The following is a 288,358-nucleotide window of genomic DNA, read 5'->3' on the forward strand; positions in this document are numbered from 1 at the left end:
TCAGCCCAAGCTCTGCTTTTATCTTCCTGATAAACAGCCTTCATTTTCCCCTGTAGAAACGGTCTCCAAGTCAAATGTAATCTTCAAAGGGATGCACTGAGGCGTCCTCCTGGCCCCGTTGGCTCGGTCGTGTATCCAGGATGTCCTTTGTTTGAATCTTGAACACAACCTTTGTCATCTCTTTTTCATTTTTCTACTGCAGATTAATCTAATAATACCCCCCCAACCCAAAAAATACCCCCCCCCCCCCCCCCCCAAAAAAAAAAAAAAAACAAACACTGGGTGAAACTTTGATTTGACAAATGTTCGGGAAAATATTTCAAACCACGCTCTTTATAAACAACTGTACTTTACAGCACTCAGAGTAAAACCACAAAATTGCATTTAATGGTAGAAGATGAATCAAGAAACAGAAAAGTCCCAGTTTTTGGTTTAATCTCATTTTTGCATGCGTGTTTAATTCAAAGCAACCATTCATTTTTTTTTAGGGGGGATATCTTCTGCACATGCATTTATACATTTACTCTAATGATCCCTATGGGGACGTTGTGATATTGTTGGCCTATATACAGTGGCCCTGATAATGCGTTAAAGCATAATTAGTTTGAGAAATTATCGCAGCAGTGAGATAAATAGGCCTGAGATATTTTCCATTGCTTGTGTGTGTGTGTGTGTGTGTGTGTGTGTGTGTGTGTGTGTGTGTGTGTGTGTGTGTGTGTGTGTGTGTGTGTGTGTGTGTGTGTGTGTGTGTGTGTGTGTGTGTTGCCCTCTTTGAACTGTGCAATGTTTCCACTCCAGCTGTCTGTGTTATGTGTGTGTGTGTGTGTGTGTGTTAAGTTGACATACAGTAATGTCAAAGTCATGTATACACCAGGAAAAGGAACAACACGACATCTGCTGAAGATGGCTGCAGACACGGAGAGCATCTTAATCATTGGTGACCTGAGAGGCTTTAATAAAAACAGAAATGGAGAGACAACTTAAACATAAAAACTGTGAGGGGTCTAGAAAGCTGCTACCCAAAACAAAATTTAATCAAAAATGTCCTCAAGATTTTGAGGACTTGATTGTTTCCTGCCGTTTTCCGTCATTATTATTATTAAGCTAACCAGCTGAGGGATCCTGCAATATATTTGACTTATTTTCTAACTCTTGGCAAGAACTGCAAAGCCAGTGGTTAGACCAGAATTTCACAGCATCAGCTTTGGGCTTTGTGGACTGAGGTGACAACGTGTTTTTCCATTTATCAGCGCACTCAAATCCAGGAGGAAGTACCTTAGAGATATTTGCCAGAAGTGGATTAGGAACATTACCAGACGGGGTTTTGTTTCCAATAACAATCAATTCTACTAGTATACTCACAATAACTTAACATAGTAAAACTGGTGAATTTACACTGTTCAACAAGCTAATAATAGTATTATGATCATCTTTAATGGCTATAATAACCTGAGTTTATAATAATATATCTGTACCACCTTCCTAATATTGTGCAGGTCTCCCTTGTGGTGACTCATCAGAGAATGGACATGGGCCTTCTGAGGGTGTCCTGTGGTGTGATGAGGACACACATTCAGATGCAACAAGATTGTTTTGTGTATGTAACCTGGACGTTGGGGGTTTTCTGACCATCAGAATGCCAGGGGTGGTGGAATTGGAGGCTGAAAAAAGACATCTATAGAATTTATAATATTTGTCTATTATACAGTCTTTATCATACTTTGCACAGTAAGGCGCACATTGGCCTTGTAGTTTAAAGAATGCAAACATCAGTACTTGTCCTCAGTTAACCTGGTTCACATCATTACTTGTGGAAACCTTGATTGAGGGTTAGTTTGCTAGCAGCCTCGTAAAACTACATCAGAAGTGAAGACGCACCTGAGCCCCCTTGTAATATTGTGTAGGTCTCCAAAACAACTGTTTTGGAGGCACAAGGGGCTTGAGGGGAGGGGCCTCAGTGGATCATCCCACAGATACTTGATCAGTTTGGGATCTAGTGAATTTGGAGGCCAGGTCAACACCTTGTGCTGTTCTTCATGTTTTTTTTTAGTTGTTCCTAAAGTGTTTTTGTGTGTCTGTCTGTGTCAGGCTGCATCCTGCTGGGGATGGCTGCTGCCATCAAGGAGTGTCATTGCTATGGGGTGGGGGGTGGGTGCTACATGTCTAAGTAACATCCACACCAATGAATGCCAGGTCCAGAAGTTTCCCAGCAAAACATTGAACTGTCACAAGATGGTCAATGTTATTTACTGTTTTTAGGATGAGTACATTTTATATACCGGTAAACCTAAAAATCACTGCGCTAACACATTTCTGCATATCATACTCCATACTCCATATTCTCTCCTGACAGCTTACGGCACAAAAGAGAAATTCAACCTGAATAGAGCTCACTGTCCTGCTGGAAAACTACTGGCTGCAGCAGCTTGTTGGTAGAAACTTTCCCCTACGAAGGCAATATGTGGACTGAGAGTTTCTCTTTTACCAGTGGAATGATGGAATGTCAAGGCATTTTGAGTGTTTTCCATTAGTCTGAGAAATACTCAAGAGACATAATGTACCAGTTGAACTGAACACCTCCCCTTGGAGTGTGCACGACGGTGAGTGTATTGCAGTGTAAGTGTGTTGGAGAGCTGGAGGAAGGAGAGGGAGGCAGGAAGAAAGGGAGAGAAGTCGGGTTGAGGGGGGAAGGCAAGAGGGCGAGAGTGGTAAAAAAAGAGAGAGAGAGGAAGAGATGAAGAGAGGAGAGGACGGTGAGAGAAATGAAGTGGTGGAGAGAGAGAGAGAGAGAGGTGGGGAAGGTGGTTGAGCCAGCGCAGCAGAGAGAGAAAACATCTCTCAGAAAGCATCTTGGTGTTAGTCTGTTGGTTCAGAAGCAGCAGCACATGGGGCTCCACAGGGGACCGTGGAGAGAAGCTTCTTGGCTCATGATGCCTTCCAGAAAACCTGACGTTTGATTCCTAACTCGGCCTAACAGTTGTGTTTGGTCAGCAGGCCAACAGCAGGCTCCGGAGATGGAGGCGGCTTGCTCACACCAAAAGCTTTATGTAACGTGCCGCTTTCCTCGTCCAAGTTCCCAGAAAAAGGTGCAAATTACAATGTGTTTATCTGGTGCGGTGCGCCGACATTTGGCAGCGGATCCAGAAAGCTGGGTGTGATTCAGGCCCGTCTGAGCAGTAAACACTGCAGAGATGGTTTGGCTCTTCAACCATTCAGTCACTACAGTGATTTGCAAAGTGGGACAGCGGTCGTTAGATAACAGTGTCTCATAAAATAATTACATCTTGTGGTGGTGAGTTACATGTTGTTATCTAATGGGCTGCTCATCCACAAGACAAATGGAATGATCTGATTCACACGGTCCAGTGAACTATGAGTGTGTTGTCGTTGGCCTGTTTGTCGGTTGTTGAGCGTTGTCTCTATCTTAATAAAACACCACCATACTCTGAAGGAATCACTGGCTGTTGTAGGAATCACTGTTTTCTGTGCAGGCCGTGACGGCGTCTCTTCCCATGTCTGTTTTTATCCAACAGGGTATTCCAAAGTTCATTTCAAGTTAACTTGAGCCTTCAGCAGAAACATAGAGCAAAATCAAGTGGATATCTATCAGTTAGAATTTGTTTTTAGAACAAAAATCCCTCATTATGTTCATAGCCCTCAACAAGCATCTGCATGAAATTTAAAATCTACAACCTAAAACTGAGACCTAAACATCCTTTTAAGATCTGGGTGATCTGATCATGTAAAAGACAGGTGTGAACACTCCCAGGATGCACTGAGATCAGATTTCAGAGATCCGATTTCTGACCACATTTGGAGATGCTCCTGCGTCAGCGGAGTTACATACTCCTCGAGAAGAAAGAAGTTAGTTCTCACTCCTCAAGCTGTGAGAACTAAATGATCATCGACACATCAACCGGGTAAAACTTCTTTCTCGTGTGGTGTCCTGCAACTATTCTGTGATTGGTCAGAAATTAGAAGGGGGTGTGGTTAATGTGCTAATATTCACAGTGTGACTGCTAATCTCTCCTCGGTAGGGCACCTGAGTTTCTCATGAAGTATGAATGACCTGGCCAGGGTGAACTTTGTTCTTGTTCTTGTAGCCCTAGAAGCGAGAACAAATTTCTCGCTTCTCGTGGAGTATGTAAGTTTAATTCATTAAGAGAAAAACATGCGGCTGCTTTTATAAATGATCACAAGAACTTTAACTTTTGTGCTGAAGTCATGGCGCACGGACATAAAACGGCGCTGTTCTCAGTTCTGGAGCAGAGGTAGAGATCCATTAGAGACGGCAGCTGTTAAAATATTCTACTGCTCCCCAAATGATGTCAGGGATTATTTGCATGCAGAGAAACTGAGATCAGATCTGAAGACACTGAACACACGTACCTAAATCTGGTCACTTGCAATCGGATACCCCAGATCAGATCTTAATGCAAAGTGTGAACAGGCCCAAAGTGCTGAAACCTCATTCATGAGCTCAGGACTGACCATGAATGAGTAAAAATTGTGGATTTTGTGGCTAAAGTTGGCTCCAATAGCAAGTCAGTCCCCATAGACCTCTAAGTTAATATGCCCAACACCCTTTTACATTGTATTAATACTGTAAGTTACGCATAATTAAGGTTGTGGCTGTTTAATGAGTTAACCGAGTCAGGCTCTGCCAAGATGGCGACGGTGGGAGACACAACACTGAGCTTCAAAACCATTCTTGGTGACCAGTAACTGTTTCAGCATTCATATGGAACGTGAGAATTGTCTTTAAAAAAGTAAAAACACATTTTGTTTGTGGGCGACTCTTGGAAACCCGTGGTGGACAGATGGGGCAGGTGGTGCAATGAAAATATAAATGAAACTTGTCTTTGGATTTCAAGGAACTTGGAAAGAGTAAATAAGTTAGTGGGTTGGGTTTTCATCAATAAATCCATGAGCGTATAACAATGTGTTCATACGGACTCACCGTGCAGCCTCAGATAATGATTTTAAAGCTGTAGTCACTCGCTGAATTTAATTGGACACCAGACCTAGTTTTGCCTGTACACTGGCCTCATGGAAGTTAGACAGTTGGACAGAAGTAAAAACCAGATGTACTTTTGTATTTATATACGTAGCCACCCACTCTGCAGGATATCAGCTCTAAGAACTGCTGGCAAACGTCAAAGAAAGAGGGAAATGTTCTCACTTTCTTGGTCTGTTAGAGTGCCAGAGCAAGCAATGTGGAGAGGGTGTCATTGGAGACTGTGGTTAGACCTTTGAAATCTATCATTTTATCAGACCTTGCTCCACAATTTACACCATCTTTCTAGTGAAACATTTCCAACTGATATCATCTATTGTTCACTTTTTAGTAGGTTCTGAAAGTGTAACGCGTATGTCTTGTTCCATCTAAAACCCTGATGACCTTATGCAATACATTACAAAAGGTTCAATATAAATCAAACTCACACGCTTCACATATGCTGTACTTTCAGGATTTTAGCTTTGATTACTATGATTATTGGCTTGTTGGTTTTCTTTCGGCTCCGGTGCACGTCTTGCTGTTCACAGCTGAAAAGCAGCAGGTTGAGGTTTTGCAGGCAGCTACCAGGTATGAATGCAGCGGAACTATCAATTTGAAGCAAGACATTTCTAAAAAGAGAATGCACGCTCAGCAAAACCCTCCCAGGATTACCAAACCAGAATGAAATGTCTCGGTATATCTGAATATAGAGTACGCTTCGGTCTCTGGTCTTAAGAATACAAAGTGACTCAAGCCCCCAGCAGTTCTGTGAATGCATTCTAGTTCTTGTGTGACCTGCACTAAACATGGCATCACAACAGTTCCTAAACAGTTCCTCTGATGTGACTGGAGATCCAGAGGGGGTTTGGTTTTGCACTTTTTAGAGATTATTATTTGTCAGTCAACCAGTTGGAGCTGGTTGCAGCCTGGTTGCTCTTCTTCATTACGACGTATGTGCAAAAGAGAAACTGGAGATCTATCCACCTCAAACTGCTTTGCATGTGCAGATTTGTGAGGTTAGATTACCAATCATGCTGAGGAGAGAGTTTAGTTTGTTTAATAAAAGAACAATCTGTTGTGATCTGGCGCCATGTAGAAAATAAAATGAACTTGACCGACAAGGGGGGAGGGGCAGTGGCGTTGAGGTGGGGGCAGGGCAGATCTGACCTACACTCTACTAGTTCCCTGAACTCCTTGAACACACTTTGGTCAATCATGTGTTTAGTGACGAGGTGCCCAGTACGTTGACGTACGTCGACCGGGAGATGACGTGCCACTGAAAAAACTGTTTTAGATGTTAGACTGAGACAGACTATATTCATACACAAGGGAAATTGCTTGGTCACGGTAGCTTAGTTGCAGATAAAAAAAAGACTCTTGAGAACCACAAGTAAAGATAATAAAATAAGATAAAAGTAAGAATCTAGCAAAATAAGATAGTATAAGTAAGTGTACACAATTTATATATGAACAAATGTACAAGAAAAAGACAGAAGTAAATATATATTATATCCATAGGAAGGATTAAGAAGATGCAATCATAAATAACATGGAGTTTCTGTTACAGAAAGGGGAGTTGTTGTACAGCTGGATTGAGAATGTATCTGTTAGACCTGAACAAACAAACTTTCATCTTCTTTTTATTGCAACATGCCTTCAGTTCAGCATCACACATCCACATCCATGCACATCAGCACTATTTTTCCTAAAGGTACCGTGCAACAGTTTTCTTCTTAGAAAAATAAAAACGAAGATGAATAGAGCTTTTAACACTGTAGCAACAACTAATATGACTAAAGGGTCAGTTCAAGGTAGTGCGGGACATAGACGCCGTGACCTACGTACGTAGCCTACGTCGGTGCGAGCTATTTATACTTGTGCACTCGTCAGTCTGGCTCGCTCTGTAAAAATGCCACCCAAACACTAGTCAACGTTTTTTTGCCAGTCGGGTCAATTTTTGTTTCTACTTCCTGCTTCACTTTCAACAATGGTGACTTTTCATGCAGATGTTTGTATCTTCAAACCTCCTCAGTTAACCTTTCCTCCATATCTTCCATCTTTATTGATCCAAAACAACCAATTCGAAAATTGCGGAGATGGAGAAGCAGCTACTAAAGCAGAAACACGCTGCTACCAAGCGGACCAATCGCAGCCCTTGCGGTCTGCGTCGCCGGTCTGCGTCGCCGGTCTGCGTCGTAATTACATTTCTGGGGAGGTGCATGTAAGGCTACAGTGCTAGGGTCTGCACCGTTGCTGTAGCTATGCTGTCAAATTGACGAATTGTAGGTAGATCACTTTGACTTGGTCATTGTAAAAGTAGCTCACAAGCCAAAAAATTGTTGGCACCCCTGGTTTAGTACAAGCCTGTGGTTTATTCTGCTTTATGATTTCTGGAGGCTATCATTGTTCATGCTACCTATTGTTTTCTTTCTGTCTCAAAAATTCCAATATTACTGGATAAACCTGACGTGGCGAGCCAACCAGACCCTAGCTGCTTGGATTGATGCTTGAAGCAATAATAGAAATATTAAAAGATTTAATGAGCTGGATGAAAGATTGGTCATTTTGTTCTTTTATTGCATGGTTGCAGAACATTCATGAAACCTGTTGATCATGCACCACCGCGACCTTCTCTTTGGAGCCAGCTGAACCGGGTTCTTGGTTATAGTGCTGGTGTTGTGATCGATGGTGGGCTACATTGCCGCTGCAGCCTCTTTCCCCCACTGATCTGATCTGAGCAGGCCCATGGGTCGAGACTTAATGGCCGTGCCGAGGAAGTAGTCCTGTACAGACTCCTGCTCCAGAGGTGTTCAGTCATGAAGGTCATTACATTAATGGAAAAGGTTTGTTAAGCTCCACTTGGCCAGTGTGCACTACATGGCTGCTATATAGCCTTGGAGACGACGGAGGAGGGGCTGACTGGGGACAGATGGGAGCAGGAGGCCAGGTGAACTTTAAGCTTCCTCCTTCTTCTTGCTCTGTCTTCTTTTTTTTTTTTTTTTGTCTTTCATCCCATTTCTTTTATTTCTTCTTTGTCTCTCTCTTTGGTTTCTTTCCGGCTGATTTGCTGCTTGCAGTGTTGTGTACTGCAGAGCATACTCAGCTTTATTCTCCATCATCGACCCTGTGTGTGTGCACTGTAATGTGTTCTTGGATGCTGATGATCATTTCCTGAAACACTATTCACGGCCTGAATTTACTGCAAAAAAAAAAACACATCAGTATCATAAAATAAGTCCCAATGTGCACTGCCTCAGAGCTAAACTCATCCTCCCTGCTTAGCTTGTATTTAATGGAGAAGCAACAGTAATGCAAGACTATTTAAAAATACTTGTACGCCTGCAAAGCAATAACCCAAACAGTATTTAGTAGAAGTTAATTTGACAGTCAGGAGATTTCAATCTCCACGCAGCGTGCTCTGGCGTCTGTACTCAGCAGCTCGCTGAATCCTAATGAGTACATTTCTACAAGTAACAGCAAAAACAATGGCTGCCTTGCTACTCATTTGTACCTGCAACAGCAGCTCTGCTTCGCTCCTCCGATCACTTACACAGGCACATGAATATTCCTTATTGCGGATTAGTGTCTCTAATCAGCATTCCATCTGAGACGTTGCGCTGATTCATCCACACACCCACCTTCAGGGAGGAAAAGAGGATTCTGATACCTCAAATCGATGTGAGAAGGAATCGGCTCTGCCTGTAATGAGGACACACATTCGGATGCAACAAGAGTCGCCATTGTTTTGTGTATGTAACGTGGGCGCTGTTTTTTTTTTTTGACGATCAGAATGCCAGGGGTGGTGGAAGTGGGGGCTGAAAAAGACATCTATAGAAGAGCGATAAATAGCAAGATGTTAAGAAAAGCTGCAAATTTTTTATTATTAGCTTTGTCTACAATACAGCCTTTATCATACTGTGATGAAAATACAGAAAGTGGAGCGGAAACACATCGCACATTGGCCTTGTAGTTTCAAGAATGCAATGATTAGTATTTGTCCTCAGTTAACCTGGTTCACATCATTACTTGCGGAAACCTTGATTGAGGCTTGGTTTGCTAGCAGCCTTGTAAAACTACGTTGGTTCATCATCAACACCTTAAACCAGAAGCTTGTAAAAATGAGGATGTTGGAGGAAATAGAAGTGAAGACGCACCTGAGCCTTGTGGTGACTCATCAGAGAATGGACATGGGCCTTCTGAGGGTGTCCTGTGGTGTCTGGGAACAGAATGTTGTTAGTGGGGGGGCCTTTGAGGGGAGGGGCCTCTGTGGATCATCCCACAGATACTTGATCAGTTTGGGATCTAGTGAATTTGGAGGCCAGGTCAACACCTTGTGCTGTTCTTCATGTTTTTTTTTTAGTCTGTGTCAGGCTGCATCCTGCTGGGGATGGCTGCTGCCATCAAGGAGTGTCATTGCTTATACATACGTGCTAGGAATTCCCAGGGATAGCTGATTTCTCTTACTTTAAGTGACATACATGGAGTTAGGGTCCCACTCTCACTGTTGTTGCTTCTACTTAATGATGACCCCCCTCTAGATCTGTCCCTGCAACAGAGACGTATTCTATGGGCTGATCTCACAGCAGCCAAAAGAAATGTTGGCTCTGAGATGGCAACCACCACATTCCCTGATCTGGCAGCAGTAGACGAACACCTTTCTTGAAATAGTTTTGACAGATTGTTCTGTTGCATCTGTGGCATGGAGCCAGCCTTAAAACTCTCCAGGCGTGGGGGGTTGGCTCATGGACTGGTGAAGGACAAAGTGCAAAATGATAGACTGTAAAAAGTGTGACACATGTAGATGTGGAGGTGTGGGTGTTAAGAATTGATCACAAAAAAAAATGTCATTGCTATGGGGTGGGGGTGCCTGGTCTGGTCTAGGTGGGTGCTACATGTCTAAGTAACATCTACACCAATGAATGCCAGGTCCAGAAGTTTCCCAGCAGAACACTGAACTGTCACAAGATGGTTAATGTTATTTACCTCTCCTCTCAGTGGTCATTATCTTGTGGCAGATCGGTGTATTTCAGCTATCTACTAAAAGCTGAAAGATCACACACCGACTCCCTCACTTCTTAAACTTCTTTATTCAGACGGCATAATGTCAGAATCAAAGCAGACTTTCATCTTATCTGTTTATTGTGACCCAAACAAGAACAGCGGGTGGAAAATCGTTGGGTTTGTTCTCGTTCAGACACCTGGGCTGTTTGAGAACCACAGAATCGATTTCACTGTCGCGAGCTGATCTTTGGCTGGACCCGGCCTCTGATTGGTTCAGCATAAAATTTGCTTTTCTTTGTTGCACTTCAAGTATCTGCTGAAATTCAGGCTCACAATCTAATATCACATATATATATCATATTCAGCTTCCTTATTTTCTTATGTTCAAATACACTAAATTTGACATATTTCTGAACACTAAATATAACTACGAAGTCTCTTAATGCATGTAATGAAACTGTGCATGTTCTGCAAGGTCTGGACCAAAGAGACAGCTCCGCTCAGCTCCGCAAAAGAAAACAACATCAAGGATTTTCTGTAGATTGGAAGAACTAACATTGTTATTGGAGCGATATATGTGTGTGTGTTTGTCTCAGTAGGGATCACGCATGAGTGGTCCTCGCTGGTTCACTGCTCCTAATGCCCTCAGAACCTCTGCTCTGTGCAAGGAGACGCTCCTCCCCCCCCCCCCCCCCCCCCCCCCCCCCTCCCGGTAGATGATGAGAAATGACATGATCGGGTAGAAAAAGCACGACGACAGACGGACGACAACAGCATGTAGACACACTGACGGATCTGTCTCTCACACATGTATGCACTTAAAACCAAACATATACGCTGACAAATGTGGTGTACACACATGATACATGCAGACAAGACAAGCAAATGCATATTATGTTCACATGCGTGCTCATAGATGCATTGGAACACATATAAGATCCGAGCAGGCGGTCAAGTTTAACACCAATAAAGACGCAAAGAATGCAAATAATGTAATGGGTCATATTAACCTGCACAGAGAATTTTAATTAAGCTGAATCAAGAAGACAATGCGAGTCCAATTTCACAAAACGGCAGGCAACAGCTGTGAAAGGCGATAAATGTGTCGTCCTCTCATTGAGGCAGTGTGTTTATACGTGTTTATAATACCCCTGATAAATTAGAAAAACATGTCTTTCGATAAGATGTCTTTTTGTATTTAGCGAAAGTTTAAATGAGTGGTTGGCATGGCCGGGTGAACTGCAAAAACTAATTCCAGCATGAATCAAACGGCCAAATAAAGCAGTAGCTTTCCAACACGCTTGATGGAGACAGCTTCCACCGTGCAGAGAGAAATTAAACTGGGGCTGCTAAATTTTGAAGATGGTATTTTTCTTTTTTCTTTTTTTTTACATCTTCAAGCTGCTCACTTAAATTCTTTGGACCATGGTAAGATAATTTATCAGTGTTCTCATTTACTGAGAAAATTGAAATTCAAAGTCTTGAAATCCAAACGTGTTCCTTATCACTGTTAAAACTGTTATCCATAGACTGTATGTAAATATGGATGATGCATCCCCCACTTTCTGGCACTGGTCACATTGGCGCTATTTTCCCGGGGAAACAGGCGGCGGCATCTTACGACTTTGGAGCCAGAGTCTGATCAGTACGGTCCGTAATTTTTAACTCTCGCAGTCCCACAGGATGCTTTACGGAGCGGTTGGCATGGCAACTGGTGGTCATCCTGTTTCTATAGCGTCAAATAACTAACTAAAAAGAATCGTATCCGTAAAAATGACGCTTGAACATTTATCAATATTATATTAGCTACCTAAAATGACAGAAACCGTCCTTGAAAAAAAATATTTGACGTATATTTTAGTGTTTTAGTTTGGCCCAAGTCCCGCCCACTAACATGGAGGGGTTGGAACCTATAACCTATACTGCAGCCAGACACCAGGGGAAGCTCTATGAGCGGTTCCGCCGTCCATCTTTATACATTCTATGGTGTTCTTTCATTCTGCAGTCAGACAATAGTCATGAAGCTATAATAAATGTATAGTCAGTGGTTTGAAGAGTGGCAGAAATATATAAACGTCTGTGTGTAAAATAAATCTGGTTTTGATTTCCAGGCTGGGAAAACAACTCCCCCATGCTGTTTACACAGAGCTTGATTGATACATTGCATGTAAATATATGCAGTGTTCATTATCCACCGGGTTAATGATGGAACAAAACAAACAATTAGAGCAACAGGATTATTTAAAAAGTCTGTCTTGAAATATAGCTCGGAGGAGGCAAGTTCCAGAGTCGGCATACGGCTCCGTACCGCGGCTCCGACACGCCGGGATTATTATCGCATGCAAATATATGCAGGGGTTCATTACGAGGGCGGTTAATGACGACTGGCGCGCGAGTTAACGTCTCACTTTCTCCATCAGGGTAACGTCCGTGTTGAAGGTGAAAGGTAACGTCTCCGTGGGGAGGAAGGTGAGGGAGAAGGTTATTAGATTAGTGCGAGAGAAGTGTTTCACCAACGGTCCCCGCAGGGCAAAGTGATTGAGCTCTGAAGACAGATTGTGTGCAATTACAGTCCATTTGTTCCAGCCTGGCCTACCCTCCCGTTAGAGAGGACCTGGTAATGGAAGTGGCTCGCTGGCTTTCGTCTGGCCCCTATTGTCTTTGACTCTGCTCTTTTTTCCCTCCCTCTCTTTTCTCTTTTCATCTGTGTCTCTATGTCCCAACTCGCGTCTCTCTTTTCTCACATGGTCAGAATCACTTTACCCTCCAAGTTCAATAAATACACCAGAACTCCTTTTTTTATTTTTTTTTATTTCTTCCTTTACCCCTTCCTCTATCTATTTATCTCTTTATCCCTCCCTTCTCTGGTCTTCCCACCATAACCTCTCTTTCCTCTTCTTTTTCTTTCTTTTACTTTCTTTTTGTCTGGCCAAGGCAATTATATGCTTTCCAACTTCCAACTAAGGGCCTTTCCACTGCCATCCCACCAGGCCTCCTCCAAAGGACCCAGTGGAGTCAGTCTCTTGCAGGATATATTGAGTGGAACTTAATTAGATGATGCTTGTGACACCAGCGGATGCAGTGGGGCCCCACGTACAGTGCAAAGGGACACAGAAAAACATGTTAATTACACATCTCTTTACAAATAAATATTATGTCAGCTATTTCATGTGCCAAAAGACCATGCGGCCTCTGCCTTTTCCCCAGTTTCTCACACCCTTTCCTCCTCTTCTTCTTTATCTCTCTGTCTGGCCAAAGCAATTAAATGCCTTGCAGCTCTCCTTTCAGTGCTAACCCTTCCCCCTCCTCCTCCTCCTTGTCTTTCTTTGCCCCCTCCAAAGCTGTTCCACTCTCTGCCTCGCTCAGTACCTCCCGGTCCTGTGGAAGGACCCCGAGGAGTTGGTCTCTCGGGTGCATCTTTGCAAGATCAGAGTTGAGCACAATTAGACGGCGGTGCGGTTGTAAACAAATGTCCTGTGTGACCTCGCATGCAGTGGAAAGAGGAGTGCAAGACCATTGTTCATGTTCAGTGTTTTATTTATGTCGACAGGGGTCGTTCTGTATATATTCACACATTTTTCTTTCTTTCTTTCGTCCAGAAGCGCTATCGATCTCTTTCATTTCTATTTGGCTCCCAGCAAGCAAGGAGTTTATGTATGGCCGGATTTGAAAGATAATGAAAACATGGCACAAATGTGAAACACATTGCTATCCTTGCATCCAACTTCTGCTGCATGTCTTGGTTCAGTTTTGTGGTTTTTGAGAGGCGAAATAATTTCTGCAGAATCCAGGCCAGACGGAATATGTAATTCCTTCTGGTTAGTCTGGGTCTGCTTTTTTTGGGGGGGGGGGGTGGGTGGTCTAGGTCTACTCCCAGTTGGGTATGTGTTAAGATGCCAAACCTGCCAATCCGGTCTTGAAGTTGAAGTGTCGTAAAGGTCCAAACTCCCAAGATGGCACCGCCCGTATCCCCGGGAAAATAGCGTCAGTTTTACCAATGCACGGAAGTGGAGACGTATTGTCCATATTTATATACAGTCTATGGATTTCATTAAATTATCGAGGTTACGCAATGTGTTGACTGTCCTGGTCTAAAAGTGTACAAGGTATACCAGATATAACTGGGCACAAAGAGTGCAAAGAAGCCTGGCATCACAGAGAAGAGAAAGACTTTGAGAGGGCTTGAATACTGCCTGCTGCCTCCCTTCTGCACACCTGACCAGTTGTGGAAGGTTGGCATACTTGACGGGTTGTCAGTTTTGGAAGGTTTATGACAATTAAGCCAATAAACGAGACCGTTTAAAATATTTTCAAATGAGTTAATGTCGACTAATCACGGATGACGTCACTAATAAAAACACAGTAGACAGTAATTAAATCTATATTCTTGACCTGAATACATAGGCTGAGAACAGACAGCTCATGTTCTACATCATTGGTGCCCACACTTTTTTGGCTTGTGGGCTACTTTTACAATGACCAAGTCAAAGTGATCTACCTACATATAATATATGTATATACCCTACTCTAAGTCATATTTACTGTTGATGCAGTGTTAAAAGCTCTATTAATTGTCGTTTATCTTATTCTAAGAAGAAAAACTGTTGCAGAAAAATAGAGCTGTCCCTTTAAGAGAGATGATAGTCTAGAGCTGTTGCTGTTGATGATGAAGTTTGTCTTGCTGTTCGTTCTGGAGGTGCAACCGATAAATGTTAGACTAACATCTACCTGTAATTACCCCTGCAATCTACCGGTTGATCACGATCAATGTACTGAGCACCCCTTTGCTACATACTGTGAGCTGCAGATATGTATAGTCTGTATAAAAACATGCAGCACCTCAGCACCATCAGTAGCATTTAATAGTACCCCACAGCGTGTTGTTAGATGGGATAGTGTAGCAGCTAAAGGTCTAATAACTTTATCAAATAGTTGATGTGCAGCCTCCTTCTCTCTGTTACCACAGGACGTTTGGTGAAGTTGTTAACTGACTGCTGTCCAGAGGATTCGGACCGTTCCCCCTACCTGACAACTACATCCTAAGACACCTGTAACCATTTACACCGTAAGTGATGCCATGTAATTCTCATGACTTACTGTACATTCAGTAGTGGGAGTTAAAGCCGACTTTTGTCAAGATGCAGGCGTAACAGATGTTCTGTGATACTTTGATCTAATTTAAGATATGCATCTAACAGGTCGGTTGTATATTTCATACATACTATCAGAAGAAGGTGCTCTGTGGGTTTCCGCTGCTTTCTTACACCGTTTCTAATAGCAACCATCATCCTTCCACGTATTTATCGGCCCTCCTGCTGTGCATCTTAGTTCACGATCCCAGATATCAAATGGAATAATTGGGTGAACTGACTGACATCAACAAATGTAGCTGGGGCGACACATACTGATCAGAAGGGCACCTCAAGACCTGTGATAAAAAATAAATAATAATAATCCCCTGATATAAATATAATCATATGTAGTTAGTGTTCAGTGCTCTCTTTCTTTCTCTTTCTGATTGACTGCAGCTGTTACCTTCTATTCTAACTCTTTGCTATAGTTCACTTTTCTCATGTGCAACACCACAGAGGACATTTACATGAAACTTTCTACAAGCTTAGCAGACATTAACGAACACGCCACTGCTTGATTTTCTGGCGGACAGGCTCCGTCAGAGCGCTGCCATCGGAAAGTAATTAGCTCGAGGCTTTGTGCACTTGTTTTTGACAGGTTTGTCATAACGGAAGCATCAAGTTCATGTGATTGTCTGAAGATGTTGATAGAACGGAGAGGACAGAGGGGAGAAATGATGAAATGTTGCAGATAAATGGCCACTCCCACTCCACAAACACTGACAACCTCATCCATCAGGCCAGGCGCGGTCCTCACAGTGGCCTGGTGGTTTCAGTATTAACAACCTTCCCACGGTAGTAAACTCAAAGTATGTGGGGACTTAAAATGTGCCAATCAGAAGTTATGCATCGCGACTCACTGGACCACGTTAGACCGTGTCTTCCACCACCATCTCTGCATTGTTTAAATGAACACTCTATCTCCTGATCCCTGATCCTGATCCCCACTCTCTAGAATGTACCGGCTTTCTAAATTAATTTGTTGAACTAATAATCTGTGACGTTTCCTTCTCCACGAGAAACTGAATTAACACTGGACTGATTCAGCCCCGTGTGTGCTGTGCATCAAGGGTTTCACATTTGCATTTGTAGACACGCTAGCATGGCATGGCTCCAGGAAAGGGAGACTCTGTCACCACGGGTCTGTCGCCCAGAGTAAAATATCTCAGTAACTGTCATATGGATCAGGTTGAGCTTAAAATGTGAATGATTATGTTATGACATGGTGCCTAGAAGCTATTTTGCATTTTCAATCGTCCATCAGACCAAGCACGTTTTTTGTTTTTTTTAACACACATTCAAGATGTGCAGGGGAGGTGTCTGCCCCTTCTGAAATCCACGATCATCTCCTTGGGTTTTTTCACGCTGATGCCGAGGTTGTTTTCTCTGCACCAACCTTCCAGGTGTTCTACCTCCTTCCTGTAGTCGGACTTGTCATTGTTGGCGATGTGTCCAACCACAGCTGTATCGTCTGCAAACTTCACAATCAGACAGCTCGGATGTATCGCTGAGCAGTCGTATGTGAGCAAGGCGAACAGGTGGGGGCTCAGCACACAGCTCAGTTTATGTACCAGGGTCTGTGGTATAATGGTGATGTGTTTTATTGGAGCTGTGCACACGAGACTTCAAATCTATTTTCCTGCATTTCACATGTGTGACTTCAATCTCTGTGCATTGGTCTACGAGTGCTTGCAAAATACAGAGACCCACAAGTCACGACATCCTGAGTAGATTCAAAAAGATGTAATGTAGTGCTACCGGTCATGTATCGCCTTCATTGACTTTTACTCTAGCCCTCGTATTGTCTTCCTGCTGACATCATATGTGCAATGCATACAACTGTAATGCAGACAGACCTCTGGAGCCTATCCCAGCTGTCACTGGGCAAGAGGCGGGGTACACCCTGGACAAGTCACTGGTCTATTGCCGGGCTGGAATGGGTAACATGCTGTAGATAAAAGTATAAAGGCTGAATAATATTTCGTTTTCACATGCTTCCACTACGATGGACAGAATGAATTAATTTAGCAGTCTGTAACGGTTCAGTAGCACAAAATGCAGCAGCTAGCATTAGCTCGATAGATGAGCTGGTCAAATGTCGCCATTTCCCACGAGGGCCCAGCTTGCCATTTTCCATTACCCTGCTGTACACAGAGAGCACACGGTGTCCTACGTGGACGTGCACGAAATGGAAATACGTCGTTCGTGGTCGTGTCTGCACACGGAGCGGCTTCCATTTCACATTTCTCGTCAAATCTAACCTTGGTGCACCCAAGGTAAAAGAGAGGCGTGCTCCTAATTCTGCTCATGATGGACGTGTGTGTTTACTGCAGTTACGCTGACACCTCAAATGATTCTGGTAAAAAGAAATTTATTTTAAATTGCTACATGTAGCACCTTCAATTATGCAGTCACGGATGTTTTCTCTGCTCGTTCTCTGTCATGCACATAAACACATTTATATAAGATGTGTATATCTTAAAGCTTTTGATTCTAATCTCACCAGCTCTCTTTCTCTCATATACTCTATCAGCATCTTTTACCTTTTAATGCATTTTTTATTTATACCACTCGTTCATGTTTTGCTCCTCTGTGTGTGTCGTCCACCATGGGACACCATGTGCCTGGGTCCAGGTGCAACTCGGCAGGAGAACTCTCCGGAAACTTTGGTGATTACAGGACAATTAGAGTAACCACTAACAGCCGAGCTCCATCCCAAACGAGTCAGTCAGCAGCCCGTCCCACGCGGGGCATCGCCGGCCATTTATCTCCATCTAGACAGACAGACAACCCCTCCGGGCTGCATCCTGCATGGAAATAACTTCACCGTTAACACGCTCATCTTAAAAAGCAGTCTAATCTCGCATTTAGACGCATTTTTGCTTAAACGTTGAGGAAGTTGCAAACGTTTGCTAATTGAGGCAAGTGTTTCACTTCTGTCCAGGATGAAGACGTTTCACTGGAATGTCCCTGAAATCAGCCAGATCAACCTTTTAAAATTAACTTTGCAGTTAAATTCAGGTTTCTAAAGTTAATAATGTTAAAAAAAATGAATTTGTCAACCTTTTCCTCTTGTTCTGAGCTTTACAGACAAAAGAAAAGATCAAATCAGCAAGTGGGAAATACAGTCCTCAAATAACTTTTATACATTTCATCTTGACCTTAAGCCTTTATAGGGCGATAAGCCATATTTGGTAACTTCCACACATTTTAAATTGCATCCCGGTGCCTCTTAGTGAGTTTTAGAGGCATGTGGTTTTCACCCAGCCAATCAGCAAAGATCTAGACAGCGTTCTCAGATCTAATCAGGGTCAAATGTGGTCTCCAAGGTCCACCTCTGCATGGACGCTGAGCTAATAACTGCTTCATCAGGTATGCACCCTGTGCAACACACAACACAGAGTCATGTCATATGCAGGGGTTCTCAGATGATGCTGCAGCTGTGGGGTGAATCAGGGATGGACAAGAGCTTCACTGTGGTTGGGGGTTGTCTGACAAACTCTTTGTGGTCCCTAGACCCGAAAAGAACAATTTTGCTTTCATCATTCCATAAAATGTCGCACCATTTCTCTTTTTAGGCCAGTCGATGCGTTCTGAAACCTCTTCAGCACATGTCGTTTTTGCAACAATGGGACTTTGTTCAGCCTTCTTGCTGATAGCTTGACTTCTCAGAGGTGTCTTCTAATTGTTGCAGTACTGACAGGTAACTTTGGATTGTCTTTGATGATCACTGTCTGAGTCTTTGACATTTTGGTTGTTCTTCGATCCATTCAAATGGTAGTTTTCTTGCATGTCTTTCTGGTTTCGGTTGCCATTTTAAAGCATATGAGATCATTTTAGTCTATCATTTTCTACACTTCTTTATATGGTTTCCCCTCTTTAACCAACTTTTTGTTCTTCTGAGCAATCTCTGAATGACCTACTCTGCTTTTCAGAGAGAAATGCACTATAACCAGCAATGGCGGGCCATGCATTTTCCATCTAGGCCTTCAATGACCTCCAACCTTATTCAAAACACCTCTTAGTACGGTCATTAAAACCTGACGTTTCTCATCGTATCCCATATAGCAAGATGGATGCCATTACTAAAGCAAGAAAAGCATTTGCTGCCTTAAACGCGAGCCACGTGTTTGACACCTGTTTTTTTACTAATCGAACTCGACACTGTTATTTTGAACACGTCCCTTTCAATTAATGATTAAATTGCACAGAATCAGCAGCACGCATGTCATGAGTGTTGGGTCTGTTGGTTTTCTATTACCCTATTAGGAAATCATTTGCCTTGTAGAAACATCATTGATCTGGTCAGAGATGTTGGACTGCTGTCATTTTTCAGCACCTTGCTGATGTTATTTAGCTTCCATGTGAGTTGAAAGAAGAAGGATGTTTGAGGGGAAAAGATGACGTCAGCTCCAGCTGCATGAAACAGATTTGTCCAGAATGTTTTGTTGTTGCATTTGGGGAATACTGAATTGACTGAGAATTAATTGCTGAAATTATCCATTTATTCCTGCAAGGCTGCACGCCGCCTTTAGACGAGCAGTTTTACACTCACAGAAATATTTAACCCTAACTTTTAAGATTTATGTAAAATAATTACATGACAAAGTTCCATTTAATTTTTTTAATATTTTGAACATAAACCTATCTAATAAACTTTACATGATGCATACGCATCAGTGTAATAAAGCCTATTCATTTGAAATGCATATTCACCAGGTTTATGTATTCAGTATTAATATAATTTATTGAATTTAAATGCATATTAATCAGATTATGTATTCAGAATACATTAAGTATATTTGTTTGAATTACATAGTAATTAGGTTACCTATTCAAGATGAATACTGTGTATGTGTTTGAAATACATATTAATTAAGCTTAAATTCAATCAAAATACATTAGATTTATGTATTTTTATGATTAATATCCAATTAATTTTTCTATTGTCCATTCAACAATATTTCAATGATGCAAACAATCAGACCAGCTTGTTGATTCAACAAATTTATTAACATTAAAAGCTCTTCTCTTCACCCAGACACAGTACTCAGCAGGTAGTGTAGCTCTTCAACCAAGTCATCTACTACTGTAGATGGAACATGAAAAATGTTGATGATGATCATCATCACCCTCAGCTCAAACGGGGTAGACTGCCATGGTCGTCCCTGCGACGTCTGCCTCGGCCTCACTGCATTCAATGTCCTGAAAGATGGAGGGAACAGAGAACAATGAGCTGTGTCACCCTAACCTTGACCTTTGACCAAATTCTAAGCAGCTCATCAAGCACGTGTTAATTTAAAGAAATCCCTTTAAGGCACTGTACATATAGCGTTCGTGAGAATGAGATGGACACAAGTTCAAGGTCACAATGACCTCATGATCTTTGACTTGCTAAAAGCCTGGAAAACAAAACAAAAAGTCAAAAAGTTACATTATGTATAAATGGAGTTGTACATTCAATGATCATCAACAAGACAGAGAGAGGGAGGGAGAAGACCTAGGGGAAGAGAGAAAAAGGACGGAGAGATAGAGGGAAGAGGGAGAGAGAGAGGGAGATGGCCAGACACAGAAGGAGGGAGGGAGGGAGACAGAAAGGAGAGAGTAGGGGGAGACAGACAAAGTGATAGGATAGAGAGAGAGGAAGAGAAAGACCAGTTGATCAGTCTTGTGTTGGTTAGAGTTCCAGTCAACATGTCCACTTACCTGCAATAACTTCAAGGAAGACGAGAAGGCTTCCTTCTCTCTGATGTTCTCAAGGCGTTTGAGTTCATAAGCAGACAGTCCACAACATGCATCCTAGTGAAACACCAAGGCCTTTCTTACTAAATAACATTTCCAAAACAGGTGTCAATTACATAACTGCTGCTTTATGAGAACGATTAAGTTTCTGTGTCCTCACCTTCTAGTTTGGGGCAAAATTGTCGTCACTGGCATACTGGAGATGCTTAGGTTCCAGGACCCGACCCTTAAGCTCAGACTCCTCCAGACCATGTGGATTTACTTTCTACAAGTGACAGCATTACCACCTTCGCCTCGAGGGAATGTCTTACTCAAAAAAAAATGTTTTAAAATGCAATGGACTCAAACTAATGCTGGTCAGTGTGACCTAATGTCCATCCAATTCTCATGAACGCCACATATCTTATCTGGCACACCTGGAGGGAAACTAATTACATCTGGCACAAAGGACAGAAGGACATACTTACCACGTATTCTTTGACCAGTGTGTCCAGGTCTTCCCTGAGGTAGATGCTCTGACAGCTCAGCACACCATCACGCCTCCCATTGATGTCTTCACTCTGAAACAAACATTACAGGATTCCATGCTGGTCAGTGTCAGAGACACACTAACATGCATGTACTGAGGCTAGCCAAGCCACTGACATTTTCCTCCTTGACCATCCTGAACTCACCGCCCAATCCGTCCTCAGAGGGTTAGAAACTGAAACATATGTGCCAGCTCTGCACACAGTGCACACAGCGTAACGTAATAATAACGTAATAATTTCCTGTTATCGGCCGATAATTATCGTGCACCCCTACCCGAAAAGTTTTGAATGAAATGCATTTCAATTCGCCATCATTGATTATTTTCATACTCCGCATAGAGCACCAAGTTTAGTGAGTTGCTAGCTAACGTTAGCTAGCGAGCGCCGGTACACACGACGTAGTAGGCCTAAAGATAAACTACGTAGATTTAATCATCAATGAACTGATATTAATGTAATATGAGAAAAAACTGCACGAATAATACACAAATGTATGCAAGTAGACAAAGGATGACTCGGATTACTCACCATTAAGCCTGAGGCAGCACAGTCCGTGTAATGAAGTTCACGTCCAGCGGAAAATAACGATGTCACTTCCTGTTTCCCGATTTCACTTCCCCTAAGTTGTCTGTAAACCAATCACATACATTTTAAATAAAAGAATCCTGTTTGTTTCAAAGCTTTGATTATTTAAACCATGTTAATATGTATTAAGTAATTACATTTAATATATTTTAGAATTGGCAGAATTATACATATTTTAATTAATTTAAATACATACATTTTAAAAATATGAGTATTTGAATAAAATCAAATAGATTTATATGCTTAAAAATAAACTCTACCATGATTCATTTCTGTGAGTGTAAGTTCAACAGTTGGATGGTTCCTCTGCAGTCTTGTGCACGGTGTCCTTTCACGTCCATTTAAGTGATGGAAGTCGTCTAAAACCAAACGTGATTACACCCATGTAGCACCATTAAGGGAAAACATTTTGATTGTCTTCTTGTCATGTGGTGCCAGCAGCACGCCCTGCTCAAAGGAACATTTAAGTTCAAGCCTTGAACGTTGGACTCTGCTAAGCTCTGTTTCATCGTTGATGCAATTCTAATGCAACTCTTGTGCCTCATTATGCTGAAAAACAGAAGAAATTATATAAACAGGAACTATCAAAAATGTAATATTTACCAGTGAGCCAAGCATAAGGCTGTAATTTTCTCACAAGCGGCTGTTATTTCATGCTGCAGTGTTCTGGCGCTCCGCAACTACCAATCAAGTCAGCTGCCTAAACTGCAACCCCACCTTCACGTCACGACACACACACACACACACACACAGTGAATCTCACCATGTGGAGGGCTAGAAAAGAAAGTGGAGGAAAAGATTGATCTGACCTGTGATTAACATGTGGTTCTGTGTTTTTTTTGTTAGTACCAGTGTGTTGTCTTGCCTCAACAAAAGGGCAAGGTGCCTTAAAAGTTAAAGTCCACCTCAACACATGTTTAGTATTAGTGTTACATTGAGATTCTCAGCGGGTTCATTTGATACTGACCAGCTGTCCTGCTGCTGGCCAATCACTCCTAAAAAACAAAAAGAACCACCATAATTTAGGTTAATGATGGCCGCTCTGCATCTGTGTGTGTACTGTACATGTCTAAATATACCGCATAGCCATGAGGAAAGGCGACTTCAAACACAAGGACGCCACACATCCATCTGTTCTCCTCCTCCTCCTCCTCTGCAGTCTGTCATGTCCGTCCCCTCTGCTCCATACGCTGCTGTGAACTCTGGGAACCAAGTGTCCCACAGCTGTGTATATACTGGTCCTGTGGCAATGTTGCCTGCACGCTGCCCGCTGATCATCACGCTGTTGCTTCCTCACAGTATGTGATGTCTCTTCTTTGCATCAGACACTTTACGTGATATTGAACATACATAGGTTGTGCTTTGTTACTCTTAGCAGTCTATGCAGAAACTAATACTAATACAGGTACCGATATACACCGATCAGCCACAACATTATGATGACCAGAAGTGAATAACATTTAAACCATTTTGTGACAGTTCAGTGTTCTGCTGGGAAACTTCTGGACCTGGCATTCATTGGTGTGGATGTTACTTAGACATGTAGCACCCACCTAGACCAGACCAGGCTCAGACCCCCTGCAGTGCTTCACTGGCCGGGGGTCGTGCAGATTAGTCAAGTAGTCGCTTTGATGCAGAATCAAGTCAAAGACATAAAAATAAAAATCTGGCGAATACAACCTGTTAGGAATAAACCATACGACAACAGTGAGTCTTAAGAAGAGACACTGAGTAGCTGGGTTTTATGTTTTATGTATTACTTATTTTCATTTTGTTTGGTCACCATTAGGTTGAAGGGCAACTAAACTGGACAGGTTTAGAAGCACAAATGACCACGATGCCCCCCACCCCCAGGAGATCCTATATATGTACTCACCATAGACTGTATATAAATATGTACAACACGTCTCCACTTCCTTGCATTCGGCCAAACTGACGCTATTTTCCCGGGGGTATGGGCGGCGCCATCTTGCAAGTTTAAGACCAGAGTCTGATGCCATGTGGAGCTGCAATATCGATGCCCCGCCCACACTTCCTCCAGACTCACTCGCATTTTCGTTTAATTAATACTACGCTATTCTCTGCCTCCACCAGTTACAAGGAAATGTTGGATTATACACTGGACTTACTTTTGTAAACTTGTACTGAAATTTGTTTTTACTATTTTCACAGTCACACGTGACCGCTTTACGGATGGGTTGGCATGGAAATTGGTGGTCGCCATTATGTCACATCCTGTAGCGTCAAATAATTCCGATTCATTCAGATTCAGATTCAGATTGAATAACTAACTAAAACGAAACTTATTCAAAAAAACTGACACTTGAACATGCGTCAGTATTTTAGTGTTTTAGTTCGGTCCATCCACTAACATGGAGGGGGTGGAGCTTATGACCTATACTGCAGCCAGCCACCAGGGGGAGCTCTACTTGCTTTGGCTTCACTTCTGACGAGCAGTTCCACCATCCATCTCTATGGTACTTATTCACAAGAACTTTCCTCTTGTGGACATTGATCGTTTCAGTCAATCTGCAGGTGTACTCAAAAATAAAAGCTCACTTCTACAGGACAATCAAACATTGCTTTGCAGACTTAGATGTGTAAAATTAAGACTGTGTGCACACACTACAAAAATCAATCATTTGTCTAAAAAATAAAATAAAATAAAAAGTTGCAGCTGCTGTGTGGGGATGATTGCTTCAACTCCTGTCACAGTTTTCAGACAATAACCTCGACGTTTCACAACTTCTCAAACTCCCTCACCTTGAGCTCCGTGTACCGATCTTGATCTCTGCTTTTGCTCACGTCTTCTTTTGGTTGTCAGACTTGAAAGCATTATCGCACGCAGCAATTATCACTTTATTTCCCCACAAGTTGCAGCGTGCCTGTGGCTGTAACTACTTTTACGAGGCTCCACTTGTTATTGTCAGAATAATTGGCAGCGACTTTGGATTGATTGCGCTGTTTCTTGTGACATCCCAAGCGAGATGTTGTTTGCATTCATTTAAATCATGACTGCGATGATGTTTCATTATTGACTGATTATTTAAATGGCCCACAACAGACTTTACAAATATAACGTTTCTTTTTTAAAAATAATAATAAAAAAAAACAGACAGGAAAATAATGTCTGCAATTTCATCTCATTCACAGCCGCCTCAATAAAGCTGTTTGTCTGCCCGTTCTGAAGTATAGATTGTGTGCCGGTGTGCACTTCCTCTCTACACATTCATCACTGGCAGTTTATATGAGGAAACTGTTGTATGCACGGTTTCTGCGGGCCCTCCTGTGTTAAGTCTGTCTTCGGAGAATCACAGAGTAGCTCCGTAAAGCCTGAAAACTTCATCGTCGTACACTTCTAAACTAGAGCCGATTGTTCAAACATTACCAAAGTCGTTCCTCCGCCGCTTTGATCCGGACTGGAATACTTTTCAGCAGTGGCTGCGAGCTCAGGATCAGTAGAGCCGGCTGGGTGACAAAACCCTGCCAACTTGTGCATTCTGGCGTTCTCACCGGAAGACACGGATGAAGTTTTAACTCCTTTAGAGGCTTCCTTCGATGGCATGTGCTTTACATAATTAATAAAGGTGTAAAATGAACCAGTTTTATGTTTTTTCACCAATCACTGGCAACATTGCAGAGAATACTGTAACAGGAAGATGCTCTGTAAGCTGCAATTGATTTTTATAATGAGAATATTATCTTTATATGAATTTTCTGCATTGAAAAAGAGAAAGTAATCTCCTGCACACTGTTCTCGCTCTGCATCGCAACTGTCTATTACTCATGCTGTCATTAGCACCCCTCTGGGGCTTTCAAATCAATTCTCACAACAGTGGTCTTTAATAAATAAATAAAGATGTGGGACACTTAACTCAATAATTAACTGTGGCATATTTACAGTCTATCACATTACAGTGTGTTCCATATATATGCATAGAGAAAGAAAAAGAGAAGAGACATAGCGAGGTGCAGCATCCACACCTCAGTTGGTTCTTATTATTATTATTATTTTTCACAGATGGTAAACATCATAACCCTCACAGCTTCTATAAGTCATTCATGCAAGATATGAACTACTTGTATCTTCCTTGAATAGGTCTGTTTTTTAGATGATTTTTATATAAATTGGACTCATCTGGGATGCATGCAGCAGTTGGACATAAATTGAAGAAACTGTCGACTCGTTTCCAGTCTGTCCTTCTGCTCATGTTTGTTACCCGGCTGAGATAAGCAGCTATAGTGTTATAACCAATAAAATAGATGGATGGATATACTTTATTATTTCTGCGAGGGAAATTGTTGTGTTAGAGCAGCAGAAAAAAATCTATCAATTCAGAGAAGTTAAAGTTAAAAAACGGGTCTTAAATGTTTGCAATATACAACAAAATATATATTTAAACAAAAAAAAATGCAAGATAAGATGTGTACCAGTATATATGAACAGTCAGAAGTATATACAGACAGTATGTTGTGTAAGTAGTGCAAAATGTTAATATGATTTTGACTTTATTTAGGCAGACTTTATTCATCCTCAAGGGAAATTACTTGGTCACAATAGCTCAGTTGTAAAAATTAAAGTAAAATAATAATAATAAAAAAATGTAAATAAAAAAATAATAATAAAAATTAAAATAAAATAAAAGTAAAAATCTAGTAAAATAACATAAAATACAAATAAAAATATAACAAAATAAAATATAAGAATCTAGTAAGATGAAATAAAATAAAAGTAAAAATCTAGCAAAATAAAATGAATTAAAATAAAATAATTACAAATAAAAATCTAGTAAAATTAAAAAAAATAAAAGTAAAAATCTAACAAAAATAAAACAGCATAAGCAAATGTACAACATTTGCATATAAACAAATGTAAAAGAAATGGAGACAGAAGTAAATATATATTATATACACAGGAATGACAATAAGGTGCATTAATGTGCATTAACATGAATAACATGGAGTTATCCGTTCCAGAAAGGCGAGCTGTTGTACCACTGGATAGAGTTTGGTATGAATGACATCCTGTAGCGTTCACTGTGGGAGTGGAGCTGGATCAGTCTGTTGGAGAATGAGCTCCACTGCCTCTCTGTAGTCTGGTGTAGTGGATGTGATGAGTAATAGCGATGGTCTCTGCTGTGAAGGTGAAACATTTGTGATAAACTAGGATGTGATTAGCATGCAACGCTCTCTGAGCTCCCTCCGAATGCTTCTAAATTCAGTGAAGCTTTGTGGCGTGACGGATCTAATGTAGACACTGATGAAGCTCTGCAGACTGTGGATGCTACATGTCCGGTGTGGACGAGGACTAAGAAGAAATTAGGAAGAAGTGACTCCACGTGTGTTTCAACCGATACAGAGGGGAATAAAAGCTAAACTCTGATTGAAAATCAACTCATGACTATGTCCATCAAAACAGTTTGACTGGCGGGACAGATCTTAGCTTGGGGAGTAATCAACCTTTCCACCTTTAAAAAACAATTGTTGCCGGGGCAAGATCGGGCTGGCTTCCAGACAAGTAGCAGCAAATTGTGCAATTGTGTCCTCTTTGTGTCCTTGCAGTCATTACCTCCTTGACCCCAAGTGAAAGCTGCTGTCAACATGTCGCGTCCTGCTCCCTTCCACTGAATGTACCTGCTTTACCTGCTTCTCTCTTAAGGAAAATTTCTGCAGACAATATTTTCTCAGCTCCTTTTTTCTTTTAATCATGTGAATGATTTTACAACTGAATCTTGTTATTTTCCAAAGGCCCTCAGGACAGCGGCGTCGGTTAAACGCTCGCCATGTGAAATTAAAATGTACCAAAGCTCTCGCCGTCCTCTTTTGAACACCTCATTTTCTCTCAGGTGTCCATCACATTTGCATTTCGCACACAAAAACACGACATCGCGGCGCAGGATTGTTCTTTTCATTTGATCGGAGTCAACTGGCCGTGCAGGAAAACAAATGGGGTGTTTTTGAAATTGACACAGACAAACATTACAGCGCAATCGAAGCCATGATCTGAAGTGTTCTATTTAATGTCAGCCATTCATATGCTGATTTTAAATTGCCACGGCACCATGCTGCGCCAAGTGTCTATAATCACAGTGACAATATACAATATTCTGGCCCGTAGGCGAGAGCTCCCTCTCCAATTATGTTTCTCTTGGCCTGAGATTGAATCTATTACTGTGTAATTGCCTCTATATCTCCAACTATCACCCGGAGCAGTTCTACAAATTATTCACACATATGGTGAGTAAATGTTTGGTGGAAATCAATGCTATTTTTAGGATGTTGTTGATGTTGAAGGAGCGGTGTCCTGATGCCACCCCAAATTGCTGAACAAAGTTATTAAAGGGACTGTCTTATCCCAAACTGTTAGTGATGGTGACTGTGGCGGTTTCTCCATCTGCGGGTTTATCGCAGCCGGGATGAGAAAACTCATGAAAAGTACATGCGAGCGTGAAGCCGGGGGTTGTGACAAATTATTTTTAAGCTTTCCCCTAATCTGTCGGTCCCAGGTGGGTGCGGCTCACTCCATCAAGACAAGTCGGATAGCATCAGTCAGGCTGTCAGACGCTGAGGAGTAGACTTTACTTTCCTTCTAGTCCGGCTGGGTAAAGCCTCCGGATCTCAGAGAGTTGAGCTTCACACTTTACCGCTCAGCCAAACAGAGACAGGTATAGAATCTGTGATCTCTTCTTTTGAGCTGACCACTTTATTTAGATTAATATAAAATGTCACTCTGCAGGCTGGGTTTGATGAAGGTGGTTTTGACTCCAAGTTCAAACTGTCCAACAGTTCCTTTTTTGCAAAACGAGATGCTTCAAACCGTATTTAGCCTTTTGGCACCTGATATTTAATTGTACTGCAACACAGCTATAATACTCAATCCCTATAAACTTCCATGTCAAAATGTGATAAAACTTTAAAGAAGAAACAAACATTTAATTATGTTAGATTAATTTAGATTGATTTAGTCAAAATTTAGGATTTTGGCATAGCCATTGACTGCCAAGATGGCAACATCCAGAGACACCACACTGAGCTTCAAAACTGCTCTCCATGAAACCCATAGGGGACGTCACAGAGTAAATACATTTTCCCATTTAATATACACCGATCAGGCATTACATTATGACCAATACTGTGCAGGTCTCCCTTGTGGTGACTCATCAGAGAATGGACATGGGCCTTCTGAGGGTGTCCTGTGGTGTCTGGCAACACAATGTTGTTAGTGGGGGGATCTTTTAGGGGAGGGGCCTCTGTGGATCATCCCACAGATACTTGATCAGTTTGGGATCTAGTGAATTTGGAGGCCAGGTCAACACCTTGTGCTGTTCTTCATGTTTTTTTTTTTAGTTGTTCCTAAAGTGTTTTTGTGGCTGCATCCTGCTGGGGATGGCTGCTGCCATCAAGGAGTGTCATTGCTATGGGGTGGGGGTGCCTGGTCTGGTCTAGGTGGGTGCTACATGTCTAAGTAACATCCACACCAATGAATGCCAGGTCCAGAAGTTTCCCAGCAGAACATTGAATTGTCACAAGATGGTTTAAATGTTATTTACTTCTCCTGTCAGTGGTCATAATGTTGTGGCTGATTAGTGTATAGTACCACTGCTAGGCTCAAGTTTTCCTCTTTACAGTAGTATAATGGTCAGATTTCCAAATGTATTGTGCGTCGTAAGGATCCCCAGAAAATGAACCTTAATGTTTTTTGGTAACCTATTGACCTCCACTCCACGCCTCCATGATCACATCATCTCCGCTTCAACACGAAACATCTGGCACGTTAAAGACGTTATGTCCTAACACAAGAACGTTAGAGATATCCATCTTTAGCTGTGTACATGAAAACCACCATATGGTGATCTTTGATTGTAAATTAAATATTTAACAGCCGTGATCGTACACTCACATCTGGCAACACCCGAGTCAACAGTTTTCTGTTTTCAACGTGACGTTTGCAGGTTTCAGACACGTCCGATCAAAATCAGTGTTCACTTCACACCTCATGTTTGTTGGAAAGCAGTCACTGAGTTTCTTGTGCAGTTGTTTTCAGTTGCTTTCTGCTGTATGGAGAGGATGTGAGTCATTTTAGGACACTGAGGTATTCCTTACACATCACTCTGACATTTCACACACTTGCCAGTTCACCTTTTCCAACACTGCATGCGCAGGAAGAAAGTGACTTATGTGCAGTTTCTGATAGATGACTAGATATTCCCAGATGCCCAAACAGACGAGTGCTGAAATATTAAAGATGCATGATGTGCACTATGTAAACAGAGAACAGAGCAGCCCTTTGTGAAAAGTGGAAAACATCATTATGTGGATTTACAGCCCGGAAATAACCCCTAATCAGCCTGCTACTCTCAGCTACAGCAGTTCCACTAAATGATGGCGGGTCCTTCAGGAGCCTTGAGCGAGCCAGTTCAGAGTCTGCTCTCTCTCCTTCACGGGGCTCCGGGTCATTGTTTGTTTTTGAATATCTAAGGGGAGGCGAGAGAAGCACAAAGGCATGGGATCTGGTAATGATGGTGCTGTGATCGTCTGCTAACAGCCTCAAAACGAAAGACTGAAGAATAAAATGGTTTTTTTTGCACGGATTCTGACAGGTGCTTTCATGTTGTTTTCTAAAATGTAGGCAAAAAGGATTAAATGAGAAGATTGTGGATTGCTCATACAGAGCCATATGTATTTCGTACAGATTAGCTGACTAGCATCATGTTGACTAGTCTCCGACCATGTGACAATAACAACATGGACGCCTCGTAGAAGACAGGAGAGGAGCCCAGTGGGTCGTTGCAGCAAACTAGCAGCGGTTCATCAAATGTGTATAAATGCATGCTCATCTGAAAAGGCTAATGCTAACGCTAGCAGGGGAACGGTCCAACTTCACCAAACGTCCTGTGGTAGCAGAGAGGAGGAGGCTGCACATCAACTATTAGATAAAGTTATTAGACCTTTAGCTGCTACACTATCCCATCTAACAACACGCTGTGGAGTACTATTAAATGCTACTGATGGTGCTGAGGTGCTGCATGTTTTTATACAGGCTATACATATCTGCAGCTCACAGTATGTAGCACATACGTCTGTTCTCAGCATATGTATTCAGGTCAAAATATAGATTTCATTACTCTCTGAAATCTAAAAAAGTAGTTCAGATTCTAATATTTTTAGAATAGATTAACTACATGTTGCAGTATTGAATCATCAAAGTTGCATTTGCTGCTTAAAATATCTGTACTGGCTAGTTCTATTATACTGGTATTGAACGTATTTAAGGATGTTCTTGTCACAGTTTTGAATGTTTTGACTCCAGCCGGACCACTTAATGTTTTAGTTCAGATTCTGGTTACTTATATGTGCAAACTTTGTTCAGTAATGTGACCTGCAGTTACCCATAATCCCCTTCTCTACATGGCTTTACAAGTCAACGTCGAATATATCTCTGCAGAAGCTTAATTCCAGCTATAAATAAATGTCAAAAGAGCAACTCGAATACATTTCACTCAGGAAAAGAACTACTTTCTTGTGCACCAGTGACAAAGGCAGAAAGTAATTGACCGCCTCTTTTTTTTTTTTTTTTTTTTAGCTTGGAGTTGACTAGAAAATGGAATTCTAGGGACTTTGTATGTTGTTTTAAACCTGTCAAAGGACACCACAATATTTGCTAGTGAAAGGGTGGAAGAATTCCTCGCTTTCAGTTAAAAACTGTATTTATGTAAGAGACACACCGCCTCTCTTTCTCTTTGTGTTCCCAACCCGCCAGAGTTAACCTTCTGCGTGGAGGAGTTGCTGACTGCTGCTGGGTGTTCCACTGATGTTTCTGACACCTGATTGATTTATTCATCTGCACCGGTTCTGCCTTGCCCAGCGACTATGAACGCTGCGGCCCTTGATGTGGCGTCTTGACAGAGGTTGGAGCCTCGCACTGACAAACGCAGAGCTGCTTTTTGATTTGATTTGATAAACCCTGCTGCAGCTTTGACGGGGGAAAAAAACTTCAGAACGTCAGCCCTGGGAATTTCCATGTTTACTCTTAAAATGAAGCGTTGTTTCGTTATTCATGGGTGAAGAATGCGCGATGACTCGTTATATAAATGTATAAAAAAGTAGAGAGCAGAGCGCAGCATGACGGTGCCGCTGATGTTCTTATCAGGCTCCTTGATAAGGCTGGCAGATCATGTCTCACTGAATCTGAGGCATCACCTTTATCAGCACACAAATAAGCAGAAAGAGTCGAAGCAGGAAGCAGGAGATGGGATTTTTTTTTTGCGAGTAAAGGCTGGTTCAAAAAAATTTGGAGACTCAAAATGAGGTATTTTAGCACATCTGAAAAGTAAAGGCTGACTGAGACAGAAGTCACCAGAGAGGAGGAAGAGGTAACAAGCAGCTATATTGAAAGAGTTGGAGCAAATAAACCGTTTGCTTTCACACGACTATCCCTGCTGCATTTTGACAAACGTTTTCAGTTTTATTACCGTACACTGCTTTGCCCCAGTGGAACACTCTGAGTCAGATTCTTTTATTCTAATACGTCCAATAACAGCATTTTCCTTAAACGTTGTATGCTTGCGTGATTGCACCTTCACATGTAACTGGAAGCCAGATTTCACTTGAAACATTTTCACCCATCGGTTTAGATCCGCGCGTGTGAAATCCAGTTCTTCAGGATTGGAGGCCAAACTCGAACGGGAAACTGGTTTGGATTTATTTTCATAGCGTCGTCAAAGCAATTCCTGAGATCTAAGAATGCGTCAGAATCACTAAAAGATATCGACGTTCATTTACAGATCTACTGAACTTGAACTTGTTAAGCTGCCCTTGGTTTTGCTGGCTTGCTTTTGTTGTAGTTGTCTGGCTCTTTGTGGGTTTTTGCCTAGCTTGATTTTTTTTTTTTAGCGATGTCACAGTAGAAAATATTAGAGAGAATCAGCGTTTAAATGCATCAGTGAGCCACTAACAATCAGAATATTAGAATAATAACCTAATGCCCCCATGAAGCACCTCTGTTCTGATTCAAAGGAATTTACAGCCAGATTATGTAAACAGCTATGTTCAAACGTGTCAAAGTTGTAAGTATACAACGGGCCACAACATTATGACCACTGATAGGAGAAGTGAAGAAGAAGTGAATATCATCAACCATCTTGTGACAATTCAATGTTCTGCTGGGAAACTTCTGGACCTGGCATTCATTGGTGTGGATGTTACTTAGACATGTAGCACCCACCTAGACCAGACCAGGCACCCCCACCCCATAGCAATGACACTCCTTGATGGCAGCAGCCATCCCCAGCAGGAACTGGTTGTGTCCTGGGTGTGGTAGAATCAGATCCAAAAAGGGACAGTGATGGATGAGAAGAGAATGAGTTCTTGCAGCTTAGAACTGGATTAGCATCTCCTGAGGCAGGATCAAGGTTCTGAGATGATGCAGGGGGAAGATGCTGTGAAGGAAAGGTCAGGTTTTTATGAGGCTAGAGGGGAGGAACGGCCCTTGGGTTCAGGAAAGTTTACAGTAGGAGTTTACACTAAGAAGACCATGAAGGAAACTTTACAGGACTTTAAGCAGGAATTCGCATAAACAACGTTGACTAGATAATGTGAACCAGGGTCATCCTGGAGAATGTTTTCCAGCTTGATGCAGCCTGACACAGTGACACACACAAAAATGCTTTAGGAACAACTAAAAAAAACAAAAAACATGAAGAACAGCACAAGGTGTTGACCTGGCCTCCAAATTCACTAGATCCCAAACTGATCAAGTATCTGTGGGATGATCCACAGAGGCCCCTCCCCCCCAACAGAACCAAAGCTTGGAATTACTAATAAATCATGGCTTTCTTTCAAATGCATGACAATTGAATGTATCATGAAGTATTCTCTGTGTATCTATGAAATACCCCTTGAAGTCTTATTCTGGATGTTGAGTTAAGCTGTGCTTTAACCACCTTGTTCTCCTGGTTGCTGCTATGATGAAGTAGGAGCGCGCCTTTAGTAATAATCTTTTTTCTAGAACAGTAGCTTTACTCAAAGGTCCTTGTTTACTGTTATAAATGCATGAATTTGCCTCGGCAGCACTGAGAAGCTGAAGCGACCCACAGCTGTTTGTGCCTAATGAGGTGTCTAATGTATCGGAGAAACAGTCAGGCTTTTGTAGTTTTCCAGCACAATGTTTTCATGACGCTTTGTCTCTGGTGCAAGCGACGTATTGGAATATGATGCAAGTGTGAAGCTCCTGACACTGCTAGGTTCTGCGCCGTAGCGGAGCGGTGAGCAGAGGTTAAAAATGACTTGTACAAAGCATTTCTGATCCAGTGTAAGGTAGGGGTTGCATGAGTTCAGATTTTTGAAAGTTGACCTGAATACATCTGCTGAGGACAGACAGCTCATGTGCTACATACTATGTGCCGCAGATATGTATAGCCTGTATAAAAACAGGCAGACGTTAAGTCAAAATATTCAAAATCCTTAAATATATAAACATTTTAAGCAGTAAATGCAACTTTGATGATTCAATACTGCAACATGTAGTTAATTTATTACACATTTTTACTAATTCATCGATTAATAGTGGTTTTGCTGCTTCAGAATTTCCAAAGTCGACTGTGATAAAAGTCGTGTCGACACTAACTAGGCTCTGATGACGTCTCTAATAAAAACCCAGTAGAAAGTAATGAAATCTATATTCTGTACCTGAATACATCTGCTGAGAACAGACAGCTCATGTGCTACATACTGTGAGCTACAGACATGTATAGCCTGTATAAAAACATGCAGCACCTCAGTAGCATTTAATAGTACTCCACAGCGTGTTGTTAGATGGGATAGTGTAGCAGCTAAAGGTCTAATAACTTTATCAAATAGTTGATGTGCAGCCTCCTTCTCTCTGTTACCACAGGATGTTTGATGAAGTTGTTAACTGACTGCTGTCCAGAGGATTTGGACCGTTCCTCTGCTAGCGTTAGCCTTTTCAGATGCATTGGCAGCAGTACTTTAGTTGTATTTCTGGACTGACATGTCATGGTAGTATGGGCTTCATCTTGAGTGAAGTATTTCCACACACTTGATGAACCTCTGCTAGTTTGCTGCAACGACCCACCTGTCCTCCTCACCTGTCTTCTAAGGAGGCGTCCATGTTGTTCAGTGACCAGTCAGCGTGATGCTTAAAGCGTCACGGTACAGCAGTGAAGTCGACACACCGACTAGTCTGTACAACTCCTACTGAAAGGTCAGTTTCACTAAAAACCCGGGTCCAGAATTTAAAAACATGTCATTATTTCTGTGACAGGATAAGAATCAGGTTTAACCTGAGTGACATATCAAACTGTTCTGTAGTTTGTATAAATCCAGAAATAAAATGTGGTATCTGTATCACCAAAAAGTAAAAGAAAAGTATTTAATACGAACTTCCTCTTCTACAATATGTCTCTTATTCCCTTTATTCTCCTGGTACAGTAGCAGCTAATTCCCCCTGGAGTATATTTTCAAAGACTCTCGCTAACTCTTTGCTCTGCAGTTTATACAAGGAAGCACAAAAAAAAAAAAAAATGAAAAAGAAGGAAATATATGGATGAGCAGTTCCCAGTAAAAGCTCTTATTAGAGCGCCTCGGCAGCACTCATCTGTGTCCCTCTGCAGGGCCCTTCAGAGCTTTCCAGTCCTCTGCAATACAGCACAACTTTACTGTCCGTCACTGTGAAAACGTGTCTTTACATTCAGCTGCGTATTGCCCACAGCAAAGTCACGCGCTGTCCTTTTAGTTTCTACAGTAAAACCATGAATCATCTCGTCACGTATCATCTTTGAAGGCTCTCACGTGAGAGAGGAGATGAGATGAGTGTACAGTTTGCGTCGGGACAACACCAAGCTGGCACTTTTTTGTGTTGATTGTGTTCTTCTGAAATTGCTCGGTGGCTAACGGCAGCGTGTGCTCCTGTAATGCTGCTCAGCTCCCAGCTGTGAGTGTGTGTCCCTCCCTGAGGCCATAACACAGTAAATTAGAATGTGTTCTTAGTCAACTTACCGTGCTAAGTAACAGTTAAATGTACTGTAAGTCAGCGTTTTTCTGACTCGGCAGCAGGGATTTTTGCTGAGAGGTCGCCGCTCCGGTTTGCTGTCGGAGACGGGCTGTTTCCGAGATTAGCTTTGATGTAAACCACTATTAGGCTGACTTCAAGAGGGCCCTGAAGGTAGAAAAGCTTTGTTTTCCTGCAACTAAAACCGTTTTGTTTATTTGTCTATCTGTCTCAGTGAATTTAAAGCTGGTTCTTTCTATGAAGCCAAAATAGAAAATGTGGAAACTGAATGTCCCATGAAAACGGATTTAGGGATGTTGATTGTCGGATTCTTGGAGAGCGGCTAACTCTGTGCTCGACAAGGCGTCACATTGGACAACAATATATTACAGATGTCCCGAGAACTGTCAGTGTGAATCACACTGGGCCGGGACAGATATGTAATGCTCCCACTGTCATTTTGCCCACGAGAAAAAAAAGAAAAAAAAACTGGGCTCATTACAGCGTAACAGCCATCACATCCAGTGAATAGTTAATATCCTATTCATTGTGAAGTTGTACAAATCCCTTTCTGTTCCACAGGCATGGCGAATGTGGCTTTAACAGGAGTAATGAAGGCAAAGCCCCCCCCCCCCACATTACAGTGTGTGAATTATGAGCAGTTAAACCCCTCGTAATGATTCTGGAGCCGGTGGGACAGTCAGTATTATTATTTCATTTATCAGATAGCATCGCTGCACATGTGTCTTGATGTGACATCTTCATAGACAGAAGTTCATCAGGAGTTCTGTCTGTTAATCCAAACGGAGCAGACGCCCGAGGACGGCTCACAGGAACAAATAAAAGGTGTTCTGCGCTTTATGGAAGTTCTGTCAGAGTTCATGAAGAGCCCGAGTCTCTGGGGATTAGAACAGAAAGAAGTCTCTAAGGGGTTTAGTCATGTCAGCAGCACCACTAAAGATGTCTTTACATGACATGTCTGGTGACGTTCCATATTTTATTATTGTTAGGAACGATGTAAAAGATGATAACGGTCAATAAGTAACTGAGTTATAGAATATTATGGAGAAAAATAATATGTTGTAATTATGACGAGAGTAATGAGCTGGTGGGAGGGGCTTACAAGATAGTCATATGCTGGTTACACACTCAAGGTGTTGAAATAGATGCTAATATTGGCAGTGTGACCATTAATCTCTCCTGGGTAGAAATCGGCATACTGTGTGTGGGTCCATGCTGAATGAACGGACAAGATCGTCAAAACAAAAATAATAAGAAAAGTGCCTCTCGTCATCCGTCTCCCGTATCTCCCACAATGCTTGGCACGTGCAACGTATGCTGCAGTGGGAGGGGCCTATGAGGACTTCCCTGGAGTTCGGCACTTGAGTTTCTTAGAAATGACCTGACCAGAACGAACTTCTTGTTCTTGTTCCTGCAGCCCTAGGTGCAAGAACAAATTTCTCAGACCTGTTCCTTCTTAACTTTGAACATGTCCCTTTGTGGTTTGCCAATCAAAACGTGTGTGGGGGGGGGGGGGGCTTAATGTGTAACAGTAGTCATACATGTTAAAAACCAGACTCGTATTCTGATAAGAATTGAGTCTGTTTGAGTAACATTTGCTGCATGTTTTAAGAATTCATGATTCTTTTTGAGACTGAAACTATATTTCTTTGATCAATTTTATAGAAGGATTTATATCTGTTATCTCAGTAGGAACCAATAATCTTAAAGTTAGATACCTCTGCGGGACATAGATGCTGTTACCTACGTACGTAGTCCTACGCCGGTGCGAGCCATTTCTACTCGACAGTCTGGTTCGCTCTGTAACAACGCCACCCAACGCCAACGTGTGATTATATTCCTGGGGAGGTACACGTCAGGCGACGCCGTTAGCATCCATGTAGGATCTGGGCGTAGTTACGGTGTCAAATTGATGCAGAAGCCTGAACCGCCTATTGGTGTGACTATGCAAAAGTATTGAGCATTTAACCGTCTTTAAGTCTCTTCATTCAGGTTATTTTTTATCTAACAATAATGTAGATCACTTGCAATTTTTGTCCAAAGTGTGCCGTGCTTCTAGGTTCCAATCACCCCAGCCACCCTTCTAGGATGAGCATAATGAATGTAGCCTGCTCCGAAATGTACTCAAGGACAGTCACACCCAGTCGGAATAGACCAGCTGGCATGAGAACTGATGACAAACATAATAACTGCAGATAGTACAGTACCAGCTGAATTATGCTCCACCAATTAATTGAGCGTCTGCAGCGTCGTACACGCTTCGTTTCATCTCACATGAAACAACATCCCGCTGTGATGTCTGCGGTGGGGTGTAGCATGTGAATCGGACGTACCTGGATATTAGCCAATCAGACTGGAGTCCTGCAGCAGTACTGGACAGATCCTATGGACTTGGATCCTATGTTGGGTCTCACATTTTTCACATTCTGAGTTACATTATTGATTTTGATGTATATATATCTATATCATTCGATTCAGCTCAACTCTATTTAAGTTTTCCCGAAAGCCACTTTGCTTTGTAAAGTCTACGGAGTGGCTGCTTGTATTTTCTACTTGTGCGGGACTCAAGTGCTCATTGACTCAGTTTGGATTTCAGAGCCCCAGATGAATGCGGAGATTTGAAAGTGTACAATTGCAATCTGAAGATCCCCAGTAGGCCCTGCAAAGCCTTTTGACCTTGTGGAGCAGAAGATTGAAGCAGAAGTCTCTGTGAATGTAATTACTTTGCTCTGAGCAGTTGCTCCAGCTCTTGCATGCAAGGATTTACCCGTGCAAAGCGTTCCCTTCTTCTCGACTCACCTCGACTTGCGCCGCCGTCTTCCTTTGCAACCTTTTGATCCCGCTGGTCAAACTTTAAAACCATTAATAAACAAGCACTTGAAAAAAAAATAAAATGAGAGTGCAAATGGAATCTATCGTTATTTGCTTTGGAGCCAGTGATGAAGCTCCGCCGTGGTATCTGGGGGATCAAAGTGAAACGGGGGCCGCAGTCTTCCCTGGTTGCTCTTGACCTCTTTCTATCTCAATTAAGCCTTGGTAATTTACTGGCCTGTGGATTTGCATAATATACAAAGTGCCCTCAGGACTTTTTCCCCGTCATTGCAAAGCGTGTTATTATAGTTTATTAGGTTCAGAATCGGGGTCTTTGTGGGCGCACTCTGATAACGAAGTCTACACAAAACAAATTGGTGGGACACACTGCAGCGCTGATATCTGCCATAGAGTCTAAACAGGACAGGTCTTCACTGCAAAGTCCAGATTGATACAGCTTCCATTTGCAGTTTGTTGAGTTATTGCACCTTTGTCGTCTTAATTAGTATTATTATCACAAGATAGTGATCCAAGATGGCACATATCTCTTTTGTCTTTTTCATCTTTTTTTTTTGTTCTATTTTATTTTATTTCTTGTAATTTGCTTCGGTGAAGTCAAGCAGGCCCCGTGCTGCAAGAGTTTCATTACTGGTAATGGTGCTGCATTGTTGTATTGAGTATTTGACAATCTTGAATCTTGAACTCTACTGAGAGTGCTGCTTTTATCGCTAATACTAGCCGGCTGATTTTTCCATGCATGAAAGTGCACCCTCCCCGTTTTCTTCTGACTGACTGTCCCGGGTTAAAAACGCCAAAACACATCTTCATCTGGCTGGTTGCGTCTGGGGGTGCGGCGTCGCGATTCCCCCAACATCGCCGTTATTTACACGAGCTAACAAGGTTAGGACGGGATTTAGTCTCCTGAATGTCATGGTGGGTTTTAAAGAAGCAGAATTTAATAAGCTCCCTTGTCAGGTCGGGGTGCAGCGCGGCATTAATATGCATGAATATGTATAAACATCTCTTCCTCACATTTAAAGGATTAACATCTGAGTCTTGTTACCTGGTTTAGAAAAGCCCGAGGAGGAGTATTTCTGACTGTGCCAGGGGGAGAATTATTTATCATCATTATTATTATAATAATAATAATAATTATTATTATTATTATCATATGTCAAGGGGAATGCCGTACTGAGCTGATGTCGATACTTAGGGCGAAACCGTTCAACTGCTTCACCTCTAATGGCCTAATATAATTACTTGATATCAATTTACATATTATGATAATTTGCTCGTTCACAGGTTGGAATTAATAGACTCTGACTGTCTGTGTGGTTCAGAGTGGAGGTTCTTGACTTGACCCACTTCCAGGAGTCTGTGTCAATGCTGGTCCGTTCAGCTGAGTCAGGTTCGCCTCCCCCTCCCGCCTCCTCCTCACCGCCCCCACAAACAACACCCCACGGCCTGTTTCCTCGCCTCACTATCCCCTCTATGCGCCCTCATCATCTCCGGGCCGATATATTCCCGTTTACTGTGGTTGACAGTGGGCTAGGAACAGGGCTACAAATAGTACTGGGTCATTTAATGAGGGCAGTAAACTGAAGGTGAGGACAGCGGGGTCGTTGCTAGAAGGTTGCTAGTTTAAATACCTGGCAAGTGGAGGTAAAGACAGCACAAAGAAGAATTCATTCATTCTCAAACATGTTCAACAGAAGTATGTGACGTTTCCAGAGTTGTTTGTTTGCATATACTGTACATATAAATGAGAGTATTAGAGCCAAGTTCATTTCATTTGTGCACCGTCAACCAGCAAAGATTAGTTTGATGGAGCTGAAATGGAAAAAAGATCATAGTGACAAAAGTTAACTGAGTAGACAATAAGGCTCTGTATAAAACAGCATCTCTGCATTTAGAGGAAGGACTAAGCAGGCTGACATAAGACAGCGGCTAAAGTCTTAAAAAGAAAGCAGTGTTCATTTCGTTAACAAAGCTCTGTGTTTATTGCACTTTAATTTGAAGTTTCAGAAGACAAATGCTGGGTTTTGTATTTTTACTCGAGCTATGCTTCCTCTTCTATCTCCCTGTAATGTATGATCCAACCTTATAAACAATCAAGGACGACACAGCAACATGATATCCAACTCTGGAAAGAGATATTAAGGATTGCAGCCTGTTGTCTAGATTCAAATTTTTTGCAGCGTACCCCGATCAGGCATATCATTATGTGTAATATTGTGTAGGTCTCCCTTGTGGTGTAGTCGAGTAAAACTATGAAAGATAAAAATGACTAATAAGCATTTTCTTCCAAAGACGAAACCCATAAACCCAGGTGGCTGGTTTCTGGCGTGGCTTCTCTTTAGAGCACTGAAAGACGAGTGCAGAGACAGATGTTGCCTCGCTGGTCTTGGACAGGTTGGCATTTATGAGAAGTGCTCCTCAGACTGTCTAGACCTGGTAAAGCACACGTACCTAGTAACTGCTCTCATTTGCAGGTTTAAACTCCTCCATTACGGCTTATTACTCCTGATTTGCCACAGCTACACCCGGCAAAGGCTGCAAGTGTTTTCTCACTTTAAATCCGGCTACTGATTAAGTTGCGTTGTTGAAATGCCCTTGAGCAAGCTCATCTCCCAGCTGCTCCATGTGAGCTGCACAGTGACTAATGGAGCAGAAACCTCTCCAGTTTTCACTGTTCACTCTACTGTCATGTTTGGGTGATTTTATGCCTCAGATGTAAATTAAAACCGGTTCGTCTCTGCAACACATTACACCGTGTTTACCGCAGGTCAAAGGTCACCAGTGGACTATTTTAATGTCTCTGGCCTCTGTTCTGTTTTCTGCCTTGGGGTTAATATTATAGTTACATCAATGTGGGTGAAGGGTTAATGTGATACAGCACTGTTTTACTTGTCATAGCCCAGGATGGATGTTTGGGAATGTTACCCATCTGACTGAAGATGAAGTTTGACTGAACTGTCCTCTAGCGTTAAAACTGAAGTGAAGTATGTTGTATTATATCTATCTTTCTCTCTAATTTCTAAAAAGACGCTCTTGAGGACCACAAGTAAAAAGAAAAATAGGTGAAGATATAATAATAATAATAATAATAATAAAACATACAAAATAAATTAAATTAAATTAAATTAAATTAAAAAATCTGGTAAAATAAAATAAAATAGTAGAAGCAAAAAATGTACAAAAGTTACATGCAGTTGGTTGACTTAGACTTTATTGAGCCACAAGGGAAATTACTTGGTCACAGTAGCTCAGTTGCACAAAAAAAAAAAACACTCTTGAGGACCACAAGCAATAAAGAAAAATAGGGGAAGATGGTTAAAAATAAATAAATTAAAAATAATAAAAAAAATAATAATTAAATTATCAGTAAAAATCTAGTAAAATAAAATAGTATAAGCAAAAAAATTACAAAATTTGCATATGAACAAATTTGCAAAAATACAAACAGGAGTAAATATATATTATATATGTAAGAAGGACGGCAGAAAAAGAATTTCATTGCACGGGGCAACATGTTTCTATACTGTGCACGTGACAATAAACTCTTGGAAAGCATCCAAAGCAAGAACCAGAAAGAAGACCTTTAGAAAACAGGGAGGGGGGACAGATTTTCATGCGTACGCCGCTCTGCTGCTGCATCCTCGCTCCCAGAAGTGTCGGTACGAGTTTAAACGGAAGCCGCTGCCTTATGTCAGGCTGCTGAAGTTTTCCAAAGTTGCTGTTTTGCTGATGGTCAAGCCTCTTTGATCAGGAGACGTGATGCGAGGTCCTCCTCCGGCCTTCTAGTGACTAAGCAGATATGACTCAATGAGGCGCAGTAACCTGAGTCAGCTGAAAGCAGAAACCCCCGCTGTCATAACAAGAGGAGCGTAATGGAAAATTAAGCATTTTTAGCTGACCACACCGGAGCAGATGATGAGACGACAGCGATGATGGATACGATCACGTATCCCGAGTGAAATGCACCAAACTCCCCCGGAGACTTATTCTCCACTTTAGGCGTATATTGAAGAAATATTAAGTTATGTGTAAGCAAAAATACATTAGATCAGCTTTAGCTGGAGAACACGCGCTCTATTCGGACCGTTACCTGATAAGGCTTCAAACATTCGATACCCAGCACCCTGAACAGACATTTATGAGCGATACAGAAAGATCCAGCGTGTGCCTGGAGGCGATCGGAGGGAATCAGGGATGAACTGAGTGGAAGAATGTCAGGAGAGAGAGGAAAAAGAGAGTGGTGGCTAAAGCACCCGGAGGTCAACAACAAAAGCTTCGACAAGCAAAAAATAGAGACAGCTGTGCCTCAGGATATCAGCTAATGAGCAGGGAATGTCCTCTTTTTATTATTTTTATTTTGTATTCAAGAATCCAAAGCCACATGTTATGAGGACAAGGCCATATACGAGTGAGTGAAGGTCTGTGGAAAAGGGAGGAAAAAAACAACATGTAATGGAAAGTTAAATAATATTTTAAATGAGGGGTTTCTTGCCAAGAGTCTGGATGTGTTTTGGGGAATGTTTCGTTTCCTAGAATCCATCAATCAGACACGGAACCAAAGCGATTGTATCATCATCAAAAGCTGCTTCTCAGAAGACATTTGAGTAATGCTGTAATTACGTCCTTCACTTTCATGCCAGTGAGGATTGCGTAAGCTGCAGGTTAGTGGTGTTCATCTCCTCCAGTTGGAATTAAAAGTTTGTTCCTTCATTTTTCTTCAAAGCATCAACAACTTCACAAGGAAAACAACATTTTAGCAATCTGGTTTAGATTCTTGTTTGCACAAATAGACTGCTGCAGAAAAGATAAGGCCATCGTTGTCAATGTACTCAGCTGTCCGGCCAGTCTGTAACTTCACACCTAAGCCCCTAAGTAATTCCCTGAAACATTGTGGAGCTGTGGTTTTTAGTAAATGTTACGTCAGTGGGGTAAAATAATGTATTTATTGGGAATTATTAACTGCAGATTAATACGCAATTGTTGTGATAGTGCACGAGCTATTAAGAGCATCAGGGTGGTGTCCAGTATACGGGACTGAGACAAAGAGTTTTAGGCATAACATTATGACCACCTTCCTAATATTGTGTAGGTCTTTCTTGTGGTGACTCATCAGAGAATGGACATGGGCCTTCTGAGGGTGTCCTGTGGTGATCAGTTTGGGATCTAGTGAATTTGGAGGCCAGGTCAACACCTTGTGCTGTTCTTCATGTTTTTTTTTTTAGTTGTTCCTAAAGTGTTTTTGTGTGTGTGTCCGTGTCAGGCTGCATCCTGCTGGGGATGGCTGCTGCCATCAAGGAGTGTCATTGCTATGGGGTGGGGGTGCCTGGTCTGGTCTAGGTGGGTGCTACATGTCTAAGTATCATCCACACCAATGAATGCCAGGTCCAGAAGTTTCCCAGCAGAACATTGAATTGTCACAAGATAGTCAGTGTTATTCACTTTTCCTGGCAGTGGTTTTAATGTTATGGCTGATCGGTGTATACAGAATGCTGTCGTCCTTAATGTTAAACTGGTTTTCTTGCATTTCATTAAAAAGACTGTACAAAAAGACATGAAAATCCTAACGTGAATCCAAAATATCACTTCTCTCTTTTATTGCTTTCATCCTTTGTGACCAAGCGTCAACTTCTGGGGCTGAAAGATGAGGAGGTGTCAGAAGTTATTTGCAGTTATTTTAATGGCCCCAAAAAGCGAGTCAGTCCCCATAGACCTCCATGTTAAAGCGGTCTGTCCTGGCATCACGTGTCCGACTCGACTCCTCCTCCTACGAACAATTTTAAATTAGCTACGAGTTGGGAGGAGTCATGCACTGGCAAGACTGAGCTTCAAAGCTGCTCTACAGAAATCCTCTGAGTAACTTCTCGAAGGCTTCTTGCAGACACAAGTGACCAGGTGCAGGAAACGTTGTATAAATGTCCCGCCTCCTGTCCAGCTGAACTGGTCAAGATTTTGGATTAAACGATGTTTAAAGACTGTGTGCTCCATGGGCTGATATCTGGGCTTTTACCCTCAGTCAGTACTACGCATGCACATAATGTCATTACCGCATGATGGCAGCAGGCATTTCATTGACAATCTATGGTCTATATTAGATATATTTCTTCTCTGTAAGATCATAATTACACTTTTGCAGTTGGGACTTTTGAAAATTAGATTTCATTTGGGATTTCCGTACGTAGAGGTCACTTGTATAATTACACAGACGGTGTCGCCAGTGGCAGAGGAGACTTGGCTTAGTCTGTTTGAAACTGTTCCGATTTACAGCTTGTTCTCACCAGTGTTGTAGAATTTGGCAATGAAACCGTCACCGCCAAGTCAACCAAGCAATTGTTTGGGGCTGCCAGATGGTTACCTTTTGGCATATTTGGCAACGACAACTGTAAACCCATTTAAACCATTGAAGGTCCTAAAGTGAATTGACAACACAATACAATACCCTCCCAGCGGGGCCCCGTCTATCTACCCTTAGTCAGATTTTGCTAGTTTGGACCAGGGGATAGCACTCATACATCTTGAATTGACCTAGAATTACTATTGGAGATAATTCAGGGATGTGTCTGACTTTTGAAAAGACATAATGAAAAGTTTTCTGATCAAATACTGTTTGGAGACACAGCGGCACCGTTTATTTGTGACTGCTCCCCTTTTAAAGATGTAAACTCTATGAATTGAAGTGCAACGCATTTGATTTGCACCCGAGCAAATGACTGTTGTCAAATGTCTGAGTGATATGCCCGGGATTGGAATTAATAGTATGAGCACTATGAATGGATTGTCTTGTGCGGGCCTTTGCACTCTGTCGTGAAACTAGGTAGCTGCGCGCACACAATGCCACCAGTTCTCATAAATTTCCAGCCGAGGGTGAAAGCGAACGTTGACGAGGACTGAGCCTTTATCTGAGAATGATAAATCCCCTTCCACTGCCACACAGAGGATCACTGAGGAACCTTGAGCTGATTTATAGAGCTCAGAAAAACAGGGAGAGTGAGGAAGCTGTCCTCTGGCTGGATATCGCTGCCATTCTTCATTTGGGTGACGTTTCACTCAACCCTCGAACAGAGTCCCAGGGAGTAGTGCTCTTACTGTTTTTGAGGCCATTTTGTGATGGTGTTCAGAGACGGAACAGGAAGGGGAATAAAGGTGTGAGAGAGATGACAGAGGGTCAAACATCGTGGCGTCGCGAGTACATTTAAAAAATACAAGTCTTCGGTAAATCTGGTAGATGAGAGAATTTGGGACAGCAGGTCCTGCAGGTTCTTCATGAGATGTACCATTATTGCATTGCTGACAAAAGGTCCCGTCAGACCGGCTTTTAAAACTGAAAGATTTCTCAGTAATTGCAGCGGAGTCTCTGCAGCCAGTAAGTGCAACTGGGTAAATTTACATCCAACGCAACTTAACCACAGGACATTTTCTGAGCTTTTTATAGTCAAAATAAGTAAAAAGAAAAGGGATTAATGCATTGGAAATGTAGCAACTGAGCTCACAAGCTTGTCAACTCACAGCCATATCCACCTTTTGAAGAGGCGTAATGATCATATTGCACAAGGAAGAACCAGTGTTGAGGCAGAAGATAGAGGCATTTCCTCTCCCGCTGTAGCCATAGGAAATTATGATGCAATGAAGCCAAAAGAAACGAGGGAAAATTCTCACTTTCAGCTCTTCTCCTTCGCTGTCGCTTCCTTCACCCCGATGCACAACCGACAGGCAGAGCAAAACAAATTCTCACCTGCTCTCTTGAGGCTGTCAGAGTAAAGCAGGTGAATCAGGTTGAAGGACGCGGGGAACGCTGCAAGACTCCAACTACAACACAAACCCCCATCCCACCCAGAAGGCATTGAACAATACAGATCTAACAATGTAAGAGCGCTCGAGGTCATGTGTTTAGTTTTTTAAAGGCAGGGAAGTTTTAACAAAAATCTTTTGTGGAACTTTCTGAAACCTGGCAGCTGGCCAGCGCAGCCGGTCTGCTACCGGCTCAGACACCTGACTAAATAATTCATTTTTAAGTTGTCTTTGGGTTCGCTGGAAGACGTTCATTAAAACCATTTTTTACCATCTCCCTTTGATCGGAGGGAGTACAATCCTTCCAGACAGCTGCACGGTCTCATCACAGCTGTAAATTTGTTTTTCAAGCTCGACAAAGATGTTTGATTTAAATAGCAGTGGATCTGTTATTATTATGGTTGATTCCAGGTAGTCATGGAACACCAGAGGCAGGGTAATCCTCTGTCCATCATACGGCTTGTTGCTTCACCTTTTAAATGTAGTTCCTCCTATGTCAGAGTTGCTAGGCAACCCGTGCAACTTTAGCAGCATTCATTACATTCATTTCTAAAACGTCAGCAAATTAAACGAGTACAGAAGTATAAAATTTTTGCTTTCCGCCCCCTTTCAGTTATGAGTTCAAAGCCTTCACCAGAAATATTATAATTCTCCTGAAAAGCGACATTTAGTCTGTGTCAGGTTGAAGATGATTAGGGAGTGTAGACAATGAAATGACCCCACCGGACAGCAGTACAGCAGACGTTATTACACTGAATGTAAAGTTATTTTGTGTGAAGAAGAAGCTCTATATTGTGTTACCTAATTAACACAGCTAGGGTTTAATTTCCCTAAATAATAAACTATATCTCACAGGATGCATCTATGCTTTTTGGTTTCTGATGCTTCCATAGTCTTATATTGCTTCTACAAACAAAAGTATTCTTGATAATTGTGTTTTATTTCATCATAAGCTTCTAAAAAAACAAAAAACACAGAAGCCCCAAAGAGTGGAGACCTAACTTGACGCATCAGTTCACGCATTCTTCTTGTTTTGCCAAACCCTGCTGCCTTTATTAGGCATAATGCAAATTAAACTGACTGTTTGAATGGATACTTGAAGCTACAAGCAGCCAATGTACCTCGGTCTGATGGCCTGATGTGAGGAAAAGAGCTAAATAGGTCTGGTTTTGTTTTAGCTTCACATAACGAGATGTAATTTCATTTTGTCTTCTCAAGCCTTGGAAACAGATTTTAGTGTGGATGGAGTGCCCCTTTGATGAGATGATTACAACATGGGAAAGTCTCTCATCAGTTACAGCTAGACACTGATCAGAACAGTTGTGACTCATCAGAGAATGGACACGGACCTTCTGAGGGTGTCCTGTGGTGTCTGGCATCTCTAATACACCCAACCACTGCAGAGTCATCAGAGAACTTCTGCAGGTGGCAGGACCCAGAGCTGGACTGGAGATCCGAGGTGTAAAGAGTGAAGTGAAGGGTAGATGAGTCGATTCATTTTTCAAAATAAAGCTCCCTGCAGACTCCGATAGTGAATACAAATAAAGTTTTTATTCTTTCAGTGCGGCCCGGTGCCGGTCCGGGTTGTGTCATCCACACTGAGCTTTTAGCTATTGAAGGTTGCACTTATTTATTTGGCCTTATGTGATTTTCACTCCTCTGTGCAGTAGGTGAGATGGTCAGATTTTTTCCCTGCCGTCACAAAACCTCCACATAGCTGCAATTTTTTACAAAGTAAATTAAATGGCGAGTGAGTTCCTTGGCTCAGGGACCTGTTATGAGACCTATTGGGTAGTTTAGTTCCTGAAGAGGCTGCCAGTGTGTTCTGTGTAAAAGCATTCTTTATGTAGATGTCGTTTTTTTTCCCCCATCAACAGCAATTTGCTCATTTTCAGCCACACATCTTGAGCTCGGTGAGAGATGGAGGAGAGGCAGACAACACGAGGCAGCTCGTGAAGAGTTTCAATTTGTGCCGTTTCAATTGTATCTGCCTGCATGGCTGGGTCAGGCCGAAGCATCCAGGTACGCCTCAGGATGACCTTCACTTCTAAACATATCTGACACCTTAATGGTCGGGGCAGACAGGGAGGTTTGTTTAGTCGCTGTAAGGGAGACAATTGTTTTCAAATAATCCCTGCACCTGTCAGCTGCATAGCTCCAGTCAGCTGTTTGCTCCGTCAACCCTCCTCCTCTTGGAAGGATGCTGCGAGCGCTCAGCCCCAGCTGAGGCGTGATTGGCCAGATGCAGCTCTGTTTAGCTGCAGGCGCACCAGTATTCGCCCTGACATCTGTCAGGATTTCCCATTCTCGCTTTGCACATTTTCAGTTTATCATAATAACATTTGCATATTTATTACTCAAAGTGTAGTCATACTTGAAGCCGGCTTCTTTTTTCACAGAGACATAAACAAGCAGGTCATTTCTCATTTCTTGTCGATTGGACGTTCATTCGCTGCCTGAAATGAGTCATGAGCAGAGTTTATCTAGCCTGACAGCCGACTCCACTTCCCTCGTCTGCAAATTATTTGTGGCGGTTGTTGGTCTGGAGTCTCTCCGTTGGGAGCATGGGCTGTATAAAATATGGACAACACGTCTCTGCTTCCTTCTATTGGTCAAACTGATGCTAGAATTCCAGGGATATGGTTGGTACCGTCTTGCTAGTTTGGGCAGACTTGCATTTTCATTTGATTAATACTGGACTCTGCTCCTCCTCCATCACCTGGCAGCTTCGCAGTTGTCACGGCAACTGTTAATCATCATGATGATATCCTGTTTCCATAGCGTCAAATAATTTACTAACTTACTAACAGGCCATCCTTGAAAGAGATGTATTTGACGTATCCGATAAAGCGCCTGCAACAAACCGTCCATCCATCTCTTGCTCCATTTTACCCCCCCCGCTCCATTTTACCCCCCCCCCCACAAAGATATTTGAACTCCCTTGCTTGGGACAGGAAATCAACCCCCCAACCCAGAGGGAACAATCCACCGTTTTCTGGTAGAGCACTTCACACTCGGCTACAAACCGCTCCAGTGCGGGCTGGAGGCCACGGCCTGATGGCGCCAATGGAACCACATCGTCTGCAAAAAGCAGCGACGTGATTCTGAGGTTCCCATCCTGGACGCCCTCCTCACCCCGACCGTGTCTTCGTATCCTGTCCAGGAACGGGGACGAGGGACAGCCTTGGCGGTCTCATGGACCAGTTTAATGAGGTGCTAATAACCATTATACATCCTCGACCAACTTTCTGAGTCACAAATTTTGGGGCATTGCAGCTGGAATTCTGTACCGAAAATAAAAAATTTGGGACTTCCTTGTTAAAACAGAACACACCATAGTGTCAATATCTAATACAGTGTCTTTTCACTTCCTGCATAATTGATATCAATGATGTGGTCCAAGGCTTTACAAGTATTTCCAGCCTCCTAAATTAGAACATAAAAACACCATTAAAACCCTGTCTGTGAAGATTTGCAGTCATCCAGATCATGGTTTATGAAAAAAAAAAAGCAAGGGCATGTGTGAAGAAGTGAAGAGGCTTCTTCTACACATGATTAGTACATCACTGTTTGCAGGAGAGGTTAAGTGTCACTTGGTGAGCAACATGTGTTGGCTTGCTGAAACAAAAGCAGCTGGCGCGTTGCAAGCAGAGTCTACGGTCAATAGATTTTCTTTTTCAAATGCTTTATTGTTGTTATCTTGTGCCCTTGCTGCAGCCTTCTCAGAATGCTGTTATATAAAGATCATCGTTTCTTAAAGACCCATTCAGTCCCCTGCTTTCTTTCAGATTGGCTAGACAAAACCAGATATTTCCCAACAAAGAAGATCCTTGACAAGCGAAACCGCTGAACTTCGCTCCGACGCGAAGCAACATGCTTTTCTTCAGAATCCGTCGGTGGACGTGGAATATTTGTGGAGTGAATATTTGCAGAAACAGACCCAAGTGGTGGTCAGGGGTTCGACTGATCGCTCTTCAATAATCCCACAACAACTGCAGATTAAGTGTCTGACGCCCGGGCTGTTTTCATGACCTTGACGCCGGCTGAATCAAATTTAATTTCAGTTCTTTTCAGTTTCACTTGCTGCCGGTGGCACAAATGCTCATAATGTGACAGTGGGGGTTTGATAAGGTTGTTCACCGATACCATTTACTCTGTTATGACTCGATCGGGGGCAAGGTAATTGCACACATTAGTGGTTATAAAAAAACAAAACATGCAGTGTAATGCATGCTTCACACCAGGAACATAGTGTGTGTATATATTAAGGTCAGACAGGTGCAGTGAGTTAGCAATGAGACAAGAACATGAAGGATTTTTAAGATCCTTGTATAATAAGTTATAGCCGCATGTCTCCAAGAAGGAGGATTTCAATTGTGGCAACTGCAGCCTCCATCCACATTATATATGACATTAACGCTGGTCACAGACAAACAAAACAGACATATTTGCTAAAAGGCCTTTCTTTCAACCACAATGTGTTTGCCTTTACTTTGATCTCTAAGTATACAGAATCATGCAGCTGATGTCTTGCATCCGCTCTGTTCATTGCACCTGAATACATCATTAACCTTTAGCTACAGCGGAACAAGTTGAGAGGCCTGGAAAATAGAAATGTTCCTTGTTTATTCCAAAATGCTGAAGAAAGGCAACTGGACTTGTAGATTCTCTTGAAGACGTCTCATCCGAGTAGCTTCTTCAGTTTCTAAAGGACTGGTGGAGGAGTTGAGGTTTAAATAGGAACAAACGGTTAATGACCCGACCTGTCGCTGAAGGAGACAGTTTGACACTGTCCGGTTTTCTCCAATGAATGGTGCTCTAATGATCCATTGTCAGTCAGAGGCTCCGACCTGAAGGTGTGAACGGGGGGTGAAATTTCTTGGGGACATAAATCAAGACTGTATTGTAGATTAATGGCAGATTATATCTCAATCTACCTCCCCTGTTTAGAGAAGGGTGTCCCAGTTTGACGTAGACGTCTTCCTTTACTTCCCCTTACAAACCATCTGTCTTCTCCAGCTAAAGTGTGGATGTTGTTGCTGAACTGTTTCCTGATGAACTGGCTCTAACCCAAACTCCTCCACCAGTCCCTTAGAACTGAACAAGCTACTTATATGAAACATCTTCAAGAAACTCTACAAGTCCAGTTGCCTTTCCTTAGTGTTTTTGGGTATACCATGACTGAGAACCATCACAAACATGGTGCCCCAGAGATACCCACTCACATTCTAGCATTAAACTTGAACTTGATCTTGAACTAGCCAACCACTCCAACTACTGTACGCTTTCCAAATTGACGGTCAGCTCGTTTCAAGTTTGAAGATGTGCCCAATGCAGAAGTACAAACATCTGTAGTTCATTTAATCCAATTGAGGATGGACTCAAACTGAGCCTGGTCCAAAATTCTGCATAATAACAGGCATGGCTAAATGTGATAGCTGTCTGCATGCCCACTCACCACTCTTTGACAATTTCAGAATTAGCAGAGAGTGACATCTAGGAGTTGAACGACTTCAGGTTGTTTCAAGTCGACTAATATGTGGTGAAATTTGAGTCAACGTCGATGACGCACACATAAACGCACAGTAAAAAGTAATCAAATCTATATTCTTGACCTGAATACATATTGTGGCGTCTCACACAAAGGAAGCTACAGAGGTTTTTCTGCAAGTTTACCAAAGCTTGAACATGAGCTAATGTTTAGCCAATATACATCGCCACAGTCAATAGCGATGTCAATGGCTAAAGGTCTAATAACTTTATCAAATAGTTGATGTGCAGCCTCCTTCTCTCTGTTACCACAGGATGAATTTGTTAACTGACTGCTGTCCAGAGGATTTGGACCGTTCCTCTGCTAGCGTTAGCATTAGCCTTTTCAGATGCATTGCAGTAGTACTTAAATTGTATTTTGGGACTGACATGTCACGGTAGTATGGGCTTCATCTTTAGTGAAGTATTTCCACACACTTGATGAACCACTGCTAGTTTGCTGCAACGACCCACTGGACTCCTCACCTACACAAAACCATCTCATCTCAGAGTCCATGTAGTAGATGGAGCATGAGATCATCTTCATCAACCTATGGAGTTTTCCCAGTTGTCTTGTGAATACTTATGTGTTGTTTTTTGTTTATTTTATACCATGTTGGTATTAAAGTTGAGTCTAGAAGGTCTTTTCTCCATCAAAACAACAACAGATAAAACGACTTTTGGTTAAATGATGTGTTTACGTCATGAATTCAAGCTAAAGTCAGTGAATTTGTAAAGTTCAGTTTTAGCTTTGCCATCTTCTGAGATCATATCTGTTAGGACTGCTTGAAGATGCACACGGGTGATGCAATACAAACAAGAAAACTCTGCAGTGGCCCTTTAACTTCTACACGTTATTATTAGGGAAGGTAGTTTTAGTTTTAGACGTCAACAGACCAAAAGATTAAGGTGCTGAAATTCAGTTGCATCGGCAATTTTGCTGCAGAAGTAATTTGTTTAAACATATCAATAGTATTGCTGGTAAACCTTGTCTTGAGCTCTTACCAGTGTCATTACAGGTCACTAGCTGTCTTCCTGCTGTTGTTGATTCATATTTATTTTTTTGAACTCTTCATCTTAACCTATTATTCAGTTGCTAATGTCTTATATCGCTTTCCTTCCATGACAGAGTCGTAGTTTCCAAGCTGCTCCATCTGCCATGGATTCGTGGAATGTCACCAAATGAACAGACGTCAAGTCGCAGTGAGTACACAGACATTCGCTCAGAGCGCTGTGTTTTAAAATCAGTTCGTCGGCAGTTTAATTTTGTGCGAGCTTCATTTCACTTGTAGTACGTCGCTGCCTTCAGGAATGAGCAGCGATTGGCTTTTACTGTACGTCTGCGCCAAGTGGAACCAAGTGGGGTGGTTCAGCGTTCGTTTAAAGTTAAACCGTGTGACTGATTTAGAATAAAATAAAAATAAATAAATAAATAGTAAGCTTTAACAGCCCTTTTGATGAAGTGGCAGCCATCGTTTGAAAACGCAGCGGGTACAGTAATATTTTCCCAGTATTTCATCGACATAATGTCTTCTATACACATCATGAGTCACATTCAATCTCAAGACGTAAACTCGTAAGCTTGTTATGCACCGCTCCCTGCTGAGCACCTCAATTAATTTTGGCATCTCCTGTGAAATCGCATTCCTAAAATTAAATGTGAGATACGCAGAGAACGCAGCATCGGACCAGCCTCTCGCCTCAAAATGAATCCAGCACAAAGAATTACCTGCAGTGTCATTTTCTCTGCATGATCATACAGATTTTCGTGTTTTTTTCTCAGTTTATCTTTGCCATGTAGTGGAACTTCTTCACCAGAGATGCCAGTGTCAGCAGAGCAAACAAAAACCTGATTACAGGGCAGAATGATCTAGATTGCCTATGTCTTTTTAGCATCCAGAGATATCATAGCGCCAAACAGCCGAGGAAGGTACTTGCCTCGCACACACTTGTTTATAAGATAATATCTTTTACGATAAGTCCCCATTCCCAAGCCCCGCCCCAAACAATATAAATGTATATGAGGGAAAAACTAGGGCAAGCCTGAGTCAGAATTTCAATAGACTACGTTTTTTGTTTAGACTTGCAATTTTAGCAGCGAAGCGCCACCACACCCAGAATATCAATCAAAAAGCCTCTCGTTCTCGCGTCTCCCAGATGCATTTTGACGGAAATGCCACGCTGCTCAGTGGAAGTGGCACCGGAGAAAATATCTACAATAATCACGACCAGAGGCAGATGTCACAGATTGTTATATTTTAGATTTCTTTTCCGCCACATGAATTATTCCTCTGATACGAAGTGCCTGCAACTCTGTCACCTCTCTTTCTCTCTCCCTCCCCCACGCTACTATCAACACCGCGACATTTTCCGGGACCCCCGCGACCCCTCCATACATTAAACGGCAACATTAACTGCCGCTCTGCTCGCTGATTCACTTGCACGGTTTTATTGGACCCGCGCTCGGAGGTGTTTGGGCGGCGGGGGCCAAAAATAGAAAGAGGGTGATGATGGATCGTAAAGCATTTGGTTTATTGGGTATAATGGAGGTGGGTTTATTGGTAGAAAAGTGAACCATAGAAATAGGAGTGTCAGCTGTGTGTTGCTGACACCATAAAGCCCCTGGCTCCCCTCAGGGTCCTGCCTACATGAAGCTTTGTTAGCCGCATGCAGAGGTGGCAAAAGTATTCACCTTCTGTACTTGAGTAAAAGTAAAAGAACTGATTCAACTCCTTTACTCAAGTAAAAGTAAGAAAGTACAGGCTCTGATATGCACTTAGTAAAAAGTAAAAATTATTTTGCCATTAATGAAACAATACACCTGTTGGTAATTTTGCAAAATGAAAAAAGTTCTGACAGAATAATCTAGATTGAACTGACCAGAGGTCCTGCATGAGCATCTGGATCGTTTTAATGATAAATTAAAGGTTATTAGGTTGCTGTTTTTTTAAACTGGGAGAACCAAGACGGCGTCGCCCATATCCCTGCAATTCTAACCTCGCTTTAATTCAACGGGAGGAGTTTACAGTCTGTTGTTTAACTGTAGGCTCAGAGAGCTGCAAGCATGGCTGCAGACATTCAGTCTTCTTACTTTATCACTTACTTTATTAAGTTGAAGGATAGATGAATTATGCATATTGACTAAAATAACCAGTTTATTAATGTATGTGTGCATTTTATCATTGTCACCACTTTAATTACACCTGTTAAGCTTGCTCTAATGATTTAAAGTAAAGGCTATCGAAAGCTGGATGTCTCGCTTGCAAACAACCATTATTTCAGCTGCATTTTAACTATAAATCTGCATGTGAAACTAGATGTTTTATTAAATAACTGCTGTATTATTCATCAGTGGATGTTATATTATAAATGAGGCCTCCACCACATTGTTCTTCAGAGGAAAAAAAAAGGTTGAATGTACGTAAAAGTTTAGCTTTTTAGCTATATACTATTAAAACGATGTGTTCCCATAGCCTTGCTAATGTTGTAAACTGGCTTCCAACAGAAAATACACCTTAGCTGAATGTGTTTTATCAGATTAGATGGAGAATTCTTGAACGCCATTCGCCATGAATCTTTCTTTGAGCAGACAACATGGATGGGGAATGTCTTGCTTTTCTGAACCTTCTGAAGCGTCGCCGTCTGCAGCACACCCTGGTTCACTTCCTTCCTCTGTGCTGCTGCAAGTTCTCCCTCTAACTGTCCACTCACTCAACACCTTTCCTTGGTTAACTGTCCCTCTTCTCTAGTCCGATGCTCTAGTCATGTCCAATCAAGTAACAAGCCTGTTTTTCTAATGTAAGGAGTAGAAAGTACAGATATTTGTATATATTGACAAATGTTGGGAGTAAAAGTACAACATCGTCAGAAAAAGGAATACTCAAGTAAAGCACAGATACCTGAAAAATCTACTTCTGCTCTAAGTATTTGTACTTCGTTACTACCTGCCTCTGGCCGCATGTTGGAAAAGAATAATGCACACTGTGAAATGAAAGGTCCCCCCGTAATCAGTTCAAATAAAGGTGCTCTGATTATGGTACGTCAGAATTCAGCTGCTCATTGCGTCCCATATTGTCCTTTAATTGCAGTTTAGTTTTACATCAAAAGATTCTAGGGCATTTTTTTAAGATACCAAGGGATTATTTTTAGGATGTAAGAGCCACCTACGGTGAAAACTCCTCTTTGAGTTATCTTTGTTTTTGTGCTACCAAGGAGAACTTGACGCACACCTGCCACCTACAGCTACCTTAGGTTGAATGAAGTGAATAGAGAGGCTAGTGGGTGCACGAAGCTGTGAGAATTATAAACTGACAGGCTGCACAGATTCGTCCGCAACCCCTCAGAAGCACATTTTGGCCCTCACAGCTGATTGACTCCTGGCTCAGCCTCATTAGCGAGTTTGGAGAGGAAAGTTTCACGCAGGTGGGGTGGGTGGGGGGAGGGTTTCACAGAGCATGAAGGCCAAAAACACCGCCTCCCATGACAATACCAAGGACGGCGTTCTGCCGACAGCAGAACCACGGAGGAGTCCTTGGCTCGGGCTAAAACGCTCCTCCGCGTAATGGGAGCGGGCTGAAAACAAATAAAGCAGCCCGATAATGAGGCTTTCCCTCAATTTCGGCGACATTTTTCCAATAAGATTCCGCCGTGCTTTTAATGGACGACAAACATCTGTGCCGCTCGGGATCGCAGACTCTAATTTGTTTGGTAATTGTTGGCTGAGGGCAGAGTGAGCTAACCACGGGTTTTGTCAATAGCTATTAAAGTTCTTAGAGATGTAATAAAATGGTTATTCATTACACTATGCATCACTCTCATAATTCAACTGCTGAAGAAGCAAGTCATAGTAGGTGGAGAGTGTTTTCTTTTTTTTTTTTTTACTGCATGTTTGCTGAGCAGTGAAAACTGCGTACTCCAAAGTTTAACATTTGTTAGCCATGTGCTGCATCTCTAGAGATGGAAGTCATTGGGTTTGTCATTTTGTGTTTTTTTTTTCTTTGTATATGTTGGATTGTTTGCTATGGAAATTGAGGCAGGCATTCAAGTTCATCATAGGTGAACTATCACAACTTTAGTGATTGCTTTACTTTTATTTCTAGAACCAAATGTATCACCAAATACCTGCAAAACCATCAGCCTGAGCTGTACCCTGTGTTTAGTGTGTTTAAATGGATGCATGTTAGCGTTATTTCTGAGCATGTCTAACTGATAGACTGTATAAAAAGTAGACGCCATGACAGCTCCTCAAAAGTGAAGCCAGCTCCCCCTGGTGGCTGGCTGCAGTATAGGTACATAAGCCACACCCTCTCCATGTTAGTGGATGGGACTTTTTTCAAAGACTTTTTTCTGTCATTAATATAATGTTCGTGTATATTCAAGTTGGGACTTTTTTCAAAAAAGATGGGACTTTTTTCCAAGACTTTTTTCTGTCGTTAATATAATGTTCGTGTATATTCAAGTTTCCATTTTTATTCCGAGAAGGTTGGTTTTACTTATTTGAAGTTATAGATGACCAACAGTTGCCATGACAACCACTCCATGAAGCATGAACCCCGTAGGACCGAGTAGGGGAGTATTAAACAATAAGTACAGGTGTATAATCCAACATTTTTTGGTATCCCTGGAATTCTGGCGTCAGTTTGACCAACGGGAGGAAGTGAAGACGTATTGTCCATATTTTATACAGTCTATGGGATTCAGAGGGATAATTTTTTTTTGGCTGTGAAGCCAACATTAACTCTGTGGGGCAAGAAAGTCGGCAACTGGTTTGTTAGCATTTACAAAGTCTGAATCTATAATGGTGCTTACTTTAAAAAACAAACAGAACCAACCGCAAATGAGTCTAGAGGAAGTGTCGGCGGGTCATCAATAGCGGACAGTACTGCTCAGACTCTGGCTCCAAACTTGCAAGATGGCGCCGCCCGTATCCCTGCAATTCTAGCTTTGCTTTAACTAGGAGGAGTTTACAGTCTACTCTTTAACTACAGGCTCAGAAAGCTGCTTGCATGGCTGCAGACATTCAGTCTTCTTACTTTATCACAAGTTGCAGGACAGATGAATTATGCATTTTAACTAAAACAACCATTTTATTAATTTACTGTATTTGTTCTAATGATTTAGTAAAAAAAAAGTGAAGGCTATCGAAGGCTGAATGTCTCGCTTGCAAACAACCATTATTCCGGCTGCATGTCCTCGATATATCTGTATGTGAAACTTGATGTTTTATTAAATAACTGCTGTATTATTCATCAGTGGATGCTATATTATAAATGAGGCCTCCACCACATTGTACTTGAATGAACGTAAAATCTTAGTCAGACATGCAGTCAGAGCACTTCATGAAGTCTTGATGTCCACCTTTAAATCAGTTTATCTCGACTTGTGTTTCCCTCAGCTCCTCAGATTGATATTTTCATCCAAAGTTGTTGTCAGGTTAAGAGCTGCCCAAAAAGAAACACGAAATAAGATCATTATTTACCGGAGGAAGAGCAGACACACAGTGTAAGATGCAAAAGCCAGACTCTGTGGGTTTGCCGTCCAAGAAGGATTGATAGATGCAGGTGTACAGCACACGGCGCTAATGCATTCAGAGGAGTAGCCTTCTCTCCAGCAGTACAGAGGTTTATTCAATTAGCTGCAATTAGTGAGGAAAAATAATTATACTCAGCTGACACCCTTCGGGGACACCCTTTCCACTCGGCTTCGTCACAGATGTACAAATTAAAAAAGGATGGACCCATAACCCGACTAAAAACTCAGTCATCTCCTGTGAGTCGGTGGCAAGACACAGGTGGACACGAGTAAATGATACAACGCCTCCTGCTCCTGCTGCAGTCTGGTCCTCAGCCCTCATGTACTGTGATGCTTCAAATAGACCCAGGCGCCTTGTTTTAAGCGTTACCGACCTTTTGGGGAGTTCTGACATTTTCTCAGGAAACGATGAAAGAAAAATAAGGGGAAATTGCAGAGCTTCTTATGAAATGGTACGTGACTGATGACCCTGGCTCAGGAAATGCTTTTAAAAAGTGAATAATTTGTCTTTTCGGGAGTTAAATTATGGGCTTTTATGACTTGTTGATGTGTCTTTAATGGAAGAAAGCGATCAGAAATAGAGTTTATTATTTATTATCTGCACAGGAACTGAAAGGTATTTTACCTAAGAGGATATTTGTAATTCATGCAGATGGAAAAAAATGAGTTTCTTTTCTAAGACTCTGATTTATTAGGATGTTTAACGTATGTAATCATCCATATGAACTTAAATAACAGAGCAAATCAACTTTATTTGCCATGTACCATGTTCCCTCCTTGTTAAAGTGGAGGGAATAAATTCCTCTGTTTTCATGCAACACAATAGTGATCACGTTCATGACCCTTGGACACATCCCTCGAGGCAGGAGGTGAAGTTTCACAGCAGGAGTCGGCCGCTTGCTTCGTCATCACCACCTCGATTTTTTTGAGGGGGGGTTGTTAAAGTGGGTCCTAATTGCAGGACCATAGCCAGCGCAATAAAGGCAGAGAGGTGGAGGTGGAGGCGGGAGGTAAAGTGGTGGATAGATTGGACTCTGCTGGGGCCGGGCTCACGCTGCTCAGAACAGAATAGAGGTTCCTCTGTGGTGGAGAGGTGCTGGTGGGGAAAGCATCATGTCTGCGTGTTTGGACTTTACTGCTGCTGCCTGGTTGCATTATTTGTTTAATGTTTACCCCATCCAACTGATATACACCAATCAGCCACAACATTATGACCACTGACAGGAGAAGTGAATAACATTGACCATCTTGAGACAGTTCAGTGTTCTGCTGGGAAACTTCTAGACCTGGCATTCATTGGTGTGGATGTTACTTAGACATGTAGCACCCACCTAGACCAGACCAGGCACCCCCACCCCATAGCAATGACACTCCTTGATGGCAGCAGCCATCCCCAGCAGGATGCAGCCTGACACAGACACACACACAAAAACACTTTAGGAACAACTAAAAAAAAAAACATGAAGAACAGCACAAGGGGTTGACCTGGCCTCCAAATTCACTAGATCCTAAACTGATCAAGTATCTGTGGGATGATCCACAGAGGCCCCTCCCCTCAAAGCCCCCCCCCCCCCCCCCCACTAACAACATTGTGTTGCCAGACACCACAGGACACCCTCAGAAGGCCCATGTCCATTCTCTGATGAGTCACCACAAGGGAGACCTGCACAATATTAGGAAGGTGGTCATAATGATATTTGCGAAGTACATGAAGTACTGTTCAGAATTGAAGACAGCCAGTTGTGCACTTACTAGGAATGATGGTAGCACCATTTGACCAGCTGGTCTACTAATTTTGGGTGCAGACTCATTACAGACCGCTCTATTAACCCAAGATAGCTCCTTATGTGTACATGTGGAAGAACGCTGCGTTTAGGACACAATTCTAACAATATGACACAAGAATAGACAATCAGGCCAACATAAAATACTGTACAAAAAGATAAGATATAACATGGATTAACAACAGGACAGCAGATAAACGATATGTAACTCAGAAGGTAAGCAGCACTGAAATAAAATGGCAAGAAAACAGACAGACAGGTACAGAGAAAGCTAAATATCATTTAAATACGAGCCGAAGCATTTTTGTTTTTTTTAAATTCAGTTGGATATATTAAATGTTTAGTATCTGTTCCCTCTGCAGACCGTTGCTATGTCCAGAGCAGAGACTGTATGAAAATGAAATTGCAGTGTGAGATGTTATTTTGGAGTCTGAAGTTAAAAAAAAAAATGTAATCATGCTCATTTAAAGCCCACATAACCTTCAGTGTAACTCTGCTCTGACTAGAATTTAACAGGTTGAGATCCCAGTGACCCTGCTTCTCTGTACATGGAGGTGTAGTAACTCAGACCTCTTCAAAGGTCTTTTCAACTGCACAGAGTCAGTTTCTTTTTTTCCTTCCGCTGTCAAAATAAGTTTTTCTCCACTTTATTGTTCAAGGTGCCTTACCCCAGCTGTGGCCTGACTGCGCCATCAGTGTGCTGAAGAGTTTTTGTTTGACAGCCCAGAATATAAACCTGCTATTTTTGAAGCGTGTGCGGTACAGTTAGCGCCGATCTGTTTCTGTTGAAACATAATGTGGATTACTGTGTCTGTGCTTAATGAACTAGATTGAAATGTAAATGTGACTCACTTGAAAGCAGCTGTTTAATGATTACTCTGTTTGTACTTGCGCATTAGCAAGGACGGCGAATTAAATGACCTTGCGTCGAGGCGGCTTGTCGGAAACCAGATGCTGTTGGACTTAATTTCCTTTTCAACAGTTTTGAATCCCTGCATTTTAACACTTTTATCAGATCTGTATTAAAAAAAAAAAACTAATTAGCGCAGCTGTGTGACATTTAACAGTTTTATTGTCGAGACGCAAACAGCAACCGTGTCAACTGTCAATTAAAAGTGCAACAGGGAGAAGCTTTTTCTTTTTTAACAACCAGAAAATCATAGTCTTAAAGGCGGTTCTCTGTGAAAATAAAAGAGCAAAAGCGTGGGTTGTTTGTCTCACTAATGTCATTCATTTTACTTTTAAAGCAGGAACATTTTGGAAAATGTGCTCTTGAACTGAACCTGCCTCTTGCTAATGGAAGCGGTGCTGTTGGAGGTGGAGGGCTGCAGCCCTCCAGGGATCCTTGATAAAAAGCCATTAGTCTACTGTGGGCAATACCTGCTACTTTACAGTATATAATGGACTTAACATGCCGGTCGTGCAGCATTGTGTTCTGTATTTTATCCACCGAACTGGGATTAATCCCTAAAGGCTGATAGATGCTCGATGAATATGTATGACCCCCAGCAGCGAGGGTGAGCGCTGTAGGCAAACCACAGCCTCCCATTCCATCACAGGTGTGTGGATGCGTGCCTTCAAACTCAGCGACATAATCCAATCCTCATAACATACTTTTAACCAAAGCACGTTGCTGCTACACAAGTTTATAGATTTTTTTCCCCAGGGGTAAAATGATCCCAATTTCACCCCGTGAACTATTTTGTTCAGCTGAGGAACCCCAGACCGTCTGAGAGACTATTTTTATCCTGTCAGATCATCTTTCCACCTGCTTTTGATTGTGCTTCAGCGTCTTCACGGTCTCCAGAAGATGTTTTCTAACAATGTTCTTGTAATGTCATCCCCCGGTAAACAGACAGAAATAGGAAATTAATGAATTAATAATAATTAGTCAGGAAATTGTCCAGGTGCGATGATTTAGTTTAGTTTAATTTTGTCATTTTCATTGACTAATTTCACTCAGTAGTTTCAGTTCTACTTGTCTGAATGTCAAAATCTCACCTTCACCAACAGTTGAACTCATGAAAGCTATTTTAAATTTATAAAAGGTCATATAACTATAGTCCCCCCTTTATTTATTTATTTTTTTTGCCTGTGGCCGAAACCACAACGCTGAGCTTCAAAACTGCTGTTGAGGAAAACCCATGGGTACATCAGGAAGGTTAATGAATGACGGATACTAACAGACTGTCCTACACAAACTACATGTATATCCTGACGGGTTGGAGGGCCACAACATAAAGTGGAGACCAGACTTCAGGGTAACAAAAATAAATGGTTATGGTTTTGGTCACTAAAACTAAAACGAAACTTCTCAGTAAAACGGACCCTTGAATATGCACCAGTATTATATTAAATTTCTAAAATGAGTGTGTTCATCCACTAACATGGAGGGGGCGGAGCTTATGACCTATACTGCAGCCAGTCACCAGGGGGAGCTCTACTTGCTTAGGCTACACTTTTGAAGAGTGTTGGTTAGCACTAACGCCGCACAGTGAGAAGGTTCTGGGTTTGAATCCATTCCAATCCATACTCCATCCAGTCCATACATATGGTTGTCTGTCTCTCAGTGTTAGCCCTGTGATAGACTGGAGACCTGTCCAGCGTGTACCCCGCCTCTCGCCCAACGACAGCTGGGATAGACTCTAGGCCTCATGCGACCCTTCCAGAGGACAAGCAGTTACACAAAGTGAATGAATGAATGAGCGTGTAATAGACTGGCTAGCTAGCTAGCTAGTTAGCGACCTGTATACTGGTATCATTTCTTTCTAGTGTACATATTGTATTTCTGTAGTTTACACATCTCTGTATCGGTAATCAATAGATATACTGTGACTCCACAGATAACAAGCTATGCTGTCCTGCAGCGTTGAGCTGTGTGGATGCTCAGGTACGTTGGTAAAGCTTTATGATGATTTATCTCCCTCCCTCATCCCCGTTTGTCCAGGAATAGGAGACTGTCAGCGTGTCCTCATTAGTAAAATACACTCTGTCAACCCCACCTGAACCCCCTCCCACATCGACCCTTGAGACGATGAGGCGGTCAGTTTGCCTGTTTCATTCGCCTCCGGCCATGCGATGCTGCGCCAGTGTCTCCGACCGTCTCCCCGCTCTAAATCAAAGGCAGAGCCGAGCGCCCAGCCGTGGCGGTGACTCCGTTTATGACATTCTATAAGATCTCGGCCGGCCGAGAGGAGATCAATGTGTGGCCCGCTAAGACTTAAAGATCCTTGCAGGGGTCGCAGGAGCAGGCTCGCCTTGTGAATTCCCGACTGCCAGTCATTTCTTTCCATCTCGCTGAATTGTATCATTGAAAACCTCATTAAGCAGCAACACTAGAGAGCTTAGTGTTTATTCTGCTCAACCTCCTCTAGGTTTGTTATCTAGCTGTGACAGTTTCCATTTGCAGGTGTTAGATACTGTTTCCCTCTCCTCTCCTCTCCTCTCTACCTCTCTCCCTTATTTCTCTCGTTCCCTCTTCCTCATTGCAAACATGACAGAGAGTGTCACCCGCCGCTGATTTGCAATTTCGTGCAAACCCAAGCAAAAGGCTGATGCTTGAAAAAAATAAAAATAAAAATAAAAGCGCGTTAGCTCAGTGTTTGAACTGCACTGCAGCAAAATCATTTTTAAGAAGCGCCCTAAATCACCAGACAGACAGACAGACAGTCATGTGGCAGCATCTGCATGAAAGCCATTCTACATTCCTAAAATGACATCAGAGAGACTTTAATGTAAATCTGAGACGCTGACAGGTTACTCTGTGGTTGTGTATATCAGAGCGTGACACCAACACTTTTCATGGGTAAAAACTGAATTCTCCGTGCAGCTCGAGGGGGAGGAAGATACAAACACTGTGTGTGTAGACACTGCAAGAATTACAGTCAACGAGGTACGGAAAAACAATACAGTTTATAGCCAAGAAATTTAATTACGAAAAACTAGAATCAACAAGCTTTAAAGAATATGTTGCTGAAGAGTCAATCAGATTCATGTGCCTTAGGGTTAGGGTATGTAAAGACAATTATTTTTCTTCTATCTTGGCAGAGCCTGACTTCTCCTCGCTAAATATTTTAATTTTGAGCTGAGTTGGGCAGTGACGTCTAAGATAGCAACCCTTGAGGCATCCCTTCACTCAAAGCTGATGTTAGTATAAAGGTGGACGACAGGACAGCTCCTTTAAAAGTGAAGCCAAAGCAAGTAGAGCTCCCCCTGGTGGCTGGCTGCAGTATAGGTCATAAGCTCCACCCCCTCCATGTTAGTGGATGAGACCTGGGACAAACTAAAACACTAAAATACATGTCAAATAATATTTTTTTCAAGGATGGTTTCTGTCGTTTTAGGTAGTTAAAGAAATGTGGGTGGGTCGTCGATTACGTGGCTCCTCTCTCGAACAGTATTGCAGAGACTGGCTCCAATTTCACCAGTGGGAGAAAGTGGAGACAGTTTGTCCATATTTTATACAGTGTATGGCAGGGGTGTCAAACTAATTTCAGTTCAGGAACCTCATACAGTCCAATTTGATCCCGGATCAGTAACGTAATAGCACAATAACCCATAAATAATGCCAACTCCAAATGTTTTCCTTTGTTTTAGTGCAAAGAAAAACAAGTACATTATAAAGAATTTTACATTTAATGAACCACCTAAAAAATTCTTAAGAAAAAAAAGGGACATTTTTACCACATTGCGATCTGCTGTTTAGTTCTGGGTGTTGTGTATTATCCGCTACTCTTACTAAAACAGTGGAAACATTAGGAAAAGCCATTTTTACTTTTATTATTGTAGTCTTGTATGTAATATTCGCAACTTTGCAAATTCATGCTGCGGGCCAGATTAGACCCCCTGGTGGACATTTGTTTGACACGCCTGGTCTATGGGATTAACTCCCTTTTGGAGCCAGCATCTAGTGTTCATTCGTGAAACAGTTTTTGGAATTCAGCGCCGTGTCTTAACTGAAATTTAAATTAGCAGGCTAGATTGCACACAGGTTAGAGCAAAACTGAATCCCCCAGCTTCTCCCAAAAAGAACTGGCAAAGATGAACATGACTTCAGGATAAAGCACAGGTGTCAAACATACGGCTCGCGGGCCAAAAGCGGCCCACTAGAGGGTCTAATCCGGCCCGCAGCATGAATTTGCAAATTGCAAAAATAAAATTCTCCTAATTTACTTCTTTGCACTAAAACAAATGGGGAAAAATCAGTTGTTGTTATTTATAGGTTCTTATGCTGTTATCTCACTGGTCTGGCCAGCTTGAGATCAAATATGAATGTATGTGACCCCCAAACTAAAATGAGTTTGACACCCCTGGGATAAAGTATTGAATATATACAACTGAAACAAAAACATCACACTTAAACCTGACCTGTTAAGGCTCAGTACACCTAAAGACTGCAACACCGCCGTATATACATGAATCTCATAATAAGAAAATACTACCTCCTGGATGGTAAATATATGGTAGATATAGCAAATAAATTATGACAACAGTCCGTGTCAAAGATAAAATTCTGGTTTTAACTAGTTCTAGTATTAGACAACTTGCAACACATATTAAAATCCTGTTTCCTATGTCTGTAAGGCTGCTCTAATGTAAAAAGTCAGCTTATACCCAGTGTTGTACACATTTCTGAATGGAAAGCACTGGTTAAGATGGAAGATGGAAGATAAAGAATTAGTACTGTGTGCAGATGGAAGCAAGAAACTGCAGAATTAGAAGCCTGTAGGAAAACCCGCCATACACACCTGATGTCCAGTACAGTATTTTTTATGTTAACATTTCAAAAAGTCTTGTAATAATGATAAATTAGAGTTTTTTGTTTGAGATGTTTAGGAGAGGCCCTTAACCACAGTGGCATTGAGTGATTTAACATTTAGCAGCTTTAAGTGTTTCTCAAGGATGCTTTGGATGTCCTCTTCTCGGGACTTAACCTGTGATCCTTTTAATTGCGGGACGTCTTTATGAGTGCTAAGCTACCCCCGCCACCTTTAACTCCTTGCGCTGTCTTCGGTTCATGGTTCACAAGTCCATAATACATTTAGGTGTGGGAGGCACGGGCTTCATCACAAATTAAATGGTCCGTGCTCACTGGAAGGAGGAGACGGGTGCGTTTTATCAGGACAGTGGACCTGATAATACTGCAGTCGCTTCTCTGCTCCGAGACTGACACGGACAGAAAAAGCCTTGGTCTTCACGGCTCTGTAAGTTGTCCGGCTCCATTATGTGCAGCAGTTGAGCCACAAAATGCCAAAAGTGCAGAAAGCTGATTTTCCAACAGCGTGGCTACGACTGAATGCAGTTTGATCCAAAGCTCTTTACGGTCCTCAAACAGTGGCGATTATCGAAACCATGGCAGTCCACATTCACTTCAAGCTTTTTTGAAGCAGTTTATTTAGAGTGGAGTGTATTTTCCTTCTTCCATTTGATCTGGATCAGTTGGACAGGTGAGAAGAATGCTGTTTAAACAGTGCAGGTCTGCCCTTTGTCGGTGTAATACAGTCTGACAGCAGGAAACCAGAGTCCACTCAGTTTTCTGGGTATTAGAGGATGCATGTTGATATTATATAGAGAACTGAGAGATGCTCATATTCTATTTCCTTTGCCTGTTCTTAACCACTTGAACTCAAGATACCCAAGATTTATTCTATTTAGTTTCTTTAACTTTAGAATAAAAACCTTTCCACGAGTTGAATGATCAGAATATGAGCCAAGCATTCGCTCTCAAGACACCGTGGCTTCACAGACCCAGCATTAAATCACACTGAGATATTTTTAGGTGAATTGTGCATCATTTTATGCAGAATTCTCCTGAAATTCAGCCAAACATAAACCAGAGGGACCCCTGCCGGATTTAAAGTCAAAGGCAGAGCTCAGTGATGTAAACACAAGTGAAGTGAATTATGGCAAACGGCAGCATCAGGTCCCTGGTGGTTAGCTGTCGTAAGGATGTGATTCAAATGTGTTTGCTCGTCCTTGGAGGGTTGAGGAAAGTGGCTTGGTGGGATAAACGCAGGCACATGTCAGTCAAGGTAAAGATCTGGATCAATACAGTGCTTTTATTAAAATAAATAAATAAATCTGGTGTATTTTAAAGGGATAATTCCACATTTGGGGAACTAAGTTTACCGTGTCGCTATCCTGCCTCTGTGGATCATCCCACAGATACTTGATCAGTTTGGTATCCAGTGAATTTGGAGGCCAGGTCAACACCTTGTGCTGTTCTTCTTTTTTTAGTTGTTCCTAAAGTGTTTTTGTGTGTGTGTCTGTGTCAGGCTGCATCCTGCTGGGGATGGCTGCTGCCATCAAGGAGTGTCATTGCTATGGGGTGGGGGTGTCTGGTCTGGTCTAGGTGGGTGCTACATGTCTAAGTAACATCCACACCAATGAATGCCAGGTCCAGAAGTTTCCCAGCAGAACACTGTACTGTCTCAATGGTATTTACTTCTCCTGTCAGTGGTCATAATGTTGTGGCAAAGCGGTGTATGTCCTTAGTTTAATCATGGCATCCTTTGCTATGCACCTTGATGGCCATATATAGGCAACACTTGATATGCTTTAGTCCGGACTGTGATACTGGTGCAATCATTGTCTTGTTGTCTTTGCAAACATGGCTTTTAATACCATTAGAGATGACACACTCAGATTTGAGTTTCTTTGAGCAGATGGCTTAAATATTAGTCTCATTCAACTCAACCACCCATTTGTTTTTTATGTATAAATGTACCAAGATCAGTGTTAAGCAGTTCACACTAAACAAGAACTAGTCACACAGATTAAAGTTCACATATTCACAATTTGCAGAAAAAAAACTTGATTTTTTTTTTCTGCTGGGATCTGTACTCCTTCAGATGTTTGTGTGGATCAGTCACTTCTGAGGTGCTGGAGGCGGGTGGCTTCTCTTTCAGTTGCACCAGCCGTGACCGCACAACCTTTTGTGCTAACGTCATTATGTCCCTCCAGATTGAGGGAAACTCACGTCTACACTCACAGTTGGAAAAATGAAGCATTCAGTTCATAGTTCAGAAAAATTAATGGAACGCGTTAATGCACAACACTGACCAACACAAACTCCCCGATCACTACAACATACATCACATTACTGGAAAACGAAGTTAGCTCTGAGCTCTGAATCTTTAGCAAAACTTGAGGCCGGTGCAGAATTCTCTATCTCCGAAACACTCTGGCAATATTGGCGCAGGTTTTATTGTCAGACACTGTTTGTGTTTTAGGGTCGCTTCAGGACATTTTTGACAATGCTGCAGGATTTTGCACTATTGAATGTGGTTCACTTGCAAAATGCTAAAAGTTATTCTAGAATTTTTGCCAAGTGACGCCAAAAAATGACAACCCGTCCCATCTTTAATGCTATCGACTGACGCAGTAGCCCGTTTTAATTTCACCACGCCGTTTGTGACACGAGGTTTAACTTTGACATGAACACCTTCAAAGAATGCTTATGATTATCGCCAGAAGTTAATTATAACAACAAATGGGTGGGTTCTGTGTGGCAACACTGACAACGAGGTTCTCCTCTCCTCGTCTCCGTAATGAACGGAATAATCAGCTCAGTGAGGCGGCTGTCGAATCAGCGTCAGCACTAAACCACTTCTCATGCTCACTTCTTCTCCCCCTGCGGGCTCATTAGTGTGCTGCTGAACGCTGCAAACCACCGCTATACAACATATTTATTATTTAGTGTTTGTTTTTTTATATTTTTTGTATTCTTCTATTGTCTGCTTACTTTGTTTGCAGAGCAGTGTCCTGCAAGCAAAATCCATTATCTATAAAACGCAGCGGTCCTCTCAGACACTCAGAAGGTTTTCTTAGATGGAAAATGCCGTTGTAATATTTCTTGATGTGTTGATAAGACGCAGAAATTAGGTGTTTGATCATGTTTTTAAAGACATACACTGATCAGCCACAACATTATGACCACTGACAGTAAATAGCATTGACCATCTTGTGACAATTCAGTGTTCTGCTGGGAAACTTTTGGACCTGGCATTCATTGGTGTGGATGTTACTTCAGGTGCTTTCAGGATACTGTGGGACCTTGCCTTCGGGTCCACTTCCTGCTTCACTTTCAACAATTGCGACTCAAACTGTTGTGAAATTTCACCGAAGATTTCGAAAACCAGTCATACAAATGTTTGTATCTCCAAACCTCCTCAGTTAACCTTTACTCCATGTGTTCCATCTTTATTGATCCAAAACAATCAAAACTGCCGAGATGGAGAAGCAGCTGGAAATATTAAAGAGGAAACACGCTACCACCAAGCGGACCAGTCACAACTCTTACGCTTGAGTTTCAACAATGGTGACTAAAACTTACATTTCTGGGGAGGTGCACGTCACAGGCAGTTTAGCCTTCTGCGTTAAGTTGACGCAGAGGCTACGCCGACAACGCAGACGCTTACACAGAGCCTAGCGCCACAGCTGACGTGCACCTCCCCAGAAATAGAAGTTTCAGTCACCATTGTTGAAAGTGAAGCAGGAAGTAGAAACAGAAATTAACCCGACTGGCAAAAAAAGACACAGCGCTGAGTAGCATTTGGGTGGCACTGCTACAGAGTGAGTATGTACCTCTGTAGTCTAAAAGTGCCTCTGCATCAACTTAACGCAGAAGTATTGACCACCTGTTAGACATGTAGCACCCACCTAGACCAGACCAGGCACCCCCACCCCATAGCAATGACACTCCTTGATGGCAGCAAGTTTTTGATACTGAACCCAATTTAATAAGTTTTCTAATCTTAAACTTAAAGTAATCCATTGTCTTGACTTCTGGTCAATGTTCATTTAACGCATGTCTTTAAGCTTTGAGCTGAAAAAATTAGGCATTTTCTCATATTTTAATTAGATACAACTATTACTATAAAATGACGATATCTTTGAAATGAGACTCTATAAGAGATGATTAAACCGCGGTATTACAATGCCAGCAAACATTTTTGCACCATGAGTGTAATGGATGTGAAGCAGAAGCAGTTTCCCTACTTTTTTAGAATACCAAAGTGGCTGTTTTAGTTTTTTGGTGGATCAAATTTTAATTTCCTCCTCTCTAAATGGCCTAAATAAAATACATTTCTGGCGAGATGTGAGTTGAATCTGTGTGAAGTCTACATAAACTTTAAAACTGGCCCTTAGTCGTCAAGATAAGAAATCTAAGTAGAAAACAAAACATTAGAGCTCTCAACTAAAATGGCAGCTGATATGAATTAAGTTAAATTGATCTTAACTTGGAAATGTGAGTAGAAAGAGTGAGGAACTTGTTTTAACTCATGTTAAAACAACGCAGGTACTGAGCTATAACTGAGCTTTTTGGGTTGGGTTGACCTGGCCTCCAAATTCACTAGATCCCAAACTGATCAAGTATCTGTGGGATGATCCACAGAGGCCCCTCCCCTCAAAGCCCCCCCCCCCCCGTTAACAACATCCTGTTGCCAGATACCACAGGACACCCTCAGAAGGACCATTCATTCTCTGATGAGTCACCACAAGGGAGACCTGCACAATATTAGGAAGGTGGTCATAATGTTTTGCCTGATTGGCATAGACTTATTTGCATTAATCTGCTTCTCTTGTTTCCACTTAATTACCAAGCAACCCAAGACAAACAGAAGCTAAAATAAAAATGTTTTCACCTTCAGTGTGAAGTTCCCGACCTTTAAAAAGGTTTTGTCACTTTCTGTGTTTTTTTGTTTTTTTGGGGTTTTTTTTTGGATCAACATCAGCAGCATGGCTTGAGAACACAACATCCTCATTACCGCTGATGCGAACATCTGTCATCATCATCGAGACAGAACAACCGTGATGTATGCTCTCCCCTTATAGACACGCTGACGAGCGGGAAGTTGCACATCTGTTCGAAGTGCGTCGACTCAGGGAGGAGAGAGGAAATGGCCTCAAGTTGTCTGCAATTTCGGAATAATTAGTTCCCGTGCTCTAAGATAAATACGTGTGAACTCCAATCCAGAAAAGGTCGGACACGCTCTGCCCTCTCAATATGTCAGGGGAATACAGTACAGAAATAGCCCTGCCATCTTTCTTGCTTCTCTTTTTCTTGTTCTGTATATTATCTGTAAATTAAAATCATCGAAGGCAACAGTTGTGAGAGATGCCAGATTTGTTCTGTAGCCATCGTTACCTCTGTCTTGGTTCAGGGCTTTTTACCTTCAGCCCGGTCTACCTGCCAAGATCCAAGGTGAAACTTGTTATAGACCCATCAGCTGACTTGAGTCAGTGTCATATTTTACCTCGTGCTTGAAAAGTGCACCAACCTGCAGCATGTTCTACAGGAGCTGAGGATTTATTCAATGCTAACAACTTTAGAGGCTGTTGTTGTCAGTTAACCGTCTGGAGTCAATGGAGCAACAAGACTTGTCTAGAAACTGCTAACTTCAAACTATATACCAGTTTATAAATTTTGTTGATAGACCAAGTAAAACTAGACTCATTCTAAATCAGTTACGTCATGCTTTTCCTGAATACTGTTGTCATGTTTGGTGCGTGTTAAGTTTGGTGACAAGGAAAAGGCTAGCAAGCGGAGAGTGCTGCCCTCTTTCCTATTGGTGGAAAAATGCATCACATCAACCAATCAGAAAATTATATGGTGATTGTTGCTAAGGAAGAGAGAAAAGTTGTGGGAGTGACGCTACGTACAATCTATTCTCAGTTTTGAGATTTGAGAGATTTGTGACCTTAAGACAGGTATGTCAGACTCATTTTAGTTCAGGGGCCACATACAGCCCAGTTTGATGTCAAGGGGGCCGGACCAGTAACACGAAAGCGTATTTACCTATAAATAACGACAAATGTTTCCCTAAACCCCACATTTATTAAGAAAATTTCTGTTTAGTTCTAGGTCTTTTATTGGAAAAATTGCAGTTAATGTCTTCAGTGTAAATTTTGCACTTCGCAAATTCATCCTGTGGGCCAGATTAGACCCTCTGGCGGGCCGGTTTTGCCCCCGGGCTGTATGTTTGACACATATGCCTGAAGACATTAATTATTGTGATGCGTATGTTGTAAATAGTTGTAAATAACTTTGTTGTTTGCTAAATTTGTACATAAGCTTTTGAAATGTACAGTTTAAATTTACAATTTAAGTTATAAAAATGGTTTGTTGAACATGTTTGTGGTTTTCACAGTGAAAAATCAAACTTTTTCCTCTACAGTTTTAGGTCCAAAGTGTTAATACAGTATGTCAAAATGAAAAAATAAAGTCACATGTGTGAGGTTGTGCTGAAAAGAATGACACCAAACAAGGCAACTGTGTTTAAGATGAAATATAAAGGTAAAAACCAAAAGTAGTCAAAAACGGACAATTATACGATAGACCTCAGAAGGTTAACGTTGCATTTCAAGCTAAACCATGATTGTTTCTTCAAACCTAACAACCTAGCCAAGCAGCGAGAGCAAACAGAGACACAAATAGACGACGCTTCATCCTGGATTCACACGGGAATTTAACAGTAGTCTCTCGACTTCCTGCGTGTGACATTTTCTAGTTAAAAATACACCGATGTATGCAAACAGTTTCCCTCAGTGACTTTACCGCGTGCGGCAACACGTTCAACTGAAGTACTCTTTAAAACCATTTTAAAGCGACTTCATGAACATAGTTCTTTAGTCTCGCCTTAACCAAGCATCGAGGCAAAGCTGTTTCATTTCTCACCTTCAAGATGTGGTATTTACACTGATCTGATACACAGAATCCATAAAGGTCACTTGTTATTTTTGTAGATTATTCTATCAGGCTTCATTATTTGGGATTTAATGATGTCGAGTTTTTTTTTTTTTTACTAGAATAAGAAATCATGTGAAAGGCCAGAAACGAAGGGTGACAGTCGAGGTAGAGGACTGCAGGTCACGGAAAGAAAGGGTCGTGACAAGAGAGTAGATGGTTCAAAACCAGTCGGCACGTTTGTAGCCACGGGAGGAAACTTAATGAGTAATTCAACAACTGGCGACATGCCCTTAACCTCACGCTGCCCCCATGCAGCTGCTTCACCAGTAAGACTCTGCAGCCGTCGTACTGGTGAGCTTCCAGCTGTGAAGGTAATTGTGTGCGTGAGAAGCAGGGAGCTGCTGGAACGCAGCGTGCATCCTCAATCAAGCTTCTCTGGATAAATAATATGGAAAGAGATTAGTGCCAGCAGAGACTGTTTGTATTCCATAAATCTGAATTTGTCACCCTCATATTAAGCTGTTGATTAAAAAAAAAAATAACAACAATAATAATAAAAAAAAAATGGCAGCAAAAGATGAATTTGTTGAATAGATGAATTCTAAAATTAAATCTGAAGTGAAATTAAAGGATTTATTTCGGCACGGATTGCGTTTTAAATTAAAGCCGAACATGTCTACGTGATGCGTGTTGTCAGTTTTGTTGTCTTTTGTTTTGCCTCTTCCCTCTGTGAACAAAATGTGAACTAATTAGTTTTACAGTAGCATGGGAAACCACGTTTGTTTATGACTTCGTAGTGTTTGTAAAGATAGATTATGGAGCTTTTTGTTGGTTTTCTAGAGCAACGTTAGTTCGGCAGCCGCTTGCACTTTAATAAATGAGTCTACGGCTCCTCAGATGGTGTTTGTAGACGTTATCTATTTATTACAGTGATGTACTTAAGCAGAATTTTCTTCATCTTCACTTAAATTCCATTACATTTCAGAGGGAAATGCATTTTCTTTTTTTTTTTACTTAACTACTGCTACCCAACATGTATAGTAACTTCATTTTTTTAAGGTTCTATACAAAGCATAGACTGTATATAAATATGGACAACACGTCTCCACTTCCTTTCATTGGCCAAACTGATGCTATTTTCTCTGTGATACGGGCGCCGCCATCTTGCGAATTTGGAGCCAGAGTCTGATCAGTACGGTCCAAGGGTGGAGCCACGGAGCCACGTGAAGCTGTGGTATGGATGCCCCGCCCACACTCCCTCAAGACTCACTCACGTTATCGTTTAATTAATACTACACTCTGCTCTACCTCCACCAGTTACAGGGAAATGTTAAATTATACACTGGACTTACTTTTATTTTATTTTGACGGGACCGCTTTACGGATTTTACGGTCGCTATTACGTCACATCCTGTTTCTATAGCGTCAGATAACTTGACAAATAACTAAAATGAAACGTATCCAAAGAATTGACACTTGAACATTTATCAACATTATATTAACTACCTGAAATGACAGAAACCATTCTTCAAAAAAACTATTTGACATGTATTTTAGTGTTTTAGTTTGGCCCAAGTCCCGCCCACTAACATGGAGGGGGTGGAGCTTATGACCTATACTGCAGCCAGCCTCCACGGGCTGTACTTGATTTGGCTTCACTTTAGAGGAGCAGTCATGGCGTCCGCTCTTTATACAGTCTATGATACAAACAGTTTCAGATGTTTTAGTGTCAGATTTGCTCAGATAATAACTAACAACTCTACTTCCACCGTTGTTACCTGACTTCCATTTTTAATTTGTGTGAATGAGATGTTTTAGTCATTTTAAAGCCATATATTCTTTTTTTAACATGAGCGCAGTGAAATGATATTTACTTGTACGTTGAGGTAACGTTATTGAATAGCTGTCCAAAGATTAATCTAAGAAAATATCACAAACTTTCACAAAGTCGTTTGCTTGCTTCGTCGCCACAAATGACACGTTCTGGTCGAGTCTGCCCCTGTCCTTCGATAAAACATTGGTCACTGGTTTGATTCCCTCAGAGGTGCCTTGAGCAAGCATCTAAAACATCTCAAAGTGCTCCCCAGGTGCCCGGACGTGGATTTAATTTGAATTTTGACCAACTCAGAGCAGAGAAATACCTCAAACCCCAGGCTGGTCATTATAAATGTCAAGTAGAAAATCAAATGACCATTTCTTCAAGTCGATATGTTGAACTTGAACTACCTGAATTTAGAGAGGACCGCCTTAACTGACATCTCAGAAAACTTTGGCTGCAGTGTCATTTTAGCCACATCAAACGCTAAAAGCAACAGTCCTATTGTGAGGGAACGTCACATTTGGATATTTTGCCACGTTCACCCGTTTAAGAATTCAGCACCGCTGACTCATCTGGTGACACAAACAGAACTCTTTAGCCGGCCTCTTTTCTTGCCTTTTCAGTTTGAGAGATAACGTTGCCAGTTAGTAATTATTGATATCAAGAGCGGGAGGAGAAAGCTCTATTGCCTGAAATGACATCAGGTCCCTCGGCGGCGCGTTTAGAGGTTGACTGCACTTGAAGTGTTTCGGAGGTGTTGATGCTAAAAAAGTAAAAATGTTCTGACATGGCGGCTGCTTTGTGGTTTGATGAAGTCAATTTCGTGTTCCTGTGTTCCAAGTATGCACACCGCAGACACCGCTTTAATTTGTTTTTTGTTATATTGAATTATTACGTGTGTGTTTTTAAACCGATAGACTTTGCTGACGGTTGTCTGTAAAGGAGAAAAATACATGGTAGCAGTACACCGTGTGCACAATTATTAGACAAGCGAGTATTTTGACCGTATTGTTATTTTTATGCATATTTTCCAACTTCCAGCTTTCCAACTTTATGCCTGATCATTGTATTTTCCTAAGACAGCAAAAACCTCACTTTTTCAGGTTTGAGGTTTATTATCACTGTGGATACACTGAGAGGACTGCAGTCGTACAATAATAAAATACACTGCAGGTGATAATGAACAAATGACCTTCACCAGTTCATCCTTTTTCCTGCATGCAGCATTATACTAACTATTAATTAATCTGTCTGTCAGCCTTGGAGGCTGAATGAATGGGACGGAAGCAGACAAAGTTATACATTATGTTCCGTTTATTATAGTTAAAGTAAAGAATGTGAATGTTATACCTGCCTTTGTGTTTTCCTGCAGATAATAAATGACTAGAGGCAGCTTGTAAAGTGTATTGTGACTATAACATTAAAGTTGTAGTCCAGATTCCAGTTTTGTGGTGTGTTGTCACCCACACCTACCCAGCAAGTGTGGTTGAATACTGCAGAGCTAAATCTTCTTGAGCTGAGCTGGTATTTTTTTCTCTGAAATACAAAATGAAGAAAATGAATGTGTTTACCCTGCGGCCAAACGAACTGATTATTTTTTCTTTGTACAAAAAAAAAAGTCAGTCAATTGTTGCAAGTGCAATCTGATTTCATGCAGAACACGGCGCGAGTAATTTTTCACACAGCAGCGGGACACGGTGAATGTGGTTACTGTGTCGAGGTGTAGCCTGTCGCCTGTAGCTCTTCATTTAACAGCCTACTGTGAGTGCTCCTTCTTGTTCCTCCTTTCCTCCTGCCTGTTACTCCCTGCAGTATTTAGTTGAACAAGCCAGGGAAAAATGACTGCACTCTTGTTTTGCCTTTTTTTTTTTTTTGATGCACAGTCGCAGTATGAACTAAATCAGCGATGGTTATGTTTCCGTGATGATTAAAAGCTTCCTTCGGGCAGTTAATATTAAAGGGGAATTACCATTTTTTACAACCTGGACCTTATTTCTGGGATAAAATACGATCGTTTACTCACTCACATAACTTTGGTGTCATTTGGAGTAGTTTGGATGACATAGCTCCAGTGGAGCGCCGTGTATATCCATATAGTGGGAGTAACTGGGGCACCGAAAGGCAGCCTCTAAATAACACATTATCTTCCGCAAAACTCGTTCATTTCACCAATATTTTGTTATGACACGCTAGTGCTATTCCCCGTTGAGTCTGGAGTTACCTGTTATCTATTCTCGGACGTGCAGCAGTTTGTTGTTCTTTGGCCAGCTGTTCCTCTCTCTGCTTCCTTTCAACAAGCTCCTCATCCGTATACTCTGGCTCAAAACGGTAAGGACGTCCATCATAAGCAAAGTCGTCGTCCACAACCTCAGAATCGGAAAAATATTCAGACATGTTGCAAAAAACTAGCAGTAGCAAATTACAGGTAGACAAGCCGACCGTCGTGGGTGCATGCGGCGCTCGGAGATGACATCATCCAGGTCAGAGGTTAGCAGGTAATCTACAGACCCCGTTTGATGATAACAGGTAACTTCAGACTCAACCGAGAATAGCATTAGCATATCATAACAAAATATTGGTGAAATGAACAAGTTTCGTGGCAGATAATGCATTATTTTGAGACTGCGTGTCGGTGCCCCATTCACTCCCACTATATGGATATACACAGCACTCCACTGGATCTAAATATCGTCTGAACGACTCCAAATGAGACCAAAGTCATATGGGTGAGTAAACGATCGCATTTTATGCCAGAAATAAGGTCCAGGTTGTAAAAAGCGGTAATTCCCCTTTAATTCATAAATAACAAAAGCTTAACTGAGAGATGAGATCAGGAAGAGCCAGACAGATTTGTGCACATGTTAAAGAAGGTGAGGCGAATGTGAGCGTAACTACGTGGCTGAGACGAGCTGGAAATATCAGACGTCTGAGCACTGTGCTGCCGTCGGCCTTGTACCATTATCATGAAACTGTAGCTGTATTACCCTGAATGTACTACGGCCCTGGAAGCTGCTCCAGTGTCTGATTCGGCTCTGTTGTTGGTCAATAGCAGGACGACAAAATGGCCCCAAATCCCAAGGTACGCACCTACCAGTAAAGATAAAAGATGTTACTGTGGCATTTTCAACTAGATTTCCCTCTTTACTGACTCCTTCATATATATAAATGATTGTCAATCAAAGAATATTAATAATATCTTCCTGTTATGTTGAGTTTCTGTGTCTGATTGGAGGTAACTAGCTCGTGTCGAAGTGAATCTGACGTTAATGCTTCCAGTATATAACTGCTGCATACCCAGCAGCCTGTCAGAGAATAAATAAATATGTAGTCTCATTTAACTAAACGCAGCTGGATATTGTTTTTCTAGATGGAAATAAAATGCATTACATCTCACTGAATGAGGTGGATGACTCAGTGTGAACGCTGAAGTGTTTTCTTTTTTTTTGTCCACATGAAATAAAATGTTATGCATTTTAAATCACCTATACACCAGTATCTGGACCAACACTGGCACAATGAAAGTACTTTTATTTAACTCTCAAAAGGGGTCTTCACTTCCCCCTTTATTAGCCCCACCCTGATGTGTCTTACCTGAGCCTCATTGTTCCCCTTGTATTTAGCCAGTTTGTCTTTGTTCTTGGTGTCTGGTATGTCCCCGGCCTGTTCCAAGGAGCTTTTTGATCTGATTCATGGACCTTGTCTTAGCCAGTATCTTTAAGTCGAAACTTTCAATCCACCACTGTTAAGTTGACCCCAGAAATGTAGCTACACGCCACGGCGACGCAGACCTCAAGAGATGTGATTGATCCGCTTGCTAGTAGTGTGTTTCCACTTTAGTATTTCTGGCTGCTTCTCCATCTCCGCAGTTTTCTAAATTGATTGTTTTGGATCAATAAAGATGGAACACATGGAGGAAAGGTTAACTGAGGAGATTTGGAGATACAAACATTCGTAGGACTCGTCTTTGGTGAAATTTCGCCGAAAGTTTCAGTTGCTGTGGTTGAAAGCAGGAAGTAGAAACGGAGCGAGCCAGACTGACAAGCGCACAAGTAAAAATGACGTAGGCTATGTACGTAGGTTACGACGTCTATGTCCCGCAGTACCCTAAAAGAGCCTAAAGCTTTAATGTACACCAGTCAGGCATAACATTATGACCACCTTCCTAATATTGTTTAGGCCTTCCTTGTGGTGACTCATCAGAGAATGGACATGGGACTTCTGAGGGTGCCCTATGTTGTTAGTGTGTGTGTGTGTGGGGGGGGGGGGGGGCTTTGAGCCTCTTGATCAGTTTGGGATCTAGTGAATTTGGAGGCCAGGTCAACACCTTGTGCTGTTCTTCATGTTTTTTTTTTAGTTGTTCCTAAAGTGTTTTTGTGTGTGTGTCTGTGTCAGGCTGCATCCTGCTGGGGATGGCTGCTGCCATCAAGGAGTGTCATTGCTATGGGGTGGGGGTGCCTGGTCTGGTCTAGGTGGGTGCTACATGTCTAAGTAACATCCACACCAATGAATGCCAGGTCCAGAAGTTTCCCAGCAGAACATTGAACTGTCACAAGATGGTTTAAATGTTATTAACTTCTCCTGTCAGTGGTCATAATGTTGTGGCTGATCGGTGTGTGAGGTGCGTTAATAATTACTGTCAGTAAATAGATGCGTTGGTTGTGTGGTTTATTGTTGTGCTCCTGATCTCATCAGACCATGTGAGTGCGATAGAGCCGGTTGGATGGAGAGGTGTCATTTAGTGTGTGATAGCTCCTGACTCAGCCTGAGAGAGCAGACAAGGACAATGATGACATTCAGCAACACACAAAAGGCCTTAATGTAGATGTGCTGCGGTTTAAGTTTAAGGACATTTTCTATTACGCTGTCGTTTTCTTCATTGTACCAGATTTAAATTCTCTGTGTGGAAGTCTTTGCTTTGATGTAATAACATACAATATGGAAACATATTATTTTCCTATTGTAAAGGCCATTTAAAAATCACATTTCAAACCCTGATCAGTAAGTACAGCTATGTCAAAAAGTTAATTGCTAAAAAAGACTCTTTCACATATACTGCGTGACCTATAACTTCCTTTAAAGGCGAAATCATTTCAGTTGTGGCATGGAAATGACAAAGCTCTCCCTCTATTCTACGTGTCGATAATGAACGGATTAATTAGGTCTGTGAGGCTACTTCCCAACGAACGTCGGCATTAAACCTATTTCTCATTTGGACTTCCACTTCCCCAGATGGCTCCTCATTGATTTATTCATCTCCACGCATCCTCGCTGTGCGTCTGAAATATGCCGCTGCAAACACATCATCACAGCCGCCGCCAGGTTGCCAAGGGCGTATGGATCTTTTCTGGCTTTCATGCCTCACGCCTCTTGTTGGACACATCCGTCTCATCCCCTGCCCACTGCGATGACCCTGTTTGATTGTAATTACACCGCAGGCCCGCCTTGAAACGCCCAGACACACCTCAGCCCGGTTTGGCAGTCGAACCTCTGCTTTATTTTTGATTTTTTTTGATTTTTTTTTCTCCCCCTGCCAGTTTCTGGTTACAGCTCCAGCCTTCAACGAGAGCTGATGCTGCAGTACACTGGCACCACTGCAGGGGAGGCCTCTCACATTCAGCTTCATCTTCAAAGGGTTCTTCTTGTTGTTGGAAAGGCTAGTGACAAGTTGGCATTTCGATGACATGCCCTGTGCTGCAGGGGCAAGCACAAATATGTTGCCCGACACAAACTCTAATCATTGTTGTAGCCGGTAGCTGGAAGCTTGCACACCATCAGACCTTAAGGACAGACAGGATGGAGTTTCAAAGGGTTGTACGTCTGTAGTGAACAAGCTAACTCCTCCAATACAGGTTAAAGTAGTAGATTCAGAATGTGCACAAGTTAAACTACCAACAAAATATACTTGAAGTTAGAAAAGTCATGAAAAAAGACACTTTCAGCTAAAAAGATGTGCAACTGGTCGTGAGTCACATAGAGACACACGCAGCCTTGATACTCAAAGTTCAACTAATAGAAACTGGACCAGGATTGTAGAAACATTTTTTAAATATTCCTTTTCTAAATTTTTAATGGTGCATGTACTCTTTGTATTCTATAATAATATAGTCTACACCAATCAGCCACAACATTATGACCAACGACAGGAGAAGTAAATAACATTTAAACCATCTTGTGACAGTTCAGTGTTCTGCTGGGAAACTTCTGGACCTGGCATTCATTGGTGTGGATGTTACTTAGACATGTAGCACCCACCTAGACCAGACCAGGCACCCCCACCCCATAGCAATGACACTCCTTGATGGCAGCAGCCATCCCCAGCAGGATGCAGCCTGACACAGACACACACAAAAACACTTTAGGAACAACTACAAAAAAAAAACATGAAGAACAGCACAAGGTCGAGTATCTGTGGGATGATCCACAGAGGCCCCTCCACTCTAAGGCCGCCCCACTAACAATATTCTGTTGCCAGGACACCCTCAGAAGGCCCACGTCCATTCTCTGATGAGTCACAACTGTAGGTCATAATGTTATGCCTGATCTGCGTTTGTCCCAGTCCTCTCCATGATGCTCGCCATGAGATTCCCGTGGATAGATTCTGATCTGTTTATTTGTTTGGCTCTAAGAGGCCTAATTTTCTGATTCTGAAAAGCCCAAATTATTCTCCACAAACACAGAACATGATTGGATTTGGATGCAGGAGGAGGTTGGATTGAACTCTAAAATGCTGTGAGACACCAGGCCGACAGTCGGTCCTGGTATTTTTGTAGTGTATCCAACATTATTGCCACTAGTTGCTCCCTAAATTTTTGGTCCAGACTCAGGCAACGTCACCATCTGCTTTCATTGCCTCTGGAGTTCTCTGATGTCTCTGAGTTTGGTTAGATATTGCAAAAGCATATAATAGCTGTAACGTACGTGTATGCAATGATACGGAGGATCTAAGCCTCTACCTCACCAGATAATGTCAGACAGATTGCAAAAGCATATAAAAAATAGTGGAAGATGTGGGAAAGGTGTCAAGCAACCTTTGGCTGCAGGAGGAAGCACCTGTTCTGCAGAACTGTACCTAAGCATGTCTCTATATAATAGATTTTATGATTCAAGATGCAGTACCATGCTCATTAATAGTCAGAAAGCATGTTCAGTGCATGGAGTCTATTGTTTATGTATTTCCATAGACTTCTATCAAAAAAAAAAGAAAGAAACGCTCGGACATCAAACGAGACACGCTGCGTTTCAGATCTCACATCGCCCGCTCACGAGCAACGATCCCGCCGCCTTTTTAAAGGCAGTAACACGCACGTTCTGCAGCAGCGCCGCTTGATGATGTCGCCCACAGCAGGGACGGAATTTGAAAATGGGATAAAATCAGTGTGACGGGCAGAAGAGTGGCGCCGGTCCAGACCGTCGGTGGCTGTTTCCGATGTAATTCTGCCCGAGGGGAGGAAGTGTAAAGCGTTGTGGAGGGAACTGAACCACGATGAGATATTAAAACGAAGCATATGCTTAAAAATAAATAAATAAAATGGTTTGCTTGTGACCGAGCAGCGTTGTGAGTGAGTGATGATCAGCTCTAAAGGGGGATCAAGGCCAAGAGAACACTCCAAGCCAATAGTCCTAGTTGTATTCAGCAACATGGAATAAAATATAAACCATATTTTAGACGTTTTAAGGCCATTATTAATACGTTACTGATACAGTTTGAAAGATATTTGATATATCTGTGGTCATTTATTAACTAAGAATGAAACAGTCACTATTGGTTCCTGCTTCTCCACCATGAGAACCGTATTTCTTCTCTGTAGTTACTGTGTAAATGAATCATATTTTAGATTTGTACTGTAGACGCCACATGGGGACCATAGTCATCTGCGGCTGCTTGTGTGTTCTCTCTCTACAAGCTGCAGATATACCCAGAGTGAAGGCGACAGTAAGGAAATTGAGCTCAGTAATTATTTATCTACTAGTTATCTCCACCTCTCTCTGTAAGTGTGAATGATAAAATGCAAACAATGCAGCTCATTGTTTATTCGGTAATCAGACCGGACGGAGCTTTCCAGCGTCCTCCCGTATCACAGGGTGAATGGAATCATGTAAAGGTATCTGCAGCAGGGAATGAAATTAAAGCACATCACGGCCCGGTCAGGCTCAATACATCCATCCATCGAGTGATGTGCTGGAGCTATCAGCTGGAGGGGGAGGGTGGGGGAGGATGGGGGTGATCACTTAAAACAATGAATCAAAACTTTACATGTTAGAGCTGCCATCAGCCTCCTGAGTGAAGGGTAAATCCATGTTTCTGGTCCCTTCATTGTTCACCACAGCTCAGGAAAGCAGTTTACACTTTATATGTTTTAACAAAGTCAACCTTTGTTTCAAATTTAGTGAAAGGTGATGGAAACTCAGTAAAATACGGTGGCCCTGAAGGTCAAAACACAACAACATTTGAGATTACGGAAAGGATAGGGACAACCCTTGGCAACATGTACCATCCACATCGTGGAAAGAAGTTGCCAAATTTCTGCATGTCTTGCGGAAAGACATTGGCGTTATTTAAAGAGGCAGAGGGGACGCACGATGAGGACGTAGTTGCCCCGTCTCCTCAGTCCTAACTCCTTCAACCGTGCTTTCAGGGTTCAGAGGGACACGTTAATGTCATGATGGGTTGAGAGCATATCAAGAATGACATATGTACGTCCTCTTTCAAAATATTCCTCTATTAATGCCGTCTCGTCCTCCATTCTTTCCAACGCAGTTTAAAACTCATGCATGGACACAGTGGAGTAGGAAATGATGTTACACTGTCGGATTCTGTCCAATCAGAAAAAAGAAGTGTTGTCCCTACCCTTTCCGTAATCTGAAATGTGGTTGTGTTTTGACCTTCAGGGCCACCGTAGTAAAAGTAATGCAATGCAAGCCTGCACATAGACATATATATATATATATATATAAAATCTCTGCTCTTCTTCTCTACTCTTGCAGGCAGCCACAATTGGTCAAACGCCCCCTACCTTCTGGTGTGAGTGTTACTTCAGCTGACAACACCTTTGTACAATTTTGGGATATTTGCATTTTAGGCTTAGGTTTAGGCTTAATTGATCCGCAAGATAAATTGCTTGGTCACAGCAGGACAGTTGCACAAAAAACAAAACACTCTTGAAAACCTGTAGTAAAAAGAAAAGTAGGTATAAGATGAATTAAAATTTAAATAAAATATAAATAAATAAAAAAATTAGATAAATAATAACAATAAATAACAAATAATAAAATATAAATAAATATATAAATCATTAAAAAATTACATAATGATAATAATAATAATAATAATAATAATAATAATAATACTGAAAGAAAATAATGAAGAAAAATAAATAAAAGATAATAAAAAATAAAAAAATAGAATATTAAATACAAAAAAATACAAATCTACAAGAAATAGAAATAGAGGTAAATATACACTATATACATAGGAAGGATAAATGATAAGATGCAATAATATGGCTATTATGGTGCAACTTCATTACCCTCGAGTCATTGTACAGTGTACTACGGCCCTGGAAGCTGCTCCAGCGTCTCATTCGACTCTGTTGTTGGTCGATAGCAGGACGACAAAATGACTCCATCACAACGGTGGAGTCACACTGAAACGGTGATGTGTGAGTCGTGCTCAGCATAATCTCCTGCTCTCTCTCTCCTTCCATCTCAGCCTCTAATTTCTCTCTCCATGTGTCTCGGTGAGACTCAGCTCAGGAGCTGGCATTAATTAAAATGCATCAACACCTCTCAATCAGCCCGTGGTAAGATTTTTTTTTTCCTCCTGTGGCTTTATGGCCGACCCAGCGGGAGATGGTTCCACCTCATCCTCCGTCGGCTTATGACATCAGCATGGCAAATACTATAAGGGCACGGTGGCTTTGTGGAGTCACCGGGGCGGAGGCAGGGACGCAGAAGATATTTCTCCAGAAGGATTTGATACAGAGCAGGAGGGGATGTTTGATTCAAAGGGCAGAGGTGGGAAATCAATATGTCATCTTTTTGGCACACACTCAGTGGGTGCTGGGAGAGAACAGGGGGAGGAGGGGGAGGGGGAGGGAGGCTGCGCTGAACTTTGACAACCTTCTCGGAAACACAGTTTTAAGGACCCAAATAAGGGTTGCTCTGTGTTCTCACAGTAACAACAGCCAGTTTGCCCTTGAGCAAGGCAGTTAACTAGCAGCTGCTGCCGCTGAAAGCTGGTGCAGGGTTTTGGACGACGGCCAGGGAGCAAAGACTCCTCTGGTATCTGTCAGAGATGTTTTTCTTTCTTGTTTCGTCTGTAAAGATTTTAAGCAGCCATACACCTGTTTTAACACAATACAGGGCTTCACACTCCACAGTAAAATCATTATATACACCGATCAGCCACAACATTATGACCACTGACAGGAGAAGTAAATAACATTTAAATCATCTTGTGACAATTTAATGTTCTGCTGGGAAACTTTTAGGCCTGGCATTCATTGGTGTGGATGTTACAGTGACTTATCATAGTTTCTACATCACTTTAATTAGCTTAGCAACCGCAGCAAGCGAATACCAAGTTTGTCAATCTTGGCGTAAGAGGCAGACGAGTCAGACTGTCAGCTAAACATTTGTTGAGTCAGAAATTAAATGTCATCAAATTTACTTCACACATTTAGTTACAAAAATTAGCAAATTCAAAGCCTTGTAAAGATGCTTACTTTCTATCAGTCTTGTGGTAGGTTCATATACCGATCTGCCACAACATTATGACCACTGACAGGTGACGTAAACAGCTTTGACAAGTTGTGACAGTTCAGTGTTCTGCTGGGAAACTTCTGGACCTGCCATTCATTGGTGTGGATGTTACTTAGACATGTAGCACCCACCTAGACCAGACCAGGCACCCCCACCCCATAGCAATGACACTCCTTGATGGCAGCAGCCATCCCCAGCAGGATGCAGCCTGACACAGACACACACACAAAAACACTTTAGGAACAACTAAAAAAAAAAAACATGAAGAACAGCACAAGGTGTTGACCTGGCCTCCAAATTCACTAGATCCCAAACTGATCAAGTATCTGTGGGATGATCCACAGAGGTCCCTCCCCTCAAAGTCCCCCACTAACAGCATTCTGTAGCCAGACACCACAGGACACCCTCAGAAGGCCCATGTCCATTCTCTGATGAGTCACAACTGTTTGTGGACCTTCACAATATTAGGAAGGTGGTCATAATGTTATGCCTGGTCGGTGTATGTTTCCTGCATGCAGCAAATGTCACCAATTCACCAGTTACACATTCATTTACTGTTGTTATTTACTGAAATAATTAAGTTTGAGACAAATAATGCAGATGTACAGAGTCTCCACCTGAATGTTCTTTATTTATTATTATACATTTTCCACCTCACTCCATCAAAGTATAAAAACCACAGAATATTTTTAATTTTGCATGCTATAAAAAGTTCATTTTGATTCTAACAGTGAATTGCAAATATGTTGTGAGTTGTAAGTAATTAAAAGGAGCTCCAGGCTAAAGACAAATCTCTGCAAATGTAATGAAAGTTTAAAAAAACAAAACAAACAGGAAAAGCTGCAGCGTTCCTCCCAGCAGTACATGCTTTTGGACTTTAAGAACAAATCCTCCTAGAAACATCTCACCTCCTGCAGTATCTTTCCTCTCAGCCTCCTCGTGTCTCAGTATAAGCAAATCCTTAGAGGCCCACTCTCTGTTAGGAAAAAAAAACACTGAAAAGAAGTTTGTTGTGTCTGGGGCTGTGCACCTTATCCTTTAGAAACAGAGCAGGAGCCTTCCGTGCTTCCATAACTGTCAGCTTTTTCCTCTTCCTTTTTTTTTTTTCATCCCACACAAACAAGGTTTTGGTTGAAAGTGTCCCTGAGATGCTGTAAAATTACCAAGAATAAGCTTGAGGAGGCAAAACAACTCCCAACAGAGGAACTGCTTAAAAATTAATTTCTCATCCAGACTTTAACGGCATGAAAATAACTCAGGCTTTGGCCAGAAAAAAAAAAAAAAACCTCCCATAACAGCTTGTCAGTATGTAAAATTTAAATATTCTCCATGATTTATGGAGCGCAGCTCTTGCAGGCTTAAGGAAAACAAATTTCTTGTAGATAAAAAAAATGAAAAAGAAGTAGGTTGCGTCTCAATAATAACAGTAGAGCATGTCTGGAGAACCAATCAGACCCACTGTCCCCAAAACCCAGATCAGAATAGATTATTCTTTGTTCTGTTTTGAGAGGAGATCAGCATGTGCACATTAGACAGCAGGTAGCCTCAAACAGACCATGCTGGCTGCAACATGGTCTCTTCAGTTTTACCATTAAGAAGCACAGACACTGAGTCAGTCTGTTTTACTGCCTGCTCCTCCTGCATCTGTGGGGGCCCCTGCCTGCATATCACTGCTTCTTGTTCAAGTTGACTGTAGTAGTTGCTCTTCTTTTTTTGATTGGGGGGGGATAACCTACTTTTAGAGATGTGTGGATATGGTCTACCCACCCATACAGACTATGCACCATTTTACGCAGGATTGTTGTTTCCATTTTATGGCAGTATGAAATAGGCTATCGATTTAACCTGCCCTATTTCAACTTTGGCCAAGATTGGATTTTTTAAACGAGCTGGGCTGGGCATCTCCGGCCGGCCCGCCAGGGAGCAGAGGATCACAGGGACTGTGCGACTCGCAGGTCGTAGTGCGCAAAGCAACGCGCCGTAATTCATCCGCAGTTTCCAGGCGGCGCGCAGGTGGAAGCGGAGAGGAGAGGAAGCAGCCGCTCCGGACGGACGCACGGACGGACGGACGACACGGCCAGGGATTTGCAATACTCGATAGATTTGTTCCAGCCGCGAACTGTTTCTCCTTCCCCCCCCTCGGTGTTAACACCGCTTCGGAACCAGCGGCTCCATCTGGCGCAGCACTAACCCATCTCCCCTCTACGACAAAAGTTTGACTGTTAAAAAATGATGCTCTGCTCCGCTGATGTGCTGTCGTGCAGTGCTGTGGATTCCGGCGTCAGCGTGAGTGGCCAGTCATCACTTGAGAAATAGCTGCGATTCTTTCGGTCCTAATTTCGGTGCCAGTTTTCAGCAAACAGGGGGCTTTTATTCTCGCACGCCATCACTCGCCCGGGATTGCATCCATTTGAATTAATGTCGCACTCCATAATGGACTTCCTTGGACTGTACTTTTTGCAGCTGGCTCTCATCGGTGAGTTGAACGACACTTAAAATGAAATTGGGCGCAGTTGAACTTGTGCAGAATGGACGCGTTGTCCTGTTTTCATTCGTGTCTTTTAATTTGTCCCTTATTCTGTTGCCTTTGTCAAAGTTGCATGATATTTCATCTCCGTGCAAGAGCAGCCAGTTGCGTTAATGTGAACGGATGCACGAAAAGGTCCTGAAAAGAGGAGACATGTCCTACTGATCTCTTTATTATTATTATTATTATTTAAGACCTCAGGGAGAGCTCGCAGATCTTCCTATGTGATGTGAGAGTGGGCTAATGAATCTCTGTGCTCTAGCAGATTCTCCACTTGCAGATGCTTGCATGTCATTTCTCAGCATTATTGTTTTTTGAGTGTGTCACCCTGCAGGCAGACGCTCGTTTTATATACAGTCCACATCTGAATTATTTTAAACTGCAGCAGATGGATGTGAGGACACACTGCGAAAGGAAAGATTTATAAAAAAAAAAATAAAAAAAATAAAAAAAGCCACCAAAGCTGCCGCTGTTCTCCAGCTCGGCTGCGAAAAATACCAATACGCACAAGTGTGTGTCAAACTGTTGGTTTGCGCGTGCATGTCCTTGCATGTATGGTTAAGCGTGAGCGTGCGTGGGAGTGGATGCGGCGGGCGTGCGCGCTTGTGCACCTGCCTTTGCAGGTGAGTTGTCTTGTGTGTGTGTGTGTGTGTGTGTGTGTGTGTGTGTGTGTGGGCGGAGCAAAGTGTGGTGCATGTGTGTGAGAGCGCGCATGATGTTTGTGTATGGGAAGCTTAAAGGGAACCAGTCAAAGTGGTGTGCAGGATTAAATGAAACGCTGAATTCATGAGCAATGACCAGTGGGACTGCACACACACACACACACACACACACACATACACACACACACACACACCCTGTACACTTCATCTACCAGGTGGTGCGAGTCATCTTCAATGTCAGTGTTGTTTTCTGCTGTCACATTCATATGTTGCACCAGCTGACTTTTTTCTGATTTCCCTGCACCCTGCAAAATCTTCCATGCTGGAAAAAAAAAAAAGAAAAACCTTCCTGCAGAGTGAATGCGGCCTACAAACAGGATGTACAGAAGGAGGGATTTGAATTTTAGAGATTTATAGCCTCAGTGATGACAGCTCCACATCTCAGACTCCATTTCCCTGCGCTGCAGCTGTGATTCCAGCCGCTCTCCAGGCGCATTGACAGCAGCCTTGCATGCCGGGAGTGCACTGGAGATTGTGGGGCTCCTACACAAGATGTTCCACCACATCAAGCTCTGATGCTCGCAGCGCTTTTGTTTCACACACGTGGAGGAAGTTAATGTATCCCGCTGGTTTCCGTCCCCTTTTTCTCACAACGTATGTAAAATGCATGTCACCAACCTGGGCTGTCGCTGAAGATGCGAGCCGGGGGGGAGAAGACAGAAGAGGGATGTGTGGAGGGGAGGCAGTCGCTTCTCGTCTTTTCTCCGCAGATATTCTCACCTTGTCAAAGAAATGTGTCACAGCGCCGGAGTCTCTCAGCCAGGGCCTCATGATCCTGTCCATCAGCCACACAGGGGGGGCGGAGGGCATATCAAAGGAAGACAGGCATCTTCAGCCTGAAGGATAGAAAAGGGAAGAGAGAAGGTGATCTGTTTGAATACATGGAACAAGTCGGAGGTAAATGAGGCTTTAAAGTGCCGTCGGAAATGTTAGGAGCATCGCTGGCTCCGTCCACAACTTTTGCCAAATTGTCCTCAGGGCACGCGCTCCGGCTGCATGTGGTCTCAGCAGGGCCAACGGACGGAGACCTTTCAGTTTCACAGGACACCGATCAGGCTCTCTTCCTGCTGCGGAGGCCCTGCTGCAAAAGAAAACACGCTCCTCAACGAGCTACCAGGCCGAACCGAGTAACGTACATCCTGACAGACGAACGGCTCCCTCTCAGGAAGCGTGCGTGAAGTGGATGCATCCAAGACTAGCCTGCTGCGTTTGTTGTTTTTGCATTTTGTTCATAACTAGCAAGGCTAAACTCATGCAGTTAAACAAAAGCATCTATTTGCCACAGATTACTGCTCAGTCTTGTGATTATCTGCCCGCGCCGCTATGAACATTTTACAATCATTACTCTAATTAGCTGACCAGGTTTATCTGCATATTATTCTCCTCTTAAAGTGGTCTGGAGTGAAATAAGACGCCCTCCCTCGCCCTTTTGGAGGCCCTGCGCTGCCTTACGTATGATTTATAGTTTCATACACATGGCCGTAATTGGCTGGCGAGCAGCGATGATCATAAACACAAATGGCCATTTAAGAGGAGGTGGTATATTTTCCCCAGCGTGAGGTTGTGGTGATCGGTTCCAGCAGCGACGCGGGAAGGCGCGAACGATTTGAGGATCCGTTAAACGGCAGGGGCCCTTCACAAAGGCAAAAATGGTGTCTGTAGATTAGATTCCTCAGTGTGTGCGTGTGTGTGCGCGCGTGTGTGTGTGGTGGGGGGGCCTTTATCACATCCTGTGAAGAAGAGGCTCAGCAGACTGTAAAGGGCATCGGCTGCTGTCTTTATGTCGGCCTGGTTTGGCCAACAGCTGATTCAAAACCTTAATTGCCATCAGATAACAAAGAACAATTGTATAGAAAGAGGAAACATTTACATTCTAACTTTAAAATGAAAGGATTTATCTATAGTGTCATGTATAGCTCAGTTTTTAAACCACCCGTCATCTGTAGCTAATCCTAGTCGGGTTGTTGACAACGTCGGGAAAGCTTTTTCAGATTACTCATCATGGTGATTTCCTCTTTTGATGCCTCTGGAGCAAAGTTAACCAGATCTAATTGCAGTGTTGAGACTGCAGCACTGAGAGTCAACTGACTGCTGATTACCATTCCTCACTAGGTAATTATTTACTCATTAACTTCCCCGTCCAGTTGAGTGGATTCTCAAAGTAGTTCCTTTGTTTCGCGGCGGCTGCCTTAGAAGGATCTCGTCTCCAGGAGGCACGCAAAGCTGCAAGATGTTAGATGTAAGATTAATGTTCACGGAAGTCCATGGATGGATTTGGTTTGGCATTGTGTCCGTCTTTTCCACATTTATCTCAAATTGCTCTGAAGCAAATTATATTTAATTTTCTTTTGACATCTGGAAGGTTTTGGTGAATTCTTTTACTTGAAAACAAAAGACATTTTTAGCTGGATTTCTGTTTGATTTCATTCTTGGGGAGTTCTTGCAGATGTTGACCTTTTTTAGTGGTTATGAACGGTCAGCGCCGTGTCAGATATGTTCATTATGTACATTTATAAAGCCACAGTGATCCTTAGCCGGATACTCGGTTTTTCAGGAGCAAGTATGCAGGTGCAACAGTGAAATAGTTGTGACAGTGAATTCCTTCTTTTCTTTTTGGTTATTTAAACTTGGCCTTTACTGTGCAGCACAGGCCTATCGACCCAGCAAACATACATTTTAGCCAATAGAATACAAACTTAGCCGACAGAAATGCATGTCCAATATTCATACCTGACAATATTCCCCTTTCCCAGTGCTTTCTGGTTCTATTTCCTCTTGTTGTCTGTATAAAACTCAAACATTATTTAGAATAAACCCCATACACGGATCCATAAATTGCCCGAGTTGCTAAGTCGTCCACAAAAAGACGATCTACGTACAATTTAATCAATCTGTTCCTGCAAACCAGCAATCAGATTCAAGGTGATCCGCTGCTTTCTGTGCAAGTTGGCCTCTTAAATGCTCAGCGCACTTGCAAGTTTATTGGAATTAAAACACTTTCACCCCACCCATCCTGAAATTATGTTTTAAAGCCTAAAGGCTGGCATGTATAGATGCAGTATCATCTCTCAAAGTTATACCTATGGCACAAAGACTCTTGAAACCCTGGTGTGATCCCGTTGCTACAGGTAGTAACAGAACTTGCAGGATCTGATGGATCTAAAGTAGCTGTAGCGTCACGGAAGCTGAGAAACAGAATCTGCTGTTCAGGCCTGAATGCGAATCAGAGACGTGCTCGGTGCAGATGATTTCCCAGGGCCCTTGCTCATTGAAGGACCACACAGAGGCAGAAAGACAAACAGTTTTAGTTGCAGCTATTTTTTCTGGAGTTCTCATGAATATCAGCCCACAGTTCTTTTGGCTTTTCTCTCTTTGCCCCGATTTGATCTCTGGTTTGGGATATACTGTACATGCTTGAAGCTCCACAGTGTTCCACTTTCTTTCACCAGCTTTCTTGCTAACTTTGTCAGTTTCCTTGATGCAGGGCGAGCAGGGAATAGTGGTTCATCAGAGCTTATTAGAGCATACCAGCTACCTTGCTGCTGGAATCGGGCTTCATTAGAACACTGAGGCTGAACCATGCAGGGAAATGTGTTAGCTAGAAGAGAAAAAAGAACGTGCAAGTTTTTCTCTGTCACTGCGAACCCACGTTGCCTTTAGATTCACAGTAATATTAATAAACATAAAGAGTTTAGGTGTGGGAGATGTAATCTTTATTTATTGGAAGTTTAGCGGGACAGAGGAACAGAGAGAGACTTCCCAAAGATCATAGCATTACCATTTCGCTCCGTACAAATATCTTCCTAATTATCCACCCACACGCCGTCTTGGCCAAATTAACCCACGCTCAGTCTCGCACACATCCAACGGCCTCGAGTGAATCCAGACCGAACTCCTTCTGTTGCCGTCAGCAGTTATTCGGCCTAATCACAACTCTCTGGATGGGAATGAATAATTTGCCTCCTCGCATGTTTAGTAACCTTGAATTGTGACAGATAATATTATGGGTTTTCGCAAGCATGCGCCTTATGCATTTATTCTGACAAACCTGAAACCCGCCTCCTTCACCCCCCTCCCCCCAGAAACATGTATAAATTATACTCTCTCTCTCGCCAGGTGCAGCGTTGCATAGTTTCCTGATGTTTTTTTATTTCTTATAGTGGAGACTTCTCGGTGCCTTTAAGTTCCACTGGTGTAGAGGACCAAGAGAATATTGTCAGAGAATTACAGGAGCAAACAAAGCAGGAAGAGGAGGATGTGAATGTGGATAAGCCACGTGTGACAGCCAGAGAGGGGATTTATTTTTTTGTGAGGCTGGAGCTGGGCATCGAACATCCGCATCCTAGCCTGAATTACTGTTTGGATCCCCCGGTCCCTCAGCTCAGTTTTGAGCCACAAATTTGAATCATTTATACTTTTGAGATTCACTCAGAACACCTGTTGCCCCACATCTCTAAAGCGGGATGTATACAGAGATAGCTTTCCCCCCTAATCTGCCCCCTCAATCTTCACATCCATCTTGTGTGATTTATGGATTTAATTTGTCAACTGCCGTCTGGATGAGATAATGCTCCGGCGGAATACGGGGAAAAGAAAAAACTAAAGGAAAAAGTTTTGGTTTCAGCTCTCATTATGACTCGGTGACAGCCGACAGATCAGATCAGATAGCCGCGGGTGTGTCTCGCCGGCGACATTTATAGCCGCTTGTTCTCTGCCGTCTTGCTGCTCCTCTCCGTCGCGTCTCCGCCTGGACATGTAACTCTGTATGTACAAAGAGACGATGGACGCAATTACAGGCCATCGCCGGGGAAGAAAAGAGCAAAAAAATGGAGGCGCTGCTGAGATGGAGATAAACATTCCCTGGAAGAAAGAGAATCAAACTGAAACGGCAAAAAAAAAAAAAAGAAACAAAATGACAGTAGTGCTCCTTATTATGTTAAAACCCTGTCATTTCCACTGGCTTTTGTTGAAGGACGATTATGCCACAGAGACAATTACCCTGCCCTTGCCTCGCTGAAAGGATATGGCATTTACTGCCTGTATTCCACAGCCCGACGTTTAACTTTGTGTTGAAAAGGCTGCAAAATGGCCCGGGCTGATTGTAAGAAAGCCTAAAAGGCTGCAATTAATCAGAAGAAAAACTTTTGCGAGTGGGAGGGAAAGGTAGCATTGAGTTGACTTGGCAGAGAGAGCGAGGAGGGGTAATGAAACCAGCTAGCAGGGCTCCAGGGCTCTAACAGCCTGTAAGTGTGTCTGTCAGCGCGTATTTAAGTATAAGGAGCTTTCAGTCTCATCACGACCGGTCCAAACCATTACTCAGTTCCATACAATAAAAGGCCCTTATTACTCCACCATTTTATTGAGAGCCGTGCTGGAGGTGGCAATCTTGTTCTCATTTCACGCTTACGACGAGGAAGACAAAAAAAATATACCTCTAATAATCTAGAGTCCTGGCTTCCTTTCCCATGATCCTGTGCGTTAATCACACATGACGTCCCAGTTTGTGCCCAAGTGACTGAACATGCTGTAGTTAATTTGGTCATCGTTCCAGTGTGAACGCTCTATAGATTCACAACCTGCGTACAATTAGTGCATAGCATGGAAGAGACACTGCATCACTTTAACACGGGGCAAGTACACAAATACACCGATCAGGCATAACATTACGACCACATCGATGTGCAGATGTGCACACGGGGGGAGCGTACATCACGGCTGTGCTGTCTCAATGATGATGGCAGATGTTCGCATCAGCTGTAATGAGGATGTTGTGTTCTCAAGCCACGCTGCTGATGTTGATCCAAAAAAATAAATAAAAAACGTAATAGGAACTTCACACTGAAGGTGAAGACATTTTTATTCTAGCTTCAGTTTTTCATGGTTGGGTTAGTAAATAAGTGGAGTAAAGATCAAATTAAAACAATAACGGCTCAATAAACACACATCAGGCATAACATTATGACCACCTTCCTAATATTTTGCAGGTCTCCCTTGTGGTGACTCATCAGAGAATGGACATGGGCCTTCTGAGGGTCATCAGAGAACTCCAGAGGCACTGAAGGCAGATTGTGACATTGCCTGAGTCTGGACTAGTGGCAATAATGTTGGATACACTACAAAAATACCAGGACCGACTGTCGGCCTGGTGTCTCACAGCATTTTAGAGTTCAATCCAACCTCCTCCTGCATCCAAATCCAATCATGTTCTGTGTTTGTGGAGAATAATTTGGGCTTTTCGGAATCAGAAAATTAGGCCTCTTAGAGCCAAATACATAAAGAGATCAGAATCTATCCACGGGAATCTCATGGCGAGCATCATAGAGAGGACTTGGACAAACGCAGATCAGGCATAACATTATGACCACAGTTGTGACTCATCGGAGAATGGACGTGGGCCTTCTGAGGGTGTCCTGAATGTTGTTAGTGGGGAGGGGCCTCTGTGGATCATCCCACAGATACTTGATCAGTTTGGGATCTAGTGAATTTGGAGGCCAGGTCAACACCTTGTGCTGTTCTTCATGTTTTTTTTTCAGTTGTTCCTAAAGTGTTTTTGTGTGTGTGTCTGTGTCAGGCTGCATCCTGCTGGGGATGGCTGCTGCCATCAAGGAGTGTCATTGCTATGGGGTGGGGGTGCCTGGTCTGGTCTAGGTGGGTGCTACATGTCTAAGTATCATCCACACCAATGAATGCCAGGTCCAGAAGTTTCCCAGCAGAACATTGAACTGTCACAAGATGGTCATAATGTTATTTACTTCTCCTGTCAGTGGTTTTAATGTTATATTGAATTTAGGAAATTACAAAAATCCAAGTCCAAGTTTGCCATTTAATCCCTGACCTTTTCTGTGTCTTGTTTTAAATACCATAACAACATTAATATGGCATAGACACAAATGAACATGCAGCACATCTTAGCCCACAGTTATAACTCAACAATGCCTGAGTTGCGTCTGATCAAGTATTCAAAGTGATCCTGGTTTTGAATTTAACAACCGTAGTCTGGAAACATTTGTTTTATGATTATGGAAAGTTTCTGTTTATTATCATGAAAACCGTGGCCTTTTTTAATTTTTATTGACTCAAAGTGAATCATTAATCAAGGCCAAAGATATAAAAAAAGATAATTACATGGGAGACACAAACTGGGGCCCAAAGCTTATCAATCTCTGCCTACCACAGATTATATTTAGGTCAGGTCACAGTAAAGGAGTAGCTCTTCCGCTTGTCATCTTACTTTTCCCTGTGAACTCCCTGCAAATGAGAGCAGACGGCTCCGTCCGGAGCAGGAGCCCAATCGAGATGACATCTTGCAGCCTCTTCTGCAGGGGCCCCGGGATCTGGGGAGCTAATTGGTTTCTAATCAGAGCTGCAGCTTCTGTGGTGGCGTTCTGCTCAGTCTGCCGAGATGGAAATAGAGGGGAGGGTGTGAAATCGAGATTTGGGAATCAGACTCAGTGCCAGGCTGTCAACTGACTAAACCGTGGGGAGGTGGAGGAGGACGGGGATGTGTAGGAATGGGCCAAATCGCTGCGGGCGATCCACCCAGCCTGCCTCAGATATGTGCCAGATAACATTTATAAGGGCTAATGAAAGAGTTTGCAGCTCCACACTCTTACATGGCTTCCTCTCACTGTCTTGGGTGGGCTTCTCAGCTGGTTATATCTTTTTGTCTTATGTTCCACGTCATCCCTCAGGCAGATGGAAAAACAGGCTCACGTCAAGATCTGATAAATATTAAGGAGACGGGAATAAAAACAGCTAATTGGCAGCAATAATAGAGCAGTTTGTATTCTGTCTCATGTCCCAGAATATTCATCATCACACCATGTCTAATTTAGCTGCAAAGCTGCAGCATGCACAGGTTTAAAATGATATTAGCCAAGTTCCATATGTTATCCAGTATCAGTTTGTGGTTTTCTGTGACCCTCGTGCTCTCAGTTAAATCATAAACATTCTGTCGGCTGCAGCCTTTCAGTCACGTTGAGGCATCTCGTGCTATATGGAGTCAGAAGTATGAGGAGTTATTTAAAGGAGAACTGTGGTTTCATGTATAGAATTTGTGCTGTTTCTCTAAATAGACGTTGTTAGGTGACTCACAAGTACAAAGAATGAGAAACTGCAAGAAAAAAGAAAGTCCAAATATGTAAATTTAGACTTGAAGAGAACTCATCTGTGATTCCTGGGGCCTTCAAGGGGCCTTCAAGTTTTAAGGAATCAGAAATATGGAGAGTTAAAATTCTGTTGCAGACACTTCAGTCCTGAGGCTAAAAGTTCAACTTTAAGAAACATGATGTTAAAAAAATAAATCACTGGTTTAAATCATTTTACTTTTGGATTTTTAGATCAGTTTTGACTGAATTAATTTTAGAGTTTATTTTCTACCTTCACTGGTCTAGCTACATCCATGAAAATAGAGGGACACACAAACATGTATGTACAGAAATACGTTTTCATAGATTGCATTTTTTTAAGGTATCTGCGGTTAACTAAGAATCATTTTGCTTCTGATTTGGACATTAAGTATTAATGTAGGTATGTAAAATAGTAATAATATTAATGAATAATTAGGTGGTTTTATTCACTTTGGGAAAAGCATTAAGTGTATTACTTGTGAATAGCATAGAAAATAGTTTATTTGCCATTTGCACAGGTACATTGGCATTCTTGTGCGTTTCCCTGAGTCAAGCTTACTAAATATTTAAAAGGATTAATAAAATTAAAAAATGTGAACATTGAAAACAAAAAATAAGAAGAAACAGCCATAGATAATAAAACTATTTTTATTAAATACAAAAAAATATGGAAAGTGCACTTATAGACACAGAATAATATATAAATATGTATAAATGGTCTTATCGGTTCAGAGGTGCCCTTATTGGACACCTGTTAACAGACGTGGAGTCGGATCTTTTTCTCTCTTTTCGGTCTCCACCACAGACTGTATATAAATATGGACTTCCTTGCATTGGGCCAAACTGGCGCTATATTCCCAGGGATACGGGCGGCGTCATCTGGTGACTTTAGAGCCAGAGTCTGATCAGTACGGTCCGAGAGTGGAGCCACGTGGAGCCGTGATATCGATGCCCCGCCCACTTCCTCCAGACTCGTTCATGTTTTCATTTAATTAATACTACGCTCAGCTCTACCTCCACCAGTTACAAGGAAATGTTGGAAACTCTCACTCTCACAGTCCCACGGGGCTGCTTTACGGATCGGTTGGCATGGCAACTGTTTGTCGCCATTGTGCCACGTCCTGTTTCTATAGCGTCAAATAACGAACTAAAACCAAACCTATCCGAAAAAATGACACTTGAACATGCATCAATATTATATTAACTACTTATGTATTTTAGTGTTTTAGTTTGACCCAAGTCCCGCCCACTAACATGGAAGGGGTGGAGCTTATGACATATACTGCAGCCAGCCACCAGGGGGAGCTCTACTCCACTTTAGAGGAGCTGTTCCATTGTCATCCGTCTTTATTCAGTCCGTGGTTTCCACCAACTCTTAGGTGATATATCCCTCTCTTTAGGGACACACATGATCCAGTATGTCCACTAATCACTAAATTTATAAGTTACTGCTCAATTATTTTTTAACTTTGTGCAGCAAGGAGTCAATACATGCACTATAGCAAGTACAGGAAATAATAGTAAGGTTACATTCACTCATATACAGTAGGTCTCACCTTAGATATGGTTATAGATAGATGGTTTTGTGTGAAATCAACTAATATAATAAAGGAGCTTTAGACTGGTTGTAGCTGTGCCGTATCTGTGGGAGGTTTCCTCTCCTCACATATCTGTGATTTCAAAGCGTTAGAGTCTAATATTTAATTACACATAGAGAAAACATCCTGCCAAACAGTTTAACCTTGTATTTTCCCAACACTTTGATATGATTCCATCGGGAGCTAACGTTGAGGGGAGCTGCTTTTTATGTCCGTGAATATAGAGCAGATGTAGTCCACAAACTTTAATATCTAAGTGGTAAAGCAACGGGACTAACAATAACCTGTACCGCCTTGAGCCAAGAGGAATCATTTCTCAAACTAAAGGAGAATGTGTGAATAAATACAAGAGAGAACAAGTTTAATGTTGTTTTTATCATGTTAAACTGGTCTCTTTAAACTATCCCTGCACTCGTTGCCCGCGGGCCTCGAAACGGATTCCACGTGAAAATCGTGCTTTTTGCCGGTTTCTGTATAAACCGAGAATAAGACAGGGCAACCCCTTCCTATCTGCGCTCAGTGGATCATCTCCCTGTAGCTAAGCTGATAAATCCTGCCTGCAAGGTCTTTTTGTTCCAGCACATCAAAATACAGTTGTGTGTGTGTGTTGTTTTTTTTTTTAGATTGATTTCAAAGGGGATTTTAAAGTGCTGTGATTGACATTCTCCACACAATGCTGCAAGGAATTAGTTGCCTTTATTTCCTGTTCCATGTGGTACATGTGGCCCGTTTCACCAGAACTGGTTTACAGGGTCTCACTTGCAGACATGGAAGTGTACACCACGTCTCTGTCTTTCATGTATTTTGTGCAAACATCATGATTAAACATTATACTGCTTTTTTTATATGATACATGTAGTCGAGGATTAAATAAAACTCTCCTAGAAAGTGAGCGATTAAACACATGAAACCCTGATCTTATTGTCTCGTATAACAGATTATATATATATATATATATATATATATATTTTTATCCCAAGACTGAGACCTGAAGATTAGCCGAGCCAATATAACCAAAGGGGGTGAAGCTTAGTAACACAAGACTGAATGTAAATAGGATTCTGTGCCAATGAAAGGTACAAAGTGGTCTAATTAAATCCCTCTCGATGTGAATTCAATTTCCCAAAGCCTCACGGCATCCTGTCAGTGACAAGAGAGCCGCCTCTCTTTATCTTCCTCGGAGCAAATTGCAATCAGGTGGTGGGTGTACGTCGGGCTGCCAGTCAATCAGAGTCACAGCCCTGCGTTTTTTAAAAATGATGGCCGTGGCAGGGTATCGACTACGGGCCTCTCGGCGGCTCTTATTTGGAACAATGGACAGTTAACAGAGGTATTGATTTTTCTTTATGTGCTTGTTTGAGTGGGACGGCCGGTTCATTTAGAAACCGGCCACTTGCAACCAAATTCCTCTGATGATTTCTCAAATATTGATAGCAATAACGCAGCCTCGCCTGTACTGCGGCAGCTCCTTTCAGCCAATTAACACCAGAATCCACTGCTAAAGTGGTTTTCACGTCTTTTTGAAAATTGAAAATATTATTTTCCCTGGTTGGTATCTGTTACAGATCGTTGTGGTATTGCAGCCTTTCTTTTTAACACTTATAAGCAGAGTGAAGATTAAAAAAAAAGAGAGAGAAGCAGCACCTTTAACCGTCTAAATCCAGTTGGAGCGTTAGAAAAGAAGTAAGAAGAAGGTGTTGGCTGTAGTTGCACACCATTGCAGCCTCAAACCACTCAAGATCTTATTTCTGATGCCTGTTGCGACGGCCGCTGTCAACCCAGCCTCCACCATCATCTGCCTTCAGACAGCCTAATTTATTTTGAGGAGTTATTTATTTTATTTTTTTTTTATGACACGCTTCCTCATGTGGAACACTGAATATGAGATATAAAACCCGAGTGACTTTAGGCCATGGCGAGATCAAACAACAGAGTTGGGAAGGGGGAGGGGAGGGAACAGAGAGATAGGCGAGAGGAGACGAGTGATGGAAAATATTGGCAGTCTTTTCCAGGCGGCGGCTGCTGGCTGGCTCGCCTACGTCCCCTCGGCCGCTGCATGTCTCATCTTTAGGTTTAATTAGCTGCTTTTAACTCACCCCATCTCCCTGCCCTGTCCCGTCCCGCCACCCCCCTCCCCCTCTTTCCGTGTGATCCTGCATCCTTGCCCCCTTCCGTGGCTTCAGGCTTTGCTACTGAAGTATGACCCAGCCTTACTGCCATTGATCTAAGGTCACTCGCCATCACGCCGGTGACCTTTCACAGATTCCACTTATTTGATAATTCACCGAATCATTTATCTCACAGATGGTTTGGGGGGGAGGGGTGCGCTCAAGTAGCTCCATTAAACGCATCTTTTGAAGTATTCTTGATTCTTCACACACCTTCAAAGCCCTGCCACATTTTTTATTTATTTATTTTTTTGCTGCTGCTGCTGTCGTGGGGATGTGGGATTATGAGCAGATAGCCTCTAAGGTCAGAGCCACTCACTCACATATTACGCGATGGTATCCGAGTTGGGTAATGGGTCAGCCTTAAAAGTACTTGTGCAGCGCTGCAGCAGATTGGCTATCATCGCCTCATGCTACGAGGCAGCAGATAAAGTGAAAGCCACTCCTCCTCTGTCAGCTGCACTGACCTCTTGTCTGATCAGCAACCTGAACAAACCCGGGGTTACGTGTTCACGGCGCCGAACAAGATGCTGTCCGATCTTGATAACCGCAAGATTGGATGAAAGCCATTGAGCCACAGAAGAATACTCCTCAGTGTACCCAGGCCTTCATGGGGTTCATGAGGTTTCAGCTCCCATCAATATCGTTTAAGAGCTTACACAGTATACCAGTACTCCAGTGCTCTGGGAGCGGCGTTGTAGTACACTACAGAGCAGAGGGGGCCTAACACGCTTTATAAGACCAAGAAGCCGGGCCTCGCGCTGGGAGCCAAGAATCTGCCAGGGCCAGAGCCGTGATAGATGATGAGGCGCAGCGAAGGTTTTATTGAGGCAGCGGCGCGGCTTGTCGTGACAACCAGAATGAATGAGATTCTTGGCATCTGTGGGGGCACTGTCACCCCCTCCAGTCCCATTTTTATTATTACTTATTCACGTACAGCAATAATGTTGGTTCAATTTCCTCCGCTATCAATTTGCAAACTTGGCTGTTAAACTGTGAATTATGCAACACTTGGACAGAGAAAGAAAAAAAAGGAAAGAGAGAAGGGATGGCGGCTAATCAAAACGACTATGCTGAGGATATTTACAACCTTCCTTGGCTCCCTGGAAATCTTTTACACTTGCGGAGGGAAGAAAAACATATGGAAATATGTGAACACACGTTTTTGACTGTAGCACTTCTCTCTGCTGGTCCTCTTGATTAGCTAAATGATAAATCCATCCTCCTGCTATTCACAGTTTGATGATTGCAAATAGTGATTAGAGCCATGTGTCATCGCATAATTTTGGAGTGATTTCTTTGCAAGACTTGTACGTTGTATGGGAGACGACATGCCATTATGATGTAGTCTGTTTGTTTGTGACATGATTCCTTGATCTCTAAATTGTACAGGCTGCAGTGAGTGTTTTATAAAAGTTATGATGGCATTTGTAGACCGCTTTAACAGCGATATACACCAGTCAGCCACAACATCATGACCACTGACGGGAGAAGTGAATAACATTCAACCTGGCATTCATTGGTGTGGATGTTACTTAGACATGTAGCACCCACCTAGACCAGACCAGGCACCCCCACCCCATAGCAATGACACTCCTTGATGGCAGCAGCCATCCCCAGCAGGATGCAGCCTGACACAGACACACACACAAAAACACTTTAGGAACAACTAAAAGAACATGAAGAACAGCACAAGGTGTTGACCTGGCCTCCAAATTCACTAGATCCCAAACTGATCAAGTATCTGTGGGATGATCCACAGAGGCCCCTCCCCTCAAAAGCCCCCCACTAACAACATTCTGTTGCCAGACACCACAGGACACCCTCAGAAGGCCAATGTCCATTCTCTGATGAGTCACCACAAGGGAGACCTACACAATATTAGGAAGGTGGTCATAATGTTACGCCTGATCAGTGTACGAACTTTCCAGGGAAAGACTAGAATCACCATCTCATCTTGAGTGCAAAACGTTAAATTTCTCTGGTGTGTCTCTGCTCCACACAGAGGTCGAAGTCGCATTCAAATCATTAAAATACAACAATAATAAAATCCTCATTAAAAGTTTTACTTTAAAAGGAAAATTTGCAAAATGTACATAAGTGTCAAAAGTTGACGTTGCTGGCAGCTGCAAACGATGTATTTTCATATATCACATTCTTACATTGTTAATATAGCAGCATTATATAATCTTAATTGAGGAGTTTTGGTAAATTCATAAAGATCATTTTATAAAGTATAAGTAGTTAAGAATAGAAAATGTCCTTTGATTGAACCACTGTTTATCAGAGGGATGGCTGTAGGAAGGCTTACACTTAGTAAGGAGCTTTGTCTATTATATGTAGATAAAAGCTGTACTGTATAAATGTATAAATCAGTGCATCTTAAAAGCTTTTAATGTCTCTTAAAAAGCACAGTACCTCAAATCTGTACTTCAGTGCAACACGAGTAAATACAGTTACCGTATTTCCTCAAATAGTGGCCCAGGCCTTTATTTACTTTTACTGGAAAAGATAACAGGCCTTCATATCTATCCGTTTGATAAAAGACATTTGTGATTAAAGAGTATTTTTTACTACAGAGCGTCTTTTTAACCTGCCATCCTTTTTCCTCATTGCAGTTCCCGCATTAATGCCGTTAACGCAACGCTTCCTGTAACTTCTTTGTTTTTGTTTTTTTATTTGTTTTTCACTGGACAGAAAGCCTCATTTCTTTACAGGGTTTCAATTGTCCAAAGATTCAAAGGCGTACCATATGCAATGACAGCCGGACGAGATTAAAGGATGACAGAGCACACAAACGCACCCACTGTGACTGAAATAGACACTTTAGATGAGTAATCCAGGACAATAAAGTGATGAAAATAGCACGTTTGTATTGTCAAGTCATTAAAGTAGAGCAGTAGGAATGTACCTTATGCTTAACTGTTGTGTTCATTATTAGAGTTTAGCCCCCCCACCCCCTCCCCTTGTTCTGAGGCCCAGCTTTTAACTGAATACCTGTTTTAGTAGAGTATCTTTTATTTTCCTCGACATTTAAAATAATTTAAAAGGCCTGTGAACAGATTCAGACCTCCTCCCACCTAACCCGGTCCTTTAAATTTCAGTTCATGCCCCCACCCCCGCCCTGCTGGCTGCCCCCCCCCCCCCGCTCACATTAACCACACAGTTTGTTGTGTGAAATGGTTTAACGATGGAAAAACAGTCCACACAAACTGAAATTATGTTATTTTCTGGCCTGGAATCAAATCGAGGCAGACGCTTTCCGCCAAGGGAAACTAATTTTGACGGGGGGGGGGGCAGAAAAACGCTGCTTGACACAGGAAATGGAAAAGCTTTCATCGACTCTGTATCGGTAAACTGCTCTGCCAGTCGGTGGTGGCCAAATCCAAGATAGTGTTTAAATAAACTTTTCTTTTTCACTTTTCTTCCTCTCTTGTGTGTGGCTAGTTCGGGTAGACATGTTCCTTGTTCCTATCTGACATTTACATTTTGACTTGAAGTGATCCGGCTCTACGTTCCTCTGCCCTACCACCATGTACCTTGAACAGAACTTCCCCTCTTACTTATTAAATCCTCAGACCAGAGTCCCGTCACGCTGATCCCCAACCGAGTCATTAGGGCCCGTTGAGAGGGGCTAGCATGTTCAGCTTCGCCTGAGTGGATGATTCCCATTTATCCCCAATCCCTCCCTCCTTCGCCGCTCTCTCCGCAGACAGGAGCTGCCAGGTTCATCTGTTTGCCCGTCTCCCGACTTGTTAGAAGCCCCTGTCAGCCTTGTTACTGAGCCCGCTGATCCGTGGCCATAAACCTGTGCAAAGGTGGAGAGGTATTAGCGAACCAGGGCTTTACACAGCTGGTGGATGTGTGGCTGTAAGCCCGGCATCTCCCTCAATTCATTACCGACCCTGTTAGCAAAGCTGAGCCGTTATCACCCTAAAATAGATCAACAAATCAGCATTTCCTCGCGACGGAGTGTGCCTTTTTGGATTTTAAAAGCCGAGTGCCACATGCTGATAGAGCCTCATTTTCCTGCATTGACAATATTGGATTGTGTCTGAATCATTTTGTGTAATGACCTCAAAGTAATGGTCTGTGCGCGCGCTGCTCAATAAAAGCAATGAAGTGGTACTGTTTCTCAGCCCTGTAATCTCCGACTGTCCTCTAGTACCACTTTATTGCATCCAGGTCTGCTGGCTTTAATATCCTGGTTTGTTAAATCAGTACATTTCACTGCTGGCTGTGCTGATTTGTTTCCAGTGGTTGCTGTAATTACCCCTCGTGGAATCAGTTTGGTTGGCGATGTTTACCAGACAAAACAATCTACCCGAGGATATGAAGATGAATCTGACCCAATGGGAAATCAAGATCAACACCATTAATTACTAACGGAAGATTCCCATTTGCTGTGAGCGTTGAAGGCCAGTTCATGTTAAGTATGCTCTGCACATGCAACTTAATATTTTAAAAATAATTAAATGTGAGGAAAACATGTTTATTCTTCCAAACTGCCTCTCTCTTTCTGACTTCCTTTATTTCTTTCTGCTTTGATAAACCCATCTGGACGTTTCTTTGTGACGACTCGTGCGTGATTAATTTGGTTCTCCTCGCGGCACACTTCATCAAATAGATGTTACCTGTTAGCTGGCAAGGTTTTATCTCCGTCTTTGCTCAGTGGCTTTCATTAACGCCGAGCAATGTTTGCGGACACGGCGGCGGCAGCGGCTTCCTGTGTTTGTGCCCTCGCCTTCTGAATGCAAACCACACCTGAAAAAGATTCGGGTGATTTGAAACGCGCAAGGGTGTCGCTGCCGGCGGGCCGTCATGAATGCAGAGGAGCCGGAGATGTGAAGAGATGTGTGAGCGGCCACATTGTGTTTCTGGTCCCTTGAGAAATATCCCTGCTGACCCTCGCTCTTAATGCTCTTGTCTTTGAGACATGCAGGGACAGAAATAGAGAAGAGCGGGGCGGCTACACTCGGAGACAGAAATGAAAGAGTTGAGTGGAAGAGGGATTAAAAGGTGATGCAGGGGTTAAAGAGGAAGAAAGAGAAATTTCAGAGAAAGTAGACAAGATTAATTAAGTTATTTCCGACAACAGGCCCTATTAAAGTAGCTGTCAGCACCAGCGACTGACTCTCTGGCTCCGACTCTAATTTAATCTGAATGCTTTATGAGCTTTGTTTTTCAGTCTCCGCCATATGTGTTGGAGATGTATAAAGGCGCGTGCACAGAGGAGCTGCTCTGTGTGTGTGTGTGTGTGCAGCAGCGGTCGGTGTTTGTTTTTATGGTTTCCCTGAGATTGCTGCAGCGGCGGCGGTCAGGTATCTGTTGCCATGCTATTACAGAGAGCAGCAGATAGCAAAATGGCAGATAGGTCTGTAAACACGGCATCTGAGTGATTCAGTACAGCCGGCATTTCTCCCCGGTCTGTAATGCCGAGGAGCGATGCAGTCTGGGAGGAGGTGGAGGTGGAGGTGTGCGGGGTGAGAGGCCAGCTGCCGGGAGACGGCGATGAAAGATTGATCAAGGAGGCCGATGCCTTTTCAAGGTGAGATATCAGTTCTGAGGGAGGGGCGGGGGACCTCTTCCTCACCTTCTCACCTCCTCTGCTCAGCTTTGACTCTGTTATTTTTTTCACCCCCTCTCCTCCTCCTCCTCCTCCTCCTCCTCCTTCAATGCTCTGTGAGAGAGAAGATCTCAGAATGAAGCTGAGGCAGCAGGAAGTCTCAGATTAGGGGAGTGAACCATTGTCTGTTTTCTTTCCCTGGTGGACTGTAGTAACGCTCTAATGCTTTCCCACAGCAGTTTTTCAAACATTTCTCTCTCTGCGGAATATTTTGGCGAGCGGCGTTTTCCCATCGTCCATTCATATATATTTCTTTCTGTCTTTCTTTCTTTCTTTAAGGGCCCCGTCGAGGCTTTTTAAACAGTTGTAGCTCTCTATTGTGTCTGTCGGCATCATCAAACACGACGACAATAACGCCTCCGGGCGTCTTCACCTTCCCGCGTATTTAACCGAGGCATCATTTGATCTTTCACGTCTTTCTTCGCCGCCGCCGCTCGCCTCAAATCACGCGAGGTTTGATCCCGCTATGACAAAACCTTCCTGACACTTTAAAAGGCATCTCCCACGCCGCTCCTCTCTCACATGCATTCTTAACAGCCAGCGCGACACTTAGCAATAGATGCTAATTGCTCATAGTTGATCTTACTACTCAGTTCCATTTAATACAATGTACAGACCTTAATATATTCTTTATTTACCTTTTAATGGGAAATTCAACAAATAGATTTTTATTTTTTTGTGATTTTAAGTTTGCAAACTACATGATCAACAGTAGACGGGGAGTGTAAATGAAGAGCTCTCCACCTTCCCTTAAGGGCCGTCAAGGTGCCCTTAATCAAAGCACTTTAAAATTACTCCTCCACTTTTGTACTTAAACATCTTCTGTGATTTTTCGGGGGGGATTCCAGAAATTAGTTCCAAGCAAACTGTCAAAATTTATTCCTCTTTTATTGCATCTCCTTTTTTTTTTTCTAAGCATGACTCGTCTTTCAGTACTTGATTTTTCTCTTTGAGCATCCTCTTGTGAACTACTCTGGACTTGTTGCTTTTTGCTTGTTAATGACGATTTTCAGCCCTAGAATAATAAATATATTCATGTTTTTTTAGGCTACTGGCCAAACTTGAAATGAATTGTACTCAGAATTGTAGTTTTGCAAAGAACGCTGCTAAGTTTACGTTGCACTTGTACTATCTGTTGGGCTTCATCTCCACTGGATCATTAATAAGCTTCCAACCATCCAGTAGCGTCCAGTCACATTCATTGAGGTGTACAGCTCACTCATTAGAACCCTCTCACTGTTAACTCAGCTGATACTTTCATGCCATCAGTGTTTGCCGTCTAAGCTTCCTCAGGCATCCTGCCCTCCTCCTTTCGAGCTTAGACTATTTGATAATTGCTGATTTAACCAGGATGTGATGTCCGCTACGAGTTCACTAATTAGTTCTCTCTGCAGAATCCTCATTGTGCTCAGATCGTGCTTCGCAAGAGTATCTCTGACTGAATTCTTTTCTAGATGCTGGAGATGTTTAGACTCAGACAGTCGATGTTCATGCACAAGGAAAATTGCTTGGTCACAGCTGCTCAGCTGCACATAAAAAAACACTCATGAGAACAACAAGTAAAAAGAAAAATAGGTGAAGATGCTTAAAAAATAAAAATAATGCAATAATTAAAAAACAAAGAAGTAAATATGTAGTATATACATAGACCAGTGGCGGGCCATGCGTTTTCCACCTTGGCCTTCAATGCTCTCCAACCTCATTCCAAACACCTCTTAATACGATCGTTATGACGCCACTGCTATAGAAACCATGGATACGTCAGTTTGAATCCCCGAGATGGAGAGGGTCCAGTTCTCAGGGCCTTTCTGTGTAGAGTTTGCATGTTCTCCTCAAAAAACATGGGTGCTAGGCGCCGGGTCAGGTTGTCCCACAGTGGCGGCACGCTCGGCCACAGCGGCTCAGGACTAACCCTCCATCCGACCACGCTATTTCGTTGTACAATGTTGTATAATGACAAATAAATCACTTTTACCTTTACCAGCTGCTTCATAAGCCGTGTGTGCAGCCTTAAAAATGAATTCTTTTATTCCTTAGTTCTTACCAGGCATGCTCGGTGATACATTATCATATCTGAACATTTGCATGATGTGTAAATTTCATTCCAGCTGGCAAACATACATGCACCAGGGATGTGTGCACACATAGGTATGTAAATACATAGAGAGAGACAGAGAGACCACCGGCACATGCACTGTCAAACACTCACATGCACATATGGATATATATAGTACATACTAAACCACTTATATGCAAATAGACAACACAAACATGCTTTTCATTACCTGCCAAATATAGTAATTGTGCAACACTGCCAAAATAAAAATAAAAAGCTTTCCATTTAGACCCTGCAGAAGCATCACGCATGGTGCTTTCACGTCAGAGACTAAGCGGCATCTGCCATTTGGGCTTTTTTTTTCTCTTTGTGACATGGATGGGAAATATGGATCGGAATTCATTTGCCAAGTGAGTTATGAGTTCCCTTTGTCCCTCTTTTCTGGAAGAAAAACAAAATGAAACCAGGCGTTGCACATATGCATGCTTTCTGTCACATATTGAGACATTTTGCGGGGGACACAGATGACCAAAGCTCCCTCAGGGGGCTTTTGGGCCCCACGTGTACTCCAGCACATAATTCCCAGCACTGCCACAAATTCTAACAGGTGCAGCCGTGGTGATTATCACGCCTCCTTATGCTGCGAGTGTACATGGTTCTGTATCCATGGTTGAGAAAATGTCGTGGTGGTGTAGGACCTGCGAAATCCACTCAACACCTCAGTGCAAAGTTCACAGACACACAACTGTTAACAAGGAAACAAGCGTGTTCTGTCCTCTGAAGAACCATTTTAATTAAAGCATGTTTTTTTTACCTGCTGTGGTTGCAGGTTTGAGCAAGGATGGTGGTGGGTAAACCCAAACTAAACTCATTTTATTTATGTTCAGGTATAGATTTCCTGCAGGGGTGCCATGCTCTAACAGGGAAATATAATTATTCTGCAGAAAGTGGAAACTGTTGTTATTTCCGTATGGAATACTTCTGAAGTCCTCGTTTCGATTAATTTAATCCAACATGACAGTAAAGTCCCTTTTCATTTGTTGGTTGAGTTTTTTTCTTGTTTTGCAAGTATAATTCGATAATTTGTTCAAAGAAACGAACATTAAACAGGCTCATAAATTAATTAAACAGGTTGTTGAATCGGAGCCATCAGCAAGTGTCGGACTAATTTTACTTACTAATAACAGTTTGTTGAAGTCACTTGATTGTGTTTGTTAAAATAGGCTGACATTTTAGCTGAATTAAAGAGATGATTAGTTGAAAGAAGAACTGTAAGATTGGCTGATTAAAATTCAGAGATATGAAATGCAGGCGGAGCGATCAGCCTTCCATGTGAAGTCTTTTTTTAGTAGCCGGGAACAGTTCACAAAGGATCATTAGCACGCACACTGGACAAATCTAAGAAAGGTGAGCTCCGATGTAATTGATGGGAAGTTGTGGGAAGGCAACTGCAGATCAAGCTGATCCACAACTGTAATCATGGCCAAGTAAACAAAGAACAATGATGTTTGTGTGGTCCCTGATATTTCTTTACTCATCGCTTTTGTCTCTGGGGCGTCAATAGATAATAAAGTCAGTGAAGAATTGATAATTCTGTGCTTGCTATTTGTGAGTGATCACTAAAAGCCAAAAAAGGTTAAAAATATTACTTTAGATCCGAGCTTGATGGAGTGAGACTTTGCAGGGTTGTAGAAGTCCTGGTCAGCATATATGTACAGTAGCCAATATCCTGCAGAGTGTACTAGGGGTTGCACGAGTTCAGATTTTTTTTTAAAGTCGACTGTTATGTGATAAAAACGCAGTAGAAAGTAACGCTTTGCAACAATGAACTCTATTTTCTTGACAGTTCATGTGCTACACACTGTGAGCTGCAGATATGTATAGTCTGTATATAAACATGCAGCACCTCAGCACCATCAGTAGCATTTAATAGTACTCCACAGCGTGTTGTTAGATGGGATAGTGTAGCAGCTAAAGGTCTAATAACTTTATCAGATAGTTGATGTGCAGCCTCCTTCTCTCTGTTACCACAGGACGTTTGGTGAAGTTAACTGACTGCTAGCGTTAGCGTTAGCCTGTTCAGTTGCATTGCAGCAGTACTTTAGTTGTATTTCAGGACTGACATGTCACGGTAGTATGGGCTTCATCTTTAGTGAAGTATTTCCACACACTTGATGAACCGCTGCCAGTTCCTCACCTGTCTTCTCTGAGGCGTCCATGTTGTTATTGTCATGTGATCAGTGACTAGTCGGTACAGCAGTGAAGTCAACCAGTCTGTACATGACCACAGCCTCTGCTCGGGATATTATAATCCTCGTATATTCCCCGCATCTCGCTGCCCGAACTTCTGTAGTGCATCTCATAAAAGCTGCCTTAGATGTTCTGGTGTCTCTTAAGCATTATTCACCATCGCCATGGTTACTTATATCACATCTATTCATGTCGCTGTAAAGTTACATCTGTAAATGTTAAACCATGGCACACCGAGGAAGTTTTGATTCATTCTTTCATATCAGTTTTATCGGCTTTCACAGCTGTCAGAACGTCAGAGGTCATATACAGTTTGTTCATCCTTCTATCTCTGGCCCTGAGGTTGTATAAGCAGTCTTTTCTTTCTCTGCTACATTACAGTTTACCCCCCGAAGTTACAGTTAATCCCGTTCTTCCTTCCTTAGAATCTGATACGCATCCTTTAGTTTTTTCTCTCCAGTTATACGCGGCAAATTCCCAACCTCTCTCCAAGACACCAGCTCAAACTTTCTATCTCTTCTATATATTTTATCTCCTAATTTGCAGCAATCTTGATGTTAAACCACCAAAAAAAAAAGAAAAAAAAAGAAGCAATGCTTTCGACTTCTTTTACAAGTGTAAATGTGCAGAAAAGGACTTTCTCAGGGGGTTTAGTAAGTACGAAGGAGGGAGCGAGGGGTTAAAGGGTTGGATTTGAAGCTTATCCACATCAGTGCTGCTCTATTTCCATTCGGGTGCTGTGCCCCTCTGTGAGCGTCAGCGGGGGTAAAACTCAAGTGGTTTCTTAATGACAGGAAACCACTCAATAAACCGCCGTTCACCTTGATGACGTGGGTGAAATTCAGTGAAGTGCTCGCAGCTCTTGGTCTTAAGTATCGGAAATTGTCTCCATCTTCTTGCAGGTCCATTTTTATCGGACTCAAGAGTCTGAATGTGTTGCCATGCTCAACTAAAGGAAATGAGTGCAGTAATGTAACAGAGATTACAGAGATTACAGCTGTGATATGGAAAAGCGGAATGGACCAGACAACGTTATATGAGCTCAAGTTTAATTTGAAGATTGAGTTCACACACAATGCAATAACTCGTACTGTAAAAACACGTCGGCTATCACATTTCTGCTCTACTCCAGTCTTGTGTTGTAACTTGTTTATTGCAGCGACAGTAGACGCTGCTTCCTGACAATCTGACCAGTGAGAACAGAACAAACAGATACAGCTTTTCTCCCTATTGCACGGTCAAATATTCCAGCCCTGTCTCATGAGAGTCTGTGAAACAATCATGAAATTTAATGATTTGTGTCCCTGTGCATGAATTAACCCAAAACATTTTGCACATGACTTTAATCCTGTTCCTTAAATCAAGTTGTAGTCGATGTCAAGGAAAAATAAATAGAGAAATTCATGGTCATGTAAACGAATTGGCTGTTTCATGGGCTCCCATGAGACTGTGTTGAATATTCAGTGGTGGAAATCGTCTCTTTTCGACTTCCCGGCATTCATTTCCACCTTGGTTTGAACAGAGCTGAGAGTAACCAGGTTTCACCAGTAATTTGAAGGTTGAGTTCACACACAATGCAATAACTTTTACTGTAAAAACACGTCAGCTATCACATTTTTGCCTACTCCAGTCTTGTGCTGTAACCTGACTGCTTCCTGACGTAGTGAAATAGTAATGAAATTTAATGTTTGTAGTCCCTGACCATGACTTTGATAATTATTCATCTCATTTCATATTCGAATGAGTGTATTTATACCCTAACCATGATGTTTTCCCTAAACCCAACCCAATGTTGCCTACATCTAACTTAGCAGTGAGTAAAAATTTGTGTAAAAGTAAAACTAAAAAGTAAGGTTTAGAGTCGCCTGAGTGAAAGTGCGGTGTCTGACTTGAATGTTTATCCCTCCAAAATGTGGATTTTTGTTTGTGTTTCAACCATAGACTGCACTATTTTCCTGGGGATATGGGCGGCGCCATCTTGGGAGTTTGGAGCCAGAGTCTGATCAGTATTGTCCGAGAGTGGAGCAACCTGGAGCCGCGATATAGATGCCCCGCCCACACTTCCTCCAGACTAGCTCGTGCTTATTTATTTGATTATTGGTACTTGAACATGCATCAACGTTATATTAACTACCTAAAATGACAGAAACCATCCTTTGATGTGTATTTTAGTGATTTAGTTCGGCCCAAGTCCCATCCACTAACATGGAGGGGGTGGAGCTTATAACCTATACTGCAGCCAGCCACCAGGGGGAGCTCTACTTGCTTTGGCTTCACTTTAGAGAAGATGCACTGCCGCCCATGTTTATACAGTCTATGGCTGCAACCTGCTGCTCCTTTAATCAAGTTGTAGTTGATGAAATTATGTTCATGCTCATGAACCGGCTGATAATATTTTGAGACTGTGTTGAATATTTAGTCGTGGAAATTGCTTCTTTTAAACTTCCCAACATTTATTTAAACAGTACTGAGTGAGAGTCTCCGGTTTGTGTGCATATTAAAAACTCTATCAGAAAGCCAGCGCTGCCTGCCTGCATGCAAAGTAAATAAAACTCCACCCTCTGACTGGAGGGATCTCTCCTCCTTTAATCTCCTTCGTCTTTTGTTGAAAACAGAGTCAGAAAAACTCAGTAACAACCTGTAAAAGAAAAAAGTTGTTTTCAAGGTCAAAGTCAGAACGATTCCAGAGAAACACAACCTGAATCACTATGTTTTCCCTCTGCCTTGAGATAGAAGTTATATTTACTTGTCACCTGTAACTTTTTCTTCGGCTCCTGCCCTTTCTGTCATTCGTCTGTCTTTCTCTGTTCCTTCTCTCCTTCTCCTCTTTTCACCTCACCCCTCCCTCTGTTCCCTCACAATGACAATATTATTTACAGTTGTCTGACTCCATATCTTTGACCCTCCCAGCGCTGATAAGGTTATGGACTTTGTGTGCAGCCCGTGGCTGGTTGCCCCCCTCCCCAACCCCACCCCTCCAGCGCGCACACTTCACTGCACGTCTATTGGTTGTGAATCATCGCCTGACCCGGAGAACAGGGGACGGACCTGTAATTAAGTCTCGGTGCTATCATTCCTCTTCTCACCTTAACTCCCCTCCGCCTTTTTACTTCTTTGTCTCGCTCTTTGTCACCTTTACACTCTCAAAGACATTTCTCTCCATTTGCCGTCATTCGCTTTTTATTCCGGTTGAATTGTCTTTCCCTCAACTTAGAAAAAAACAGGTTTTTGCAGACTGGATGTTGCATCCTTCCTGCAGATTCGTTCAATTTGCTCTGAGACAGTTTTGGACGCTGAGCTCTATGAACGTCATTGTCTGTGAAGGATCTCAGTCACCCGGGTTATGGTATATGCAAAAAAATGTTTAAGAACAGGCAACTGGACTTCATTCATTTTCTGTAACTGCATGCCCTCTGGAGGGTGGCGGGGGGCTGGAGCCTATCCCAGCTGTCACTGGGCGAGAGGCAGGGTACACCCTGGACAGTTCAGCAGTCTATCACAGAGCTAAGATAACCACACTCACACCTACGGCCAATTTAGAATCACCAATGAACCTAACCAGCATGTCTTTGGACGGTGGGAGGAAGCTGGAGTACCTGGAGAGAACCCACGCAGACACAGGGAGAACATGAAAACTCCACATAGAAAGGAACCAGTCGGCCATGATGGATTAGAACCCAGAACCTTCTTGTGTTTGCAAAAAACAGAAATTTCTGTTTCTGCCGTTCCTTGCCTTTAGTGTGTTGTGAGCTTTGCGCCCTTTCCACTCCACAAATTTGGAAGCTTGCTGAAGAATCTCCTCAGGTGGCTGTGTCGTCAGTTTACTGAACATCTGTTCGGCTTCGGATCTGAGAGCATCTGCTGCCTCACTCTTTGTTCTATCTGGAGTAGCTCTTCTGCTTTGTGGCCCTTCACTGTGGAGCCTAGGTGCAGGCTGGTGGAAATAAACTTGTGTTGCCTGCATCTCAGGTTGAAACGTAAGTGGTTCCTGTAGTCTGCAAGTTTCCTCGAGGTCCTCTCATGCTCCTGCACGAAGGGTGCTTGTTCCAAAGTGCATAGCAGTGTGTCTGTGAAGGTTCTCAGTCATCCAGGTTATGGTATATCCAAAAAATGTTTAAGAAATTATATGAACGTCATTTTAACTTGATTTAGATCCGAGGGGAACACGGTGATTCTTGTATAATGACGTCCTTCTGCTAATTATCTCCAGTTTCTACCACCAAAGTTGGAGCTGCACAACTAGCTGTATTAAAATAATTACCACCTCTTTACAGTCTTGGATTTGCATTAACACATTAGCTTGGGGATTACATTTTCTCATTTCTCTATATGCAGCTTTAAACAAATTACAGGTCACAACCACCTGTATCGTGGGTTTGAACACACACATCCCCACTCCACCAGTGCACTTAATCCCCGGCGAGTTTATTATTTTCCTTCCAGCTGCGTCGTGCATCGTGTATGAGTAGTTGAGCCACGTTTTAAAATGGAGAACTTGAAGTATAAAAGCTGTTTTCAGCTGTCGCCCGTCGAGCAGTTTGCTGAGCAGTTTAGGGCCCGGTGCTTTGTTGAAGTGCACTTCAGCAGAAGTTACAGAGATAGTTTTTCAATCCAATCTGAGCGTATGAGCTGGCAAATCCCCCTATAGTGTTGTTGAGCGTCCTGAAAGCCTGCTCTCTTTCCCTGTCTCGTATTGATGAGCGTTGCCTTATTATAAAGTGATGCATGGTTTGGCACGTGGCTACATTTCAGTCTTTAGTCCTTTTAGATCCCCAGAACAACTGCTACTACGCTAAATACTATCAATAATATCAAGGTTCGTCGGTAAGGAAGACCAGGCCATGCCTTTCAGGTGGCAGCCCCTAATCTTTGCATTAGCCTTCCTCTTTCAACTAAATGTTCCCCCTGCATTGACGTTTAGGAACAAACTCAGCGCGCATGCTTTCAATGGCTTCGCACTTGCACTTAGTGATTTTCATATTTGAGTGTTTTTTTCAGTCATTTTTATTTTATTCTACAAACAATCCTGTTTTCTGTCCAGCTCTTTGCACATATATATATTTTTTAATGTTACCTGTCTTACAGTGTGTACAGCAGCACTGTGGTTAACTCTGGTGGTTTTAAATTGGGATGTTTATCCAAAAAGCATTTAAAAAAAAAAAAAAAAAAAAGGCAAACAGGCTTGTAGAGTTTCTTTGAGAAGACGTTTCATCCGAAGCTTTCTTCTGAGTAGCTTCTTCAGTTCTAGGGGACTGGTGGGAAGTTTGAGGTTTAAATAGGAAACTACTCCTTTAACTTGCTTTGTTTGTGTAAACAGCCAGAAACCGGTGCAGCTAATTTCCGTTAACAGTTAGATATTTACCTGTCATTGAGGGTTGTTTGTCCTTGTCCTCTTTCCCTATGAATAGTGCTCCTCTAATGACCCATTATCAGTCAGAGGCTTCAGTCTCAAGGTGTGAATGGGGCTGAAATATCTTGGGGACAGAAGTTAAAACTGATAAACTGTAAATTGATAGCAGGTTAAATCTCAGTCCACCTCCTCTGTTTCGAGAAGTTTTGTCTAATCTGACATAGATGTCTTCCTTTACTTCTCTTTCAAACCATCGGTCTTCTCTGGCTAAGATTTGAAAATTGTTATGATGAGTGTCCTTTGTCCCTCAGGTGCAGGTGGACCGCTGAGCCGTTTCCCGTGTTGGTACATACGTTTTGGGACGTGGTGTTTGGTTTCCCCAATGTACAAGTCCATACAAAATTTAAACCTCAAACTTCCCACCAGTCCCCTAGAACTGAAGAACCTACTCGGATGAGTTGTGAAACATCTTCTCAAAAAACTCTACAAGTCCAGTTGCCTTTTAAAAAAAAAAAAAAAAAAAAAAAAAAAATGCTTTTTTGGATTTACCATGCATGGTGCTCTATCGTCCCATTATCAGTCAGAGGCTCCAGTCTCAAGGTGTGAACGGGGTGAAACTTCTTGGGGACAGAAGTTTGGACGGTATTGTAAATTGTTTTTCCAATCTCACATAGATGGCTAAACGCTTTTTGGATATACCATGACCTGGATGACTGGGTACCTTCACTGACATTGTGCTGTATGAAAACAGAATGTGACCGAAAGCTACAACTTTAAAGCAGAAGGCATTAAAAGTGTAAGACTCCATTGCAGTCTGGCCCGTATGACATTCTTCTCCGAGAAGTTTTACGATCACGTTCTCTCTCTGTGGTCGGTATCATCACAGGACCATAGCAAGGTCTCTCTGACCTCACCTGTCATCATCACTCGCCTCCAAGCTTCACAGCCCACGATCAATACTCACACACTGCCTGCACAGTTTGTCACAATCTGTGTCCGTGTTGAGATCAGCAGCGAGCTCCATGCACCGTGACTCTCTCTCTGTGTGCACGCTCCGGCCGGTTTAGCAAGAGTGTCGCCTGACACCCTTCTGTAGCCTTTGTGTGAAATATGCCCTTAATTTTCCTGCAAGGACCGGATTAAAGTTGAAGAAATGGAATAAGCACTGAGCCCTCTTTTTAAATATATGAAGCGAAACGTAATAAATGAATTTGTAATAAATTTCTGGAGTTGGTATTTCCCTTTTGCACAGCACTCGTGGAGCTCCATCAACAAGCAAGTGCCTAATCTCCACTCTTCCTTGTTAAAAAAAAAAATTGACATCATTTACATATCAGAATGTCAACGGCATATTTGCATATGTTTTTTTTTTTATGAGCATTTCACAATTAATGGCTTTGCAGTGAGGCTGTAATAGGAAAGACCCCCTTGCTTTATATTGATATGTATTAGAGCAGTATTCCACCAAGAGCATCCAGTGGGCCATGCTTAATCATCAAGTCAATTCAGATGTTTACTTTTGCTGCTTGATGATGGGGCATGAGTGTGCGCCTAATGCTTTTTCAATATGGTTCCCTCTGACTGATCGGGCTCTGGATTGGATGACGACTGTGTGCTGATGGAAATTAGTCAACACGTATCAAAGTTGCCAGAGATCAACAGGAGAAGGTTTGCATAAGTAAGCTGCTCCCTGCAGCCTCTGGCGCCTGCTGCACCGAGCGCCTCTGTAGGTGGACGGCTTGCAAGAGGGAGATGGTGTGTGCTTGTGTGGGCAGGCAGGCCGCTCATTAGCATATTCACTCCAGAAATTCAAAACTAAAGATGGCACCCGTGAACCTGCCTTTCGGTCTTAATCGCACCTAGAAAGCACACACACACACACACACACACACACACACACACACACACACACACACACATGCCTGTCAACACAAACGATCGCACACTCTTAACACAAACACACATGCACACGTCTCCGGCGCGCTCCGACTCGCTCGCATTCACATCTCACATTAGAGTCCTCAAGTGTGGTGTTTGATAAATCTTCCCCTTAAGTCTATTATCCACGGAATACTCTGGTGGCACGAAAAAGCTGCTTTGAAGTCTTCCACCCGCTTTCTGCTTATTCTTCAGTACGAAAACACAGATGACGCTCGGCAACTCTGCTGCCTACTCGCTGCAGATGAACAATGCTGTGCTCGGAGAGTTCATTTCCAGAGTGCCGTGTACATGCACTTTTTTGGAAATAGTCCAAAAGCATTTCATCTGCTGCTGTTTGTGGGAAAATACATTTGTTTTTAGCTGTTGACAAACAGACATTTTGCACCGATCAGCCAGAACATTAAAACCACTGACAGGAGAAGTAAATAACATCGACCATCTTGTGAGAATTCAGTGTTCTGCAGGGAAACTTTTGGACCTGGCCCCCCTCAGAAGGCCCATGTCCATTCTCTGATGAGTCACAGCTGTTTTGGAGGCCTACACAATATTGGGAAGGTGGTCATAATGTTATGCCTGATCGGTGTATCATCATACATTACTGAAACCTGCTGCATAAATAGATTCATGGAGAAGTGGAGCATATGTTCGTTCTGGTAGAGCACTCGTGTCCCACACTTACATCAGCTGATTGGCATTTCATTATTATTATTATTTTCACGCTTCATCAGATCCACAGACCCTGATGCTGCTCACTGCAGGGGTGGAAAGTAGCTGACTAATCACATTTTACCTTTACCTTCATACACTGTTGAGGTACTTGTACCATCAATATATTTTGTATATTAAGATTTTAAAATGCCTGATACTGATTATTTATACATTTATACTTAAAGCTATAGTGCCAGCATGTTGTCTCCCCTTCTCCTCCTTCTCACTGCAGTGGTTCTGGAGTCCTTCTTCTCCTCCTTCTCTCTCCTCCTCCATCATCTTCTCCTCCTCCTTCTACTCTTCCTTGTTCTTCCATCTTTCTCATTTTTATCTTCCTCCTACTCCCTTTTGCCTTCTCCTTCTCCATCTACTTCTCCTCCTCTTTCATTTTCTTCAGCTTCTTTACCTGTTCCTCATTCTCCCCCTTCTCTTCCTCTTCTTCATTCTTTCTCCTTTTTGTCTTCCTCCTCCTTCTTCTCCTCCTTCCGCTCCTCCTTATCCATCTACTTCTCCACCTTCATCTTCTTTTCCTGTTCCTCATCCTCTTCTTCTTCCCTCTTTCTGATTTTCAATCCTCCTCCTTTCATCTTCCTCCTCCTACTCCTTGTACTCCTCTTGTTCTTCTCCTCTTCCTTTACCTTCTTCTTCCTTCTTTTTTCATCTTTCTGCTCCTTCTTCTTCTCACTCCACTCCTCCATAACCATCGACTTCTCCTCCTCCTCCTTCATCTGTTTCTTCTCCTCCAACTTCTTCCCCTGTTCCCCATTCTCCTCCTTCTTCCCTATTCTTCTTCTTTCCCCTTTCTGATTTCCAGTCCTCCTCCTTTCATCTTCCTCGATCCATCTACTTTTCCTCTTCCTCCTTCTCCCCCTCCTTCATCTTCTCCTTCTCCTCCTCCTTTTACACTTCCTTGTTCTTCCCCTCTTATTCTCTCAGTCCTCATCCCCTTTTTCTTTTTCCTTCTTTCTCCTTTTCGTCTTCCTCCTTCTCCTTCTTCTTGTCCTTCTTCCGCTCCTCCTTCATCTTCTCCTCCTCCACCTTTTTCTTCTTCTCCTTCTTCTCCCTTTTCCCTATTGTCTTTCTAGCTCGCCTCTTCAGCCTTGGTAAACAGTCGTTGCTGGTTGACGTTAAAACCTGTTGTCTCCAGTGAAGGCATGTTGCCACAGACGCCAGATTTTAAACTCGTCTCCTTTAAAATCACAGGGAGAGTTACGTGACGTCGATTAGCTCGACCAGCTTTTCGTTGGTTGAGGTCTTGAGCGTAACAGACTTTCATTTCTACGCCCGGCGCTCCAGCTTTAACTCTCTTCCTCCAGCTCTGTTTTACAGCCGGTTTCAACGCGGAAATTCAGATATCACATTTTGGCATGTTTTTGAACTATTTCAAATACTTCCCGGCTTAAAGTAATATGTTGAGAACTATTCCCACTGGTGTGACAAGCTTTTAACTGCAGATCCTTAATGTTGCATGGGTGGAAAAACCTTGAAAAGCTAATGAAACGCCGACACGATCTCTGTGGACGCTGAGCTTTTTGAAGTGTTTAGGGCGCCAACCATGAAAAGCAGATTTTACAAGTTCAAGCTCAGCTCGGGGAAACGCTTTCTATCTATCCCCCCAATTTCCCGTCATCCCTCAACTGCAGAGTCTCTATAAGCAGAGTCTCTATAAAAGATTGTATTGTTTTCCCTCTCAAAAACATCAATAATTAAGCCTGTGCTTAAACTGAGAAGATCATATATACGTATGAGAAGAAAACAGCTCTTGTCATGAGATTATGTAGCCCATCTGGAGATCGAAACACAACTTTTCTTTGAAACAAGATAATTAGTAGCAGTAACATCAGAGTCTCCCTTTGAAACGTGTTGATGTAGACGTGAAGCCTTTTGTCTCGAAGCTGAATGAGCAGCATTCTTGGATATTCTTCCAAAAAATGTGATCTCAAGAGGAACCTCTTTGTTGCTCGGCCATAACTTTTGAGTTGAGCTGAAGCACAGATCTGAAAGTGCTGCTCGCGGTTACAGCTGACGGAGGACACACTCACACTCACACACAGACAGAAGCTCATTTCCTCTCTTGCTACCAACCAGCAGGCCTCTCTGGTTTCTGTGTTTAATGGAGGCTAACAGACACTTGGACAGAAACAGAGGCACTGATATGATGATAGGGTTCCTAGCAGCCGGCGCAGCACGGGGGATACGTCACAGCGAATTTAAAGTTTAATGACATCTCCCTGATGTCTTTTGTGGTGGATGCAGTGGATGGTGGGCACCAAAGAATACTTATTTGTCATTTCTGAATAATTAAAGACACGGCCTTGTTAGAAAAACCTTTTGTTGTCGTGTAGCAGACTCCGAGGCAATCTGAGCCACCAGACCTCCCAGCGGCACCGAGTGCATTAAGCAATCGCTCTCCCACTGCTGAAATCGAGCAGGCCGCTCATGCATGCTGATGTCTTCATGCGGAGCCGAGTGTGTTGTCTTATAGAATAAAGCAAAACACCTAAATAATAAAATTAGCTCGTGTCTGGGAAGCCACAAGAAGCCTGCGAGGCACAAATGAAGTGGAAGCTTTTCATTATTGTTTCTGATTGTCCTGTTTTTAAAGGTGTTATTATGTCCGACAAGTATGGAATTGAATGGGAATGGATTGGCACGCTGTAAATATTTCAGATTTTGTTGTGTTTAGTGTTGGAAAGCTTGATTGCCCAAAGGCTGGGATGTTTTATTATTTTTTTTGGAACATGGGGTGACTTTGCCATAGAGAAAATGAATATTCTTACAAGGAAAGGAGTCTGGGGTAAATATATTTCTAACTTTTCGCCCTAATTTTATCAAATATTGTTTCCTGCAACTTCACGGAGAATGTGATTATTTCCTGTTTTAAGAGGCATGGCTTCAATGCAGCCTCTTTATTAGGTTCTGGTTGCCTTTACATGCTTTTATTTTGAAGGAGTCGTCTGGTACTGTTTGTTTTGAAAATCTGACATACCCATTGAGCCTCTTTTTGGTCCCTGATGGTGCCTTTTTGGAGAATCCTGGCTTCAAAAGAGCCTATTTGCATCTTCGATATTTTCAGTACACTTAAATCACTTGATAGCATTTTATGTATTTATTTATTTTTTAAAAATGCCTGTATTTTTTTAAATTGTATGCAGCTGACATCTAGAAGAGCTGCTTTAGTGGAGTGCACAACATGAAAAGGTCAAAAGGGGATTTTTGCATCATCACCGCTGTTAGCAGCTTTATCTCTGCGCCGTGTCGTGTGAGTGGCTTGTAGTTAAAAGTGTTCAAAATGCAAAGATGAGCGCTGCATACAAATGTGCTCATAAAGGGCACTTTTACCGGTGTTCATGCAGTCGCTTTGTTCTAAAGAGGAGATGAACTCCGCCTCGCCCGGAAAGCAGAGGAGAGCGGGCAGCGGCAGCAGCAGTGGGGGGGCAGAGACAAAAAAAAGCTGCAGTAAAGTCGGACAGTTTCCAGCAGCCTTCAGTCTGCGCTGGAATTCATAGGAACACCCTCACTCTGTTAGATCAGATCCCCGTTCAGTTAAACGTTCCCAGCCCCACGCATCCGTTTGTACGCAGTCTCAAACATTTAGTTATGACAGGGAGGCCTTTTAATGTGCTACTGAGACAAACTACAGCCTCTGATCATGATTCAGCATCAGAATAAATAATTCAGCAGAACCGACCAGCCCCAGTACATAAATAAACTGATAATAAATAGTCAAATAAAAAGGAAAGAACAATAGCTTTTTATTATTTATCTGTCAGATGTTATATTAGAATCCTCACATCTGGCTAATCAAAGGAGGTTGTCTTGGAAAGTACTTCAAGAATCAAAACAGTCCAATGTTCATGTCAGAGAATTGACATGGGCCTTTGAGGGTGTCCTGAATGTTGTTAGTGGGGGGCTTTGAGGGGAGGGGGCTCTGTGGATCATCCCACAGATACTTGGTCAGTTTGGGATCTAGTGAATTTGGAGGCCAGGTCAACACCTTGTGATGTTTTTCATGTTTCTTTTAGTTGTTCCTAAAGCGTTTTTGGTTTTTGAGCACTCCTTGATGGCAGCAGGCATTGCTATGGGGTGAAGGGGGGCGCCTGGTCTGGTCTGGCCTGGTCTGGTCTAGGTGGGTGCTACATGTCTAAGTAACATCCACACCAATGAATGCCAGGTCCAGAAGTTTCCCGGCAGAACACTGAATTGTCACAAGATGGTTTAAATGTTATTCACTTCTCCTGTCAGTGGTTTTAATGTTGTGGCTGATTGGTGTATATTACCGTACTGAGTGACTAAATAAACACAAAATCATTCTATTTGTAGTTCTGTATAGGCCTGTGTTAATATGCATACTGTGATTAAGTAGAGCACTTGAATAACACTAGTTATTTTTCACAATTTAACACTTCCTCAATGTGTCTGTGACTTCAGCTCCCAGCAATGGTTCCCCATAAAAAATGAATAAATAAAAGACATTTACTTAAAGGATTGTTAATATGCTATAATTAAAATTTTTATATATAGTTTCCTTATTATAGGGAAAAGCAACAGCTCTGATTAAACCCAGCTCTTTGAACTGACTCCACACCCTGCAGCATCACATCCAACCTTATTAACCCCCCGCAGACATTTTAGTGTATGAGAACATGTGAGTGCTACCTATAGCTCCTTCTTAGAGGACTCTGTGTTCCACTTTTATAAATGGCAGAGATTATCTTTTGCAATAAAACCCGATGGACTGAAACCCAGTTCACCCTAGAGATTGCTGCTCAGCCTGGGCAACTGGATCAACTTTTGTGTCCCCCCTGCCCCCCCACACAGCTCAGTGAGTTAGATCTTCCCACCAACAAGTGCCGCTTTCTATTTTTTTATTTTTTATTTTTTGGTACATTTCCTCTCTAAAACCGTGGCGCATCTAGATCAGGAGTGTGAGGACAGGTTGGGACCACGGCTCCGTCTGAGGACTTAGTGTGAGCTCCTGAAGATCATTAAATTTTGAATGGAAATTGCTATCAAAGCTCAGCTCCCTGTCACACTGAGATAGGGAGTGCGCCAGATAAATGTAAGGATTTACAGTGAGAGCACTGAAGGTCACCCACCCAGATCTGTCTGCTGGGAGGAATGTGCTACCCCTGCGCCGCTGCATATCCCACTTCGTCCTGCTCCTGCCAAATGATAAGATGTTCGCAAAGTAGAGCTGATTCTCTCAGGGAAATCTGCTTTGTCTTTTAGTGCCCCTGTAGATTCCCTTCTGCCTGCCTGGGCCCATTTCCAAAGATCTGCCATGTAAATACGAGCATGGCACACAGGCAGCGGGTTGACAAACAAACAAGGGGCATTTTTGGACGTTGTATGGACAGAGCAGACACGCAAACGGGACTACCAGCAGGGGAAATGGTAGGAAGTCATTCAGAGGACACGTCAGAGGCAGTTTAGCTGACAGGTTTATCCACGGTGACTTTCAGTGACTTTTTCCTTAGCCAAATATGCTTAAGTTCCTCGATCAACAACGTGACAAGCCGTCAGAAGCAAAGGCCTCAAAGGTCAGAGCAGCAGTGCGGAGAATATAGATGTAATAAATATCCCTCAAAAACCGCAGCGTGATAACGTAATAGAGCGGAGAGAAGTGAGGGGTACGTAATGCGACAGCCTAACAAAGGAGCACTGATACTCAGATAACGTATGAGTTATTCAGCCAAGTGGGACTAATGTATGGAAAACATGCTCATAGTGCGTTCACACAGACATCTAGACAGGTTGGCATACAGGAGAAAAAAAAAACAAATACGCTAGCAGGTTTAAAGGAAACCAAACAGACGGAGAAGGAGATAGACGTGTGAGGACAGACAGTGCCCAGAAGAGCAGATAGACGAGATAGACTGACAAAGTTAAAGACGAAGAGAGTGACAAGGCTCTGAGGAAAACACACATGCATCCAGACAGACAGACAGACAGCAGACAGGCTGGTCTTTTCATGGCTCATTCTGCAAGGGATCAGGGGAGGGAGACGGCCTCTCAGCAGATGGAATATTTATCACGTCTGGCTCCGGATCCGCTACCCAGTCACAGCTGAGAGGCAGCGAGACGGCTGAGACAGATCTGGGCTGCGCGGCGCTCACCGAGCGGATTGGGACGTGCCACGACTCGGGGCTCCACGTGCCCGCGATGGTGATGAAGGCCTTGTCGCCAACCTGTCACTCGGCGGCAAGTATACACCCCGGGCCCCGGCCACCAGCCAGAGACGACACCAAACGGCCCGCTGATGAATACAAGGCGGTGCTTGGCGCTTTGCTGGCTGCCGGTTACAAGTCGCCGGCTGTGGGCATTGCTACTGGTCTCCTCTGCTGCCTGTCAGCGAGTTTTAGTGTAGTCTGTTGACGGCATGTCTGATATCGAGACAACCGCTAAACAAAACAAAACACTAATGCGAGGATACACAGGGCTACAAAACGGGACATTTCAAGTGGATGTCAAAATATGAGAGAAGAGAGCGCTGCTTTGGCAAACTTTTGAAAGCGGAAAACTTTCCTGTTGTGGTATTTAAGACACATATTGTGGAGCCCGACGAAGCTTTATATACCTAAAGGCCAGAGGATGCTGTTGTCTGTCACATAGAGCAGATAAGGTTTTATTTTAAAGAGTGTGGCCATAGCATAGACTGTATATAAACATGGACAATGCGTCTCCACTTCCTTGCATTGGCCAATTTGACACTATTTTCCCGGGGATACGGGCAGCTCCATCTTGCGTCTTTGGAGCGAGATCAGTACGGTCCGAGAATGGAACTCTCAGGGTCACACTGAAGCAGTTGGCATGGCAACTGGTGGTCGCCATTATGTCACATCCTGTTTCTATAGCGTCAAATAACTAAAATGAAACAAAAGAGTGACACTTGAACATGCATCCGTAATATATAAACTGCCTAAAATGAAGGAACCATCCTTGATAAAAAAAAAAAAAAAACATATTTGACGTGTATTTTAGTGTTTTAGTTTGGCCCAAGTCCCGCCCACTAACATGGAGGGGGTGGAGCTTATCACCTATACTGCAGCCAGACAGCAGGGGGAGCTCTACTTGCTTTGGCGTCACTTCCATGATCCACATTCGCTGAGAGAGTGGCGTCTTTTATGCACCACTCTGTTCCATATCTCTTCAAGTCAGCTTCTTATTTTGCCCTAAATTTCAACCCTGTGATCACACAAATCCTCTTCCCTCTATGTAGTATGAACTTGTGAACTATTCTCAAAGGTTCCTCCAGACTCACCATGAGCACATAAGACTGTAAAAACTGTAAAAAATATATTTTCAAGTAAATCTTCTAATATTCTTAGAGTCTGTCGGCTGATTCACCACGTTGGTCTGGGCGTGTGTGTTCCACAGTGTCTTGAAAGATTTTTCCGGTGGTGATCGCTGATCCCAGATGTCTGGCAAATAAAACTGTTTTGTCAGCTCCGGCGGTTTCTCTGCTCACTGCAACATGCATTGCAACATCTACCATCTAAATGCATGTACGATAGGGTTGAAGTGCTTTGGTGGTATGCAAACTCTGTTTTGTTTTGTGGGTTTTTTTTGCACAATTTTCACAAAACCCCGCTTTTATCATGGTTTCCATCAGGTAGTTTTTTAAAATAAAATTTGCCTTCAGTCCCAGCAGCGTGCTTTCATCCGATTCCTCCATTTTGGTAGCCGTTAGCCAAGCTCTGAAGTGTGCATCAGTGTAATCGGTGTACCAGGAAATCGTGCACTGATAAAGGTTCTGCATTGTTTGGAATGCAAACTGCGATTAAATGCGTTCATTTTTTAAATTAATCGTAATTAACGCTTTAAAGTCCAGCTGAGCGCTGCCGACGTGATTGACCGTGAGGAGGAGCCAGTCAGGTATGAGCTGATCTGGCATGAACAGGCATCAGTTTCTGGTGATATGTGGGCAGGTGTTCACGTAAATAAACACACATATTTGGCCTTTTTTAAAATTATTGACTGTGTATCACAAAGGCCCTAAAATGATCATATAAATACGACAATTATCGTATATCTGGCAACACCGGATCAAAATGTCATAGCATGCAGGACGATAGAAAACTGATTACACAAATTTAACCAATGGTGAGGTTTTTATTTTTATTTTTTCTAGTGGCCATGCCGCCCCTGACAATAAACCACCCTGTGCAGGTGCACATGTCGCCCATACCTTAATCTGCCTGAGTTACCATGAAGATTTCCTCGAAAATAAAAGCACAAATTTCTTTCATTTTGCTTCTAGTCTTTAGGATTATGCGTAGCATGAGCAGAGCAGTAAATATCACTTGTCTACTATGTTTTGTCACTATCCCTGTAATCTAGTCCACCGGCTGCCTGGTGTCAGTTTCAGGCTCAAGCCGTGAATTTTTAGACACATCAGCCTCATTGAGCTGCTCTGAATAACAAGCCCACTTGTCTGTCTGCGTCTGCCTGTCAGCTTTACAGTTATTAGTTCTTATCGTTTTACAGTCTGTCGGCAGCAGCGACGGCGAAACACATAAAACTCCAGAATATGCTCAAACTCAACACGCTGGAAAAAAGAAAAAAAAAGTAATACCCAGACCGTTCAAAGTCAATGTTCTGGACAAAATGTGCAGAAACTATTTGAAAATAAGAACTGCAGCCCCGCTGTTCAGGTTTTACTGTTTGGACCGGCGAGCCTTGTAGTAGCAGTGAATTGGCAGTTTGGTTTGACGTGGTAGAATTCAGCTGAAATAACAAAATCACAAGGAACATTTTCACAGTCATTGACTATTTGTTGCCACATTATGATCTTTCACCTTTGCTAAACAGGGAAATCAGAGATGTCAGAGAGCTGGGATGCTGAATTAAAACTCTAATTCCCTTCTATATCGAAGCATCTGAGCTTCTCGATGGGTTTTCAAAGCCAGAAACCGACAGTGGTTTAGATAATTTCCGTGTCACTTCAGGACTTAAGGATAAAGTAGCAGAGCTCTCAAGAAGCATTTCTCCTCTAATGATTTCTTCCTCCAGAAACCAGTTTAAACAAAGGAGGTTAGTGATCCATTTCCTGATGTTAAGATAAGAGGAGCAGTTTAACCGGGTGGCTAACGGCTCTTGTAACTAGAGCTCATCTGCAGCCAGGCAGCATCTCTTCCTCCTCCTCCTCCTCCTCCTCCTCCTCTTCCGTCTCCTCCTCCTCTTTCTTCCTTGCTCCCTTTCGTCTTATCCTCCCGGGCTGCAGACTGACAGAGGCTGCACTGGTCAGCCAAATCAGTCCAATTAAAAGGGCTCATTTGGGGCTGTTGGAGGGGCTCAGGTGCTCTACTGGGGTGGTAAATCTCTATTAAACCCACAGCCTACTGTTCTCCTTTTCACATTAATACCCCCCTACTCCTGCGACCACCGTTATCGAGGTGATCACACACAGGGCTTCCCTTTCTCCGTCTCTTTCTTCCATTTTTCCTGCAGAAATAGGCCATCTCAGTGCCGGTAGACTTCCTCTAACCGGAGGCGAGGAGTGCTGGTTAGTGAACTGAGTCTGGGGCCAGCTCGCTTATGTGGATTATCCATCATCCTGTCACTGCTTTTAATTCAACGCATTGTGGGCGCCTTTAAGGGGACTTGACCTGAATAAGTTGTTGTTTGTGTTTTGATGTAAAGGTCAGTCCATTTACTAATGATGCATTGAGGGACCGTGATTGGTGCTAGCCTTGCTGTCCCGGGGTTCAGAGGGCAGGTATGCTCTGGCAGGGCGCCGTGTCTTAGACAGCTGGGTTAGGCCAAACCAGAGCACAACGCAGCAGCGGCCCCTGCGCTGTTAAAACAAGTGTATCTGTTTGTTTCAAGGCAGAAGAACACAGGAATGTGAGAGTGTGATTCCCCACAGCAGCTCAACACTTAAAAATCAATACTGTAATCGAAACAAAAGAGCATCCAGCAGCCGCTCTGAGCGGAAGATGAAAATAATGAGAATGGAATATGTGTGTGTGCGCATGTGTGTGCATGTGCATATCCAGAATGCCACGCATATAAATATATATGTGTATATATCTGCAGAATATAAGAGTTGCTCTGTATGCGGCGCTCATCAGCATATGATCACTGTGTGTTTTTATGAATATTTTATCTGCGTTTATGACCGCGCGTATGGAAATGAGAATCCAAGGATTCCTACGTGCCCTTTGTGTAATCACAGGAGAGACGAGCTGATCTGAGGGGAGGGAAATTACAATGGAGGAGCCGAGGCGTTAGGTACAGCTAACAAGGCCGGCGCTGCCAGCTATGCAGATTGTACGCCATCACTCCTCCTCCGCAGGGAAACCGCCCACCCTCACAGGACGCCGGCTGCACAATGTTTAAGGCAAACTGACAGTCCATTAGATCAATGACAGACATCTTTCTCCCATACCTGTACGCTTCCTGGCACTTACGTAGTTTAGTATTCAGTGCAACGCCAACAATGGGGAATTTCATGGTACGGGGGCGGGTGGGCGGGGATGATGAATCTATGTTTTGTATAAATCGGTCGGTCTGTTTCAGTATGAACGGGAGCAGTTTGAATGCCACTAACTAAAGTAAAACTGTGGAGAATGTTTAAGCTGCAAATGATTATAAGTATTTAGTTGATTTTTCTAAATAAGCGCATGTGTCATAGGTAGCTGGATAAAAGAATTTAGATTGCAGCGATTTAGTATATTCTACATTGAGGCATTTACAGGAGATACCATAGATTTAGAAAAAGAACTGCTAAAATCAAAACAGCAGAGGTCTTCTTTGTATATCTTATACACCGATCAGCCACAACATTAAGACCACTAACAGGAGAAGTGAATAACATCGACCATCTTGTAATAATAATAATAATAATAATAATAATTTTTATTTATAACACACTTTACATCAAAGCAATGACCTCAAAGTGCTACAATGCACATAAAACAACAACATCTTGTGACAGTTCAGTGTTCTGCTGGGAGACTTCTGGACCTGGCATTCATTGGTGTGGATGTTACTTAGACATGTAGCACCCACCTAGACCAGACCAGGCACCCCCACCCCATAGCAATGACACTCCTTGATGGCAGCAGCCATCCCCAGCAGGATGCAGCCACAAAAACACTTTAGGAACAACTGAAGAGACAAGGGAGACCTACACAATATTAGGAAGTTGGTCATAATGTTATGCCTGATCGTTGTGTATTATTATATGTTACTGAGACCTGCTGCAGGAGTTTGCAAGACTGCGTGACTCACTAACTCAGTCATGTGTGAGCAATTATGAGACAAAACTCAATTTATGATAGTCAGTGATTCATTTCATAAGGAGCAACATTTATTAAAGTAACAGGAGGTTGTGAGATTAAATGCTCTGGCAGTTCGACTCTGATCAGAAGCGACATCAGAGTCCCAGATGAAGGTTAGCAGATGTGGACAGGGCCCTCCGGAGTCTGAAGGTGTTAGACGAGCACATAGTCTGCTGAAGATTTCAATTGAGATGCCATGGACAACCAGGATGGGGTGGAGGAGGTGACTGCGCGACAGATGGTCTGAAAGGCAGGAGGAGTCACTGAATTGCAGTGAATTTAAAGTCCGCGGACTTGCTCGGAAAACATAACAAGTCGTTTTGATAACAGCGATGAAGCTGAGACTGAGAATGAAGTGTTTTTGAAAGAGTGACAAAGCTGCAGAATCAGAACAGACAAGCAAACAGATCATCTCTTTGAAAAATCTTTATCAAAGATGCATTTTAATTTATCCTTTATCTAACACTGTTGAGATCCAGGACATTGCAGTTGATGATTCCTCAGTATCCTGTTCTCTTGAGACATTTTAAAGCATTACTATAAACAGGCGCATGGCAGTATTTTTCAGTTTAAGCATAGCAAAACAAACTCCCAAACTTTTCTCGTACGGCTGCACGGACTGCGTTGATTGACTTGCGAGGAGGAAAAACAACAATTACACTCACGTTGCTGTCTCAAAAATAGACCAGCAGCTTCTTTTGAAGGCAGCGTACGCTTATCAATTACTGTCGGAAGCTCCGGCAATAACGCAGGCTGTCTGCTGCCCAACATCTGGCATCACAGACACAGCACCACAGAACACAAAAATACCTCGTATATACCCTGCCACGCAAATACAGTGGATTATTTGCTTTTGTTTTTTCTTTGACGCTGTAGCTTTTAGTGGTTGAACGACTTGGGAATTCTTTAAAGTTGACTAATATGTGGTGAAAGTCGACTAGTCAATGACGTCACTATTAAAATCCTACTAGAAAGAAATGAAATCTGTATTCTTTAACTGAATACATATTGTAGCGTCTCACACAAAGCAAGCGATGGAGGCTTTTCTGCAACTTTACTGAAGCTTGAACATGGCCGCTGCTGTCGGCTCTTGCTTGGCAAACTCCATAACTTCTGTCTCTCACGTGGTGCATTCACTGACATCAAGGACAAAAAAACACGGTCTACAACCACAGCAACAACGTCAACTAATAGAACGCAACAGAACTGCACTGCAGATATACATAGTCTGTGCAAATCTGTACCATCAGTAGCATTTAATAGTACTTCACAGCGTGTTGTTAGATGGGATAGTGTAGCAGCTAAAGGTCTAATAACTTTATCAAATAGTTGATGTGCAGCCTCCTTCTCTCTGTTACCACAGGACATTTGGTCCAGAGGATTTGGACCATTCCTCTGCTAGCGTTAGCATTAGCCTTTTCAGATGCATTGCAGTAGTACTTTAGTTGTATTTCAGGACTGATATGTCACGGTAGCATGGGCTTCATCTTTAGTGAAGTATTTCCACACACTTGATGAACCGCTGCTAGTTTGCTGCAACGACTCCTCACCTGTCTTCTAGAAGGCGTCCATGTTGTTATTGTCACGTGAGCGGTTTCCTAATTAAAGCGCCACAGCACAGCAGCAAAGTCGACTAGTTGGTGCAACCCCTAGCAGCTTTTGCGTTTTTCATGATGCAACATTTAACACGTTAATTTCTACTTCTGCACCGATATCAAAAGCCACCCAGCTGGCCATAATCCTATTTTGGCCTCTATAAGTCGAGGCCGAGGCTTTGGTCTCTGCTCAGGTTAAGAACTCAGCTAAGTCTGTGTTTCTAAGCTATTTTTTCCTTCCTATGTAAGATGATGCATTCCAACTTATTTGGGATTATCATGATACTGTTGAAAAAGCTAGGACAATTAACACGGTCACAAAAAAAGGATGAGTGATTTTTTTTTTTTTTTTTTAATGTCACTGCAGCTCTTAGGCACACTGGAGGGGATTAGTGTACCACGAGCCTTATTTTAAGGGTGTGATTACATTTTCAAGGGCGAAAATCATATTATGAGAAGTGACTCAGGGAAAAGCCTCGTCCCCAATGTACCAAGCAGTGGTGCAGCAAAAGTGAATATTTCTGAGGCCGCTGGCCATGCAGAGATTTGTAATGTTTTGTCAGGAAAACTGTTTACTGTCTGCGGCGGTGGCAGAGGAACACCCGGCCGATCACACATCTCCTCGCCCGCCGGGGCTGTGTTTTTAATCTGCTCCTGAGCTCCTGCAGAGGGAAGCCACTGTTATGTAAAGTGCAAACCGCCCTGACATACATGCGCCCACATGTAGTGGGCACACCTACCCGTGCCATGCCGATTTATCTACCTATCCGTCCTTTCATCCATCCATCTTACTCTGATCCGCCACCCAGTCATAATGAGCCAGCCCTCAAAGGCAAGGCAGAGTCTTTTATCTCCATCAACCGTTCTCCACTTCACTATCACCGACACCATCTCTGGACCTCCTGCATAAAATTAGATGGCATATATGTGTACAACCACCTCCCGCTGACTCCAATCGCAGGCCAACCCACACTCAGACTCTCCTTGCTTTTAACTGCTGCTGCGCTTTGATGGAGCCAGATACCTGTATTTGAAAACATGTAATTTCCTGGTTAGTTGAGGCTGATGATATTTCACAGAAACCTGCTGAGTGAGTGTTTCTGCTCGGTGGCTTTGAGCCTCCGGGGTAATCACTGCAAGACGCTTTCTGAAGCCAGAGTTCACGTATAAGTGAGATGCCAGCGTGGATGTCTGTCGTATGTCTTATTTAGTGAGTCTGAGGTCACGCCTTAACAGGGTTGGGTCAGATTACTTTGAAATGTAATCGATTACTGATTACAGATTACATGGCAAATTTTGTAATCAGTAACGTAATCTATTGGATTACCCAAAACATGTAACGTAATCTGATTACTTTAGGATTACTTTTTACACAACTTGTACAAGACATACACAATCTTATTTTCCTCTGTCTTTAATTCAAAGTTGTGGCGATTTTGCCAAGTACTGAACGTATTTTTGCCGACTGGAACAGGTCTATTCCCAGATAGCAAGAGGCTGGCGGACCACCGTCAGCCCACTGGGGATAGACCTGGCAGTCCGCTGGAGTTTTGCTCATCGGTTCACTGGCGGTCCGCGAGCGAGTTGTCGTCAAATGCCCCAATATTTTGTCACTATTGGTCTAAAACCTTTTTCATTTATTCAGTTATACTTCATCCATCACTTTAATAACATTTCATGTATTTTCTTAATATTCATGATAAGTTAAATTTCAAGAGATGGTGGTCCAACGGTGGACCACAAGTGGCATGCCACCAGCGGTCTGCTATCTGCCAATCTGATTTTGCTATCTGGGTTGGTTGACGTTGACGGTTCCTCCATCTTGGGTTTTGATTTGAACCTTTTTCTTGTCAAGAAACTACACAGGCAAATGGATGATAATGACATCTAGTGAACAAACAAATGGGCTGCTTGTCAAATGAAAACACTGGCTAGGCTATCATAAAAAAGTTGCATTGTTTGCATGATGAAATGTAATCAGGTAATCCCCAACAATGTAACTGTAATCTAATTACGCATTTTTGTATTGTAGTCTGGGCTGATTACAGTTACTTGATTTTTGTAATCTGATTACGTAATCTAGATTACATGTAATCAGTTACTACCCAACCCTGCGCCTTAACATGTACTGTAGGCATATAAACCGATCAGCCACAACATTATGACCACCTTTGTAATATTGTGCAGGTCTCCCTTGTGGTGACTCGTCAGAGAATGGACATGGGCCTTCTGAGGGTGTCCTGTGGTGTCTGGGAACAGAATGTTGTTAGTGGGGAGGGGGTTTGAGGGGAGGGGCCTCTGTGGATCATCCCACAGATACTTGATCAGTTTGGGATCTCGTGAATTTGGAGGCCAGGTCAACACCTTGTGCTGTTCTTCATGTTTTTTTTTTAGTTGTTCCTAAAGTGTTTTTGTGGCTGCATCCTGCGGGGGATGGCTGCTGCCATCAAGGAGTGTCATTGCTATGGGGTGGGGGTGCCTGGTCTATGTCTAAGTAACATGTCTAAGTAACATCCACACCAATAAATGCCAGGTCTAAAAGTTTCCCAGAAGGACACTGAATTGTCACAAAGTGGTCAATGTTTGTCTTTTATTTATTTATGTGTGATTTTCAGATCATTCTGACGCATACTGAGAGAGCTGACTCGTTTTTGGAATTAAAGTTTGGACTGGGTTTAGTTTAGACTTAGTGAGATCATTAATAACTATAGTTTTTGTTGGAATTTGGATTTAGGATTGTGTTTTTGCCTTTTAGAGGAAGTTAAGGGTAGCTAAGCATCGCATGGGGTACGTGAAAAAGCTGAAGTGGCACTCAATGATCCAGTGACCAGTGAAGCCTGCAGGCTTCTGATTTCATGCAGCTGTCCAGCTGAGCAGAGACTCATAAAGGAGGCAACGTGAACACAGTGTGAACACAATGTGAACACAATGTAAGCCTAATTACTGTTAGCAAGGAAAGAAAAGACCTGAAATGCTAATCAAGTATAAAGAGCGTTTCATAACACACTGGAAAGTCAGGGACAAATAATATAATAATATAAATATATATATATATAAATAATAATAATAGATAATTATGGATCAGGAAATTAATATAACTTTTTTTTCTCAGATATTTAGTGAAAGTGTTGCTCAGTGGAAAAACTGAAGTCGGGGCGTAGAGCTAGCTGTGCTCTCTCTCAACTCTGGAAGATGATTCTTGGATGTATTCATGTAAATAAGACAAATTAAAGCTGCTTTTATCTTTATACAGCACTGATTTAGAACCTTAGTTTGTAATTTTAACCTGTCAATGCCCATCTTAAAGCTGATGTCCAACATTAGTCCCTATGAGTGGTGGAAATTAGCTTCGGCTATATGTACATGTCAGTCTGCTTCTGCAACTTTCAACATTTCTGGTCCCTTATAATAAAATAAAATAGTGAATTCCGGCATAATTACTTGACAAAGATATACACATTATCAAAAATACCAAAGAATTCCTTACAGGTTTGGGTCATCATTTAGGGATCGAGTGCAGTCTGTGAAGTTATCGTATTAAAGTCTGTGTTGGTGCTTGAACACACGGTACGTAGGTGTCTGTTTCTGTGTGTCCGTGTCTAATCTGAGGACGTGGGGAGAGCGACAGGGACACTGTACCTCTGAGAGTTCCAGGGAGATAATTGGGACCTTTTCCCAGGTGATTACCATTCAGGAGGAGTTAGGATCAAAGCGATGGGGCACCGTGGCAGCTGAGGAGAGAGGCCGCGACCGCCTTCGGTAATCTCTTCAGATAACACGCTCTTCCCGCCTGCGTCCCCCACGGGGCTCCCGACCGTCCCGTCCCTTCACCTGGCTGTCCCTTGCTGTCGCCGGAGGCAGGGCCCGCTTACACTTGCCAATTCGATTAGATTTCAAAGTTAAGATCGGAATCGCATGGCCAAATTTCAGCTTGAATCAATCAGCTTATCCGTCCAGTATAAATAATGCAGTGCGGGAGTTTGACATCATGACACAGCTGCCCAAAAAGAATCATGAAATGAGAACAGGACTGCATGTGAAACAGATAAATTATATCTGGCGTAAGCCCCAATTATCAGGATGATCGTTTAAACCCTTTCCTCAGATTCTGATGTTTCTGGAGCTACTTCAACTACAGTCACTTTAGCAGGAACCGGCAGGAACATCTATACACGTTCATCACATCCCTGCAAGTGAAAGCGATGTGTGAATGTGCTGCCGATGGCTCAGATGTTATCATTCTGGCTGAGATGCCTCATAAAGACTGAATCTGTGACAATCGCGACATGATAATGTGATTATTAGGGAGCGGTGTTATTCATAGAGTTACGTAAGTGTTGTCACCTTTTTCATGTGGAGCTGCTTTTATTATATTTAGCACGGGAAGGTTTATACAGTATCTGCTCATACCCAGGTATGTGACGGGACTGTTAATTAATCTGACTGACATATTGATGGTGAATGGTGAGGCATGCCAGCTGTTGTCTAGTGTTAACGGTACATCCCCTAAACATTACTATCTGGCCCAGTATTAACATTAATTGCATTTTGGAGGTGGTTTGAAAAATGCCGATGACTCATCCTGCACTCGGGGGCGTTTTTTTTTTTTTTCTAATTTTATTTCTAATGAAACGCTTCTCTCGTTTAAATACTGCACTTCTGTCTTGGGCTCACTGTGGTGCAAAATGGAGCTGCAGCTGACCAATCAGAGCAGAGCATGCTTTTTGGGAGTGGGGGTCAGGCCTACCTGGCACTAAGCACTCTGCTAGGTGTTTCCTCTGCCATAAAAGCCATAAAAATAACATTTTGCACCCAAGATGAGATAATGATTCTAGTCTTTCCAACTGTCATGAGCCCAAACTGTTTTTCAGTACACGGATCAGGCATAACATTATGACCACCTTCCTAATATTGTGTAGGTCTTCCTTGTGGTGACTCATCAGAGAATGGACATGGGCCTTCTGAGGGTGTCCTGTGGTGTCTGGATACTTGATCAGTTTGGGATCTAGTGAATTTGGAGGCCAGGTCAACACCTTGTGCTGTTCTTCATGTTTTTTTGTTTTTTTTTTAGTTGTTCCTAGTGTTTTTGTGGCTGCATCCTGCTGGGGATGGCTGCTGCCATCAAGGAGTGTCATTGCTATGGGGTGGGGGTGTCTGGTCTGGTCTAGGTGGGTGCTACATGTCAACATCCACACCAATAAATTCCAGGTCCAAAAGTTTCCCAGCAGAACATTGAACTGTCACAAGATCGTCGATGTTATTCACTTCTCCTGTCAGTGGTTTTAATGTTGTGGCTGATGGGTGTATGTTTGAATGTAATAATCAGGCCAGTCACGCAGACAGTTTATTTTCAGGTCAACTTTAGTTCTGTACTTTTCCATGCTGGCACAACTGAATGTGTAAGAGTTGGGCCCAGCTGACAGATTTAAGGAGGATATTCATAGCAATGACCTTGGATTCAGTAATTTATTACAGCGTCAACAGAGGCGAGGGTACGCGTTAGCCTGTGCTTACAGAGACACCACAGATGGAAGTAATGGCAGAATGTGATTCAGACTCAAAAGGCATTTTGTCCTTTCTCCTTTGTTGGAAAACAAGACTTGAGTGTTTTTTCGCCAGCTGGTTACACATAAGATAACGCTGCAGTAGAAACACATCAACGCTTAGAGGCCACCCGGGCATTTCCAGTCTTCACGTCTTTGTCATTCTTATCCTCTTCCAGCGCGTCTGCTCACGCACAGAGAGCAGGCGGCGCTTTGAATGTAAATCCACGTGGACCTTATCTCAAGGCTTGCCCCGTAGACAGACCTCTGACAGAGCGCGGGGACCGGGCTGCATTATTCACAGCCACAAATCAAACTGTACCCCCACGAGAGACGCCAGACCAAAGCAGAGAACACACACTCTTGACCTGGCCTTCTGTTCATGCTGTTTTCACATCTTTCTACTCCCTACCCCCCCTCTATAAATCCCTGTATCACTGCAGAGGTGCATACTGAACAACTCGCCACATCCCCGCAGGCTGGCTTCAGGAAGCTAACACAAGCACCGGGATCCATTTGATCTGATGCATTACAGACGCGTGTGAAGCAAACATAGACGAGCTTGAGCCGTTCCTTAACTGTGTAGAAGGTTCCTCTGCACACGCCGGGACAACTTTTCCTGTAAAGATGCTGCTGGTGACTTAAAAGCTTTTATTTTCTTCGCCGCAACTCATAAACGAATGAAATAATGAGTGGTGATGTTAATGTTCGTCTTGTTATGTTTGCAGGCGAGTGGACAGGTATCAAGATTTGCAGTGTTTGTTTTGAAGCCACAAATAATGTGAGAAAATGGAAATCTGGCACTTGTATCATGCATCACACAAGACTTAGGCAAGGGAAGTTGCTTGGTCGCAGTAGCTCAGTTGCGCATAAAAAAAAAAAAAACACTCTCTAGAATCCCAAGTAAAAAGAAGAAGAAAAAATAAAATATTAGTAAAAATCTAGTAAAATAAAATACATAAAATATAAGTAAAAAATCTAGTAAAATAAAATAGAATAATATAAATAAAATATAAGTAAAAATCTAGTAAAATAAAATAGAATAAAATACATAAAATATAAGTAAAAAATCTAGTAAAATAAAATAGAATAATATAAATAAAATATAAGTAAAAATCTAGTAAAATAAAATAGAATAAAATACATAAAATATAAGTAAAAAACTAGTAAAATAAAACAGAATAATATAAATGAAATATAAGTAAAAATCTTGTAAAATAAAATAAAATAGTAAACAAAATTTGCATATGAACAAATGTACAAGAAATAGGTATATATTATATTATATAAGGATTAATAAGGTGCAATAATGTGCATTAACATTAATAACATGGAGTTATCTCTTTCAGAGAGGTGAGATGTTGCACGGCTCAGCTTTTAGTTTGGTACGAACAGAAATGGGAAAGACAGCTTTTAGGTTGTTCTCCTCCTGCTGCATGAAGGAACAACCTGCAGTCCAATCTCGAACTTTGAAACTTAAGTATCCCTGAAGCAATAAAATAAAGTTTCTTTCCTACAAAAGGAATTTTCAGACAAAATGACGGCATTGCTCTTTAAACTCTCATCTTTATACAGTCTATGGTCTCAACACATACAGTAATAGGCTAGCACTCCCAAAAGGTGTCCCCTCTCTGTGATAGCTTTCTTGGTTGTTTTTCAAGTATGAAATGTCCCCAAACTTTGGACCTTTTGTTTTTTGCTCCGTCGCTTCATCCACTTCATCCATGTTTCTGCTTCCCTTTCTTTTCTTGGTCACTAGTCATGTGCTGTCAGGGCATCAACGAGTCGTATCAACTAATTTAGTTGTCGACTAGCCGTTGGACTGCGACTTAAAATGTTTACCTTTGTTTTTTATTAACAAACTGACTCAGGGATTTGTCACACAAGAATCCTAATGTACCTGCACTTTTCTGTACATGTGCAAATCACAATATTCTATTCTATATTCTATTCTATTCTCTTACTACTTATCTATTCTATAAGTCTAAGCAAGTAAAGCAGTGTCCAGTGAGGAGGTGACTAACTGAGTGAGACAATCAACAAGCTTCAAAGATATGTGGACCACCTTGTTAAGCGCTTCCTTTCCCCATATTCCTTCCCAGAAGTGAGGACACTGAGCCTCCAGGCGCTTCGCCCTGCGCCAGGATATCCTGCTGCAGCGCGGCCCCTCTGGGACGCCGGGGCAGCAGCTCAGATCCTGACGCGAATGCAGAGCCGGAGCTTTAGTCAATAAATCACTGGCCATGACTGATGTGCTTGAACGTTGAACCTAAGTGTTTGAAAACGTGGCACATTTTCTATAGAGTCACATTCAGGCCATTCTGTCAGAGGAGGGGGATAAGACGGAGTGCACACGTATTTTTAGAGCATCACTGAAACTAATCTCGGCTTCTGACTTGATGCTTTGTCCCCCTGTATGACACGTGTGTAGACTTTGAGGACGGTGGAAGGGGCTAATGTGCGCTGTCGCTTAGGATTAGTTCACCTGAATGGAGAGATAATTGGCCTCTGAGCAGGTATCGATGACTGACAAACTATTTGCTGTTTGTTTTATACATTGATTATTTGTTCGATTCCTTTTTCTTTAAATCAACTCATTTAAAATTGAAGATGTGAATATGTCGCTCCGTCTCTCTCTATACATATATATGCATAAAAACAATATGTAGGTTATGCTAGACATTTTTAGTGTCCCCTGTTGCTGATACAAAAGCTTTACCACCCCTGTGAGAATAAATATCTTGCGGGAAAAAAAATAAAAATTATTCGGCATAAAATTGACCGAACGGTTCGGGTGCACACATGCTGCAGCGCTCTGCCTCTGTCTCTCTCCACTGTGCTGTACGAATACCAGCCAGAAAATACTTTATTTGGCATAAAATTGTAAACATATTGACCTTAATTCTGACATTATATTATAATATTATAAAGTACAAGGTTTGGTTGATAAGTTTGTGGTCTAAGGTGGATGGAGAGGCTCTTGTTTCATGCACATGGAGTTCAGCTGCTTGAGTGTTTGTGCAGAAAGTTTGACAAGAATAACCTCAGTGGTGTTCGTGTTTTAATTGGAAGATGCACATCAGCACTGGATGATGCCCCCCCCCCCCCCCCCCCCCCCCCATCCTTTAAGACTGCGTCACCATCGCCACATAACCACTGACAATACTCTAAGGGTAATCCTGTGCTGCACGGTCATTGGACTAAGTGTATAAATACAGTGTTTAACACAAAGTTTCATGAGACCATGGCGATCTTTTTTTTTGTTTTTTGTTAAAAGTCCCTAAACTATGATTCTGTCCCGACTATTAAAAACTACAGTATATGACACATCAAATAAGACCACGTGTCTTGTATCAGCCCGTCTTTAAATTACCGTAACAACGCAAATATTGGATTTAGTGACAGGATAGAGAATAAAATAAGATAAAAATAACAGTTCAGAATAAAAGGTAATATGTGCTTATTAGAAACACATATTAATAACTAAAAAAAACTAAAGAAGTGCAAAGTTAAAAGATGAGTAATAAATAACTGAATAAATAAATGGATGAATGAATTGCACATAGCTGTTCTACCTAAAGTGCATCATCAATAATCATTTTCTTAACTCAGTATACTAACAGCGTAATAGCTGAAGGAATAAATGATCTTGCATGGCGGTTTGTCTTTCTGGGAGGCAGCAAGTAGCGCCGACCTGACGGCATGAGAACAAATTAATTTCCAAGAGTATGATGTTGGTTCATCAGACTTTTAGCTTGTCAGAGGACACGTTCCTCCTGAAGAGAGTTCAAGTCGCAGATTTGGATTCCAGTAATTTTGGAGCAGATGTATTTAAACCAAACCAAGTTATATTACCAAACCAACAAATAAAAGAAAAAGTAGCAGCCTGTGCACTGCAGTATATATATATACATGAATACTAAACATAATACTGTTGAGACGTGGTGCTCTATGGACAGATGTATGTAAGATTACATAAAGTATCAGCTAATAAATCTAATTTATAGTAAACAGCTGAATTTCTATCTGACTTTGCTAGCTAGCACTTATAAAGTTTAGCTGGTTCACATTACGTCTGGGGTCATTTCAACTATTCTTTTTAAATTAAACGTAAATCTCTGTGGCCTAAAACATCAAGAGCACAAACATCGGGTTTTAGTCAGTGGACGTAACGTTAACTTTTATTAGAGAACAGCACAAATAGCTTCACATGCTACGTGAGTTTTCTCCGTCTGGTTAAATTAAGTACAGCGACCGGTTTTGTTTTTGGAGAATCTGGGGGGAGGGGAGGGGAGGGAGGGGGAGATACTTTCGGGAGCAATAGCAAAAACAACCCAAGCATAAAGTTGTTTGAAACATGCAAATGCTGTATATTTCCATTTCGTTATGAGACGGTGGCAGAGTAAATTAGTCCTTGGCGGGCCGTCACAGTATTAACATTGTATGAGAAATGTAGGAGTGGACAAACTTATCAATCACCTCTTGCGTTGAACTGTTAATATTAGAATCAACAGTGGCGTGCTGCAGCACATATGGAAAGCACGCAGCATGTGGACCTCGTTGCGTGTCTGAACATCCAGCGAACACTGAGCAATCTGTCTGAGAGATGTATGACACTCCTTTTAATCTTTAATGCATGTATTCATCAGTGCATATGTACTGCGTTGTGTCCAGATGGCGTCTGCGTATCTGTGGCGTATCACTTCCACTCTGTCTCCCTCTTTGGAAAAATTGAATCATTTCAACCAAATAATACTGAATGTTGAATATCATGTGTGGCTGGGGGGCGGCACAGTTCTGAATCCGGGCCGACGGCGGCCTTTCTGTGTGGTCTCGTTAGGTTAGCCCTGTGATAGACTGGAGACCTGTCCAGGGTGTACCCCGCCTCTCGCCCCAATGACAGCTGGGATAGGCTGGGATAAGCGGTTACAGAAGATGAATGAATGAATGAATGTGTGGCTGTAGGGAGGAGGGAGCATTTGAATTGCAAAGCAGAAGGAATTATAAGTGAGAAGTGACGGTGACTCTAGCATTTGGATTTGTAATCTCATCTTCTTTGCAATTCAAATGATTTCTCTTGCAAGGTCTACGACTTTCATGGCAACTTTTCAGCATCAACACGCGTTAATGTGTTACTTTAGGCTGCTCGCACAGTTTTGGCTTCCTGAAGGAGTGACGTCTAATTCACCTCGGCGCTTTGAAGCCAGGCTTGCAGGGAAGTTATTGATTTTCAACAACTAGCAGCAGCAAATTGAAAGTGATCCAGCTCTGCCTGCTCGCACTGATGACCCTCAACTCAGCAGAACAAGATTTTGTCTGAAACTAAGCTTGTGTGGCTGAGCAGTGCCGGGCAGTAATTGGTCTAAAATGTTGACGAGTTTGTTTGTTTTCAAAGTGTCCTATGGTAACCTCTAAAGTGGGAAGATTAACTTTAAATTCCTCAGCTCTGAGAAGCTTTTCATACCTTTTTAAACTCGTTTTGGATATTTTTCTTGTGTGCATATTAACTGTGTAACTCAGCAGGGGGTTAATAAAGCTCTGGGCAAGTTTAAGCACTAGCTATTTACCTTTAGAAGTTAGCAAAGGCTAAAACTACAGTTAATATGACAGTGAATATTAGACTTAAACTGGCAGTGTCGCACATTGTCGCTCTGTATATCTCAGCTTGTGATGTTAAATAATGAAATAATGTCGTCACCGATTATTATTTTGAGATTTACAATACATTTCTCTGTGTTTAATTGAGTCTTAGCTCCCTGTTTTGGTTTTGGACATAACTTCATTGACTTGGCTGTTTGTTTGGTTTGATCTAACCACTGTCACCTGTTCTGGTTTCAGCAGCATACGACTGTAGTTTTTAGCAGAAAGATTCTCCTTACTGAAGGAACTTGGTGCATTTAATCCCATGTTGGAGGAGACCAAAATAGAGCAAAAAAATTGACAATACACTATATTCACTCATGCATAATACTTTGCAAGGTCTGTTCAACGTGGAAACTGGGAGTTATTTGCCAATAATAACAATATAAGGTGATTTTTTTTGTCAGTATTGTGTTTATTGCATCTTCCACTGCTTGTTAGGGGTTGCGTGGGTTCAGATCTAAAGTCGACTGATATGTGGTGAAAGTTGAGTCTCTGATAACGGTAGCAAAAAAAAAACAGTAGAAAGTAATGAAATCTCTATTCTTGACCTGAATACATCTGCTGAGAACAGACAGCTCATGTGCTACATACTGTGAGCTGCAGATATGTATAGCCTGTATAAAAACAGGCAGCACCTCAGCACCATCAGTAGCATTTAATAGTACTCCACAGCATGTTGTTAGATGGGATAGTGTTGCAGGTATTTTTCTGAAGGTAAATGTCAAATAACTTTATCTAATAGTTGACGTGAAGACCGTTCCTCTGCTAGCGTTAGCCTTTTCAGATGCATTGCAGTAGTACTTTAGTTATATTTCCGGACTGACATGTCATGGATGCTTAAATCATCATGGCACAGCAGGGAAGTCGACAAACTGACTAATCTGTACAACCCCTACTGCTCGCATGCAGCTAAAATAATTAAAACTAAGAAGTAATTTGAAACACAGAAAAAAGGCCAATTAAGAAGTTCATTCTGTCTGTTTAAAATGAGTTCTTTCAACCATCTAAACTCATAATTTCATAATTTAGTAGCGTGTGAACCGTCAGACAATACTAAATTATGAGCCAGCCTAAACATGCTTAGAAAATCCACTTGTGGAAGATGAATAAGCAATGCTCAGTCCTCACTGAAGAACTACCCCTCGATGTGCCCTCAGCAAAGAATTTAACTGCCAGTTGCACAAGTTGTGATTGTACTCTGTGGCACCTCAGGCTGTGCAGCTGTGTGAATATGAAGCAGGGCTGTTGTTGCAAATGGGTGCTTTCAGCAAACTCGCCCTGGAAGAAAATAGAAAGATTGAACAGTTTTTATATATATATATATATATATATATAAATAAATGGTTCACCCAGTTTAAGACAGAAACTGCGAATAACGTATGAACGCACACGATGCCATTCGTCTTTGTTTACAAGACATGTCCTCCCCTCAAATCAAGATCTGATAAGTCGGTCCTGACCCGCAGGATACTTTATCACAGTCGTTGGAGCTGGTTGATGTTTATGATGATTCATGCCTGTGGGTATTTCTTATTCCTCATCATTACACCGGCCTTACAAGCCATCATTTATGAGGTATTACCCCATTTAGGCCGTAAGAAGAAGCCAACTCTGAGGTCTTCTATAGGCAATATTAGACATCTCACAAAGGCTTTTATCAAGAAAAGTAAAAGTATTTGGTACTAATTATTTGCATGCAAGCTTTTGCAGCTTTTCTTACTTTAAATGTATTTGGGTTTGAAGCATAGACTGTATATAAATATGGACAATGCGTTCCCTCTTCCTTGCATTAGCCAAACTGACGCAATTTTCCCGGGGACACGGGCGGCGGCATCTTGTGTCTTTGGAGCCAGAGTCTGCGCAGTACTGTCCGAGAGTCCTACATGGCCGCTTCACGGAGCGGTTGGCATGGCAACTTGTAGTCTTCACAATGTCGCATCCTATAGCGTCGAACTAAAACAAAACTTGAACATGCATCAACATTATATTAACTGCCTAAAATGACTGAAACCGTCCTTAAAAAAAAAAAATTGACATTTACTTTCATGTTTTAAAGTCCCATCCACTAACATGGAGGGGGTGGAGCTTATGACCTATACTGCAGCCAGCCACCAGGGGGAGCTCTACTTGCTTTGGCTTCACTTTAGAGGTTCCGCCGTCCATCTTCATACAGTCTATGGTTTCATCTGTCGGCCAGAAAAAGAAAGTAATGTAAAGACTTTCCAAAATTTTTTGATATGATATCAACCAAAGAGTTGTCGTTTCCGCCTCTGACAAAAACTGCAAACATCTGCGTCTGCAAAAATACCCAAAACACACTTTTTTCCTCCCACCAGCCACAGAGACACACTCATTAGTTACTGTACGTGCACTTGCATCACTCTCTCAGTCCATCACTCCGCAGCCACAGCCGACAGACCCGCTGCCTGTGTCATTGTCATCATTGCAGTCCATGACAGGGCCACTTCACTGTGTGATGAGTGTAAATCCTGCATCAGCGCTGACTCCTCTCGCGGGCCTGCTGCTGCTGGCACACCGTGTCACTCCTTATCATCTCCCCCGGACCGACAAGTCGCCACTTTTCCTTGTCCCGCTGTCACTCACCGACCTCCTGAGTACTTCCAGTCTGACCTCCCCGTGTTGGTGTCCGGGGAAAGTGGCCAGTAACTAGATGTAATTACTCCACTGGATTTACCTTGTGTCCCGGTGTTAATCCTCCCTGCCTGATCTGGGGACAAGCTACTGTCTGTTCTTGTTTGACCGCTGAGTCGTGTGATATTGGATCAGAATCTTTTAATTTTTTTTAAAAAAAGAAAGAAAAAAGTCATAAATTTTAATTTTCACACTCATTCCAAGTCATCGGACACCATTATGCATCAAAATAGCAGCGTTAATTTATGAAACTCTTAGAAAGTAACAATCGACACTTGTGCTAGTGTTCAGAAGTCATGCGTTCACACCCATCAGAGTCGATTTAACACTTTCAATTAGATTTGAGAACTAAATCGACTCTCAGAACGGACAAACGACTCTCCAATCAACACCTGTCAGCTCCACAGAATTTTCTCATGGAAAACACTTGTTAGCACTGGGAACTTTGCAGTGGATTGCTGGTATGTCAGTCAGTGAGACTGTAGATCGTCTATTCTTTATCACGGTATGGGAGAGGACATCTATTTTCGCAGCACGGCTCAAGAGTTGGGAATGTGGAAGAGCCAGTCCACCATTTTTTTCCCAGGTTGAATGTCTTGAAAGTTGGTACAGATACTTTATGGCAGTGGTGAGGTGGAGCTATTGCAGACAGCATACGAGCATGGAGAGGTTTGTGTGAGGGTTCTGCTTCAGCTAAACGGACTGCAGAGGATGAGTCTTCCCAAGCAAAGAAAAGAAAATATGACGAGGCGTTTATTGCCCTCGATTTCACCAGTACAGCGGTGGAGTAACGAGGAGAGACAATAGTGTGCTGTGTGACTAAAAATATTACTGAGCAAGTCACTTGGACACGACACATCCAGAGTATGAGGACAAGACAGTCGATGTCGTCAGAAAAGAAAGTTGCACAACGGCTTCGTAAAACCTGCATCTGAGTCTTCAGATGCTCAACTCACCTCGTATAAAGTTGCCTGTAGAGTTGCCCGGCGGTCTCAACGATGGATGATGAAGCAAGCACACAAAAAAAAAGCAATTCCTCTGTCAAACAGTACAATCGTGAGGCACATGTATGATCTGTTCAAGGACATAGAGGAGCAGCTTAAGGGCTGGTTACTGATAACATACGTCAGATATGTATATCCGTCTCGAACTTGGGGATGGGAGAAGGGGCACCAAAAATATTCATGTTTACGGGGGGGGGGGGTACATTTTATGGCTCCCATAGCATGCATCCAATTAGTTATCCCCCTTTTCCTCCAGTGCCACCATGCAACTACACTACTGCATGGACTGCCATGAGCTGCAGTACAGTATATTTGTGGATCCTTTAATTTCTCCTTTTCATATTCTGACATAATCTTTTTTGATATAGTTGCAGGTTTGTGCATATTTGTTTTGACGTTAAAGTTTCACATCCACTTGACTACTGGCCGTGTTGTTGGTGACACGCAAACCACAAGAAATCAGAGTCAGTGGCAACCTTTAAGTGTGTATCCTCCATCTTTTGTCTCTGACCTAAATGTAAAATTAGCACCAGAATTAGTATCAGTGGGTGCATTCTCTTATCGTGCTCTCATAATGATTTTACTCCTCTTTATTTTAATGCCCCCCCCCCCCCCCCGTCCCATTTCCCAGAAGAGTCTTTGTGCAAATCTTCTTCATTTTACTGTGAGCTGATGGACTAAGATGCCGTTGTGTGTTTTCTGAAAACCGGGACGCTGAATTCTCTGTGGAATACACACACACCTACATGCAGTTTAGGGAGTCTATTTTAATGGGAATTCATCAGGCTGTTATTTTTAGTACAATGCACTCGCTCCTTTGGAACCAAACCTGTGGTAGTAGTGCTGAGTACCAGCTGCCAACTGTGAATCACAGCAGAAGGATTCCTTTATCATCGTTTCAAAGCGGGGTGTTTGTGGGACGCTCTGAAAAGGTTATTGATTATAAACCATCTGCTAACGGATTTCTTATCACTAGACTCCACCGTAGTTCAGACTGGAGTCCAGTTTTTTTCCCCAAATGCACCGGGATATAAAGTTAAACATATCTGTGGAGAAAATAAATGCACTTTTGCAGTTTTTCTGTATTTATATTGTATACTCTTTGCAACACTTCGCTGACAAAATATGTTTCTTAGCAGGATAAGTGTCTAGATTTGTCTGTGTTCACGGCCAGCTGCTTCGCCTTAAGGACTCAGTGACACTAGTTGCATCATGTGCGATGCAGCGCCGTAATACATATTCAAGGTTGTTTGAATTTTGAGCTAGCGGCTGTAATCCATCCCTTCTTTTCCCTGTTGAGTATGATTAGTGGTTCATCATTACGCACGGCGACCTGCATGATGTGCAACATTATTCATTTACTAATGCATTCTTTGATATCCCCCATTCTTTGCATAATTCCTCTTTAGTTACCGTGACGTAAAGTTTGCATGTTCTCCCCGTCTCCTGCGCGGCTCTTCCTCCGGTCGCTCCAGTTTTTAAACACATTTAGGCCAGGTGCACAGGAAACTCCAAAATACCTCCGGGTGTATTCGTGTTTGTGTGTTAGCTCTATGTGTCTGGTTTTCTTCCTCTTGCCACATTTGCAGGTGCACAACCATGTAGCGACGTTTAAAGTTGGAAACATATGATAAATAGAATAGAACAGAATATCGTATTATTAACTGTGCATTGAGTCACAGAAGCGAACTGTGAAAGTCTCTATAGAAAGTACAGCAGGGGAATTGCTGCACAGCACAGTGTAGCTGTTATTGAATTGGGTCATAAGGGGCATCTACTAAGGAACGTTTAGCTGAATCTAAATGCTCGTCTATCTGAGGGGTTTGTGTGCCTCATTACCCCAAACCTAAAGGATGATTTTGGTTTATTTCATCCTGGTGTATTACCATTAATGTGACTATAATGTCTCTATGGCCTACCTTGTAAAGAATGCGCTCTCGTTCCCAGATTGTAAAATACCACGTGTGCGTTACATAGCTGTGAGGGAACAGGGTTTGCACTTGACTCCAATGTCGCCCATGACAACATGAGAGAAAACGATCCGTAAGTCACAGGACTTTTCCCCAGGAGACAGTGAGTTTGTGTCTCCTGTGGGGCCTTTTCAGTTTTGTCTTGTTGTCATTCATTATTAGGTTTTAGGCAACTAAATTATTTGGTTAGGTTTAGGAAAAGATCGCGGTTTGGGTTCATAAACGGACGACATGTTAGAAGGACAACTTTGCCTGAAAATGAGCAAAAGTGAGAAGAGCATTGGAGCGGATTGCAAACCTTGAGTATATGTCTGTGATGCTAGAAGGCTAGGCCAAATAGGAATGACAGCACGCTTGACAATTCAATGGAACGGCAAACATTGTATGGCGGGGCAACTAGTGCAACCTTCCCGCAGCTTTCAAAAGGACGTGACTTTTGAATATTTTAAAAAAATCTTTCAAAAAGAGATGAATGTAGTGTTACCACTGGAGACCATTGCAAACCTTGAGCGTATGTACGTCTGTGACACCAGCTGGTTCGGTCAAAATAGAATGACAGCACGCTGAAAGACTCAAGGAAACCAAAACAGCATGCAAACAGTGAATGACAGGGAGACTAGTGCAAGCATCCTGCAGCTTTCCAAAAGAAAAGTTGAATGTAGTATTAAAAATCTTTCAAAAAGAGATGGATGTAGTGTTGGCATTGGAGTGCATTGCAAACCTTGAGTGTATGTATGTCTGTGATGCCAGATGGTTAGGCAAACTAGTAGTAGGAATGACGGTACTCTGAAAGACTCAAGGAAACCAGGAGTATCACAAAACGACACACAAATATAGCAATGCCAGGACGACTGATGCAAGCTTCTTGCAGCTTTCCAAAAGACGTGACTTTGCAGTCTTTCAGAATTTCATATTTTAAAAAGTTGAAAGCTAGTTTTAACATTGGAGTGCATTGCAAACCTCGAGCGTATGTCTGTGACGCCAGCAGTTAGGCCAAATAGGAATGACAGCACGCTTGACGACTCAGTGGAACGTCATGAAAACATTGTGTGGCGGGGCGACTAGTGCAAGCTTCCAAAGTTGAATATTTTAAAAAATCTTTCAAAAAGAGATGAATATAGTGTTAACATCAGAGTGCATTGCTAACCTTGAGCGTATGTATGTTTGTGATGCCAGAAGGTTAGGTAAACTAGCAGTAGGAATGACAGTATGACACTGCAATGCAAGGATGACTGGTGCAAGCTTCTTGCAGCTTTCCAAAAGACATGACTTTGCAGTCTTGTAGAAGTTGAATTGTGTATCAACAATCTTTCAAAAAGAGATGAATGTGGTGTTAATATTGGACTGCATTGCAAATCTTGAGTGTATGTCTGTTCGGCCAAATAGGAATGACAGCATGATCGAATACTCAAGGAGACCAGAAGTTTCACAAAAGCAGCATACAAATGGACTAGTCTGCAGGACTAGTGCAGCTTTCCAGAGCAGACTAGTGCAGTTTTGCAAAAGTTGAATGTGTTAATGTTCAAAAGTCCTCTCCATCTTCCTGGTGGTAGCTTTGCTTAGTTAGTATCAAACACATAAAAATAACTTTGCATGGTTCTCACTGGAAAGCCTCATTCATCCACCACCAGATTATGCATTAGCTTTTCATGTGTTTCTGTGTCTGTTGTTCCAAGGCAGGCCAGGAAGAGAGCTTTAAAACCAGAATTTTATTTAGCACCTGAGAGCGTAGAGTAATTGAATCATTAGTTTTGATCAAGGGCCTTTTCAGCCGCTCGCAGATATATTACGGTCATTTTGTAGCACCGGTAAAAAGTAAAAGTGAAATCCTCTTTGGTTTGCTATTTAGAATCAGTTCACCCATGACAGCAACGCCCCGCGTGTTGAGGGGGATATTAATTAGAAGGAAGTGGCGTGGGCAAAATGGACTGTAGCCGATAAAAATAACTCAATTTATCACATGTTGTAATCAAATGACCGTTGCACATATTCCATAACGAGCATGTTCCGTCTGTGGGGTCCCTTATTAGCCCACTGACCCAACTCCTCACACGTCCACCGATACGTACAAGGAAGCATTTACAAGTTCCATTTTGTCTTTTGCATCTAATCCCGCCGAGAACACGAGCCGCTGATGTTTAAATCAAAATCGATACATAACTTAATCATTCAAACTCGTCTCTAATTTGTTTGTCACAATCGATTGCCTTGGCCCGGGCGTGCTGTCTGCCCCTCTCCCCGTCAATTAAGGTGTGATGTGAGCAGACTGTAGCTGCCAGAGATGAGGAGGAGGAGGAGGAGGAGGAGGAGGAGGGGGAGGGGGAGTGGGTGGTGGTGGTGGTGGAGATGCCGGGGGGACGTTTATGACCAGCCCTGCTGACATTATGATCTATCAAATGTTATGACCTTGGGGATATTAAGTAGAACTAATGTGGAGGCAGTGGTAGTAGAAATGAAGCGTCAGGAATGATTTCTCATTCCACACAGAGAGCGCGTTCAGGGGAATATAATTAGAACATTTTCTCAGGTACATTTATATTAGAGGAAGATATACTTTTAACATATTGTCCCACATGCAGCCGCTATAAATTTTTAATCTCATGTATAATACAAGCAATTGAAGGGCTTAAAACCACAGGAGCAGGAGTGATTTTAGTCAAAATCTTTTGCAATAACCATCATTTTTACAAGACGATTTAAAACCTGGGTTGGGTTTTTGTAAAGGAATACCTTCAGTAAAAAGCTGCTTTCTATGTGTTACTTGGGATGAGCCTCGGTTCTTAGATTACCACCGCTTCACTGCGAGAAGCTGATGTTAAACAGTGCAACTCATCTTGACGCGCGGATGAAACAACAGCGGCATCGACGCCTCGCCGCAGAAAAATACATCTTTCTTTGTTTTTATTGACGGCTCAGATCCTTTTCATCTTCCCACGTGAAAATCCTACGTCAGCAGCGGAGAGGCCACAACAACCTGAGGCAGTAATTACGCTTCCCGTGGAGCCATGCCGTGAAACAACTTTTCTTTATTTGTGTTTATCCCTCGTATTGTCCTCCAGGGTCAAATGTAATCCATATCAAATGTTTGTGTATCACATAATTTTATATAAATGTGGTTTACTCAGTGGTGGGCTGTCACGTCCAGCAAAGTTTAGACCAGCCTCTGCCTCTGCTGGCCTAAACTTTATCAAAATCTTTGACTTACATTTTAATATTTACCCATTAATCTTATTAAATTATTCCCAATAGTTTATTATTTTCATTTTATGTCATTTTATGGTGATTCCTGCAGTGTAGCTTAGCATTAGAGCTTTTCTCCAATCATATTTCAGCCGTCATGTGTTGCTGGAGTCAAAGAAATCTGGCTGGGCCTTCGGCTGAAGCTTGAAACACATTGTAATGACGCTGTACCTTCAACCAATCACATTTCTAGTTGGTATTCTTAGTCCTTCTCTGCATTAAAGCCAATCTAGCAGTGCATGTTCATCTGTTGCACGCTGCACAAGCAAATCGTCCCCGTTCATGTACTGATGATTTTATCTCATGATGATGGAAGGAGGAGAGGCTATCAGTTTGGTTGCAGATCTTCTTAGAAAGACATTTTCACGGCGGACTTTGAAGGAAAAGTCAGAGCTAGCTAGCCTGACCCAGCCGAGGAAACGGTGTGTCCGCCACTTTCAGGTGCGCTATGAGGTGAACTCTAAATAGTTTTATGAGTAAAATTAATTCTATTTACACCTTTTATGTATATTTTTGCCATTTTATTTTGTTCGACATTGATGCTTTTGCTGGATTTGATGTATGTGGAGCTGGTGGCTGCAGAGAGTGAGAGGAGACGGTTTCTGTAGCAGTGGCATCATAACGATTGTATTAAGAGGTGTCTGGAATAAGGTTGGAGGTCATTGGTAATTGGAGGCCTAGGTGCAAAATGCATGGCCTGCCACTGGGTTTTCTGCACATGAATGAAGTAATTAGTTGAAAAGGAGTTGGTGAACAGTGGATGTTTTATTTTTGGGCTTTATAAATAGCTAAACAGGCCAGTTTGGGCTCGGGAGGACAAACGTTGCGCCCTGAAGACACAGCAGTGGATCCGCTCTTGCAACGTCGTGCTCATTTTTAGACTCATATCTTATTAGTCCCTTTGAAACAAATTAAACCAAAACCCGCCTTCGTCTTTGAGATTTACAGGTACGAAGGTGTTCTCCTCTAACGGCCCTGTAATGCAGTGTCAGTGTTTTGAGGGCTTTGAGGGATTCAAGTTGGAGGAACAGAAATAAAGAGGAATCAGTGATAGTGCCTGCTGCTGTTATGCTCACCCACATATAACTTTAATTTGATGCTCATGATTAGATCTTCTGACATTTAAGAAAAAGGTTACCAAAATCTACCTCTAAGCTCTGCGGATGGACTCAAAATTGCATTATGGTCACCCTAAAAACAAAGCTGACATCGCTGAAATTCAAGGTTATCCCCCAACAGTGACGTGTCCAACCCTCTGAACTCTGACCCCCGCAGCCTCCCCCTAACTACATTTACCCTTCCACCAAACACAAAGGCATGCAAAGGCCTCTGTGCCTGCTGGGTGGGAAGCAATTTGGTTTGAAATGTGGTCATAAATCCGGCCGAGCTTTATGAGGAATGCCGGGTTTATCAGCAAAGTCGGGGGGTGATCTGTCTTTTATCTGAACTTCAGCACAGCCCACTGTGATGAGGATGATTGTGTTGGAACTCGCGGCAGGTTTAAGAGCAATAAAGGCGCTATCGCCGACGTGAGAGATCGGGAGGGAAGTCATCTCGGAGCATCGCTGTGGCTGATTTGTTGCATACTAACATAACTACCCACTGAGATCTGAGCCCGGGGTTTAAAGCATATACAAAGATTCACATATCCTAAGCTCCTCCAGTATACATTATCTGTGTCCATAGTTTGAAAGTAGTCAAATATTCAACTGTGCCAGAGTTTGTTTCGAAATCGTAATTTTGTTTTAAAAGAAACACATGAAGCATTCAAATGGGTTTATGTGTTTTTCAGATGTTGTTTTGATTCGAGTGTCCTAAAAAGCACCAGTATCCTTGTCCAAAGAAAAAAACTGTGTCTCATCTCTTCTGCAAAAAGCACATAAATGACTAGTTGGTAGTCTCTTTATTCGATGTTGTGCATCTAAATATTTAAAGGTTTTTCAGCTCTTGTATGATATCATAGTTTTTCCATTTGGGTTGCTCTATTTTTCATATTTCCACTAAAATGTTTTGGACACAGATTGGTTCTGCTTCTTCCTCCGACAGTTTTTCATGTTTTGAGCCATTTGCCAGGTTCAGAGACTCTTTTGATTCCTGTGTACCTGAGAAAAGGCGCTTTTTTATTTATAATAGCCCGTTTCTGATGTGGCCAAATAGGAACTGTGATAGGAGGAATTAACCCCTTACCATTCCTGCAAAATTCGTCCAGAACACCTGGGCACAAGGTAAATTGAAAGGGGTTCTTGAGCCATATGGACATAGCCTAGGTCTGTTTTAAAATAGTGACTGTAGCTGCTACTGGCACTGAGTTATAGAAGTTTGAACACACTGGTGGCTGGTTTAAAGATGTCTGTGAATGTTCTCAGTCGTGCAGGTCATGGTGTTTCCAAAAACCAAGGTGAAACAGGAGCAGCTACAAAGGCATGTCAAAAAAGATCCAGGATAAGTTCTTGTAGTATTTACTAAACTTTCCTAAAAAGACGCAGAGTTGTCAAAACGTGCTTAAGATCAAGGCAGCAGTCTCAGGTCTGATCAGGGTCTAATGTGGTCTGCAAGGTCCACAGCTGCATGGACGCTGAGCATAACTGCTTTATTAGGTATGGGGGCGGCTGTGGCTCAGTAGTTAGAGCATGTACCAATATAGAAGTCAGCTATGTAAGCTGTAAGTAATGAAGTAACTCCAACTCAGAGTAAATGCAAATAAATAAATAAATCACGGTACGTGTCACCGGCTGGTTTGGTTTGAATATCGTTACATCCCTAATAAAACGGATGGATTAGTTCTGTGGAAAGGAAAGGTTTGCTTGCTTCTTGCTGAGGAACAGTGGTTGTACAGTAAAATCCTGTCATCACGTGTTTCTAATAATGTCTGAAGGTCAAAGAGAAAATTTGCAGCTTCTAAAAATATCACGGCTTGGAGCAGCATCACTAATCAGCAGGTGAACACGATAAACACTGCTGGTTAGCAAAGTCAAATACACAGGATGTGAAGTTAATGGACTGAAACACACAGCCAACTATATATATGCTCGAATATATGACTCAGAAACCAAATGGATGTATCTAACAATAACAATTCAGTAAGTGACACCTACAACAGCACGTTCTCTAATTGGAGTCAACTCGTCTCAAAGGGCCCCCCCCCCCCCCCCCCCCCCCGAAAACCCATCTGCATTCAGAAGGCGGTGCGGTGCTATGGGGAACGAGCAGCGGCCTCCGTCTTTGAGTGGAATCGATTGCGTGTACGAGTCGAGGGAAATGAGAGCGATCTGACCACCCTTAGACTGACTGGAATCACTCACACTCAGAATCGTAACAAGAGAAAAGAGCTCGTGTGTGTTTGTGTGACGGATTGATCAGTGCATAATGGCAAAAGAGGAGTTATACGTTTTCATTTTGACATGGGTTTTTTAGATGTGAAAAGTTACACATAAGATTTCAGATACTTGATCAGCGTCAAGAGTCTTAGACTGTGTGGTTAAAGTATTTGCATCAGCGTTCGTAACTCTGCGAATTTAAAGGTGCCAGTAAGTGCTTATTTCAAGTGCTTATTTCATATATTATATTTAATTCTGCTAATGTCTGGATTGTGAAGTCTTTGTTAGACATTTTGGAAACTTTCTTTGCAAAGTAGTCTACACTTTTTATTTTTTTCGTGCAGTACTTTAATGTTTTAGTAAAAAGGTTGCGTTAAAAAAGGATGGTAATCACGGTAATTATAAGGACTGTAGTCACCTTTGTGTTCAGACAGGATTGGAAGCCTGAAAACTGACAGCTTGCTCAAACGCTCGGTTCAACCTGTATATAGGTTTCCAGACCGGTGACTCCTTATGGTTGTTCAGGTAATAACTGTTCTTTTTGAGAGCCAAAGGTGGAGGCAGTGTAATATTGCTGCCGCACCTCAAAACCAACTCACGAAGAGGTTCCAGTGAATGGTTTGGTGTAGAAGAAATTCTCTAACTCTGGCACCAGAACTCCTGTTTGCACAAAGTCCTCAATGCAGAACATCCGGTAGTTTTAGGACGTTGACTTACCAAGTTGACAGTCGTACATTTGCTGGTGTCTGTCACCAGTGTGTCTAGCGACGTTAGCAGTAGCTTGCAGTGAAGAATTATCTCCGATCTCGCAGGTGCAGAACTTACGGTGCTAGATTGCCGTTGGTCGTTGTGTTTGCGTTGTCTTTGCAGATTTATTTTTTTTTTAATCGACTGTTTTGTGAAACTTGAGTTGACACCAACTACTGCTGACGTCACTAATAAAAACCCAGTAGAAAGTAATGAAGTCTATATTGTTGACCTGAATCCATATGCTGAGAACAGACAGCTCATGTGCTACATACTGTGAGCTGCAGATATGTATAGCCTGTATAAAAGAAGTCGACAACCCAGGCGACATGAGACAGCGTCACTGTTGGCCTTTGTTGCTGGTAGTTCTTTGATGCTCCATTCCTTTAGTTCCCTGTGATGCGTTAAAAATGACTATTTTTTTTACTATCTTCAGTCTTGAATCCTAAATTAAGTTTGTTGAACAAAAGACTAAGCCTACACTCATTATAGAAATGCTCAGTAGACTCTTTTCTTTAGTTTGATCATGGTTATCGTCATCACTTTGCTGTCTTTCAGTAAACCAGAGTTAAACTGACAGTTAAGAGGGCCTTGTCCATGTACAAAGCACTTCTGTTATATTTAATTTCCACTCTACATGTTGTCCACACCAAATGATCATTTGTTGTAAAGCGACTGAGTAGCTATGGAAGAGGTTTCAAAAGATCTCCAGTCGTTGGATGATTCTGATGTGATCAGCTGTGAAAAGGAAGCTGCGAGCGCCCGCAAAGATAAACTGTTATCTTCACCACAGAGGGCAAAGCAATTGAATTGGGCCTCCCTGGGCATCGAATTACTACCTGTAAGCTGGTGAGCTACTGTATGAAAGTACATTCTCAGCTTTTTCATTTGTAACGATGAGCAGAAATCTTAAGACCAGCCACAGACGGCAGTTTGAACTGATTCTAAGTACCATTCAAACACGGCTAATGCTTACAGAGCTCAATTTAAGGAACTATCGAGGCCGAAAAGACTTCCATCGCTGACCGGGTTAGTGGAGGGGCAGAGATTTAACAGGAGCAGACAGAGGTGGGGGATCGGAGGGGGTAGCCAGGGTGGCTTCGCTGGAAATGGAGGCCATAGATCTGTTTGTTTGGGGATTAGGCCGGGATTAGGCCTCTAATTCCCTTCCCTCGTGTGCATAATTGAAAAATGTGTCTGCCCATGGAAGGAAGATGAGAGGCCGCGGAGCCTGAGCCCCTCGCACTACTCGATTTTTGAGGCTCTCGAGCTCTGAGGCTTGAGAGAGAAGAGGAGGAACTTTTAACAATGGGTGTCGGTCGAACCGCGATTGAATTCTGCTCAGCTGCGCGGAGTCGTCCCGTTCCTCCATCCACGCCCGTGAAGGATGAGCTCTGTGACTGCGGCAACAAAGCGACAGACAGATGCATCTTTCCAGCTTTTTGTTCCTCGGCTGTGAGAAGACAGTGGCTGTCATCGGAGTCTGTAATAGAGTGCCTCTCTCCTTGGGTCCTTTGTGTTTTTTTCCTCTGCAATTCCTTGTACTGTATTCCCCATGGGCCCCCCCTCTAAGCGCGGGCATCTGCTGCAAAATTTCCTGCATGGTGTGATTTAATGCATAACACCTTGCAACACAGGTATAAGTGTGTAAATGTCTCGCTAATGTGGAGATCTACACGTATCCAAGTCCCTAAGTCCACTTGAGGTGTCGCAAATCCATTGTAATTGTGTTTTATATCCCCCCGCACTTTGGATGCATCTGACACTGAATGATGACACTGCAGGATGGATGATGAAGCGACCACTGAATGTATTACGATAAATCACATCAGATAGCGGAGACGTGAACAGAACAGGGTATATTTTATTTGTCAAACGCACATGTAAAGATCCCATCCGCCTACCGCATGCTGGGTAATATGTTTGAAATGCCATAAATCCAAGGAAACTGTCCAGACTTTAGCGAGCAGCGTCGGGTTTATCCTCGATTTCTCTCTTTTATGTCAGTGAAAAGAGTCAAACGCATCCTGGAATCACTCCTGTCTTTTATCTTTACCTCTCCACAATACGCACCGAGCGCTTTGATCGCGCCGGAGCTCGCTGCAGATTGAGGCGTCATCTTTTCTCGCGCTGCTGAAGGCCCGGGCCCCGGCTTGATAACAGATATGATTACAGTTTGACATCAGAAATTCTTCGCGTCTCGGGGCCAAATTGCCTGAAAACTGAGGGTGAGCGCTAAACCACAAATGTATTATCCACAGAGCTGCAGGTTTTTAGTAAGAAACACGACTTCCCAGGAATGCAGGACTGTGTACCAGCGTTTAATGTCAGACGTATTATAGTAGATCTGTCTGTTTGAATAATTGATACTTCTTTCTTCTCCTTTTCACAGTGCCTGTGAGGCAACGCTGCTCCATGGTCAACCGTAAAAGCTTCTTGCTACGTTGCTAAGTTATGAATTCATAGCTTCAACCATGTGAATGTGAAGCAGGCTTGTTCATGACTTTTCAGCAAACTTTCCCCCGGATGAATGAAGCTGAGACTGAATTAAAAATCTGATTCTCCTGGGAATCCCAGACGAGAAGCGCGATCGATCATATCAGCCCAGTGGGGCCGGCCAAGATAAGGAACGGTGTTGCTCAGACATTTGATCTCTTTCTACGGTTTAATTATGAGTTTCCCTATTAAACGTTGCATTTGTAATCGCTCAGGGCTAATTAATTACATGCATTCGCCCGGCGGACCACGGACATTTAATTGAAATGCAGATTTGCAAAAAGTGAGGATTTCAGAATTGCAGGAATGTTTTCACCTTTCCGAAAGAGTCTGAAAGGCGCGTGATTAGATAAGAAGTGATGACCTTTTTTGAGTTCCCCCCCGTGCACCTTAATTAAAATCCAAAAGACTTCTCTCATTTGGGTCGATGTGTTCTCTTGAAAGGAAGGCAGATTAAATGAGACCAGTTTGGTGAATGAGCAGTCAGCACTGTTTTATTTGGACGGGGCTGTGGGGAATTCACTGCGAGTAGCTACAGTTATGAAGGCACTTGATTCGATTTGACAAGGTTAACCGCTGAGAATCAGATGAGTAGCTCTTTAACATCAATTTAAATCGATAAAATCAATTAGAGTGTCGGTTTTAAAATAAGTTGAATTATCCGTCACATTTCAGCGAGACAGCAGGTGGCATACGAACAGCATTAAGACATTTAGGATGGAGAGAGTGAAGCAAAATAGTGAACAAGGTATGAATTCAAACTACAGAATATGAGTCTGGTAACACGCCATTTGGATCTCATTATGGGCCGAGCTACTGTCGACACAGAAGAAAACTCCCCAAACACTTTGTGGGTGAAGGTCTTCGGGCTGCCTTCCAGGCTAACGGAGGACCCATTTCCCAGTTGCATTGCAGACATAGGGTGAGGGTTAGAAATGGGGTGTAGAGCTGCTGCTCCTTTGCATTGAAAGGGGCCACCTCCGCCTCAACTTTGGAGGTTTCCTGGACATGGCCAGCCAGGAGGAGACCCCGGGGTAGACGCAGAATTCACTGGAGGGATTATATATCCCGTCTGACCTGGGGACGCCTCGGGATCTACCAGGGATGTCATGGGAAGTGCAGCTCTTTTCAAAGATTCAGCTCTTATGACTTGACTCCCATAGAAGAGCCTGTTCTTATGGCTCCCCAATGGCTCTTCATTTAATATCACTTAGAGCCTTCTGTTTAGTCCTAATTTACCGAATGTGAACGGTTTACGTGTTGGTAAGCAATTTTTCATTTTCATAAAAGCCTTATTTTTATGCATTTGTTTTCTGTCCTCGCATGTGATTGGCCATCAAAATTCAGATTCAGATTCAGGTTTAAGGTTTGCGTGTTGGTCCCATCCCTGCCTGCATGGATTATCGGGAGCAGCTGAAGCTTCGGCTCTCCCCGACGGGAATTGGCTCTTCTTGTTCGCTACTAAGAATCGGCTCTTTTTGTTCGCTACAAAGTGTTAATACAGTATGTCAAAATGAAAAAAATAACTGTAAAGTCGCACATGTGAGGTTGTGCTGAAAAGAATGACACCAAACAAGGCAAGGTAAACTGTTTTTAAGATGAAATATAAAGGTAAAACCAACGACCAATTATACTGTAGACCTCAGAGGGTTAACTCTTTAAATTTCAAATTTCAGTCTTGTAATCTTTAACGTTTCAGCATGACAGAGGATAAAACATCCAAATCTTAAAAATGAAACATTATTCTGCCTTCTCGTTGTAGTTTATCGCAGCTTTTCACACACATCCTGTACACTACTTCTTACAGTAATAAATACTTCAGTCATCTCCGTTTCTATTGTAAAGTTAATGCACTTAATCTGCATTTCAAAAGGTTAATCCGAACCTTTTCTTTGAGACACTCGCAGAAATTAGAAGAGAATGAAATACGCTCTTGTCTGTAAGCTTGGGAGTTTTACACCGGCGTGCAACCTTTAAACACTTGAAATAATTCTCGCTGCCTAATCATTTATAAAGAGTACCCAGGTGGTAAATACATAAACAGAAGCCCTAACCATTTTAATATCTTCTCTAATTAGGTCTTCTTTTTAATGTGATCCAATATGCGGCCTTTCATCTTATTAATAAATAACGACGAGTGAATAAAACTCTCACCGCAGTGTGCTGTGGTAGGACGGCGTGTAGATGCAGGTGTTCCCGGTGCTTGGGTGATGTTAATCAGATTGTACAGCGATGTGGCTGAGAGCTATGGGCTCTCTGATGAAATGTACCCATGGGAACAGAACACCTTAAACCATAAAAAAAGCTATTAACCCAGACTCTCTGCGGTCTACCCCAGCTCGGGGCTTTGTCCGTCATCGCTGCCATTTCCTATGGCCCGCTACACCTCTTCATCCCTGGCGCGATAGCAAGACAGATAGTGTGACCACCACGGAGAGATTTTCCCCGACCTCTTCTGGCTCCGGCACCAGTTTGTTTATTGCAGATGTCTTTTGAATTCTGCTCTTGTTTCTACAATTCTTTACACATTTTTTTGGGGGACATCATGATGGGAGGCGAGTAGAGTGCTGACAGGAAATGGAAAAGGGATGGAAAGAAAGAAAGAGAGAGAGAGAGAGAGAGAGAGAGAGAGAGAGGGGAGGGGGATGGCATGCAGCAAAGTTCACCTGCCAGACATGAACTGTGAACAGTGCGATTACATGGTCAGCGTCTGAAACCCCCAGGCCACGACGATGGCCCATTTCTAACACAAGCTGCAGATCAGTGTGAGCTTCAAAGTCCATCAGAATTACATAAACTGCACAGCTTCCATCCACTGTATCAAACTTTATTCCCCACAGATTTTTTGAGCTATCCTTCCCTTTTATTATGATGGCAAATTCAATAGCTTTTTTTTTCAGAAATTCCACAGAAATATAGGAACAATAAATAAATAAAGTCCCTGCTGCTGCATTTACACGGATGCCACCGTTCCATTAATAATCAGAATGAAACTGTCTCCTGTTTTGGGGCATGTAAATATAAACTGATCAGGCATAACATTATGACCACCTTCCTAACCTGTGATAAGTTTCCAACTCATCACAGGATGAACATGGGCCTTCTGAGGGTGTCCTGTGGTGTCTGGCAACACAATGTTGTTAGTGGGGGAGCCTTTGAGGGGAGGGGCCTCTGTGGATCATCCCACAGATACTTGATCAGTTTGGGATCTAGTGAATTTGGAGGCCAGGTCAACACCTTGTGGTGTTCTTCATGTTTTGTTTTGTTTTTTAGTTGTTCCTAAATCGTTTTTGTGTGTGTGCCAATGGTTTGCGTGTCATTGCTATGGGGTGGGGGTGCCTGGTCTGGTCTAGGTGGGTGCTACATGTCTAAGTAGCATCCACACCAATGATTGAATGCCAGGTCCAAACGTTTCCCAGCAGAACACTGAAATGTCACAAAATGGTCAATGTTATTCACTTCTCCTGTCAGTGGTCATAATGTTGTGGCTGATTGGTGTATTTTTTTAACAGATCACTGTATTTAGCATCCATGAAAACGGTTAAAGGGGAATTACCGTTACAACGGGGAATAGCACTAGCGTATCATAACAAAATATTGGTGAAATTAACAAGTTTTGTTGCAGATAATGTGTTATTTAGAGGCTGCGTTTCGGTGCCCCATTCACTCCCACTATATGGATATATGCTGATCTAAATCTCTTCTGAACGACTACAAATGACACCAAAGTAATATGAGTGAGTAAACGATTGTATTTTATGCCAGAAATAAGGTCCAGGTTGTAAAAAATGGTAATTCCCCTTTAAATTGTAATCTGTAATCAGAACGATTTCAGTCAGATTGAGGAAATATTGTCACTGGTTTCTAAGCAATAATTTTATAAAGTTGACGCATTCAAAATAGAACCAGAGAAGCAGAATGCAGGGACTCTTCCTAAGCTACATGATGTATGCATTGCCTGTGTGCTTGACTGTATGTATCCCATATTCTAGCCCTCCCCGCGGTGCAGCTGCAGGTTGACACTGTGCACATTACGTTCTTATCAAGCCAATGACAATAGACACACTGCATGATGGTGGCTGCAGGGCGGCTGTAATTGGAATGGACAAGGTCAAGTGCAGCAGTCCCAGCTTTGAGTAGAGTGTTGTGTGCTTTTCTCATGCCCTAACTATGACGCTGACGCAATCTGACATCTGTTGATATAATACTGGGGCCACGCTTCCAGGCGAGTGTCGGGCGATAGCAGGTCGGTGGCGTACGAGTCTTTACTCGCTGAAAAATGTCCCGGACGTGTTTACGGGGAACTGAGGAGGAAGTGTGAAGTGTCTTAGGTGAGAAAACATGTTTACCACTAGTGGGAAATCAGGAGAGCACATTTCATCAGAGATCATGAGCTTGTAAACATGTTTACTCAACAGAACTGTTTGTGTTGGGCTGATAAGGGTTTGTCCTGAAACCCCCGGTGGAAGGCACCAGGGACCCGGGGCCTGTTGCCAAGTTTGCATCAGGGGCCCCTCAAGAGTGTCATGTTCTGAACGCTAAGGGTGATGTGAAATTCGCATAAACAGTTACTTCTAGTTTACAGCATTATGTTGTGCTAGGGTTCAGATAAGAGTTTACATGAGGTACACGGGGATCTAATATTTCGCTGTCAGTATGATTAGTATCCTAAGAGAAGGTGGTGTGACGCACAGGCTTAATGAATCTGCATTATTCATTAGGACTCTGCAAACTTTGCTTTGGGAGGCCTCGGCGTTTGTTTGGAGCCCATGGGAAAGGCCTCCAGAGGACTTCCTGTTGAGCAGAAACTTTTTTTTTTTTTGCCTGCAATCCCTAAAAACACAAAGTGCTGCATCTTCAAAAAAAAAATAAAAAATAAATTCACCAACTTGGAGGCTCTTGTCTAAAACGGTGAAATTAACTGACAACCACATCAGAGAGACTGTCACACCTCTGAATGGTTGAAGATTTCCTCCAGCACAATACACCCAGTCTTTTCCCCGTCAGGCCATACGGATGAAAGCCTCACCTAATATGAAGGTGATTTTGTTTTTACGTTTCAAGCTAGAGCACTGTCATCTTACGGAGGTTTAGAGGCTAAACTGTGGGGGAAACAATCTCCTTTTCTTTCCAGTGTTTTATTTTGGTAGCTGCTGGAGACGCCAACATTTTGTTGGCAAAGGCGCAGACATTTGTTGGCCCTGTCAAAGAGGATTTAGGTCTAGATGCTTTAGACTATTTTGGAAAAAAAAAAAAGAAAAAGATTTGGCAACAGGATGAGGTGACATTCGTCTCTTTTTAGCCGTGAAAGGAAACAAACTAAAAACAAAATCATTTATGTTTTCTAACGCCTTAAACATGTCCGCCTTTATTTGCTTCTTTTGACTATAAAGAAAAGTCAGAAAATGTCCTAGTTTTTGTTTGCCCATTTTTTTATTTTTTTTTTCACAGAATACCTGGATCTTGCGATATCTGGCAGTTATTTACAATTTACTGCACGTTATAAGAGGTTAAAAACCGTCCAGGAGAGGCGCAAGTGAAATTACCGTAATGACACCACATTGGCTGTAAAGTGCAAGAACATTTTTTCGGATTGGCGCAAACCGTGACGTGATTACGGTAATCCAAAATGTGCTTGCACAAATGTGCCGTTAAGGGTAAAACACTTTACATCTTCTCTTAGTACTGTATGTGGAATAAAGTTCTGACATGTAAAGTGAATGTCTCTAAAAAGGTCAGATTTCCTCTTAAGGCTGTTTTGTACCCCGCAAGAAACGAAAAGTTTGTTCTTGCTCCTAGGGCTGTGAGAATAAGAACAAAGTTCATTCTGTCCAGGTCATTTATACTTTACAAGAAAGTCAAATGCCGAACTCCGGAGAAGTCTGCATAGGCTCCTCCCACTGCAGCATACGTTACACGCGCTAAGCATCGTGGGAGATGGACCACAGAGGCACTTTTCTTATTATTATCGGATGTCGGCCAGTCATTTTGATGACCGTGTCCGTCGGATCACGTTGTTCATTCAGCGTACACCTACACACAGTATGCCTATCTCTACCCAGGAGCTAGCATTTCCGCTTTTCCACATTAACCACGCCCACTTCCAATTTCTGAACCACACGAGAAAAGAATTTCAGCCCGGTTGATGTGTCGAGAATAAGCTGCGAGAACAAAATGAATTAAATAATTTTGTTCTTGCAGCCCGATGAGCAAGAACAAACTTCTCGCTTCTCGTGGAATATGTAACAGCCTTAACGTTCATGCAGTGACGCTGCTAACGCTCAGGAAGCTTGTTTAACTAAATCAACTTGCAGCCATTGATCACCTGTTGACTGTGCCTCAAGTTTCCAGCAGAACATTGTTAACTAAGGAGCATTAAAATAATGGAAAAGTCGGCATCAGAACTAAGTGAAAGTGTCAGAAGTCAGGTTGTTATTGTGAGCAAAGAGGGGCTTTCTCAGTCTGTGAAGGGGGCAGTGCATGGAGCTCTAAGACACTCAGGAAACTGTATCTGCCGTATCTAAAGCACCATCAGTGGATCAATACCGGGCTTTGTTCACTAAAGCAGCTTAATCACAGAGATAGACTTTGTTAAATAAAGAACACAGGACTCTCAGAGTGCTGTCCAGTAGAGCCGGATTCACTTGATCGACATCGGACGCAGACACAGAGCTGCAAAAACCTCCACTCCAGGGAAACGCTGTCGACGACTTCGGTTCCTACGGCCTAATTCGCCACGACTGAACCCAGACGGAGCAGGAAGCAGCCCCTTCCCCTTTTTTAAAATACATTTTAAGTGGGAAATGTACAAGAGAGTTACCTAGGCAACCAGAGCCTGAAAAATCTACATATTATATAAACAGATTACTTTCATTTAATCATTTCTCTCTAACCTCCTCTGAATATCGCTCATAAGTTCATCATCTCTGGGGCCGACACTGACCACCGTGCACCGCTTTACTCGTCCAAGCCTCCATAACGAAGCGTATATTTGTGGTGCAGTGAATACTTTTTTTTAGACGTGCACTGTCTCGGGTTTGTGATAACAGCCTTCCAGCCTGAATCCCAACAAATCCCTCGCTGTGCCTTGTGATGCATTAAATCTGTACATTTCTGGAGGGGAAGATTTGAAGATTTGGGCTCTTAGATTGTGACTCGATGGATCGTGATGAGCCCTGGATACCACGGAGGAACGCCAGCGACTTATTGTCATATTGTAAACAGACGGGACAAGGGAGTGGAACATGACACGGCATCAATAAGCACAAACGGGGCTATTTTAGTCTGGCATTCTCGCGTCTCTGCGTGGTCTCTGCGTCGCAGGACCCCACTGTGCTGTGGAGGGGTAGGAATAAACAAGCAGGATCCCACTTCTTTATAATGACTTTTCTCTCAGGAGATTATGAACAGAGGTGCTCCACTGTGGTGCTATGTTAAGAAAAGCTTTTCTACCGGGGAATTGGATATGCTTGTGTTTTTTTTATTTAGTTTTTTTTTTAGAGGTATTAAAAGTAATTATGCCAGCTAGATAAACATAATTAGCACAGCATGAAACTCCATGCCTTTCCCCGTGCATTTTGCATCCCTAATTATCTTGGTATGGTTCAACAGTCTGCTGTCCCGTTCTCGATGCAGATCCATGACTTTGCAGTTAACGTCTATCTATTTCACTCTTTATTTACACTTCAGTGCTACATCAGTAATCACTGCGATAAGCCGTCCTCAGGAAAATGTCTGTAAGAAGGCCGTTTGGCTTCATCTTTTATTCATCAGCGCGCGTCAAAGTTTGTGACAAGTGACTCTTTAGACTTCAATCTGTGCTCGCATTTCTCTCTCACCACAGGGGCCCTGCAGGGATTTCAAGTTACAGTACACTTAACATTGTCTTGCTGCTGCCTCTGAGGCTTTAGATAGTTGCACAAAGTACGTGGCTGGTATCCAAACTTCCCTCTCGAGCCGCCTTCGGTGGTGACAGCCAACAACGTTCCGGCATGTCCGCGACTCCCTCACGGAGTCCAGTCACATCTATTTATACATATAGTGCTTTTAACAACCTGGTTTGTCACAGAGTGCCATCACAGAGGGAGTGAAAACGGCACGTGCGGAAAAAGAAAAACTAAACAAGGACATCACAAAGAGGAGAAAATTAAATCGAGGACGCCACGTGTTGACACCGGCCAAGAGCAGCTATTATCTGCGCAGCATAAATGAGGAACTGTATTATGGTGCATGCAGAGGCTTTGCAGACACGTCACAAGTCTCCTAGCAACCGCAGCTGTCTCCATCTTGGAGGTCCGCGGGGAGAAATTCAGCGTCACCCTCACCTGCAGCTCGGGCTCACTCCTTCTTATTCCTGTGGTTTGCGCTTTAGCAACGCACAGATGAGCAGGCAGCTGTGTTTCACGACAGGAATCGGACTCATCTCGGCAGAATTCAAATGAATTTAGCAGAATCGAAGCGTTTATCATTAATCCACAGAAACGGCTTAGTGCAGGTGTTATTTTCAAATGAGGGAATTTCCCCATTACATCAAACACAGCAATAGGCACACTGTTTTAACCTACTAATTTGTATATATAACTACAAGATGTGCATTGCGTCAACCGCCGAAAAAGCGGGCATTGTCCAGTCCTCCTTCCGTCACGTTTAAAAGTAGTAGTAGTGCTTCTGCTTCCAACCAGAGAGTGGATTTCTTTTGCTCAGCGCATCTTTACCTGAGCCTTGGTTTGCTGGTGTACAAGTCGCAGAGCTGGCTGTAACCCATATAGGAGGTTACCTTGTAAAAAGCCTATATGTCTGATCAACTGAATGTTGTTGGTGGGGGGGCCTTTGAGGGGAGGGGCCTCTGTGGATCATCCCACAGATACTTGATCAGTTTGGGATCTAGTGAATTTGGAGGCCAGGTCAACACCTTGAGCTGTTCTTCTTGTTTTTTTTTTTAGTTGTTCCTAAAGTGTTTTTGTGTGTGTGTCTGTGTCAGGCTGCATCCTGCTGGGGATGGCTGCTGCCATCAAGGAGTGTCATTGCATTGCTATGGGGTGGGGGTGCCTGGTCTGGTCTAGGTGGGTGCTACATGTCTAAGTAACATCCACACCAATGAATGCCAGGTCTAAAAGTTTCCCAGGTTTTAATGTTGTGGCTGATCGTGTATATTGGCTAATTTCATGCAACATTCTTGACTCTCAGTGGTAGTCAGTCTCCTGTCAGGGGTTTTAATGTTGTGGCTGATCGGTGTGCATCCTTTGTATGCGTTTGTTTCCTGCATCACCAAATGAAAATCCAGGAAGGCGCTTCTCTGCAGTTGTTACTGTGCATTAGTTGTATTAGATGTTTTTTATTTTCCAGAGTAGACTTCCACGAGATGTTTAGAGTTAATTTGAAATCCTTATTGTTATAGCCATATTGTCATAATATCTAGTTACATGTCCACACTTACAAAATCCTCAGAGGAAATCATTAGACGTGTGAACATGTGCACGCTCTGGAAGAAATGAATGCACAAAACTTTATGTCCCCAAACAGAACTCTCTGCATCAGGTTGAGGACAATGAACGGGGCGTGGAGGGACTTTGGGGACTGAGCCGCGGTGCAGCCGGAGAGAGGAGTGCAGGGGTTTCTGCGGTAAACGCTGACATCGGCCACTTACAGCCTTGGCATTTCTCTCGGCTCACGGCTTTCTGAGAGGGAATGCAGACAGAGGAGGAGGGGGGGTTTGGTAGAAGAAAGAAAGGTGTTCATAGCGGCGCCCCGGTTCGCTGCGATGCTGCTGCCTCAGCCCCATGTGTCACACTGAGTGTCAGCTTGATTAATGAGCCCCTCGCTCCCATGAGTCCCTCTCACAGGGACAACGCAGATCAATACACAATGAAAACTTGAGATCCCTGCTCACGGCCGCTGCAGGTCTGTCGGAGAAGTCGACTGATTGAAACATTCAAACAACTCTTCTCTCTCTGTGTGTGTGTTAGTACATTGGCTCTGAAGTAGCACCTCGAAACAGTAGCTGAGGTTTTGTAACTCATGAGACATCAGACCGTAGTGATGGCAAGTTCAGCTCCTTCTTGAGTGTCGGCTCTTTTGACACGGCTCCCAAAGAAGAGTCGGCTCTTTCGGGTCTTCGGCTGTCGTTTATAGCCTGATATTGTCTCATTTTGTGCCATTACAAAAGCATTCCTACTTTTCTTTAATATTTCAATAAAACTTTAATCGTGCAAACAAATGAACAAAACACTGCAAGCAAATCCACACAAGCAAAAACGGATCCAAACTCAGAAAACAAACGGTACAAAATGTCCTTAGTGCACACTGGCATTGAGAAAAATCAGATGCCTCAGCTTTGACGGGCTGATGCGAGGTATGATCCTAAATCCACATGGCGTGCCCATCAAAACAAAGTTCTGCCTCTCCTTCCTTACAGGAGCAGAGATGAACGAGCAAAAGGAAAAAATAAATAGCGTGGAGCCGGCTCTCACTCGATGGGAATCGGCTCTTCTGATTCACTACCAAGCGTCGGCTCTTTTGAGCATGACACATCACTATCAGACAGATGCTGTGGATTGTTTGATATGAAAGCTTGCGTTCACACCAACGTGCCCAGAGGCTTCGATTTTGGTGTGATCTCGAGAAAAGATAGTGAGCTCTTAGAAGAAGCAAGCCAGTGAGTGATTGACTCTCATTCTCTGCATCCTTTTTTTTTTATTATTATTTTTAAAAGATGAACTTTTTCTTTTTGTGGTGTTTGTACTAATGCCCCTCCCTGTAAAAGACAAACCACTGAAGGTCTCTCCGGGGGTTTTAATTGCTTTGGCAGGAGCACAAGTCTGTCTCCTGCTCAGATTTGGGACCGGTCGGGGTCGATACCCCACAGTCGATATTGCTTTGTGTCAAGGAGAGACAGGGGAGGGGGAGAGGGGAGGCGACGATGTCGGTGTTTACGAGCCCATATTGGAAAAAGGATTTTAAACGGGAGAATGATTGTTGATATTGAACAGCCGTGCATTCTAAATAGGCCCGTTTTATTCGGGCTGTTACAGGTGATGCCAGCTTTCTAACCCGCTCGCTGTGAAAGAGCGTTCTGCTGCAGGCTACGGTCAATGGAGTCTCCCCGCGTCACATTCATCACATTTATTCTGAGCCGTCCCAAGAACCTGCAGGAGTGAAACCGATCACATTTTCTGCATTCAGTGCACCGACTACTGTTAACTGTTCCGTGCTCATACAAATTCAGCGGTACATTTTTCTGTTTTTGTTATTTTTTACCACCTGAAAGTTCCAGTTTCTGAACTGCTCAGGTATCAGAAATCATCACGAAACTCAGGGAAGCTGAAAATGTTTCTGTCCCGACATCTGGTCTTGTCTTTAAGAGATAGATCCTCCTATCTTTTATTTATTTTCCCCAGCATTTGTAGTGGTAGATCGTCTTTGTGTTTGCAGATGTTTTGTCAGAGCTGCTTGCAAATGGTTGGTATGATCTAATAAGATATGCACAGATCCGTCATAACATTATGACTAATGTTGTGTAGATCTCCCTTAGACTTAGACTTAGACAAACTTTATTGATCCACATGGGAAATTGCTTGGTCACAGTCGCTCAGTTGCACATAAAGAAACGCTCTTAAGAACCACAAGTAAAAGATACAGAATTATCATATGAATAAATGTACAAGAAATAGAGACGGAAGAATATATGTATAATATAACATGGAGTTACAGAAAGGTGAGTTGTTGCTCAGCTGGATAGAGTTTGGTATGAATGATGTCCTGTAGCGTTCACTGTGGGAGTGGAGCTGGATCAATCTGTTGGAGAATGAGCTCCACTGCCCCGCTGTTGTCTGGTGTAGTGGATGAGATGGATTGTCCATGATGGTGAGCAGTTTGTCCAGTGACAAATCAGATTTAGATCAGATGAAGCGTTTACATGTTTCTTTTTAGTTGCTAGTATTTTCCCATTGAACAGATTATCAAAGGTTTACTCCACCCACTCTATATCTGATCAGGTCGGTCTGTTCTGATTATCTTAGCAAACACAGCCAGTGTGTCTTTATCAGGCAGTTTCATTAATCCAGTTCTCCGTAGCAATAATGAAGAGAAATAGATTTGCTGTGATTTCATGTCGGATAGATTTTTAAAAGCCTGACGCTGACATCTGCTGCGGTGGATTTTGAGACTATTTCTCTTTTCTTTCTTTAATCACCACAGCTGTTGCATAATTATTGTTGTTTTTTGAATTATCAGTGAATTATTATCACCGTCAGTAGTGGAAGTAGCAATTAAATATCGTCCGTCCAACTGGAACGGCTGAAGGTAACCTGAAGTTGTTAAAGGTAACTGCAAAGAACTGTCAGTTTGATGTTGTACTTTTCTAATTTATTTGTCTGGTTGGTTTCTGTTGCCTTGACTCAAACAGCATTCTCAGAGACATTGCTATTTCAGTCTTATTAGACTTTATCTATAGCAATCGATATGTTTTTTATTTTAAAACATGCGGCGGCTGTCTACATCTAATGAGAAAAACGTCACTCAGATTCAAGGAAACGCAGAGAATACTCACACATATTTGCGCCTGGGCTCTGCAGAGGTATGTGGCATCCTTCAGCTGATTAGCCTCAATAGTTTTGGGGCCGTGAGACCAAAACAATGTGTTTTTGGTTCAATCTGTGCGCTCGCTCTCTCTCCCCGGCGTTTTCCAGTTTCCAGCTGGAGCCGGCAGCTGTTTTCTGTGGGGAAGCTGAAAACTATTTACAGTGCAGCATGTAGCGCAGAGGAGCGGGCGGCTAGGTGGAGAACAGAGTGGAGCACTTAGCAGCACGTTGAAGAGGCAGATCTTGGACATATGTACTTCCATAAGATCGTGAAATGAATACTAATGTCTGGCTTTTATGGAAATGGGCAGCTGCCTCCAAGTGGGTGGAGAAAAACAAATCAATGAGTACTGCTTTTACTGGTTTAATAAATTAAGGAAGCATAGAAATCATGCACTAGTAGTTTGTAGTAAGTACATCTAGCTCATAGCAGCAAATCAAAGTGGAAATGTGCACCGGTGGATTGGTTTGTCAGAGTGGTGTTTCTCCACAAGGGAAATTGCTTGGTCAGTTGCACATAAAAAAACTAAACACTCTTGAGGACCACAAGTAAAAGGGAAAAAAAAAACAGGAGAAGATGGTTATAAAAATAAAAATAATTTAAATAATTAAAAAGTATAAATAATATAAAATATAAGTAAAAATCTAGTCAAATAAATATAAATATAAATAAATGATTAAAATAATCAAAAAATAAAATAAAAACAATATAAGATAAGTAAAAATCTAGTAAAAAATAAAAATAAAAAACTTTTAGAATAATCAAAAAATAAAAAATAAAATATAAGTAAAAATCTAGTAAAATACAATAAAATAAAATAGTATAAACAAAAAAATACAAACTTTGCATATGAATGAATGTACATGAACTAGAGACATAAGTAAATATATATATTATATACATAGGACTGATTAATAAGGTACAATAATGTGCATAACATTGAGTTACTAAAATCTGTTCAATGTGTTACAAGGAGAAATATCACTATGTCACGATGGTCAGTGCATTTCTTGGTATTTCGAGTTTGCTTTCTTTTATTCTGTAGTTTAAAACAAAAATGGGTTTTCTTTCTCCTAATGTGATATAAAGTCAAAAACACAAGCAAAAATATTGTTTCCCTTCAATGAAACCAGAAGTCGCCCACGTCTGGGATTTGCAGCTCTAACAGGCCTGGATCATGTTCAGGGTTCAGTCCAACATATTTGGATGTTTCTTGTGGGATATAGTTGGCTCTTCTCCAGTCCACTCCAGTCCAGGGGAGCTGTCACCTCTCCTGACACAGTGTCATCATTATTGGATCCATAAGAGAGTTTTTTGTCACAACAAATGCTGCTTCAGTGAATATCGTTAGCGCTGCCTTTCCTCCAGTTTGTCTCCGTGTGCAGTTCCACGGTTGCTTTCCAGGATGGAAACAGATTTAAAGGACGTCTTAATTCTTTTAAACCACAGTGCAGCAATTTATTCAGTTACTGTTTTAATTAGGTTACAACAGAACTTTTAAACCACTGTCATCACAGCATGATTGAAATAAATCCGATTTATTATGCTGGTGTCATAAAGTCTAAAATAACACCTGAATATTGTTCCAAAGTCATATCAGTTGTCGGTGTAGACCAACAGAAAAGGTTTTCTTCTTCTTCTTCCAACTTCTGGTTTTATATGAATCAATTTCTCAAATCAGTTTTTTCATATAAGAACAAAGGAAAGGCAAATTTACTTGTTAAGCATTTTTTTGTTTTTTTCTTTTTAAAATTAAAATCAAGCAAACTTTTACTACTTTATTTTATTCGTTAAGCACAGTTTATGCCTCTGTGGGAGGTAGACGCTGTAACCTACGTACATAGCCCACGTCAGTGTGATCCATTTATACTTGTCCACTTGTCAGTCTTGCTCGCTCTGTAGCAACTCCATCGTCGGCGCTACTTCCTGCTTCACTTTTAACAATGGCGACTGAAACTTGAGTCCTACAGATGTTTGTGTCTCTGAACCTTTCCTCTTTATTGATGCAAAACAATCAAATCGAAAATTGCGGAGATGGAGAAGCATCCAGAAGTACTAAAGAGGAAACACGCTGCTACCAAGCGGACCAACCACAGCTTTTGCAGTCTGCGTCGCTGTGATGCTTACTTACATTTCTGCAGAGGTGCACGTCAGGCTACAGGGTTAGGGTCTGGGCTGTCGCTGTAGCTTCAGATGCAGAAGTATAAACCGCGCAAAGAAGTCAAAGAAGTTGTTGGTTTGGTTGCATTTTGTTAAAACAGATGACCAAAGAATCAAGTGTAAACTCAACCACCAACGTGGTAGATTATCTAAAAGTGTTAGATAATCTAGGCTAGCAGGTAGAGTTTGCTTTGGTCGTTTCATCCGGTTAACCAAAAGATAAGTGACGGATTTTCTTTCCTTTGGTTAATGACGACGCTAAAAAAGCAAACAGCAGTGGGTTTATTCTATTTAACTGTCCTTACTTGCATGTCACTGAATAAATAACAGTGTGTTCTGAAAGTCTTGAGCTTAGTTTGTTGGAGTAAGGCATGAGTCTTGCTTCACGTTCTACTTTTCCCAACATTAAAGCGCAAAATCAGTTCATTTAAAAACACTTTTTCATCTTTTTATAAATTACACAAATAGCCACAGTTAAACCAAACTGTACCGACGCCGAGGCCCCAGCGGTGAAACGTACACATGCCCAGTCATGTGGAACGGTTGCCTCCGTGACGGAGACACAGAGACACAGAGACACACAAACCTCCCTGAGGCCTTGTCAATACTTCCACAATTATCCCGACTGCCTCCCAGCGTGCCACCGCGGCGCTGCTCGCTCTTATTACCGCCACGTTACGTCATATCTGAGAAATCTGAGCGAGTGAATACGTGAATGCACAACACACGAGTTTCTGCTCAGCAATACCTGACCGTAAAGTTTCCTTCTGTCCATTCACATCAAAGTTAGACCTCCCTGAGTTATATAATCCTCCTCTGGCCCGCGGGACTCCTTTGAATAAGCTCATGGCGTGGCCTCATAGTAAAAATATTAACTTTCAGCTTTATCCGGGTCAACGGCAGACAGAGTTCTGTTCTGTAAATAAAAAGGCACGGAGCACATTTAAGAGCTTATTTCCGTGAAGTCTTTTGGGAGCATTTTTATCAGACTTCCATTCTTACTCCACTAAATTGAGTGCATTAAATCTGTTATTTATCTTTGGAGCTTTAAAGGTTCAAAACATCTTTAGCAGGAAGAAAAATGCGTCTTTTGTCTCTTTTTTTTTTTAGAAAGTTTTGCCAGTATTAACACAGAAAATGTTTTTCGTTGCCGCACTCAAAGATAAGCTCTTATGAAGAGCTTCAGATATTTTCTGCAATAAATGGAGAACATTTGTCACAGTGAACAGGCCACTACGGTGTGGTCCTTATTTCCCTTTTCTTGAAAGGAAACTAAAAAAATTCGTACACAGTAGGATCACATCCTCCCACATCCTCCTGGTTTGTTTGCTTCCTTTCTTTTTTTGTACAAATCCTGAGACGGTCAGAAGAGCTGCCTTTTTCTCAGTGAAATCTGGATGAACATTAATTTATCCATTTTGAAATCATAAAACAGCTTTCCTTTAAACCTCAACTATTCCATTGTCAGCTTATCTATGGCTACACTGCAAACCCAATGTTCCAGCCGGTCACCTTCGGTTCAAAATAACAGTTGTGACTCATCAGAGAATGGACATGGGCCTTCTGAGGGTGTCCTGTGGTGTCTGGCAACACAATGTTGTTAGTGGGGGGGCCTTTGAGGGGAGGGGCCTCTGTGGATCATCCCACAGATACTTGATCAGTTTGGGATCTAGTGAATTTGGAGGCCAGGTCAACACCTTGTGCTGTTCTTCATGTTTTTTTTTAGTTGTTCCTAAAGTGTTTTTGTGTGTGTGTCTGTGTCAGGCTGCATCCTGCTGGGGATGGCTGCTGCCATCAAGGAGTGTCATCGCTATGGGGTGGGGGTGTCTGGTCTGGTCCAGGTGGGTGCTACATGTCTAAGTAACATCCACACCAATGAATGCCAGGTCCAGAAGTTTCCCAGCAGAACACTGAACTGTCACAAGATGGTTTAAATGTAATTTACTTCTCCTGTCAGTCAGTGGTTTTAATGTTGTGGCTGATCTGTGTAAGCGACCACCTACCTTCCGATCGGCTGCAGTCTTGTGATTGTTATTGAAACACTACAGCCATCAGACCACTCTTCTTTAATTAACATTATACGTCTTTGATAATCGATGGCAGCCTGAACAGGTGTCACCGCTTGCAGCCTCTGGACAAACATTGGATGACGTGAGCTGTTAAACGATCAAGATGCTCACATGTTTTGTGAAACTCTGAGAAATCAGTGCAACAAGAATTGCATAATATGGCCCAACTCCAACTGTCAGATGCTGTTAGTGCACTCTTTCAACTGCACGGCGCACGTTAATAATTAACGGAGTAGAATTCTAAGGGAGGTGACCGTTAAATGAGAAAAAAATCCTCCTAATGAAAAACAACAGTCAGGGGACTCAGTGGCAGACAGCTGATTTGTGAAATATTATCTAATCTGACATAAAAGATTTTTTTTTTATATACACCAAGAACCACAGAACCCAGAACAAGGGGACAGCTAAAGATATTTAAGTCCCAGCACAGCACAGAATCAAAACTACAGGCCTCGTTGAATCCAATAAGAGTCGTACAATCACAGCTTGTCTCTCCGGGAGTTGATAATCACCTCCTGTCTGCTCTGTGGTGACGCACACACAGAGGAGTCGATGGAACAGAGGGTATCCAGGGTTCAGTTTCTCGCTTCACCTCAGAGCCGGAGCTCGACTCGATCTATGATTCCCATCGGAGCGTCAGTGCAACAGGGGGGCCGATGTTTTGGTCAAAACTGGTTTATCGTCTGCTTTAAAAGCAGATTTCTACACGGAGTCTCGGTTTAAAAGTGCAATGTGTGTGATTATTTATTTATTTTTAGGTTGACTTCTTGTCCTTCTGTGTCCGTTGGCAAAAAAACAGACTGAAAATATCCACTTATGATTAAAACATGAACATGCAAAACTGTTTCGCTCCTGTCTCGTTAATGGCGCTCTGCTGCTCTGCATGCAGATGGGACCTCGTAATTCCACCCTCACAAATTGGTTCCGCGTAACATGAACTACGGCTGCATTCGCAATAGAGAAGATAATCAAACTTTTATCTCTGTGGCTGCACCGAAGGTTATCTGTGCTGTTTAAACAGAAGGCAGTCTGATGGTAGGAGGCTTTTCACTCCACTGCTGAGAGGTGTGGGTCAGATTATGGTTGAAGATTTAAAAAATAAATAAATAAATAAAAAGTCATACAGGATGTTCTCCTCTGGAGGATCAGAGGAGTTAAAACCAGTCGCTGAGCTCCTGTGTGAATCCAGTCCAAATTGGTTGTTTATCATCGCAGGCTTTTCCAGAAACCAACAAATAACAGCTGTTTTTATCCTCAACTATTTGTCCGAGATCTCCAAGTCTGTTCAGAATGGAGAGGATGATTTGGAAAAAATATAAATCGATCTCCCTCAGCTCCTGTGCAGGCACAAGTAGTGGGTATCAAACCTCAGTTCAACCCAGACTGATCTCTAATCAGTTAGAACTTAAAGGCACCTGAGTGAGGTGTGTATGGCTTTTAAAAGCATGAATCTGTGTGTGTGTGTGTGTGTGTGTGTGTGTGTGTGTGTGTGAAAGTGCTGCGCTCTCCAGATCAATCTTCCTCGAGTGTGACACAATCGATCAAAGTTTAACAGTCAATGCGAAACAAAATTGATTTTCTCCTTATATCAGAGCAAAGACGGCTGCAGGGACAAAACTCAAGTGTCACCGAGTAATTTAATTGATTGAGTTATGAAGACGGACTCCGTGATGTCCGCCTTAAGTTTCCTGAAGCTCGGGGCGGTGTCTCCGGCGGCCGTCATCTGAACGCCCAGATAATTCCTGGCCATGCCCCTTGATTATGCAGAACTTTAGTTATATTAAATTTCACCTCCTACATCTATCATGAATGGAGACTAATAGGCGGTTTAGATTTCTGCATCGAACTGACGGTGTAGCCTGACGTGCACCTCCCCAGAAATGTAACTACGTGATTGGTCCATTTGGTAGCAGCATGTTTCCGCTTTAGTATTTCTGGCTGCTTCTCCATCTCCACAGTTCTTGAATCGATTGTTTTGGATCATTAAAGATGGAACACATGGAGGAAAGGTTAAGTGAGGAGGTTCAGAGATACAAACATTTGTACGACTCGTCTTCGGTGAAATTTCGGCGAAAGTTTCAGTCGCCATTGTTAAAAGAGAAGCAGGAAGTAGAAACAAAACTGGCAAAAAAGACAGTGTTGGGTGGTGTTGTTATAGAGCGAGCCAGACTGACGAGCGCATAAGTATCGATGGCTCTCACCGGCATAGGCTACGTACGTAGGTTACGTCGTCTATGTCCCGCAGTACTTTAAAAGAGCCTTTAAACTATTTCCTATACTAGGCTTTTATACATGTATTTATTGCTGTAAAGTTGTGCATTTTAACATTTAAAGTTCTTTGGGGATTGAATCCTGCCTCAAGTGGCCGTTTGAGGAACTGCACGTTGTTTGGCACACTGCAGGTTACAGCACAGAAATAAAACGTTGTCCACAGAGGAGACCATTAAAAAACATGACAGTAAACTGTTAATTAAGTAATCTTTTAAAAAGCACAGGTTTTAGACAATGCTTTCATTTATGTGACAAATTTCCATCAGAACATTTGGTTGAACATTTTAATTTGTTTTTCCCATTCTCACCTAGATGTTAGTTTCCCTTGTTCAAATGTTCCATATAAAAGTCAGTAGAGCTCCTGTATATTACTTGATGAATTGATGACCTGTTTTTTCGGCAGTGCTCTCAAATTATCACATAAGGATTTGCAGACATCTGCAGGACATACAGTAGGCTCTCACATACACCAATCAGGCATAACATTATGACCACCTTCCTAATATTGTGCAGGTCTCCCTTGTGGTGACTCATCAGAGAATGGACATGGGCCTTCTGAGGGTGTCCTGTGGTGGGGCCTTTGAGGGGAGGGGCCTCTGTGGATCATCCCACAGATACTTGATCAGTTTGGGATCTAGTGAATTTGGAGAATTGTGCGTGTGTCTGTGTCAGGCTGCATCCTGCTGGGGATGGCTGCTGCCATCAAGGAGTGTCATTGCTATGGGGTGGGGGTGCCTGGTCTGGTCTAGGTGGGTGCTACATGTCTAAGTAACATCCACACCAATGAATGCCAGGTCCAGAAGTTTCTCAGCAGAACACTGAACTGTCACAAGATGGTTTAAATGTTATTCACTTCTCCTGTCAGTGGTCATAATGTTGTGGCGGATCGGTGTATGAGACATTAAAACAAGCAAAGCAGCACAGATAAGAGTGCCTTTCTAAATTGCTATACTTGAAAAACTGTTTCAAAAACTTCAGCTTTAATACATTTTTTAATTTTAAAGTACACATTCATAACTTCTGCTGTCTCTTTCCTGAGAGCACGTATTTGATTTGGAAACAAAACTCTTCATACGCACTCAGAGGTAAAGTAAGGCGGCTCTGAATGCTCCGAGTTCAGCTGCAGCAGCTCTGCGCCGCCTACACACTCACGTCGATGCCAAGAGAGAGCTCACTTCCTCTCCTGCACCGAGTGTCGACCGCCTTCTCTCCCGCTAGTGAATAGTCAGATCACGACACTCCAGTCCAGGGGAGCTGTCACCTCTCCTGACACAGTGTCATCATTATTGGATCCATAAGAGAGTTTTTTGTCACAACAAATGCCGCTTCAGTGAATATCGTTAGCGCTGCCTTCACTCCAGTTCGTCTCCGTGTGCAGCTCCACGGCTGCTTTCCAGGATGGAAACAGATTTAAAGGACGTCTTAATTCTTTCAAACCCCGCTTCTCACAGCCACAGTGCAGCAATTTATTTAGTTACTGTTTGTAAATCAGTTTTTGGGAGAAATATCCAAATAAATCAGATGCATTACACTGGTAAGAGCAAAGTAATTCATTCAGTGTTAGTTATATGCTGCTTCTCGTTCCTCATACATATAAAACCTTGCTTTCCTGGGCAATTTTCTGCAATTCTTGCCGAAATCTAGACATTACAGTATATAATGCCTGCAATACTGTGAAGAGACTCTGCATCACATGGTTAATCTGAGACTTTCTGAAGTTAATCTTTCCTCAAATTTCCATTTTCCACTATCTCTGTTCAAATTGTGATTTATTCAGGTAGTGCCCATAAAAATCCAATACTTTCTCCAGAATTCAAAATATTCAGTTTGTGGCAATATAACACGAGGAAAGATGCAAATTCTCCAACCTGAGAAGCCAAATGTGAATGTTTGACAGCAGTAGAGGCTTTGTTCTTTAGTGAACATTTAAGATTATGTTCGGGTGGAGGTGGAAAGTGGCTGGAGCTCTGGATGAGATGAGGAGTAGAGTCTGATGAAGAGGGGGGAGGAGGTTTGATGGGAGGGAGCTTTGAACTAAAATTATATTTGACAGAAGCATATTTAAATCTGACAGCTGAGTTTGTTGAAATATCTGATTGGTTAAGATGGAAACTCCCAGAGTTGTCTGATTGGAGAAGTAGGTAGAGAGTTGTCTGATCAGCCAGAACATTAAAACCACTCATGGGAGAAGTAAATAACATCGACCATCTTGTGACAGTTCAATGTTCTGCTGGGAAACTTTTGGACCTGGCATTCATTGGTGTGGATGTTACTTAGACATGTAGCACCCACCTAGACCAGACCAGGCACCCCCACCCCATAGCAATGACACTCCTTGATGGCAGCATTGTCTGCATTGTCTGCAGGGATCGCTGAAGTAATGGGGAGGATGCATTTTATTAACAGTAATGTTGTTTGTCACAGATTTAATTATATTTACCAAGTTTTATTCATTTTTTTCCTAAGTCTGGATGATGCACTTTCAAGTTCTTTTCCACCCCAACAACAAGTGATGTGCAGGTGAAGCTGTGCTGCAGATGGAGGCTCTCAGCGTGCTCCTATGTGAGTGAACATGCAGAAGCTTCTCCACAGTCAACGAGCGCCAGGCCGGTCGTTTGTGTCTGACTTGATGTGTCTCCGCGGGGCTCGTCTATTATTACGTGTCTGTGTGTGGGTTTCATCGTCCATGTTTCTGTGAGTGTGTCCGCGCAGAACAATAGGACAGAGTGCTGGCTTGTATCAGGGTCGGCTTGTCCCCCCCCAACCACCCCTCCTCCTCCTCCTCGTCTCAGCGTCCCGCTCCCTCATTAAAAAATGCCTCTGGCTCTAAACTCATGACCACAGACCCAAACTGAGAAAGCTCTCCTCGGAGTGACAAGGACCACATTAATACTGTGATGTCCTCCACTCACTATGGGCCACATCAGGAGAATACTGACACAAACAGCGCTAGCAGTTGCAAAAAAAATAGATAGATAGAGCAGAAGGCAGCCAAAATTCAATTTCAAAGTCTTTCGCAGAGACGTCAAATCCAGTCAAAGCCCGGTTTCATTGCACTGGACGTAGCCGTGAGTTTCAAAATGAGGATTTGCTCAGGCAGAATGATGCTCCTCTGAAAGTCTGACAGAGCAGGAGGAAGCTGAAGAGAAACAGAAAGAGACAGGAGCACATCTGTCGATACACATTATCATTCCAGGCCGATCTCACCCAGAACATAACGCTCTCCTCACTGAGATAAGAGGCGGCTGAAAACCATCGGTGCGTCTTTTAATCTGCTGCCTTACATAATGAAACATCAGCTCACCTCCCCACTCATCGCGGGTCATCTCCCGAGGAGTGTGTAACCGAGGAGCTTCGCCAACCATCCCGGCATCAAAGCCCCGTCTATTTTTATCTTTTGGAAAACGACGCCGTTAATTAGCACGCGTCCACAATCGGTAATTGATGCAGAGTGTGGTTCTCGGCCGGTGAGGGCATCAACACAAATGATAACAGAACTCAGTAATGATGCCTCCGTCAGAAACGCGTGGAACCACCTCAGTGAACAAAGAGTTCCATTTGCCAGTTTCAAGGTTATTTTTTTTCTCCTGTGATTCTAATTGTCAGTCGACCTTTACCCCTCGGGGTTAAAACATACCTTTGGAGAGCTCTTTGTAAAGTTATAATTGGGGCTCGGCGATGCATTCACAGCCCAGTGTGTCCTCCTCCCTGTCACCTCATCTGACTCGGCCGCATGTATGAGCAGATACTCTGCAGCAGACATGGCCAGCATGCAGTCACTTTACTTTAATGAAATATTTATTACATGCGTCTTCCAGATCGATTTATTTCCCGTTGTTTGCCACCAAAGTCGGGTTCAGACTAGAGGAGTCACCGTAGCCATCCCAGTTAATATAATATAAAATAGTTTGATATTAAGGATTTAAAATCTGGATGATTACTGCTTTACTTTCACAATAACCAATCAGAGAGACAGGTCTAAAACGACCTAGAGCAGCTGGGGCCGTGTACTTTTTTGGTATTTCAAGTTTGGTTTTAGACTTTATAATGAGAAATGAAAAAGAGTTTATTTGATTTTCAATTTAGTGAAAACAAAAAATTGCCAGACAAGTAAATTTACATTTTGTTCTTTAATACATGAAAAAAGGAAAATGGAAAGAGAACTAAATGATAAGTCGTTATATTCGATCCAGAAGGTTTGGTTGGTGGTTAACACTGACGCCTCGCAGCAAGAAGGTTCTGGGTTCTAATCCACGGGCCGACGGGTTCATTTCTGTGTGGAGTCTGCATGTTCTCCCTGTGTCTGCGTGGGTTCTCTCCAGGTTCTCCAGCTTCCTCCCACCGTCCAAAGACATGCTGGTTAGGTTCATTGGTGATTCTAAATTGGCCGTAGGTGTGAGTGTCTCTCTGTGTTAGCCCTGTGATAGACTGGAGACCTGGAGCAGTCAATGAAAAACGTTTCTGTTGGTCTAAACCAGGGGTGTCAAACATACAGCCCGGGGTCCAAAACCGGCCCACCAGAGGGTCTGATCTGGCCCGCAGGATGAATTTGCAAAGTGCATTTCTTCAATAAAAGTAACTGCTATTCCTAATTTGTCCACTGTTTTAAGTAAAAGTTGCACGACACTGAGACCCAGAACTAACCATCAGGAGGCAGCAATGTGGCAGAATTTCACTTATTTTTCTTAAGAAATTTCAGGTTGTTCTCAAAGTGTAAACATTTTTATAATACTTGTATTTCTTTGCACTAAAACAAAACAGAGTCGTTATTTTTAGGTTATGATGTTATTATGTTGGTACTATATCGGCGCCCTTGTGATCAAATTGTGCTGTACATGGCCCCTGAGCTAAAATGAGTTTGACAGCCCTGCTCTAAATGGAGCAACAGACATGACTTTGGAACAATATTCAAATGTAATTTTAGATTTTATGTCACAAAGTACCTGGTCATCTGAATTTATCTCTGAGCGTTTGTCTTCTGAATCTGGAGGAGTGAGAGCGGTGTACAAATTCCAGATGTTGGTTATTTCCAGGTTCAGGAAGGAGAATTTATCCCTGTTTTCGTTTATGGTTATAAAAGCAAACTTGAAATACCAAAAAAAAAATAAATAAAAAATGCCCGGACCCAGCTGACAGCATTGTCAAGCAACAGCAGACATACTACCCCCTTGTCTCCAGCACACTACTACTGACAGCTGCTAAAAGTGACAAGCTGAAGTCTCACCTTACATTCTCTCTGAAGAACAGACACCTGGTATCGACTGCTCACAGTGATTGTCGCATCCACTCTTTTATCAGCGTCTTCTCCTCACTGCAGAGTCTTACATATTTGAAGCACGTTCTTCTTCTGCTTCTGCTTCCTTTCTTTTGGTTTGATTGGCGGGTGGCGAACCGACTTGCAGGTGCGTGTTAAGCCGCCTGCTCGACAGGAGTGTGGCTCAGTGGATTCACGGCGAGTTGGTGCGCCGCAGTCTCTGTTCTGTTCACGCCCCTGTGAGTTCAGTGCTCCCTGATCTGACATGATAATCTTAATAGTTTAACATTATCACCAGGGGTGCCTGAGATTCTTGAGATTCTCTTCCTAATGACCTTCCTAATATTGTGTAGGTCTCCCTTGTGGTGACTCATCAGAGAATGGACATGGGCCTTCTGAGGGTGTCCTGTGGTGTCTGGCAACAGAATGTTGTTAGTGGGGGGGGGGGGGGGGGGCTTTGAGGGGAGGGGCCTCTGTGGATCATCCCACAGATACTTGATCAGTTTGGGATCTAGTGAATTTGGAGGCCAGGTCAACACCTTGTGCTGTTCTTCATGTTTTTTTTTTAGTTGTTCCTAAAGTGTTTTTGTGTGTGTGTCTGTGTCAGGCTGCATCCTGCTGGGGATGGCTGCTGCCATCAAGGAGTGTCATCGCTATGGGGTGGGGGTGCCTGGTCTGGTCTAGGTGGGTGCTACATGTCTAAGTAACATCCACACCAATGAATGCCAGGTCCAGAAGTTTCCCAGCAGAACATTGAACTGTCACAAGATGGTCGATGTTATTCACTTCTCCTGTCAGTGGTCATAATGTTATGGCTGATCGGTGTAAATGGTTAATAGACTAGTAGTCACCTGTAACATAACTAATTGTTTGACAGGTTTGTAAATCAATAAAGTAATTTAAATGTTTTTACTGAGGATCAGAATTAAACTATAGCAGCTCCAGTTTCAGCACCATGGACAGAGCCTCCTGATTCACCGTTCTGACTCCTGAACCGTTACTCAGCATATTTTATTCTTTTCTTATCTTCTATTATCACCAATTATAATCACATTGCTGTGATTGGCCGGTGCCAGTAGCACAATGTTGCTTTACACTACACACTTGATGTTTGGTAAACCAACAGAGAGACACGTAATCAGCTTATAGCCCACATCAGCGGCGTTCCAAGTGTCACGACGGCCAAGCGTCGCTGAGAGTTTATTGGCTCAGAATATTTACTACTCCACTTCTTTAGGTGTGGGAGTAGCATTTCCAGCAAATTGCGCCTCTGACATTAGGAAGTGGAGACCAGAGTACTACATTACATCACGATATGAGCCAAAATGACACACTCGCACACACTCGTGTTTCCACAACTAGTTATTTTCATCAAAGCTGCTTTTTCTGCGAGCAGTGGAATACGACTTCATTTAGTTTCTCTTTATTCATTCAGCCTTGACATTGTCTTCATGTCTCCTGATTTATGTTTGGTTCCTTCTTTTTCTCAAACAGAATCCCATCACACGTGTGTCTGATGCTGGGCGGTAACCTCATGTGTCTCACACCGATCAGAGAAATATGTCTATTTCTGTTGATTGACAACAGCTTCTTCTGGTAAAAGTAATTTAATTCACCCTTGTCTTAGTGAAGGTTTGGGGTTGGTACTTTATGTCTTTCATAGCGTGCTACTACTGACAGATAATAAAACTGATCTGACCTCTGGTTCTCACTGAAGAATAATCACATTACTAATTTACTAAAGTCTGTGTCTTTTTCTGTTTTTATTGGTAGTTGGCAAACCAGCTTGTAGGTGCATTACTGCCACCTTCTGGGCTGGAGGGTGTATGTCTGATCTGACACAATGACCTGAATAACATCCGGTAGCGTGTCTTGTGCTTTACAAATTTTGTAGAGTGTGCAAATGTGAGATTAGAGAGAATAATATCTGTTAAATTTATGATGCTCATATTGTCTGAGGCTGAGATCTAGTTTGATGTTGAGACGGAGGCAAGGTCGTGGATATTGTGTCGTGTGATTGTGCACTCCCTTTAATTTGTCAGACATCTCTATATCTCTGAATACTCGTGCGTGATGCAACGTGGGTGGAACTATAGAAGCTTCTTTTTTGGCACATTTTACTGAATGCACACTGTAAGAAAAAAAAAACAGAGACAAAGAAAACGGTGGGTGAAGCCTCACGCTGACAAAATGAAATCTAGCCCTATTAAATCTAGGCCATCTACTTAGTGTATCTGCACTCTCATACGGAGCCGTTTGAGCCTGGAGCTGTCTAGTTGACTAATCTGATCACCTCACGGGATATTAAATGACTGTGATGAATGAAGAAATGAATGGATTTTGAAGAAGTTCACTATTTGTCCCTCAAGTTTTCCACTCTGTTCAGAGCAGCTTTGTTTCTGTCGCTCAGCCCACTTGGGATTAACTCAAACAATGTGATTATTTCCGCCTTCAGAAAAATGTTGCTGCACATGTGTTTGCGTGTTAAGAGTGCGCTCACACACAAACGTTGTGGCGGGAAGACACACACACACACACACACTTTTTTGCAGTGAAAGAACGTAATTCCGGGCAACAATAGTGAACAGAGGCAGGTAGGAACCCACAGCCGCACACATGCACACGCACACTGCATGAAAAAGGTATCCCGGGGAGATGAAGTGAAGAGCTGAGGTATCACCAAAGAGCATGTACTGGCCACGTGAGAAAGACTGTGGCGCATTTGTGTTTTTTGGTCCTTTTTTTGTGTGTGTGTGCAGCAGAGAGAAGAAAAAAAAAAAGTAAAACTGTAATAAGATTGTGTGGTTGTCTACAAGAAACTGTACGAGTGTTTGATGTGTGTGTGTGTGTGTGTGTGAGTGAGTGGAGAAACTGTTCATTTTTGTGTGTATTCACAGCACAAATAAGAAGAATGGAGGAAGGAGACAGTGCAGAAGGAAGAAGCAGAATTGTGGCATGTGTATTTAGAAAGAGAGCAAATGTTTGATAGTTTCTTTCTGTGCTCCAATCAGACTCTGTAGCACCTTGTCTCCGGAGGACGGTGAGGAACGAGTGATGCAAGGGAATAAAAATATCATTAGAGGAATGTGGTGGTGGAGGGGGGAGAAAAAAAATGCCAGAAAACAACAACAATCCCCGTAAAATGTGCCAAATGCCAGTGGGAACGATTGCTACAATAAGAAAAGGAAAAACAACAGCAGCAGGGAACACTATAATACCTCCGCATACGCGTCCGTATTTTTAAATCTAGAGATGGATAGCGAACCAGATTCGATCCATCTTTTCTTTTTGTGGGATCTGGTCAGAAGACAACGTTTGGAGCTTGTTAAAACGTGAAACCCAAGAACAAAGCAGCTGTGACGGAGAGGGATGTTTCCCAGGCCCTTGCTTCTTCAGTCACAGCAGATTAGGGATCCTCACACCTGAACGCTGGCAGGCCGACTTCCAGGTGTCACCTGCGATTTTCTGGAAAGCTGTTACATGACTAAAGAGGAGACTGGCTTTTTCACCCCCGCAAGGGTCAGGAACTGATAATCTGAACAAGGGATATTGTTGAAAGATGGAAGTATAGTGGTGGAAAACCATTAACAGCCGAACAATTACGAGGTTATTGATCTCTTAAGCTCCTCGTAGGGAGCAGATTAATTTTAATTTGCTGGAGGCTGAGGGTGTGTTTGGGGGTTATGTGGATCGACAAGTGTCCTGATTATCACGTGGATTATAGGAACAATAACAGAGGACTGGAACAAAGGGGTGAAAACATGCATTTTAAAAAGAGGAAATTAAAGTTTTGTACGAGGTAATGAGAGGTCCCACTAATCTGCCTTTCTTAGACGGCCTGTACTTCAGAAAGGTGTTGAACTGCTGATCCTTGGTACTGGAATCTTGTATTTTCTTATTATTACATTTCAGTCTTTTTCAATGTTTTAAAGCATGGCATAACTTTATTCCCATATACTCATGGTATGACTTCAGTCATGTTCCAGACAGTTTTGCAACTCCTCTTAAATTCTGCTTGAGTGCTTGAGGAGGGCATAAACGGCCAGCTATTGCCCCTTACAGTGGTATTTGGAGGTTTGCATCTTTAATATATGGTTGGGTGTTGGCTTCGCTCTGGTTGCATGATCTGTCCTAGACCCAAATTATGGCCATGCGGATTCTGAGTTGAGCTTTCTGTGCTGGGTGGCTGGACTAACCAGACCCTACACAGACCCTAACACCGCAGCCGTGCTTGCACATTCCCAGAAATGTAACTATGCGCCGCCACAATGCAGACCACAAGAGCTGTGATTGGTCTGCTTGGTAGTAGCGTGTTTCCGCTTTAGTATTTCCGGCTTCTTCTCCATCGCCACAATTTTCAAATTGATTGTTTTGGATCAGTACATAATGATAGAACACATGGAGGAAAGGTTAACTGAGGAGGTTCAGAGAACATTAGCATGACTTGTCTTTGTTGAAAGTGAAGTAGAAACAAAAATGAACCTGACTGGCAAAAAAGACGCACCCGGTAGAAAGTAATGAAATCTATATTCTTTAACTGAATACATATTATAGCGTCACACACAAAAGAAGCTACGGAGGCTTTTTTGCAAGTTTACTGAAGCTCGAACATGGCTGCTACTGTTGGCCGTAGCCCACGTCAACACTATAAACACCGTCAGTCTGACACTTCTAATAAGCGGCTCTCACTCTGCAAACTCTCAGCTCTACCATAACTTCTAGCTCTCACACGGTGCGTACATTGACATCAAGGACAAAAACCACACTCTACAACCACAGCAACCATGTCAAGTGATAGAATACAACAGAACTGCAGATATGTATAGCCTATATAAATCGGCACCATCAATAGCATTTAATAGTACTTCACAGCATGTTATCAGATAATGTAATGTAGCCGCGATAAAAAACAAAAAGCGGTATATCTCCGAAGCCTTTTCCGTGTATAGCAGCTAAAGGTCTAGTAACTTTATCAAATAGTTGATGTGCAGCCTCCTTCTCTCTGTTACCACAGGACGTTTGGTGAAGTTGTTCACTGACTGCTGTCCAGAGGATTTGGACGTTCCTCTGCTAGCGTTAGCGTTAGCCTTTTCAGATGCATTGTAGTAGTACTTAAATTGTATTTCAGGACTGACATGTCACGGTAGCACACACTTGATGAACCGTTGCTAGTTTTCCACTGGGCTCCTGACCTGTCTTCTCCAAGAGTCCATGTTGATATTGTCATGTGATCAGCAACCAGTCGACTTCCTGCTTAAAGCGTCTGTACAGACCCTAGTATAAACTGGATTGAAGTGCTGGAGTGAAGAGAAGTCATTTAAGGTGATTTGGGAGCGCATGTCTCCTGGGTCTCTTCCCTGTAGCAGTGCTTCAGGCATGACCCACTGTACAGACCTGGGAACCTCTCTGGAGGGACTGATGTTGGTGGTGATCTTCCTGTGGGACCCCAGAACGCTTTGGGACTCCACAATTTCACCTGAAATATGTATTAATTTAAACCATATGCGAATAGTATAAAAAGTTATAATAGACTCTGAGCTGTATTTACTTAAACAAGGAAAAGTAAATGTCAGCTCACTCCAGTCCCGGCAGTGGTTTTTTTTTTGTGTGTGTTTTACCTTTCAGCTGGCGTTCGTATCCACGGGCTCGCTGCGAGAATAAAATTCAGTTCCGACATCCCAGACATTACCAGCAATCAACAATAAAGACTGCAAGTGTCAAAGCCACTGTGCTCAAACAAGAGTAAGGATTTTTAAAGGTCAGAATGACAGCGCCCAGACAATAGATGAAACAAATAGCCTTGTTTCCCCAGATTGCTCCCTAACTGAGAAAATTGGCGACAATTACATCTGGACTGACACTGGGCTCTTTCATCACGTCTGTGGCTAAAAAAATAAAACTATCTCATCCAAGCAAACATCTCCCCAGGCCCTCCTCTCCCAACTGAGCATTTTACCCCACAAGCTGACAACATTTAAGGTTTTTCTACCAACAATATGCTCTACAGCAGTTATTAAGCTTCTTTTTTCTTTTTTTTTCGTCCCAGTCCATCTCAACACTGACTAATAAGAGATGTAAACACCTGTTCTGCTTTGTGTCCCCGAGCGGCATATTATTACAACTAAAGACGGGGAATAATGTAATGAGACGAGGGATAATAGGACGGCTTGTTGACAACCAGTTGTTCCGTGGTCAGGATCATTGTCATCATGTGCGACGCCCTCCTCTCGCTGCTTGGCATCTCGCGTCAGGGTGCAGCTGGCAGGGCGGACGTGGCTCAGTTTGCCGTCAGCCGTGCCCTCTAATGGGCTCTGTGACCGCGGCCTGGGGACGCTCGCTTATGGGAACGAGTTTTGGTTATTTTCTGAGTGTGCAATTTTGTTGTTGCTGGAATTTGGAAAACAAGATAAATAGTCTTAGATAGTAGGGTGCATTGGGGTGATAGTGGGTTAGGGTCAGGCTCTACTTTGTGTCGTTTGAAAAGAAGGATTGTTGGTTGGTGAGCAACTCAATAGTCCATTTATTTTTGTGGAGTTATGTCCTCTAATGGGCTTCAGAAAACAGGATAAATAGTCTTGGATCGTTGGTGCACTGGGGCGATCGGGAGCTTCCTTCTCCTTTGTGTTATTTGAAAAGAAGGATTTTTGGTTGTTCATTCATTCATTCATTCATTCATTTTCTGTAACCACTTGTCCTCTCGAGGGTCGTAGGAGGACTGGAGCTTATCCCAGCTGTCATTGGGCATGAGGCAGGGCACACTCTACAGGTTGCCAGTCTATCGCAGAGCAACTAAAAAGTCAAATATGTCTTAGATGATGAAGATTGATCGGAGTTCTTGTGGAGTTATTCTACAGTACAGCACCAGCGATACACTCTAATGAGTTCTGTGACCGTGCTTTGACACAGACGACTCGTTCACGGCCCGGTGAAGCTCACTTATGTGAATGAGTCTCAGTGAATTTCAAAGTTTACAGTTTTGTTGTTGCTGGAATTTGGAAAACAAGACAAATAGTCTTGGATAGTAGGGTGCACTGGGGAGATAGTGCGTTAGGTTTCAGGGTCTACTTTGTGTTGTTTGAAAGGAAGAAGAAGGAATGATTTTTGGTTGTTAAGAAACTAAAAAGTATTGGGGTGTCAAACATACGGCGCACAGACCAAAACCGGCCAGACAGAGGATCTAATCTGGCCAGCGGCATGAATATGCAAAATGTAAAAAAAGACAACCGGTGTTTGGGACGGTTCAGTGAGTATATGGAATGTCCTATGTTCAACACGGTTCCTGAACGCACCATTAGTCCTGTGTTGTAAATGGTATGGACTAGCCAATTAGTGATGTTCAAGTTAACCTACCGGGTAACCAGGTGGGTGGGACAGAGAGGAGAGAGATGGAGGGAGAAAGAAAGTCACAGCTGAAACTTAGTTCAATAATCTATATTTACTTAAGTTAGTGTGACAGTCCTACTCCATACTCCATATTTCTAGTATTTGTCATAAGCTAACTGGAAGACGTGACCGTGCTGTCAATACATGCACACCTCCAGTGTTTTAATTCACAGAAATTGTGTAGGTCTCCCTTGGGTCAACTGTGACTCATCAGAGAATGGACATGGGCCTTCTGAGGGTGTCCTGAGGGTGTCCTGGCAACAGGATGTTGTTAGTGGGGGGGCCTTTTAGGGGAGGGGCCTCTGTGGATCATCCCACAGATACTTGATCAGTTTGGAATCTAGTGAATTTGGAGGCCAGGTCAACACCTTGTGCTGTTCTTCATGTTTTTTTGTTGTTTTTTTTTAGTTAAAAAAAAGTGTTTTTGTGTGTGTGCCTATGTCAGGCTGCATCCTGCTGGGGATGGCTGCATTGCTATGGGGTGGGGGTGCCTGGTCTGGTCTAGGTGGGTGCTACATGTCTAAGTAACATCCACACCAATGAATGCCAGGTCCAAAAGTCCAAGAGGTCCAGCAGAACACTGAATTGTCACAAGATGGTCGATGTTATTTACTTCTCCGGGTGGTCATAATGTTGTGGCTGATCGGTGTATGTGTACAGTTCCAGGTATAGATTTTTATTTACTAAAAGTGCAGCTGAGGAAAGAGTTTCTCTCCAGTTGTCCCTGGTGTCCTAAGTTGGTCCTCGTGTCTGGGACGGATTTCAAGAAGTCACTCACCAGACTCTGTCTTATTGAAGAAGGCTTCAGCTCTCTTGTGGCTGGCCGACCAATTTGGAGCAAATGTCCAGTGGCCTGAGGATTTTTTTTTTTTTCTTTCAGCTCAATAGAAAGAACTGAGCCACACAGGACCGGTATATACCTTGTGGAATGGGATTTCTTTGCCGTCTCACAAGGACTCCACTTGACCCTCAGCTTTCCCCACACGCACCTTCAACTATCACCTTTTAAGATTCACTCTCGGTTTGCTGTGGCTTCTCGAAAAGAACCATTTTAAAGGCAAACCAACTTCAGCATCCTCTCCACTTCTTCACTTTAGTGACTTCACATCAATTAAACCACTACTGTTTTCACTGGCTGTTTGAAAGTCATCAATATTCTCTTCTCAAATTTAATCTCACCTGCAAATGAACAATTGGAATCTGCAAATTAAATCAAACGCAATGCAGTGAAAATAGACGACAAAAAACACTTCATCACCTTTTTAGGTTCCTTCGAATTTTTCACATCAACCCAGCTTCCCTTCATTTAACATCAAGACATATTTAATAAAGAATAAAGACTTTGTGTTTTCTCACTTTCCACCTTAAAATGGCAAAATTCGGTTCAGCTTCCCCGAAATGTCACCGTACTCTCATGCAGTAACTCATTTGTATTCTCACACACACACATACAAAAAAAGCATCTTCATTATCATAAAATCCAATTTAGACTTTTTAGAGCCACTGATTGAAGCCTTGAGCTTTTGTCTTCCGTTTCTTTTTAAATACTGATCTGGCAGTCTAACTCCAGCGTAATAATCATTTCATTCCCTGCGTCGTATCATCCACACCGCTGGAGCTCGGTCTGAAATCAATTTATTATTATCTTGCAGGACATGAATGTCTCTGCAAAACGTATGATCTCCATAGGAAAAAGAAAAAAAAGGGGGTAAAGTTATTTTCTGCCTGCAAGTTTTCCCTACGTGCAGGATGCACGTTTCTCCACATACTTAAAATTCTAAGACGGAGAAAAATGCCCAAACTGCAGCCGCGCCGTCATTCTGAAACAGTCGCCGAATGATATTGACTTTCTTCGGGATGGATTAGTCGCCGAGGAATCCCAGAAGGAAATCGTTTTTCTGCACCGCTGCCAGAGTTGTCTCTCGGGTTCTCCTCTGAATTTCATCATGTTTCGCTGAATCGGTGACACAAAGCAAAATGACCCCGGCGTCAGTTTATTGTTTTTGGAGGACCGCGGCTGCTGTCTGGAGCGGTCTTGACGCAATTTAAATTTATGGTTAGGTAGATTTTACAACCCCTGCGTGACTGTGGGTTTGTTTGACTATTGCTTGGTAGCAGTGGTCGGGAGTGGAGTTATTAGTAGCTGTCAGAACAGAAATGAAGCAGAAGAGGCCTCGGCAGAGTTATCTCGGTTAAGGGAGGCGCACTTAGCTAATAAGGAACTACAACACACAGTAACAAAAGCACGGTCCCTTGGCAGTTCTGTCAAAGACTTGCCAAACAATCCAACAGCCTGTTATCTCTAATAGGATTCATCATATCGTCTGTTGCGAGTCGCCCAGCTGTACAGAGACGGATAAAGAGAGAGAGAGATGTTTTCTTCTGGTCAACAAACCGTAGAAAAACATAACAGCATGCATCGGCTCAAATAGAGAACTTCTCTTATGAGGCCGGATCGTTAGCGTTAGCTCAGTGGTTGTTGTGAACTCGGAGCTAAGAGTTTGAAGCTCGCTGCGTAGGCGCTGACTCAAAGACTTGGCCGGCTTGGGAACAGTGGCTTTAAAACCGCTTATTACGCCTGCATTTATTTACACCAATCAGTCATGATATTATGACCACCTTCCTAATATTGTGTAGGTCTCCCTTGCGCCTCCAAAACAGTTGTGACTCATCAGAGAATGGACATGGGCCTTCTGAGGGTGTCCTGTGGTGTCTGGCAACAGAATGTTGTTAGTGGGGGGGGGGCTTTGAGGGGAGGGGCCTCTGTGGATCATCCCACAGATACTTGATCAGTTTGGGATCTAGTGAATTTGGAGGCCAGGTCAACACCCTGTGCTGTTCTTCATGTTTGTCTTGAGTTGTTCCTAAAGCGTTTTGTGCTGGGGATGGCTGCTGCCATCAAGGAGTGTCATTGCTATGGGGTGGGGGGTGGGGGGGTGCCTGGTCTGGTCTAGGTGGGTGCTACATGTCTAAGTAACATCCACACCAATGAATGCCAGGTCCAAAAGTTTTTTAGAACATTCACAAGATGGTCAGCGTTATTTACTTCTCCTGTCATAATGTTGTGGCTGATCGTTGTATATTGGCTAATTTCACACTCAATGGGCAGCAACATTATTGACTCTTGATTGCTTATAGAAGTGGTGCAGCCTAAACACTTTATAAACTGTGCTAATATTCTGGCATGTGCCCAAGAAGTGGAAAGATTCCAGCAAGATGAACTTCAGTGGCGGTGAGACTGACTCACTGCTGAGGACTGATCTAAAACAGAGATGTTGTAAATGCAGCATCAGCAGAGGGACAAGTAGTAAGGGAAGTCTTAAATAGAAATAGAAATGTCTAAACCGAGCACCCCAGCGTGGCAACGAGAGGAGGAGGCAGTCTCACAAGCAGACCTGAGGCGATGCAGTTACAAGTGGACAGCTCTCTGCTCGGTGCATCCCTACGCAACTGGCATTTGGATGCGTCTCCACACGATGCATCTCCAGTGACCACTTGTGATCGGATCTCACTTCCTCGATCTATATGCTAATAAGCACGTGCATCATTTTCATTTGCAAAGACCAGCTGTATTGTTGCTTTTAAGCGGCAGGAGGTGAGATTATGTATTTCACATGCGTAGTGAGGTGGAAACTAAACTTATTTCTTGGCGTTCTCCAGGCAGAAATTAATTGCACGTTACCTTTCACTCTGGCGTGCTTGTTGCCTGTTGTCAAACTTTCGTATGAAGCTGTGAATCGGTACGTATCTCGCTGCATGCACAGGACATCAGGACTCAACTAAAAAAATAAATAAATAAAAAAATATGAAGAATCCCTGGAGGACAATTCAATTAAAAATGTATTTCTCCTTCTGCGGACACAAAGTGCTGCTTGAGGAGCTGTTTCAGAAAAAGAAAATCAAGTTACAACTATTGCAAGTCATTATGAACGTCCCCCCAAAAAACAACAACAATGAGTTTATAATATAATATATAAGTTCAAACTCTTAGCTCCGTTTAAATGAGAAGCAAAGTTGTTGCCGTCTTTATTTTGAGGCTCTCAGTCTGTGAACACATCATTCACTCCCTCATCAGTATCACTGCTCTCCTCCCTCGTTTCATCATCATCACCGTCATCGTTCTTTTTGTGAACTCTTTTAACAGTGATGGACGTCAGCCATCCAAGTCCAAACCTTATCGAGCTTCTTCTGACATAATAAGAATGTGGAGCTTATAGATTTTCAGAGGAAGCTCGTTCTCTCTCTCTATTGACGGCTGATAGCTAGCAGCTGATGGCAGTGAGTGATGCCCGGTGGTTGTAGAGGAGCAAGGGTGGAGGAGGGCGGGGGTGTTGAGGTGGGCAGGAGAGGAAAAACGTGAGGAGCCCCCCAATGAGATGAGGAAAAGCTCTGTCACTAGCCCTACACCTGCTCGCGTTAAGCAGAGAACAGAACTGACACTGACAAAGGATATGCAGGTAGTTAGTGTCTCATCAGTTTTTTTTTGGTTTTTTTCTGGTTAATTTCCCTCAAGTTATTTCTTGTGCTGCAGGTGTGAACGTTTCATCAGAATCGCAAACGCATAAATGTAAGACCAGGGAAGAAGTAAGGACGATATAAAATCTGCAAAATATACCAGGAATATGCACCGATCAGGCATAACATTATGACCACCTTCCTCGTATTGTGCAGGTCTCCCTTGCGGTGACTCATCAGAGAATGGACATGGGCCTTCTGAGGGTGTCCTGTGGTGTCAGGCAACAGAATGTTGTTAGTGGGGGGGCCTCTGATGGGAGGGGCCTCTGTGGATCATCCCACAGATACTTGATCAGTTTGGGATCTAGTGAATTTTTTTAAGACTTTTGTTTTATTTGCTGCTTTTTTTCTGCCTCCTGTCTCTTAAGAATTATGAAGGATGTGCTGTAAATCAAAGCTTGGACAGATGTTAGGGTACAAAGTCGAGATGTTGCTGAGCCATTCACCCATTCACCCAGATGAAATCATTAAATTAAGCATTAATGTGTTCATCAGCAAAGGTAGGGCTGATTTAAACACTGACAGGTCGTTCGTATCTGGATCAATAGTCTTTAAAAATATATTTTTCATTATTAATTATTATCAATTAATAAGTATAGATAGTAAATTTGAGTAAAACACAGAGTAGCCTATCCTGCTGCGAATGCGCCACACGAAACGCAGAGCTGGGGAAGGGGGCGGGGTCATATCTGAATCACATGACCTCCCCAGGTAAAAATAATTCCCGTGCGAATATAGGGCTTAAAAGAGAACTACAGCGACGGGCGGCTTGTTTACTTACCTGTAATTTGCTACTGCTAGTTTTTTTTTTCAACATGGCTGAATATATTAGCAGTAGCAAATTACAGGTAAGTAAACAAGCCGACCGTCGCGGGTGTGCGCGGCGCTCAGAGATGACATCATCCAGGTCAGAAGACATCATCCGGGGTCTGTAGGTCAATCTACAGACCCCGGATGATGATAACAGATAACTCTGGGCTCAACGGGGGATAGCACTAGCGTACGATAAGAAAATATTGATGAAATTAACGAGTTTCGCGGCAGATAATGCTTTATTTAGAGGCTGCATTGCAGTCACTCCCACTATATGGATATACGCTGACCTAAATATCTCCAGAAGGACTACAAATTACACAAAAGTTATGGGTGAGTAAACGATCGTATTTTATGCCAGAAATAAAGTCCAGGTTGTAAAAAACAGTAGTTCCCCTTTAAGTAACATCCACACCAATGAATGAAAGATCCAAAAGTTTCCCAGTAGAACACTGAATTGTCACAAGATGGTTAATGTTGTTCACTTCTACTGTCAGTGGTTTTAATGTTGTGGCTGATCGGTGTGTAAAATGTCCAGATCTAGATAAAGAATTAAATAGAAATGGTTCTGCACAGCTTTTAGGTAGCTCCTTTAAACCAACATGAATGTTGTCAGTCTCCATGATGACTCTTTTCTCACTGATGTGAACTGTCCCACGCTTTTCTGTCAAAAACATCAACATCATGTTTTCAGCTCTAGGAATTAAATTTGAATTGCCCGAGAACACGGGAACGTACGGGAGCGAATTGAGTTTTGATGTTCGCAGGAAAAAGAAAAATATTCTTGAACTACAGCAGGTGTTTTTTTAAAGGAGCGAGGGATAAGGGGACAAACGAAAAGCTGGAGGAGAAGAGACAGAGATAAGTGGAGAGGATGACGTGGGAGAGAGGAAGAGAAAAGAGACGAGAGAGAGAGAGCTCAAACAGATTATTTACCTCAGTGGGATAAACAGGGAAGCATGTTGGATGGAACGAATTTGAATGACAAGGCGACTGATTTCTCCTAATTGGTTTTGACTGTCTGTCTTTGAACTGCCGGTGCGCCGCGGCTCTGTTTCCAGGCAAACAGTTATCTCTTGCAATCTGAAGTGCTGCTTAATTTCTCAGACAAATATCAAACCTCTCTCCACACTGGATTAGTAGCAATTTAATATGATTTGCACTGCTGATGCTCACGGGGGATTTTTTTATTATTATTTATTTTTTTGTAGCCGAGGGAAGCCAAAGCTAGCTTCAGGGTTCCTCCACCTTCCATATCAGAACACCCACCCACACACACACACACACACAGACGTCTGTCTGTTGCCACCTGCAGTTCGGCGTAGTTGCATAAGAGAAGCAAAAGAAGCAAACTCTAATAATGTTTAAACATTTGGTGCTGCAGTTCCAGGAGAAGGTGGGGGTGGAGGACGCCATCCTCTACCTTCTCCATCGGACTCTCTCGCACTTGGATGGGGGGAATGCTGCTGTGAGGATGTTTTTTGACGTCTCTAGCGCATTCAGCACCATCCAGCCGCTGTTAATGAGAGACAAGCTGACAGAGATGGGAGTGGACTCACACCTCACCTCCTGGATAGTGGACTATCTCACTAAGGGACCTCAGTATGTCAGGCTGGGGAACTGTATGCAATTGTGAGGTGTATCAGGGATGGACAAGAGTGTATTCGTCTCATGGTGCGGAGCAAACCACCTTCAGATCAGTACAGCTAAAACCAAGGAGATGGTAGTGGTTTCCCGGAGGTCCAGGCCTCACCTGCAGCCTGTAACCATCAACAGGGAGTGTGTCGAGGTGGTTCAGACCTAAAAGTACCTGGGTCTACATCTGGATCACAAACTGGACTGGTCGGCTAACATAGACTCAGTATACAAAAAAGGTCAGAGCCGTCTCTATTTCCTCAGGAGGCGTTTAATATCTGCAGGAAGCTGCTGGACATGTTCTACCAGAATATCGTTGCGAGTATCCTCTTCTATGCTGTGGTGTCCTGGGGAGGCACCACGAAGAAGAAGGAGGACACCTCACCGCTGGACAAGCTGATACAGAAGGAGGACTCTGTGGTAGGGGGGCAGAGCTGGAGTCTCTGAGATCGGTGGCAGATGAAAGGACCTTGAACAAACTCTGGTCCATCATGAGCAATGTCCACCACCCTCTACGGGACACTATAGTCAGACAGAGAAGCTGGTTCAGTGACAGGCTGCTGTCTCTGTCCTGCTCCATGGACAGGTTGAGGAGCTCTATCTATCTATCTATCTGTGCGTCTCCAATGCAAATATGCAGTTTTCTCTGAGCGTATCTTGACATGAAGCAGGAATACCTACGCTTTTTTTTTTCAAAGGTACCATCTCTCGATCTAAGAAAACTCAAGCGGAGCTAATTTGCATCTAAAAACCAAACACATTACCTCATCCTGCAGATTCTTCCCCCCGTCTCTTCACTTTACATACATTAAATGAAACTGCAAGACTCTATAGTGGAATAAATGATTTTTTTTTTTTTTTTGGTACAATAAGTGCTGCTGCCTGTCAAGACTACAGCGAAGATGAGCTCTTCACTTGAGTGGCAGATGCTTTCTCTCGTTGCATCCACAAACACCCAAAACCCACAGCAACAAGCTTCCCGCCCGCCTCCCTGTCTGACTTTTATTGACAGCTTGCTGCCAGATTAGCTGACTCCGTGGAAAAGGTTGAGAAGCCTCCTGCCGGGCACATGGCACAGCGTAGCACGCTTCAGCTAAAGATGCAAACCGGAGTCAGTCATGTTGTACTGATACCTCTCAGGAGTCAAGCGCTACCCAGGGAGAGCGAGAGTTTGAGTCAAATGAAGACGTGGAACTCTGACAGTTTGGCGAGTTTGTTGGTGGAAAAAATGGATTTTCACTCCTTGTGACTTGACGGAGCTGTGATGGAATCGGATTTTATTGGGATTTCATTTATTTTCTCACTGCGCGGGAAGTCTCACCTTCTTCTCACTTGTTTTAAACTAACATCTGGCAAACGGGTTTTAATGGCTGCACCGTTCCTTCAAACTGAAATGGTCTTGATGTCCTGTGCTTAATTTTCCTGTAATGCATTGGCACGTTTGGAAACTCTGGAATCTCCACTAGTGTTGAAAATAAAGTTCTGTGTGTTTGTGTGAAAGTTTTGGTGCATAGCATCAGTTTTTGTGTTTTTTTTTACAGACATCTCAAATTTTCCATTCAGTGGATTGCTTTTAAATTTTCTGCAGACGTTTACGTTGCCAAGACGATGTCTGAATGTGTGACTGACTTTTGTCACCTCCTTACTTTTACTCTAGAGCCACCAAGAGGTTTTGCATTTGTGGTTTTCAACTCTTGTTTAGACAGACCCACTCTCCGAGATAAATGTGAAAGACTTTGGTGATACATTCATCTTTGACCATCAGCAGGTTTAAATTCCTGCTTGTCCAGTGCTTTGATTAATGCACAGATTCTTAACAGATGTTTGCATGATGACAGTTTATGTGTTAGCTGCTGCTAGCATGGCTGCACAAGACTCTTGTAAGCGTGCGCATATGAAGTGTTTTGGTCGTTGTTCACTAGTGCAAGTTCCAGGTTCTGGTTGCTTCAAACACCCTCTTGTATATTTCCTCTCCCAGATGTTTCCAAGGTAAACATGCACAACATAGCGCAGGGATGGAGCTAGCTCTTCTTGCTGTTGCCGCTCTCTGTTTGAAAAGAAAATACCTTTGGCTTCGGCGATGCCTTTGCTCCTTCTGGGTTCAAGCTCACTAAGAGCTTGGTGGATTTGGTGGTCGGAACCAAAGTCTTGGGCGGTGTTTCCTTGCTCTGTGTTTGCATCAAATGTCAATCAGCTGCAGAAGATGCTCCCATTTTATTAGCATCGCTGCTTCCACATCTTTCTGTGCGTACGCCCATTGTGTCATGTTCATTTGCTAAATTACAAGTATTTCTTACTTTGAGCTGTGCTTGTTGTCGCCCTGATGATATATTTGAAGTCGTATTTACATGTTATTCAGAATTAAGTAAAAACGATCACATCACGTTTGAGTGAGCAGCAGCTCTTAGACAGCCGGGAATAAACAAGCATTTATTGTCCTGGGGGAGATGAGGCTTGCATTTGATTAGTGCCACATGAAACAAGAAGACAATGAACAACAAATGATGCTGTTCCTCTCTGGACCTATCAGTAACAAATATGACAGTTTGTTTTGACTCGAGCTGAAAGACTTCGGACTAATTTTGAACACGTCGGGATGTATCGATGTGACGTCTCTTCCCCTCCAAGTTTGCAGACTGCAGTCGGTGGCGTCAGATGTATTCCATGTGACAACTGTATGAATTCATGAATAATACAGCAACCCCCCCCCCCCCCCGCCCCACCCCCCTGGGGTTTATGAATGTAATTTTAAAATGCTCAGATACAGTGCTGCACAGATGCATCATTGAACATGTTTGATTGCTCCTGACAGGAGGTGTGAAGATATAATCCACTTATTAAGTTCAGATATACTGATTTAGTCATGAACCAGTGAGTCAGTGAAGTCTCACGTTTATTCACTGGATTATTTTGATTATTAAATTTTGAATTTTCAATCAATTTTCCGTTTCATAATCTGTTTACTCATCACGGAGAGTCTTAACTAGTTTGACAATTTAACCAAGATAATGTTGATTATCCCTGAAAATGATTTTGATTTTGACTTTTTCAGGCATGAACCCTACAAATATTCTAGCACAGGGAGTTTTAGTTGTGTATTTCAGTAAATGAGACGTCACCCTTCACGTTCCCTGAGGTTTTGAGGTGGCGTCTCTGGGCGTCACCGTCTTGGCAGTGCTTCCTAATCCTAAAAGAATTCTAAAATGGTCAAAGAGGTGAAGTTTGAGTGTAGGAAGGACAGCTAACAGCAACCTGTGAGGGCGTCCGCCTGTCCCTCAAAGTGGCCAGGACTCAGGACTTAAAGTGCCAGACTGAAACGTGTGAAGTTTGGCTTTTTAACTTGGAGTTTCTAGGTGGACTGACCTTTGTGGAGCAAGCCTTCAATCATTTTTGTCACTTACGTGCTTCATTTTTAGCCCCAGATGTTGCAGCTTGGTTCTAACGTTGAGTTTAGTGAATTTAGTGAACCTTCGGTGTAATCTCATGTTAGTAATCCAGGATTACTTATTGTGTTTTTCTCTAAACGACAAAACAAATGAGACTCTAACCTGTCCTCCGTCTTGTCCTACAGGAGTCCCACACATGGCTCTCTCTGCAGGCGGGAGGGACTGCCTGCGCGCCGGAGACACCTGCTCCAGCGATGACACCTGCAGCCCGCGACTGCGCACCCTCAGGCAGTGTGTGGCAGGGGACGGCAGCGTGAAGCTGGGGCCCGGGGCGCGGAACCAGTGTGAGAACGCCATGACGGCGCTCCTGTCCACCCCTCTGCACGGCTGCCAGTGTAAACGAGGCATGAAGAGGGAGAAGAACTGCCTGAGCATCTACTGGAGTCTGCACCAGTCCGTGCTGCACGGTAAGACTGACGGCTGCGCTCCTGAGGAGGAGTGGGTGGGAGCACGTACAGTACGTTTTTGGGATTACAGAGCGTGTACCCCCCCAACGTTACACATGAATTAGGCTTCCACCTCCAGACGGCTCAACTCTAGATTCCAGGCTGAAATGAAAAGAGTGATTACCGTGTCAGAAATAGCTCAAACTGAAGATCTGATTCCTTTTGTTGCGCCCACAGCCATTGTGCCTGCTTCAGATTTCATCTGTCAGCTCGTGCACTGAACCCCGTTATTTGTTGAACATTCAAATGTGTGCATTCACCGTATACTTATATATGCAAAGCAGCTGAAAACGAGAGCAACGGCAGGTTGACGACGTCGTGAATATCCTGAAAGTGTGAAAGTAAAAAGGCGTGACATGGAGATAATGTTCAGATAAAACCGTAAAGGTCGGCTGAGCGAGCTTTACATCAGCCATCATTCTTCCCTCAGTGAAGTGCCTACATAAAACAAAAGACATGCTGCATTAAAATATATATATCTGTAGGTTAAAGCAAATGTTGCCAAGTCTAAAATATCTGTCTCCTTCCTGTTGGTTGCTTTCAGCAGGCCAGCTCTTCCTCCTCATGTGTATTGAGCTATTTTCAGGTCAAAACACACTGAGACTTAAATATTTCCAATGTCCAGATGATGTATGCGTCCACATGTCGTTAAAACCTGTATGCATCCTAACCATCTTTAATTATTCAGCCCTATTTACAGTAGCTTAGTTTTATTTGTTGATGTGTCTTGATTTTAACGCTTACCGTGTCCTTGTCATTGATTTTTTTTTTTTTGTGCTTTGTACTCCGATACGATTCTCAAGACCATTCATCGCTTTGATCGAGCAAACCCGCTGCAGGCCAGTTTTATAACATAAGAGGCAAACTAATTGGTTTCAACCTCGTACGACCTTCTTTTGTTTTGTTTTTTTATCTGTAGTCAGTCAAGGCTGGATTATTTGACCATCAAAGTCACTGGCACAGCATTTTAATGTGCTCTTTGCACAGGGTCATGTTTTTAAAACTAGTTTTTAATAGTTTAACCACAGGCCGGGTAGATTTTAGGGTTAGGGTTAGGGTTTCCAACAGCTGGTTTTTGCTTGGTTTATCTGGTGCATGCATGATGTATATGCTCTATTTTGTCTAACTTATAACATTTATTGAGAAAGGACGATATCTTGAAGCACATGTTGTATATTTTCTTTCTTTTTCAACCACTGCAAAGACAAAATTCAGCAGTTTAAATAGAAAACAAGACTTTTTTTTCATGTTTGGTAAAGCTAACCTCTGTCCTCTGTGTTGGCAGGGCTGAACCTGGTGGAGAACTACCCATATGAACCAGAGGAGAGGGGCTCCGACTACGTTCGTCTGGCCTCCATCGCTGCAGGTAAATGGCTTTCTTGCTGACTCGTAAAAGTTAATTTGAAAGCAGCTATTTTGCACAAAAAGCCTAACGGGTCCCAACCAAGATACGTTTTAAAGACAGAACAAGTCGAGTTGTCACTCCGCATCATTTTGACGGAGCAGACGGGTGGAGGTGCAGGTGGGTTTGTGGTGTGTTTGATGAGAAAGCCCACACTTTGCTTCTGTCTTGCCTCTGAGCCTGTGGGCAAGCCGCAGGGTTGGTATGTGCTGCTGTTAGCCCCCGAGGCTCAGATTAATTACCTATTTACTTTAATGCAGCTGGAAGCAGCAACACTGGGGTGGATGATGGAGAGAATGAAAGACAGACAGCAGGAGGAATTTAAAAAAGGCATAGCAAGAGGTGAGACAGGGCTAGCAGTTGTTTACCGTCTTTTTTCTTTTCTTTTAGAGTTTAGAAAAAAAGAGAAGCTGCACACAAATGAGGAGGCATATATAATTTATTTTTTTTTTTCTGCTGGCGAGGACATGAAGTCAAGTGCTTTGTTTTCTCCGACAGCAGTTTTGCTCTGGATGAGTGAGGCTGTGACGGAGATTCGGTGAAACTTAAATTCTGACTTAAATGAAGTCATTAGTATGGAAGGCATTCAGGCGTACCAGAGAGTATAAAGGCACGCAACCAAAAGTTTAAACAAGAGTATAATGACACTTCCTAGGGAGGAAACTGTTTCATTTGAATATTCAAATGCCAGTTTGATTATCCGACGTAAAGCAGCCTGGGTAGCGCCTTAGAAAATGAAATTGGTTTGAAATATGAGCACATGTAAAGTCAAAAACAGTAAAACTACCTCGAGTATTTACATCCTGGTTTATTTGGTGACACCTGTAGTTACTGGTGGTAACAGCAGATGAGGTTTATGCTGCAGGTCACAGTATTCTGACCACAGCATAACAAACTATTGTCATTTTAATAAAAAAGCCTGTTTTTACTTTTCTCTGAGCAACTGTAAACAGGAGCCGTTTCATGGCTGAGGAGTTGTCTCCTGCAGCTCTTCATCTAACAGCTCACTGCTGCTGCTTTTCCTTCATGTCCCATTGCTCCATGCAATATTTGAAACTGATCCCCTCAAACAAATCAAAAATGACCTGTGTCAGAAGTTGCATTTGCTGTGACCACTCCGTAACAAAAGTCAATAAATTAAAAATCCCCGTCAAACGCTTTTAATGTGAAGCTGCAGCTGTCGGGAATGCTCGGTCTCCGTTAGCAGCAACCTCTGGACCCCTAATCTGGTGAGAATTTAGTTTTCTGTATTCATATCCTGATAACCGTTTGCACCGTAGCTCTGCAGAGGAACACGGTTATTAATACTGCAGATATATATAAATACTGCAGTACCGTCATTAGTGAGCAACAGGCTCAGTCACCGTCGTGTTACCTCATTTGACTTAACGGACCTTTATTAACACACATTACCACTGCCGCTTAGGTATTTCTCAAATTATTTTATGTTTGTACTACTGAGTGATGAAAAATTGGTTTAGATCGCTGATATTTTAATGTCTAACACCGAGGAGAGGTGTGGAAGCTCGCTGTCTCGATAAGCAGGGATGTTTATTACATTTATCGTGGGATTCACAGGATGCTCATGATGTTAAAATTGCACGAGGTAGTTTTGCATCTTGGCGGCTCCTAATAACAATGAGGGATCAGTGTCAAACAGAAATTTTGTGATTTCAAAGCTGAACTAATGCGAAATGACACGAGTAAACACGAATAAACTGCTCTCAGCTCCCTGCTAATGGCACAGGGAGGAGAAAGGTGAGGGCTGTAATAGTGGTATAGAGGGCAGGAAGGAGTTTTTAGAAAAGCCTAAAAGGTAAATTCACGTTTATGCTCAAGAGTGCAGAGATAGATCCGGAGCTCATTTTGGTTGTCTGTAGCATTAAAATGGATCAGATTTCATTTAAATTAACAATAATCTTTACCACCAAAGTCATTTCTGACTGCTGGGAATGCATGACATTTTTTTTTTCCACAGGCAGATGTACGCTGTACTCCCCCACAGCAGGGCTGCAGAACACCGCAGCTTCCTCTCCGCTTCTTTCATTTTCACGCATGTTCCCACAACGTCCCCAGCCAGCTACTTTCAAACCCACCATGGATCTCAGCGGTGCATTGTAGTGTTGATATCAGCTCTGCGCCATTCACGACTCCCCAGAAAATCCCCAATGCGTGCTGTCACATTCACGCTCACCTCCTCAGCCAATTCATTTTCTGTGGCCTTGTTGTGCATAATTGAATGAGATCACAGAAAGTCACGCGTTTGTGGGAAACTGTGTGCACATAGGTGGAAGATATGCACACAAGAATTCAGGTTTTAGCTAGCGTTCGGTTTCAAACATAGACTGTATATAAATATGAACGATGCGTCTCCACTTCCTTGCATTGGGCCGAACTGACGCTATTTTCCCGGTAATACGGGCGCCGACATCTTGCGAGTTTGGATCCAGAGTCTGATCAGTACAGTCCGAGGGTGGAGCCACGTGGAGCCGTGATATCAATGCCCCGCCCACAGTTCCTCCAGTCTCACTCACGTTTTTGCTTAATTAATGCTACGGTCTGCTCTACCTAGTCGTTACTTTTTTTTTTTTTTACCATTTAAAGTAAATACTGTTCTAAAAAAAGTACTTAAAGTTAATGAAAATTTAATGAAAATTTAATGAAAATTAAATGCTATTGAATGTCTTTATTATCATTTTAAAAAATTAAAGTGAGGGGTAAAAATAGATTATGACGGGATTTTTATGACCCTGTCAGTCAAAATGACAGACAGCGAAAAAGTCTAGCGCAACCTCTGGTTTGATTATACAACTCTCACGGGACTACTTTATGGAGCGGTTGGCATGGAAACTCCTGAAGACACCATCCTTGAAAAAATATATATTTGACGTTTTATTTTAGTGTTTGTTTGGCCCAAGTCCCGCCCACTAACATGGAGGGGGTGGAGCTTATGACCTATACTGCAGCCAGCCACCAGGGGGAGCTCTACTTGCTTTGGCTTCACTTTAGAGGAGCGGTTCCACCATCCATCTTTATACCGTCTATGGTTTTTACACACATATGTTTAGTGACCTTAATAATATGACTCCACCGTGAATTCCAGCAGCAGCAGACCTGCACTGTACCGCCGCTTCGTAAAATTCACTCCACAGGAGGTCAGAGTTGACATCCATGCCGAGCATCTCGACGAGGCGCCTGCCAAAACAACAAAGACGTGATTAATGGGTGTTTTTCCAGCCTCGTAGCATCTCTCCCTCAAACAGGGTAATGACCCTTTACGAAGACGCGAGCCGGAGCCACGGCTCATCATACTTTTTAAGGAGTATTCAAATAAACAGACTCTCACCCTTAAATAGATGAATCAGTTAACTAAAGTCAAGTCAGTGATGGATGAAAAAAAAAAAAAGTGACGAAAACTTTGACTGCATCATTGGCCTGAAGGAGTGGTGGAAAGAAATGTTTTCCTTACAAGGACTGTCGCATTTCATGGGCCTTGGTTGTCCACACCTCAGATCCAAAATGATAAATAGGGTACAGACCGATCAGCCACAACATTATGACCTCTGCGGGACAAGTAAATAACATATTCTTAAACTGGCTGTTGGTAAGAAAGAAATACATAACATACCAAAGTAAAAAGGTTCACCTTCAAGGTTTACATGCTGGAAGTGTAGATAGAGTTCTGAGGTGGCATTTAGCCATCATAAACCGATCAGGCATAACATTATGACCAATGACAGGATAAGTGAATAACATTGACCATCTTGTGACAATTCAGTGTTCTGCTGGGAAACTTTTGGACCTGGCATTCATTGTTGTGGATGTTACTTATAAATGTAGCACCCACCTAGACCAGACCAGGCACCCCCACCCTATAGCAATGACACTCCTTGATGGCAGCAGCCATCCCCAGCAGGATGCAGCCTGACACAGACACACACACAAAAACTCTTCAGGAACAACTAAAAAAAAAAACATGAAGAACAGCACAAGGTGTTGACCTGGCCTCCAAATTCACTAGATCCCAAACTGATCCACAGAGGCCCCTCCCTTCAAATGTCCTGTAGTGTTGCCAGACACCACAAGACACCCTCAGAAGGCCCATGTCCATTCTCTGATGAGTCACCACAAGGGAGACCTGCACAATATTAGGAAGGTGGTCATAATGTTATGCCTGGTCGGTGTATGCAATGCGTAGGCTCTTGTCTGAGACTGGGAAACAACCTGCCCTCCGCCATCAGGGACTCCAGTGAGGAGCAGCTTCCTTCTACATTGTGTTGTTCATGAATTTGCTGCGAGCTCAGCACTTTAAATAAATAATGTCAATAACACATCAACATGGATTTCATATAAAAATGTATTTGCATATTTTCCTTCCCGTGTATGTGGTCACTGGCTACAGTTTGTCATCCTCCAACCCCCCCCCCCCCCCATCCTCTCCTCTCCTCTACCTCCTTTGGCTGCTTAGCGGTTAAGCTGGGAATAACCTATGCTTTGTGATGGGTTGTTATCTTGCTCTCCAAGGCCATTCATATTTTATATGACAGCTTGGTGAGACTTGAACCCACCAGGAGACACAACTACAGGCACTTTACAAACTAATGAGCGGCACTATCTGCCAGAGGAGCTGAGCGTCATCATGGCCACATCGACTGGGAGGTGGCTTGGGAAAAAACACACACACAGTGATGGATTAGGAAATAATGCAGCCCCCTCCCCTCCGCCCAAAAAAAAAAATAAAAAAGATGGTTATGAGTGGGGTTTTCCTCTGGCGCTACAGAGGTGGCTCATTACAGAGGAAGTCAGCGGAAGCCTGGGCACTGAGGGAGGCAGAGATGGACAAAGTTGAGGAAGAATGGAAAGAGTGGATCGGAGGATGGGGAGAGACAGATGGAGAGGGGGGTGATAGCAGCACTGAGAGTGGCAGGAACATAGCGAGGGAAGGCGAGGGAAGGAGGGGGTCAGGTGATTGAGGGGTGGCTCCAGATGCAGGGAGGGAGTGTTGGAAAGATGGATAGATGGATGAAGGGGAAGGAGCAGTAATTACAGGGTCTTGTTGTGCGGCTGGAGAGATGGAGGAGCCGCTCTTTCAGCGCTGCCACTCTGCATTAACCCGACAGAATGAAATATTCAGCCATTAGGCCTTGGCTGAAACGCATCCAGAGCCCGGACTCATGCAACATTTAAACACCAGTCATGTTGAATTCATAACAAGGAGGCCTATTACATATAATCATCATTTTGGTTTAGTTTGTTCTTCGGGAAGACGCGTTTTTATTTATTTATGTTTATATCTGTAAATGCTACGCTGCATCTAAGAGTCGAGAGGTGAGAGGGCCACGTCGATACCAACTCCCAATTAAACCTTGAAGTCATTTGTAAACATTGCCTGGGATTTGATTTTCTCAAACCACGGAGAAAGGATGAAACGCTAACTTCCTCCCATTTGTACCTCCTTTTCCTTCTAGAGTCCGAAGTAACGACGGTGAACCGCTGCCTGGACGCTGCCAAGGCGTGCAACATAGACGAGACGTGTCAGAAGCTTCGCACGGAGTACGTCTCTGCCTGCATCCAGCCGTCAGCCCGCTCGGGGCCGTGTAACCGACCGAAGTGCAACAAGGCGCTGAGGAAGTTCTTCGACCGCGTTCCCCCCGATTACACCCAGGAGCTGCTGTTCTGTCCCTGCACCGACACGGCCTGCGCAGAGCGCCGCAGGCAGACCATCGTGCCGTCCTGCTCCTACGAGGACAAGGACAAGCCCAACTGCCTGGCTCAGCTGCGGATCTGCAACGCCGACTACGTGTGCAGGTAGAAATGAGAGTCGCCTCGCACGCTGCTTCACACTTAGTCGACATCGCTCACCTCACTGAGCAGATCATTTGGAGCTGCTGTGACGTCTGTTAAAGATTAACGACGTTATTTTTTGTGTCCATTTTTTAACTCAAATCATGTGCACTTGTTAGTATACACCAATCAGCCACAACATTATGACCACTGACGGGAGAAGTAAATAACATCGACCATCTTCTGACAATATAATGTTCTGCTGGGAAACTTTTGGACCTGCACCTAGAGCTTGTTCTCGACATAACAAACAGGCATAACTTTTTTCTCGTGTGGTTTCCAGCAACAGAAACTGGAAGTAGGGGTGGTTAATGAGGAAAAGCAGAAATGCTAGCAGCCACTCACTATGTGTGGGTGCATGCTGAATGAACGCCGTCAAAACAAAAATAATACGAAAAGTGTCTCTCGTCTCGTCTTGCCAGAACGAACTTTGCTCTTTTTCTTGCTCACCTTGAGAACAAGAACAAATTCCCCACTTCTCGCAAAGTATGCAACAAGCTTAAGACATGTAGCACCCACCTAGACCAGACCAGACACCCCCACCCCATAGCAATGACACTCCTTGATGGCAGCAGCCATCCCCAGCAGGATGCAGCCTGACACAGACACACACACAAAAACACTTTAGGAACAACTAAAAAAAAAAACACGAAGAACAGCACAAGGTGTTGACCTGGCCTCCAAATTCACTAGATCCCAAACTGATCAAGTATCTGTGGGATGATCCACAGAGGCCCCTCCCCTCAGAGGCCCCCCCACTAACATCATTCTGTTCCCAGACACCAAGGGATTGGTTGTAATAGGTCATAATGTTATGGCTGATTGGTGTACACATGTAGGATCTCATTTGATCTGCCAGCTCTTGAGGTTTTTTTGCTCTCACAGGAAATAAATCTCAGTCAGATGGATTGTAGACGGTGCACAGCTGAGCTAAGAGCTGCTGAACAGGGCACCAGAAGATGAATGTGACCGGTAGTTTCCTACATTAAAGCAGCATTAACTGACTTCTGTCCACTAGCGGGCAGACAAACAGCCACGGCGGCCTTTATGAAGTGGCTGGCTAATGTGTTGGCAAACAGTCTACTTCCACGTCCAGCTGACATAGAGGAGCGTAGCCATTCATTTGAGCTGTGCTTCCGTCCAGCTGGACAGGAAGTTAAGTAGCGCAGGTTGAATCTATAAACCAGCTCTTGAGAAAGTCTGTTTACATCAGCAGTCTGCGACCTTTAGCGCCATGGACCGGTCCTCGTGAATATAAACAAATAAATACAGAGAATATCTTTCATATTAACAAATAAAATGACTCTACTACTCTACTATATTACCCCAAAGGCTTATCTTTTAGTGCAGGGTGCTTTGTCTTCATGTAGCAAAGCAGTTTTGAAGCCTTCATGGTCTCGTTGGATAGTATTTTCTTTTAAAATGCTCATTAGTTCCTTCCCTCTTCTAAAACAAGCTCTGCAGAGATGTTTGTTTTAAGCCTATTATGGCTGGGACTCACTTGACGACTCAGGCACTGACGCACCCTGGAGACTCCAGCAGTGAATAAAACAACAGATAGTTACAACCAGGTCCGGGGTCCTGGTTGTTGTTGGGGGCCACTCGTAAAAACTTATTCTTATAGTTAGTGGATTTACTCAGATATCTGCCACTGAGTAAAACTTTGGTAAAGTTTGACACTGCTTGGCCCCGTAATACTTTGTCTTATTGACTTTTGAGGAAATGGTCCCAAACAGAGAGAAAGAGAGAGAGAGAGAGTGATTTCATCTTGGCTTCCCCTGCACTGTATTTACTCTCCTTTGCCAGAGTAAACCACAGAGAGAGGTTGTCGGGAGTTATTGATGAGGAGTCAAAAGCACCTTTCACACAGTCTGTTCAAGGTTCACCGTTGCAACTGTGTTCCACCTCGCTGTTTGTGTGTGAACGGTGCGTTAATGCGTCTTTAGGCTCGAAAGTGGATGCAGTCAATGTCTTTGTGAGAGGAAGAGTGTGTCTCGCACTACTAGACACTAGCGGTTGCACAAATACCAACTAATCTCTGATGACGTCGCTAATAAAAACCCAGTAGAAATTAATGAAATCTATATTCTTGACCTGAATACATATGCTGAGAACAGACAGCTCATGTGCTACATTCTGTGAGCATGTGTGCATATATGTATAGTCTGTATAAAAACATGCAGCACCTCAGCACCATCAGTAGCATTTAATAGTACTCCACAGCGTGTTGTTAGATGGGATAGTGTAGCAGCTAAAGGTCTAATAACTTTATCAGATAGTTGATGTTGACGTTTAGTGAAGTCGTTAATTGACTGCTGTCCAGAGGATTTGGACCGTTCCTCTGCTAGCGTTAGCATTAGCCTTTTCAGATGCATTGCAGCAGTACTTTAGTTGTATCTTTAGCTTCATCTTTAGTGAAGTATTTCCACACACTTGATGAACCGCTGCTAGTTTGCTGCAGCGACCCACTGGGCTCCTCACCTGTCTTCTAGGAGGCGGCCATGTTGATATTGTCACGTGATGAGCGACTAGTTGGCGTGAAGCTTAAAGCGTCATGACAAACTGACTAGTCAGTACAACCCCTACTAGACACCGGTGCCAGACACTATCTGAAAGCATGCAGTCTTTTAAAAAGGAGCCTGAGACACAAGTACTTGTCTTGTATGAACTGTAAGAGTAAGCTCACTTGACTTCAGCGTTGATTTGACAGCGTCCTAACACTCTTTAATACGATGCGGCCTGTTGATGTGTTGCATAACGACTTTTCCCTCAGGACCTTAAAGAGCCACTGTGTATCTTGGCAGATAGGTCCGGCTGGTGCGATATGTTCATTTAGATTTAATTAGTCAGTTGCGTTTAATTAATTCAATTGTTATACTCATTAAGTGTCTTTAATTGGTTCAATTATATTCCGCATTCATTTTCTGACGGGAAGCAGCCGGGCGACGAGCGGCGCTGTGAAATAGTCATTATTAGAGGAGCCATTATCACTTGGGATTCACACATGACTTTCCTGCCAGGGCGCTTAGCAAATATTTATTAACATACAGCCAAGACATCATCGGGATCAGTAAGTAGTTTTACAGAAAACTGACCCTCCGTGTAAGACAAGTTATCAGAGTGAGCGTATTAATGCAGCGTTAAATCAAATCTGTGAATGTGAAACGCTGCTGAAAGCAAAGATTTCATTTGAATTTTAAATGGACTGTAAACTGTCCAATCAGAAAACTAACACTGTCTTATGAAGTCATTAAGATTCATGGGATGGGCGGAGGGGGAGGGTGGGGGGTTGCGTTTCTCCAAGAACATGGAGTTCTTAGACGCCTCCAGTCAGCCGCTCTCTCTGTCTCTCTGACAGAAAATGGTCGCTAGCATTTAATCTACTTCCTCTTCAAATGTCAAGAAGACAAAGGGCTTCATCTGTCACGGCCATCGATCAGGTATTATTCTCCACCGCCGCCTCGACGGATGGAGCATCTCAAGGCCCCCGCGCGGCCCACCAATCCCGCACCAGTCGGCCGGCATTAACTGGCGGCATGCGGAGGACGCCTTCACTTAGAGCCTACGAGCTCCACGCACGTCATTACCATGACATGACAAACGAGGGCAGGGTGGAGAGTTGTGGCGCCCTCAGGGGATCCCGCCGCAAATGCCAGTCGACGGGGGCCAGTGATGTGATGTGATGGCCACGATAGCCTTGTATGATGATGATGATGATGATGGTGATGAGGGTAGATGTCTGGGCTGGCGGAGGAGTGGAGGCAAAGCGTCGAGGCAGAATTTATATGGAAGATCCATATTTGTCTAATCTCCTCGCGGCCAGGTCTGCCAGGCAGCGCCCACGGTATTGAGAGAGCAGAGCCAAGGCCTGTCTTTGCCCCTCATTGACTTTTTACAGACTGGCAGCCTTCCAGAAGACACGTAGTTGAGGGAAAGAGGGATGAATGTCACCAGGGGTGACTGGAGGACCGGAGTAGGGCCTGAGGGGCTGCAGGACTGGGGAGATCTTGAAGGACACAGGGAGTTGATATAGGATTATAGGTAGGCAGATGAGCATTGTGGGTTTCAGAGAAAGCACCGACCCCGCCGCTCGCGACGTTTGCAGCAGCCAAGCACAAGTAAATGATGGATGGCGTGTTATTGCTCCCACAGGTCTCGCTGGGCACAGTTCCAGCATGATTGCCAACCCTCGGAGCAGAGCAGCAGTGGCTGCAAGCAGGAGAACTACGGAGCATGTCTACAAACATACACCGGCCTGATAGGTAAGAACTAAATCTGTCTACGCCCGGCTCCTCTGTGACGGATCGGGAGGACAAGTGCGCCAAAAGAATGAATCAAGGATCGTGATGAGAGGCGCGGCGCAATGATCGATGGAGCGCTGATTAATGTGGCTGCAGCGTGCCCGGCCAAATCGTTGGCATTATAAGCAGCGCAATTACAACTATTGACCGCTGTTTTGAGAGAATTATCCCCGACATGGTGATGAGTGGGAGTGAGAACGCGGCTTATTGTGCTTTAGATAAAAACACGACAAAAGATCACATAATACACAAAAGGTTGTTAAAAACCGCTCAGTTCAAACATGTCATTACGGGACAACAATGCCGCAGTGAACGACTGCAACAAGAGAGAAGGAAAGAAAGAAAGAAAAAATGGTTGTTTGGTGTTTGGGGGAACTGAAGGAGACAGATAAAGGAAGACAGAGACGGAACGCTGTGCTGCAGTGATTGGCCACGGCAGACAACTGAAGTAGAAGTGAGACTCCGAGGTGTTGTTGTTTGCAAGTCTGGAACCCAGAAAATCGATGGAGGTAAATCTGAACTTTGCTGCCACACTGCCCCAAAGTGCAGCAATTTTATTTCTCAGCCCTCTTACAAGCTACAGGGCTGTATTAACCTTCCCACAGAATGACTTCCCAGGCGTTTCCTGCTGAAAAAGGTGGAAAAGAATGAAAAAAATAATAATAAAAAAAAAAAAGATTTCACCATCTGTGACGGCGCCTGGACTTATCAGAGCCCGCCAAGCTGCCCTGCAGCAGCCGATATGCATGTTTGAGGAAATTCACACGCTGCAAGAAAAGCTAAACTGCTACTGTACTCGTGACCTGGACCACATCTATTGTAGCATCAACGCATAAGCCTCAGTAAGGAAATGATGCTCTGTAAACTCCTTTATTCATGCATATATATATATATATGTGACAAATATATGCATATATGAAATGACAGTTCAGCGTGTTATAAACAGATCTGAGCGTTTGAGGTTAATGTTTGCAGGCTCCCTGTACGGGGTCCTTTGAAATGGAACACATATATACAGTACACCTCTGCTGACTCAAGCGAGTAGCCTTGTTATCGTGTGTTGACTGGTTCCCTCCTGGCTGTTGAAAGGCAGCGGCATTAACTACCCTGCCAGTCCATATCTCCGTCTCTGCTCGCGCCGCTTTCATCTGTTCCTCCTTTAAATTCCTCTCACTTTCCCACTCAATGAATACATTTACATGCGCGCTAATAACTCAGTCTTAACCTGATTAAGGCGGTTTGCCGCGATGATAGAAATTGCCATGTAAACGCATCAATTTGATTATCGTAATCAGGGTAAGGTCATAATCAGGCTAAGCATAACAAGATTAAATCAGCCTGAATTTAAACTCCTCGGTCTTTCTTTTGCCTTTCTTCAGAAACTGCAGATTTAATGAGGGATTTAAAAGTAGAGCGTAGCACAGAATGGAACATGGCAGCAGGTAGGAGAGCTCCAACAAGAAAAGACTAGGAAATCAGAGAGAGTGCTTCCTATTTGCGGGAGCTACTGTAACTTAAGTTCAGATTCAATTATTGTGTTGGAACATGAGAAGCCTGCGTCTGTAAACATCCAGAAACTTTTTTGTTTATCCCTCTCTCCCTCTCTCTCGCTCTCTCTCTCTCCTTCCCCCTCAACAGGAAGCACGATAACTCCCAACTACCTTGACAACTCCACCTCCAACGTGGGACCCTGGTGCTCCTGCGCAGCGAGCGGCAACCTCAGGGAGCAATGCAGCGACTTCCTCGCTTTTTTCCACGACAACGTCTGCCTGAGTGAGTAACAGCTGCAGAGAGAGAGAGAGAGAGTCTGGCTGCGAACAAAATAATCCTCGTTACTTTTATGACGCAGAAAGGCCTTAGATGTGCCGTAACACAAACAGCAGGCAGGTGATACAGAGATGATGAAACTCTTTACATTTGCTGCCCTCACATCTCCATCTTTAAGTCTCTTTTGTGCACAGATAACCAGTACAGTGACATTTGCAGACAGTTAATCATCAGGGCTGTGGAGCTGTTTACATTAACAACCCAAGTGCACTTTGGATTACCGTAATTACGTCACGGTTTGTGCGATCGGAAAGCTGAGACGTTGCTCTTTACAGCCAGTGTGGTGTCATTACGGTAACTTCACCTGCGCCTCTCCTGGAAGGTTATTACGCTCTCATAACATGCAGCTAATATTAAATCACTGCCAGATACTGAACCTACCAGGTATTCTGGAAAGAAATGGACAAAAGCACTTACTCACAGGACATTTTCTGACCTTTTTATAGTTAAAATAAGCAAAAACCAGGTGGACGTGTTTAGGTTAGGTTGCCACATTTATTTACATTTCTTTATATACCCAGTTTTCTTCTTGGCTGTTGATAAGAAAGAAATACATACAATGGTTTACATGCTGGAAGTCTAGAGAGAGCTTTTAGCCATCATAAACTGATCAGCCACAACATTATGACCACTGACAGGAGAAGTAAATAACATTTAAACCATCTTGTGACAGTTCAATGTTCTGCTGGGAAACTTCTGGACCTGGCATTCATTGGTGTGGATGTTACTTAGACATGTAGCACCCACCTAGACCAGACCAGGCACCCCCACCCCATAGCAATGACACTCCTTGATGGCAGCAGCCATCCCCAGCAGGATGCAGCCTGACACAGGCACAGACACACACAGAAAAAACACTTTAGGAACAACTAAAAAAAACATGAAGAACAGCACAAGGTGTTGACCTGGCCTCCAAATTCACTAGATCCCAAACTGATCAAGTATCTGTGGGATGATCCACAGAGGTCCCTCCCCTCAAAGCCCCCCCACTAACAACATTCTGTTGCCAGACACCACAGGACACCCTCAGAAGGCCCATGTCCGTTCTCTGATGAGTCACAACAAGGGAGGCCTACACAATGTTAGGAAGGCGGTCATAATGTTATGCCTGATCGGTGTATACGGAGAATAGCTTGACTAGATTACAGTATTAGTATAAAAGTCTGGAAACAGGTTGTAACGACCTTGTAAGCTGAAGTTTCCCTGAAAGCTCAGAGGTAACGTGTGCTGCAACGTGTTTTTTTTTTTGTTTTTTTAGTTTTTTAGCTGAAGTTCTCCAGAAATGCTCGCTCTGCTTCTCGCTGTGTCAGGCGTTTAATTTCCAAACAGGGCATATGGTACGAGGACAGACGAGACAGAAGAGAGACAGGAGCATAGTTAACGTACAGAAGGTGCAAATGGTTTGAGATTTAAAGAGAAAGATGACGGTGAAGGACGGAGAGCGTGTCCAGGTCAAACTAAACCCAACAGTTTTTAAAACGTGGACCGACCGCTGAATTCATTTACTCCTCAGTGGGTAAGGGCGGTTGACTCAGCAGTATTCTTTTTCATTTGTGAGTCTAACTGTTCACTTCTTTGCACAGTTCAAACTAATTAATTCAACACTAGACAGATTTTATTCATTTATTTCCCAAGGACTGAGAATAACACAGCCATTTTTCCTTTTTTTATTTATATATTTCAGACTCGTAGCCTCAGTTTAAAAACCAGCCACTGTCCTGTTAATCAATAAGAGAGACTTACCCAGACCATCTGACAGCTGATCTGTAGACCTCCACCATTATTTTTTTATTTTTTTATTTTTTTATTGGCGGAAAATCCAACAGTAGTCCCTGAAAAGCACATCAGCGGCACAGTAACTGGCCCCTGGCTCGAGTCGATCGTTATTTCTTTATTTGCAGAAATAAAACTTGTCAGAGTGAAGCAGAAATACGTTAACGCAAATCTGTTGGTTTAGATGACGCACGGACGTGAACATAATCTTTAATACAATGATAGAATCCATTGCAGCACAAATGGTGACTGATGCTACATAAGAATTATCCATCAGTCCCCTGTGTGTCTTTTACTGTTTGCTTTGTAGCTTTGATTCAACCAACAAAAGCAAAAAAATAAAAACTAAATAAAAGCCTGCTGGGATGATAGAGGATCATCCGTCTGAATGAAGCAAAGCACCGGTGACAGACGGAAGACTACGGCAATACAAACCATGGCTGCTGGTGTCACAGACCCTGGAGTTTATTCTGGGCTCTTAGAACAAAAAGAAGCTGTCGGCCAGTGACACCGTCCGGTACGAAGGCAGCGGCAGCGGCTGTCGTCGACTTTGTAAAAGGCTGTTAAACGTTAGCTCAGAGATTGTGAAAAAGTGGCCCAAAAAAAAAGTCAGCACTTCAAAATTATGGTCATTATCGTTTTGAAACCACAAATAGAACAATTCCATAGCGATAACTCTAATAGCCAGGGTCGGCCCTGATCCCCAGCTACAATTATGTAGACACATTTACCTTAATAAGTACTCTATGTTTAATATGTGTATATATAATAATCTTTTAATTTGCCAGCGTAACCTTTTTCTCTTATTAATTGTTAATTAATTGAACGAATAAATGATTTGACCATAATTAACATCATCTAACTAGTTTATTTACTTTGAGTGCTGATTAAATTCTTGTCTTCTAGTATTTTATTCACAGCCCAGAAGCTCCTGTGTGCTGAATAACTGGAATTATTTTATATAAACTAGCTGACATTTAATGGCATAACATTATGACCACCTTCCTAATATTGTGCAGGTCTCCCTTGTGGTGACTCATCAGAGAATGGACATGGGCCTTCTGAGGGTGTCCTGTGGTGGGGCCTTTGAGGGGAGGGGCCTCTGTGGATCATCCCACAGATACTTGATCAGTTTGGGATCTAGTGAATTTGGAGGCCAGGTCAACACCTTGAGCTGTTCTTCATGTTTTTTTTTTAGTTGTTCCTAAAGTGTTTTTGTGTGTGTGTCTGTGTCAGGCTGCATCCTGCTCGGGATGGCTGCTGCCATCAAGGAGTGTCATTGCTATGGGGTGGGGGTGCCTGGTCTGGTCTAGGTGGGTGCTACATGTCTAAGTAACATCCACATGAATGATGGTCAGTGTTACTAACAGTATCTTAGTTTTAAAGAAGAATGAGTGAGATTTCTGTTTTTGTCTGGCCAAAATCAGATCCAGCTATGACAGATGCAGCTGCAGTGTCACTCATCTCAACTCATTCTCACCAGTTTATGATTCTTATGATTCAAACTGTACCAGTGACAGTTGGCGTGCAAAGCTGTAAAAATTTCCTCTCATTCTTGACTTATGTAATTTTTCTTGACACTGTAACCTACGTACGTAGCCTACCACGGTGCAAACCATTTATACTTGTGCCACCAAACACTAGTCGGCACTGTGTCTTTTTTGCCAGTCGGGTTAATTCTTGTTTCTACTTCCTGCTTCACTTTCAACAATGGCGACTGAAACTTTTGCCAAAATTTCACAGAAGTCGAGTCGTACAAATGTTTGTATCTCCAAACCTCCTCAGTTAACCTTTCCTCCATGTGTTCCATCTTTATTGATCCAAAACAATCAATTTGAAAATTGCAGAGATGGAGAAGCAGCCGGAAATACTAAAGCGGAAACACGCTACTACCAAGGAGACCAGTCACAGCTCTTATGGTTACATTTCTGGGAAGGTAACCACAACGCCATGGCGTTAGGGTCTGGGCTGTTGCCATAGCTATGGCATCAAATTGACGCAGAAGCCTAAACCACCTATAACACCTACAAACCAAAATTGCCCGTAGAAGTGAGTGGCAAATTTGGAAACGTATTATGACAATGTGCCAAGAACCATTTGTATCTGTGGACACAGATCGTTTTTAGACATTTGAAAAGAATCATTGCTTCCTGACATGCACTGCTCAATATTTCAACAACAGACAGGAGGATATTTATTGAAGTAGTCCTGCTGTTTTCAGGGACCCAGCTCCTCATAGAAGGAGACACATTACACGTACATTATCCTGGCGCTGGCTTAAACCTCCCAGAGTAGTCGCACATGTTTTCCACCTGCTTGATAGATGTCTTCTTTTTCAGTGAGACTCCTCATGTGCATCCTGCAGTCAGGACTCAGACCTGCTGCAGCAGCTCCTCTGTGCTATTTACTGTAAGCTCCTTAGAGATCCAGAAAAAAACAAACCTCAGACTGACTGGCCTCATTTCCCTGCATCTGAGCAAGAAAGAAAAATCGCTTCTCTCCTTTTGCCTGAACAAATGGCTGAAGCCGAACTGCGTATACGTGATAATAAGGATGAACAGGCTCCTAATGGGAGAGGCGATTCATGGACCGGCGATGCATGTCGCGCTCTCATCTCAATTCAGTCTCTCTTGCCAGCCACCGGCAGGCCACGCTTCTATTTCTGGGGGAGAAAGGGTACATAATGATTTGGCAAGGAGGGTTTGGGTTTGGAGCCAACAGTTGGGAACATAAATCCACCCTCAGAGGGCCTCCTGAATGTATTTCTTTCCCCGATGTTCTTCGTGTAATGACAAAGAGTACAATGAATTATGTTTTATTCATTTTCACGAGAGCCAAACAGACTCTCCTGTCCTTTGGTGATGATTCTGTCTTGCGAGTGGACGCCGCCATCATCAATTAAACGAGTCCTCCTGGTCTCTTTTGGTGCTTAATCTTCTTGTGACTGAATTCAGCTTTATTTTACACGCCGACCCCCTCCGTGCTGGGGCCTGCTTGCTGAGACAGGACTTCAGATGGCCTTTGATGACTTTGTAATTGAGCCTAATTTGGTTTCCTGCCTTGGGACTAATGAGGCAGATAGAGGGAATAGTGTCGGGGAAGAATACAGTTGTTTGCAGGCAGGGGAGTGAGAAACTGCTGGGGGGGTAAAAAAAAAAAAGAAATCCCACTCTGGGGTGAGCGCACTCAGGTTTTAAAAACAGCTGTCACCCCGCCTTACCTCCTCATCACAAGGATAATAGCAACATCACTATGCAGAACAGCAGCTCAGGACTTCTTCCTTTTCTGAAAACCGAGTGCGTCAGGGAAAAATGAGAGGACATATGGAGGTGACGCAAATTTATTTCTGCAATTATTTTAGATTTCTTCTAGAAGTTAAATTGTTACAGGAAAAAAAAGTTAGGGTAGCCAGTGATACGTCGGGCAGGTTGGGGACAGGACAGGGGCATGCACAGGATTCGCTCTGCAGAGTTTGCCTTGGGGGCTGGTGAGGGTGGGGTGGGGGGGTTGCGGGGGGGCCTTTGAAGCAATTTAAAATAATAAAAAAAAAAAGCCCTCGGGGAGAAACTTTAAAGTCAAAGAGATGTGAGATGGCGCTGCTTAAACAGCCGTGTCCAAACATTTACAAAGGAACTGTCACAACAGCTTACCACTAAAGATATCAATTGGCACTTCATCTCTCTGTGGCGGCGGGTGGCGAGGCACGGTGGCGAGCAGCTGGAGTTGCGCCCCTCGCTTGTCTCATCAGTCAGCCTGCTGGGGGACGGCTGCACGCTGCAGAGCGCTAACTGCACACTGGTATACTTCCCCACCTGTCCTACCAACGGTAATGACCCACGGCTCTATTAAGACGCTGGTCCGCAGCATTTTCTGCAAGGTGTGAATATATGCAGTCCCTCAGCCGAGCTCAATCTGTTTTCCTCTCCGTTGCCTCGTTGCAGGTTTGTTGCAGCATGCAGAACTAATTAGCTGCAGGGCTGGCAACGGGAGCGTTCAGGTCACCACCTCTATCTCTGTCTGGAGTTTGATGCTCAGCGCTGCACCAGTGGAGGGAGTCGAGGCCTCGGCATTGATTGCTGCACAGTTTTGTTTGCAAAAGCAAACTATCTCAGGAGAATGGATCAATTTGTTATGATCCTGAGATAAATCGATGCCTGAGTGTCACACCCCGATACTCCGCCGACGGCTCTAAAAATCCAATCCCTAATAACCAGCGAGTCGCTTCTAGAAATCTGAGAGTCTTGGCTGTGAACAGATGGAATAATGGTGTAATTTTTTTTTCTAAGCACCCACATCCATCTTACAGTATAAGTTGGGGGGATATTAATTGATGAATCTCTCATTCATGTCTTCATTTGAGCGCATTTTAATTGAAGTGACTTTCATGCAAATGTAATTGCCACTGAGTAGCCCATTAGCTGAATGAAAATGAATGCGTATAGAATATTAATTCATCATGTGGTCACCAGTCATTCTGCTTGTGGTAAATCCATGAACTTGATGTAATGGCTTTCCTTTGGGGTGTATAAAACCATATAAATCCAGCAGACAGTAAGTTATACATTGCACTGAACACAGATAATGTAATAATCCTCCCAGTCATAGTCTGCTTCCTTTGGTCCATTTAAATATTCACAGTGATCATCAGCCCTCATCCTCACTGACAGACCAAGATACAGAAAGGTTTATTTTTAGGGTTTTAAGCACATTAAAGTCCAGTTTTACTTTTCTTTGCAGGAATCCTAATTACAAAGGACTTGTTCTACTTAGTTTTACTTTTTCAAGCAGAACTATTTTCACTTAAAGGTGTCTTTTGTCTGCGTCTCACACTCCTCTAATCATCTTATTGCAGCGAGGGTGTGAAACGTTATGTTTCAGTCAGAGGAGGATTCAAGCCGAAACAACTAAAGCATCTGTTTATTTAAACGAGTTACACCAAAACAGGAACAGATGTTCAATTTACTTTTGTGAAAAAGGGAAAAATTATCTCTAAATTATTACCAAAAAAAAAATCTGTTCCAACAACTTAGCAGAAATGAATGTCACCCCTTTGTCTGTGTCAATAAACATTCAGTCTGGGCTAAGGTGCAGTCAAATTAAATTTTTAACCACCTTCCTAATATATTGTAGGTCTCCCTTGTGGTGACTCCTCAGAGAATGGACATGGGCCTTCTGAGGGTGTCCTGTGGTGTCTGGGAACACAATGTTGTTAGTGGGGAGGCTTTGAGGGGAGGGGCCTCTGTGCATCATCCCACAGATACTTGATCAGTTTGGGATCTAGTCAATTTGGAGGCCAGGTCAACACCTTCATCTTCATGTTTTTTTTTTTTTAGCTGTTCCTAAAGTGTTTTTGTGTGGGGATGCTGGGGATGGCTGCTGCCATCAAGGAGTGTCATTGCTATGGGGTGGGGGTGCCTGGTCTGGTCTAGGTGGGTGCTACATGTCTAAGTAACATCCACACCAATGAATGCCAGGTCCAGAAGTTTCCCAGCAGAACATTGAACTGTCACAAGATGATTTAATTGTTATTCACTTCTCCTGTTCATAATGTTGTGCCTGATCGGTGTATGGAATGTCTGGATTTTACAGATCAGTGCTGGTAACAGCAGATGAAGTTACTTTACTTTTAGTAAACACCGTTCAGGTTATGACTCAGTTGCACTAATTCAGCTGGAACACTGTGTTTCAGTCCTAACGTCACATTTCTCGTGGGCTGGACTTGATATTCACCACCCATGACTAGTGATGTCTTAGTCTTAAGCAGAGCAAACAGAGTTAAGTGTATTCTGAAGTGGCTCAGATGCATGCTGTTTTACCGTGCTGCACAGTGTCGGCCCAATCAAGGGCAGCGACCGACTGCAGCCATGTTCCTGCTCTTTCGTAACTTTTCTGTTCTTTAAAATAATCTTTCTCCATTAGTTAAGATCTCACCAGTTTCTAACTTGTACAGTATTTCAACAAACTATTAACCTTTCACATGATCTGATTAACTTCCACTTTTCCCTTCTAGTACTGTAGCAGATTGGTGGTTTTTGTGCGTTGGCACGCCACTGGCCGCTACCCTGTGTGGTGCTCACATTTAGTTTTTACTGAAGAGAGAGTCGTGGTGGGTTGTGAGGGTCTGTGAGTGTACGTCCTTGGTTTTCGACTGAGCAATCGAAAGCACTGGAAAATGTATATATTATAAAAATAAAAAAAAATCCATAATTCATGTAAGTTTGACCTTACTTTAAAATCAATCATTGTGCAAGAAGTCTATATAACTTGCTTCTCGATTATAAATTGAACCGGGCGTGAATTTAAACAACGTATGAAGGACCTTTCGGTTCCAGGGCTAGATGCGTCATGAAGCACAGGTGTTGTGAACGAATGAAACTGGAAGGATTGTCCTCTTTCTTTTCTTTTCTCTCATCCAAACACATTTGGCGTCAACGGTGTCGACTGAAGAACGGTGGGATGTTGGTAATGGGATTCTTGATTCACCGAGAGTAGTGGGTTAGTATGCGTTTCCATCAAGAGCCACTTAACGACGACTAACCACAGGTGATTTAAAAACATCTAAAATTCAAGAAACCATAAGATTTCATCTCAATAATTCCATCTAACTAAATTATTTCTGAACAACACAAAACAATGACTTGGCCCAACCAACAAGTTTTGCTAAATTGCTAAAACCCAAATATCTGTTGCCGCCTTTCAGAGCACTCAAGGCCACTTTATGTCATAGGAATAAAACAATACAATAGAAATAAAAACAGATTTAAAAGTATATAGAAATTAGATAAAAGGGACAACAGATTAAATGGAATTAATTATTTTAAAAAGATGAGTTTTGAGTCCAGATCTGAAGGTTGTCAAAGAGTCTACGTTTTGAATGTCGGGTGGGAGAGTGTTCGAAGGGCGTGGAGCCAAATACCATTAGGAAAACAATTTACAAGGCCACATGAAAACCATCATACTCTCTAAAACCTCCCACCACTTATTAAGCCATACCTTCACATGCACTCTCTCTCTCTCTCTTTAGTCTACTTTGCTTCCATTAGTGAAGGTTTAGGGAAACAGCTGTGTGCTGGTCTTTACTGGAGGTGGAGAAGCAGTTACCCTCCATCATGACTCTTATCAAACCAGAGCCTCCAAATTAAATAAAAATGTTCCTTTAAAGAGGCCACATTATGTTCATTTACTGGTCCTCAAATGTATGTCGGGGCTTTAATGATCTCAGCGTGCATTAGTCTTCTCATTCTGTGTACTACGTCCTCTTTCATCTCCTCTCGCTCCTAAAACGCTCTTTAAGGCCCCGCCCCCAAAAAAGCCCCGTCTGCTTTGATTTGCCAGTTGACCCACTTGGTTTATTTTTGGTCTACCGCTTAGAATATTATACTGGCTGTTATGCAAATGAGTTAAATGGTGACACAGATGAGTTATGGAAGAAGAGACTGAACTGTAAATGAGGATTGTTCAGTCAGTCCTGGGGCAGTGTCACCTCACTAAACATTATAGTTTCTGTTTGTAGTCCAAGTAGTATTGACCAATCACGTTTGAGCAGGTTGAGTCCATGTGGAGAGAAAAAGATGCAGAACAACCTCCTATAGTCTCTTGACGTTTAAGTTCAAGACGTCCTGTTTGGGACCATAGCCGCTGTAGTGGATTTTAATCTCTCCTTTGCAGATGTCGTCTCTCGACTCCTTTCTCACGTCTCAAGTTACCAGTCACACTGTAAACGATGACCAGCACTGGATATCCGTTATACATTGTCTGGACATCTGCTGGCCCCGAAGCCCTGAAACACGACTGGTCTTTGGTCCCCAGAGGCCGATGGGTTCCCAGATCATGTTTTCTCAGGGAGAGAGTGGTTCCCTTTGGTGTAGACCTAGGGCTTTGTACCTCTGACATCTTTCACTTGCTCTAAAATCTATAAAACACACTAAAAGCAACGGAAAAGCATCTTTAACTGTTGAGCTTGTTTTTTTGAGCGTGGAAAGGGCCACTTGTCATCCCCCTTGTAGTCAACGGAAGAAAACACCATTTCTGACTGTGTTTTTTTTTTTAAGCTGTTTTCAGTCCTCTAGACGCCCGGACAAAGAAAGCGATGTTTATACTTTTTAAAGTTACATACCTGCACTTTCCTCCGACCTTATGTGCAATTTTTTTCTCTCAAACCTGTACCCCAATCAGGCATAACATTATGACCACCTTCATTACATTGTGTAAGTCTCCCTTGTGGTGACTCATCAGAGAATGGACATGGGCCTTCTGATGGTGTCCTGTTGTTAGTGGGGGGGCCTTTGAGGGGAGGGGCCTCTGTGGATCATCCCACAGATACTTGATCAGTTTGGGATCTAGTGAATTTGGAGGCCAGGTCAACACCTTGTGCTGTTCTTCATGTTTTTTTTTTTAGTTGTTCCTAAAGTGTTTTTGTGTGTGGATGCTGGGGATGGCTGCTGCCATCAAGGAGTGTCATTGCTATGGGGTGGGGGTGCCTGGTCTGGTCTGGTCTAGGTGGGTGCTACATGTCTAAGTAACATCCACACCAATGAATGCCAGGTCCAAAAGTTTCCCGGCAGAACAAGATGGTCAATTTACTGACTTAGACTTTATTCATCCACAAGGGAAATTGCTTGGTCACAGTAGCTCAGTTCCACATAAAAAAAAAAAACACAAGTAAAAAGAAAAATAGGTGAAGATAAGGTGCAATAATGTGCATTAACATGAATAGCATGTAGTTATCTGTTACAGAAAGTTGAGTTGTTGTACAGCTGTATAGAGTAGTGTATGATTGACGTCCTGTAGCGTTCACTGTGGGAGTGGAGCTGGATCAATCTGTTGGTCTTCTAATGTCAGTGGTTTTAATGTTGCGGCTGATCGGTGTAGAAGAATGAACACAGCGGCCAGTTTTAGATGCAACCAGCAGGAGGTTCAAAACTGGTTCAAGTCAGCAGATTGGGAATTTATTTTGCCTCTTTTAATGTTATCCTTCAGATATTTAGGTGGGCCGGCCAGCCAGCCTGCTGGAAGGGAATGGATTATTCATTAGTTTATATCATGGCCAGAGTTCTTAAATTTTCCTGTTCAAATTTGGCATTAAGTGGGCTTGCATTATATCTGACTTGCAGCAGCTCTTGCCTCTGAGATCTGTGTAATTAAAGCCAAAGCGTCCATCTGCCACTTACTCTGGAGCCCTTCTGTTTGGCCAAAGTGACAGGTGTTTCCACGGTGCAGTTACATTTATTCCTCCACACAGGAAAGGCAATTTCTGCTCACACATCTCCCTGTCTCGTGTAATGGCAGACAGTAGAGTCCTGTCAGATTGGAAGCCACAATGGTTTTTGCCTGAGGAATAAAATATTAAAATTTATATCCCAGATATGAATGACATATATTTCACATCTGCAGGCACTTCCTTACACTGGGTGTCTCAGGAAGCAATGGAGATGTGTAGAAGATGAACTTCCATTATTTAGAGATTTGCCTTTTACTGATGGAGAATCCGCTGCTGTTTCATGCATCATTTTCTGTGAGCAGAATAAATGTATGTGTGTGAAGTTTTTTTATTTAATTTTTTTATGAGTTCTGGTAGTCGTGCATCGGTTCCAGTGCCACCTGATGATTCAGATTGACTGCAAAAAATATAGATTTTTAAAAAGATGCCAAATGCAGTTTGAAATGAAAGCTTTAGATTAAAGAGAATTCATGATGAGTCACCATGAAAGATTAATCACACTGTAATTATAGTCCCTGTACTATAATTATAAGGTGACACATTGCATCTAGAGAGTCATAACAGAGAGAAAGGGAAAAGGACGCAAGAGCTGATGATTTAAAAGTGACCAGAGTCTAATTTAGCCTCAGTGTGTCCATTAAGCTTCCTGTCAGGTCTCGTTTTAAAAAGAATATCTCTGCTGCTCTCGTCTTCCAGAAAATGCCATCCTGGCCTTCGGGAACGGATCAGATGTGAAAACGGGCGGCAGCCAGCCGGGGATACCCAGCCCAGCAACGGACAACCAGAGCCCACACTTGGCAACCACCGCCCCGGGCGTCTCTATGGAAACAGAGCAGAACATTCTGCGAGCACAGATACCTACGCAGGTGAGACGGGATGGGAAGACTGAAAACGTGAACCTTTTCCAAACACACTCACAGGGACGGCCTCAGAATTAGGTCATCCAGCTCCAGATAAGTTGAGTGCTTGTTGTAACCGAGTGGGAGCAGCACATGGATGGGATTTACAAAATCTGGATCATTCAGAAGTTGAAATGAAACGAACAGAAGCTGTGAACATTGTCAAAGTTGAGCAACAAATTCACTAAGGAGCCTTTTGAGTATCTCAATTGTAGGTATCAACACTAAATCAAGAAAATGTAGAAAGAAAGAAATATTATCCCAAGATGAAATGGTTTACCTTTACTGCTGAAAACATTTTTCTGCATAAAAATGATTCAAAACATCAGTGGATTGTCACACAAATTATGGAAGTAGACAAAGAACCCAATCAATGACATCAAGTAGCATTCGTGCATTTATTTACTGAAGAAAATTAATCATTTGTTCGTATCTGTGAGGTGCAAAAGTAAGCGAAGCCTTGTTTCCAGTATCTGCTGTGACCTCCTTGTAACTAAATGTTTCTGGTAACAGCTGATCAGTGGTCTACAGCAGCTTGGAGGAATTTTAGCCCATTCCTCAGAACAGAACCACTTCAGTTCTGAGATGTTGGTGGGTTTCCTCACATCAACTGCTTGCTTCAGGTCCTTCCACAACATTTCTATTGGATTAAGGTCAGGACTTTGACTTGGCCGTTCCTAAACATTCATCTTGTTCTTCTTTAGCCGTTCTTTTGTAGAACCACTTGTGTTCTTGGGCTCGTTGTCTTGCTGCATGACCCAGTTTCTCTTCACATTCAGCTCATGGACAGATGTCCTGACATTTCTTTTAGAGTTCACTGGTAGAATTCACAATTCATTGGCCCATCAATGGCCCAGATGCAGCAAAATGTAAGTAAGTGCACTTACTTTGGCACCTCACAGATATATAATATTGCCTTATTGTGTTTGTTTTATTCATTTGATTGGGTTCTGTTTCTACTTTCTGGTGTTTTGAGTAATTTATCTGCAGAAAACTGTGAAGGGCGCAAAAACTTTAAAAGTAGTCCAGTATGTGGCATTATAGTTTTAATTGCTGGAAATGCACAAAGTTCAAGTTTTGTAAATGTAATTTTCTCTCTAAATATAGAATTTAATGGATGTAGGAGTTTAGAGGATCGTGTTAATATTTGTCAATTACATAAAAACCTGTAAGCTGATGAAGTCCACTGTACAGACACAGGCTTTTTGGTCTCAAGCTTAGTCTCTCAAATGGTGAGACAAAATGTTTAACAACTAATTTATCCATAATAAGCTCTTAGGATTCATTTGTTAATAGTAAATTCAACCAACAACATTAGTCAAAGTAAGGGCAGAACGTGTTTGTGTGTATATGCGGTGTACATTCAGTGACAAGCTCGTATTGACCGACAAAGTCAATACATTGATCAGACTACAGCTCACTAGAGACCAACCTATTGAGCATTTCTCATGTGGGAAATGTTGCATGAATGCATCAAGGGGGATTTAAGAATCGGGTGCAGTTTTAATTGACTCCAATGACGTCTTTAGATCTTGTTGCGGCTAAGTCAAAGTCAATGAATGTATTTTCCAATAAAAATAACACAGAACAGATCCATAGATCACACACCAATGTATACACGCTTCTCAACTTAAAATATTCTAGATGCTGTGTGCAGTTACATGTATAAACAGGCTATTAAAAAGTCAAGTAAATAAAAGTATGTGAGTATAAACAGTCACTAATGAGCCCATATGATGCAGATGTAAACAGTGACTGAACTTTGTCGGACATACACGCAGTACTGCAGATTTTAATAATGAGGAGAAAATGTATAAATATTATAATTCACGTCAGGCGTTAGAAATTACGTCCTAGCATTTGGTTCTTTAATGGGAACTAAAAAAAAACAAAAACATAATTGACAATGTGCCAACAGATATAAATAAAGTTCACTAGCTAAATGTACAACTAGGACACTCGCTCAGTTCCTCCTCCTGAAGTTAACATTGTGGTACTGAATTAAGGTAAACAGGAAAAGTTCACGTTGCTCCCCGATAGTCCCGTATCCACTGAGGTTCACATATAAAGTGTCACAGAGTCGACACCCGTTAATTAAAGCAGTAAATTAGTCATGACGGCAGACATCCTGTCACATTTTTTATTTTAAAGCTTGTCTCTGACAAATCAAATCAACACATATTAAGGCAGGAGGTGATGCTGTGCATTTCAATTCTGGTGTGTTGTACGCGAGCAGGAACCACAGGCTAAATAGTTTTAAGGTTAGTAAGGATTTTCTCCAGGTAATATGATGCACAGTATCTTAACTTATCCCCTGACTGCACTCCTCCAGACAGAGACCTTAGAAGTCCTGGTGTCTGCTGGACCTCCCAGTCTGAAGGTCACAGTCCTCCTGTAGTCCCCTTTGACAAGTGCCTCAGTTTCTCCTTCTACTCATGCTCCGTCTTGTTTATGTTGTATAAAGAGATGCTGGGATTACCACAGCCATCACACCTTGCCCTGTCAGTCTATAACTCGAAGCTCTGTTGTTCTCAAACACATTTGATGGTCTGTCCCATTGGGACTCGTGACCCATAATCGGCACAGTTGTTCGAGAACGCTGTCCCAGCTTGCATCGCCCTTACACCCTGCTTTATTATGTGTTGGGAGTGTCTCAGGGGTATCTCAGTACCCTTGTGTCGGGCATTAAGTTAAGGCTTTCTTGTAGTCAATCCAGGCAGTGCTCAGGTTCTACCTAGTCTTGGGAGTCTTGGGTGATTTCTCTTTGAAACAGTAGCTGCTGCTTTGACTCTCTGTTGTTGTTTCCCTGGTGAGATTTGCTGTGAAGCCTGGGAGTAGCTCCCATGTTGCGGAGAGGCCGGTTATCAGCCACTAGTTTGAAGCTGTTGTACCTTTGTGGGGATCCTTCATTATCAGGATTGATGTGACTTGTGTCAGCCTCTCTGGGTGAGTACCTATTGTTAACAGCTCTTGAGACTCATTGTTGCATGTGCACTTTTGAAAGGCTGACTCATATTCTGTAGGCTTTGGTCAGCCAGCCACTTGGCTTTGCCTCTTTTCTTCAGCATGTCCTTTATGTATTGCTCAGTCTCAGCTCTGCATGGGTCAGTGCCTGGATAGGTCTTTGGAGAACAAGACATTTATTCTCTCAGCTTCTCTGGAGTACTTCTTCAGCCTTGCGGCAAGAGCTGAGTCTTTATGTGGTGGTCTCTGAAACCTCTCTCATAGACTCTGTGTTGTACTTATTGTCCATCCAGGACATGTCTCTCATGACGTCCTTCTCAACTTCTGTTCTGTTCAGCCAACTGTCATCCCTACAGTCTTACTTATCCTGGCTGCCAACCTTCTTCTACATTGGGAAGGCATGCACCCAACTCCAGGATTATTGTTGCAGTGGCATAACATTATGACCACCTTCCTGATATTGTGTCTGCCTTGTGTAGTGGTTAGTACTGAGGTTCTGGGTTCTAATCCATCGGCCATCTATGGCCTTTCTGTGTGGAGTTTGCATGTTCTCCCTGTGTCTGCGTGGGTTCTCTCCCGCTTCCTCCCGCCGTCCAAAGACATGCTGGTTAGGTTCACGGGTGATTCTAAATTGGCCGTAGGTGCAAGTGTGAATGGTTGTCTGTCTCTGTGTGTTAGATCTGTGATAGACTGGAGACCTGTCCAGGGTGTACCTCTCCTCTCGTGGGGGTGCTACATGTCTAAGTAACATCCACACCAATGAATGCCAGGTCCAAAAGTTTCCCAGCAGAACACTGAACTGATACAAAAAAAAATGTATATTCATAAAGATTTACTATAAAAGAGAGGAAGCAAATAATCCAGAGATGGAGCTCAGCCAATTGAAGAGTTTCTGTTCACTGCAAAAAAAACAAAAAACATCTCTTGTAGCTGTGTCATTGCTCATCTTATCGTTCAGCTGTGAATGTGGGAAAAATAAGCCATTTTACTCACATAGTTGCTCCCACAGGGGTTAAGTTTGTAACCAGATTTGTATGTTTTCTCTCAGGTAAACGAGAACGACAGACTGTGGGGCGACGAGGGAGACTCCACTCCCCGGGCATCCCCGGGCCTTTCGGACCGCGGAGCCGAGCCCGTCAGCCTCTCCCTGCTGCTGGGTCTCGGCTGCCTGCTCCGGGTGCTGCTCCCGGATCCATAGGAGGCCTAAACTCACCTGGCCTCCACGGACAGAACTCCAGATCCAGGGGGAGGGGGGGTTGGGGCTGGAATGTGTCAAATGACGGTGGATGGGGAGGGGAAAGGGTCGACTCTGTCCTGTCCTGCCCCACTCCCCTCTCCCTATAAAAAAAAGAAAAAAATCACACTTAATCTCTTTTTTGTGAATCATGACTCGGATCAGATGTTGTGCAGCCCACACCCTTGAGAAGACACTACACCACAAGGGGGGAGGGGTAGGAAAAAAATAACAGGAACTCCACATCTCATTTCTTGCTTCACGCCTGCCCAAACACAAACTTTTTACACACATACACACATACAGCGCAGACTTCGCTCATCCGAAAATAACCTCCAAACTACAGATGCTTCAGATGGTGTACAGTGAAAAGACACTGAAGATGGAGCGCGTGCAGGTGGAAAACTCTAAATAATATATAAAAACAAAACAAAAAAAAAAAGCTTTTCTTTTGTCCTTGAACATTCCTTGATGTTAAAGAAGAATATTAAATGTTAAGACTTTTTCGCATAGACAAAGTGTTACACGAGATTTAAGCTGGAACGTGTGTGTGTGTGTTCGTCCACATGCAGCGCTCCACCCATTCAGCTTTGCTCCTTTTTGTTTTCCGACGCCGCCACATTTTATATATATTTTAAAACTGATATAAATTTTCTTACTCAAAGTGTTAGATGGAAGCACATGTTATAATCAAGTCCAATCACAGTGAAATTCTTTGACTGTTTGTTGTTGTGCTTTCAGTTGCAGGTATGAAGAGTTCATTTCCAAATCAAAGAATAGAAATATATATATATATGTAAAGGAAACAAATGTGTTTTAAGTTGTCAAACACAGATTACTTATTGATTTTAACGCTATAAATTGATGTCTTGGCGAATGGTGCATACCTCAGTTTGGAACGGGACTCTTCATACGTTCATCCATTCAGCTTTAAGTGTGTGAAGGTCTGACAAACACCTCGGGTCTGTCCCTCTTCAGAACTGTAAAGTAAAAAAAAAATAAAATAATTGTGAGTTCGGCGAAGCTGCAAGAGATGGAGACATGTTTATATTTTTTAAGTGTGACTTTGCCGCAGAGAAAACATATCTATCAGCGAGTTTGTGACCAATCATGCTTTGCCGCTCTCTCTCTGGGACGCGTGGACGGACGCGCCTGTCCGTTGTGAGAGGACCCGTGTTGCACCCGCCACCTGCTGTGGGACGTCGAAATATTCGCAACATGTATTGTAAAAAGCACAGCTCTGTTTCGTGGAGTGGACATGTGTATGGAAAGTGTTAAATATATACAGAGGGAGGGGCGGGAATGTTTTTTTTGAGCAATCTTCAGTACTGCCACTGAATTCAATTCGTTCCACTGCTTTGTTAAAAGACACATTCAAGTTGGACCTAATAAAGCGAAACACTCCTGATAACTGTCACGACGGCACACGAGTTCAGTTTTGCCAACCGGGCTGTACAAGAAGAACTGTTCCTCAGAGATGTCATTTTGAAATGAAATGTGTGTAAGGGCCTGAAACAGATTGTGAACAACCGTCTTAAAAGGGCCAGTTCACGCAAATCACAGTGATACCTAGTCATGTAGATATTATTTTTTTTGTTTGTTTGTTTTACTGGACCACGTTTGATTCATTCTCAGATATCTGCTACCATCCAAATACAATAAAGATAAAAGTTTCTCTATAAACTGTGTTTTAAGTGATGTTACTTTTTTGTTCTTTTTGCAAATCTGTGTATTCTGTCAGTGCTGTGCAGGTAGAGTTCAGCAGGTTTATCAGACACGGCTACGTGCTGAAAGTCAACCAAAACAGATAAAAAAAGAAGCTGGGAACCTCTGTAGAGCTGAGGGAAGCTGAATTAATAATGGCTCAGTTCCACTAAGTGCCCCGGAAAGCCAAGAGGAGTGGCGCCGTGTCCGTGAGAGAGAAGTCCCTATAACGGTCCTGCTCTAGTGCTATTTACAAACTCAGGAGCTGAGATCATGCAGCCGGTTTACCAGCAAGCACGGAACCGGAATTGGTCCTAAATGGAACGCAACCATCATTAACATACAAGGTCTTTTTTTTTTTTTTTAAACATTTACAAACAGATATTTAAACCAGTGTCAATACTAAAAGAAAAAACTATAAGGCACCAATCAGAAGAACAGTTATTAGTCTAGTCACCCACAAACGTTTTGTATTGGAAGGTTTGTCTGGAGTCCCTCCGTTGGGAACTGATTATGCTAATTAAGTTGAGTTGAATTTGTTGGAATTTCCTTCTCTGTAGCTGTTTAAACACGGCCCACATCCAAATGAAGTCCTGCCACGCAGCGCTAGGGGGTTATAAGCTGTATTTAAAAAGATTAATAAATCATTTACTGTGTTTTATGGAACAGTAAGCTGCCTGATTGTGGGCTATCCTCCTCCAGTGTGCTACTCTCCTTGCCTCTTTATTTCTACTCTGCCAATTTATTAGGAAGACCCAATCAATAGATGGACATCAATGAGCAGTTTTGGTCCAAACACCATGCAGTCTTTTTCCTGAGAACAGGGGGTCAAACAGTCTCCACTAATTTAAAGAATTTCTCCAAAAGCTGCTGATTTTAATGGACTAAATAACCTACGAAGCATTAGTAAATGCTTTATTAACCATTATTAAAGTCATCAATCATAGCTTAAAAAAAAAAACAACATTAAAAGCTGAGGTCATTAGTTTTCTAACTGGTTATCGTAGCAGAACATTCTGTATAAAAGTTATTTGTGCAGCAGAAGCAACACGCGCTCGTATTTTATAATCGTGGTTGCTCTTAATTACGTACACTAATAGGTGACACTAATGAACCGCGCGTTAAATGAGCTTCCCACGAAAGGGAGCAGCCAACACGCCGCGAAAAAATCCTTTCCATGGTTATTATTTTTCTTTACAGAAGAGGCGACGGCTACAGAATCTGTGCATTATTCAGAGTAACTGGGACGAGCATGTTTCACGGCACACATTTTGACTTTACAGAGCAGAGGAGGCACAGGTGGAATTAATGACTGCTCATTTTAAATAAGTGTTCCTGCTAAGCTAGGACAGCAGGGCCTCCTCAGAGTGGAATGCAGCCATTATTAATATTTATGTTAGCTGGTCTATTCCTTTTTCACACATAAACTCTCTGTACGACTAGATGTAGCACTGCTACATGTAAGAGAGGAAATGTTTTTTGTGATTTAGGTGAAGTCGCCCTTTAAATTTGCAAATAAGAAAATCTCCAAGATGTCGGTTTGGTGTTTTTGTGACGATAAGAGAGTCTTGAGTGATACCTGATGTGATCACGATGCGTCCACCAGCCGAGCGCCTGTTCTGATCTGTCCTGTGATTTATCAGTCGGCATGCATCACGTCCTCCGGTGCCGTGGGGACGACTGGTCAACCTGCTGCTCCCCGTTCGTCTGCAGAATCCCAGATGTCACACTTTCTGCAAATAAAGACAGCGGTGTGAATGGATCTGAATTCTCTGACCGGGCGTCTTGTGCACAGAGGTGGGACTTTCCCTGATCCGGGCTCATCTAAGTTCAGCTGTACCTCCCTGCAGCAGCGCCCCTGGCACTAAGTTAAAAGTCAATTCTTCATCCGACGCAAGCCGTGAGTCGTCAAGATGTTACAGTATAGTGTATATACTAAAGAGTGCATACTATATGTGATGTCTAGAACATTCACACCTTGGGTAATAATTAAAGGGATTATATCCAAGGTTTTTTGTTTTTTTTTTGCTTTTTATATGTCAGACAGGGGAAGACTGATTCTGACATCAAGCAGAACTTTGAGCACAAACTTGTGCATCGGAAACTTAATAAATGAGACCCCTGGTGTACACAAAGCTGGAGCAGAATCTGTGTTTCTTCCAACCTACTCTATTACCTGAAGACTGAGGCAACTGAGGATAAGCTTACTGCAGCAGGATGTATATAAACATATATATACACCTAATATTATAGTTTCTGGCAAATGCATCAACCAAATTACTCTGCACTGCATCATCTCCTCGGCCTGGGTGGCTCGTCTTGGCTAAAGAAAAAAAAGGTTTGTGCGGTCATGCTTTGACAAAGCGATGCTCCTTCTGCATGTGTGCCACCTGTGCTTTACATATGGCGGCTGTAATTGGTGCCACTATCCATGTTTTGGGTCAACAGCTATGTGGGGCAGACCTCCTGCCGTCCCACATAGCTGTGTAGCTGCCGGGTCCTTGGCGGCTGCACGCTGATGAAACCCAGAAATCTGACCACCAACGGGGGGATGAGTGCAGCACAACACATGTGGAATGTGGCTTTAAACATCTGTAAGAGTGTCTCATATGCATCCCTGACTTATGTGACCCTTTTAAATCTTTAAATTCTGAATGGTGCGCCACGTTAATTAAAGACTTTGTGAAGGACAAGATTTTAAATTCTAATGCTGGACAAGTTAAATTATTCATGTTTCTATGGTTTCTGGTTTGTTTACATCAGAGACACATTCATGCAGAACTATATTTAAAGCTAAGGTCAATTACATGCTGGAGTACAGTATTAACCCTCATACCTGGTTTTAAAATTGTTACCATTAAAGGACAAAAGTGTCCTCTTCAAAAACGCCATAAAATGTTAATATAGTTTTTATTCTACATAAATCTTTTAATCAACTCCAGTCCTAATCATAAATACCAAATGTTTGATTAGTTTTCTGACTTTTAACCCTTTATATCTCAGTGTTTAGGTTGACTATTTACTTTTTACAGTGTAAAAAAAAAAAGTAATATGGGATATCAAACTTGCAAAGGACACTTTTGTCCCTAACAGGGCAGGAGGGCTGAGTAAATACAATTGCTGAAGTGTAGAAATGATCAAGTAAAATCTACAACTGGGCTTTACTTTAAAACAAGTTGGATAATGACATGACCTGACGGCAGGCAAGTAAGATTTACTTAAGTTGAGATAAGTAAAATCTAAATTTCTGTCACAATGGAGCAGCAGCAGTAAAGTGAATCCTATTTCTGCAGAGTCCGTTACGGCTTTCTCCAACTCTCACCACCAAAAATTAAAGGGAAATATTCAACTTCATTCAAATGAACTAGATTCATGTGATCATCTTACTACTGGTCTCAGTTGTTTTGTTTATTAGCTTACCTTACTGTGATCCATTTCTATTGTTCTTGGTCTTTATCCTCCTCCTTTGAAAGATGCAACAGCTCCAGAGAGCAAGCAGCGACCTCTTCTTTGACACTGAGCTGGCTGTAAAAACAGAACAAGAAATGTCTCTGTCAGAATTTTTATAGAAGATGCTGTTACTAGCCAGAAATTATAGTAACATGACTAACTACCGTCAAATAAACCTGGAAACACACAGTAAAAGCATCTTAGTATTAACGATGTACAGCTTTTTATAAAAGGAGTAAAAGGGAGGATGCAATGTGAGTGCTCCTGGGGGAGAAACAGTGCTAAAAACGTACAAAAACAAAAATATATTCAATAATACATAATATATAGTATACTCAATACTTTCTGTGGTTTTAAAACCTTTAATTTTTAATCAGACATCTCCATAGTGCCTAACTGACATTTAATCAGAGCGACTGCTGCCCCGTGTCAACACCAGCGGGTCAGTAAATGATATATGGAGCTTACATGTTCATGTTATGTCTTATTAAAAGCTTATTTGATATTCAGAATTGGAGGAAAACGCCTTGAATCAGCACTACTCAGAACTGTGGCAATCCAGCTATTTCTAGCTGCAGTATGAGACGACGGGCGGCACAGTGGTGTGGTGGTTAGCACTGAAAGTTTTGGGTTCGATTCCATTAGGGGCCTTTCTGTGTGGAGTTTGCATGGGTTCTTTCCAGGTTCTCCAGCTTCCTCCCACCGCCCAGAGACATGCTTGTTAGGTTCATTGGTGATTCTAAATTGGCCGTAGGTGTGAGTGTGAATGGTTGTCTGTCTCTCTGCGTTAGCCCTGTGATAGACTGGAGACCTGTCCAGGGTGTACCTCTCCTGTGTGACAGCTGGGATAGGCTCCAGCCCCCCTCAAGACCCTCCAGAGGACAAGCAGTTACAGAAAATAAATGAATGAATGAATGAATGACTATGAGATGATTTGTGCCTCAACAAATATTGACATTTAAACCAGCGTGCTGCATGTTAAATGAAAAATTGTCAGGATTTGATTAACTGCTACTTGAAGGCAGATTTCTTGCTCGGTTTCAGAGTCGGCCTCCCTGAAGCTCGCTTAGTTAATTATTCCAGCACCACAATGGACTCATTTCCCTGAGCAGCAAAAAAAAAAAGAAAAAAGAAAAAAGAAATGAATAAAGAAATTCCTAATAAAGCTTCAGTCTGGAGGGAACTTTACTTCTTCTACATGAACATGTTTTATTTGTTTTTAATTAAAGGCCCAGTTTCAGAGTTGAGCACGGCCAGAGTTACAGCAGCCATGAACTTATTAGGAAAATAAAAAAAAGGTTAGAAAATCTGTTTTATAACAGCTCACAAAGTGGTGCTAATCCCTTTGCTCTCTTGTTGTTCCACACACTTTGTCTTAAAATACACGTTTACAGCTCACGTGTGACACTGAGACTTATAATATTTCCATTCAGAAAAAGAAAGGCTAACATGATGATTCCTGGAGAAACACTATACAGGGAGTTGGGAGGTTTTATGTCACAGTTTTTCTGAAGGATAAAATATATGAGGACTAAAAAGTAAGGTAATTGACATATTTCTAATTTATGTATGGAAAAATGGCTCATACTGAATAAATAGAACTGGAAATGATTCATGGAGCGTTTTTTTTCTGTAGTCACTGTAGTGAAATATGAATATAAAAAAGGGGAAATGAGCATAAGAATGGTCACCTCTACATGTGTTAGTTTGATTGAGGACTGGTTAATTTAATTAGGTTCGTCTGATTAAACATTAGCAGCCAACACGTTATTAAATACAACGAGAGGCAGCACTGGGATGCTTTTTAAAGAGCAAGAAAATACAAAAAAGAAACAAAAGTTGAAAATACGAACTTACCAGATGGCGGATAATCGTTTCAGCAGCTTTTAAGGTCGAAAATACAGCATTAGGAAGATGGAAAGTAACAAAAAAGACCTTGTTTTCTTTTAGAAACGTAGATTTGCAATAGTTTTAGAACCGTTACGCTAACAACAAACAAATTCAATTCCAAGATGGCGGCGGATTTCTTCTTCGCTCACTGACTAGAGCGCAGCCTGCTCGGTGCTGCCACCTGGCGGCAGGCACTCGTTGCAGCAGCAATTAAAAATGTGTTTTCCTCCAGCTTTTATCAATTTATTTCGACTGCAGCGTATTAAGTTTTGGGCTTATATTGAATTTAAACACGTATTTATAAAGAAATCACGATTTAAAATGCTAATCTTAATCTTGAAAATATCGAGACATTAACTAAACATTATGAAACTTCAGTTATTAATGTCTCTGTGATGCTTAGGATTTTACACCAGTGACACATGTACATTGGATTTTCAGTTATAGTCAATAAAAATAAATATATGTATACATATATATATTGACATTTTTTTAGGTCTTTCTTTAGCTAGATAATTACCTGACCTGATGAAATGCAACGTTTTCATTACTTCAAAATAAATAAAAATAGACAAGAATTCAGCAAAGTTAAATTCCTGCCATGCAACGCTGGTGCTAATGAGATAAGTGGTGTTTCTTTGTAGCAAAACAAAGATAAAATGAGAGCACTGACAGCATGTTATTACACTGGCAGCCATTGAATAAACATTTTAAAATCTTCTTTACGAGATAGAGTTTCCCATTTGTAAGGGAATGAATTACCAGAAAGGAAGTAGGAGTTGCACAACCTAACTTCTATATCTATATTCTTGACCTGAATCCATATGCTGAGAACAGACAGCTCATGTGCTACATAATGTGAGCTGCAGATATGTATAGCCTGTATAAAAACAGGCAGCACCATCAGCAGCATTTAATAGTACCCCACAGCGTGTTGTTAGATGGAATAGCATAGCCGGGTTATTTCTCCGAAGCCTCCTCCGTACATTACATCTGCTGACGATCAAATGGCATCAGTAGCTCCAACCCCGCTATTAAATGTCTGTGTCGTAGGATTATTTTGTCTGCAAGTCTTTCCAATGTCACGATTCTTCATTTAAGCCCAATTGAACATATGTAGCCTCAGTCCATTAGCATTGGGTAACTGTATCTGCTGAAAAAGGTCAAACACACTGTGATCAAATAGTGTGGGGTATTCGGTCAGCTCTCTGAGTCAGTTTTTTTTTGCAAGCCACACATCTCAGCTCATTGAAAACTACTTAAGGCAGTCTTGCAGAAATGTCACAGCCATTTTCTCCTATTAGCACCATCTTCAACAATATCTGTAATTTAGAGCGCTACTGCACACGAGAAAACACGCTTCCTATCACACTATGGATCTACTGGCGATTATTAATGAGTGAAGTCGGTCGACATAACAAGAACCGAGGGGGAAAACAACATCTTCATTAGTCAGAGTCTGACAGCTCACTCTATAGGATGAAGCCGGGACCAGTTGATCGAGGCAACTCCTCTGAGAAATGTTTTTAATTGTCATAATGTGTCTAATGCCGTCAGCAAGGACGTGAGAGAAACAACCCGAAAACACAAATGCAGCATTTCTGAGAATTACATTTCACCGCGTAACCTTTGTTCAGCAAATCTGAAATACAGCGAGGGAATTTCTTCACAGACATTATTGCCCCTGACAGCTCTGCTGAAAAAAACCCCAGAAAAGCCCGACAGAATCAAAGCAGAGGAGAGATAATTATATTAGAGCGCTCGGTGGAAAGCAATAAAGACTAGATGACCTGAAAACAGACAGACGCACGGAACGTCTGCAAACAGTCTCTGCTTACTCAGAATGAGACGATGAGGGGCAGGAAGGACGGGTTCATAAACAGCATTAATGTGGTGGTAGTGGTGGTGGTGGGGTAATTAAAAAAGAGAGAATAAGAGGCTCATTATCAGGCTCAGAGTGTACAGGCTGTCACAGTGATCTAGATGGATTTAGTCAAAGACACAAGAATCACAGGGATGAATCTGATCAGCTGTTTACACCACACAAGAAGTCCTGAGGCCAAGTAGTGGGAAAAGACACGGAGGAAGAAAGAAAGAAAGAAAGAAAGAAAGAAATAGAGGAATAAAAGAAAAAGAACGGGAATAGTTGAAAGAAAGAAAGAAAGAAAGAAAGGGGAGTGAAGGCAAAAAAAGGAGGAGAAAGGGAGTAACAAAAGAAGGAAAATTAGAAAGAAACAAAGAGAAATAAAAGAAAGAAAGAAAGTGGAAGGCAAGAAATAAAGCAAAGTGGAGGGAGATAGAGAGAATGAAACAAATAGAGGAATAAAAGAAAAAAGAAAGGGAATAGTTGAAAGAAAGAAAGAAAGAAAGAAAGGGGAGTGAAGGCAAAACATGAGAAAGAGAAAGGGATGAAAGAAAGAAAGAAATAGAGGAATCAAAGAAGAAAGAAAGGAAGGATGAAAGAAACAAGCAAAGAGGAATAAAAGAAAAAGAAAGAGTTTAAAGAAAGAAAGAAAGAAAGGGGAGGGAAGGGAAGGCCAAAAAATGAGAAAGAGAAAGTGAGGAATGAAAGAAACAAACAAAGAGAGGAATCAAAGACGAAAGAAAGGTAATAGTTAAAGAAAGAAAGAAGAAAAGAGAAGGGACAAAAAGGAGAGAAATGGAGGGAGAAAGAGAGGATGAAAGTTTTTAAGAAACAAGCAAAGAGAGGAATAAAAAAAGAAAGGGAATAGTTGAAAGAAAAAAGAAATTAAGGGGAGGGCAAAAAAAGAAAGGCAGAAATAAAAAGGGATGGTGAAAGAAACGAACCAACCAGAAAAGTAAATGAGGAATAAGAGAAAAGGAGGATAGATAGACTGAGTGAAAGAAATGAAAGAAAAACTTAGAGAAGGACATAACAGAGAAGAAATGAAGAGAGGAGTGAGGAGTCAATGATGAAAAGAGAGAGTGGGGATGAGATGAGGAAAGAGGAGTGATGATGGAAGTAGGAAGAGAGTGGATGAGATGGAAAGACAAAATGAGAAAGAATCAGAAGAGAGGAGGAAGAGGAGAGAAAGGGACGGAAGAGAAGGATGAAAATGAAGATGATAAAGAGGAGAGAGGTGTACGATGGCGAGAGAATGAAGTGGGAGGAAACCATGGGTGAGGAATGAGGGAGACAAATCGACAGACGGGGGCGTGGGGAAGAGTAGAGAATGAGAGGAAAAGAAAGAGAGGAGAAGGAAGGAGAGCTGAGCGGCGACAGGAACAAATGAGGAGTGAAAGGGGAGAAGAAGGTGAGAAACGAAACCCGAGGAGACGCAGGAGAATGTGGGAAACGAGGGAGGAGCGGGAGACGGGGAGATTAAAGGGGGAGAAAGAATAAAAGAGAGATGGAGGATGACTGGTGATGAATAATTGCTGGTGAGAACACAGCGGCTCAGAGCCTCTCCACCGCCGCCGCCGTTTCCGAGCTGGAGGCCTGGGAAACATTAAAAATAGCAGCGATTATTTGAAAACAGGCCCGGGGAGAGGTGTATTTACAAAATAATCATTCTCTACATTTGTTTCATCCGACTTGCAGCGGCAGACGGGGTGGGGTGTGTCACCACAATGTGACAATTCAACACAGGGAAAACTTTTCGTCTTTCCAACGCACAGAGATGCCCCCCCCCCCCCCCCCCCCCCCCCCCCCCGAGCAGACTTGACATGACGCCTGGTTTAGACATTTATCCTCTCAGGAGGGTTTCTCGTTATTTGTTCCCCCCAAATTTCCAATTGACAGTTTTTACGTGACGTCAAGTTCCCAGGGGAACGCAGAAGACAACTGATGGGACGTCCAGCTCTTTTCAAAGACTCGTTTCTTTTGGTTCCCTTTGAAGAGTCGGCTCTTATGACTCCAAATTTAGTTTCACTCTGAGCATTTCTATTTTAGCCTCATTTAGCAATTTTGATTGGCCTCTAGCAGTTTTTTATTCACTGTTTTCATAAAATACATAAAAGCTAAAGTCTTAACATTATGACATTTGGCTTAACGACATTGGATACCAGATTCCTCAGCTTGGATCATCAGTTTTTGCTCATTTCTTCACATTTTTACCCAAACACACTTGCATTTAAAGGGGAATTACCGTTTTTTTTTTACAACCTGGACCTTATTTCTGGCATAAAATACGATCGTTTACTCACCCATATAACTTTGGTGTCATTTGGAGTCGTCCGGACAATATTTAGAAAGTTGCGAATAGATAACAGGTAGCTCCACGTTAAAACGTCCAACTTTACTGGAGAAATTAAGATGTTTTTACAGCCTGGTACAAGAAATCGTTTTGGCCTCTATAGCTTATTGCTCCATTCCTGACAACTATACAGAGAAAAATTTCTATATAAGTAATTTGTTTAAATTATATCAAGGCTTAAAGTTATGAATATTTAAGGGGTCGGCCACTTTGAGCCAAAATGGCACCCGCTGAGAAACCACGCTGAGCATCAAAACAGCTCTTCATAAACCCTCCAGATGATGTTACACAGCATCTGTTCACAGATCAGCCATATCATTATGACCACTGATAGGAAAAGTGAATAACATTGACCATTGACTGTCTCTACCTGGCTGGCCTTAGGCAGATGGGTCCCTCCATATGAGCTGGAGCTGCTCCTGTTAAAAGGGAGTTTTTCCTTGCCACTGAGTAACCACAAGGGAGACCTGCATAATACTAGGAAGGTGGTCATAATGTTATGCCTGATCGGTGCATATCTTCACATACAGAGTTTAGGAGACATAATTAAGTAGTTTTATAGACATTTCAACAACATTTGAGCGAACAGGAGACAGTTGATGTCAGTCAAACATAGTCATCGACACAAACAGCCAAAGAGTGGATTTTCACATTTAATAATAGACAAAAATGTTCTGTCATTCTTTTATGTACATCCGTAATTACAAGGTCAGTAAGCTATTATCCTCAAGTTTTACATGTAGTTTTTCATCAGCTCGTAGTAATAATGCTTGTTCGTCTTACGCTGCTGCCTTAACATACAAAATCTGCTATGTACTGTAGTCACATTGTTTTTTTTTGTTGTTTTTTTTTTTAAAAGCTCCGAGAGGTTTCGCCATAAATGATTCTTTTTTTTTTTAAAACCATCATTCAACAAATGTCATTCACAATACTTTCTCATTATTTACAAAAAAACAGCAACTGCTAAATTATACATATTAACAAACTACTTCCTCAGTATATATAATGCCGCTGTACAAAGAGAAAGAAAGAAAAAGAAAGAATTTGAGGGTAATGCTTGATTTGACTTTACAGTGACCTTATTCTGAAGCTTAAACCTGAGCATTGAAGCGTTTCTGTTTGACAAAGCTCTGAATATTAGGATCCTTTTTCCAGTTACTGATCACACTTTATAAATACGCATTCGCTGTTCATTTCTACCAGTCAATACGGAGGTTAAAGCAGAAGTAAGGCCACCATTAAAAGTGATACCCGGTAAAAGTTTGAGGCTGTGCGACGCAGAGGAAGCTGCCCATCTCCTCCAGAATGAATCAGAACTAAACCTGCAGGTACCCAGGGCAGTGACAGTGTCTTACACATTTCCCTTTGCAAAGATATATTTTTTTTTTCTCATTTACTTCACACTCGGGCAGCTCCAGATGGTGGCGAGAGGTAATCATCTGGAAAATCTGAACTTTAGGAATCCTGTAGCCCAACATGGCTGAGCTTTGATGCGTTTAAGGTTTAAAAAAAAAAAAACGTAACCTCCCACCTCCAGCTGTCTCTGGATAGAGCAAAAGGTTCGTATTGTGCTCTTAAGTTTGGATTTGGAGGCTGAGACACGCATCAGAGCCACGTCTTGTGTCGTTCTCTAACCCTGCCACATTCTTCTGCTTCATTCCAGTTATGCCGTTGAGCCTCCGCCACCGTATGAGGCCACGCTGGCGCCGCTTCCGCTACACATCGCGGCAAAAAGGTACAAGCTGCTGATCCTGCGTGGGAGGTCGGTTCCACCCACTGCTAAACATCATCTGCCAAGCAGCTCCGCTTCTGCCACCGTTCCTCACAATATTTAAAACGGATGCAGCAACAAAACAAGAAGGCAGGACCAGGAGTAGCAGCAGTAGCGGTGGCGGCGGTGGCGTCCAGGCTCGGCTGTGTAGAGCAATAATTGGGCTTTAAGAACAGATTCGGTCGTGGAGAATTTTGCGTTTGTATAAGGAGGCAGATTAAAGGTGCCCCATGGAGGTTCAGACACTAAGGTGTAACTATGGAGCAGCAGGTGGCGACACGCTGATTTCACGCTATTTCCTCGTCTATAGGTGGCAGTAATGAGCCAAGAAATGCAGCAGTAAGCCCGTGAAATAAGGAAGAAGACTCCTAAAGTAGGGTAAAAGATGCAGGATTTTTACATGTTTTATGAGGAAAAAAAAAAAATGCATTCGACTCATTTGTCAGACCTCCAAAGATGCTTTTAAATAAATAACTCTGAGTCATGGAGGCGGGCACCTTTAACATCGCTCTGATACAACTAAATGCAACAGAATACAAGAGGAAAACCCATCATGGATGAGCCAGGTAGGACCACAGACTCGTAGCTAGGCCTGGTTTCACCCTGCTGTGAGTTTGTCAGCTAAAGCAAACCAAACCAAGCCTGTGGGCCGTCAAGTGTGTCTGATTTGACCTCTTCTCAGGTTGTGTGGGGATGCATGTGGTAGGAACGTGTGCACAGGCTCTAATTTATCCTGTCAGAGCGCAGGAGTCCAGGCCAGAAGCCCACCCAGGACTGTGATTAATTAGCCGACGAGAGGAAAGCATCACCGGTGATAAATGCGACAATAGCCTGATTTAGATTTTTAGGTTGAATCTGGACGCCCACACCGCCCTGAGAAGAGGCCTAATCAGCAAAAAATAAAAAAAATAAATGGAACTGGTAGTGTAGGTGGACCTCGGGTGAATTTACAATCTTTAAAAGTTTGAAGACTTGTGCAGGAAACCCAGCAAATATGTTGAGACCATAGACTGTATGAATATGGACGGTGGAACTGCTCCTTAAAAGAGAAGCCAAATCAAGTAGAGCTCCCCCTGGTGGCTGGCTGCAGTATAGGCCATAAGCTCCACCCCCTCCATGTTAGTAAATGGGACTTGGGTCAAACTAAAATATTAAAATACACGTCAAATATATTTTTTTCAAGGATGGTTTCTGTCATTTCAGGTAGTTAATATATGTTGATGAATGTTTCGTACTGATCAGACTCTGGCTCCAAACTCCCCCCGGGGAAAACAGCATCAGTTTTGCCAATACAAGGAAGTGGGGATGTGTTGTCCATATTTATATACAGTCTATGGCTTAGATTGACCACGAAATAAAATCCAGAGAGAGAGGATGTGCACCGAGCAGAACAAGATCACAGGTTGGTGGACATCTTCTTTACAAATTTGCAAGTGAGTTTCTTTGTCAATAAAACTTTCAACAGGCCCTAGAATGATCACTGCACCGCCCCGCCACCCAGAAAAGGAGCTTATAGTCACTTCCAAACCATCCTCTGTGTGTTCCAGTTAAACGATTTTTCATTTTACATTCATTTAGAAAATAAAATAAGAAAAAAAAACAAAAAAAAAAACACAATCTTCTCTCTTTGTGAAATCATTAGTACAGTTCACTGGAATCAGTCGTACAACAGATCCATACAGTTCCTTTGCAAAATGAGATCTGGGCTTTGTGCAGAACTAAATTTGTAGCGATCAAAGACGACTGCCGCGGTTATGAATCCCATCAACGAATATTGTTAACCGTAGAATGCAATAAAGCGGTTAAAGCGTCGTGAACAGCTTGTGCCTTCTGTTAAATAGAAACGTGGCGGAATGAAAAAAAAGTTCAGAGCTGCTGCTGAAGAGAAAGTAAGTGCTGCCAACGCTGCTGCAGACAGACAAGAGACGTAGTGCATGTACAGTTCAGGCATTCTGACATGTGACGACCGTTAATTGGGCTTCCCCAGGTTCTGCTTTCTTGCCTCCTCCTCTCTCTCGTCTCTATCAGCTCAGGGTCACGTTTTTGCTTCGTCTTTTTTTTTCTGGAATCTCATGAAGCCTAACGATTAGGAACTAAAACTGAGCCTTTTATTTCATTTGGTCTCTTTGCAAAATGAATTTTACTCAAGTCAGCGGGAGTGGGGCCTTAAAAAAAATCAAATATATTGTTCCCTTCCTAACCACAGAGCCCTGTTATGATTCAAAGTGCATACACGATGTCTAATATTTCATCATCCAACAAGGTTTTTGGTATCGAATGAAGACGCCAAAATGATTGTTGGTGATCTGGCAAACACCTACACACATGAGAAGCAGTGACAGGTGTGCAGATTCTACTCCATCCTGTGCAGATGCAACCGATTTAAACATTAAAAAAACTAAACAAAACCATCCACGAAAGGCTGAGAAAGATTGCTCTAATGGAGGGAAGAGTAAAATTTAAAAAAAAAACTGATAACGCAAAGTGCAAGTGAAGTGCTTTGACGAATGGAGGCGACTCCTTAACGCCGCGATGCTCGCCGGGGTCGCCGAGTGGGGCAGCGGCACTCTATAATTACAGAATGTCAACTTTGTTCATGCCTCCTGCTCTGACCTTTTCCCGGGTGCTAAAAGTGTGCCCTTTAACCAGAGGCTGAGCATGTGTAAGAAGCCCAGAACCGAACACGGCGAGCTCTTTAGGGCAAAAAAATGCAACTTATTAAATTGTTCTATTACCGCTCTACTCCGAGGGCGGCGAGTTAATAACCTTTTTCAGTCTCTGCCTCCAGTCAAAGGCCTGCAGGTGTTGTAGAATGCCACTGTATATGGTATATTCTGCAAAGGCGACTAATATGAGTGATTTTAAGACCGAAGGAGTAAAGATGAAACGGCATGAAACACACATCTGACAGCCTGATGGCCTTAAAAAACAGAAAGCTCCTGGTGTTACTTCAGCTGCTTCAAACCAGCAGCCAGGCTTTTCTTCTTTATTCTGCGATTTCCCTCATTTTCCCCACTGCTGACAAAAAAAAGGCAGTGCTTCTTTTTTTTTTTTTTTTTGTGATTTCAGATAAGGGCCGAGCAGGTAAAGCAGATATATAAAAAGAGATGTGGAGAAAATAGAAAAAGGATCGGCTTAGAGCAAACTCACACAAAGACGGAGAAAACCCAAGAGACCAGACGAGGGGATAATTTAAGGAAAAAGTGAAGTAATGTCTTTTTTTTCCTCTTTTTGCAGGATGTGGCCACTTTAAATGAAAGGTGCTATTAGGAGAGCAGACCCGTACATGTGTGTGTGCACTTCATGTTGAGAGCCTGGTACCATTTAAAGCCTCCACTGTAGCTGCATCAATATGAAAACAGACGTCACTGCTGCAGGCGCTAATTGGGGAGACGTAGATAGCTCAGGGACGCGAAACAATCGCCATCGAACGGCGGCGTTTTGAAGAGAGGGGGAGGGAGTCGCAATTGGAGGGAGGGGGGCAAGGGAGCGGTAATTAGAGGCTATGGATTTCTTAGGCAACGATTACAGAAGCTGAAAGGTCGCCCCCGGCTTCAGAATAATCACTCCACTCAATCGGCCAATCTATAGGAAGCCTGTTCCACATGAGTTTGAGGCACGGCGCTGCCAAGAGGACAACCGTTAAAACACCGGAGGGTTTTCTCAGCCGCCAGCTGTCTGACTGTGTGTCTGACAGAGAGCTCTGCTAGCGTACCTGTGTTGCAGCCGGAGGAGTAATTAGCTGGAAAAGTTTCAATTGTGCAGCGAGCCATTCGGCGAGCCAGTCGGCGAGCCAGCCAGGGAGGACGGGGCGTTTATGTGGTCTCTTTTCCTACTCGGCCGCCGTGCCAGAGAGGCTAAGAAGGCGACGGACCCGGTGGCCATCTGGTCGCCGAGACAGAGAGAGGACAGCAGCAGTAGACACAGAAGCCGATTACAAATGTCACAGACTCTTCAGACGGGCTGCACGGGCAACCTCCTCCTCATTAAAAGGAAGACTGAACCTGCTGTAAGCTTTGCTCCGAGGCCAAACTGTACAGGACTCTGAGACGCCAGCCCCTCAGTGCTGAGCGGGGGGACAACGGGCTACAAATGGGCGACAAGGGGTCGTTCGGGAAAGTTGCTTTTTGGGGAAGTATGTGTTTTGTGTTTGCATGTGCAGCAAAGCATTTTGTTCCTGCCTTTAAAATAACATCAACACCGAAACAAAGAACAACAATAACTTAAAAAAAACAAACAAAAAAAAACATCGAGGGTTGCAAAGTCTCTGGATTTCTCAAAACCTATGAGATGAGGATCTCTTCTAGCAGCAAGCCGTGGCCGCCTCGACTCTAACGAGGCGGTGTCGACGAATGTAAAATGTTTTTCTTTTTTTTTAAGAGGAGGGGAGGAGTAGGCACCCGCTATGTCTCTCCCTCCCTCCTTCCCTCCCTCACTCACTTACTCCCCCTCTCCGTGTCCAGTTTCTGTCATTCAGTTCAAAAGGACCCAAATATCCTGCAGGAGGAGAGGGAGGGGGAGGCCGCTGAGACGTCAGTCCGCCAGACGACTCGGCCCCTCTCCAGAATGTCCCAGTCCTGCGTCCCAGCATGCACCTCTCCCTGCCAGAGCAGAGCTGGCGGAAGTCTTTGAAGGAGGGGGCCGAGGCGGGAGGCTAATGGGAGAGCATCGGTGTTGGGTGGCAGAAGAGGACGAGGAAGGGGAAGAGGGGGGCGGCGGGGTGGTCAGATACAGGTGGAGGGCTGCGCTGTGGGCTGCTGTTTACGGCTCCTCAGGCCTCCAGACTTCTCCTTGTAGCCCACGCACATCTGCTGAGAGACATCGACCAGCGCACTGGCCACCGCCAGACCTGCAGAAACACAGAGAGGAGGTGAGGATTAGGGAAAAGATGTCTTTTCATAATCATTTAGTGTACAAAATTTTTGACTTTTTGTCACAGGAATATCCCAGCGTTTCTTATTCTATTTAAGTATACCTGTACCTAATTTCATTTTTCAAGTGTGTATGTCAAAATGTCAGCTGAGACAAAGGCCTAGGGGCAGAAAAGAAATCAACATACTCTGGAAGAAGGGAAGAAAAAAGAAAGAGAGGTTTAAGACAAATATTTAAACCTATTTTTGTTGTTTTTGAGGAAACCTTTCTGGGATCGTCTAACCAACTGCAGCTTTAGGGTGAAAAAAACTAAAACTAGAACATCCTGGTTAATTCGGCTGATTATCACCTCCTAATTAAAAGAACTCCCGTGTCTCTGATTGATTGGTCTCTATCTCTGCCGCACATTTGTTTCCTCCAAATTGGAACCCGACTGATAAACCAGTCAACTTTGGCTCATTGAGATAAAGACGCAGAGCATGGTCTTTATTTTCACACTCTAATAAATGTTCATTAAACACCACGGTCACAGTTCTATTTAAAGAAAATACATGTCAGGCATCTCAATCAAATATTATTGATAATCACCCCCACCCCATTGCTATGGTCTAGGTGGATGCTACATGTCTAAGTAACATCCACACCAATGAATGCCAGGTCCAGAAGCTTCCCAGCAGAACACTGAACTGTCACAAGATGGTCAATGTTATTCACTTCTCCTGTCAGTGGTCATAATGTTGTGGCCGATCGGTGTATACTACGTATTATTTGAGCTCTACTTTCTCCCAACCACGTCCACAGGTGCTGCAATCAGACACTCACAGTGCAGGCAATCATTAACTTATACCACACTTCATTAGCATGTATTAATACTCCCTGAGCCATGAAATTCCAATAAACTCCATTTATCACCAATGATGGATGCGTTTACCCCCATCAAGTATACATAGCTAACGGCAAAATACAAATTCAGAGGGGAGAAGCTATGGCTGCGATCGCATCCTCTGCCTCTCTGCAGCAGGCTGCAGCCATTAGCTCGGTTATTGATCGCAACGTGAGCAGCTCGAACCACCCAAATGAGGCTCACGTACAAATCAAAGATAATCTGAAGCGCTGACCTCCTCTTGGCTGTGTGGGGCGGCCATTTTGGAAGGAGCTAAGCAGGAAAACAGATGCGCATGCCGGATGGGAAATAAGTTAAAAGCATTTTAACAGGAGACCCCCACGGGCGCGGGGAGACGGTAGGAACACGGCTAACATGGTCTCAACAAAAGCTGCCCGAGGGAAGCTCCGCCGAGAGAAGAGGCAGTTTTGTCATGACAAAAGGACTAGGTGGTAATTAATAAGGGCCTTAGGCGTGCTGACGGTCTGGGGATTGCAACTGAGGGAGGCAAACAGGCTACATGAAAACACTGATAGCACGGGAAACTTTGAGAAAAAAAGGTAAGTGAAGCAGCGCTGGGTCCTATCACAGTGTCCCGGAAAGATGGAGAAGGAAACCTAAAGAAGGACCGATGGGAATATAAAGACAGCAAGTGACGGAGTGGAGGATGAAAGAAAGTAATGGACTCAATTCTCAACGCTATCAGAATCCCTACAAAAGAAAAGGAAAGGAGGACATGCACGAAAAGAAACCAGACTACCCTTTAAACATGACATGGCAGATAAGAAGGAGAAGAGATAGGAGAGGAGACGTCAGACAGAGGAAGTAGAGAGGAAACGAGAAAACTGAAGAAACCATCGAGAGACATGCAGCCTGAGAGCATCTTCAAAATAATCTATGAATCGTGTCAATCGTTAGTGTGACTGGTTATTTAAGACTACATATCCCATAATTCCTAGCTCTGGTCTTCTGTCATTGAGGATCCCAGGTGTACGTGAACCACATTTCATGCAAGAGAATCAAAATGTTGAAAAAAATAAAAATTAAATTTGTATTTTTTTTTGCAGTTAAAGTGCACATACCACTGAATTAGCACTTTATTATCTTCTGCTCTCTTATCAGGCATAACATTATGACCACCTTCCTAATATTGTGCAGGTCTCTCTTGTGGTGACTCATCAGAGAATGGACATGGGCCTTCTGAGGGTGTCTTGTGGTGCTGGGGACGGCTACTGCCATCAAGGAGTGTCATTGCTATGGGGTGCCTGGTCTGGTCTAGGTGGGTGCTACATGTCTAAGTAACATCCACACCAATGAATGCCAGGTCCAAACGTTTCCCAGCAGAACATTGAACTGTCTTAAGATGGTTTAAATGTTATTCACTTCTCCTGTCAGTGGTCATAATGTTGTGGCTGATCGGTGTATGCCATTTACGGTCCCAATCTCTCAAGTTAAACTTTGCAAAGAAAAAGTGGAGTTTTGTTGTGTGTACTGGGGTCTGGCTCATAAAGAAGCCAATGAAGGAGAACAAAAGAAAAGGAAGTGAAGTGAGGAGATCCGAGCGGCTCAAACCTGTCACGGTCTGACTGCACCTACAGCTACACAACATCAGGCGCAGGAAGGAAGTCAGATCAAGGAAAGACCGTTAAAAAAAAAAAAAAAAGAAGTGAGGAGCAGGGGGAGGGATGAGCGGCTGTGTCTTACCAGACTGTCCTGGAGGAGGGATGCCGCCGGTGCCCCTGGGCAACCGAACAAAGATGGAGAGCACGGCGGCTTTGTTGCCAAAACAAGGCTCGAGGGCGATGGGTTTTGGGACGGACTGTGGAAAGAAAAGCAAAAAGAGAAAGAGAGAAATAAGCATTACACTTCACAATCCTCCCAAATCCTGGCGAACACACGCCATTTTCAAACACTCTGATAACAGAGGCTTTGCTGTTTCTGTTCTTGTTTGTGTCAGCAACTTGCATGGAAACGAGAAAAAAGAAAAACACCTTTCTATCCCCCGCTGAGACACACACACACCAATCTGGAGGCACAAATTGGGCCCCTGCTCAAAACCCCCTACTGCGCACAATTTCACGACAATACCACACGTGTGCAGCGGCTGGATATCAAGTGGAGGCGCTGGCAGGGAGATTTGTGTCGGCGGTGCACTCCTGTCGCCGCGGGCCGTCTGACACACCTGACTCCCTAATACCAATATCTGCTGTTTATCAGCGACTCATCCATATGTGGGAACGAGTTTCCCCTCCTGTAAACACCGTCCGGATCTACTCCTGCTGCTGCTGCTGCTGCTCGCCTCGTACAATATTCATGGCTTTACCTCGACGGAGGATATGATACGGCGAATGCCACCGCGCTGCCTGCATACAGATAAACTTCCTGCGTCTCTCTCGTTTTGGATTCTGAATTCTTGAGCTGGACAGCGAACTGGGCCATGACATGGTTTTTCACACACACACACACACACACACACACACACACACAGCTCTCCTAACACATGAGTTCTGCCCACACCCCCGGTCTTTATCCTCTGGAGAGTTGAGTTTAATGCCCCAAGTGGGACTGCTGCACACTCTCTTTCTTTCTTTTTTTTTTTTTTATTTCCCCACACACAAATTCATCACAGCTCATTTCTCTCTCTCTCTCTCTCTCTCTCTAACACACACACACACACACACACACACACACACACAAACACACACACACAGTAAGCATACATATGGGGAGCAGGGCAGTAATGATATTCAGGCTCTGACCCATTTTACACATTTATTCTCTGCTCCGTCTCTGAGGCTTACCTTTCATACCAGCAGGATACACAGCCTGTCACACAGGTAGCTAGGGAAGTGGCACAAAGACCTGGTTGCCTCTGGGTGTGTGTGTGTGTGTGTGTGTAGATATACCGTAACATTAGCGGTACTCTGTGTTTGTTTGCGTTCCTACAGATGTTTGCCAATTTGCCTCGTTCAGGTGCGATTTGACAGAGACGGGCATTAGATTTCTCCGTTACCTGCTCTGTATGTGTGTGTGCTGGTGGATAGCGTACCCCACTCAGGAATGCACCACGCTCACATTAAACGCCCCGGTAATTTAACATGTCGTTCTCATGTTTGTGGACGGTGGGTGATCTCCTAACATTTGCAGCATGGCTGTGCGCTCTCAGGCTGCAGGTAACACATCGGCTCTCCTCAGAGGAATGTTCTATAGGTGACTGTAGGCCAGAGAGAAACGAGATGGTACCATATTATACTCTCAACGTTCATACCAAACACAAAGGACACAGACAAGCCTCCAGACGAGCCTTCACCTGTCTGCTGCACAGAAAGAAATGGTCAAGTCCATATGAAAGCCGTGTTCATTTTCTTTGTACTAATCTGCTTAATACACACCAAAAAAATAAATAAATGCTGTGGATAAACCAGTTTAATCGGCGGCTATGTGCACATGGACACTGCTTTGCCTCTAATAATCAGAACAGTAGCAGAATCAGAATAAAAGTGCTTTACATGACTACCTCAATCTGAACAGACTGACCTGATCAGAAGGCAGTTTGAATTAACCCCCCTTGTGTCCATGGCTAAGGTGCCTTCAGCAAGCACCGAACCCTCAAATTGCTTCCTGAGTGCTACCGAAATGAAGTGCACGCACTACTGTGCGAACTCGTTTCCACTTCCTCCCATTGGTCAAACTGACCCTAGCGTCCCGGGGTTACGGGCGGCGCCATCTTGCAAGTTTGCAGCCGGACTCCGAGCAGTGCTGTCCGAGAGCGGAGCCGCGTTATCGATGACCTGTCCACGCTTTCGCCAGACCAACCGGCGTTTGCGTTTGGCTAACACTGCGAGCTGCTCCGCCTCCACCAGTTACAAGTCACTGCGGGGCAGCTTCACAAAACGGTTGTCAGTGGCAACTATCAATCATCATGATGTCACATCCTGCTTCTATAGCGTATAACTACCTAAAAATGACAGAAACCATCCTTAGAAGGGGTGGAGCTTATATGACCTATACTGCAGCAAGCCACAAGGGGGAGCACTACATGCTTTGAGAATCTGTCATGACATCCACTCATTTTACAGTCTATGGCGTGAACGGTTGATTGGGTCAAAATACAGAGGAAGAATTTCCCCATGAAAAATCAATAAATGAATTATTCTATTCTATTCTCATGTTTGATAATCTGTTAAAAATGGAAACTATTTGCTCCTAATAACCACAAGAAGTAAACAAGTTATCCTTTTCTCTATCTGCTCAGAATAAATCCATTATTTCTGTGCATGTTTTCCCTTCGTGGGCTAGAATCAGACAACAAGTTTCCAGGAGGGACGGAAAACAAACAGCTGTTGGAACGAGTGTTTGAAAAGATGCAAGATTGAAAACGTGTCTTCCTCTTCTTCTGTGGCATGAATTCATTGTTCCTCCAAAATCCTTCGGTTACATTTCCAGCAGATTTGATGCACATGTAACCAGTGAGATTTTTTTTTTCTCTTCCTCATACTGGATCAACGTTTTATTTTTTCCTTCCGCAGATGAGAAGAAAATGCCAGAAGGCTTTACTTTAACAGATTAAAAAAAAGGGACCCAGTTCCCTTCCAGTTTGTACAGCGGTATGAATGTGCACCTGAATATGTGATTACGTGATTGCTCCGTGCAGCTGAGACCTTCCTACGGTCATGCATCTTCGGACAGGGAAGGTTATTATGAGGTTGTGTTTGTGTGTGCTTTAGCGTGCATCGCCTCGGAGATTGCACCAATTTTCGGCTGCGTTGATCCTCCGCTCACAAACGTGCAGCAATTCAGCCTCCACCCCCCTCCACCCCACCACCCATTCCCAAGAACTGACAGGAGGAAGAGTTCAGATGCAGACAAATGTGCTCATAGGGGGATGGACTCGCCCGCTGGAAACACTGCAGTCAAACAAGCGGCGGCAGCAGCAGCAGCAGCACACAAGTAAACACTCATGTTTGGATACCGGAACTATGAGCTGCTTCTCCTGCTGGAATTTCAACAATAAATTACTGGAAGAGCGCCCTGACTTTGAGAAATGAACCTAATGTACACAGATGAGAAAAAGGACGGGTCGCTGCGTCGTCTCATACTCTCTCCATCTTCTCCAGCTCCCTCCTTGATCATCATGTTTATTTTAAGAGGCCAAAAAAAAAAAAATTAAAAAAAAGAAGACGAGTGTGTCCCAACAGGCGTTGCAATCTGTACACCATACGACACGGCTCATCCCGCGACCTTTGACTCAGACAAGCAAAAACTTAGAAGCACCTTATCAAGGAGAAACCGGAGCCCCTTCTTCCATGTAATGTTTTCCATTAAAGAAACATATTTCCTTTCACTCCCTTCATCTTCCGTCTCGTTTGTTTGTCTTTCCGAGTCCTTGAGTCTCAGCCCACGGAGACGCTCCCCTCAGCATTTTGATCCCCGCGTTAAATTTTTAAAGAAATGTTATTAAGATTTAGTTATATGTTGAATATATAACAATAATTCTCCATAATGCTGAGGAGGCCGGCTGAATCTGCACAAACTCTGTGGAAGAGAAAGCAGCGGGTTTTATGGAAAAATTGGATTTAATTATGCGACACATACTGTAAAACCAACGGTGGCGATGAGAAAGAGAAGCTGCAGATTACCTTAATTTGTTTGCAGTAATTGACAGTAAAGGTTAAAAAAGCAATTTGATTGTGACATCACTTCGCATGGAAGCTTCACGTGGCTCTTTTGTCTCATTGTTTGGGTTTTAAAATCACCAAAAGGTTTGCCAAACACATTTTGGGGACCGTGGCCCGAACACTTTCAGTCCTGTGTGTGAGTGTGAAGGTTGTCAGTCATCCAGGTTTTGGCATATCCAGAAAAAACCCTAAAGAAAAGTTTTTTAAAGACGATTCGCCACTCATCCAAGTATCTTCTGATGTAACTAGGACAGAAGCAGAAATAGCTAGGTGTCTAGTCCAGTTGCCTTTCATCAACGTTTTTTAGCCACTTTAAGTCGTGGTTGCCGACAGCTACTGGCAACAAAGGCCGACCGTGGTCAATTAGCACCTGCACGAAGGAAACAACTACTCATACCAGCAGGTGGAGGTAGTTTATGTTCATCATTCAAAAGAGAAAACGGGAAAAGCTACTATTAGCTGGGAGCATAGACTGTATAAAAGTGGACGCCATGACAGCTGCTCAAAAGTGAAGCCAAAAGCAAGCAGAGCTCCCCCTGGTGGCTGGCTACAGTATAGGTTATAAGCTCCGCCCCCTCCATGTTATCGGATGGGACTTGGGCCAAACTAAAACACTAAAATACACGTCAAATATATTTTATTACAAGGATTTTAGGTAGTTAATATAATGTAGATGCACATTAGCGTTTTATTTTTATTTATTTTTATTTTTTTTAGTATTGGACCCTAGAGAAAGAGGATGTGATTGACAGTTGCCGTGACAACCGCTACGTGAAGCGTGAGTACAGCGTAAAAATCCAACAAGGATTACACGCTGCAGAGAACCAGTGTATGATATAATATGATAAATTAAGCGCCCTCGCAGTTTTGCGGGATGAATGAGTGACGGCTTAGCGACAACGTAAGACGGCAGAGCGCCCCGCTGTAAGGATCATTACTTCCCATTTTCAAAATCACGGTGCCAGAACGTCATTAAAGTCAGCTGATGTGGATAGCTGAGAAATGGGAACTAAAATAGGGACGACTGTTCCAATACAACGTCGGGTGGAGCAATATCACACTCGGCTAATTCTGATTCTCGATCCCTTGGAACACGAAAAGATGAAACAATTATTTTGGCCTTGCCAGCAGCAGTCCAACCCGGGCTGGGTTTTCTTTTTCCACCTCTCCACACGTCTGTTTTCGCCTCGGGCCAAATGTAATTCTCATTGAGTGTGTTTACAATTGAAAAAATGCCCGTGATAACCTGCACACATCTGTGTTAAAAAAAAAAAAACAACAGCAACAACAAATAAGCAAAAGAAGAGAAAGAACGTCAGCTTTTATTTTCACAGCTTAGAGCTGTCGTAGGACTCGTCTGCCAAGTCCAATTTCCACATCAGCAGCTTCTCTTAAGTTCTCGTGCTTATTTCTCTTCTAACACCGGCATCTCATTCAATCTGCAGAGGGAACACGCACGCCAAATAAATTTGCCGTTGGAAGAGACTCGCTGTCAGAGTGACGTGGGATGTGACAATGGGTTCATTTTGATTTCGACAGGCTTCGTTTTCATCGAATGTAGAACCTCAATTTCAACTTGAGGGTGTAAGCCGGGTGTTTCACTTCCCATTTTTAACACGCACACACACACACAAACATACGTTTATCTCCTTCAACAAACGTGTCTACTTTATTTTGCAGGAATTAAGAGGCGAAAACAAACAAACAAAATTCAATTATCCATCCTTTTAAACTCTTTGTCCTTTTTGCCTAAGATGTTCCCTAAAGGAAGAGTCTTTTCCTGTGGTCTTCTTCTGAAGCTGCGTGTTAATAACATTCCCCTGCAGATGCCTTTGTTTTATAGCGTTGAAGCCCACTCCCCCGCCCCTCGCTCAACCTTCGCCAACAGCATCACTCCGGAGAGTTATCTAGACCGGCCAGGCAGAGCGGCGAAAAGGTTTTGTTAAATTACCTCCAGTAATTAGCCCAGCACGTAACGGTTGCTGCTGAGCCCACACACACATGAGCTGATGTGGGCAAACGCGGCGGACGCGTGCTGCTCCGCTTTCATCCGTTGCATTCATCTCTACTTTAGCAGCAGCCGGGTATCGCTTCCCCCCACCGGCAACACGAGCAAGTGACTCACTAGACGCAGCCACTTCCACTGAGCCAGCTCTGATGAGTTGGGAAAAAGGTTTGTCTGCCTGGTATTTAAATGAAACGCCATGGAAACACAACGATCAGGCATAACATTATGACCACCTTCCTAATATTGTGTAGTTCTCCCTTGTTGTGACTCGTCAGAGAATGGACATGAGCCTTCTGAGGGTGTCCTGTGGTGTTAGTGGGGGGGTCTTTGAGGGGAGGGGCCTCTGTGGATCATCCCACAGATACTTGATCAGTTTAAGATCTAGTGAATTTGGAGGCCAGGTCAACACCTTGTGCTGTTCTTCATGTTTTTTTGAGTTGTTCCTAAAGTGTTTTTGTGAGTTTTGCTGCTGGGGATGGCTGCTGCCATCAAGGAGTGTCATTGCTATGGGGTGGGGGTGCCTGGTCTGGTCTAGGTGGGTGCTACATGTCTAAGTAACATCCACACCAATGAATGCCAGGTCCAGAAGGTTCCCAGCAGAACATTGAACTGTCACAAGATGGTCAATGTTATTTACTTCTCCTGTCAGTGGTCATAATGTTGTGGCTGATCAGTATATACAGAGTTTTATTTTGTTAAACTAGAAATTTCTTATCTAAAAGACGACTTTTTGATTCTAAGATGAAATCTGATCAGATTGGTTCATGGCCCTTCTATTCTACTACACTCAATGATATTCTTCATCTTCCTGCAGCTTGTTTTAACCCGACGCCTCTCGGCACACAAACCGATGGAGCCGATTCTTCAAGCACACATATTTTAACAAGGACACTTGAACTTCTACATGCAAGAGGCTTAATCTCTGCAAACAAATGCAAATAAAAAAATAAAAAAAACTACCTCATCTTTCAGCTTCATTCTGTTTGTATTCATGAAACCTGAGTCACCGGCGGCTACCTGCAGCACCCCTTACACATCACACGATAACAACAAAGTGCTCCACTTTACTCTGACGCCGCTTTTAGAGTTTTCTCCTCTCTGTGCAACCGAGGAAGAAAGACACTCTGCACATTCTGAAAGATGCTCGCAGGCAATTTGGCTCTACATGCAAATAAGGGCATTAAAAGGTAGAACTGTGTCACTTGTTGAAGGAAAAGGCCCCAAATTGCCGCCTTTCATCAAAATATCATAGAGAAAATATCTGCAGGAGAAAAGGGTGGGCTTTTATTTTAGGTTCTGACATTATCTATTTATCCGAGATGATCCCAATCGAGCATTCCTCTGGCGTTCTGACTTGCGACCTTACTTTTTATTCCCTGTAACGCTGGCAATCAGAGGTTTCAAGGTTATGAAACTTGTAAAGCTGGTATAAAAATCAGCCTGTAATTTAATGGACTGGACTTTTAAGACAATTTCTTCCCTACTACTGCCGCGACACTCACACGGTTCTTGCCTCGTACGTCCCGATTCTGTCTCGTCCCACGGTATCTACGGAGTGGAAGGCGTCACAAAGGTAATCATCTGCCTGTGATGCCGGGGGCCGCAGGCTCCATTTGGCAGAGGCCGAGTGAATATATCTCATCGGCGGAGCAAGTTTGGACTTCCCATCGAGACTATAAACAACTTTAATGATCTCTAGCTCGCTGTGCGGCGCCCGGCCTCCTGTACGCGGCGATTGCGGGTCTTAATACACTGCTGTAGCATCCTGATAAAACAGCAGGGAAACAAGAGGAGGGGGGGTGGGAGAGAGTCGGCTCCGAGTCGCTCAATCTGAGCAGGGACGAGATAGGATAGTGCGCACTCACCGTCTGAGCAGGTGAAGGCACAGAAAGGCTGAGGAGGAAGATCTAAATTGGATCTCTGCTCCTGGGCTGCTCCTGCCCTGATGGAGAGGAGGAGGAGAGCAGGCTGAGGAGAATAAAAGAAAAGAGGAGCGGAGCCGGGAGAAGAAAAGGCAATGCAGAGATGGAAGAGGGAGGAGGAGGAGGCGGCCTGATTCCACAGCAAGCTGCATCTTTTCTTTCGACACCACAGTGCAGCATGAGCATGCACGCTAACACCCACACTAAAACACACAGGAACACACACACACACGGAGAATCTGCAGATAAGGCCAACAGCAAACCCCCAGACAGCTGATAGGATCAGTAGAGGGCTGGTAAATTAGAGGGGAACACTACAGTAAAGTGGGGATGTCAGACCGGAGACGAGAGAGGAGAAGAAAAGATAGAAAGAAAGAAAGGTATGGTGAGAGTCAGAATGGAGAAAAAGGGAAGAGGAACAAAATAAAATAAAAGAGGAGGGAACAGAATCGTGTTGGAAAAATATAGAGAAACAGAAAATAACAGAACCAGAAGGAAAGGAGGGGGGGAATAAAAACTGAACTGAGCTGCAAAACAGAAAAGAAGAATGAGGGAAATGACAAACAAGACCATGAGCAAAGGAAGAAAAGAAAAGAGAAGAGATGTGCCGGCAAAGGAAAGACAAATTAGGATGATAAAAAACAAACAGAAGAGATGAAAACATGACACGAGAAAAGAAGAGGAAGGGAAGAAAGGAGGCAAAACGAGGGGAGCGAATATTTAGTGAGAGAAGAAGAAGAAGTGAAGAAGCTTCTTGTTCAGGTGGGGATTTGATTAGCTGCTCGTCCTCCTCAGGGGCCCCGCGGCCACTACTCAGCGTAACCTTGTGCTCGTGAGCCGAGCCCCCCCCGAGATCCATGGGCCCTGTCAGAGCCCAGGAGCCCCCCCCCCTCGAGCCACCCTGCTGAAACAGCCCTATAATTCTGCACTACATCTGCATTCCGGGGGTCATCCATCACTGAGTGTGCAGTCACAGGTTTAAACTGGCCCGCGGCTCCGTGACCGTCCAGGACTCGGCTGTAGTTTCCACACCTCTGCATGATTCCTGCTCTTAAACGTTTCCCCACCGCAGCCTCGGCGCTCGGTATCTACATTTAAATCTGCTCCAGCCTGCTTCCACTCGGGCCGCCACGTCCAGCTCTGCTCCATAATGAAGTCTTCTCAAGCGCCGTCCCAACTCGGCTTGACCTTTACGATTAAATCTACCTTTCTACTACTTCAATACTTTCTCCCCACTTTCATTGTTGCTCCGCTGATTTCTTTGCATTTCCAACCTGCCGCGATCTACTCTCTTCCGGGGTTGCATTAAAAATCGACTCGGTATTTGTTTTGCAGCTAAATCTGTTTGGCGAAAGAATGAGGTCAGTTTATGCTAAAGGCCAAACTATTTGTCAGATTAGAACGAGCAGAGGGAGAGGATCAATTTATCCAAGTCGAATAAAAGAAATCTAACACTTACCTAAGTGCAGTTAATGTTAATTTTTTTTTGGAGATCTTCTGCCTCCACATTGGTGAAAAGAAGATAAAAGAAGTTTGTTTTGTTGTGCTGCAGCATGAAAAGACTGGTTAATACTCAAATAAGCTTCTTCTCTACATGGAAGTACGTCCTCATAACGTTACTGTATGAATGTGGTGCGTCTTGTTTTCCCGATTAAAAGGCAATTCCTCAGAAACCGCCTTCTTACTGAATGAAAACTGTCCACGTGGCTAATTTCTAGAAAAACTTGGAAAGATTACAGTAATGCACAAGCACACCTTTCATCTCTGTGTAGTAACAGACCTCTCTGCAGGACTAGATACCATTATAGGTGATAACAAGGGTTTGGTTTGTGAATGCAATCAAAATATACAATATCCATCAATTAAACCAAGGAATCTGTCTGTCTGTTCTTTGCTTTTCATCCGATTTACTTCACATTTGGCCGGTGTATTACTGGTGACCCAAGTGAGTGTAGTATCGAATTTGAAATAGTTTGGGTGGGTGGTTGAAAGTAAGGACTGTAAAGAATGACAAAGACATAGAATCTCCCGTGACCCTGAAGAGCAGTTTTGAAGCTCCAGCCATTGTCCTCTTATCATATCAGATCTTAATTCTGTCTAATGAGGTGTTTTTTTTCACCTTCACATGAATATCTTCTGTTGCTCTTCATCAACGGGAGGGGGTGTTAAAAGTTGGCCAAATCTCCAAACATAATGGAGGCAGAGACGGGGCCTGTTCAGACCTTGCATTAAGATCCGATCTGGGCAATCCGATTGCAAGTGACCAGATGGACCAGTAGATTATTTTAACAGCTGATGTCTGTAATAGATCTCTACCACTGCTCCAGAACCGAGAACAGACCTCCAACCCTGGACGTTTACATACGCACCACAATCTCCAGTATTAAAGGTAAATAAAGACACTGGTGATTGAGGAAATACTTCACCACCATGTCAAAATGTGATCAGAGTTCAGATCTCTCAAAAGTGACCTCAATGCGTCCTGGAGGTGTTCACACTTGTCTTTTACGCTGCCCTCTTGTGATCAGATTGCCCAAGTCTGGCTTGAAGAGGGCCATAGTCCTACCTGGGCATTTTCTGCAGCTACCAGAAAATTACAATACGTGACTGGTTGTTGTTCTTCAGGGAGTCTGGACAGAGCTCTTTTGCTGGTTGTTTGCATGAGCGTCTCTGAACATGCACGTTGTTAACAAGCACTCGTAGAACAAAGCCGCCACCCAGATTAAACACGACTGCACTCTCTTTCTTTTAGGTGTCAGTTATCTTACTTGTTTAATCCCCTAAACTTAACCCAGAGTGTCTCGAGTCCCTGCGATCTGGTCTAAGTTTTTCCAGATTGCTTCTTCTATATTTCGAGGAACATTTCAAGAAACACAAACCCCCCTTTTTATAACTCCCTTTGAATGCATGCACTGCACAATCCTGTACGATTGACTTTGCTCCAACAAGCTGTCAGACCGACTGAACGTGCTACCTTCAGTCTCTCGTGTTCAAAAACACAGATGGCTCCATGCACCAAAAACAGGCTGTTTACGAAGATGAATCCTGACTTTATTATTGTCTCCACGCCAGTTAACATTTCCTGCGAGAAGGCGTTGATTTATTTTATTTATTAATTTTTTTTCCAAAGCAAAAGGAATGAAAGCCTTATCTTATTTCTAAGTATAGTCCTAATCTACATTATCTTATTCTCATCTGCATGTATTTAACTCCAGGGTTAACTGAATTCATTCCCATTAGAATTCACAGGCTGCCCACAATAACTAGATATAACTGGCATAATGTGCAGTGTTACTCATCAGCACACCGCTTTTCATCATCCTCCACAGCCTTCACGTCGTCCCGGCAAATGTACGCTGCATTGACCCTCATTATGTGTACTAGACCTGCGCTACATTTAAAACTCTTCTCCTTGAGTGAGCTCAATTTGGCCTCTTGGGTTGCTGGAAACTAATGACGGCAACTTAAAGACTCAGAAACGATGCAAAGCAGACGCCACGAGAAATCTCTATCACTTCAGCGTTTGACCGTAATCAAGCTGCTGCCCGAGCTCCCACTTGACGGAAGATGAACCGCACTGGCACTGATAGATGGAGCTTCTCCCGCTGGCGGTCCTGTCAACTCACACAAAAAGCCAAACCTCTGAGGTGCAGCTCGCATAGCTTTAAGGAAAAGGTTGCGCTCACCTTGACGTTTCCTCCTATCAGGTCAGGCGGCTCTTCGTCCGTCTCCAAGGCGACGTTGATGGTGGCAAAAGGCCGGCTGGCCATCTGCTGCATCTCTCTCAGCAGTTGCTGGGGAAAGAGGAAGAAGGAAAAAATAAGTACGGAGGTCAGCGACAGGTAAACACAGACGACCTGCTGTCCATCGTGATGCCAGAATGTTGCATCTTTAGTTACTCCAACCAGTTCTGAGACAAAGAATATGGGGAAGAAGTAACGAGGAAGATTGCCTCTACGCTGTTTGTCTGCTCCAAGTTACATCTACATCTGTCCCGGCTTAAAATAATATCTGTAGGGAGGACTGATTGTGTTAATCAGAGTATCTTTGAGTCCAAATAGATGTTTGTGCCAAGGAAATCTTGGGAAAGCTATATATCTGAGGAACACCTGGAGAAGATCTGAGTTATGGCCAACAAGTTGTATTGTAACTTTAACCCCTAAAAATTCTGATGGGTTCCTCAGGGTGTTGCTGAGATATCACATTCACAAGAAGGGTTAACACTGCATTATCAACGAAATGTACTAAAAAACTCAATTCTAGACCTGGCATTCATTAGTGTGGGAGTTACTTAGACATGTAGCCCCCACCTAGACCAGACCAGGCACCCCCACCCCATAGCAATGACACTCCTTGATGGCAGCAGCCATCCCCATCAGCAAAACTCACAAAAACGCTTTAGGAACAGCACAAGGTGTTGACCTGGCCTCCAAATTCACTAGATCCCAAACTGATCAAGTATCTGTGGGATGATCCACAGAGGCCCCTCCTCTCAACCCATATTACCCAAAGGCCTCCACTAACACCAAAGGACACCCTCAGAAGGCTCATGTCCATTCTCTAATGAGTCACAACTGTTTTGGATACCTACACAATATTAGGCAGGTTGTCATAATGTTATGCCTGATCAGTGTATGTTTCATGTTAAAAATTGTAATATCAAATGTATTCTCAGGTGAATACAGTAAAAAATATTTCATAACGCTGCAGAGGTATAAAATACCCTCAAACTGTATTTGAGTAATTGTACTTTCCACCACTGCAGAGCAGAGGCATCGTCTCATATTGTTCTGATTTATAACATGGACCTTGGCCAAAGGAAAGGGAGGAGGGAGGTGATTATGAGGGAGAGGGGCAGGAGGAGGAAGCTGAAGAATGAGAATGGACAAGGAAATAATGTGAATTATAATCAGAAGAACAGAGGAAGAGGTAGATGGGGAGGGGGTAATGATGTGTGAGCAGCAGAGGATAGAAGACAACGGGTTGGAGGAAGTGTCCAGAGCCAAAGTGCTCGAGAAACAAACTGTCAACTGTCAAGACGCCGAGACCTGAGTAACGGCAGCGAGGCCCTTGAAACAAAAACACCTGTCAGCTGTTGTACAAGCAGAAAAAATTGTGATGGAAACGAGACAAAAAAAAAATAAAGCCACAAAGGGTGGGCTGAGGGAGGGGAGTCAAACATGTTGGGTTGGAAAAAAAGAGAAAAACTAATTGATCGTTTGTTTGAAATACGTCTCCAAGCACTTCAGCTCATAAAGGAAGTCAAACAGCGACAACGTGGCTCGATGTGTGTGTTTACAGTTGTGAGTGTAGAGAGACAATCAAAAGAGGTTTGACACAATTCGTTGGCCTCTGTCTCATTACAGCGAACTGCCAGGGAAAAAGGTGGAAGTAAAGGGTAAAGTGCCTCAATTCAGCAACTCGCACACTGAGTTTGTGAGGACGGTCCCTCGTTGAACTCCTCAGCAGCTTCCAATTAATCTGCCGAGTGTTTTCAAACCCATGCGAGGCTGTTGATTGCGGTTATTGACGTGCGTGCTAGCACTTTCTCCCTAAACGTGGCGCCTTATAAAGACATCCTGAACGGGGGTTTAAGGCAATAGCTCGAGGGAAAGTCTCTCTTTCTCTGTACAGTAAATCCTGACGATCAAAAACGGCGTCTATGTTCTCTTGGCGGATGAAGTCAACTCATTAAATTCCCGCATGGGTCTCTGGACGTGAGCCTGTATCCAAATCTCTCTACGCCTGTCTCTGTTGTAACAGCTGGGCTGGGAGGAGCAGATTTTTTCTTGAGTCTTTCTCAAGTTACTACTTTTAAAAAGAATTCTTTTTAACATTTTGGAGACTGTGTTTATTTGCGTTATTGCCAAGTGAAGCTTGGTTTATACTTACATGGCAGATCTTTACAGAGCATACAAAAGCAGCCCACGTCGTTGTCAGAATTTAAACATGTACACCTGGATGTCAGATTTTCTTTGTAATTATTTCCTTCATGTACTCCAGACAATGCTAACTGAAAGTGAGCCGTTCCTCTTGGAGCTGGAGCTAATAAACATTGAACGGAAATCACAGCAAAGCAGAAAAGAGAGAAGACATCTCAGTAGACGTCCGTGAAGGTCACGGTACAGCCAAAAAAAATGTTAAAGGACTTGTAGAGTTTCTTGAAGACGTTTCATCTGAGTAGCTTCTTCGGTTCTAAAGGACTGACAGGGGAGTTGGTGTTTAAATTAGAGATGTCCTGACCTGATGCCAATATCTTAAAATTGAGTGTTGGACGGTCCAAATTCCAATCAAATCTTAAATTAACTAAATTTCCTCCCCTATAGATTCATAGTCTTTTCTTATATCACTTCTATATCTATAGATTACATGTGCACTGTAGCAAGGAGAGGTTAGCTCACACCTTAGCTCCAGAAGCTCCAACAGACGATAATAAACAGAAATGTTCTGGTCATCCAACGTCATAAACTCCCTAACCCTCTCTGGAAGATTTTACACCTTGACGTTGTCTCAAGTTACTTTTCTCATCTTTTAAATGCAACATTCAGAGTTTATTGTTTTACTGCAGCCTTTGAATGAGTGGACTCAACGTATTCCGTTTTTTTTTTCCGTCGTTTGTTTGTTTTGGTGGTGAATTAAGTTGGTAGTATTGAATTACCATCTCCTCCTACTACCACATCGCCAAACATCCACATTGCATAATTCACCAATTTCTGTCTGACTGACTCCATCTTCCAGAGTAAAGTACTTCCACACAGCAGACATGTTTAGGTTCCTCTTCTTCTTCTAAGATTTTTAGCAGCTTTGACCACAATTAAAACTGAAGAGGACGCCAAAGTCACGTGGTTTTGGTCCATGGCAGACCTAAAATAAAAAGCTACACAAGATCGGGTTTGGCTGAAGCCTGATACCGATCCGATCGTTTTAAAAGGGCCAGGATTGACCCAGATACCAATCAGGACGTCCCTAGTTTAAATGGGCACATGGGTGGGTGTTACCATGACTGGTATCATGCGAGTTTAGGACTGAAGAAGCTAACTTGTAATTTTTATACTTAAATCGTTGTAAAGAGTAATACACCTGAGATTTAAAAGAACTGCTGAGAAGATTTTCTTTTTAACCAACCTCCAACAAAGTTTGACTTAACGTTTCAATACCAGACAAACCTGAGAGTAAACGATCTTGATGAGGAGGCAGAATATGAGCGTGAGTGGTTATTAAAAAATAAGCAAAATTTGAGGCTTAAAGTCTTCCACTTCTTCTTTCTATTGTTATTCTCTGCATTTCGTTGGATTAAAATGAATCACAAAAACACCGGCAGAGAATTTGTGACCAATATAATTAGCAGTTACAGCCTCAAATCAATCAAAGCTCTACCATTTCGTACAAACTAGTAATGATCAAATTCCTGCTGTTTAATTGGTTGGGAGAGCAGCCGGTGAGAACGAGGACTGCAAACGGTTCAGATGGCGCATAATTGTTACCTGAATACTGCCTGCACCAATCACCTCATCATTCATTTTCCATTTTACTCACACTCTCTGACTAACCGCTCAGATTTCACCAGAGGTGTCTGCAGCCACTTTCCAAGAGTCTTTGTGAACTGAACTGAACAATATTATCTGCAACAAAGGGTTCATTAGAAAAAAAAAAAAAAAAGCAAATTAATAAAGAATGAAGGTGCTTCATAAAGCCGGCGATAAAACGGAATAGGGAAGTGACTTATTGTGGAGGAGGTACAGTACTGGTGGAGGGTTTATGTGAAGCTCTGACATCAAAACACGATCTTTGATGACGGGGAAAAAACTACAAGCGGATGATATAAATAGAAACAGTTTGATGCATAAAAGTGGAACAATAACACCCGCTAAAGTATGAATGAATCTCAGCAACGAGTCGCCTCATTAGCACAATAAAAAAAAAAAAAAAACAGGCTCCGTCGTGACAGGCCTCAGTTCTCCGCTGCAGCAGTCGTCTCATGTGAGCAAATGAAAAGTAAAAAGAGCAACTCGTTGTGCCGAGTCTCTCGATTCGTCACGATTAGACGCTCCCCGGCTGTGTGAAGCATCTGAGAGCCGAAATCTGTGGCCTTGGTCGTGAGTTTGATGACGGTTGGGTAGCTTCGCAACACGCTTGGCACTTTACCGGCTTCCACTGCTCTCCGATTAGTGTTTAAATGAAATATCAATCTATTACACTAACTAGAAGCCTTGCTAGGTACTAATCAAATCTTAAACCTTTCTGAAAAAGCAAAATTCAAGACTTGATGCTCCCTCTGGGTAACTCTTAATAAACTTCATTTAAAACCAGGAAGCAAGTCTGGACGCGGTGCAGTAAACACGACGCACAGGAAGCGAGAATCTGCATGCAGACAACATCCTTTTTCATAAGCAGAGCTCCTTGAACAGCACAAAAGCAGCAGAATTGATTTACTGGATAAAAAGCAGCTGGAGGAGCATCAGAATAGCTGCAGTAAACAAACTTTATAGATTCAGTCCAGCGACATCAACCCCCCCACTTGCAAGCGGCCCCCGGGCCTCTCGTCTAACATAAAGGTATAAGCTTTTGTTGTAGAAACCGTGTTCTCCTGTTGTCACGTTCATAATTAAAACTTCTCTAATATGCATCTGCGATCAACGGCTTGTGCTACTGAACAATTAGCTGCTCCACTGGGATTGTGCTTTGTTTTATTTCTTTAAATGTGAGAATGACGGCAGGATAAAAGAGTTTCTGGCTCAAGGGCAATCAGAGTTCTATGAGTTTCATCAGCTGGGATGTGAATCGTTTTTTTACTGGCAATTGGGATTTAAAAAAAAAAAAAAAAAAAGACCAAAAGAATAGAGAGACCTAAAAAAAAAAAAAAAAAAAAAATGTTGGTTTTCAGTTTATTATTAATATTTCTAGCCAACACACAGAATTTAAAAACAGAATTGTGCTTCAATATTCACAAAGTATTTCGGAGAGAAATTTCTGCTTATTCTGCAGCTAAAAGGCTCCAGCTAGCTGCTAATTTAATATCTTCCTTTTGGTGCAGGATGCCTTTGATTTACCTTTTAAATTTGACTTTTTTTTTTTTGCTGGAAATGAAAGCGATGAGAGCGGAGAGGCTAAAATGAGGAGGAACTTGCAGAGTTGGGGTTTTCTTTCCAGGTAATTTTGCAGCATCACGGTAAATTAATTCAGAAAATTAGAGTTTATTTTTGTTACTTTTGTGTAATACCATTATTCGGCCAATTTCTCTATTTTTTCTCTATTTCACTATTATTTCTCATAAATTTGACAACATGGGATATGATTTTACTTTCATTGGCAATAAATTGATCTAATTTGTCAGATCTGATGTGTTTATATATTATTCTATAGTTTATTCTCTCATGGCAACTGAGGACAGTGAGTTTCTTTTACGTCCTGAGCTGTCCTCTCTCTAACTTCTGGTCTGTCAGCATTGGGTTAAAGAGGCAGCCAAGTCTGGAGAACAACCTCCCTGGAAGGAGTCCTACAGATGATACAATTTGCACAAATCTCATTATGCCGTGCTGTGAGTAGGCAGCTGCTGTACAGCAAACACTCAGCACTCCAAAGATAACCAGACGCCAGAGCAGTTACAGTGCAAGTCGCCTACTTCTTAAATTGGCTTTTAGTTTTCTGCGGGGCAGTTTGTGTGCGCGTCTGCGTATGGGAACAGTATCTGACCGTGGCAGAGCAAATTGTGCGTATATAAACCTAATTATAACAGAGGTGTGCAGACGTGGGCACATGCATGCACGCAGGCACGCAGGCAGGCAGGCAGGCTGGAGATACCTGCACGTGATCAATCATGTATGCGTGCATATTTTCTCAGCTGTAAATGAATTCTCTCAAACACACAGAGTGAAATTAATTCTGTAGGCTCAGCTGAATAACAGCACACAGCAGGAGGGAAATGGGCCTGAAGGGGAAATGGAAGAATGTCTGAATAAAATGTACACATGTAGAGATTTAAACACAATAAACGGAGACACAACGAGGACTAGCATACGTGATTAAAGAAAAAAAAAAGACCACAATGTTACATATCCCAGCACAATGACTGTGTACGATTGCTCCATGCAGCTGAGGACTTGCATCATACCATGTGACCCAGGGGCATCAAACATACGGCCTGTGGGCCAAAACCTGTCGACGGGATGAATTTGCAAGGTGTGAAAACTACCAAGAACAGCTGTCCCCAACCATCGGGTCGTGGGTCTTGTGTTACCGGGTCACATGGTAGGATAAAAACGTCTTAATCTGTTATTTTGTGTGAAGAGTCTGAAGAAGAGCTTTATATTTAAAAATGACCAGATCGTCTATATGTCACGTCCCGTTTTCCGAACTTGACTCTTTCGTGGTTTTCATACCTTCGCGCTAACCCCGGCCAAAATGAGCTAAGGACAGAGGTCTCTGGTCTCCTTATGTCCACAACTCTTACTAAAACAGTGTGACCCCTAGTGGAACAATTAAGAATAGCAGCTATTTTTAATTGAAAAATTGCAGTTAATGTCTCCAAACGTTTTTGCACAAACCAAACAAAAACTAAATAATTCCACAAACCGGTCATCGTGCACATAAATCGTAATCTTGTACTGATCAGACTCTGGCTCCAAAATCTTTCCTTGAGCATAGGCTGTATATAAATATGGACACTACGTCTCCACTTCCTTGCATTGGACATAAGACGACACTGAGACCCAGAGCTAAACAGGGGATGGCAGCAGTGCACCGAAATTGCACTTAAAACAAAAGCGGACACATTGGGAGCTGTTGTTATTTATAGGTTATTATGCGTTTATTATGGTCCGGCCCGCTTGAGATCAAACTGGACTGTATGTGGCCCCTGAACTAAAATCAGCCTGGAGAAATAATGTCTATGAACACGTAGCCTCAGACTTAATGAAGTAGAAGCAGCATTAGAAATAATTTGTTTAATATTTCTGGCAATCTGTGGAGTTTTAAGCTAATCCAATATTCACTCTCCTTTAAGCTTCTGAGTCTCGGCGCTCCACGCTCCACTGCGTTTGTCTTCTGGTTGCTGCATTTGTCGAACCAAACTTGTTTTTATCAGAGCTTTTCTCTGAAAGCAGCTACCTGCTACGGCTGGAAACACCGCTAATGAGAGCTGGGAGAGTAAAACCAAAGAAGTAAAGTTCTCAGATGTAGAAACCACAGGAATGAAATGAACCACACTGGAAGCTTCAAAGCTAAGAGTGTGTATATGGGTCACTGTTAGCAAGGCCTTAAGCGTTACACAATTGATGCTTGAAAACCAGTTTTGGTTTTGAAACGCTCTATAGGCTCATAAATAACGTTGACAATCTGTTAAGTGGAGTCTTAGAACCATAGACTGTATAAAGATGGACGGTGGAACAACTCCTTAAAAGTGAAGCCAAAGCAGGTAGAGCTCCTCCTGGGGGCTGGCTGCAGTATAGGTCATAAGCTCCCCTTCTCCATAATCGTGGGACTTGGGTCAAACTAAAACACTAAAAGTACAGTGTACAATCTAACATCTCCTTGTAACTGGTGGAGGTACAGCAGAGCGTAGCATTAATTAAACGAAAACGCGTGTGAGTCTGGAGGAAGTGTGGGCGGGGCATCGATATCACGACCCCACGTGGCTCCACTCTCGGACCGAACTGATCAGACCCTGGCTCCAAAGTCGTAGGATGGCGTCGCCTGTATCCCCGGGAAAACAGCATCAGTTTGGCCCAATGCGAGGAAGTGGAGCTGTTTTGTACATATTTATATACAGTCTATGCTGCTTAGAACAAATGTGCGGACACAAATGCTCGTACTTGCTTTCTGGCGTGCACACTCACAGAGGCCGTCTGAGGGATTTGTGTTAGAGTGTTGTCAAAATGCATCAGCAAGAGCTTGTATGCAGGAGAAGAAAAAGAAAAGAAAATGAAATTAGACTGGAGAGAGTGACGTGAACACGGCGAAGAGGGAAAATAAAAGCTTGCGAGAGTGAAGAGAAAGAAATGAGAACAGAAAGAGAGACAACGGCGTCCGCCGCTGGGACGAGGGGATGGAGCGCCGCATCACCGGGGGTGCAGAGAAACACACACACACACTGATAAACACACACGCACACACACAGAAATATCTTATGCGCAATTACAGGCGCACGTGGACGGACACGCCACACCGAGCCAGTTATTTATTGATGCGTCTGTTTAAAAATGCTGTGGGAGAAGCTCTCAATCACCCTTCAGCATCAGTGAAGGGAAGCTGCAAAGTGAGAGGCACGCAGGGGAGGGGAGGGAAGGGAAGTATAGATATGAGAGAGAGAGAGAGAGAGAGAGAGAGAGAGAGAGAGAGAGAGAGAGAGAGAGAGAGAGAGAGAGAGAGAGAGAGAGAGAGAGAGAGAGGAGGGAGAAGAGGATTTTCTTCTTTCTGTGAAGGCATGTTAGCGACTTCTCTCTCTTTCTCTCCCTCGCTTCATCTTTCCATCTCTCCGGCGGTGTGGTTGGGGGGGGTAGAGGACGCACGCTGTGAATACTGACACGAGAGAAAGCTTTGATCCCTCCCTGCTTCTTTTTGTCTCTCTTCCCCTCTTTTCTACAACCCAACTCTTCCTTTGCTTCGGCGTCCTGCTGTCCACCTCTCCGTTCATCTCACCCACTCTCATTCTCACTTTCTTCTGTACATACTGTATAATAGAAAGCATCTTCGTCCATGGACTCCATCAGAAAAAAGGCAGAAAACAAAGGATGCTTTAAAAAAAAAAAGAAGGAATTGGCAGATTGAGTTAAGGTGGTCAGAAGCAATAGACAACCACCAATCTATCAAATTACTGAGATTGGCTAAAGGAGAATTTAAATTAGCTCATTTGCATTCTCACCTCAGAGCTGAATCTCTCAGGCTGTTTTATTGAGATAATGTGTTAAACTGTGTTAAAGTTTGTGCAAAGATGGGAGAACTTCAAACTAAAACTCACTCGTATTGCAGAATATTGACAAGCGTTGAGCAAAAATTGAAAATGTTTGGTGTGTGCAACAGTTGAGATGGGAGAAGACGGGCATTTACATTTTGGCATCCCGTCAGTCTCCTCCTATCTCGTCGGTAACGGCTGAGTTTCACCGGTTCGTCTCTGTCCTGTCAGCTGGTCACATCTAATACGTAAACAGCCCGATCAATGCGGCCGACAACGACGCCGTTTGCATAGTCATGACTCGTTTTGTTGGTTTTTTTGTCCGATCACACACTCCCATAACTCATTAATCGCCGTGATTAGCTGGATATTCTGGGTCAGTGCCAGTGTTTTCAGCTCAGCTGTCACTGCCATTAACTTGACTTTCTTTTCAGGGCACAATCACCTTTTCATTGTGTATTATTAGCTCATTCTGATTTTTTATTTATTTTTGCAGAGCTGCCAAATAGCTTATTCTAACTTATAGAATAATATAGAAACTGCAACAGGCTAAGATTTGTGGAGAAGATGATACAGGTTAAAAAAAAAAGGCCAAATCTAAACTTTCAACTCTTTTCATCATGACTCCATTACATGGTAGGGGTTGCACGATGACATCACTAAGAAAAACCCAGTAGAAACCAAAGAAATCTATACTGTTGACCTGAATGTATAAGCTGAGAACAGACAGCTCATGCTCTACATACTGTGAGCTGCAGATATGTATAGTCTGTATAAAAACAGGCAGCACCTCAGCATCAACTGCTCCTCTGCTAGCATTAGCCTTTTCAGATGCACTGCAGCAGTACTTTAGTTGTATTTCAGGACTGACATGTCACGGTAGTATGGGCTTCATCTTTAGTGAAGTATTTCTACACACTTGATGAACCGCTGCTAGTTTGCTGCAGCGACCCACTGGGCTCCTCACCTGTCTTCTAGGAGGCGGCCATATTGTCACGTGATCTGTGACTAGTTGACATGATGCTTAAAGCGTTGTCAAACTGATTAGTCAACTAGTCTGTACAACCCCTACTGCAATTGCTATGGTAGTACCCTCAGCACAGGAAGTAAGCTGCGTGATACTAGCCTCTAGTGGACATTAGAGGAACTGCAGCTCAACCGCTTGGTTGCATAACGTTGTCATATTGTCTGACGCCCACAGACAATGTACAGCAGCTGGTATGTGCCTTCCAGGAGGAGAATATACTGCACCGACACAGTGACAGTATACAGTATAGATATGGAAAGAGAGCACACAGGTGTTCTGACCCAGACGATGCGGAAAGTTTGAAACTGCCTCCCAGGAGCTGAACGAAAACTCTCACACAACGAAAAGAAAGGGCGAACAGGAAACTCAACTCTCGTTCTAATGTTTAAAATGTTTTCAGACGAGCGGTATCTCAAGGTAAAGGTATCAAAGTTGTTGACTTTAGAGCGACTAGATAAGACGGTTCGGAGGTTAAAACAAAGACTCGGAGGAGATGAGACGGCTGCAGGAGCGAGACGTGCATAAAAGTAAAATAAGGTGAAGACAGCCTGTAATGAGATGAAACAGAATCCAAAAGTACAGGAGCGGAGTGTGTGTGTGTGTGGGGGGAGGGGGGGGACAGAGGTTCTGGGCTTATGATAAGCCTCGAGTCAGTGCCATGATGGATGGGTGAGGCTTGGAGGTGTGGAAAGTTCCCAGATTAAATGAGGGTCACCCACGGTGCAGCAGGGTCGGGACGCTAAGACAGCCTGTACATTGAGAGCAGTAAGACACTGGCACTGATCCAAACACAGTGTCGCTGCGGAATTAAGCTTAGCGGGGGTTTAGAAGCGTCTTGGGATCACTCCGAGACAAAAAGCCACGTGGTCGCGCACGCGCTCTCTCTTTCTCAAACAGAAAATACGAATGACACCAGGGCAAACTCTGCTAGAATACAATCCAACCACTCCCCCACTCCCACACACTCACACTAGTCTGCTATCCATTCACATTCAACCAAATGCTGCAGAGATACAGACCGTGGGTTTGTTTGCAAAGTCGGCCTCCAAAAAACACAGGGATGCATCCCCTTCGGTACGCAGGAGTTATTTCATTTCAAAAACTAATATTTATTACGGCGCTGGCGCGGGCAGCTGAGGCTCGTCTTCCGCAGACCTCGGCGGTCGCCAAAGCTGCAGCGGCTGCAGATTTCTTTTTAACATTTTGATGAATCTGCATCCTGTCAGGTCCGAGGAGACTCTCGTTAGCGCCGTCTTTTGTGGAGAGCGGCGCTAACGAGGCGCTCCCTTTACGGAGGGATGCACGTTGGCTTAAGCGACCTTCAGCGTCGCCCGCCTCTCTCCTTCTATTCTCCCTCCTCTCGTCACGCGGGCTCCCTCCTCCTCACCGCTCACTTCAGGATTGATCACCGCGGAACGCAGGCCTTTTGTTCTGTGCGGCGGTGCGGGCGAACGCTGACCCCAGGAGAGAGGAAGAGATGGAAGGCATCTCTCAGAGAATCTCAAAGCGTTGCTCTAGTTAATCTACAGGGGCCAGAGAGTGCTTTAAAGAAGAACACGGCTGATGTTGCTGCCTCGGTACACAGGAAACAGATTCTTCCTACACGTCTCAGTTCTTCGCATCATAGTCTGCAGAGGAAATGTCAATAACATCTTTGTTGGAAAAGTTACATGCAGCCCTGTTTGCAAGATCTGAACCAATAAGCAGCATTTTATTGACCGAGTCTATTAAGGCAGAGTTTTTGCACTGTACCAATTTAACGGCTGCTTTGGATACTTTCATTAAAACTTGTTTCTGTGAAGAGTTTATGACTCGTACGGTCTGGGTTTCATTAGCGCTCGTTTTCAAGGGAGAGTTTTACCGTTCGATCATCTGAACGCTATCGCTGCAGCATTTCATTAGCGCCGCTTTCAAGGGAGGGTTTAAGCATTTCATACGGCCGGGGCCGTCTAAGAGAGCCGCGGAGAAATTAGTGCAGTATTGGTTTTAAATGGCAGCTTTTAGAGTTAGCAGAGTTTTTCAGATATTACGCGTCAGGAGATGTCACTGTATTCGCTGGTAATTGCCTATAATTAGCTTTTTTTTTTTGACCCAAAGGAGATTACTTTGTGTTTTCAGCCCACCATGACCCACTGGGCCGCACACAGAGAACACGACACGGGCTCTCGACCGACGAGCTGCCGAAGGCTGGCTCTGAAGTTTTCGCCGCCCGGGGGGAATGGCAGCGAGCGAGACGAAGGAGCAGAATGAAAAAGTGTGAGGAAACGGTGGCACGCTTGAGCCGACAGCGTGCCAGCTGGGGTCACCTTGAGCAATACATCTCCCCCTCCTTTCCCTCCAGCAGGGACGGAGGCCGGCCACAGAAGCAAAGGGGACAGAAGCAGTTTCCTCCCCCTTTTAATGGCTCTCTGCAGATACTGAGACGAGGCGAGGGCTCTCCCTCGATGAACGCGAGGGGGTAAGAGGTGACCGGACGAGGCAGACAGACAGACACAAGTCCATCGACGGGTGACGCTTTAACTTCTGTCTTAACCAGGCTGCATATAAAAGGAAAATCAAGCTTTTTACATCTCTTCTTGCTATCTTACAACCGAATACTCGATTAAAGGAAAAAGAAAATTACCGCCTGCATCTTTCTTAATGTTTCAGGGGCACCACATTCTCCCCGGAGAACTGCACGACCTTCCGCTGTCAGTCGTTAAAAGCTCCTTATTTTACACGTGTTGCAGAAATAAAAAGAGGCATCGGGTGGAGAACACTGACATTTTTTTTAATAAATAACTATTGCCGGTTATAAAGTAGTTGATAAAGTGCTAAGGATGTTCTTTTGTACTTCTAATAAATAAATAAATAAATAAATAAATAAATAAAAAGATGCACGTCTGCAGCAAAATCCCAATACATCCACTCCAGCATCGAGCCATTACAGTGACCATGGCCTCGATAGTCTGCCTTCAAGGGCACAATTATTCTTACTGAGCGAGGGCACGGCTGAATCCATTTTCAAGGGTACATAAAGGTAACACCGGTCCACCTCCGTGTTCAAATGATACAAGAGAAATTCTCCTTCAGTAGGTCAGGAATGCCATGTTTCCTAAAAAATATATACACATGCACCTTTTGCGTTTTTGTGAACCCTTTTTATTTATTTATTATTAATAAATCTTAATTAATGAATAAATTGGTGGCCAAAGTGGCGTGGTGGTTAGCACTGATGCCTCCCAGCAAAAAGGTTGTGGGTCTGAATCCATCGGCCAACTGGGGCCTTTCTTGTCCTTCACAGGACGAGCGGTCACAGAAGATGAATGAATAATTAATAAATTACTAAATCACTGTGGGTAGCATTTACCCTAACAGACTAGAGTCCAATTAAACACAGAAAAAGTTAGTATCCACCAAACTGGGGTAAATCTCACTTTTTTTTTTTTTTTTACATTTTAGCCAGGACAACTCCAAATGAACCTGAATCTTGATTTATTTGTTATTAATAAATCTTTACCAAATCACCGTGGGAACCAACCAGCCCAATTAAACACAGAAATGTTTAAAAACAGTTATCATCCACCAAACCAGTGGGATTATAGCGGTAAATCAGATCTTTTAGACTCCAACCATCTACTTTTTAATGCGTTGGACTGGATTTTCAAGTTCTCTTCTTGTGACTCACTTTGAATCGGTTCTATTTTTACTTGCGCTGATGATAAAAAAAAAAAAGAAAGAAGAAAGACATTTAGCTGATTATTAAAAATTACAGGATGTCCCCGGGCTGCGTTAGTCCTCAGCTAATAACGTTTAGCTGGATCAAACGGCAGTTGTTGCTGAAGCCAAGTCAGACTGCCAAAAATAAAAACTGTTGTTGATGTTACGACTTGGGAGCATTTTGCAGATTTTCCAAAAAATGTTTTATCACACAAATAGAACCGCTCGTTATTTATTTATATCTTAGTATCAAATAAATGGAAATCCAGCCCGTTAGCCTGTAGCCTCGTCTATGTGCTGAGGATGTGACACCTTCATTCAGCTCAGCCTTCAGTATGATGAACGCAAGCATCCAGCTCTTCTACATCATAATGGATGCAAACATTTACCCCTGCATAAAACAAAACAGGTCTGCTAATAACAGAAGTGTAATCAGTCTCATATCCAGTAAGGACAAGCTGAGCACAGTTACAGGGAGCAGGTGTGGCAGCAATCAAGTCCTCATTACTGATTTAGGGTGCAGTGACCCAACCCAATGTGAAACCATCACAGACACATATGAGCCCAACACTAGAATAATTATCTGCAGCAAACACAAACCGTGGCACAACGTTATAATCCGCCCTGTTAATTCCCTCCAGGCAGATAACTCACCACAAAACAAGGAGCAGGTTTAATTATATTAGACACATGTTATAATCTCAACTACAGGCCAAGTTTTAGCCATTTTTTATTTTTTTTCGTAGTCTTACGATATATATCGGTAGCTATTTGTGGTGTGGTGGTTAGCACTGATGCCTCACAACAAGAAGGTTCTGGGTTCTAATCCATTTACTGACTGGTTCCTTTCTGTGTGTAGTTTGCATGTTCTCCCTGTGTCTGCGTGGGTTCTCTCCAGGTACTCCAGCTTCCTCCCACCGTCCAAAGACATGCTGGTTCATTGGTGATTCTAAATTGGCCGTAGGTGTGCGTGTCTCTCTGTGTTAGCCCTGAGATAGACTGGAGACCTGTCCAGGGTGGACCCCCCCTCTAGACCAATGACAGCTGGGATAGGCTCCAGCCCCCCGGGACCCTTGACAGGACAAGCGGTTACAGAAGATTAATGAATGAATGAATCAGCCTATTGCAGCCTATCCTCGCCAATTAAGAGTCGCTCATACATTGCCGATAGCTAAAATACGTAGCATACGTAAGGAGGATTCATTCCATGAACTATGTTTGTGCACTATTTTAGTTAAATGTTAATCTATTACACACTCTACTGTCGACTGTTTAAATATGTGTCAGTAAAAAGTCAGAAGGCAATAACTTCATGTAGCGCAAAATAGCAACAAGTACTTAGATGAGACTTTAGGGGTTAACTGAGGAGGTTCGGAGATACAAACATTTGTACGACTCGTCTTTAGCAAAATTTTGTCGAAAGTTTCAGTCGCCGTTGTTGAAAGTGAAACAGAAAGTATAAAAAAAAAAATGAACCCGACTGGCAAAAAAGACACACTGGTGTTTGTTGTGTTGTTACAGAGCGAGCCAGATTGACGAGGCACAATTATAAGTGGCTCGCACCAACGTAGGCTACGTACGTAGGTTACAGCACCATCATAGTTTGGATCAGATAGTAGTTTTAGCTCACCAACGTCTCGTCTCAGAAAGAATGAACGTTGACGAATATCTTTTGTCATTTTCGTCAATTTTCACCTAATTGTAGGACGGCTTCTTTATCTTTAGCTCTTTCGTGATATGTTATAAGTCTTCTGATCAGGGGAAAGTGTATTTAAGGTACTTGATTCCTTTCATTTTATGCTACTTTATACTTTCACTCGACTACATTTCTGGGAGTCTACTGTACGTCTTACTCCACCACCACAACTTTACAGAAAAATATAATACAAACACAGTAGCTCGAGTTCCAATCATCAACAAACGTGTTGTTCACTTCAACAGCAGTAACAGAAATAAAACACACACAATCTGTATTACAGTAGATTAATTCTTCTACCACCGGTGCTGCTGACGACGCATACTGAATGTGTTTACCACGATGCATCATGTAAAGGATTGAAGTCACTAATAGCTGCATTCATCTGGTTTCATTCTCAATTCGACTGCAGGCGACGGCAGCTTTTCACTCATAATGACGCCGGTTTGTTGACGATTCTCGGGAGTATAATGTAGCCGTGAGATATCCGCAGTTTACTTGTAATCACAACCGGGAGGCTGACATGAACGTTTTCCCGCGCCTTAATTGGATTTATGGCGCGGACAATATGATGCGGGAGTTAAATTGTATTATCCTTGTGATTATTTATAAAAAAAAAAAAAAAAAAAAAAAAAAAAAAAAAGGTGCAAACATGTGGCATATTAAGTGGAGACTGTGCGTATTAACGCTCCGTCAGGGGATGCTCTGTGCATCATGTTGTGTAACACCGTCTGGCAGGCAGAAGTGAAGAGGCTCAGAGCCGCGGCGCAGTCCCATGATTCTAAAATTATAATGTATCACAGGGCATCGTGGAGAAAAGTGCTTTGTAAGGGGGTAACAGCTGCAAGGTAAAGGTGGAAAGATTGTTTTTTTCTCACCCCCCTTTCTTCCCTGCTCATGTGTGAACAGCATTCACATCCAGCCATCTGCTTCGGGGACCGCCGCGTACGCGTCCGGATGTTTGGCGAGAGGATCCTCCTTAACGTTACAGACGAAGTTAGAAACTAATCTGATGTGGAGCTCTCCTTGATATCTTCATCGTATTCCACTTCTCTGCTTCATTAGCGGGGGACACGTGAGCCGCTCTCTCCCACTCCGCTGCACTTTCACACCGAACCATCTGCCGTAGACCTCGGTGCATGTGATTGTGCACCGTAGGCTGCTTTTAAAACTTCTGAGGATGATTGTATAATTCAATATGGAGGCGCAATTTACAAACTTAGTGATGGAAGTTGATGGACTCAGCTTCATTACAGACGCTGCTGCCCACACACACGGATAGGAGTCCTGGTTTCTGCTTTATAGTTTTTTAAGCAAAGAGTATAGTGTTGGATACTTTTTCTAACTTCCACCAATCAGCCACAACATTATGACCACCTTCCTAACATTGTGTAGGTCTCCAAAACAGTTGTGACTCATCAGAGAACAGACATGGGCCTTCTGAGGGTGTCCTGTTGTTAGTGGGGGGGCCTTTGAGGGGAGGGGCTTCTGTGGATCATCTCACAGATACTTGATCAGTTTAGGATCTAGTGAATTTGGAGGCCAGGTCAACACCTTGTGCTGTTCTTCATGTTTTTTTTTTTAGTTGTTCCTAAAGTGTTTTTGTGTGTGTGTCTGTGTCAGGCTGCATCCTGCTGGGGATGGCTGCTGCCATCAAGGAGTGTCATCGCTATGGGGTGGGGGTGCCTGGTCTGGTCTAGGTGGGTGCTACATGTCTAAGTAACATCCACACCAATGAATGCCAGGTCCAGAAGTTTCCCAGCAGAACACTGAACTGTCACAAGATGGTTTAAATGTTATTTACTTCTCCTGTCAGTGGTCATAATGTTGTGGCTGATTGGTGTATGTGCTGCAGCTTTACGACAAATCCTTTCCTCATATTTGTGACTAAATGTGTTACGTAAACTTGATGACATTTCATTTTTGCCCAGGATACTCGACAGACAGTCTGCCTCTTACGTCAAGATTGACTATGCGACTGTTATTTATTTCTCCTGTCAGTGGTCGTAATGTTGTGGCTGATCGGTGTACTGGTGCACTACTCAAACAATGAAATAATTGTTTCATACATTTAACGTGGTGCACCACCATAAAAGAGATCTAGCAGCGTAAACAGTGTACTACATTAAAGAGATGTGCAGAGCTAATTGGGTGTTTGTAGCTCATTGATATCAGTGCATGTAAACATGCTTAAAAATAGAAGGACATAATTACCTAAAGCTCAAGGTTAAAATATGTACTCTCATCTTAAAAACAGAAATCAGGACAAAGACGTAAAGATCTGAGCGCAGTGAGACGTGCACCGCTTTCACCCCAGCGCCGTGAACCGTTTGCGATCAGGAGGATAACGCCGCCGCCTTTTGGACTCCTTTTTTCTCACAGACGGATTCGCGGGTTAAGCGTTACGTCAGAGAGCGCCGCAGCCATCTCTCGGCGGCCCCGTCTCGTTAAGGTCTCAGATCTTTCCTCTGATCTGCTTCCCGTTCTTTGGAAACTTTTACGTGCGGATGGCGCGCTTTCCCCCCCCTCGCAGGATCATCAAAGAGAGGAGAGGGAGACGGTGGCCGCTCGTTCCTGCCAGGAGAATGTGATTCATTCATTTATATATTTATTTATTTATATATCTTTTCCAGGGAGCACATCTTCCTCTGCACATCACTTCATTAACGATTAGAGCAATAAAAGGTAAAAAATAAATAAATTAAAAAATGCACCTGAAGGTTTCAGTTTACACATCACAGGCCATTGAGCAGCTTTCCATTCATTTTATGAAACCTTGGTTTGACATGCGTATTTATAGCTGAAAGGAGTTAGTGTTGGTGAGGTGAGAGAAGAGCGAGGGTGAGGGGGTGGGGGGGGGGGGGAGCAGCTTAATGTGGTAATAAATATGTGAGGGTATCTGGAGACGTTTTACGCCGTTTCTTCTCCCTCCCAGTGGCCTGTAAAGAACCTACAACGCGGTTAATCATGTGGGACGCGGCGGCACATTATCACGTCCCGCCTCTCTGTCAATACCTCCGGGGTGCAATGCACGTCTAATATACGTCAACTTATGTGTGAGGTATCCGCCTTGGCGCGAGGAGACTGGGATGCTGGATGCGTTCACGCGCCGTCGTCGGGAGGATATTTTTGGGGAGGTACAGTAAGGAGGAGGGAGGAGGAGGAGGAGGAGGGTCATCTGGGGAATAGAACAGTATGAGATGCTGGTGAAGAAGAGAAAAAGAAGACTGGGAAAACTGACAATGAACATCAAAGTCTTACACCGCAAAGTTATTCGGGGGGGGGGGCTCTATGAATCAGTGCATATGACTCAACTCTTACAAAGCCAGGTACTGAGAATTCAGGCCCAAAAAAACCCCCCAAATCTCTGCTACAATCGTGTGAAAGGAGACGGTCTGTCCTAAGGCAAAGAAGTGGAACCATTATTACAGTATTTTGCATCATGATATATTACCCCCATCACTAGATGCTTCTGCAGAACCTCTGCTTTAATTAGCCAGCGTCCTCATCTCTATTCAAAGCGGGAGGGCCTTTATCATAGTGTCTATTACAGGCCTCCGTAATCTGCGTCTGGAATTGTCGCCTGCTGATAAGATAAAGTCATAACTTCTCATTTTACGAGTCAGTCTCCCTTTAAGGATTCATTACAAGCAGCGCTCTGAATGACAGCCACCAGAGATCTGCTGCACTAAAAGGTTGCAGCAGGAATAATCAACCCGTGCTGCCGCCGACGCCAGCCGCCAGACTGCCGGAGCTGCAGCGGGACTCAATCCGACTAAAAGGCCAGAGCCCCTCCATGGCACGAAATGGCTGCCGTGGCCGGGTTTGTCTAATGCCATCTGGCAGCTCCCACTTCCTTCAAAGGAACTGTCAGGCCTCAAAGGAAGGCTCTGATTAATACTCAGACAGAACAGCGAGACGCGCACACACACACATGGATGCAAACAGATGCACGGCAAACACATACACACACACAGGTGAGGGAGAAACAGGCACCTGAAACACTTTGAAACCTGCATGAAACACAAGCCACGCAGCTGCCAACAGGTGGGCCCTGGGCTGTTCCAGAAACCCTCCACCAGCATCAGCAGGTGTTAGCCTACTTCTGCACCGAGAGGAACCTCAGACAGAAACCAGCGCGACCCGAGGGTTTGAAACCGACACCTGATAATCAGGCGAATAGGAGCAAAAAGGAGTGAACAACAAGAGACCGGGATGCAATGCACGTCTAATATATGCCAACGTATGTGTGATGTATCTGCGTCAGCGCGAGGAGACTCGGATGTTGGATGCGTCTCTTGTCAGGAGGATATTTTTGAGAAGGTACAGTAAGGAGGAAAGAGGTGTGCTTATGTAGCTGAGTCAAATTGAGTTTAATTTTGGGTAAATGTGTAAAGCTCCCGTGCAGCTGCTGTTGTGTAGGTGGCGTTAATTAGCCACACACACCGTCGGCGCACACGCTGCGTCGTTAATTTACGTTTTACACGATGCAGCATTTGTTATTGGGAATTCGACAGCGAGCCTACTGCTCCTGCTTTGTTTAAGGTAGGTTTGTTTGTTTATGTGATTTCTTTGGTTTGTGCTGGTTTAAGATAATTCGCTTTTTAAATATAAATGTTTTTATGTAGCGCTTTTCTACCTACTGGTACTCAAAGCGCTGTATTGAACCGCTAACCCTCTGGTTCGTGGACAACCCGCTTTACTCACTGATCTACAGCCACCCTGCACTAAAGACTGCATTGATTTCATTTGGATTTGGTGGTGGTTAACACTGACGCCTCACAACAAGAAGGTTCTGGGTTCTAATCCATGGGCCGACTGGTTCCTTTCTGTGTGGAGTTTGCATGTTCTCCCTGTGTCTGCGTGGGTTCTCTCCAGGTTCTCCAGCTTCCTCCCACTGTCCAAAGACATGCTGGTTAGGTTCATTGATCTAAATTGGCTGTAGGTGTGAGTGTGAATGGTTGTCTGTCTCTCTGTGTTAGATCTGTGATAGACTGGAGACCTATCGCCCCAATGACAATGACCCTCCTGAGGATAATTAAGGGACAACGCAGCATTTATTATTGCATGGAATAAATCTGCAGATCCTGTTTCCTGGCGTCTGATTGACATTTAGAGCTGTTAGCCTGCATATATATATAAATAAAAACTTTCCTTGTGCATGATTGATAAGAATCTACATTTACAAAGAAACTAAATGCAAAGGTAAACAATCAAAACACATGGCATGCAGCTCCCCAGACAATCAGCAACACGTTGCGGCGTTGCAGAACGCAACAGCTGTGATTGGTTCAACATCCACATCCTGCAAGGGCCAGACGAGCACAGGGAGCTCTCCTTCCTTCTGCGTCCTGCACAACATCTACTCAGACGTCTTCTGTCTTTTCTGCATTGCAGCGATTCCTCCAACTCACAGGTGTCAAAACATACGGCCCAAGGGCCAAAAGCAGCCCGCCAGAGGGTCTGATCTGGCCCCGTGCGAAAATCACATACAAGACTGCAGTTTTTCACTGAAAATAACTGCTATTAACTGGTTTACTCAATCAATCCTGAGCAGCTGTAACGTCTAAAAAGTTGATTTCAATCCCTGTCAAGAAGAACTCGCAGTGATATTTGCGTTTGAGGGCTTAATCCAACACTGTTATCCAGAGCGACTTACAATGCCCAGCGACAGCACAATGAGCTTAAACTCCTTAAAGTCTGATGACAAGCAGCTGGTGGTAAGAAGTAAGGAATCTGAGCCGTCGCTCCTCCTGCAACTCTGCAACGTGAATTAAAAGCACTGACCACCGTCCCCCACCACAGCGGGGCCCACGTGAGGCGAACGTGGGCATAATTAGATGCAAATGTGTGTCACTGTACAACTGATGCAAGCGCCGAGTAACACGGAGGATGAACGCAAGAACGGAGCCTGGAGGGACAGAGCTGAGAAGAGACGGAGCCGGCTGGATGTTAGGGAAACAAACGGCCGTAATGCAGAGAGAGAGAGAGAGAGAGCGACCTCGTGGAAAAACATGATTAGATTTGTGTTTGCGTAAATCATGTGTCATGTCGTGTTTACAAAGTAACACGTGCGTCCGCGAATCGTTGGAGCTGCTGGAGTAAAGTTCTCGGTTTGACAGAAAGTTTGGTCGGTTTTAATGCCTCTACTTTTAAAACGCTCACGCTAAATTAAGATTAAGTGTCAGGTGTGTGTGAGATGATGAAGGTGTAAAAGCGTATCTCTGTGCAGTTTGCAGGAGCAGAACAACACTTTTTTTTTTCTTTTTGGATCGGGTTGAGTCGTGCAGCTGTGAATCGACTGCGAAATATCCAAACGTATTTTTTTTTTTTCCATGCCTACTCACTGTTCAGAGCCGTCAAAATCTACGGCAGAGCATTTCTAATTCAACTCGACATCTGCGATAGAAGGAGCTCGCTATGTAGCGTAGCTAATGTTTTTAAAAACGGACTGTGAAGCCTTTTGTGTCACGGCTACATTCGCAAACGACAAAAAAAAAGACGCTTTTTATTCAATGGTTTGAATTTCACTCATTGAAATGTGATAGGACGCCATCTCACAGAGTGTTGGGAATGTGATGCAACACCTCGGTGCACTTCTTGTACGCACAGTGCTGCTAATCCGGGACATTAGGAGGCTAACTAGGCATCTTGAGCTTGGATCACCTCCTGGTGACCAACCGTCGGCAATGAAGAGCACAAGGTGTTGACCTGGCCTCCAAATTCACTAGATCCCAAACTGATCAAGTATCTGTGGGATGATCCACAAAGGTCCCCCAACTAACAAAACTCTGTTGCCAGACACCACAGGACACCCTCAGAAGGCCCACGTCCATTCCCAACCACAAGGGAGACCTACACAATATTAGCAATGTGGTCATAATGTTGTGGCTGATCGGTGTGTACGGTATTTAAAAGTAAAGCCATGAATGTAAAACCTTTATCTAACTTCCGGGGAGACCGAGCTAATCCCACGAAAGCCATTTTTAGCAAACCTCGCTGATGCCCCCTCCCTTCCTCCCCCCCCCCCCCCCCTTCGTTTCCTGTAGGCCAAAATCCTCTTAACAAAGGTCCAGTGCTAATTCTGCTTAAAGGTCAGACCATTCGAGTGCAACAGTGGTTTTGTGGTGGAGAGAGGGGCGGAGTGGGTGCAGGTGAAAGGGGGATGTTGAGAGGCGTCCAGGTGAGGGCTGATGACGGCGCTCTCGGGGCGAGGTTACGGCCCGAAAGGCACTTCAGAGTGGAGAGCGCAAACCCAAAGTTCACAACATTAGCTTGCGTGCCCTCGGACGACTGTCGCACACAGAAACACACAACCTTTCCAGCCACTCATTCTACAAGGGGGGGGCGGTCCAAACCCTCCTGGAAACACACTAGGAAAATGCATTTGGTCGGTTTTTTTTCCGGGAGGTGGTGTCCAACACGAAACAACTGCGTCACACATTTAGTTACGATATGAGCAATCCAAAGATGCTTGCTTTCTAGCAATCTTGTGGTAGGTTCATACACCGATCAGCCACAACATTATGACCACTGACAGGAGAAGTAAATAACATGGACCAATTACCCAATTAGCTCTTCACATCTCTTTAATGTATTACACTGTTCACGCTGCTAGATTTTTCTTATTGTGGTGCACCACATTAAATGTACGAAACAGTTATATCATTGTTAGATAGGGTGGTAGACCATTACACCGATCAGCCACAACATTATGACCATCTTGTGACAATTCAGTGTTCTGCTGGGAAACTTCTGGACCTGGCATTCATTGTTGTGGATGTTACTCAGACATGTAGCACCCACCTAGACCAGACCAGGCACCCCCACCCCATAGCAATGACACTCCTTGATGGCAGCAGCCATCCCCAGCAGGATGCAGCCTGACACAGACACACACACACACACACACACACACACACACAAAAGGTGTTGACGTAGTATCTGTGGGATGATCCACAGAGGCCCCTCAACAACATTGTGTTCCCAGACACCACAGGACACCCTCGGAAGGCCCATGTCCATTCTCTGATGAGTCACCACAAGGGAGACCTACACAATATTAGGTCATAATGTTATGCCTGATCAGTGTAAGTGTGTTTTAAAAAACTGAGCTGATCTGAGCGTAGCTTAAAGTGTACACTTTATTTATTGTATGTATATGACTTACAGTATGAATCAAAGATTAGTAGTTTTATTTCACAGTTAGTATGTAGAGGGACAGTTTAAGTGCTTTTCCAAAATGTTGGGGTTGATTCCAATTCAGTTTGTCCAGACTTATTAAAACCAGAAGATTGCCGGTCATTTCCAATCCCTTCTTTTGAAGCTCGCAGTGCCTCCCGCCGTTCGTCAGATTGCTTTGCCGTCCCCTCTCCGCTCCTTTCAAAAAGAAACTATCGACTTTTCTAGTTTCCTCAGTTGACTAAGTGCAGCTTGAAAGGTGCCGCGCTGCACGTCGTGCCATAGGAACGGTTAATCACGGCTGCTGCACTTCGGTTAAAGTACCTTCAGGTGTATAGGATGAAACGGTGGACACATCTTCACGTTGCTTTAACGCGCTCTTCGTTTATACCTCGTTCAAACGTGACACCCGTTCTCTGGATCACTGAATTTAGATGGAACACATTTTAAAATCATGTCTGATGTGTAATAAAGGCAAAATCCAAAGGAAAAGAATATATATATATATTTATATATGCAGTTTATGTAATTTAAGGTTTTCTGTGGGCAGTTTGAAGGGGAAAAAAAAACATCACAGCAATTACGCCTGCTAGAGATAAAAGCATCTATTAGACTCTTCGTACCTGCCCGTCAGGAAATGGGTGTATTTTAAACGAGGATAAAAAGGACAAAAGGGGGAAAAAGACTGAATCTTATCAAAGATTTGAAGCTAATGTAGAGTCTTTGCGCTGGTAATTAAGGCATCATCTTTTTTGTTCAGCTGCAGGTATCTCTGAGACATCCATATGTATGAAACTAGATCATGGACGGGTAAATCAGGAGTGAAGCTGCACTTTTAGGTCGTTTAGATTATAATGGTCGAAGCAGGACACCTCGCAGCTGGACAAACTGATACAGAAGGCGTGGATATGTATGTGGTAGGGGGGCAGAGCTGGGGTCCCTGACATCGGTGGAAGATGGAAGGACTTTGAAAAAACTGTGGTCCGTCATGAACAATGCCCACCACCCTCTACAGGACACCATAGTCGGGCAGTGAAGCTTGTTCAGTGACAGGCTGCTGTTTCTGTCCTGCTCCATGGACAGGTTGAAGAGGTTGTTTGTCCTTCAGGTCATGCGACTCTACAACGCCTCCCTGTGAGGAAACAACTGGACTGTGGTCAATGCTTTTTTTTTTTTTAACAGAGTATTATATATATTTGATTATTTAACTTAAATACCTTTCATATCTGTCTTTGTCATGAAGTTACTGGATGCCGAATTTCCCTTGGGATAAATACATTATCTGTCTATCCATATATTTATCTATCTAGTTTCTGAGTTGAGTTTGCTGATCTAACGTTCTTAGACGAGGGCTACATGTTTCCTTGTATTGCTCTGATAAATGGCCGTAAAAAAAAAAGTTGCCAAATAGTGAGCTCCAAGCTAGCGAGCCTTCTTCTTCTTCTTGGCAACTTAAAGCTACCCCTCGGTCACATGATGGCGGAGGCTTGTTGGTGCGTCTGATATCTGGAGAACACATTCGATTTGATTCGAATCATTATAACAATCAAAAAATGCACAAATTTGGTTGGTCTCAGGGTTTGGAGGCTTCTATTTAATGTGATGGTACAACTTGAGAACCAATCCTCCACTAATATTTAGATTTGTTCGCCCACACAAACACAGCAAAGGGTTAAAAAGTTGCAGTCAAGACATGCAGCGCTATCATCTGTAGGAAAAATGTCACCGGCCAGAATTCTTCCTCTCAGCCCTTGTTTGGGAGTTCTTGCAGCTTTTTTTCAACACAACAATCTGGCAGAGCTTTTTTCCGGTGTGTGTGTGTGTGTGTGTGTGTGTGTGTGTGTGTGTGTGTGTGTGTCCAGCAGCTATTCTGTGATTGGTCAGAAACTTGAAGTGGGAGTGGTTAATGCAGAAAAGGAGAAAAATTCAGCGCAAATTGTAGAGCGTTTCCTCCTGTACGGCTGAAGCAGGCTCGACGTCGGACAGTACATTTTCGATATGGACATACTCTCATTATTTTCAGTTTGTTAGAGACAAAGATATGAGGAGCATAGTAGTCAAGTGCACTTTATGTGCGAAACCAAAAGCAAAATAGCATGAGTAATCCAATGAAACATTT

At 42.9% G+C, this 288,358-nt stretch overlaps 2 protein-coding genes across 4 annotated transcripts in view; one reads left to right on the forward strand and one right to left on the reverse strand.

Moving 5' to 3' along the window:
- Positions 1-88,165: 88,165 nt before the first annotated feature.
- On the forward strand, positions 88,166-230,316 carry gfra4a (GDNF family receptor alpha 4a; the record flags this gene model as incomplete). The annotated part of the gene is made up of 8 exons (XM_084568667.1): positions 88,166-88,223; positions 200,568-200,849; positions 202,174-202,254; positions 207,759-208,098; positions 212,287-212,396; positions 214,074-214,208; positions 225,952-226,121; positions 230,167-230,316. 8 exons carry the CDS (start codon positions 88,166-88,168, stop codon positions 230,314-230,316), a joined length of 1,326 nt encoding a protein of 441 aa, XP_084424793.1.
- Positions 230,317-242,294: 11,978 nt separating this feature from the next.
- Positions 242,295-288,358, reverse strand: part of atrn (attractin) — a 138,183-nt gene continuing 92,119 nt past the window's right edge. For 2 of the 3 annotated variants that reach the window (XM_084568796.1, XM_084568795.1), the window contains exons 27-29: positions 262,434-262,541; positions 250,844-250,958; positions 242,295-248,233 (exon numbers count right to left, since the gene is read on the reverse strand). In XM_084568796.1, coding sequence (XP_084424922.1) covers positions 248,109-248,233; positions 250,844-250,958; positions 262,434-262,541 — 348 coding nt within the window. In that variant the 3' untranslated portion in view covers positions 242,295-248,108. Of the gene's footprint in view, positions 248,234-250,843; positions 250,959-262,433; positions 262,542-285,970; positions 287,372-288,358 lie in introns of those variants that run through there. The other variant, XM_084568797.1, reaches the window with a different exon arrangement.

This window comes from Chelon labrosus (assembly GCF_963514085.1).
Source record: "Chelon labrosus genome assembly, chromosome: 20".
NCBI classification, from domain to species: Eukaryota; Metazoa; Chordata; class Actinopteri; order Mugiliformes; family Mugilidae; genus Chelon; species Chelon labrosus.